Source organism: Heptranchias perlo, chromosome 41 (assembly GCF_035084215.1).
Source record: "Heptranchias perlo isolate sHepPer1 chromosome 41, sHepPer1.hap1, whole genome shotgun sequence".
NCBI classification, from domain to species: Eukaryota; Metazoa; Chordata; class Chondrichthyes; order Hexanchiformes; family Hexanchidae; genus Heptranchias; species Heptranchias perlo.
Window position 1 is genome coordinate 1,430,705 of NC_090365.1, and position 288,358 is coordinate 1,719,062.

Here is a 288,358-nt window from a genome sequence, read left to right on the forward strand (position 1 = left end):
GCTGTTCCAGTATAGCTACTAATCCTGCCCTCACCTAAAGTCCAGACATCCACGGTTTTCCAGCAGTCACTGGATGGTGATTAGCAGCTGGAATTCTGGATGATTTTTTTTGTCCCCCAAGCTACACCAGCGAAATGGGGAGGCTAACCAATGGACCCCCTACCGTCACACTGACTAACATCAACTAACTCACGTGCCGGGGATTCAACCTGGGATCATCCCCCTTAGTGTTTCATGTTGGACACCACCTCCATCGATAGGAGAGATACCGATACCCATTGATTCGTAGCTCAGCACCTTCAGAAAAGGAGGGGGAGAAAATTGGAAGAATTTCTTTTTTCCCCTGCCAGAAACGACAGGTTCTGCTGTAGAATGTGGTTGGTACAAGATGCCTGCAACCCTGGAAAAGACCGCACACTCCTGCGGGAATACAGTTCTTGCACAGAACAAAAGGCTGGTCCTGTTGCAGTCTGATCTGTCCAAGAGCCAATCCCTCTAACCCATCCGGCAAGGCGTACGTGTCTTGATTCTCATTTAATTTAGTTTTTTAAACTGAAAAAGAATCCTTTATATCGTTATATGGAATGTACAGCACAGAAAAACAGGCCATTCGGCCCAACTGGTCCCTGCTCCACACGAGCCTCCTCCCTCCCCTCTTCATCTCACCCTATCAGCATATCCTTCTATTCCTTTCTCCCTCATGTATTTATCCAGCTTCCCCTTAAATGTATCTATACTATTCACCTCAACTACTCCTTGTGTAGTGAGTTCCACATTCTCACCACTCTCCGGGTAAAGAAATTTCTCCTGAATTCCCTATTGGATTTATTAGTGACTATCTTATATTTATGGCCCCTAGCTTTGATCTCACCCAGAAGTGGAAACATCTCCATGTCTACCCTTCCAAACCCTTTCATTATCTTAAAGACCTCCATTAGGTCACCCCTCAGCCTTCTCTTTCCTAGAGAAAAGAGCCCTAGCCTGTTCAATCTTTCTTCTCAGTTCTGGTATTATCTTTGTAAATCCTTTTTTTTTGCACCTTCTTCAGTGTCTCTATATCCTTTTCATAATATGGAGACCAGAACTGTACACAGTGCTCTAGTAATGCAGCAAACTCTACTGAGAGAGAAAGAGACACGGAGAGAGGGAAAAACAGAGACAGAGGGAAATGGCGGGGGGGAATACCCATTTTTCTCTTGCAGGTGAAAATGAATCCCAAACTGTCTGGATGTGTTCGCTCAGGCCCTTGGCCCCTGCGGGCAATCTGTTTCTGTGACAAACGAAGAAAAAATAAAATAAGCAGGTTTATCTATCGCCTCGTGTGAGCAAACTAACTCTGTTGCCTCCCTCGACAGCTGTTACTGCTTGACATTCATGAGCTGTCCAGATTGCTGTGCGACCTGTTAAACTGGTGGCCCTCAGGCAGGTATCTTTATTTTCTCGTCTTTCTTTTTTTTTCCACTTTCCTTTCGCAGCAACCAAATTGAAAACAATTTTGCCCACAAACGTCTCCTAAAGATGATTGCTCGACCACATCAGTGGCTGCTCGATGCATTTCAAAGCTGCAATCAATTTATTATATCGAGGGGGGCAAAAAAATGACTAGGCTTCCCTGTCAAGATATAGTGCGAGGAAGAGCCCCGGTCTGTTGGCACTTGTGGATTGGAGGAGTCTCTCAAGTGCCACCCCACCACGTCACGCTTTGTGCACGACTGCACGTGTGTTAGGTGCACGTGAAGGGCTAAGTGTGAGTGGGTAGAAATCCCACGTACCTACAGGCCCCTCACACCAAATCCAAATGTGGTCAAAAGTGCCAAGCTGCGTCTGCCATTAATATATCCTTCCCAGTGGGCAGCACTCTTGCCGGTGGGTCAGGAGGTCCCACTCCAGGGACTTGAGCACAAAATCTAGGCTGGCACTCCCAGTGCCAGTACTGAGGGAGTGCTGCACTGTTGGAGGTGCCGTTTTTCGGATGAGACGTTAAACCGAGGCCCCATCTACCCCCTCAGGTGGGCGTAAACGATCCTGTGGCCACCATTTCGAAGAAGAGCAGGGGAGTTCTCCCCGGTGACCTGGTCAATATTTATCCCTCAACCAACATCACTAAAACAGATTATCTGGTCATTATCACATTGCTGTTTTTGGGATCTTGCTGTGCTTAAATTGGCTGCCATGTTTCCTATATTGCAACAGTAACTGCACTTCAAAAGTATTTTTGGCTGTAAAGCGCTTTGGGAAATTCTGAGGTCATGAAAGGTGCTGTAGAAACGCAAGTCTGTCTTTCTTTTCATTGACTGACCAATTATCCAGCTACAGTGATCTAGTAAGAGTAAAAATAAATTAAACAGTAAAATCTATGGCGCAGTTTCTTGTTTTGCTGCAGACTGTTAATAGGAGTAAGACGGCCCGTAATAGCTGTACTGTGTGAGAGGCAAGAGGAGAGAGATACAAGAATGTTAGAGTGAGTGCGCGTGCCTGAGGGTGCATGTGTGTCTTAGTGAGCGGGCGTGTCTGAGTGAGTGTACACGTTTGTACGTGTGCGAGTGTGTGTGTGTGTGTGCATGCGTGTTTGTGAATGTGTATCTGTGAAGGAGTCTGGGCTCCTGTTTGACCTAGCTGAGTAATGTCATGGCTAATGAAATTGTTCTAGTCATCTGCGGTCTCTGGCGTACTGTGCAGAGAGTTACATTCAGCTTAGTTCCCCCTCTGGATATCGTGCCAGGTTCAACTTCTTGATATTTACCTTCACATCATTCCCTTACACAGTACAGGCAATAGCAGACAGCCAGGAGCAAGTAAAAGGCTGGAATCTTAGCGAGAGCTTCAGATAATTTATAGATAGGAGAATGGATACCCAGGAATGAGTTACAGGCTGGAATCTAATCGAGGGGTTTGTACGTAGCAGATACAGGGAGTGTGTTACACGATGGAGTTTGGGTGGTGTATATGTGTGTGTATGTATATACACAGAATAACGGATACCTGGGAGTGAGATACAGGCTGAAATCTAATCAAGGGCTTCAGTTCAGTAACTTTGTTCCAGCTGTTCCAAACTAAAATCAGATCACTACCCTGAAATCATTCCCAGGTATTAATCACTCAGTGTTGCTGTGGGTAGGCTTGTCTCATTTTCTCCGTTTGTTTAGTGATGATAGGAGTCAGAACAGACATCAGTGGCCTTGGCACTGCGACACTGGCATTGTCACATTCAACAACCAGCCACCAGTGATGCTATCCTCAAGTAAAACAAGAACAAACTTTTATTTATATAGCACCTTTCACACCCTCAGGAGAGTTCATCAGTTTTTGGTGGTGTTCGTTGAAGGACAAATGTTGGCCCGGGGGGCAGGCTAGATAGACCAGCTGGCCTTTACCTTTTCGCCATTTTCGTTTGTATGCATGTTCGAATAGTGGGCGTGGGGTCTTCAACGTCCACCTGAGAGGGCAGACGGGGCCTTGGTTTAACGTCTCATCCAAAAGACGGCACCTCCGACAGTGCAGCACTCCCCCAGTACTGCACTGGAATGAATCTCAGCCTAGATTTTGTGCTCAGGTCTCTGGAGTGGGAATTGAACCCACGACCTTCTGACTCAGAGGAGAGAGTGCTGCCCACTGAGCCACGGCTGACACATGAAGGACAGTCGCTTGGACAAGGTATGGAGAGGGCAGTGGGCGCTTGTAGAACCGTACCCAGGCAAGAGATACCGCTGTCGGGAGAGGGGGAAAAAGTGAGGAGGATAGAGTCTAAAAAGCAGAGAAATCCCCCCCCCTACCGAGAGCTGGTACTCTGTCTGTGGGGCCAGCACTCGCTGGTTAAATAGTTAATGTTTTTCTTTGAAAGACATTAATTTTTAATGCCTGTTTAACGAGACCCTACCCTCACCCTCCTCCAGAGTTGGGGATGATATGCGAACAGAGGCTCCCTTTGTGTTCCTTCCAGCTGCTGCAGTGATTGAGAATGCAGCGAGAGGGCTGCAGGTGAGAGTACAGCAGGTGGTGCCTGGAGCAGCTTCCTACTTCCAAACCCTCGGCAAGACTCACAAAGATAATAGTAATCCACAAGCCCATACCTGATCGACGCTCTCAGGCCGTGAAGTCCAGTGCAGTGGTAACCCGCTTCTCACTTCATTTTACAATAAATTTTCCCCTTCCTTTTCTTGATGGTGAAAGAAGGAAATAAAAGGTTTGTATTTAAATAACGTCTCTTAGAAACAACTCAATGCACAGTTACTTTGTGAAGTGGAGTCACTCTTACAGAGGCAAACATAGAATCTTACAGCACAGAAGGAGGCCACTCTGCCCATCGTGCCTGTGCCGGCTCTTTGAAAGAGCTATCCAATTAGTCTCACTCCCCCTGCTCTTTCCCCTTAGCCCTGCAAATTTTTCAACTATTTATCCAATTCCCTTTTGAAAGTTATTATTGAATCTGCTTCCACCGCCCTTTCAGGCAGCGCATTCCAGATCAGAATAACTCGCTGCGTAAAACAATTCTCATCTCCCTCCTGGCTTTTTTGACAGTGATCTTAAAGAAAGAAAGAAAAAAAGACTTGCATTTCTACAGCGCCTTTCATGACCTCAGAGATGTCCCAAAGTGCTTTACAGCCAATTAAGAACTTTTGAAGTGTAGTCACTGTTGTAATGTAGGCAGCTAATTTGCACACAGCAAGCTCCCACAAACAGCAACGTGACAATGACCAGATCATTTGTTTCAGTGATGTTGGTTGAGGGATAAATATTGGCCCGGACACCGGGGAGAACTCCCCTGCTCGTCTTCAATATAGTGCCGTGGGATCTTTTAAATCCACCTGAGTGGGCCGACGGGGCTTCGTTTTAACGTCCCATCTGAAAGACGGCACCTCCAACAGTGCAGCACTCCCTCCGTACTGCACTGGGTGGGTCAGCCTAGATTTTGTGCTCAAGGCTCTCGAGTGGGACTAGAACCCACAACCTTCTGACTTAGAGGCAAGAGTGCTACCCACTGAGCCATGGCTGACAACTAAAACCTGACATTTTAAATCTGTGTTCTCCGGTTACCGACCCTCCTGCCGCTGGAAACAGTTTCTCCTTATTTACTCTAACAAAACCCCTCATAATTTTGAACATCTCTATTAAATCTCCCCTTAACCTTCTCTGCTCCAAGGAGAACAATCCCAGCTTCTCCAGTCTCTCCACATAACTAAAGTCCCTCATCCCTGGTACCATTCTGGTAAATCTCCTCTGCACCCTCTCTAAGGCCTGGTATCAATGGGAATTATGGTGAGATTAATGAAAAATAAGGATGAGATTCTATTTGGGTGCCCAACTGTCTTTTCCTGGTCCTAAAATTTCCATTTGCACTTCAGTAATGAGAGCTGTGACTTCTTTTCTCCAGAAAAGAGAAGACTGAGGGGTGACCTGATAGAGGTCTTTAAGATTATGAAAGGGTTCGATAGGGTAGACGTAGAGAAGATGTTTCCACTTGTGGGGGAGACCAGAACTAGGGGCCATAAATATAAGATAGTCACTAATAAATCCAATAGGGAATTCAGGAGAAATTTCTTTACCCAGAGAATGGTTAGAATCTGGAATTCGCTCCCACATGGAGTAGTTGAGGCGAATAGAATAGATGGTTTTAAGGGGAAGCTGGATAAACACACGAGGGAGAAAGGAATAGAAGGATATGCTGATAGGGTGAGATGGAGTAGGGAGGGAGGAGGCTCGTGTGGAGCATAAACACCAGCATAGACCAGTTGGGCCGAATGGCCTGTTTCTGTGCTGTATATTCAGTGCAATTCTATGTAATACCTGACCCAAGTGGCCTTTCTGCACGGCTAGGACCCTTAGCAATGAACGGGCTATAGACTTTGGAGAGTTCAAACCTACCCTCACTCATCGCCCACACTTTCCAGCTGGATTGTTGGCACACACGTGGAAACTGTGCTCTGGCTGGAGTTAGCACCTTCAGGAGGGGAGGAAAGAAAAAAAAAGATATTTCAAATAAAGTACGCAAGAGAGGAAAAAGTAACAAATTAAAATAGCACTGCACACTCTGGTACATCACTAACCAAACTCCCAACACTAAACTCCTTCCCTTGGACCAGCTCTTTCCCTTATGTTAGCTCATTGGCTCCCCCTGCTGTTCATTCAGTTATAAAACAAGTCATATTCGACGACAGTCAACGGGGTGGTCTTGAATTGGCAAGTGGGCACGGGGTGGGGGGACTGGGGCTCAGTCTGATCTGGCGGAAATGGACAAGCGGACACAGGTCTGTGGGCTCTCTCGTATTTTGGACCGACTGGCTGTGTAACGAGTAAATGGACAGAGTTGCAGAATGCAATTTACCAAACACCAGTAAAAGTCCCATAAAATTCCACGTATCCAGAACTGAATTTGCTTCATTCAGTCACGGTAAAACAGAGTCCTTGCTGACGCTGCTCTCTGTTAACTAACCAGTCTTGTCTCCTCTTTTTCCAAACCACAGGCCATTTGGTGGTCCTCACTGGAGGAGGTGGCCAGTTTAGTGCAAGTTAGGGGCTCTGGCCCGGATAGGTAGGTTTTCAAAGTTTGAGTACGAACATAGGAACAAGAGGCCATTCAGCCCCTCAAGTCTGTCCTACCATTCAATCATGGCTGATCTGTAACGTAACTCCATTTACCTGCCTTTGTTCCATATCCGTCAATGCTCTCACCTAACAAAAACCTATCAATCTGTCTTGAAAGCTCCAATTGACCCAGAATCCAGACTTTTGGGGGAGTGAGTTCCAGATTTCTACCGCCCTGTGTGAGAAAAAAGTGCCTCCTAATTTTTCTCTTGAATGGCCGAGCTCAAATTTTAAGGTTATGTCCCCTCGTTCTCGATTCCCCCACCAGAGGAAATAGTCTCCCTGTATCTACCCGATCGAATCCTTTCAACATTTTAAACACCTCGATCAGATCATGAACGGAGCCAAGCTGAGCCTCCAATGATAACTTTTATTTATAGGACACTTGATCACATTGAAACCACTCAAAGCTGTTATGTTTTCCAAATGTGGTAGCCATTCTGTACCAGTGCTGTCTCACTAATAGTTATAAAATGAACAAATGGTTAATCTGATTTTTGGTGGTTTTGGATCAAGGACACTGGGGAAAACTTCCTGCTTTTCTCCCGACAGCGCCAATGAAGATCTTTATTATCTTTCAGAGACTCAGGTCGGCAACCCACCTGAAAGATGGCACCACCGACAGTGCAGCACTCCCTCGGTACTGCGCTGGAGTGTTGGCCTGGGTTACAGGCGGGAAGCCCCTCGAAGCTCCCCTCGTTCCGCCGCCGTAACCAGAAATGAGGCGGAAACTTCCGGAGAAATTATTGCGGCGGAACGGGAGCAGCTGCGAGGAAATCTCCCAGCCTAAGTGTCCAAGTGAGGCTCGAGCCCACGACCTTCTGACTTAGAGACTGCTGCGAACTGACACACAACGGAGGAAAGTAACATTCCAAAGGCAGAACTAGATAACTATTATACATATTGTTTAAATAAATCTACATATATCCAAACAAAAAGAAAGTGTGTTGTCTGAAGGATTTTTTCTACTGTAAGAAATTGAACTTTAGCTAGAATTTAATCACTGGTGAGGTTTGTTTACTCCGCTGTGATCATGGTGCAGGGGCGCCTCCCTGTGCATAAAGGAGAAAGTACACCTCTCTCAACAACATTACTGACAAAATAACTTGCATTAATATAGTACCTTTAACATGGTGAAACATCCTAAGGCACTTCACAAGAGCGTTATCAGACAAAAATTGGCACTGAGCCACATACGGAGATATTAGGAGGGGTGACTAAAAGCTTGGTCAAAGATGTGGGTTTTAAGCAGGGTGTTAAAGGAGAGGGAGGTGGAGAGGTTTAGCGAGGGAATTCCAGAGCTTAGGGCCTAGGCTTCTGAAGGCACGGCCGCCACTGGCGGATTGAAGGGAGGGAGGGATGTACATAAGACCAGAATCATAAAAACAAATGGGTTCGGGGGCGGGTGTAGGGCTGGAGGGGTTTACAGAGATATGGAGGAGTGAGTCAATGAAGAGAATTAAACACGAGGATGATAATTTTAAATCTGGATCGATAGGGAATGCAGGACAGCGAGCACAGTGGTGACAGATAGAGTTTTGGATGAGCTGCAGGCTGGCCAGGAGAGCATTGGATGGGCTGAAGCAGGGTTGGAGACGGGCGACGATACCAAAGTGGAAGTCGGTGGTCTTTGAGATGGAGAGGATACGGGGTCGAGTAGGATGTTGAGGTTGCCAAGGGCGGGGAGGGGAATGGAATCGATGGTAAGGGTACACAGTTTGTGGCAGGGGCTGAAAGCAATGGCTTTCAATGTTTAACTGGGGGAAATCCAAGACTGGATAAGCAGTTTGACAATGTAGCAGCAGATAAGAAAGGTGGTGGAGAGGTAGAGCTGGGTGTCATCAGCAAACATGTCTTCGGATAATTTTGCCAAGGGCCAGAATGTAGATGAGGAAGAGGAGGGGGCCATGGATAGGTCCTTGGGGGACTCCAGAGGTAACAGCGCGGGGGCGGGAAGAGAAACCATTGCTGAAGATGCTGTGGCTACAATCCAATAGTGAAGAGCAGAGCGGAGTCTCATGGACAAGATGAGCTCAGAGAGGGCATGACAGGAAATAGGAGAGAAACTCGAGATGGATGTGGGATCAGAGCTAGGACAAGGGAGAACCTGTGGGGAGGTTTGACTTTCTGGGGAAGGGGGAAAGCAGCTGAATGGATGGTCTCAATCTTAGTGACATCCACGAGCTCCTGACTTGTTTTTAGAAGTAAGCGTGGAAGGGATGGGGAAGTGAATTTAAGGAGACAGTTGGTAGTGGAAAAAAGCCAGGGTTATCTTTGATCTCCAGGATGATCCTGAGTAGGGAGTGGTTTTGGCAATGGACAGCGAGGCCCGACGGTACTTGACGGTCCAGCAGATCTGGCAATGGATAGCTAAACCACTTGTACACCAGATACGATTAAGTCTGCGCCCCTGGATGTGAGGGAGCGACGATGGGGGCTGTATCAAGGGGAACAACCAGGATGTGATAAAGGTTTTGCTGGGGAGAAGGGTGGAGATGAGAGTGGTGGAGTAGGTCGGCAGCTGCAGAAGTATCTTCATGAATAGAAAGGCAAAGGCTACACGGGTGGGAGTTTGAAAGTGCAGCTATAAGTGAGTTAAGGGTGAGTTTTTCCCAGGGACGGACGCAGAGGGAAGTGGGTGGAGGGAAATACAGGGAAGCAGTAGTAGCTGGTCTTGCCGGTGATCGAGATCACGGGAGGTGGCGAGGTTGCAGGGATGGCTGTGAATATGAGTAGGAGAGTTTATATGGAGAGGGGGGGTTTAGCGAGGTCAGGAGATGTAGTGAATTCAGAGGAGTGGGCAAAGGGGCCAGAGTTGGAGATTGAAATTACGGAGAATGAGGAGACGCTCAGTGCAGAGGCTGACGGAGAAAAGGAGGGAAGATTGCTCAGAGAAACCTCCCCCTTCTCCAGCACCATGCCGCCCCCCTCCACACTACTCCCCCCAGTCTACCTTCTCTCCTGCTGCCTTCCAAGATTCAAGTCCCTCTTGAACAAGACAACCGGCTCCCTCTGGTTCCTCCCTTGGTGTTCTCTGTAACACCCATCATGGCACAAGTCAGTGACTCTCCCAAAACAGCATATGGCTCATCCTATGTACCTAGAAACTATCCTGTCAAGCTCACTCCTCATGGGTCAACCGTTCCAAGCTCCTCTCCATCCCCCTTAGCTCTTCCACTGCCCCTGATCCTACCAGTGGATCATCAACCACTACCACGCTCCACACTGCCCTCGCGAATATTTGCACCATTGCGAAAAAGGCCCCTCGCCATCCTAATGAATAAATCTCTTGACAATTTGACTTGAACAGAAACTTGACTTAAAGACAATGACTCCCTCCTACCTCCCTGCCTGATGACATGTTCCATCCCTTGCCCCACCCAAATTTCCTGCAGTGGTGATGTAACATCACCAAGTTCCACCTTGGCCTTCCCCCCCCCCACCCCTTTGGCACCTTCTCCTCCTTCGACCACCTCTTCCATTCTGTCCTGCCTCTCACGTAAAATCCACATGGACCATCATCCTCCCAGGCCCCACGCCAACTTCCTCATCACAATCTTCTCTCTTTAACCTCTGCACTGAGTGACTTCTCAACCTCAAGGGAATTCAGCCCACACTGAGCTGCCCTGGTCCCCCCATTTATCTCTGCCTTTATAACAGCTCTGCTGAAACCCAGCTTTCTGACCAAGGTTTTGCTCACCTCTTTAAACTCTCCCACCGTGGCTTGGCATCCTTTCACACTCGGGGTCATTTAATACGTTAACGGTGTTATACAAATGCAAGTTGTTGATATAATCACAAAGGGATTCTCCTTATACACTCTACTGATTTCTTTTGTGATTGTGAAGTCCCTGTCTACAAACTGCTGGTCCCACATTGGATTCACAAGTGACATTACGAAGAAGCACTGACTTTTCTATGCTCGCTGACCTACATTGGCTCCCAGTCCGACAACGCCTCAAATTTAAAATTATCATCCTTGTGTTTAAATCCCTCCATTGCCTCGCCCCTCCCTATCTCTGTAACCTCCTTCAGCCCTACAACCCTCCGAGATCTCTGCGCTCCTCCAATTCTGGCCTCTTGCGCATCCCCGATTTCCATCACTCCACCATTGGCGTCCGTGCCTTCAGCTGCCTAGGTCATAAGCTCTGGAATTCCCTCCCTAAACCCCTCCGCCTCTCTCTCCTCCTTTAAGACGCTCCTTGAAACCTAACTCTTTGACCAAGCTTTTGATCAAATCTAATATCTCCTGATGTGGCTGAGTGTCAAATTCTGTTCGATAATCGCTCCTGTGAAGCGCCTTGGGACGTTTTACTACGTTGAAGGAGCTATATAAATGCAGGTTGTTTTTTTTTCCTGTGTTAATGCTAGTTGAAAGCGAACAGCAATATATCAAATGGCCACAAGATGTCACCTGGAGCAGAGTTATGGCACAAACCAGATTTCTGTCACATTGGACCTGGCCCAGTTCGAAGACCCATCTGTTGTCTGTCTGATTGCCTGCAAAAAAAAAAGACTTTTGGTGCTTATACAGGATATGTAACATGGGACTGCCTGTGATTGCACAATGAACAAAATCTTCCATCTAAATGAAACTGTGATCCCAGGAGGGTTGCCATTAGGAACAGACTGTCTGGAAATGTGTAGTGTAAACTGAACACCATGTGCCCGGTTTTGAAACCTGGCCTCCGTTATCCCACACTTATTTTTCTGTCTCATGACGTGGAGCAATTAGTTCTCAAATTTTCATCAGCAGCAATGTGCAAGCCCTGTTCCCACCCCTCGCCCCACCCCACCCTCTGTTGGGTTAAGAACTTCATCATGAATGCATAACATTATTGTTGATTCTGAAATTGTGACCTCGATGTCTCAACGACCCCCACATGCTGCATTAGAGTCACCTGGTCCCTCTTTCAGGACCATGACTAAAACTCAGGGCCTCTCTCAAAGATTCCATTTTTTTTCAGCAGGGGGTCAAATAATGTGCACAATTACGATTTGAGCACGTATCCGGGCTGACACTCCCAGTGCTAGTACAGAGGCAGTGCTTTCAGGTGAGATGTTAAACCGAGGCTCTATCTGCACTCAGTTGGACGTAAAAGATCCCGCGGCCACTATTTCGAAGAGGAGCCCGGTGCCCTGCCTAATATTTATCCCTCAACGAACATCACTAAAACAGTGGTCATTATCACAGTGCTGTTTGTGGGATCTTGCTGTGCATAATGTGGCTGTCGAGTCTCTTACATTACAACAGTGTACGACTACACTTCAAAAAATACTTCATTGGCTGTAAAGCTTTGGGACGACCTGAGGTTGTGAAAAGCTCGACATAAATGCGCACTCTTTCCTTTTCCTTTGGGGGTGGGGGAAAGAGAAGATACCCACCTGTTCTGGATCAGGTAATGCTGTCCCTTTTAAAGGAGCATTACCAAGCTCAGCGTGGTCCTGGCCTCAGACACACACTTTCCTGCAGAGGTCAAATGAACAGCGATCAGGCACAGGAATCCTTGCTAACCTTCTTTCACTCCCCCCACCCCACCCCACCTCCCTAGCCCAGGACACTGAGGTCAATTGTAGCAACCTTACTGCTGCCTGAAGTGAGATCAGCCAGCCTAGTACAGATCAGGGCTGCAAGCCAGGAAGCTCCCTGGTGGCAACAGCTCAAAAAAAAAGAGCCATGGGGGAAAACTGTGAAAGGTTATTTTGAGCGCGCAGACAGGGCACTCAGTCGATAAATCAAGACCATTACCGGTGACAGAATGCAGAGTTAATGGCTGCATTTGCTGTTTAGTAGCAATGAGAATGTATATCGAAGGTGGAGTGGCTCTGCAGCATGGAGCTGTAGGGATGCAGCCTGGGTTAATAATTCCCTGTGCAATGAGTTTGCGACTGCACTGGGAGATGCTGAGCAAAGGTCAGGGAGGGTCAAAAACTGATCAGCTTCCCCCACCTGGGACGCTCCCTAGACCACTGGTGGTTACACAGCAGCCCTGGCAGAGACGTCTACACCAGTGTAACTTGGAGGTGGTGGAAACGAGAGATTGGGAAAGAGGCCATCCCAGCTTTTGGGCAGTCTCGTTTTGAACGGTCAAATTGGTGTAGGTGGAGGCTGGAGACCCACCCATCTGACTATTCAACAACAACTTGCATTTATATAGCGCCTTTAACATAGTAAAACGTCCCAAGCGCTTCACAGGAGCGATTATCAAACACTAGCGTTATTCATGACATTTGGGGAAGGGTAAACACTAGATAGAAAAGGCAGAAACCAAATATCTTTCTTAAAAAAAATCAATAAAGCTTTTATCAGTGGTCGTAACATTTATGGAACTGATATTGTCCACACACATGCAGAAGGTTAGTTACCTACAAGTTATCACTGCTGCTTTCCAGCCAAAGCAAGACTTCAAAAAAATTTTTTGCCACTACCCTGCAAGGAGATAGACCAGCAGCCCGAGAACGAGGAGAACCGGATTGTGGGAGGTGGGGATGGGGCAGCCAGAACATTAGGATTTCAGTCCCTTGAAGCCTGCTCTGCCATTCAATTAGATCGTGCTGATCTGTACCTCAACTCCATATACCCACCTTTGCTCCATATCCCTTGATACCCTTGCCTAATAAAAAATCTCAGTCTTGAAAGTTTCAATTGACCCAACATCTCTAGCCTTTTAGGGGAGAAGGTTCCAGATTCCTACTAATATTTTAATTACCTCGATTAGATCACCCGTCAGCTTGGAAATTAGTGTCTGAGAGGTAATGTAAAGGGTATAGAATAAGGTAAATCCAGAATATTACTTTAAATTGAATTACGAGTGTAGGACGGGGGATACAGGTACAAACTCGTAAAAAGGTAAATTTAGGACTGATATCAGTTAAGTTCTTCACACAGTGACCAGCACATGGAAGGGAATCCCAGATAGAGTATTGGAGGCGAAATCCCTGGAATCATTAAAGAAATAATTGGATGCTGTAATGGAGGGACTATAGGGCTTTTCTGAATGGATGAATTAAAATAGTCTGAATGGACTTCCTCATCCATATTTATGTGAATTTTTTGTAACACGCCCAGTTGAACTGCGAAAACACCCAGCAGTACAATTAGACTCTGTCCTGCCAAAATTGGGCTGTCTAGAGTATTTTGAGCTGCACAAGACTAAGGTACAGTACTGGTGGGTACAGGTCTGTCAGTGTTAACACTGGGGTACAGTACTGGTGGGTACAGGTCTGTCAGTGTTAACACTGGGGTACAGTAATGGTGGGTACAGGTCTGTCACTGTACAACACTGGGATACAGTACTGGTGGGTACAGGTCTGTTCATGGCAGATAGAGCAATATGAGATGAGTATCACACGTTAGTGTTTGTACCAAATTGCACTAAACCTAAACCCAGACACAGCACGGAATAGTGCTTTCAACCACTCAAGATCTCTCAATCTTCTGATCTATGCTAAACCACTTGGACCATTTTAATCTGGTTTATATTCACTCTGGACTGCTTCTTCCAAGTAGGGCAAGTACCTCGCTCTCAGGCTAACTAAAATGCATTGCTCATTTCCCACTAATGTAATTCTCTTGTACTCCTGGAGAGAAACAAGAAAACAAACTTGCATTTATGTAACACCTCTCATCCTCTGGATGTCCCAAAACACTTCACAACCAATAAATTATTTTATGAAATATAGTTACTGGTATGTAGAGAAACACAGCAGCCAATTTTCTCACAGCAAGGTCCCTCAAACTGCAGTGAGATAAATGACCAGTTAGTCTCATTTGGTGATGTTACCTGGGAGATCTCATCTGCTCTTCTTTGAATAGTGCCATGGGATCTTTTACATTGACCTGAGCAGGTCGATGGGGCCTTGGTTTAATGAAAGATGACACCTCCAGCACCTAACCTCTAGTCCACTGTTCAACACAAGCTTCCACAAAATCACGAGCCAAGCTCACTGTTCCCTACTCTAACTGTGAAACTCCTCACTGCCCTCAGTCTTACTTTCCTTGTATAATCTGCAAGCTTTTAAAACCCAAGCCTAGTGTCACCCAACTTACAACCTGATAGACCCCACCTCTTCTGAACCTTTGTCCTGTGCTACAGAACCCAGTCTCTTCAACCAAGTTTCTAAACTGAAGCGTGCACACCACTTTTTTTTTAAGATAAGGAAGCCAAGGCTGTACAAAAGAGGGAAGCAATAACTTGAAAAAAAACATTTTTCTTTAAAAGAATGATTTATTAACTATGATACATAGCACATAAGGCTGTAAAGTTTTTACACCATTCCCATTAAGACAAATTACAATACTTCAGCAAATACATGATTTTCTGCAGGAAGGGAGTCACTAGCTCACCCTCATAGCGTAACCACATGCACTCTGGTTGAATTGGCCCTGACCACCATCCAAAAACTTTTTTTTAAAACAAGAAAAAAAAACTTTTGTTTTAAAAATATTTGTTCCATTGTCTCTAAAATGATTTAAGCCCATCGTAAGTTCTAGGTCTCCGCTGGAAAGGAGAAGGCATTTCTCTGAATCAATCCTGCATGAAGAATGTTTTTTTAATATATAAAGTGACCACCACTTCATGGCTCCTCACTGCCCACAGTTGGGAAATAAAGGTGCACTGTATGCGAGGCAGGGGGAGCGAGAGAGATGTTTGAATCAGAAGTTCTCAACCCCATCTTCGATAAGTCTGGCAGTGTGCCCTTTGCAATGGAGCACAATCTACATGCCAAAGCAGCCACTGCACAATACATTAGATCAATTAAACTGACTTCAGCCTTCTTCCAGATCACAATTTACATTCACATGCACAATGTGCATACCTGCAATGCATCCAAGTTTCCAAATCTGCGGCAGTCCGAAGAGAGGAGGGAAATCAGCAAGCCAGGGGCTTGAGAATTGCTGAGTTTCATCGCAGGCTTGTATTTCTCTCCTCTTTATTTGGCTGCTGGAGGTTGGTGCATTTTGAATGAAGTGCCAGTCTCCCACGCATCAAATCAACACCGATAAAGAGCTGAACGCTGGGGAGTTTGAAACTTGGCGTGTCCATGTCAGAGGACAAGGCCAACAAGTCAACAGGTAGCACGGTGTTCATCTGGTCCCTTTACTGTGTCTATCAACACAGCCCGAGCTTCCATGTTTCACAGTTGTATAACGGTGTGGGGTCGAAACAGTCAATAAATCTCCCAGGGCAATTGAAAGCTGAGGATTTACTGGGAGGTGGAGGAGGAAGAGGCTGCACATTGCAAGTCTCCAACAAAGGACAAAGTTCTCCGGTGCAGGATTCAACACAGTTAAAACAACCATTTTACTTTTAATAAAACAATAAGAACTTGCAGTACAAATTGCTCCAGAATCGATGGGAACTACTTTATTAAATGCAACAAAAAAAAGTTCTAGACACCAGTAACTAAAGGATGTGAACAATTAGTCTCTTAAAAATACAACCAACCATTCTTTACATACAGTTACCATTTTTGTAAAAAGTAACACCTACCCAAATTGTCAGACCAATATCACATTATATATTCAATACTCGGTTTATTTTTAATTCAAATAAGTGTTAATTAACATACTGAAAACATTTTTACAGGTATAGAGTACCAAAGAAGAAATCAGGGCGCATCATTGTTCCCATTTTCCCCCAGCTTACTCAGTACAAACGATGAGAAGTAGCTCATTGGAATTTAAAAGAGATTCAGGGAGAAGACTCGTACAGCGTTGATTGTACAAATTCCTTTCAAAATTAAACCAGCAACAAGCTCTTTGTGTTATAGATTACACATTAAAACAGGGTTAAAAAAAGTACAGAGAGCAGTGTTACAAATGAAACCAGGATAACTTGTATGGCGAGAACACTGTGGCAAAACTTCTAATATAAAAGCAGCTTGTTTGGCTACACCAGATATACAGCATTGCTGAACTCGAATGCAAATAAGCCCACACCTTTTATAAATTAATAAAATTGACCTTTTCAGCAGGTATCTTATAAACTGAACAGAGAATACATTTTGAGCATTTGGAACAGAAAGTGGAAAAAATATTAAAACGTGAATTGATTCAATTTGTAGATAATTGAGGCCTTTTTTTAAAAAACATTACGGTGGTGGTTTCGGGACAGCAGTCCTTTATCAACTTCCTGCTTACTTTTACACCCACTGCTGCTCTCCAGCTGGAAGCAGAGTTGGCAAATCTGGTGACAGTTCACAAGACCTCTGGGTGTGGACTGCTGTGGGAGCAAGGGAAACTAGGGTGTTCATACTTACAAGTGCAACTGACTGGGAGACAAGCACATTTGTTGCATTTTTAGAACATAAAAGTGCCGTTTCCAATTTAAGGGATAACAATGTGCCTTTAAGAACAGTTTATTTTAAAATAAATGGCTTCTAATTTTGGCTATCACACGCATACCAAGAAATTGTATTGTCACCACAAATTGCATCACTCTGAAGTAGAGGGCGGAAACCAGCATCAGAAAGAACATATATTCAATAGGGAAATTGATACTTTGGAGACCGACAGTAGTATTTCTGGGTTTGTGATGAGTTTTTAAAACTAATTGTGGCAGGTGGCAGGAAAATAAAAAGGATGCATATTTCAAAATAGGGGAGGGCAAGAATCCAGATGAGAGTGATGGGTCACTAGCATGTTTCAGCATGCTCATTACCTCCTTGCACCCTCCCTGCAGAAAAAAAAAAATCACAAAACAAATTCTGGTACGGCAGTCAGAGATTCAACAGCTGATGGGACTTCTCACTCGTGCCCTCCGTTGAATACAGGGACGAATTACACAGATGTACATTCAATAATCTATCGTTCCAGTTCAAATTACAATTGGGAGATTGCAGCAGAGGGGGAAGATTACCTGCATAAAACCCAGTAGAAAAGGAAAATAGCTTTATGTTGGTAGGGGAGAGGGCTTTTAAAATTTTTTAGCAAGGGATGGAAATAAAGCATCATTCTGCTCAAAAGTACAAGATCAATCTTTTGAGCTGGTCCTCTGTGGAACTTGTACGCATTTTTCGAAAAACAATGTGTGCGACTAACCTATATCAGCACATGCATTATCCAAAAATACATGCAGTTTTTAATTTTTATTTTCTCTATAGCCATCGGTGCTACCTAGAAAGCAAAAATGAAACATGGAGCAGCTTGCGGACTGTATGTTAGAATGGAGATAAGCTAGATAAGCTGTTGATCGCACCTAAACTGACACGAGAGAGAGAGAGAGAGAGAGAGAGAGAGAGAGAGAGAGAGAGAGAGAGAGAGAGAGAGAGATTATATTAAGTGGAAATCAACAAGGAACATGAACTACCTGCAGTGAAACAGACAAATGCAATAAATTCGGGTCTACAGCTGATTTGGTTGAGGGAAAATGTAGATAGTGACTGAAGTAAGTTGTACAATTTCTATTTTGTAGAACTCAACTTTGATGAAAAACCACAATGACACTTTTCTAGTTACAAACATCCCAGCCCTGCTCTACTTTCTCCCTCAAACACCTCATTACATCCCTGGTGATATCAACCACCACATTATAGCTCATCATAGGCACAAGTCATGATTTTTTTAGGCCTTGACTAAACATAGGAAGAAACTACTTTCCCTCCCACCCACATCTGCTTTGGTTATTTAATACATGGCAGTAGACATGAGATTTCATACTAATTGGGTGTGCACACACCTCACTTTGGACAGGTCCAAAAATAAAACAAAACTTAGGCAGAAAAATCTTTCACACTCTTCCTGAAGCATTAAATGGTATGCAAATTTCAGATTTTAATAATGACGTAAAATTAGTTTTAAAATAAGTCTAGAGTTCCTTTTAATATGGTAATTAGTTGGTTTTTTTTCTCCCTCTCCTGATTCTTGCTGGGGTACAGTCCCACGGGTACCAACTGTCCCTTGATACCCCACCCAAATGCCATTCTTCGCGAGTGAGCGTAGACCATGAGAGTCTGCCAGCTACTCATCATGGAGGGCATCACAGCCAAGCTTGCTTCTGTCCTGCGCCCCCCCACCACCAATACCCACAGATGCACCTTCCAGCTGGGGAGAGGCAGGAACAACGGCAGGGTTTTTCCTTTGCCTTAGTTCTAGGGTGCTTGATTTTAGTGCCCACTGTACCACTTCGATAGAGTCAGTTGATTTCTTGGTCTATAAGGCTTAAGTCTGTTTGAAATTCCCATACTCGGCAACAAATTTACCAACTGAACCATTCGGTGAAGTTTCACTAATTTTCCTTTGCGGGAGACAAATGACACTTTCCTAATCTGCCATCAAGTATTAAAGACGCTTTTCCCTCATTCCAAATGCAACACCATTGCTGTAGCTATTCTCTGCGCACTCATTTCCTAATCATTGAAGTGTAGCAACTTAGTATCCATAGAAAGCTCCATTTTGGACCATAACTGGATCTTAAATGTGCACCGAACAGTCTAACAGTAGTGTGGACAAACTCCCAGAGCAAACCGGATTACAAACTGGCTTAAATAAATCCTCCAGTCACCCCTGATCACCTAGCACAGGACTAAAAATTGATTCTTTTGCATGCACAACCTGCTTTCAAGCAGAGGTGAAATATGGATGAAGAAAATGAAATTCAACTGCATTCCCCGAGTGCAAATGATGTATCACAGGCACAACAAAGGAGATGGGGAGTCCCCATTAGGCTCCCTCACCTAGCTTTCTAGCAACTATGGGCTCAGGACAGTTCAGTTGCCTTAGATTCTTGGCAGCAAGTGGCAAGTAACAAGCAAGCAATGGTAGAGGGGCAAAGGCTAAAACCTTTCAATAGAGAATTCCAATGCAAAGTCATACATCAGGCACAGAATAGGGAGACAGAGTATAACCCAATCTCTGCAGTCAGGTGACAGCCCAGGAGCAGTTTATGACCATTACCTTGAGTCTCAAGACTGGGCTATGATCTGGAATTCACTCTCAGATGTTCATTATTTTATATAATATGCAATTACGAACATCTTCTGAAAATGTCACAGTCAGCCAGCGCAGTTTTGCACAAGACAGAATGCTTTCCCCATTTTCAGCACTAAATGTCAGCATTCCCAGATCAGACTTGACATATTTAGGTGCAGAGTGAAGCTCCCACTACTCTGCCCCAAAAATGTGCAACCTCCTACTGCACATTTGACAGTCTTATTTCTTGTTCCAGCACTCCTTCTGGCCTGTCCAAATGAGATTACCAATTTAGTGTTGAATTAAGAGGCAGTTTTGTACTTGGGCTCATGCCCACTGGGTTGAAACTTAAGGTTCTTAGAGCCAGCAGAGACACTTCCTGTTTCATCAGTCTGGCCTGGCAAAACCAGATAACAGATGAGAGGGCAGTGTACAATCCACTGCACCACCCAGCCCCCCCCAGTATAAATATATATTTAAAAAGAATGTCTATAGTGAGAACAAACAGAACTTACTTCATCCTTATGACCGGAAACATATTTGCAGTCTTAAAAAAAGGAACAGAAAAAATAAATCCTTTCATGTAAACCATTAGAAAAATTTAAAACAAAATGTAATTAGAACTATTAGAAGCTTTTTGAGTGTCTACTGGTGTTAACACAGCATTAGTGTCAACAGAACTAAGCATCCCAGCTCCATCCCTGCTGCCAACCTTAGTTTTAAAACAAGAGTGAAAAGACAGTACAGTACTAGCCCCGAGAACACATGGGAGTTATTCAGTTCTCCATTTAGTTCTGAGCAACTTGTCTCTGGTCCCACTAGTTGGCCACTGCCAGAGAAAATTACATTAAAAGAATAATGTTGTAGGTTAAGGTTGCTCAAGATGACTTTCACCTGGCGAAAGCTTAACTTCTGTAACTTCTTGCACGAGAAGCAGGCAGTTCTGCCCCTTAAAGGCAGGGGTGCTATCCGGACAGATTTAAAAGGAAGGGTTTTAATTTGGAGAAAATTTTAACATGTTTAAGCAATATCACACTTCATCCCCAATATACCCCACTGATTCTTGTTTTTAAAATGGACAGGTTACCTAAATGAATCATTAACCAAAAAAAAAAAAATCAGCAAAAGCCCCTCATTCCCACCTGCTTTCCCCAAAATACTCAACTTGAATATACAACAAAATGACTGGCTCATTGGATGAATGATGGGTTGGATTCAGGTGATTTTTTTTGGCGGGGGGGGGGGGGGGGGGGTGGGGAATGGAGAAGTTCAATAACTAGTGTTCCTGTCCTGCTTAGACAGATGCACAGAAACACGCAAGGGACAAGCTTATTTTGGCTGGGGTGGGGGGGAAAATGAACACAGGGTTGGATGGGGAAGAGGCAGATTTACTGTCCAAAGTCTGCCTGCTTCTATTAAAAGGAAGCAAGGCAACTTTTATGTTTCTCAGGTAATAAACATGTGAACATGATATGCATTTTGCAACTCAATGCACTACATTTAAGATTATCTTCATATTTACACAAAATATTATGAGCAATCCATATCATCACCACAAAGCAATGCACGGAGATACTTTCTAGGACTAATAGTCTGCATTTAAATTAGGTGGAGTTTTCTTTCCCTCCCTGTCTCCCGAAAGATAAACAACACTTGTTCTTTTGCCGTAAACTTCACTTCCCATTCGCAATCTTTTAGGTTCATTGCCTCAGACTCATTTGCCTTGAACATTGATGTTAGTGTAAACACGTTCGTTTGAAATTCCCCCGCCCTATCATCTTTCTGAGCATCAACCCAGTTAAAGTAAAATGGTTTAATTCTTCAGTTGAAGTAACGAGCAAAGGAATTTAGTAAGAATGGGCTGAGCATTTGTACACTAGTAATAGTGCAATTTTAAGACCATTGAATTTTGGCGTTTGAAGAGGAGAGGGAACAATTAAAAATCCTGAATAATTTCAGTAATTGACCACATTCTGTCATAATTTTCAAGAACAGCATTCAGGAGGGGATAATACCACAACAAACTGAGCTTAAAGTGCAAATGGACACAACAGGAAATTGTGCAAAAATCCCCAAACTACAGAAGTCTAGAGCAGCTAGGATATGATTTCTTTCGACTACAATTACTGCAGAAAGCTAAATGCATTGACAGCCAAATTACTGGATACATCTTTTTCGTCTGCAAACTAAACGTTTTGCTCAGGAAGGTAGTCTTAATCTACAATTGCCATTACCTTAAAAATCTAGACTCCTTCTTGCCCTGTATTTCAATTTATTCCTGGTCACAAAATCTAGTGGATTGCACCATGCTGGACATATCTATAAGGGAATAGGGGTGCAAGATTAACATGGTTTGTCTTGACCATCCTCTTCCTTCCCGCCAGGAAAATGTCTCAGTTCTGTGCGCACCTCTTTCCTTCTTCTCTTCTATCCAAATGGTATCAGGAATCAGGAAACTCACCATGTTGTAAAGCCTAGGTTTACCCCATAATTCTATCAATTCAGGTCACAAGGGCATGAGCTAACTCAACAGCACAGAGCTAGAAATTTCTGTAGTGTGATCAACTTAGTAGGAGGAAAAACAGCCACCATGATTATCACAGCTTTTAACACTGCCCCAGAATACCAGCCCCGTCACAGTGTTTTTATCACACCTATGTAGCACAAGTTAAGACGACGCAGTATACTGGCCGAGCAATGCTCTAAGTGGATGTTTGCTTGGTCGTGGCAACAAGCGAGAGAGACAGATGAAGTCAGCAGCTCTCCTGCGAGGAAGTGATCAGAGAAACCCATCTTTCCCCAAAATGATCCATTTCTGAAGTCACAGCAAGGTGAACGAGATGAAGGAATATATTTAGGATTCAGTTTAAAGAACAATTTCTCATTCCCACCTGAAGATAGATTTGCAAAATATCACCTAAGCCTTCAGATTTTTGGATTAAACCTAATAATTATGCAAAAAGTTAATTCCAGAATAAAGGTTACCCCATAAAACCCAGTTACACCAATGTGTCTGCAGTTCTAGTGTGATGCTCACAACTGCTTTCCTGTACTTTGAGAAGGGAATATGTCATCATTTCCCCATACGGATGGGGAAAATCTATGTACAGCACACAGTCAGCCTCTTGTTTTGCTGATATGCAGTTGAATGAACTTCCAATGAGGGGGCGGGGGGAAGGAACCTAAGATTCAGCTAATGATGCATGTTAGCTCCTTTGGGTATGATTTTGTAAAGATCTTTTGCAACAGTTCACTGAAATATATTTTACCTTCCAAACTGCTTTTGCTGATTAAATCCAAAATGTTCATCCGGTTAAACTTTAGATCCAAAAAAAGCACAAATTTGCTTGCAGCTGATTGCACCCAATTTTCGGATCCAAACTCAGGGGGAAATAAACAGAGAATTAGATGGCCAATTAATCCTCAAAAGGTAACTTATTATTCCTTCCTACCGCCCTTAAGAAAGCACCACCCATTTGGAAAAGCAGTACATGCCAAATGCTGCATACAATGCAGTACAAGGCTGGCCAGCTATTCAGCATCAAGTCATGATCATCAAATTCAATAAAATCCATTTTCAAAATGGACATACTTTTTCATCCACCTATGTACATCAGCTGGCTTGGTTTCTGCTGCCAAAAGATTTGATGGCTATTAGTTGTACGAGATGTTGCGGTATTAGATGTGACTGCAACAACTGATTTTATAAGTGGGCTGCAGTTTAAAAAAACACTAGACTGGGGTCCACATTACTCGTTACCTCCACCAGCTTCTAATTCAGAAATGGCTGAGTTAGGGATGGAGACTCTTTCATCGGAATAAATGCGAGCTTCTTTTAGAGCACGATTTCAAAGCTAGGCCAGGCCTCACTGATGACCAAACAAGCCAAAACTACCAGCTCAGATATTTAAACCTGCATAAAAGGTGGAGGTATTACCTTTCAAAGTTGCACTGTCAGTCAGCTCCTAGTAATGATGGGTCTGAGACCTCGCTGTAATCAGCCCAGTTACTGTGTAGTGCCATGCAGTCCAGTCACTCAGGTGACATCAGTTGCTAGAATTCAGACACTGTTGCACGATGCAATAATATTTTCTGCTCCCCACAATTCTAAAACACATTGCAAACTGTATCAGTAAAGTACAATTTAATTTTTTCTTCTAGAAACACAGTAATTCATTCACGTGTTTCATTAACTTGGAAAATCTGGAATCATCAATCAGCAACTCTCGATGGCTATACGACTTGACCCTCCCCAATATTCTCCAGCCAGAACGATCATTCCTGGGAAACAAGGACTGTGCCAACACATTGTAAAAAGTTTTTGACATAGAATCAAAACAATCTATTCTCAAACATTCAGAGATATACATTTGCAAAAAAAATTGAATGAAAGATTAGCATCTCATACAGAAACAACGGATCACTGGGTTGTCCACGTCACATTTTGCCCAGTCAATACGCACAACATTGACTAGCTACAAAAAGAAACACACACACACACACACACACACACACACAAACACGTTACATTTTAGTGTTTGTTCAGTTGTCTGAGAGACTATAACTGTACGTACCATAACCAAACTGGCAGAGCTTGATACTTAGGTGACTAAGTGTTTTAAAATAGATTCGCTGGCACAGCCCTGGGGGAAAAGCAGAGATGCTGAGAACACACTGGCCAGGTAACAATGAATTTGCCTCCTGACCTTGAAGCACATGATTTGCTATAAACTCTAGACAGGTGCTTAACAGTTCAAAGAACAAATCACTAAAAATCATGGTAGTGTTAACAATCAATGGCATACTTCATAACTACTGATGCTCAGCTCATTAAATGGTGAATTCTTTGCATTTATAGTGTCGTATAAGGTTCCTGCACATGGAGCTGTGGAATTAGGATTTTAGGATTAAAAAAAACCTCAAAATATATACGCTTTAAGAGGACCTCTTATGCTGCCTTCACACTGAGCCTTGAAAGTGAACTGGTTCAGGTCTGGAGTTGTTTGGGCATCAAACTGGAAATGTTTGTTGTTTTTGATTCTTTCCCCCCCTCTCTCTACCTCCTTTAAGCACTGATTGGTGCTGCAGTGGCCACCCTCCAATATCTCGCCCAAATGGCCATTCTTCAAGCACGAGCCCAGTGAGTGTTGACAGGTTAATCAAGCACAGCCGTGTCCAATTGGGTCCATGTATACGTGCTTTCTAGCAGAGGTCAGTGGATAGAAGTGTTTTCATGGGATAGATCGGCAATGCCACTCCTCAGGATAGTTATTAAACAACATTAAGTAATAAACCGTGCATGTGCTAACATGCCACACAAGCATTTGAATAGTTTCTAAAAAAAATTTTTCCCCAGATAAAGCCACATTCTAAACCACCTTAACTACTGCCAGGACGGATGTGAGGCACTAGCCAAGACATGTTCACTTGCTGTGCAACTTCACAGGGGGACCCATTTAGTGATGGGAAAGCAGCATCTCCTTTAACGTAAATTTTTTAAATTCTCCTAAAGGTGGGTTTGACATGGATTTGACCGACATTTTTAGTTGCCAATAAGCTTTCCTTGTGCGTCGAGAGGCTCCCATTTGGCACTATATACAAAGGAGCAAGTTTGGCCAGTGAATCATGAAGATCAAGAGAAGGAAAAATTTGAAAAAGTAAATGTCAAAATGATCAAGAGCAGCTTCATTCAGATTCTGATGGGAACCGAATTAGGCATTTGCTAACCAGAACAGATCAAGCTCGTGAGAACGAGGCAAAAGAGGCTCAAAAGTTCAACCGACGCCAGTCTTCGAAGCTGCGTTGATATTGGGAAAACCAGCATTAAATTTCTTTTTGCACAAATCACTTTCATGCAGCTGCTCTCACATCATTGTTATACAGACAAATCTCTTTTCTACAAGCTCTACAGAACCTTAGGACACATAGTTCATCATTATTACAAATGCATTAGTGTATTTTCTTTTTTAAAAAAATGCCCCAAGGTTAGAATGGCTTCCCAATGTACCATCTCTACAAATGCACATCTACATGCTGGGCTTGGTCATTCCACCTAGGATAACTGCTTGTATACACACGCTGCATTCGCAAATATTGGTACGAGGCCGTGCCCATCAGGTATCATGCACGTCCGCTGTGCACGCAGTCCACATAAAATTTGTGTGGGTTTTTTTTTAATAAAAGTTAAAATAGCAGCACGTGACCTGCAAAAACAATTCTCTAAGCAAGAGTTGGCACTACCCAAAAATAAAAAAGCAACTTTCTATATTGGCTTAGAAGGGAATAAGATTTAAATTAAGTGGTAGAGTTTGTCTGTATAATTAACTGTTTAAATGTTGTGCATTTTGAGAAACTGTTCAGCATTCTGTTGCGGAACATGTGCTATTTGTGTATTTTTACAGAGCCCACTATGAAGTCATGGGCTTCCTCTTTTGCAAGTCAGTATTTTTTTTAAACTGCACAGTTTGGGTGTTTAACCAATTTCCTTAGTGCCACATCACTTGTTATAACTAATGATTACACTGCTCTACACAACAGAAAGGGGTTCCATAACCCAAGGCAGTCTTGAAAAGAACCCAGTTACGCTATCTGGTGTGTTTATAACCCAATTCACAGTTTACTTGGCTGTTCCGTCTGCAGCTGTGTTCACAGAGGTTGCTGAAGTGGCCTTTTAAGGTGTCGGAGGAGGCGACTGTGGTGGTGAGGGCATCATCGTTGCCGGCGAGGAGCACTGAAAGCTAGTGTTCGACGTGGGGGAACTGGGGACTGCACTGATCAGTTCTGTGATTGGCTGGTCGTAAAAGAAGAAAGGGCACTGCTGAATGAAGAGCTCGATGATAGTCTGGTACGTCCTGGTAGCGGTCAGCGCGTCCATGGTCTGAAAGTCGGGCCTCATGAGCGTGGGCCAGAAACAGATGGAGAGGTTCTCGCTGTTCATCAGATTCAACTTGCAGTTCTGACTGACCCTGAAATGAAACAGAACCCAGTTGTCTATACAATACTTTGAACACAGGTGGCAGAAAAAGAAATCTTCAAAACATTTAGCAGCTCCCTGCTGAAAGCAGCCTTCCTACTCCTTACATCACTAGCTGCTTGAGGGGGAAGGAGGCGTACCCTCCCTCCAACATCCCTTCCCTCCCTACTACGATCCCATTTCCCAAGAACACCTGGAACAGGAACAAGCCTTGGTACACCAATCCATATCACAAGAAATTAAGACTCCTCTAAGTGAATTTGTTGCTTGAAAACAGATACGACAGATCTTAGTTGTCAGGAAAATACTTGCACTTCCCAGTTGTGCAGTCGGGCAACTATGTATTGTTAACAAAGCAACAAACCCCAAACAGGTTACAATCATGCTTTTTTTCAATACTTTCAATGTAGTTGAATCTCCATTATGGAGGGTGTGGTTATGGTCCTTGACTAGCAACCCACAGATCGTGAGTTGAAGCCATACTATATCAAGTAATGAAAGTGAATTCAATAAATCTAGTACCAGAAAAAAACCACCACACAAGCTGCCAGATGGTTGTAAAAACCCAACTGGTTCATTAACGTCCTCCAGGGCAGGGAATCTGGGGTCCGGCCTACACATGACCCCAGTCTCACATTATGGCTCAGTGTCCTCCGAAATGGCCTAGCAAGAAAGTGGCCTACCACCTTAAACTGAGGTAATAAATATGGCCTTTCCAGCATTACCCACATCCTGAGAACAAAAACATCCCTTTCCGTCCTAGACAAACAAAGGTCCTCAAATTTTGGGCCTACAAATATGGTACAACAATACACTGCACAGGAATGAAGACAAACAGAATACAAAATAATCACAAGTTAAATTTAATCTTTCTTGGACAGTGAGGTTGTTTCACATCAGACATAAGAATGTGCTGTTAAATCAGGATGTGGAGATGTCAGTGATGGACTGGGGTGGACAAATGTAAGGAATCTTATACCACCAGGTTATAGTCCAACAGTTTTATTTGAAAATCATAAGCTTTCGGAGTTTACCTCCTTCGTCAGGTGTGAGTGAGTGAAGCATAGCTAAACTCCGAAAGCTTGTGATTTTCAAATAAAACTGTTGGACTATAACCTGGTGGTGTAAGATTCCTTACTGTTAAATCAGATGAGATCTCGTGCAAGGATTTAATCCTGTGAAAGTCTTGGTGGATAACCAAGATTGCACATATTTGGAGTGTGGATAATAGATGTTCCACTGTGTTTAGGTGTTTTTAAGAATTAAAATAAAGCATTAACCCTTTTGGACAGCCCATATTCCAACACAGTAGCACCGGGTTTTCAAGATAATTTCCCTAGTGCTGCTGTTCTTGCACAGATGCCTAAAGCTATCTCACTAAATTCATGTGTGTGCGTTTTCAATTCAGGCAATAGCATTAGTTTTTGAAACAGGTTAACGCCTTATTAAAGTGCTACAGGAATTTAATCTAATCTGGTTAAGCACACGTACCGGAACAGCAAGGTAGGAAAACATTTCCTGACAATTCTCAGCGGTGCTTTATCTGTGTACGATTAGAGTGGCAGCACAGGCAGGACTATGGAGCAAGGGTAATTTTACATCACGTAGCCCTGTGAGTGCAGGTGCTTTAAATGCCTGTCGAGATCTATTATTTTTTGCCTTAAAATGTCTCTCAGCTATTTGAGATATTGGCTTGTGATATCTTTTGCACCATTACATAGCCAGCCCAATTAATGATCACAATCTTAATGTATGATGACCTTACCACATGCAACAAGCAATTACTTACTTGTTTAAGTGGGTGATGACATATTTGAAGACCTCATAATTCTCTTTAGGAAACTTCCTCAACACATCCTTAAGTGCATTCAGCTTCAGCTCTTTATCAGATGTTTCTAAGGGAAGAGAAATGAGTAATTTAATGCAGGCACTGTGGTGGCTCAGCACACTGAATCATTAATGTGCTGTGTCAGAGTGGCAGTACCTGGATTCATGCCCACTATACAATGGAGATCCCAGTCCCTACAATGGGGAGGTGGCAGATGGAGGCCAGTTTATTACCCAAATTTGGGTGTTGGGGTGAAGGGAAAGAGGGAGAAGTGAAGTTGTAAGGAGAGTCTGACCTCCCCCAATAGTTCAATGGGTAAAGAAAGCCACCTGGTGCAGTACTAAATCCCAGAACAGGTGATCACAGGTTAGATTCCTGGTCTGTGTTGAATTAGCAGATTTCAACTGGAATGCTGGTTGGTGCGTTACAACTGGCCTCAGGGTCCTTGAGCATCCGGAGGTTGGTTGGTTGTGGGGCCGGGAGAGCATGTTAGGAAGGTCTCCCACTTCTAGATATTATCCAGTGACACTGCTGGAAAGTAGATGGGTATACACTTCAGGAGAAAGTAGGATTGGATCAAACAGGCTGCTGGCATTGGCTGTTCTCTCACTTTACCCAAATGTGCATTTGGGTAAGGTACTGGAGGGTTGCCAATGCCTGCAAAATGACACCCCATGAGTCTGCAGCTACAGATGGGGCAAGGGGGCAGGAGGGGAGGAAAGGGAGAAAGGAAAGGGGAAAAGGGGAAAAAAAAATCAATCCTAGGCTACTCATCCCAGAGAGACGTCTTGAGCTGCAATTGAGGCGGCATGGAATCAAATAGCTACCTACCCTCTTGGCCACAAGTGGTACATGGTACTGATAAACTGAGAAGGAGGAAATATATCTTAAAAAGGAAACCTCACTACACAAAAATTTAATTCATCTGACATACAAAGAAAATGGCAATTTGTGACAAAAAAATTTATAGGAGTAAAAAGCCAAAGGTGCCACAAAAGGATTGCTCCTTTGAGGTTGCAATACTGGCTGGCCAAAAGGAAGCAACTGCATCACCCTATATGTTCTTCATCCTCATTGTAACTTCACTGCACTGAAATTAAACATTCTCTACCATTTTCTACTCAGTCATTCTTTTTCCATAGCCTCAAAACTACACAATTCTTCAGCCTTAGTACTCTGCCCTCCCTCTTCCAATCCACACACTTTAAAAACCAGAGCTTGGTGTCACCTAATCATGACAACTTGATTTGTCTTATCTTCTGTCCCACTCTTTTAAACCTTGATGGTGCCATGCACTTCAGCCGTTCAGTCAGATTTCCCAATTGAAGAGAAAAGATCACCCAATATTTTGAATACAAACTTGCTGATTTGGTCAAACTCTCACCTCGGAGTCAGAAGATTGTGGGTTCAAGCCCACTATGGATTTCAGCGCATCATCTCAACTGACACTCCAACTCAGTACTGAGAGTACGCTGCATTGTCAGAGGTGTTATCTTTTAGATGAGAATTAAACAGAGGTCCTCTTTTCTTCAAGGTGGCACAGTCTGAAGAGGATCAGGGAGTTCCCCTGGTCTTCTATCTAACATTCCTCCATCAACCACCATCGAAAACAAATTAGCTGGTCATTCATCTCATTTACTGTTTGTGGGACCTTCTATGTGAGAATTGGCTGCCACGTTTGCCTACTTAACAACAATGACTGCATTTCAAAAATAATCCATTAGCTGTAAAACTCTTTGGGATGTTCTGAGGACTTGAATGATGCTATACCAATGCATTTTCTTTCTACCGTGAACTTTCTTTTTTCTGATCTGGTACTTACTGACATCCACTAATTCGACCTGGGCATCATACGGGACGAGTGGCTCAGGAAGCTCTGAGAAGAAGCTTTTCATTGCTCCAGCTATAGTATTCACAGCAAAATCCTTCTCCTGCAGAAGGATGCTGTGGTCTGTAAACAGAAACACAAACTATTTCAATCAAAAATGAGGACGACATTATACTTAACAATATGATCCCAATACGCACCTTTCAAAATAAAAGCTTTCCCTTCAATCTGAATCAATGCCTCACGATAACTGATGTCAGATGATTGAGACCTACACTAAAAAAAACCTTACCCTTCCAAAAACACTTCAAATCAGTCTTCCTGAATGGCTTAGTTTGTGCGCCTAATGGTGTAAACTGAATCAAAAAGACCAAGGTAGTCTTAGGTTTGTACCCTCGCCATTCCTGAGCGAACTGTCAGCCAGGACAGTAACTGGGGAGACACAATTAACCTCACGTCAAAGAAAGTGCTCGTTTGAATTTCAGGCTAGTGTTGGGCTTGGCTGCGTTTTCTCTCCCCCACCCACCTCCCAAGCTCAAATAACCTGTCAACAGGGACTCACTGTTTTGGTTCACACGTGAACAATGGCCACTAGGAAACATCCATGTAACCATATCCCACCAGTAGAGGGAGAAAAATGGGGTGGGGCAGCAGGAAAAAGATATTCACACCAAGTGCACATTTACTATAAACAACTTTGATCAGGCTCTTTTTAGAGCTGGCCCATTTGGCACATGAACAGTGCATTCATATGCAAGCTTCATCCACACTTTATTTCTGCAGTAAATTTTTTATGCATATAGTTAGGAATACCCATAGTGACACTGGAACACTTGTCTGCATCCTGTTTCAGTATCCAGCATTCCCATGGACAGATACAGCATTGGTTACATGCAGAACAAAACTGCCTCTTACTCTGCTACAATAACCCCAAACTCAGGAATATCCCACTCTCTAGGAAGTGGGCTAAATCTGCCCCAAACATCGGTTCATTACAGCAAGCAGTGGGGTGAATTCACACCGGTTCCTTTGGAGGAAAGCAAAATGTGCAAATCCACTCTACCATCCAGCTGCTACCAACCGAGATACAAACACAGACACCGAAAGCCAGAGAGGCAATTACATTACTGACTAATGCCAGTCAATAATTTACCAAAAACATTTTTTTTCTCTTGCTTACCTTGATCAAACTGCCTCTGGAGACTTTCCATCTCAGACTTGTTCCCACTAACACGGTAAAGTCCCTCTGTGCCCAGCCCTTGAAAGAGAAGGAAAAGTTATTTTTTTCTCAACAAGTCTGCTGCTTAAGCTCCACAAACTGAATTTACTGCACAGATTTTATAATCTCCTCTAATGGGAACAACTCACTCATGTCCAATTAAACTCTCTAGCCTGGCATTGATGCTTCAAAGATTTAAATAGAAACACTGAATAATCAGAGGGGTTGGGCCATAATTGCTCAAGTCAGTGTTCCTGCTCCTGGTCACTTATTCAGGGACCTTGCTGGAAACTGCATTTGTATATGGACATCAATGAGGCCAGAATCAAATGTGCCGGTGATGACCCCCTGCCTGTCAACACTCAAAGGGGAAATAGGCATGTGGGTGCAGTATGAGGGGACACCTGGTGCCCATGAGGAAAAAATAAAATTAAAATAAATCTCCAGCCTAAATTACCAACCAACAGTAAAGGACCCTCAGTGGAAGGATTCATAAACTTCACGCATGCACAAAAAAATTTACTAACACACTTCTCCCAGTCAGCATCAGTACTCCCAGATCAGGTATAGCACAGCTATATACCAGCGGTACTGCTAACAAAGCCCATATTGCACAGGTGCAATCATTTCCTCATCACTTGTGGCACTGGGCAGACCTGCTGCTCCACGTCTCTTGGCTTTTATTCATAACACGCCCAGCTTCGAGAGCACCAGAGTGCGATTCAGCATTGTTCTCCCTCTCCAAAAGGAAGAAAATAGGGAATTCCATTACAATGGGCTATCCCCGTACCCAAACAGCAATTGAAATGACTATTAAGACTACAGGACCTATTGATTCAGTAGTCCATTTCTTCCTTCCTGTGGAAGTGTCTGATCTGTGTTACAGGATTTTTGAGCACTGTCTCAAGCAAAACAGTGTTTGGACTCAACAATAAGTTAGTGAACTAATTTTGCTCTATAATGTTTCATAAAGCACTCCCAAGGCCAGGCACAGCTGAAGCTGCTGAAATACTGTTTTGCTAATGCGAACTCTGGGAGTTAAAAATCAGTCTTCTGCAGCCTGGTGGGACCTGGGTCTATGAAAAATGGACTGAACAGCATGAACTGACTGGAGCTAGGTCCCAGGGGCCAGACTTCCAGAATCCTAATTAGAATATAAAAGCAGCTGAACACAAACTGGATCTACTCTGACCAACAATGTGCTTTAACCCCTTACTTCAGAAGAGCACCCCTTCCCAACTGCACCATCAGGGCAGGTCCATTTCCCACACCAGACATCCTGTGGCCTCTGCAAGACACTGCCAATTTAGTAAACAATTACATGCAATTTTGTGCTCTGGAATCCCACCCACAAGGAGCTGGGGTTGAATGTGCCTCAAACTCATATGTAGGACCGTTACCACTAAGCATTTTTCAAACATTAGGCTGGGCTTTACTAAAGGTCCCACAATTACAGTTGGGACATAAAGTATGCAGTTAGGCTAGGCTTTACTATTATGGAAACCAGGCCAGATTTTGGTTCACTTCAGACCATTAGTTCCAGCAGAAGTGCACTGGATTCCTATGCAAAGGGTTCATGCTGGATTCCTAGTTTCACTTGTTTTGCAACCTTGAGTCATCTCAATTGGTCAGTTCTGAAAGTTCATGTAGCTCACATGGAGTCACTTGCAAAGCCGAAGAATTAAAAATGTCTCCTTTTGGAAGGCCTGTACCAGCAAATGGTTTGAAAATGTGCAGTTAATAAAATGGAAACAATTTCTATTTTTTCCATAACACATTGTTTATGGTATAGATATGGTAGTATAGTGGTTGTGTTACTGGACTTGTAATCCAGAGGCCTGGACTAATAATCCAGAGTCATGAGTTCAAATCCTGCCACGGCAGCTGAGGAATTTAAATTCAATTAATTAAATAAAATCTGGAATAAAAAACACCAGTATCAGTAATGGTAGCCATGAAACTACCGGAACGTCATTAAAAACCCATCTGGTTCACTCCTCACTAACATCTGGGGACTTGTGCCAAAATTGGGAGAGCTGTCCCACAGACTAGTCAAGCAACAGCCTGACATAGCCGCTCACAGAATCATACCTTTCAGCCAAAGTCCCAGCACCTTCCATCACCATCCCTGGGTATGTCCTGTCCCACCGGCAGGACAGACCGACCAGAGGTGGCAGTACAGTGGAATACAGTCAGGATGGAGTGGCCCTGGGAGTCCTCAACATTGACTCTGGACCCCATGAAATCTCATGGCATCAGGTCAAACATGGGCAAAGAAACCTCCTGCTGATTACCATCTACCACCCTCCCTCAGCTGATGAATCAATCCTTCATGTTGAGCACCACTTGGAGGAAGCATGGAGGGTAGCAAAGGCACAGAATGTACTCTGGATGGGGGACTTCAATGTCCATACCAAGAGTGGCTCAGTAGCATCACTACCGACCAAGCTGGCCGAGTCCTGAAGGACATAGCTGCCAGACTGGACCAATCCACCTGTCGCAGATGCATCTGTCCACGATAGTATTGGCAAGAGTGACCACCGCAGTCCTTGTGGAAACGAAGTCCTGTCTTCATACTGAGGACACCATCCAACGTGTTGTGTGGCACGACCACCGTGCTAAATGGGATAGATTCAGAACAGATCTAGCAGCTCAAAATTGGGCATCCATGAGGCACTGTGGTCCATCAGCAGCAGAATTGTATGCCAGCACAATCTATAACCTCATGGCCTGGCATATTCCTCACTCTACCATTACCAACAAGGCAGGGGATCAAACCTGGTTCAATGGGGAGTGTAGAAGAGCATGCCAGGATCAGAACCAGGTTTGCCTAAAAATGGGGTACCAACCTGGTGAAGCTACAGCACAGGACTATATGCATGCTAAACAGCAGAAGCAATGTGCTATAGATAGAGCTAAGCGATTCCACAACCAACGGATCAGATCAAAGCTCTGCAGTCCTGCCACATCCAGTCGTGAATGGTGGTGGACAATTAAACAACTAACGGGAGGAGGCGGCTCAGTGAACATCCCCATCCTCAATGATGGCAGAGTCCAGTACGTGAGCGCAAAAGACAAGGCTGAAGTGTTTGCAACCATCTTCAGCCAGAAGTGCCGAGTGGACGATCCATCTCGGCTTCCTCCCGATATCCCCATCGTCACTGAAACCAGTCTTCAGCCAATTCGATTCACTCCACGTGATATCAAGAAACGGCACTGGATACAACAAAGGCTATGGGCCCCGACAGCATCCCGGCTGTAGTGCTGAAGATTTGTCCTTCAGAACTAGCCACGCCTCTAGCCAAGCTGTTCCAGTACAGCTACAACACTGGCATCTACCCGACAATGTGGAAAATTGCCCAGGTATGTCCTGTTCACAAAAAGCAGGACAAATCCAATCCGGCCAGTTACCGCCCCATCAGTCTACTCTCAATCAGCAGCACGGTGATGGAAGGTGTCATCGACAGACCTATCAAGCGGCACTTACTCACCAATGTTCAGTTTGGGTTCCACCAGCACCACTCGGCTCCAGACCTCATTACAGCCTTGGTCCAAACATGGACAATAGAATTGAATTCCAGAGTTGCGGTTAGAGTGACTGCCCTTAACATCAAGGCAGCATTTGACAGAGTGTGGCACCAAGGAGCCCTAGTAAAATTGAAATCTATGGGAATCAGGGGTTGGAGTCATACCTAGCACAAAGGAAGATGGTAGTGGTTGTTGGAGGCCAATGACCATCTCCAACAAGAGAGGCTAACCACCTCCCCTTGACATTCAATGGCATTACCATTGCCGAATCCCCCACCATCAACATCCTGGGGGTCACCATTGACCAGAAACTTAACTGGACCAGCCATATAAATACTGTGGCTACAAGAGCTGGTCAGAGGCTGGGTATTCTGTGGTGAGTGACTCACCTCCTGACTCCCCAAAGCCTTTCCACCATCTCCAAGGCACAAGTCAGGAGTGTGATGGAATACTCTCCACTTGCCTGGATGAGTGCAGCTCCAACAACACTCAAGAAGCTCGACACCATCCAAGATAAAGCAGCCCGCTTGATTGGCACCCCATCCACCACCCTAAACATTCACTCCCTTCATCACCAGCGCACCGTGGCTACCATGTGTACCATCTACAGGATGCACTGCAACAACTTGCCAAGGCTTCTTTGATAGCACCTCCTAAACCCGCAACCTCTACCACCTAGAAGGGCAGCAGGCACATGGGAACAACATCACCTGCACGTTCCCCTCCAAGTCTCACACCATCCCGACTTGGAAATATATTGCCGTTCCTTAATAGTCACTGGGTCAAAATCCTGGAACTCCCTTCCTAACAGTACTGTGGGAGAACCTTCACCACACGGACGGCAGCAGTTCAAGAAAGTGGCTCATCACCACCTTCTCAAGGGCAATTAGGGATGGGGCAATAAATGCTGGCCTCGCCAGCGACGCCCACATCCCATGAACGAATATTTTTAAAAATTTGCTCGAGTGCATTTTGGGGAAGTAAATTAAGATGCAGGAGGCTGAAACTAAACTTAGATCTTAGAGCACAAAATCACTACTGTACTAGGCAGGGCACAAACTTGTACTATATTTAGAAGCAAGTGCAGCTTTTTATTTTCTCTCTGGATTGCCATTTGCAACTGAATAACTTGTAATACACAACAGCACTGGGAATTTACAGATCATGCATGTCTAGATGTAAAACACAGTGGTTCTGGGTACGATTTCTGGGGTAAAAAATACTTAGCTGAGCTGTAATCAGATAATCTAAGCAGATGAATAGAAAAGCAAAAGACAGCTAACAGCAGACAAATTTCTAAATCATGAGCAAATAGCTCCTTCACTAGAAAGGCTACTTCTGTAGTTTCCTCCAATGACTCAGTTCATAAATCCAGTATGCTACTGAGCCATAAAGACCAAAAGTCCCAGGTTCCATCGCCAGTTTGTGCCGAGTCATCTAATCTCAGATGAGCAGCAGTAGGGGCACAACAATACAATTCACTGACATGGGAAAATCAGCTCTAACTCATGTTCCTGATCACTATCCAGTGCACCTATGGACATTTTGGAGAAGACATTAATTGGCTTGGCTGGGATGGGTTTAAGTCCCTCCACGACTGAATAACCTGCTAACATCATCTGGCTCACATGAACTTTACCCCAGTAAAAGTCATCAACTTTGGGAGAGTCGTTGAGAAAACTGGAGGGAGAATTTCCACTCGCCCCCCCCCCCCCCCCACCCAAAAAGGCTAGGTCTTGTATACAGGTTACTTGTACTAGAGGCAAAGGCAGAATTCAACATAAACAGATCAGCGCATAACAAAACGACGACACAATAGAAGGCTTTATATCAAGGAGGTCATAAACAGAGAAAAGCTTGAGCACTGAATATTGTGTTACAGCCTCTAAACGCTATCCAAACCAGTTATTATTTTTTCCTAATGCAGATGCAAATGAACAATTTTATGGGGCTGGTTTCCTTCAGCGCAGCTGCCAAGTTGTGCAGTTGTTCTGCAGGCGCTGCGATGTAAACACTCGCAGTGGGACAGCATCACATGACACTAGGAAAAAGGGACGCGTGTCCACCACCCCCCCCCCATCGAAGTATGTTCCCAGGATATTCTTCCGCGTCAAGATCAGCTTGTAGCAGGATTAAAAACAGAAATCTCCTGACTGAACCATGGATTTGCTTTTCTGTTTAGATTATAACAGAACAAAAAATGTTTCTCTGACCCACATCTCCCACTTTGCATAAGTGAAAACATACTTTTCACTTGGCTTCAGGCCACAACAGGAAGAGATGGAAAAAAGCTCAACCGCAAGTTGGCTGGTTAGATTTTACATAACAAAGTGGAAGCCTGTACAATACAAAACTCAGACATATTTCAAATTTTAATATGAATGCCTGTGCAGCATATAAAATTTAGTTTACTAAAACCATCCAGTTAAGAGATGTGTGATTCAACGTTGGTCATTTGGAGAAAAAAACAAACTGAAGCAGAATGGTATTTTCTCTATGTCCCTATTCCCAAAGGCACTGCAGGGAGCTCATGAACCCTTCCCATCATCTTTCACACACAATGGTAAGAGAAGCATTTGGGGTTTCTGAACATGTTGCCTCCCAAACCAATGACCATCTTTCCAGCAGCTCCGTTGTTAAATCTCTCCATTCAGGTTTCCATCCCTGCCACGGCACTAAACCTGCCCCAACCAAAGTCACAAATAATATCCTTTGTGACTGTGGTGCAATATCCCTCACCAGCCTCCTCGATCTCTCGGCAGTCTTTTACATGGTCAACCACACCATTCTCCTCCAACATCCAGCTCAATGGGATTGCCCCTGCTTGATCCCACTCTTAGCTAACCAATTGTAACCAGAGCATCTTCAGGAATGGCTTCTTTTCAGGTCCCACATTAACTCCAGAGTCCAAGGATCTGTCCTTATCTCCCTCCTCTTACTCATCTACATTGTTGACATCATCTGCAGACATTGGGTCAGCTTCCACAAAGACGCTGACGACACCCAGTAGCTGTAGATACTGGTACTAATAGTGGAGCCGTAGAGGGGGGTGGGAGGGGAAAGAGGGAGTGACTGAGGCGAGAATCAAGGCTGGGGATGGTTGTAGAGGTTGGATCAGTGGAGGGGTGTGTCGATAGGGGCAAGTATTTTAAATTCCATCTGTTAGAAAACAGGAAGCCAGTGTTGGTCAGTGGGGCGAGTGAGAGGGATTTATTGTGGGTCTGCACGCAGGTGGCAGAATTTTGGATGGTTTGGAAATTATAAAGGGTGCAGTTCAAGAACCTGGTAAGGAGGATGCTGAAAAAGTCATGTCTAAGGTGACAATAGCATGGATAAGGGTTTCGGTGGCAGATAGAGGTGGAGGCAAGTAATGTTCCTACGGTGAAAATAAGTGATCTTGGTGATGGGTAAAATAGAATATTGAGGTTGTGTACAGTCTGGTTCAGTCAGTACAAGCAGCCAGGGATGGAGTCAGTGGCATGAGTGCAGAACTTTTTTGGCAAGGGCCAAAGACAATGGCCTTGGTCTTCCCAAAGGAAATTCTGACTCATCCATAACTTGTCTATGCTAGAACAGAAATGCTGGTGGCGTAAGGGGAAGCTGGGTCTCATCAGCATACATATGAAAGCTGATCCGGTGCACAATGTCACCATGGGGCAGCATGCAGATGAGGAAGAGGAGGCAGCCAAAGATGGATACTTGGGGAACTCCAGAAGTAACCATGTGGAAGTAGGAGAAGCAGCCATTGCTGGAGCTGTGCTGGAACAGGTAGGAGTGAAAACATGGATGGCGTGTCAAACTCTGTGGAAAAGATAAGGAAGGATAACGTCTCACGGTCACAGAGAATGTCATTGGTATCTTTCCTCATTGGGCCTTTGGGACAGTGAAGAGAATGGAGTCCTGCTTTATTCACACCTCCAAGAACTGGAATCCTAGGCATTGGAGTTGCAGAGTTTATTGCTTTTCTAAGGTTATTGCACCAAGAGCAATGGCAGCACCCACATCCTTAGGGTTGACGGCACATATCGATGTAAAAGCTCCAGTTACACTATGAATAGGGGCTACCTCTTTCATCTCTCTAAGCAGCATGTTGAAAACACTTAAAATGGGGCAGAAAGTAATGGACACTGGTGAGTGACTGCAATGCACTCTATTAAATTTACAGGGCTAGATTCAACGAGTCATATTGCTGATATGGGTTTGTAACCTGACTCACTGGGGGATTGGATGGTGCAATGTGTTGGCACAGTTGTCAGTTATTACTAGCCTTTCACCTCTGGGACCTGGGTTTGCAACAAGCCCAGAGAAAAGGGTGGAAAGTCTCGCTGCTGATTTAGGTGTCCCATATGAAATGAGTTAGCCTCAGCGCAATACCCAGTAGGTTTGGATCTACAACACAAAACTGACAATAGTTAACACAAACAGTCAATCTAACTCAGAGTCCACACGGATGGTAAATAGAAAACTGGACACTGATGCAAGTGGGAGTTGATCTTTTAAAGACTGGGGTCAAACCTCACTGAACAAAGATGATGAAGCTTAATTCTGTATCTAATCCTGCTAAACATGACCTGGGCTTGCTGGGCACTGATACCAAGTACAAACATAAGTGGTAAATGTTCAATCTTCCAGCACTGACATTCCTCACCTCAATGTACTCAAAGTTCGACAACAAAAAACTGGGAGGAAACTAACATCTGACAAGATACAAGATTTTTTTTTGCATTTTAAAGAGAAATTGTTGAAAGGGCAGAATTCTAAAAATGCAATCTTTTAAGTACAAGGTTTTCTACATAACAGTGACTTCACAACAACAAAAGGTGATAAATACAATTGTTATTTAAAGATAAGGCCACATTTGAAACTCGTCTTCAAAGCGAGACACTTTTCTTTCCTATTCTGTTTAGGCTGCTCTATTACAAGGGTATCCAAACAAACCCCATGGTCCACATGCAGCCCTGGCAATCTGGCCTTCGAAGCCTAAGCAACTCAGTCCTACTTGTGGTGATAATTCTTATTCGCTGATTTGTTCTGTTTCAATTTCCATGAGTCTGAAAATTTGGAAAGGACTGTTCTTAGCACTGTTGCCTCATTGTTGGATAATTTCTCAATCAGTACACCAAGATCTATTAGTATCAGGAACATGAAATACATGGGAATTGAAGGGAATAGGTTTAAAACTGAGGCTCCATGAGTATGCATTTATGGGGTTGACAAAATCTGAAAACACCAGTCCTGGCAGGGCAATGGGTACGTCTCTGACAAAGAGAAAAGACTTGGACAAACCAGCTCGATTACACCTCTAGCCCAATTGGTCCCACCCCGAGATCGTTTGGGGGACTGACAGACTCAACAAGAAGTTGTCTAGCCTTTCACTGGGTCTCATAAATGATGTGGGAAATGGAAGGGGGCTGCAGACAAGCAGAAATGTTTGATTACTGAATCTGACCGGTCCTGGCAGGGCAATGAGTACGTCACTGTAAGTCAACATTTCTAACGACTATAAAAAAGTGCTGCATACATGTTAATCTTGGGTAGCTGTCTAAAGCTGTTGTTCTATTGCACCTAGGGTGCCAGAGGCAATAGCTCCTAACATATGGATCTGGAACAGCCAGTGGCACGTCAAGTAAGCTTGCTAGATTCACTAAGAACTAGCTAGAAAAAAAAAATATTTTCTCAGTGGCCAATGAATCTGGCAAGTTTATTTTATGGTTGTTGGCTGCGAGACCCACGTCAGGAACTGGCAGCCTTAGCACCCCAAGTACTGAAGAACTTATAATGAAAGTGTACCACTGAAATCCCCAACTCCAATAGTCTTAAAAATGCATGCCAAAGTGTGTATTAAGTATTTAATTATCCAGCACATTATATATATTTGAATTGCCTTTTTGTTGGTGGCACCATAATAGCAAACTCAATGCCAGCGCCAATTTGTCTGAATCTCTTAATCATTTTAAACACAAGCTATTTACAAAAGGCATCAAGGGAGGTTACAGGGAAAAGCAATATTCACCTAACCTTAATTGCTTACATGCTGAGGCAGAAACCTCAACCTTGAATACATTTACCAGCATTATCTCCTTAATTAATCCAAAGTAAGAGCTATTAGAGTTCTAAAAAAAAATTGTAAAGATGTTCTGTACCAGACAAATGTCAGTGTGTCATCAAAATTAACCCCTTGGGCAGCTGGACTGCAATATGTAACTTGTCACAATCTGAGTGTTTAAAAACCAAACCACTAAGAACAATAGGTCCCCCACTCCACGCCTTTACTTGTCTGAGGATGCTGAATCATGCTGGGATATAGCTGTCAAGGTACCAACAGCACTCCGCAACCTCAGCCGAGTGGCCATTCTTCATATACAACCCTTGATGGCAAGTGGTGATAGACCTTTTACCTCCAGTGGCCATCAAAACTCGCTGATACACTTTCTAACAGGGGTCTCTGGACAGGAGTGGGAAAATCGATTGATCCCCATCTACCCTCCCAACTTCTCCAAGCTTTCAGTACTGTTCAACTTTGGCAACTCAATTGTTGCCCTAGCAGACATCAGTTAACTCAGCAGACAGAAGATTGAACATGGGACCTTTCGGCTGGCACATCTGAATAGCATACGATGCAGTGCACTTACCAAACTCATCGTGGAATCCTAGAAATATTGATTTTTAAATATATTTCTATACTCCTTCCTTCACTTCCAGGGGTTTTGATTATTCCAGTTTGAAGTGCAATTTTTCTAATTATACACATTTTTCATATTCTATCAATACCTGAAGAACAAAGCTTTCTTCTGTGCTACAAAACCCCTTTAAGGAATGAATCTTAAGTGGATCTGGAGGGAATTGTTTGGAAGAAATAACTGAGCCCAACCATGTGACAGAGCTGGACTAACATCAGTAGAAATATAGACAAGAATGCTGGCTAGGAGGAGTTACTGAGTCTGACAGTGTGATGGACCTGGATTAATAACTGGCAGTATTTTGGTTACTTTCAGCTGTGCAATTCAAATGATCTTACTTGCACTGTCAAGATTAACGACTTTTCTGATCCAGTTCTTCCTTTCCATCCCAATACTATTCAAACAAATAAACAAAGAAACCAAAAGAACGAAGCCAATCTTCACTGAATAAAATTGGACAGATTGGCTCAGACTGTCCCTCTCCTCCCAGGTGCCTCGTCCAGACAAATGTTGCACGAGAAAAATATGCTACTTCAGAAGCTGCACCAGCCCTTGCAATTCTTCACCCACAAATCCAGAGGATAAAGCACTCCCCAAGAAAAGACAACACCTAACCTATTGGGGGTAGAGAAGTTGGAATCATATTCAAGGTCAGGATTTGAACTTGCAAACTGTGGCTGCGAGTTCATCCCTCGATCACTGCAGCTACTTGGCCGCCTTACAACAGTTGCAATCTTCCCTCATAACTTCTCCTCCACTAAAAGGACAAATCGTTCAGACAAAACACTATAAGATTCTTATTTCACAATAGTGATTATCCAACCTGGAAAACTACTCAAGTTTGAATCCTTGTCCTGACATTCGTACTGTGGCTAGGATGGAGCACGCAGGAAATGAAAGTGGTTGATATCTGCCGACCTAATCGTTTCTGTACCAGTGCCTCTCAAAAAAGTAAGAGTCTTTTCATGGTCTGACCGAACATATTTATTTACATACCGCAGTCTGCAGTCCATCTCTGAAGCTAAGAGTTGTGTAAACAGCAGTGTTTATAGATGGAGTGAATGATTAAACTCGGCCAAAAGCCTGCGCTTCCTGCAGGACTGTCTCAAATAACAGCTGGCGTGAATGGTTTACATTTACGCCAAAACAAGTTTCAAAGGATCACAAAAAATTAGACAACTCCGACTGCTTCTTAAAAAAATGTGACAATCAGGTTCCCACATTGAAATTAGCTTTTTTTTTAAAAAGTAGAAAAAGGGAAAGTTAAAATGGAAATATTTTCATGGCTTCTCTTATAACAAGATCACTTGGCCCATTAGGGAGACCATAGAAAACAATATTGAAACCTGGAGCCTTCACGTTGAGTATCAAGGCTCAAATCTAGCTGAGGATCAAAGGATGGATCATCAAAGGTCACTTGTCTTGCCTTATTTGCATTTCATTCAACACAGACATGCTAGGTTACCACAGAAATCCACTGGAAAAATCAGTGTTACAATTCCAAAATCAGTCACACAAGTCACACTTAATATAGATTATTTTATTCCTTCCCATATCAAACATTGGAGAAAAAAGGCTAGGACTGGGGAACGGACTTCCTGGCTTCACTGTTTGGACATTTATAAACTTTCAGTAGCCATTCACTCTACCTGACAAATATACACTCGCACAAAGTTTAGTTCAGTTGGGATGAGCATATGAAGCAAAACCTTTCTAACACAAACGTAGTTACGTCTGGATAATTGGGTGGGTGAAAAAAGGTGGTGTAGGCATGTGTGGCCTATTTAAGATCTATAAATAGCCATTTACATAAAGATGTTTATAGGTGTGTGCAGCATGGTAAAAGCATTGAGATGCAGCATGTAAGTTTAATTACATGTTCTTAAAATCTATGGCATCATGGATTGAATGGCTGGATGGACTGCCTTTCACTAAGTGCTTGCACGCTGTAGAAATCCCAAGTGAAACAAGCTTTGGGCAGTCTAAAACCACTTCCTGATGGTGAGAGTCTTCAGCACGGAACTCCCTGTAACTCCAGTGCTCTCAATAAGTAAGGCCTCAAAGACAGCTGGATAGGAAATAGAAAGGTCACCTCCTTCAGTTGGAGGTGTCCTTCTGAGAGTGGTGTCAAAGGGCTAAGTACAGATACTCGTACCCAACACTGGCTGAACTGGGCTGGGGGGTGGAGACACACTGGTACCAAAAATGGAAAAGCATTCCTGATCTATCCAGCGACTGCTGGAATTTCAGTATTGACTCAGTTGGCAGTACTCTCATCTCTAAATCAGAAGATTGTGGATTCCTGGAATTCAGCTCCTAATCTTGAGTTCACTACTGAGGGAGTACTCCAGCCCTACATCCCAATCCATGACCAACGTTCCTCTGACTGCATTCCTCTCTACCATCATTCCTCACTTTGTGGCAGAGCTTTCGGTCGTCTTGGCTCCACCCGCCAGCAATTCTTCCCAATGCCTCTGCCTTCCCTCCCCGCTTTTAAAAACCCTAAATCAAATCTCCTAAATACTCTACCACTTGGTCTGTCTCTCTCCTGTACGAAGTGCTGTGGGATGTTTTGTTACATTAAAGGCACTATGCAAATTTAACTTCTTGTGGTGGAAAATGCTGGAATTGTAACTAAATGCAGTTACGTTAAAAACCGTCCAAGAGCTTGTGTGAACTTTGCATAAGCCTTACTGCAGATCACGTGACAAGCTATTGCCGATGCTTAATTTCATATCAAGGTCTTGCAGTTATTTTGAGAGCTGTGTTTATCAGTTGGGGTAGGTGTGGGGACCAGGGCAACTAAAGGGGTGTTTCTGGCATGTGACACAGATCACTAGCTTCAGAACTCCTCAGCTAGGAAAGGAGCAAACTACTGTGACCCCTGCTGGAAATTGTGCATGTGGACATCAGGAGAGAACATGACTAGGCTCAGCCATGATACTCCCCTGAATAGCTTCTGACATGCACATATGAAAAATGGCCACCTGGTAAGAGTATTGGAGGGCTGTTGCCACCAATGGAAACTTATCCCAGCAACAGTCAGTGCTCCCAAGAGAGCACAAAACTGGGGGAGAAACTGGAGTGCAGTAATCTGAACATAGATTTCAAATCAAGTCATAAATCATAATAGCAACTAGAGTTTAATGGCTTTCTGAACCCAATGGTTGACTTACAGCCTTGAAGGAACTCTGTGCCCTCTCATTTAGATGCAGCTTATATCTGAATTTAGGAGGCTGCAGGGTCAGCGTACGTTGATTATTTGTTTGGGCTGGAGTTGGTTGCCAGTGAAGATGTCAATGGACAGTGAGCTATATCCTTGATGCTGGATGATTTTCAAATTGTACACTACTACAGGTGGTAAAATTGAGAAATAATATGCTGTTAATTACAAGAAAAGTGTGGGTCTGATAATATAAGCCCTTAAATCATAGCTCAATCTTAACATTTGTAGCCACGTATTTCTGTTTCTCACTCCCCCAGAAAAAAAACGTTGGAAATAGAAACAGAAATCCCTGAAATGCAACAGTCAGAACATCTGAATGAGAGACATACGAAGGTATCAGATGGGGCCTTTCATCAGAAATCTGTCTTTCAGATGTTTACTAACCGGCTGTGCACTTCCAGCAATTTTCTATTTTCTACACATGAAGAATATTTTTTTGGTGGGATTAAGTGATGGAGATTTGAATTACTGAGACAGGTTTGTGATCATCTAAACTGTATCTTCACAGTGCCGAACCAATTAAGAAAACTCAGAATTTCAAATTAAACCTCAGCTTCCAACCGTCTACACTGCACTGGGAAGCTGAACTTTGCATGCTCTTCTTTGAGCTCAGTGTCTCACTGCTGGACTCCGTAGGAAGAACAGCTCTGCATAAAAAGTTTGAACAGTTTCTTTCCTCGCCCTCTCTCAACTTCATTCATGTTTTGCTAGACACAAGAACAGTTCAAAGACCTCAATAGCAAAAGTCTCAAATGGAAGTGGCAAAGGGAGCAGCTAAGCAAAGTGCCACATTAGACAAGGAATGCAGCTCTACGTGCATCATACTGCTCATTTATAATGCATTGTGGGGCCAACAAACTGACAAAATTTGAAGAAAAAGTACACCCCTAACTACAGCTATCACGATATTTCAAGATGGTGCTATCCTGCAATACACCTACACTCATGTATCATCATTTTTCTTTGCTTTTACTTTTCACCCTTTCCTCAAGGCACCGATTTTTTTTTTAGGAGTACGGCTTCTTCAGGTGTTGGTAGGCCATTCCTCAGGCACCAGCCAAGACGGTCAGTTTCTGTGGGTTATTGTACAGTGGGGTGCATCACAACTCAGTCCGAGCCTCTCCTCCCCTAATACCCATAGTGCATGTGTGCACACAAACACATCTTTCCAGGGTCACTGGATAGCAAGCAGGAGCAACTATTGCTGATTTTTACCTGCCCATTAAATTACACAATGATCATCTGCAGTAAAGAACTTCATCATAATGAGTAAAGTAATGGCTTACGAAACTTGAGATGCTACAATTGGTTATTGCAAACTTAGACTGGGAGGGGGGGGGGGGGCAGAAAAAGAGGCTTAGTTCTTACTCTTCATTGCTATCAAGCATTGAAATGTCCCTACTGCTGTTCAGAAGGGCAAGATCAGGCTTAGCTGTGATGCCTTCCATGGACAAATAGTCTGCTACCACTCAGCCCAGGTTCCTACATGAAGGATGGCCATTTGGGTTAAGTACCAGACAGTGCCTGGTGCCAATAGAATCATATTCCAGCAAGAGTCAACACTTTTGGGAGAGATGGGGAGAAAATTGGGGAAGGAAATAATGAATTCACTGCAGCTAAATGATTGAAAATTGGAAAGTAACAGCTGCCTCTGATCAGAAAAGACTGCAGAACACAAAACATTCCCGCTTGACTAATCCTGTCCTCACCCTGACCCTCCCTGAGGCTATTGCTCTTCTGAAACCCGCAAATATTCATAATGGCATGAATAAAAAATTAAGACAAGCAACTCTGACATTGGCCTTTTTTTTAAAAAAAGTTCTGAAAATATGCAGAATAGAATCACACACTTGCAATGCCCAGCCTCAAAATACAACTGTTACAGTAAAACTATGAATCAATATATTTAACATGGTCTGACAACTGAGAAACTTTTAAAATTCAAACTTAGTGTCACGTAATCACTACTTCCTCATTTACCTCATTGTCTCTCTTCCATTATGGACTTTACCTCTACATTTAGGTTGCTCCAAATAAAATCTGTTCCTTCGTAAAGGAACTTTTAAATGGATAATGCGCAGCCCTCCTGCAGGTGACACCACACAACATCAAAAACACAAACTCCACACCTCTAACAGCGGTCTAGATTCGACCCATCCTGGGTTTAGAATAAAACTGTAGACAGCAATGCAAAACGGGGCAGTTTTCTACCGATTCTCTAACCAGGATTGGCAGCACACTGAATAAAAAAGTGTTTGAAGATGGTGAGTCTCTGCTTGAACAATGCTTGCCCAGCACCTCATCAATGGAAAGAGTGCTTAAACATACTGCAAATTCCAATACACTCGTCACACCTCAAGCTTCAAATGAATCAATATTTTACAAGCCAATGTAAAAGTTACGGGTGCAGTTTTACACTGTTTGACCAACACTGTAAATTGGACTAAAAACAATGCACTGCTTCAATCTAAAAACACACTCCTCTTGTAAGTGCACAGCAAGTTGGCAGGATCAGAATTTGTAACAAATTACACAGAAGGGAACTTCTATAATTTAAAGAGTTCGTGATATTCGCTAACTTGGGAAAAATTCACATCAAACCACTAAACAGAAAATAGCTTTTGATTTTCAATTTCTGTCTGCATTAACTTAGCAGGAATAGTTTGTATATATGATTTTTTTTATGAACTCTATTAGTGAAGGGCTTACTTAGTCAAATTTATACATGTTCAATTAATAAGGATCTAATTAATGCAGCAACTTGAACTGACTAACTATTGCACTTACACACTTACAACTTTACCAAGATTCAGTATTGTCACTAAATGTAGTGAAGTATGCTATTGGAAAAAAGTGCACATAAATCAAGCGCTTCAACATTGTGCCAATATACTTCCAGCGTGACCTTGTTAATTTGCCACTTCAAATTGCTCCCACTACTATCACCAGTGACAAACGTGTAACCATCAGAGATTCACTCTAGTGCTTTACAGTTCTTCCTTTCAACGACCAAAATTTACAAGAGTACGAGAGAAAGAGGAAAAGAACTAAAATAAAAACAGCAAATGTTGGAAATACACAGATCTGTCAATATCTGCAAAAAGACAGGTCTACACTTCAGGTGCAGACCCTTATGCAGAACTGGAAAGATACAATCCATAATTATACTGCTGGGTGTTTAAGTGGACACTGTTTAAACACTGTTTAAAAACTTCATTTAATCTGCATAACACTTCACTGAAATCCAAGAGACGATATTTGCTGTAGTGAATGGTTAGGATCTAGAATGCACTGCCGGGGGGTGGTGCAGGCAGATTCAATCATGGTTTTCAAAAGGGAACTGGATAAGTACTTGAAAGGAAAAAAAATGCAGGGCTATGGGGATAGGGCGGGCGAGTGGGACTAGCTGGATTGCTCTTGCATAGGCCAAATGGCCTCCTTCTGAGCTGCAACCTGTGATTCTATATATGTTAGAAAATCTCTCAGCCAGAGGATACACAAGATACCTCTGGCACTAATGTGCGCTCTCAATCATATACTCATGGACCTACAGAATAATGATCATGAGACAAGGGGTGGGCTGTGGGTGTAAGAAGATTGCAAAGCAGCCTGCGATCTACGTAAATCCATTCATATTATGCTTAACACATCTTACTGGACACTTTGCACAGGCCAGCATTTTGACCTCAAACTAAAAAACCTGTTTTCTTTCCGATGCTGTTAACATTTCATCAGAATCTTTAGGGCCTCAACGTGAAATATCAATGAGCATTTCTCTTTCAGATACTGACTGGTCAGCTGTGCATTCTTAAGTTCAAAATACCAGTATGTATGCTTTCTCCGTTGCCTTTTTGTGGTCAATAATAACAGAATGAGTTTGTAATGAACTAGTCAACAGGAGTGCAGGGGCCATTGGAAAGCAGCTTGGGATGTTCTATTTAAGCTATTTGTCTAAACAAACTGTTCGACCACAGGATCCAATCCCAGATTTTCATTTAAAAAAATAAATTAGTGATGTACGACTGTAATTTCAAGATGCAAATAAGCACTTTATGGGCAAACGGGGTGGGGGGGGGGGGGGGACGAAAATCCAATACACAGTCGTGTACAAGTATTAAAAAGGTTATATGCATTTATTTAACCTCATCAAGAATTTCTGGCTTATATGAACTTCAGATTTTGTTACAAGTTTAACAATGTTTCTGCAGTTTTAGATTATGTCAGCTGCTACGTGGGATTCTCCAATCTGCTGGGTTTATATGCAGGAAACAGGAGGTATGAAGAGGGGATAGACGAATGCATTAGATGGCTTAATAGGCAATTGCAGATATTCCCCCTTCACACATTTTCTTCCTTCCTTATCTGAAGGCACCAACTCTGCTTGGTTTACAGTTTCTCAGTTATCAGCAGCCCTCTGACATCTCACCCATGTGGCAATTCTTCACACGTTGAGCCTACTTAGGAGTGTTGGAAGGTTATTTGACTATTGGGGCATCGCAACCAAGCCCAATCCAGTCCTCACTCAACATTTACAAGGTGACTTTCCAGCAGAGGACACTGGATAGCCATTAGAAATGGGAACCCTGGCTGATGTTCCCCTTCTCTAGCCCAGAGGGCATCTGTACCTCCCTAACTGCTGCCTCAGAGATGCACTAACGCAGCACAGCCTAGAGTTGTTGAATATGGGACCATCAAGTCTTTATGACTTAGTGTCACACTACACAGGGGATTTACTGCCTAGGCCATGAGGGGGATGCCAGGGGTAATTTTTGAACATGTTTTTGAAAGAAGTGTGGGCGTTCCCTCATGCATCAGCGTGCTCAGTGTTGAAAGGGCTCATTTCCAGAAGGATTCTGACTTTCAATTTCACAGTTGTCGTTGAGGTTTAGTGTCAACTGTTATGAGCCGTGAGCCGGCAGGACAAACCGGTTTATCTGACACTATCAAACAAGGAATTGAGACGAAAAAAAATCTAAGCAAAAATTCTGTACCGATAGAAGTTGATTCTAAAACAGTTCCAATATTCATAATATGAAAGACAAGTCCTATCTGCCTACATGCTACTGTTAATTTTTCATGCTTCAGGTATAGCAGACTATAAGCACAACATACCCCAACTACATTTTCAAATTCCTCATTTGAATCCAATGCAACTCCATGGTAATGCAACTGCATATAATGAACAGATTACTCTACATTTACATTACATGTGAGCATTATGATGCAATATGGAAATTTATGCTGCAATTACGACGAAAGAGCAAGGGAGGCGAGCTCGCTGTGAGGAGCGGGCAGTTACCCAGAGACAAGAGCGAGCAGCTGGGCGCCATGCAATTGCTAGTTCCATATATGAGTGAGGAAACAGTTACCAGTCTGAGTTTCAGAAGAACAGATACAATATTTTTGAAAGGGAGCTGGAAAGGAAAACAGGTAGTTGTTCTTGCTAGAAGTAACATGGCTGATGAGCAATCTGAGACAATAAAGAAGTATAATCAAGCGCACAATGAACCAGCGCCTGCATCTAGAAAATATTTAGTGTGACAAACTGACATTTGTTTCATGCAGGGTTGACTGTTTCTTCACTATACAAGAATTCCCTGGGTACTTTTTGTTTTAAATTCTTTCTTTCCCCTTCAACCCCTTATATATTTTCTCTCCTCTTCTCCCAAAAATGGCAATACAAACTGGAATTTGTTCCACAGGTGCTGGAGGATGTCTATCACCATACCTCAAGTTACACTACTGTACATTAACACCCTGTGATTTATTATTCCTCTTCTCTCCCCTCCCAAATTTCTGTCCTTTCCCGGGTCAGCATGGCTCAGTTCAGAGCACACTCAACTCTAAGTCAGAAGGTTGAAGGTTTAAGCCCCATTCAGGACCTGAGCACATAATCTAGGGTGACAGTCCAGCGTGGTATTGAGAGTGCTGCACTGTTGGAGATGCAGTAGTTTTAATTATGGATATCACATTGTGGATACCACAAGGATCCCAGCTGCAATACCATATTAAAACTTGTGGACCCAACAGAAATTAATATACTGGTAACTTCGCTGCAATGAGGGGCTATCATGACTGCCAATCAGAAACACACACACAACTCTTCACACAAGAATGCAAATATTTGAACCATTACTTCCTCAACCAAATCCAGACCAGATCCAGCTTATCCCACTCCCCAGAGCAAACATGGCCACATAACTCCGACAGATTATGCCTACTCTGTGAAGGTATAAAGACATTCCCTCAGGAATAGGTTTCAAAGTGTTGTGAATTTAGAGGGCATGCAGCATAAATGTAACTCGAGCACAGGTTGTCTTTAATCGCAACTATTTTTTGGATTTAAAATATAGAACAGGTAACAGTGGCTGCAACATGTAATAGGTGAAGACATTTACAACTGCTGTCCATGAACACCTTCACACGAATGCTCTAAAGAATATTTCAGCTGCAAATTATAATGTAAAAAAGAGCAATTGCACTCTAGTATCAGGGATCACAGTGAAGATACTGGTTTCATTAATGCTTTGTAACTCCAGTATAAGCAAGCTTTTGGGGAGGAACATTTTTCTTGCTCCTATACTCCCCTCCCCACCACCACTCCGCTACAGATTTTTAAATATTCGTTCATGGGATGTGGGCGTTGTTGGCGAGGCCGGCATTTATTACCCATCCCTAATTGCCCTTGAGAAGGTGGTGGTGAGCCGCCTTCTTGAACCGCTGCAGTCCGTGTGGTGAAGGTTCTCCCACAGTGCTGTTAGGAAGGGAATTCCAGGATTTTGACCCAGCGACGATGAAGGAACGGCGATATATTTCCAAGTCGGGATGGTGTGTGACTTGGAGGGGAACGTGCAGGTGGTGGTGTTCCCATGTGCCTGCTGCTCTTGTCCTTCTAGGTGGTAGAGGTCCCGGGTTTGGGAGGTGCTGTCAAAGCAGCCTTGGCGAGTTGCTGCAGTGCATCCTGTGGATGGTACATACTGCAGCCACTGTGCACCGGTCATGAGGGGAGTGAACGTTTAGGGTGGTGGATGGGGTGCCAATCAAGCGGGCTGCTTTATCCTGGATGGTGTCGAGCTTCTTGAGTGTTGTTGGCGCTGCACGCATCCAGGCAAGTGGAGAGTATTCCATCACACTCCTGACTTGTGCCTTGTGGATGGTGGAAAGACTTTGGGGAGTAAGGAGGTGAGTCACTTGCCGCAGAATATCCAGCCTCTGACCTGCTTTTGTAGCCACAGTATTTATATGGCTGGTCCAGTTAAGCTTCTGGTCAATGGTGACCCCCAGGATGTTGATGGCGGGGGATTCGGCAATGGTAATGCCATTGACTGTCATGGGGAGGTGGTTACTCTCTCTTGTTGGAGATGGTCATTGCCTGGCACTTGTCTGGCGCGAATGTTACTTGCCACTTATGAGCCCGAGCCTGGATGTTGTCCAGGTCTTGCTGCATGCGGGCTCGGACTGCTTCATTATTTGAGGGGTTGCGAATGCAACTGAACACTGTGCAATCATGAGCGAATATCCCCATTTCTGACCTTATGACGGAGGGAAGGTCATTGATGAAGCAGCTGAAGATGGTTGGGCCTAGGACACTGCCCTGAGGAACTCCTGCAGCAATGCCCTTGGGCTGAGATGATTGGCCTCCAACAACCACTACCATCTTCCTTTATGCTAGGTATGACTCCAGCCACTGGAGAGTTTTCCCCCTGATTCCCATTGACTTCAATTTTACTAGGGCTCCTTGGTGCCACACACGGTCAAATGCTGCCTTGATGTCAAGGGCAATCACTCTCGCCTCACCTCTGGAATTTTACATCAAATAAAAAATACAATTTTCGCTCCCAAGCTTTCAAAACACAGACATCCAAAATTGAAACACCATCCTTCTTCTACCGCCCATAATCCAAATATAATTGTTTTTGTTACAAGCTTTCATTTAGCAGTATTCCAACTCTGTGTTCATAAAGGACCCATTTAAATGTTTTAATCATTCAGGTTGATCTTTGATCTTGTTGCATGCATACTGCTCTTCAGCTGGATCACAGTCTGTCACGAAGCGTCAGTTTAGCCTCCGCTTTCATATTAAGAGGGGAGAGGAAGCAATAGTTTTCTCAACACAAAGCAGAAAGGGCTGGAATATAACTGTGCAATTTTACGGTTTATAAAATTTTAACGATAAGGATTCCTATCAACCAAAGGAAATCAGATTACTCCTGCAGCACTGTTGCTTTACAAAAAAGGTAATGTTCAGGAACACGCAGCTTCTAACCAAAGGTGAGATAAGCATTTCTGCACAGTTGGAATGTAAATCAGGTCCACATTCCTCAATTTCATAACAGGATCATATACCACAGGAACAAAGTCCAATAACTCTTGGACTCTTAGTCACAACTCTATTACAAAGCATTTTAAATGCAGCTATAGCCAATAAATCTGGACCCAGTCCATAATGGCTCAATATTATCTTTACCCACCACATAAACCCATTTGGAGAACTGTTCAAAACCTATTATAATATTACAGGGTGTTTTCCTTCGGTTCAAGTGGACATAGTTCAAAAATGTACACCCAACACTGTATTGATACCCTAGTTACGACACTGCAATAGCACAGTGTCACTATAGAGAAAATAAGCATTGAGCTTGAGGAACTTTTGTTTTTGTGGGGTGGGGGGAGTTGTAAAAGGGAAATAGAAAATAAAGCAGGCAATAGAACAGGGCCAGAAAAGCCCTCTGTTACAAATCAGATCTGGAATCATAGAATGCAACAGCACAGAAGGCTGCCATTCAGCCTATCTTGCGGTGCCAGCTCTTTGAAAGAACTATCCAATTAGTCCCACTCCCTGCCCTCTCTCCACAGTCCTGCAAATTTTTCCCATTCCCTTTTGAATCTTTTCAGGTAGTGCATTCCAGATCACAACTTGAAACTTGGAAGGGAGGAGGTTCCCTAATAGCCAACTCCAAAATTGATCCTGTAGTGTTCAGAATGTTAGCAAAGCTTTAATTTGTAAATACATACAACTGAATGACATGAGATGAACTGAAGCAGGTGTGTGAACTTGTTTTACAGGAAAGTGCTTGTCCAAGGCAGAAATCAATCACAAAAAGACCATAAAATTAGCATGCAGATTTGCTTCTGCCCCGGGAAGTGGGGGGGGGGGGGGGGGGGGGGGGAAGGAAAATGAGAGACAGACACCACAAAAACTCATTTGTACTAGGAACGGTTCAAGCCCAAAGTGAATACTAGTAGCAGAGTGAGGACACTAACCCAATTTAACACTGCAGTACAAACTACAAGTTGTTGCACACTTCCACCGGTTGGCTTTCTGGCAAACAATAATGGCAATGGCATCTATCTTAATTGGAGGCAAAGTGTGTTTTGGGGCACAAAGCAAGGAGAGAAATATGTATACTACATGTTAATTTGTCAGTTAGAAAGTGATTCCTAAGCAACCATTATAGATCATAACAACTTGCCTTTATATAGCGCCTTTAACGTAGTAAAACGTCCCAAGGTGCTTCACAGGAGGGTAATCAAACAAAATTTGACACCGAGCCACATAAGGAGATAGATGGACATCTGACCAAAAGCTTGGTCAAAGAGGTAGGTTTCAAAGGAGCATCTTAAAGGAGGAGTGAGGTAGAGAGATGGAGAGGTTCAGGGAGGGAATTCCAGAGCTTAGGGCCTAGGCAGCTGAAGACATTACAGCTCAATTTGGTACAGTAAACGTTCCCCTCCAAGTCACACACCATCCCGACTTGGAAATATATCGCCGCTCCTTCATTGTCGCTGGGTCAAAATCCTGGAACTCCCTTCCTAACAGCACTGTGGGAGAACAGTCACCACATGGACTGCAGCGGTTCAAGAAGGTGGCTTACCACCACCTTCTCGAGGGCAATTAGGGATGGGCAATAAATGCCGGCCTTGCCAGCGACGCCCACATCCCGTGAACGAATAAAAAAAAAGTAAACACATTTTTAGCTTAAAATGCACCAGGAAGGCTCATGTGCAGCAATATTCCACAAAATATTTGAAATTTATTCTAGTTACAGCAAATCCCAGGAAAAACTAAAGATTTGGGAAAACCCACAACTGTTTCACTCGTACAGGCATCTTTTTGTCTTGCTCTGAAATCAGGAGAAGTGAAACTTTAGAGCCGAGGAATTCATGCCGACAAAGGGGGTGAATTTTTTTTTAAATATTAGTGTATGAATATGAAAATACAGCATTAGGTTGCAAAGCAGAACTTTGTATGCAACTAGGCAACGATATGGGCTGGTGTTATTATAAGGCTGAAATAAACTTGGGCTGTGGTATGTGGCTGTGTTCCATTCCCATGGCATAGCAAGATTGCAGATGATAACAAACGAGGAGGGAAAGTTGATACTTAAGAGGCAGCTCAGAAAATACAGAACAAATTGGACAAAATATGTAAGTTGGCAGAAATTGAATATGGACATGTGCAAAGCACATATAGGGGAAAAAAAGTGGACAATACATGTACCCCACAAATGGTGTTGAAACAGCCAAGGATGAAACAAAGGGATCTCGGAATCTTAGTAGACGCTAACAAATGAAAACGACAGATAGGCCAGTCCATCAAGCCTGATCCATACTGTCATGCTGCAATTTATGCACACAACGACCCCATCCACCCCTCCCTCCACCAGCCAGCCACACAATCTGCTGAGGCAGGCAAAAAGAGAGAAAAAACCCTAGGCCAATTTAGGAAAAAATACCTCTGGGGAAATTCCTCTGCAACCCTGAAGGTGTTTAACCAAGTTCCAGGAGACCACAGTAACTGGGAGATGAATCCTCCAATACCCCACCCTACCTTTCATACACATTTGTATTGGTTACAATTGCAAACTCGTTTAGCTCCCTTTTGAACGGTTGCGGCAAATCTGCATTCATTGCTTGAGCCTGCAACTTGTTCCATTGGTCAACGACACTCTGAAAAGAAAATCTTAACATCTAACTTAGTTCTACGCTTATGTAATTGTACTTGCGCCCCATGGTCCTCCCGAACATATCTGGGGTCATCGCTGGGGCAAAATCCTGGAACTCCCTACCTAACAGCATTGTGGGAGAACCTTCACCACTTTCTCAAGGGCAATTAGGGATGGGCAATAAATGCTGGCCTTGCCAGCGACGCCCACATCCCATGAACGTATATTTTTTTTAAAAATCTAACTCGTAGTTTTTGCACATGGACTGAATCTACATCTTTCACAATTTTAATGTCCAATCGCTGCAGAAGGAATCAACAAAGGAAACAGAATGCTGAACTATATAGCCAAAATCGTAGAGTACAAGGGAGAGGAAGTCCTGACCAAACTGTATAGTACGCTAGTCAGACCATAATTTGAGTGCAAATTGATAAATGTATCATTTTCATTACGTAGGATGGTTAATCATCAGGATTTTTTTTTAAAAGCTCTATCATCTAGCTTTCTCTCCTCTCCTGAAGGCATCAACACTCAGTTTTTAAAAAATTCGTTCATGGTATGTGGGCGTCGCTGGCAAGGCCAGCATTTATTGCCCATCCCTAATTGCCCTCGAGAAGGTGGTGGTGAGCCGCCTTCTTGAACCCCTGCAGTCCATGTGGTGAAGGTTCTCCCACAATGCTGTTAGTGAGGGAGTTCCAGGATTTTGACCCAGCGACATTGAAGGAACGGCGATATATTTCCAAGTCAGGACAGTGTGTGACTTGGAGGGGAACGTGCAGGTGGTGTTGTTCCCATGTGCCTGCTGCCCTCGTCCTTCTAGGTGATAGAGGTCGCGGGTTTGAGAGGTGCTGTCGAAGAAGCCTTGGCGAGTTGCTGCAGTGAATCCTGTGGATGGTACACACGGCAGCCACTGTGCGTCGGTGGTGAAGGGAGTGAATGTTTAGGGTGGTGGATGGGGTGCCAATCAAGCGGGCTGCTTTGTCCTGGATGGTGTCGAGCTTCTCGAGTGTTGTTGGAGCTGCACTCACCTAGGCAAGTGGAGAGTATTTCATCACACTCCTGACTTGTGCCTTGTAGATGGTGGAAAGGCTTTGGGGAGTCAGGTGGTGAGTCACTCGCCACAGAATACCCAACCTCTGACCTGCTCTTGTTGCCACAGTATTTATGTGGCTGGTCCAGTTAAGTTTCTGGTCAATGGTGACCCCCAGGATGTTGATGGTGGGGGATTCGGCGATAGTGATGCCTTTGAATGTCAAGGGGAGGTGGTAAGACTCTCTCTTGTTGGAGATGGTCATTGCCTGGCACTTGTCTGGCGCGAATGTTACTTGCCACTTATCAGCCCAAGCCTGGATGTCGTACAGGTTGTGCTGCATGCGGGCTCGGACTGCTTCATTATTTGAGGGGTTGCGAATGGAACTGAACACTGTGCAATCATCAGCGAACATCCCCATTTCTGACCTTATGATGGAGGGAAGGTCATTGATGAAGCAGCTGAAGATGGTTGGGCCTAGGACACTGCCCTGAGGAACTCCTGCAGTAATGTCCTGGGACTGAGATGATTGGCCTCCAACAACCACTACCATCTTCCTTTGTGCTCGATATGACTCCAGCCACTGGAGAGTTTTCCCCGATTCCCACTGACTTCAATTTTACTAGGGCTCCTTGGTGTCACACTCTGTCAATTGCTGCCTTGATGTCAAGGGCAGTCACTCTCACCTCACCTCTGGAATTCAGCTCTTTTGATCGCATTTGCACCAAGGCTGTAATGGGGTCTGGAGTCGAGTGGTCCTGGCGGAACCAAAACTGAACATCGGTGAGGTTATTGGTGAGTAAGTGCCGCTTGATCGCGCTGTCGACGACGCCTTCCATCACTTTGCTGCTGATTGACTAGACTGATGAGGCGGTAATTGGCCGGATTGGATATGCTTTTTGTGGACAGGACATACCTAGGCAATTTTCCACATTGTTGGGTAGATGCCAGTGTTGTACCTGTACTGGAAAAGCTTGGCTCGAGGCATGGCTAGTTCTGGAGCACAAGTCTTCAGCACTACATCCGGGATGTTGTTGGGGCCCATAGCCTTTGCTGTATCCAGTGCACTCATTTCTTGATATCACGTGGAGTGAATCGAATTGGCTTAAGATTTTATTGACAAGGACTTTGCAGGGTCGACTGGGCTTAGATTGTCTTTGTCATGTCTGGTGCTTAGTGGTCCAATGCCGGGTGGTCCGTCCGGTTTTATTCTGTTCGAACTGCTCAGCTGAGCCATCAGGGGAGCTCCAGTTTTTAAGATATATTATATTTTGAGGTATGACAACTCACACCCAGGATCGTAAAGGTTTTTTTAAAAAAAAAGTCTCTACTTTGGGACAGCTTGATGGTGCACAAGTCTGGACACTTTCTCCGTCATCACCCATGTCACTCTACTTCGTAGCCTGAAGGTAACAAGTGCACAGTAGATATAGCAAAGACTAAATAACTCACGGTAGTCATGCAACTGAAAGCTACATTAGCAATTTGAAGGGTTCTCTCTACTAAGTAATGTTAGCCAGTAGGAACATTAAACCCACTGGTACTGATATACTAAACAGGAAATAATCACCTAAGCAAGCATGCTTTAATGTTGTGCAAATTCACTTGTGATACTCTTAATATATCTCCAATTGCTTTCACCACCAGGTATAAAGCTACAACTAACGGCAATTCTCCTTAAGTGTTATGCAGTTCAAAACGATCTCTCCAGACAGAAGCCAAGTTTGGATGAGCAAAATCAATAACTGTAGTGCTCTTAAGTTTTCTCCAGTTCAACTGGACAATGCACAAAAATTTCACATGCTCACCCACTGCACTTCACTCAAATCATGGTGACTGCAAAAATAGTGTTTTGTTCGAGAGATGAGCAGATAACTGGTGGGGGAATGTGGTATGCAGCAACACGCCTGCTAGGGGACTAAAGACAACAGGAAGGAGGGGCAGCAGGGTCTAAATTATTTCACCGCCATTTCAGTCCATTTCTACTCACAAGGGAACTATTTTCACCCCAAACCAGCAGTAGTTTTTAAATCTCTCAAACCGTGGATCCCAACATTGCAGCAGTCTTACGTGGATTTACTTTTTAAAACTAAGATACTTGGTGAATCATAGATCACTCACTTCCTTCATAACACTCACATTCATGGTAACCCCCCTTCACTGATGACATATGGTAATGTCAGAGTTAAAAACAGCCGCTGTGCGAACAGAGGCAGAGGCACGAGTTTCATAAAAGGCAGAACTGAAACCTCATCAATCAAATCAATGGAAACGATTCATATTGTTTCCATCCTGGTATCTTCAATCTGCCTCAGTAATAAAAAGTCCCAGACCAATCCTCTGCACGTCTATTGCATGATTTCAGTCAATGGCAGCTTACAAGCGAGGAACGCTACTTCTTAATATCGCCAGACTGTTGTGTTTACATAAATCAGTATTATAAAATAAAATCAGGCTTTTCCAAAGCTACACTAGCAATTTACCTTTAAGGAGGGCTCTCGCTATGAGCAATTTAACTAACCGAGGGATATGGAACACTTTAACTTGTTAGCACAGCATTAAGCATGGCTTGATAAAGAGGAAAGCATTCTTACTCTGCCACCAGTATGCGCCTTAACACAAAACTCAGAAAAACACCCCTACTTCACACAGGTCAAATGTACATACATACATACATACATGTAAAGGACGACATCTGGGTAAATTTTATGGTCCCAATGGGGAAGCTACACTCAATGGAAGCGCAGGTTGGAAATAAGGTTACAACATTGTACATCTGATTTTCCAACCTATGCTCTCCTCATGCGTGAATCCCAGCTAGGAGCGTAGAATTTATTAATTTATTGCAAAAAGGAATAGGGAGGGCTGCTCCAAAACTGGCCTCAGCAGTGATATCTGCCCCAAAGGTACACTTTCTTTACGTTAGTGCCAACTTGCAAAATTAGTAGAACTTACAATAGCAAACGCAGCTCTGATTTGTGCAGTCATCGGATCAGCTCTAACAACCAAGTGACAAAGTGAAAGTTTATAAATAACACTAAGGATCGGTTCAGTCCTGAAGTTCTGGGACAGACAAGGCAAGATTATTGGTCACTTGCCAATTTTGGAACTTTCCTGGACTGTAGGACTAAATTCCATGCTGGGAAGTGCATATATCAAACAAGCCATCATGCTGTTTAAGGTATTTTGTTCAAACCTTACTAACATGCTGGTGGTGTGGCTTTTATTTACAAATTCCTCCCACACACTGATCTTAGCACTGGGGGTTCCAGTCAGATAATTACCAAGGCACAGGAAATTAGAGTCTGGCAAGGCAAAGAAAATTTATGGAGTGAATATGGATATCACAACTTAAAAAGCAGCTCTTGATGGGTGGTGTTCTTTAGCATCCACTACATGTCATTCTAATCAGCAACAATGCAGATGGGGAAATTCCATGAGTTTAATCTTTTTTTTAAATATAAAAATTAACTCCCAGCGTTCCTGCCAAAGTTGACCTCAGACAAAGAAAATTCTTGACTTAGACTTCTGTATTTTTTCCTGTTTTAGTCATTGCCAATAATGCTAAGTCACTCTACATTGGACGGTATGCAATAGAGGCCAGTATGTGTATATGAGTTCCCAAAGAATTCAGTATAAATCCAACCCAACACCAAATACAAGGGACATTACAATGCTGCAGCATCTAGCTTAATATATTCATGTGAATTCCTTTGTCTGTGCTTCTTTTGGGCACTGAATTAATATTAATAACTTGTGACTACCTTACTCACCCTCCTTGCATTTGATCCCCCTTTTAAAATTTCCATGCATCATTCCCAACACAAAGCACGGAAAGTGCTATGCCTCAGGCTCGTTCAAATGTATGCTAGAGTAAGCACGGGTTAAATTTTTCCTCACTCGAGATGAGAACAGCCCCACCCCTTTGTGACTAGAGTTTTGGAATTTGCCATGTAGGCAACTATGTAAATACAAACCAATTTCACTAAACTCTGGTATGATGGGTCAAGTGGGGGTAATTTTTTTTTAAAAATCAGCAGCTACTTATGTATCAGATATAGGGTGCAGGTAGAAGAAGCCAAGTTTCTTGCTACCAATTTCACATGCACAATTTGTGATCTTGACTAGCTCATCTGATGGAGAACGTTTCTTGCAGCTCCATAAGGACACAGTAATGTGCTGTTATTGCACATTTCAGTGACTGGTGAGGGAACCGCCTCAACAGAAGCCTAGGAGCAGCTTGCCTGGCTGCTTTTTGTCATCAAGAGGTCGAGGGTTAAAAAAAGGTTGGAATTTCATGCATGATTCTTTAAGGTATTGGAATTTTTCCCAAGAAAGATTGCTGCCAGCAATATTAATTTGTGTTCATTACAGACACAATAAGTGTATGAACAGACCTTATAGTTCACCATTAAGTACTACAGCTCAACCATATGGTTCATTCAGACAGACCAGCTGTAACAGACACAGGGTGAGTAAACAATTGCCCACAGGGCAGGTGGGTGGGGGAAGGGAGAAAAATATGAAGTGCTAACATTTTTCTTACACTAAAAGCACCACACTAATGAGATCTAGTGGCAAGATTAACTTTTGTTTAACCTTTATTACAAAGTGATTGGTTGAAGGAAAGCAGTCAATGAACAGAAAGCTCTTTTTCAGAGTTATTCTTGGCTTTCAGAATTTTACGCTAGTTTCCATGAAGGGGGGGCCAGGTGTATATTTTGCTCAGGTTGTATGTATTGCAGTATACATTGATATTTTGTTGATGGTGACTACAGTATTTGTAATTGGGGGGGAGGGGGGGGGGGGGGGAGGAGAGGAGGAGGAAAGAAAGAGAACAGAGTGCACAAGAGAAATAAAAAGTTGCCATCACATCCAGGCACTGATCGTGCCAGCCTCAGTCTCTCAACAAAACAGGTAAACTGCAGAAGAATAACAGATCAACATGCAGAACTTGCATAATTTTAGTTTAATAAAAACTTTCCTTATTCAAAAACTTTTAAAACTGGATGAATTAAGGGCTTCAATGGCAAATAAATTCCAGCATTGAAATCACACCAGTCATTCTTCTCAATTTTATATTTGAGCCTCTTTTTTAGAATTCCTGTCATCACAGTATTTAGTGCTCACTTATTGAGGGCAAATTAGTTGTTATTAATTATTGCTAACATGACTGAACTCCTATCTCCTGCATAAAGTCTCTGTCTCCCCCACCTCACTCCGATGAAAGGTATCTAATAAATACAAAGCCATGGGGTGGTGGGAGTTGGGGGAAGAGATGATGAGGTGCTTTTCAAATCAAATCATTATGAACACACAAAATAATTATATAGTTTACATAGAGTAAAATTATTTGTCACATCCACAACCTCAAAACTGCAAAACAATATATTGCAACTCAAGAACACCACATCCACCTAGATGGGTAATCAAGTATGGCTTCAAAGTGCAATATATCATTGGTTTTAATTGCTGTACTGTAAACACTATAAATACTGCACTTGACGCAACAAACACATAGCACAGATTCCACTTCCAGTTACTCAGGGCAGGCACCCTTTACAGTCTCTTGATTTAACAAGGCAGGCCTACTTACTACATCCTTCTCCTTCAACCCATTCGCACCTGATATACATGCATTTCTAGTGCGTCTCAATCAGAATGGATAGTCTAAAGTACAGACATGTCTGGTGTGCAAAACATTTTTATACTGTTGGCATAGCACCAGAGTGCAACTCACATGGAGACCAACAACCTCCAGTGTCAATGTCCTGGTTTTTCTTTGGCAATGCACCCCACACCTCCACTGGGTCCTTTAAAAGGCAAATAATATGGAGAGTCGTATTTTTTGCTGCCTCTGTTTGCAGTTGTCAGGACCGACAGAGCAAGGTCCTTAATACAGATGAAGGCAGAGAGATCACGTCCTTTACACGAACAAACTGTCAGCAGTGTCACTACCACACGAGTTCCAACAACTAAAGGTAATCAGCATAAAAAACCCATCAGTCCAAGTCTACCGTTTGATCTGGTGAAGCTACAACATGCAATCGAGTTAACGCCCTTTACAAAAGTGACTACACTTCAAATTACAACAAGTTAGTTTGCAGTACATATTACAATCTTTGAAGGCGGCAGGACAAGTTGAGAAGGCTGTTAAAAAAGCATATGGGATCTTGGGCTTTATTAATACAGGCATAGAGCAAGAAAGTTATGCGAAACCTTTATAAAACACTGGTTAGGCCCCAGCTGGAGTATTGTGTTCAATTCTGGGCACCACACTTTAGGAAGGATGTCAAGGCCATAGAAGTTGCAGAAGTGATTTACTAGAATGGTGCCAGGGATGAGGGGCTTAGTTATGTGGAGAGACTGGAGGAGCTGGGGTTGTTCGCCTTAGAACAGAGAAGGTTAAGGGGAGATTTAATAGAGGTGTTCAAAACCCTTCATAATTTTGAACGAGGAAATAAGGAGAAACTGTTTGCTGTGGCAGAGGACACAGATTTAAGGTGATCGGCAAAAGAGCCAGAGACGACATGAGGAAACATTTTTTTATGCAGCGAGTTGTAATGATCCAGAATGCACTGCCTGAAAAGGGTGGTGTAAGCAGATTTAATAGTAACTTTCGAAAAGGAATTGGATAAATACTTGAAGGGAAAGCATTTACAGGGCTATGGGAAAAGAGCAGGTGAATGGGACTAAATGGATTGTTCTTTCAAAGAGCCAGCACGGGCAACATGGGCCGAATGGCCTTCTGCTTTGCTGTATGTCCAACGATACAAAGTTACTTCCCAACAAAAAAAACTTCATTGGCTGCAAAGTGCTTTGGGACGTCCTGAGATCGTAAAAGGCGCGATAGAAATACAAGTTCTTTCTTTAACTTTCTAGGATCTATGGCCTCTGAAAAAGCAAAGTTCAAATCTTAGTCTTTAATGAGCCTCTGGCCAACACTAGGAGTCATGGGTGTCCACCTCACAAGTATATACATAAATTACATTTACTGATCTCTCTCCATTAAAACAGTTTAAGTAGATTTACCCTTTCCATTCTTATTATCTTTGCTATCGAATTTTTTTCTCTTCTTGTAAACTAATCTCATCGACTTTTGCCAGTTAATTGCTGTCTCTATCGGTCTCACTTTCCTTCTTCATGATCTCTGTCTTTTAACATCTTACCATGTGTTTCCACAATTTCACAGTACCTGCAGTTGGCCTCCCCATTCTGTTCCTTCATTTCATCAACAACTTTCATTAATACAGCTTTGAGAGATAGCTGGCCAACACAAGTAGTGCACTGTACTCCCAGATCCTCCAGTTCTTCAGAACAAAAGTCTGGTCAGGAGTTTTAAGGGCATACTACTGAGCATGCAGCATAAATAGACACCAAGGACTAGTGTATGTACATTAAAGAAATGTGACCCTCAATGAATTAAGACAATTCAGATGCTCAACACTTGCTCGCCCTACCAATCCTCTCCTGAAATTACTGACTCATAGTTGGATACAGTTTGATAGGTAGTATCAGCCCTCCAGCATCTCATAACCTTCCACTGAGAGTGTCTGCCATGGTGGGCATCACACCAAGCCTCATCTTGTCCTCAACCCGATAGTCACACACAGACTCCCAGCAGTAACTCGCCAAGGCTTCTTCGACAGCATCTCCCAAACCCACGACCTCTACCACCTAGAAGGACAATGGCAGCAAGTGCATGGGAACACCACCACCTGCACATTACCCTCTAAGTCACACACCATCCTGACTTGGAAATATATAGTCGTTGGGTCAAAATCCTAGAACTCCTTACCTACCAGCACTGTGGGAGCACCTTCACCACACAGACTGCAGTGCTACAAGGCGGCGGCTCACCACCGCCTTCTCAAGGGCAATTAGGGATGGGCAATAAATGCTGGCCTTGCCAGTGAAGCCCACATCCCACTAATTAATAAAAAAAAGTCACTGGATACCAAACAGGAGCAGGAACTTTGATTTTCTTTTGTCTGCCTTCCTAGCCTGGGTGCATTGAAGTGATCCCTAATGCCCCACAGACATCCTGGAAAAGATGGGCAAACTCAAGTTCAAGTTTTGAATGTAGGACCTTCCTGGTTCATATTGCTTAGCATCAGAACATATAGAGCTTTTCCTCAATGACAGCTGTCTTTGACTAATATAGAACAGAGAATTTTGAATTTAAACAAGGTGAAGGTTTAATCTTTGTAACTTGACAGCAGAGGACATTAATTTTCACACATAACTTTCTATTAGATGACTGGACTATTATTCCTGACTGACAGTTTGAGTTGTTACAGGATACAGATGGCTCTAGATTGGTAATGACTACATCCTTTCGCTCTACATGGCTTGAAATCCAAGCTAAGCGTTTTCTGAATGTTCCATGTCGTCTGACTCTTGAAAAACCATGACTAGTCAATCAAGACATAATGAACTGGGAGTGTGGTAAATCTACTTAAAGAGGAGACACCATCAAGACCCTTTTGGGAAAAACAAACCGGTGGAAATGGTACAAAAGAATTACAATCAACTCCAACAGCCTTTTGCTTTTCCCCTGGTTGATCACACAGTCTTTAAATCACTGACAACTGCTGTAAATCCAGTCTGTGGGATAAGTAGTTAAACAAGGAGGAAAGTCTAGGGGAACACATTTTATTCCAAGGACTCCAAGGTCTATTTAAAAAATATACCTGTGTCTATAAACTGTGTTAAAAATTCAATTATACCACCAGCATAACTTTGGATTTGCTGAAGAGTAGATCTGGAGTCTCCAAACCCAGAAAAACACGAACGCCTGAGGTATGGTCAAAAAACATTTTTTTTTAAATATCACGGCTATTTTTGTAAATTCTCCTTTCCCTCCATGTTTTTCCATTCTCTTGACGCTGCTAACTTTTGCTAGGGTGGAGTTCCAGAGGTGCACGTCACCCTCTGAAAACTCTCAGTGGAACATTCTTCATACATGGGACAGACAGTAATTGCAGCACAATAAGGCCCAATCTGGTCTTCACCAGATGTCCATATATACTCACCAGAAGTGGTTACTGGACCATGATTAGGAGCTGATTTTTCCCTTCCTCAGCCCAAGTGCATTTGCCTGAGGAAGGAGAAAATCTCCGAAAGCTTGTGAATTTAAAATAAAATTGCTGGACTATAACTTGGTGTTGTAAAATTGTTTACAATTGTGAACCCCAGTCCATCACCGGCATCTCCACATCAAGTGCACTGAGACCAACTGCAACATCCCAAACTGTAGATTGAAACTTCTTGTTCTAAGTGGCTCAGCTACTCGCTACATTAACTGTTTGAGTCATCAGGGGAGCTACAAAGAACATTTTCATGCCTTTTTGTTTTAAGAGGGTTTAGGGTGACGCTTTGAACAAATAATACTCCCTCTGGACTTCCTTTCCCCTTCAAATACTTGGTTTGAAATAGTGAGTTTATTGATCAAGATTTGAACTGAATTCACAAGTCACAAATACAAGACACTATTTTAATCAATATACATTAGAAAAGCAGAGTGTGCAAGAGACCTGTAAATCACAAGCACCACAGGGACAAATGACTCACAAAGCTCTATTGTCCAAGTGAGAGAATCTTTTATGAATAAATATTTAATTAAATTGCACTGACAATCTGTCATTATTACTCAGAAATTATTAGAAATACACTTTAGAATGTCATGCAGTACAGACCATTAAGTGATAAATGCCTGCAGTTAGATATCAATTTTGTTTTCATTGCAGTTAGTGAAGAGATGGGGGGGTGGGAGGGAAGAAACAATGATAGCCGGATAACACATTTCAGATATCATGACAGTATTTAGTTGATACATTGCAGGAACACCGACAACTTCTTTAGAATGAATAGAACTGGATCAGCAAACATTCAAGCTGCCGGATTCATCAGAATGGTTCACAGGGAGTGGCAGTTCTCACTTCCTTTTATCTGTACTGGAGTGGCTCGGTTGTCTTTTAGCACTCGTGTGGTCACGTGCAGCTCATAATTGCCTCCTCTCCTTCCCCCTTCAGAGGCCAGATGGTTTGCAATATGAGCATGTACCCCTTCATCAGATAGTTGTGATTTTATTTTCTACTAATTTTTTTACTTCTGTTAAACGTGAAATAATTTTTCCTCATTATTCAAATTATTATGAAGGATAACAAATGGCAGTCAGTGCAGGTTTTCAAAATGTTTGAATGATAGGAACCTAAAACTCAGTGATGGGTATGGTAGCATAGTGGTCATGTTACTGGACTAATAATCCAGAGTCATGAGTTCAAATCCCGCCACGGCAGCTGGGGAATTTAAATTCAATTAATTAAATAAAATCTGGAATTAAAAAAACTGGTATCAGTAATGGTGGCCACGAAACTACCAGATTGTCATAAAAACCCATCTGGTTCACTTATGTCCTTTAGGGAAGGAAACTTGCCGTCCTTACCCGGTCTGGCCTATATGTGACTCCACACCCAGAGCAATGTGGTTGATTCTTAATCACCCTCTGAAATGGCCTAGCAAGCCACTCAGTTGTACAATCTCGCTTAAAAAAAAGTCGTAAGAATAAAACCGGACAGACCACTAGGCTCCGGACACGACAAAGGCAAACCAAGCCCAGTCGACACTGCAAAGTCCTCCTCACTAACATCTGGGGACTTGTGCCAAAATTAGGAGAGCTGTCCCACAGACAAGTCAAGCAACAGCCTGACCTAGCCATACTCTCAGAATCATACCTTTCAGCCAACGTCCCAGACTCTTCCATCACAATCCCTGGGTATGTCCTGTCCCACCGGCAGGACAGACCCACCAGAGGTGGCGGTACAGTGATATACAGTCAGGTGGGAGTGGCCCTGGGAGTCCTCAACATTGACTCCGGACCCCATGAAATCTAATGGCATCAGGTCAAACATGGGCAAGGAAATCTCCTGATTACCACGTACCATCCTCCCTCAGCTGATGAATCAGTTCCTCCTCCATGTTGAGCACCACTTGGAGGAAGCACTGAAGGTAGCAAGGGCACAGAATGCACTGTGGGTGGGGGACTTCAATGTCCATCACCAAGAGTGCCTCGGTAGCACCACTACTGACCGAGCTGGCCAAGTCCTGAAGGACATAGCTGCCAGACTGGGCCTGCGGCAGGTGGTGAGCGAACCAACGAGGGAAAAACCTACTTGACCTCGTCCTCACCAATCTACCTGTCGCAGATGCATCTGTCCATGACAGTATTGGTAGGAGTGACCACCGCACAGTCCTCGTGGAGATGAAGTCCCGTCTTCACACTGAGGACACCATCCAACGTGTTGTGTGGCACTATCACCATGCTAAATGGGATAGATTCAGAACAGATCTAGCAGCTCAAAATTGGGCATCCATGAGGCACTGTGGGCCATCAGCAGCAGAATTGTATTCCAGCACAATCTGTAACCTCATGGTCTGGCATATTCCTCACTCTACCATTACCAACAAAGCCAGGGGATCAACCCTGGTTCAATGGGGAGTGTAGAAGAGCATGCCAGGAGCAGCACCAGGCGTACCTAAAAATGAGGTGCCAACCTGGTGAAGCTACAACACAGAACTACATGCATGCTAAACAGCAGAAGCAACATGCTATTGACAGAGCTAAGCGATTCCACAACCAACGGATCAGATCAAAGCTCTGCAGTCCTGCCACATCCAGTCGTGAATGGTGGTGGACAATTAAACAACTAACGGGATATGGCGGCTCTGTAAACATCCCCATCCTCAATGATGGCAGAGTCCAGCACGTGAGTGCAAAAGACAAGGCTGAAGTGTTTGCAACCATCTTCAGCCAGAAGTGCCGAGTGGATGATCCATCTCGGCCTCCTCCCGATATCCCCACCATCACTGAAGCTAGACTTCAGCCAATTCGATTCATTCCACATGATATCAAGAAACGGCTGAGTGCACTGGATACAACAAAGGCTATGGGCCCCGACAACAACCCGGCTATGGTGCTGAAGACTTGTGCTTCAGAACTAGCCGCGCCTCTAGCCAAGCTGATCCAGTACAGCTACAACATTGGCATCTACCCGACAATGTGGAAAATTGTCCAGGTATGTCTTGTCCACAAAAAGCAGGACATATCCAATCCGGCCAATTAACACCCCATCAGTCTACTCTCAATCATCAGCAAAGTGATGAAGGTGTCGTCGACAGTGCTATCAAGCGGCACTTACTCACCAATAACCTGCTCACCGATGCTGAGTTTGGGTTCCGCCAGGACCACTCGGCTCCAGACCTCATTACAGCCTTGGTGCAAACATGGACAAAAGAGCTGAATTCCAGAGGTGAGGGGAGAGTGACTGCCCTTGACATCAAGGCAGCATTTGACCGAGTGTGGCACCAAGGAGCCCTAGTAAAATTGAAGTCAATGGGAATCAGGGGGAAAACTCTCCAGTGGCTGGAGTCATAACCTAACACAAAGGAAGATGGTTGTGGTTGTTGGAAGCCAATCATCACAGCCCCAAGACATTGCTGCAGGAGTTCCTCAGGGCAGTGTCCTAGGCCCAACCATCTTCAGCTGCTTCATCAATGATCTTCCCTCCATCATAAGGTCAGAAATGGGGAAGTTCGCTGATGATTGCAGTGTTCAGTTCCATTGGCATCCCCTCAGATAATGAAGCAGTCCGTGCCCGCATGCAGCAAGACCCGGACAACATCCAGGCTTGGGCTGATAAGTGGCAAGTAACATTCATGCCAGACAAGTGCCAGGCAATGACCATCTCCAACAAGAGAAAGTCTAATCACCTCCCCTTGACATTCAACGGCATTACCATTACCATCCTGGCGGTCACCATTGACCAGAAACTTAACTGGACCAGCCACATAAATACTGTGGCAACAAGAGCAGGTCAGAGGCTGGTATTCTGCGGCAAGTGACTCAACTCCTGACTCCCCAAAGCCTTTCCACCATCTACAAGGCACAAGTCAGGAGTGTGATGGAATACTCTCCACTTGCCTGGATGAGTGTAGCTCCAACAACACTCAAGAAGCTCGACACCATCCAGGACAAAGCAGTCCGCTTGATTGGCACCCCATCCACCACCCTAAACATTCACTCCCTTCACCACCAGCGCACAGTGGCTGCACTGTGTACCATCCACAGGATGCACTGCAGCAACTCGCCAAGGCTTCTTCGACAGCACCTCCCAAACCCGCGACCTCTGCCACCTCGAAGGACAAGGGCTGCAGGCACATGGGAACACCACCATCTGCACGTCCCCCTCCAAGTCTCACACTATCCCAACTTGGAAATATATCGCCGTTCCTTCATAGTCGCTGGGTCAAAATCCTGGAACTCCCTTCCTAACAGTACTGTGGGAGAACCTTCACCACACGGACTGCAGCGGTTCAAGAAGGCGGCTCACCATCACCTTCTCGAGGGCAATTAGGGATGGGCAATAAATGCTGGCCTCGCCAGTGATGCCCACATCCCATGAACGAATAAAAAAAATTCCCTTTGCAACCACACAGCATGAGAGAAAATACAAAGCTTACATTATATATTTTTCAAGTAAGATATCTCAGCCTAAAGCAGCCAATGTTCTATATTTTACATGAAGCTTAATATCAATTAAAGACACTGAGCATAATGCAGAAGGATCTGGGCAATGCACTATATTTAATTCAGTTCAGAATCTGGATACCAGTTAGTCTAATACCCCAGTTATATTAAAGAACCATTTCTATTGGAGGCTTGACCTAGCTCCTGTTTTGATGATTCCAGAAAATTTATACTATGGGGCAGATTTGGTAACACCAAAACAACTATACATGTACAAGACATTTACTATGAAGGCACTGTTTTGATGTTAATGTGCTGGCCATGAACCTGTCCAAACTGTAATCGTTTTCACAGGTAGCAACCCATTACTGGCCTGTACAGCTGGCTGAGTGCTCAAGTTGGAATCCAATGCCAATAAAATACTTTAATTAAATCCTCAACTGAAGGTTTTAGTGGTGTGTACATAGCACTTGGAATGAAAAGACCATAAAAGACGCCACCTGAATGCACATCCAGCAGTTGAAAAACATGACCCTACCCAACACCACCACTCCCATTGGTCCAGTTCATGGATAATAGTAAATATGGATAATAGCAGATGGATAATGATTGTTTTGCTGTACATTAATTTTTCTTTTAAAATCAACGTGAAACATTAAGTGATACTTAGAACTTGGTATCTAATCATCACACTGTCTAAACTATTATTTTCTCAGACGCTCCTTTGAAATTAAGGATTGCTTTCAAAAGTTGTGATGCTTAATATAGGTAATTTAAAATGTCTAAACAGGAGAAATGAAACGAAGCTAGTCTGTTTCAATTCCAGCCATTTAGTTGTGCTGACTACCGTTCCTCGGTAACTTAAATTAATTGAAAAGGAGGAAAATTAACAGAATTGTAGCTGGAGTCACAGGCCCTCCTGAAGTGAAGTGAAGGTTTCAGGTTACTCAGGTTAAGCAAACTGTAAATAGAGATTTCCCTTCTAATCCATCACTTCCTGCATCAAGCAGGGACCGGATCAGATTTCATTCATGTTTCTCGACAGTTTCTTACCAACTGATCGAGTCATAACAAAAAAAAACTTTATAGGGAATGAAGTCAAAACAGCCTGACAGACAGAATTGGATAGGGAGGAGCATATACACACACACAGTAATGAAAACTAATGGCTTGATAGGTCATTCACAGAATACTACACTGGAGAATGTTTAAAAATTAGGTATAAGACTCTTCAATCAGGAAGAAATGTACTGATTGAGTTGAGGGAACTATCCAGCGCCAGACTGGAAGATTTTAGGACGAGACTTTCCAGCGGCAAGAGGAAAAAAATGCCAGTCTGCAGGCAACGTTCTCCTGCAGTATCAGATCAAAAAAGATCACATGACTTAGTATAAAATGCCTGAGGGGAGCACTCTCCCAGGCATTTTACTCCCAGCTCATCTGCCTTGCCAACAGCTTGTGTAGAACAATAGACAAATTCCTTTTGTTAAACATATAAACCTTAAAAGCTAGCTAGAAATAGTATAAACTGCACAGGAGGCTCATCATTTGATAAAACACTCTCCTAGCTTACATTAAAGCTGAAAAATGCCTCGCAAATAACTCTCGATTTTTCTGATTTCAATCGTCCTGTGTGAGTATCATCATGCATCAACATGAACCAAGGAGAAAGCTGGTGCCTGCACAACCATCCATTCCTGGCACAAAAACAGAACTCTCAAATATAGAGCTGGTACATATTACAAGCTGATACCAGGAAGCGACCATTTTGCAGCAGATCTTATGTCAGAGTTGAGACAGTTCAGATCCTCTGGCTTTGCTCTTACAGCTAATGAGATCATCTGAATTCCTCAAATAGGTGAAGGCCTTGTAACCACACCCAAACATTCATTATTGTGTGCATAATATTGGAATATAACCAAGATTTCTGATTTCTATTCTATTCCTTTCTCCACCCCCACCCCACAAAAAAAACCTTTATTTTTGTTCGGATTCGGTCCTTATTTTAATTTTAAAAAAGCAATTTTTCTTAGAGAGTGAAGATTAAAAAATTGTTTCTTACAATACTCAAACTAAAAAATCAGTACCAATAGCAGATTACATGGAGCTTCAGTCTCTGCGGCTGTTTTTATTAAATGTTAAAACAATGCTGATGTTAACTTGTTTTACAATCTATTATTGAACAAGTTAAGGCTTTTATGTCTTACAAGCCATTTCACTCACTAATTCGCTGAAGAATGCATTCAAAGCACACGAGACAAGATACCCTGTTCAGCAGGGAAGGGCATTCGGGGTCGGGGGGGGGGGGGCAGAAGAGGCAGAAAGAAAGACACCCTGTTAAGTGGAGTAGGGATGAAAAAAAAGGGGAAACACTGCTTTAGGTGACTGGGAAGAATCATCTCTGGCTCTGTTGGGGCAGAGCACATTGTAAAACATGGCATCCTCTGACTTACCATGACCAACCAACACTACAGGAGATCGATCACCAATATAGATTTAAAAAACAGAACAAACAGCTAACAGCAAGTATAAGGAAATTTCACCCCAAAGGGTTCTGCTGACATTTATATGGTAATCACAAAATGTAAGAGCAAAATTAACAGAACTGCTCGACTGAATGAGGCTTGAAGTTCACTATCATCCATATAATGTGCGATAGTCAATTACAGAAAAACGCACAGATCACCAAAGATTCAGTTTCCTTTTTACACTCCAGCAGTGGAAAGAAAGCAAAACAAAATCTTATTTGGAAAAGCAGATACTCAATACCTCTCAGTAAGTTAGTTTGAAGCAGCAATCTAACCTCAGGACTTAGTAAGATATAAATTGCTGAAGCTTCTCTTCTGCAGTTTACGACTGCACTCAAACCTCTTGATGAGATTACTGTCTTTTAATGGCTCCCAGCTATTCATTAATTTCTATGTAGTGCACTGAATGCAATCGAGTAGTGTTACTGGTATTTCAGTTAAGCGCAGTAGCAGACACGCACAACATTTTCATGCTACATCCACTTAAATTGAGGAAAATGCGCAAAAATACAAAAACATCACAAAAAGCATACTGCACAATATTAAAAAGCACTGGATTTCTTTTAATATGCAAAGTTACAACATTGATCCCTTGCATACGAATTATGCGTGATCAGAATTTTGCAGTTTTTAATACCAAATGTTGACCAAAAATCCTGCAAATTATGTGCACCCTGAAGGGTTAATCCCTCCACCAGCAGAAACCTATTAGATTTTAACAAAATACACTCAGAATGGCAGTAAGCCTCATTTTTTATTTGTATCGCTACAATTGCTTAATTTTGAAATGAATTGAGTCACAATCATGTAGCATTCTAAGAAATGAATGGATGCTTTCAATAAGAATTTTAGCTGAAGGAAAATATTCTCTCTCAGCACCCCTGATGGTTTGGTTGGCAGTGTGTAAAGGAGACATGCCAGCAAGAAGGTGCCAGGTTCAAACCAGGATATGATTTGGTCTGTTGCAGTTGAAATGTTATAATTGACCTGGAAGGAGAAAAATCAACCAGAATTCCAGTTCCTGAAAGCTATCCAAATTGTCCTGCTGGAAAGCTCATGTGTAGACGTTGGATGAGGATGGGATTGGGTATAATAGGTCCCTTAACACAAAGCCTGCTTTTGTGGAGATGTGACTTGGACAAGGAAGAGGAGGAAACCTGTAGGACTGTAATCTAAGTAAAAGTCAGTATCTTTAGGGAGGAGAGCAAAAAGGGGGGGGGGGGGGGTAAGAAAATTAGCAAAAACTCAAGTCATTAGCAGAGAAAGCAAAAATCAGGGATTACAGAACTGCTAAGAGCATTTATGTGATCAGAACTGGCCAATGAAACAGTTAACGTGACAGTTGTAATCACAGCGTTTATATTTCTACACCTTCTGAGGCTTGTCAGGACACGTACAGATATTGAGTCAAAAGGCTGAAAGCAATCTGTACAATGCAGCCATTTCTCCTGTAATTATCCTAACAGTTCCTTCATTAAAAGGATGCAACAATAATGTCCCCATTTCTTCTTTACCATAATTGGGATCAGAAAAAAAAAGTACATTTTCTCAAAAGGAAAAAAATGTGCAAGGGGAAGCAGGCTGGTTAAAGATTGTGGCAGGAGAAGCCAATGCAACATGCCCAACATTCAATCATTTCTGTACTGGATTCAGGTTATTTCCATTGCAACTGTGTGCATTTCAAGTGTCAGGTGTAGACCAATTATGAAAAGCTTCTTGGGCCAATAATGGCTACTCATGCAACCACCCACTTAGGCTCCAATTGTTCAAGAAAAACCAAAACTACTTCTTTACCCTTCTCCTTGGTTTCCATTTTTTTTTTTGAACAAGATGTTACAAAGAATCTTTACTTGCAAACTGCTCTAGTTCAGATAGATGGACAGCAGTCAATCTTGGGAAACACAACTAGAAGCAACATTCAGACAAAGGTAAAAAAATACCAATATCTTTCCATGAACTAGTTTTTAAGCACATTAACCTAAACAGAAATGTATTTTTTTTTAAATTATGTTTACAGAATTTGTCGAAGAGCTGCCTAATTTGTATTAGTCAAAAATGAAATCAGATTTGCCAGAGCAAAAAGCTTAGAGTGTGAAATGAGAGTAATTGGATTCCACACCAATATAACGGTGGCCCATCAGAAAAAAAACATTCACAAATAAATACTGCACAATTTCATAGTCCTTTTCCAGTAATCGGCAGTGTAATTCAGTGCAAATTAGGGACATTGCTCACAGAAGGTGCAGGCATTTACATAAAGGATTTAAATTGGAGGTGTGTAGCAGGCACACATCCATCTAGCCACCCCCTCAAACATCACTGCACCCAGTATTACAGTAATATTCAGCACTAATGTACACAAATGAGAAAGCAGGCATCAGGTACAAAACTACGGAAATAAATCTCATTTTTATTATCCGCCTCACAATTGCTGGTTTCTTTCCAGTTCGCAAAACAAGAAAAGCTGTACCTGCTTAAATCCTGCTTTCTCTGATCAATTTTGCATGTTCTATTTCAGGTTCTGTGGCAAACTGCACAGCAGGGCGCTTAGCTGCTTTCAATCCAGCGCACTCTATTGTGGATCCTCTAATTACAGACCTTATTGTGTAGACTCATTAAATAGATAACCACCGCTCAGTTATTCTCTCCCAAAGCCCTGTGTTCACAGCACTGTTTATATAGAACAGAAGTAATCAACTCACTGGAGCGATAGTTTTAAGAACAGCGAAGTCTTTCATCCTCCTCCTCTCTTTCCTTAGGTTCCTTTCTCTTTTTCTAAATCCCCTTCCCCAGCCCTATTTCCTTGTCCGAGAATGCCGACTGGATCCTTACTGTCAAGGCCTCTGCCAATGTTACTCCTGATCCAGCTGCTTGTGTCCGGTGATGGGGCAAGCGCACAAGAGCTCAACCTCTAATCTTCCTTCAATCCCTCCCTTTGGGGAAATTTTTATGTTTACTTGCCTTCTCACCCAACAGCACAGTCAAGATTATTGGTGAGACTCCTATATCCTACCACTGTTGCATAGCACTAACATCCCACAGGGAGAGGATGGCTTATATTAAAACAAGTATTAAGATATGAGAGTTTAGACAAGTACATTTATACCGTGAATGCTTTAACAGCAGTTTTGTGCTGGTAAAGCCCCTCCCATTGGGTGCTGGAGTTCATAGTCACATCATGATCAAGATGAAGTAATCTTTATAATCAATATTCTGAAAGCATTATTGAAGAAATTGAACTCTGGTTGCATCAAAGGAACCACCTGAGTACATTCCATTCATAACTAATCTGATTCAACCTCAAAAACAAAATAGGAACTATAAGTGTCATCTTACTCGGTGCTTCTATTGAAACAATGTCGGCATTTCACGGTTCTTAAAAACAGTCTGCATATTTTGCTTTTTGCAAATGCTATTTTAGATCCTTGAAAATTAACCTGCAAAATTTGTTGAAGAAGCCAGAGAATGTGTTCAGTTATGCTGTGCAGATTAATTTTCTGATTTATCAGCGAAACCTGTCCGGGCCAAGTTGACGAGATACAAGATTTAAGCTACAGTGCGTGTGCTGACATTCGCACATTACATAGTTAATGAAGCAATCAGATGCATGTTATCACCAGAAATGTGGTCTTACCTGTAGAATCAATAAAGTCTATGCACTTCTCGATGAAGATAGGAATAGGCTTCTCCACTGTCACTAAAGTAGTCAGAGGCACTCCAAAATAATTGCTTTCCCAAGTACTCTTTGAAATGGAAGGTCGAGGTTTGGGCTTGGGTTTCTGTGGATGAAAAACATGCAGAACATTTAGTAACACAGGAATCTGCAGCAGTCACAGCACTCGTGCCAAAACAGTGTTGAAGGCTGGCAAGTTCTCTACAGATTAAACTTCAGGGATATTACTGTAGAAGGTTGCTTGCTCACATTCTTAAGATTTTCCCTTTCAAAAGCTCAAGCTTCCATACATAGCTCTCCATTAACATGTGAATGAATCATTCACATCTTCGTGATTTCAGTCAATAATGGCAGTCTACATTTAACAAATAAATCATTCACTGCAGTGCAGCATCTTTCTTTCTCATCACATCCATCTCGCCCACCAAAATTAAAGGTAACACTTCCACAAACTGACAGGGACCACCTAACTACACCATTGTAGATTAAACACGTCTCATGTATAGTTAGGTGGATTGCAACATCGCTTAATGCAGAGACTTAAACCAAGGATAGCAATATAAATCAAAGTTATTGACACCCAAGTAAGGACAATGGTAACATGCTTCACATCAACATAAACAAGTCTATGAACACTCAACCGTTCAGAACCAGGTTCAACTTCCAACTGGAAACAGAGATTTCTAAAACATTTGCATTAGATCTTTTTCTTCTGTTCTGATCTGACACCACTCCATTTCAGAAGAAAAAAAATTCAGTTTGAAGCAGTTAGCTTCAGGATTTAAAATGAGGAACTCCTCTCAGTCAACACCCAATGAGGACACTGCTTTACGAAAAGAACATTCAATAACCCTTTGACAGAAACAGACAGGAATGGATGCTAAAGTTAAGCATAAACATCGCTACCTCAATGGGATACTGACACTTAACATCTCAAGTGTGCAAGACGAAACTCCCTTATTAACATCTCAGTTGTAATAAATTCACATGCCTGAAGAGTATTTCAGAAATATACACAAGGGTCAGCTTAGTGAATCCTGCCTCAATGTGATGTCACATGGAAATTATAAAGAATTCAGTCTGGTTCTGAAACACAGATTTTTGGCAGTGCTCAACTGATGGCCAATTTCATGTGTCAGCACCTCCAGGCTGATCTGAAATCATCTATTGAGAGCTACGTCATCTGCAGCAGAGTCACAAACTTGACCAAACTGTGTGTTGGCTTGGAATACCAAAAGACTTCTGTATTTAGTAATCAAATTATGTACTGATTGACACGTCAACCCAAGCCCTCTTGCTTTTCCTCTGTCAAGGCTGATGAGCAGTTATGGGAAAATATTAACAGCTGATATTGCCCAGAGAGACACAAGATTATACGAGAGATATTTAGCAAGGTGTGTGCCTCCCAGAAAGTTAAACATTAAAGAGCAAAAACAGAAACTTGACCTCTGGAAAAAATAAACAAGTAAATAGATGGAGCTCTTGGCAAAGCATCTTGTGATCAGAGAACCTATAAAGAACCTGCTCACCCATCAATAGGTTCTATCAGGTACTGTGGTGGTAGGAGGGAAAGAGAGATAGAAAGATAATGCACTTCAATCTGACAACACTACACACAGAAAAGCCTATATGAGTATGCGTACAACAAAAATCTCATCCAATAGATTTAGACTCAACTGTGCGGTTTCCAAAATTAGGAACATTTGATAAGATCATGGCTGATCTGTGATCTAACTCCATATACCCGCCTTTGGCCCATATCCCTTAATACCTTTGGTTGCCAAAAAGCTATCCATCTCACATTTAAATTTAGCAATTGAGCTAGTATCAATTGCAGTTTACGGAAGAGAGTTCCAAACTTCTACCACCCTTTGTGCGTAGAAATGTTTTCTAATCTCGCTCCTGAAGGTCTGGCTCTAATTTTTAGACTGTGCCCCCGACTCCTAGAATCCCCAACCAGCGGAAATAGTTTCTCTCTATCCACCCTATCCGCTCCCCTTAATATCTTATAAACTTCAATCAGATCACCCATTAACCTTCGAAACACCAGAGAATACAACCCCAATTTGTGTAATCTCTCCTCGTAACTTAACCCTTGAAGTCCGGGTCATCATTCTAGTAAACCTACGCTCCACTCCCTCCAAGGCCAATATGTCCTTCCGAAGGTGCGGTGCCCAGAGCTGCTCACAGTACTCCAGGTGCAGTCTAACCAGGGTTTTGTATAGCTGCAGCATAACTTCTGCCCCCATGTACTCTAGTCCTCTAGATATAAAGGCCAGCATTCAATTAGCCTTCTTGATTATTTTCTGCACGTGTCCATCACACTTCAATGATCTATGTACCTGAACCCTGAAGTCCCTTTGGACATCCACTGCTTTTAAACTTTTTACTATTTGGAAAGTACTCTGTTCTATCCTTTTTTGATCCAAAGTGGATGACCTCACATTTGTCTACATTGAATTCCATTTGCCACAGTTTTGCCCATTCACCTAATCTATCAATATCGCTTTGTAATTTTATGTTTTCATCTACACTGAATGCCACCAATCTTTGTGTCATCGGCAAACTTAGATATGAGACTTTCTATGCCTTCATCTAAGTCGTTAATAAAAAGTGCACAAAAAGTTTCCAAACATGGACATACTAATATGCGTAGAGTTAAAAATAACCTGTTTTGACTTCTAATCAAGTTCCTCAGGGTGCATCTAATACTTATCAGTCTTGTTGGTAACACCTTGCACTGACCTGATTCTTCCAATGTTTTAAGAATCACAAATGGTCATTGCCATTTGTCTCTAATAAAGAATTCTAAACTAACAATCCAAATAATTTTTTTTGATGGCATGTAATCGTCTCATGACAACGGACACCCTTCCCCTCAATTTTTTTCCTTTGACGGTCCCCCAGATTATGCAGCTCCAGCTATCGTCAGGGGACAATACAGATCTCCAATGCCACTAGGTACCAAGGAGGATGCAGTGCCATGAAATCGGATTTCCCTTCACTCAGTGTCCCCCAGACTTCTCCCATGGGAAATGCTCAATGCCTGCTTGGCTTATCCCAACAATGGAGCTAGGAGTGTGGTAGGAGAAATAAAACACAGAAAATGCTGGAAAAGCTCAGCAAGTGAGGCAGCATCTATGGAGAAAGAAACAAAGTTAATGTTTCAGATCGAAGGCTTTCTGATTTAGTGTGGTAAAGGGTGAGAGTGGGGATGGGAGGAACTGAACTTGTGCCTTAACACTGCCACATATATTTTAAAACTCTGTGGTGGTATTAGTAATTTTTAATAGATTTTGTTTTTTTTTTAAATCAGAATTTCTCTCTGTTGTACACCTTTAGCAAAGTCGAAATTATACAAATAATGATTCTTTTTCTTCAACACTTGTTGTACTTAAGTGATTCTTCTCACTTTTTTTGTAATGGCGGGGGAGGGGGGGAAAAAAGAGAAAAAGGGCAGCAGTGGAAGCTGTTACAAAAATCTTTGCCTCATCCAGCCAGTTGACCTACAGCCAATACAATCATATCAACAGAAGGAGCAGGAGTAGGCAATACGCTCGAGCCTGCTCCGCCATTCAATAACATCATGGCTGATCTTCGACCTCAACTCCACTTCCCCGCCCTACTCCATATCCCTTGATTCCCTTAGCGTCCAAAAATCTATCGATCTCAGTCTTGAATATATTCAACGACTGAGCATCCACAGCCCTCTGGGGTAGAGGATTCCAGATACACACAACCCTCAGTGAAGAAATTTTCCCTCATCTCAGTCCTAAGTGGCTGACCTCTTGAGACCAAGACCCCTCATTCTAGACTCTTCAACCAAGGGAAACAGCCTCTCAGCATTTGCCCTATCAAGTCCTCTAAGAATTTTATGCATTTCAATGAGTCACCTCTCATTCTTCTAAGCTCCAGAGAATATAGGCCCATTCTACTCAATCTCTCCTCATAGGACAATCGTCATCCCAGGAATCAATCCAGTGAATCTTCGTTGCACCCCCTCTAAGGCAAGTATATCCTTCCTTGGGTAGGAAGGAGACCAAAACTGTACACAGTACACCAGGTGAGCTCTCACCAGAGACAGATATAATTGCAGCAAGACATCCTTACTCTTATACTCCAACCCCTTTGCAATAAAGGCTAACATATCATTCATTTGCCTTCCTAATTGCTTGCTGTACCTGCATGTTAACTTTCTGTGATTGGTGCACAAGGACAACAAATCCCTCTGAATTTCTTTCAACATTTCTTAGCCCCTCACCTTTTAAAAAATATTCTGCTTTTCTATTCTTCATGACAAAGTGGATAATTTCACATTTCCCCACATTATACTTCATCTGTCATCTTCTCGCCCACTCAATTAACCTGTCTATATCCCTTTGCGTCCTCCGCACAGCTTATTTTCCCACCTAACTTTGAATCGTCAGCAAACTTGGATACATTACAATATATATCAATTACTTAGATGAGGGGACTGAGTGTAAACAGCTGAGGCCCAAGCACTGATCCTTACAGCACCCCACTAGTTACAACCTGCCAACCCAAAAATGATCCGTTTATTCTTACTCTCTGTTTTCTGTCCATTAATCAATCCATGCTAATATATTACCTCCAATCCCAAAAGCCCTAATCTTTTGTAACAACCTCTCGTGTGGCACCTTATCAAATGCCTTTTGAAAATCCAAATACATCCACTGGTTCCCCCTTATTTACCCTGCTAGTTACATCCTCAAAATTTTCTAAGATTTGTCAAACACGATTGCCCTGCATAAAACCATGCGGACTCTGCCTAATCATATTCTGATTTTCCAAGTGCCCTATTACTATGTCCTTAATAATAGATTCTAGTACTTTCCCTACTACTGGTGTCAGGCTAACTAGCCTATAGCTCCCTGCTTTCTCTCTCCCTCCTTTCTTGAATAGCCAGCTTACATTTGCAACCTTCCAATCCACAGGGACCGTTGTAGAATCTAGGGAATTCTGGAAGATCAAAACCAGTGCATCCACTATTTCTGCAGCCACCTCTTTTAAAACACTAGAATGTAGGCCATCAGGTCCGTGGGATTTGTCGGCTTTTAGACCCATTAATTTCTCCAGTACTTTTTCCTTTACTAATTTTAATTACTTTAAGTTCCTCACTCTCATTAGACCTTTGGTTCCCCACTATTTCCAGTATGATTTTTATGTCATCTACTGTGACGACAAATACAAAATACTTGTTCAACGTCTCTGCCATTTCCTTATTCTCCATTATAATTTTTCCTGTCTCTGCCTCTAGGGGACCCATGTTTGCTTTCGCTAATCTCTTCGTTTTAAATACTTGTAGAAGCCCTTCCAATCTGATTTTATATTTCTTGTTAGTTTACTCTCATATTCAATTTTCTCCCTCCATCAATTTCTTGGTCAAGACTTCAAAAAATATAAAATTCAAGTCAACACCCCTATTAAATCATAATTGCTGTCAACACCATGAAATTTGGCACACATTTTTACTTCTGAATCTATCGAAAATTTCACTAGGTTTTTAAAAAAGTACTTTTCAGATGATTTCAGGGAACATTTCAGCACTTCCAACATCAAAATCTCTCATCTTCACTGACCTTCCAAAAACCCATCCAGCAACGAGGCTGATTAGAGGAGAGTAATCTTAAGTTAAACTTTTTCTTTGCAGTTCCAAGCCATCTTTATCATGGTTTAGTTTTATTAGAAATGATGTTGGCCTGGTTAACCTTCCTGCCATGATAAGTCATTGCTACAGAAATTATGATGAGCCAATGCAAAAATATGCTGAGAACACAAAGCTGGAATGACCGGTATCTGTGGATTTTTGTGAATAATTGTCCATCAAGGAATGCAGTGACAGTGAACAGAGTTAGAGAAACAGAGGGAGAAAAATAGCAATTTGTATTTGGTGGGCCCGTCAAGCACTCCTTGTGTCAGTCAGGTACAGTACTGACTATTAAAACTGTTAGAACATTTTTTTTAAAAAGTGCAACATTCTTTTAAATACTTAAGTTTAAGCAGTAAGCACAGGTCACCTCCAAGGAGTTAACAATTCTGATAATTCAGCTCCCTCACATTAGCAACATGCAGCTAACTTCAGTGATCTGGTTTCCTCACAAGAGGTAATCAGTGTTCAGAACAGAAATATTTTTTCCAGGGGGTGGGGAGTTGGGAAGGAAGGGTTTAAGAAAGCAGCAAATAAATAAAAACAAAACGTTACTAAGATTTCTTGGTAACCACTTTTTTTTTTAAAAAAATTCCCTTCCCATGAATTTCTCTCCTCTCGCCTAAATATGCTGACTCTCAGTGCTGGGGGTATATTTCCACGGACCAGGAAGCCCACCAGTACCTCATCCAAGTGGCTCCCATGCAAGTCTAGACAGAGTGTGTTGTCAGCCTTTCAACTACAACCAAGCCCAATTCAACATGTTCCCAATGTCCACACACAGTTTCGAATGAAACTCAAGTCAGAGTCTTCCTCTTTCTAGCTAATCGTAGTATTTCCACCACTGCTCTGGAAGGGATCAGGTAAGCGCCATTTGATTTTTAAGAGCTAATGATGACAATATTCAATATAAGTGAGTGCTAATTTGGGCCTTTTAAAACAGTAAATTCAGTGGAATGCTGTCTCTAAATTTTCTAGTAAGCAATTTTATCAATTTAATGTTTTCTAATTAAGTATTTTACCATCAAATTACTGAAGCTGTTGTGAATTTAGTTATACTGTCGCTTCATTAAAATACCAAATGCATTATACAAAAGAATACCCAAACCCCATATCCAGTGCTGCATTTGATCATTCTGCAGACAATATGTAGAAATAGCCAGATTCCTCAGTACACGGGGCAGAACACCAACACTGCAACATCTCAGTGCCCAAAGCAGACCACAAAATTATGGCATCGATTCCCACGACAAGGTCTCAAAACCCTAGCTACACAACACTGCCTGCTGCAACAGTAGGAATTTTATTTTTTTAGGAACAGGAGTAGGCCATTCAGCCCCTCGTGCCTGCTCCGCCATTTGATAAGATCATGGCTGATCTGTGATCTAACTCCATATACCCGCCTTTGGCCCATATCCCTTAATACCTTTGGTTGCCAAAAAGCTATCCATCTCACATTTAAATTTAGCAATTGAGCTAGTATCAATTGCCGTTTGCGGAAGAGAGTTCCAAACTTCTACCACCCTTTGTGTGTAGAAATGTTTTCTAATCTCGCTCCTGAAAGGTCTGGCTCTAATTTTTAAGACTGTGCCCCCTACTCCTAAAATCCCCAACCAGCGGAAATAGTTTCTCTCTATCCACCCTATCCGTTCCCCTTAATATCTTATAAACTTCGATCAGATCACCCCTTAACCTTCGAAACTCCAGAGAATACAACCCCAATTTGTGTAATCTCTCTTCGTAACTTAACCCTTGAAGTCCGGATATCATTCTAGTAAACCTACGCTGCACTCCCTCCAAGGCCAATATGTCCTTCCGAAGGTGCGGTGCCCAGAACTGCTCACAGTACTCCAGGTGCGGTCTAACCAGGGTTTTGTATAGCTGCAGCATAACTTCTGCCCCCTTGTACTCTATTACTCTAGATATAAAGGCCAGCATTCCATTTGCTGCCTTGATTATTTTCTGCACCTGTTCATGACACTTCAATGATCTATGTATCTGAACCCCGAAGTCCCTTTGGACATCCACTGTTTTTAACTTTTTACCATTTAGAAAGTACCCTGTTCTATCCTTTTTTGATCCAAAGTGGATGACCTCACATTTGTCTACATTGAATTCCATCTGCCACAGTTTTGCCCATTCACCTAATCAATATCGCTTTGTAATTTTATGTTTTCATCTACACTGCTTACAATGCCACCAATCTTTGTGTCATCGGCAAACTTAGATATGAGACTTTCTATGCCTTCATCTAAGTCGTTAATAAATAGTGAATAATTGAGGCCCCAAGACAGATCCCTGCGGGACTCCACTAGTCACATCCTGCCAATGTGAATACTTACCCATTATCCCTACTCTCTGTCGCCTTTCGCTCAGCCAATTTCCTAACCAAGTCTGTACTTTTCCCTCGATTCCATGGGCTTCTAACTTAGCTAACAGTCTCTTATGTGGGACCTTATCACTATTTTTGCCACTAGGCAAATACTAGCTGCTTTGTTTCAACTTGTCTAAATTGTTTTTTTTAAAAAAAAACAAAGATTAAAAATATTGAAACATTTTGGATAGACAAGCAAAAGACAGCACTGGAAAGGGAATGTGCAGTGGAGAGAAAGATTAAGACATTGCGAAGAAAAGTGAGCACGTGATACACATACATGAGCTAGGTCACTACTTGGGGAGAAGAGAAAAGAGAAACAGAAACAGACTATATCTCACTTTGAAGCGATATATATAAGCTGGGCAACCTTTTTGTGGGGAAGGAGGAGGAAAGAATCATGCCCTAAACATCAAACTCACCCATCAAACCTTCTTCACTTCTCGCCCACTTCCACCTTAGATGCGCTACAGATCTAAAGGCGATAGGCTCCTCATGTGACATAGAATTAACCTCCAGGTTATTTGGTGCTTTACTTCAGCATAAAGCATTCTCCAGTAGGAAGACTGGCCCTGCCTACTTGAATCATTAGTGACAGCAAAAATGGTCATAAATCAAAAGTTTCTCTTCAGATGTACTGAAACATCAGTTGTCTTTCCATCTGATCATTGCATATAAAAGAACAAGACTTCTGGAACCCAACTCTGTATAAAGGAGACCCCCACAAACCAACATGGTCAAACAGTAATATGCAAAGTCTCGAGCAGAAATTGAGGACAGATCACTGGATGAAAAGAGCATTTTCTCAATAGCCTGACAGTTCAATTAATTATGTGAGTGTTATTTCCTGGCTACAGACCTTGATCATTGCTGGGGTGGGGTTCCACAGATGTTACGTGGCATCCAATAGCTCACCCAAGGTAGTCACTTTTCACATGTGATCCCAGACGCACGTGCAGCTGCTGGTTATTTAACCGTGGATGGCAAGTACACCCAAGGCTGATCCTGACATTCATACACGCGTACCTTTCAGTGCAGGTCACTGATATTTCCATTACTAGCCAGGGTCGTTATGGGCAATTGTCATACCCCTACTGTCTCAGTTGGCATCAGTGAATGAATCACTTTGAATGAAAACAATTATGTGGACTGAGTGGAAGAACAATTTAACTTGTGTGCTCTTTCTCTTCAATAATCTAGGTATTACTGGATACAGTACAAGTCTGCACTACTATGCAAAACCTAAAAACTGATTGCACAAAGATTTGAATAATGAGACTCCTTATTTCCACACCCATTGTCACTTTGCACATTGAGGAGAAGGCAGCCCATCCATTGTACAAGCCACTGAATTTAGTAGCTGCCTGGCTTAGAAATCCTCTGATTCAAAAAAAAATTGCCTTTTACTGAAAATAGATGCTTAGTATTGCCTACAGTCGATCATCCCATTTCTTTCCCTACTTGGGCTAAAAATTTCTGTGATCACCCACAAATCTGGTTCATCAAATTCCAGACCAGCTGTCTAATCTACTGAAGCTGTCCTGACACAGCCACATCAAACTCATTGAAATTCTAATGGAATTTCAATCATTAAAGTAATGCAATTCAACCCATTTGAGTTCCAACTGTTAATAGGGATTCAGACTTAAAGATCCCCCACATTTATTTTAGGGTCCATTTTGTTTCTCTCCCATCATGTACACACAATCATTCTCCAAATAAGCTGATCTGCTCAGCCAAATACCAATGGGTGCAACATGCACTAGTGTCATTAGAAATGAGTGAAGGGAGTTAAGACTGTAATGGATTTCAAATTATATTAGCTATACAAAGTGGTCTAAAAGGCAATCACCATCAGCAATGTACAACATTGCATACTCCTGTGCTCCAATCTTTTAATGAAACAGTGTCTGATCTTTCCACCTCCTGCCCTGAGGCACTTACTAATGGTGGGATAGGTTCCTCAGGCACTGGTCACCCTCCAGTACTGCATCTAAGTGGCTTGGAGTCTACACTGTACGGGGGTAATGCACTCAAACTCAATCCTGCTCCCATCCAAACAAAACCCTGCCAATTCTTCGACCTGCACCCAATCCTCCCTAAAAGCAGAAGGGACTAAGGACTACACCAGCAACCTCGCTGGCACAAAGTATGAGATCAGTGAAATCAGCACAGGCCCAGGATTAAACTTGGGACCGTCCCAGTATTTATGACTCAGGACTAGAATGGACTAGGGAGCAGATTCTAGTAGGTTCTTTTTTTTTAAAACAAAAGTGCCTGCTCTGCAGAAAACTACTGATGTTATTTCAAAAAGACATTTAACATGCATTTTGGGACCTTGGCTATTACAAGAGTAATTACAGCAACAGGCACAATGGTGAATGGGGGAATTCAGTGTTACAACATACATTGTAAAGGTGTTGAGAAATCAGTATTTCAAACAGATTCACGAAATTAAATTTACAATTATCCTCACTTCCTTGTTTGACAAACTTTTAAAACATACTTTTATTCAAAGTGAGTGACGACGAGATCATTGAGGAGGAAAACTACCTGGAAGCGGGATGAATTGACAGCTGGAATATACGATCACTGAACCGCCTCACCGATAATGGCTATCGATTCGGTTCAGTCACACTCGGGAATTCTTCCCAGCCAGTTCATCACCCCTGATCAGTACTTCAGCAACCACCCCCTCCCCCTTGGGACTTCAGCACTCATGATTTTAAAAAATATTCACAGACATATAAAAAACATTCATATCAACCAGCAGAAACAGACCAAGAAAGTAAACAAGGCGAATAAAGCTAAATCACTATGGCCTTAAAACATCTGGATTTAAAAAATGATAACAAGTGGTAAAGGGAACAGCCTCCTTCTTTAAAAGAGGCCTGAAGCAAAAATGTAGGAAGTAAATACTGTGGATGGCGTTCAGGAATGGACCCATAATCCAGAGAATGCTGACGGTAACTGCAGTATCCCCAAACCTATTGGAAAGTGCATCTATGTGGACATCAGGTGAGAACAGGTTCAGCTGTGATGAACCACACAATCAATCAAATAGCTTGGCAACAGTTTCTAGACTCACACAGGAAGAGCACTTGGCTGAAGTACTCAAGGGCTGCTGATGCCTGTGGAATCATACCCGAGCAATTGTTTGCATTTTCCTCCCCCTCTCAGAGATACTAAGGAAACAAAAGCTTAAAACACCTAGCAAACAGCTAATCCCAAAGACACAGGAGCATTATATCAAGTATCTTGTCCCTTTAAGGCTGAATGGTGCAATTGCTGTGCCTTCCCGGGTCAGTTAGAGGGTAACTATTCTTGGGCAGACTTTCAAGTCAGTTAGAGATCATGTTGGCTTTTTATAAAGACGTACAAGTAAATGGACAGATCTGAATCAGAGTCAGAGAATTCATCGCCTTATCCCATGTAAGACATCAGGGCCACTGATTTATGGTATTTGTGTAATTGAAACTGTTTTTATTGGAAACTTGTGGGAGCGTCAGGAATATGGTCCGGCTCAAATTCCATGATTGTGTACATATTTGCACATGACATATTTGATCCCACTCCAGAGACTTGCGCACATAATCTAGGCTGGCTCTTCAGTGCAGTACTAAGGGATTGCTGCACTGTCAGAGAAGCTGTCTTTCTGATGAGACGTTAAACTGAGATCCTGTCCTCTTAAGTGGATGCAAAAGATCCCATGGCACTATCTTGAAGAGGAGCAGGGAAGTTCTCCCTGGTGTCTGGGCCAATAATTATCCCTCAACCAACATCACAAACAGATGATCTGGTCATTTATCTCATTGCTGTTTGTGGGAGCTTGCCATGTGCAAATTGGCTGCCGCGTTTCCTACATTACAACAGTGACTACACTTCAAAAGTACTTCATTTGCTGTCAAGTACTCTGGGACATCCTGAGCTCATGAAAAGTGCTATATAAATGCAAGTTATTTCTTTGAAAAGCAGAGGAGGATCAGATGGAGTCATGGAGGATGTATTTTTGCGCTGGTATATTTTAGGTATTGTTGGGAATAAAAGAAAATTGCTGGTTAAAAATAAATTGGCCTTGGGCAAGCTGAACACAGCACCAGCTACCTTGGAGACAACTGGGGGGTGGGAGAAAAGTCAATGGAAGGCAAGTTTAAAAAGACATGCAAGTATGGAAAGAATGGCAAAAGCATGACAGCTGGGCATGATGGAAATGGTATTACAGAAGAGCATGCTATGACTGCAGACTGCACCATAAACACTGCTTTCCAAGATAATCTCTGACAATGCTTCCATTGTGAAGAAAATATTAATATTGTAAAATTACAAATTTAAAAAGTGCTCAGTTAAGTCCCAAATTTGACTATCGCGTGTATCATGTCCAGGACACAATTTTAAAATGGTGCACAACACTGTGCAGTTGACAGAAGTGCGAGAAAGCAACAGAGCTGAGGCCATGTGGAACTGGCTCACTAGGATACCTTTGAGCAGTTGTGGCAAATCTGCACCAGGCACTACTGCACAATAGAAAACAATACAAAATAGAATCTTAAATGGAACTGTGTATTATCCCTGGGATTGTAGGGCCTTGTAAATTAAGAGCTGTTGCATCATACACAGATTTAATAATTGTTACCCACTAGGGAACTGGGAGACACAGTTGTTGACAACACCGGTCTTCGACCTCTGGGACCTAGGTTTGAAACTAGCCCAGACTAATGGGATGACAGTCTCTTCTCAATGCAGCTGCAATGTCCTAACTAGAATGGGTTTTAGTGCTTTCAATCTAGTATGTAGTAGGTGCAAGTCCACACTACAAATGGCATTCTTGCTCAGACGCACAAAGACATGCACATGGACAGCCAATATGGGAATGGGAGGCTCCTCTGAAGTTGAAGGTTAAATGGGGCAGAATACCAACAGCTTTACTCTGTAACCTCTACAACATCAGAGCTAATAATGCTCCACACCAGCACAGGGTACTTCCACTCTTCTTCACTAACGCCTAGTATTTAAGCAGCTCCTCAGGTAAACTTTACACTTATTCTCACATCCTAGAAGATACAGTGCAGTTGCTTTCACGAAAAGGACTATTTTCGATCATGAGAGAAGGGAGGCAAATAGGAGAAGGGCTGGAGAGGAGGAAAGATAAAGAAAAAGGAAAAAGAGAAACAGAAAAGGCAGAGGCACGAGAGAGGGGGCCAAGAAATGAAAGGAGAAAAAAAGTGTTACAAAAAAAGCACATGCAAGCGTGAGACTGCCTGTGATCACAGGGTCAAAAGCAGCAAACTGCAAACAAAATAAGGTCAGCCATAGAACGTCAAGAAAATGGAATCTATAATCCATATTCGTTTTTTTCTTAAAATAAAAGGCTTTAATGTACCAAGGTGCTGAAACCAGTAGAAATTCACTCAATGATTTTATAAAACTGTTCATGCACCATGACAGTGAAACTCAAAATCTTTTGAAACAGTCTTTTGTACCTTCAAGTCGAGCTGCTATTCTATTTGTGCGGTATCTTTTCAAACTTGAAGCTCAGTATTAAGCAGTTGGCAACTGCAGAAGAACATTCAAATTTTCTTTCAACAAAAGCAGCTGTTACTAAACACTTGTGATGCTGGATAGCACAACAACAGATCTCGTATGGGGTATGAATATAGTCAAATCTTAGCTTAGCTCAGCTGGCAGCACTTTTGCCTCGGAGTCAAAAGGTTGTGGGTTTCTACCTCACATCAGGACTTGAGCACATAATCTAGGCACTGTGCAATATGAGATGTTAAACTGAGGACCCATCTGACTGTGCTGCTGGATATTAAAATTCCATGGTACTCTTCACAAAAGAGCAGGGTGTTCTTCCACTATGCTGGCTAACACTCCTTCCATCAAATCAGTACCATCAAAAAGAAAAACTAACTGGCCAGTTATCTCACTATTTTTGCAACACTGGTGGTGCAGAATGGCTGCCATATGCGCCTACATAAGTCGCTGCTCTACACAAGCAGTTCATCACATGAAATTCAAGACATTTTGCTGAATATATTTTTATTCAACAGCATGTGCTATTCACCACAGCTCCATTTTACAGCAATCAAATTGGAATTTCAGTACAATTAAATTATGGGAGAGAAGCAAAACTGTATTCTCATCCTAATGTTCAAATCCCTTCATGGCCTCACCCTTCCGAATCTCTAAATTCTTCCAACCCTACAATCTTCCAAGAATTCTATGTTCCTCCAACTCTGGCCTCTTGTCCATCCCCCACTCCCTTCACCGCACCATTAGCAGCCGTGCCGTGTCTCCCTAAACCGCTCCTCCTTGAAGGCCCTGCTAAAAATCTACCTTTTTGACCAAGCTTCTAATCACCTGTCCCAATATCCCACTATCTCCTCCTTTGGCTCAGTGCCAATGTTTGTCTGATTATGCTCCTGTAAAATGCCTTGGGGACGTTTTCCTACGTTAAAGACATTATATAAATGCACGTTTTTGTTGTTTACTTAGTGTACCAATGTGCTATAACAGAAACTATACTTAAGCTAATATGCTTTATTGCTCTCCCAGCACTCTTCTTGTGTGATACTCATTCCATCGCCTCAAATTACTCCTACTACCAGCGAGACTTGTAACCACCAGTATTTCAACTAATTATACAGCTCAAAATATTGTCTCCAGGTACATACAATGCATGTTTCGAAGGAGAATGCTTCGGACAATTGTACGACAGGGTCTCTTCAGGTCAAGTGGACACAGTACAAAAAATTCACACATGCACAATTATATTTTACTGAAACTCTATTGAAAACAGTAAACTAACATTATGTCTGATAGTTTTTATAAAATGCATTGTGCTAATTATTAGAACAAGAGGTAAAATTTGATTTTTACCTAGTCCAATTCCCTAAGCTTTAAACGATCAAGGCAGGGGAGGTGTACACACTTTGGTCCATATATACTGTTGAAAAGAATTCTGCAATGGAATATGGGCTCTTACCCTTGATGTTGGCCTTCTCAAGCTACGTAGAAGCTTCCCTCTCTTTGAATCATCTCCATCTGGTTCAAAAGTGTTGGGTGTAGTATCTCCCTTAGGCAGTGAAGAATCAGCCTCTGCTTTTTTCTGTGATGACAGAGACCCAAGTTCATCATCACTCCCAACACTGAAACTTGTTCGATAACTTGCAAACTTGCCTAACTTTTTGGACCGGTCCCTGTACAACAATGGTTTGCTGACAGATGAAAGTTTCCTCTGACGCTCCAAAGAGCTGATGTCCATCTCACTGTCTGACCCATTACCACTTCCATTCGATTGGGACTTTGCGGAAATAGAATTCCGGATAGTGATAATTTTACCCTGGGTGCTGTCATGTGGCACTGAATAGATATTCTCTTCATCCCCTCTTGGTCTCACCAAGGTATCTACTGGTTCTGCATAGTCAGAGGTGTATGATCCATCTTCAGAAGGTGCCCAACTTACAGTTGAAGGCTTTCTCTGCATTTCTTTGCTGCCTGGTTCTTTCCCCTCAGAGGAATCCATTTTCTTCATCAGTTTGTCAAAATGTACCATTGGCTTTGGTTTTACAGGAGGAGGTACTTTGTTATTTAGTCTCTCAAAAGAGCCGAGAGTGTACAGAGAGTAGTTGTCATTCCCTTCAAGGTCCATTAAGAGCTTAGATTGGTCTTTAGTCCCAGAAGTTTCATCTCGAAGTGCAACATAGGGTGGTGGACCTTCAGTGTCCTCGTCGTAATCAAAGCAGTTTGAATTGTTGAGAGGTGAGCCAGGCCTGGGAGAAAAGTTAAAGACTTCTTCTGTATTGCTGCATGCTTCTGCTGCATTGTCATACATGTGCGAAGCTTCAACGATTGTTTTCTTTTCAGCCGCATCTCTGAAAAACGGAGCAAAAATCTCTACATTGTGCGGAAATGGCTGCCCGCTGGGTATTACAGTAAACTTGCCACAGATCTCTTGAGCAATTTCTTGGCCTTCTTCAAGCTGGTCCCGTGAAACATTGCTCTCCGGCACTTCAGCTCCTTCAGTGACCGCTGCCAGCTGAATCGGTATGATGTCCTGCACATCTGACAGAAAGGCACGGAGCATTGCTAAGGAAGATTTGCGCCTTGCCAAGTAAAAAATAATATATCCATGGACTAACTGGTTTTTCCTTATGTTGAAAGAGGAATGGTAGGAGAGAACCGATAGTTCAACACGTTTACGCACTGCTCCGATTGCTAATTCAAGCATTACTGAATTGCTGTTCCCAGGCTGCAATGAGCTACAAAAATGAGGTTGAATGATGGAGAGGAGGACTTCATCCACGCCAAATAAATCACCACACATCAAACACATTACTATTCGAAGATCTGCATCAGTTAAGTCTTTAATGCTTGGGGATGAACTTACTAGATTCAAATTGCGTTTCATGGTATCCAACAAGCCTTTCAAAGCCTGATTGATTTGTAATTCACTGAAGTTTCGTCCGGAACCCACACTGTGAGAAGTTACATCAACAAAAAGACATTGCAATTTGTTGGCAAGTTGTTGGCCATGGTTCCTCAAAGTCTGTAGGGTTTCTCCGCCACTCTCCCTTTTGTTTGCTAGAACTAGTGTTAGAGGCAGCTGTGCTAAATGATTGTCCCTTCTGTCTAAAGTTGACTCTTTCAGTTTCTCTAAGCTCTCCATTATGTAGTACAGCGATTCTTTGGAGTTGTAGAGGCAAAGACAACCATGGGGTTGAAAGGTTGGCGTCTGAAAAGAATTAACCCGATGTTTTACATTACCTTCTATCGGTCGTAATGAAAGTTCATACATTTTGCCCTCAAGCACGTATTTATCATCAGTACACAGCACCCGAATTTCATTTGCCAGTTCATGCGCAAGTCCATCCTTGCCGAGAAGTACAAGGTTGAGTTTGTCAGCACTGGAGTCCGAATGAGAGTTCACATGGCTCCGGTCAGATGATCGATAAAATCTAGTAGCCAACAACTGTTCAACTTTGTTGTCTACACAATTCTGACTGTTAGGACAAGTCTCTTTTGTCGGATGGAACACAAAATGAATGTGCTTTAACACAAGGGCATCACGTTCAGCTTGGAGCCTTTGAAGTGCCTTAAATCGTTGCTCTTCTCCCAAAACATCCTGGATGAGACCCATTTTCTCCTTGCTGGGTTTGGCATCCAACTCCAATTCATAAAACAACTCCGAGTACTCTAAAAGCAGTTCCTGAAACTGATCCTTGGCCTTGTCTATAATCTCACGCTGGTGTCTACTGTAAATATCTTGGTATTCATGCTCTTGGAGCCACTGATAAAATTCCTCATTCATAACAAAACTTCTAGCCTCTTCCCATGGTTTCCCAGGGGTTATGAAAGGTGATGATGCCAGGTTGTCCTTAAAAGCCCTCCTCATCTCAGCTCTTTTTCTCTCATTCTTCAGTTTTTCTAAATGCTTAATGAATTGATCTTCAGCATACTTCCAGGCCAGCAAGTCAAATGGAATCCTGTCGTCATCCATTTTGTCAATATGATCGGTTTTATCCCATGGCATCTCACTAAGAACAACAAACCAACCTGAGAAGTCCTGCTTGGTCTTCAATCGCTGCTGTGCCGTGGGCCAGTTCAAGTTTTCAATCTCATTCAGATCAGGGAAAAGGACATCAAGAGCTAGTACAAGTTTATTGAGGTACTTGTTCTTTAAGTGGTCAATGTGCCTGTCCTTAAGCATCAGAACATGCTGCAAGAATAGTTTTTTGGCCTTCGGAGTTCCTTCTAGATACACATACTCCTGGAATTCAGGTTTCATCTGCATTTTCCTAGTGGCATTCATCCAACTTTCATTATGATGGGTGACACAGTGGTTAATGATAAATTCATACTTATCTTTTGCATGAGCTATTAGTTGACTTTGTTGTTTCAATGCTTCATAATATGGAGTTATTTTGGGCTTTGCCCTGCTTTTATCTATTAACTGCACTAAAGTATTAAAGGCCAGTTCCACATTGACATTCGATCGAGCTGATGTCTCCACCACTTGGAGGTTCTTTTTAGTCATGGCGAAGGAGTGCGCTTCACGTATGTACCGCTCCACTCCTTCATCGCATTTTGTCAGCACCACCACAATGGGCTTTTTCGTTTTTATTATTTGGTTATACAAGTTTGTGATAAACTTAAGCTGCTCCTCAAAATTCCTGTTCATACCCCGGCTGACATCTACGCAAAGAAGGAAACCATCGATCAGCAGCTTCCCTTCTGGCATCTGCTTCTGTTCAAAGTCTTGTTCCAGACCCAACTGGTCAGTGCAAATATACATCAGCTTTTCAGCGGATGCCAATTTGGTCGCTGCAGCACGTTTAATGTAGGGTTGCAGGGCAGTGCTCCGATGGGGCTGAAAAGTCTGATCATCAATGAACTCTGTTTGTTCCACCACATGAATTCGACATTCCGCTCCTTCCTCCACCGTTCGACCAACCTCGCCCCAATACAAAAAATGGTCATTGTTAACAACACGGCCCCCAAAGTCACTGGTGCTGAGGACAGATGTGTGGTCAAGATGAAATTCATCAGCTTTAGGGCGCACAAATCGATTGCAGAAACATGACTTCCCAACTCCGCATTGCCCCTTCTCTTTCTCCGTCCCAGATAATCCCACGACACTAATGTTGTAGGTTGGGATCCGCACATCCTGTTTTTTTGCCATCATAATTATCCGATCATCCTGATACTGTCAACAGCATGTTAGTAGTTGTACCTACTCCCAGTACAGTACCACCATAGAACTCCTAGCGATCTGAAGAGGGTAGTTACAGACAGACACCTTTTGCAACACAAGCTTCAGATCCCATCCATGTCTTCGTGATCCCCAGTATTACTCTCTCCACTGCCCCAAACAGTTAAAAATTGATGGTCCCAATAACTCCCTGTGAAAGAAAAACAAGTAATTAGTATTGGAAAATGAAAGTGCAATGGTGAGAAGGTGTATCCTATGTTCATTTGAACTTCAAAAAAATACATAACAGTACAATTATAGATTTTGTCTTTTCAAAGTCTGGTTGTGTCTGAGACAGCAACACAAGGATGAAGTACTAGTGGTTATAGGGCTGTTACCAGTGGTGGCAGAAATTGAAGGTGATTAATTAATAGCATTGCAGAAGACTGAAGAGCAATTTTTTAGGTTGAAGTGCAATATTTCCAATACTGTTTGACTACTTGCTAAGCAAGCCCAAAGTCAACAGTGTAAGCTAATTTCACTCAACTGTACAGCACTAGAACTCCAAAGGCAAACAAGATAATTAGTCTACAGCAGTAAATTTTTCTGTAGCATGATGTTGCCATGCAAATAATGCAGCAGACTTTATGGTGGAATATGGGACCAAGAACCAATGAAAGTATTTGTTTCTCTGCCCCTTATTCAATCACCACCAAAAAACAAATGCTTTAGTTAGCTCTGTCCTATATTCCAGTTTTAAACTTAGCATATTGCTCACTAAGTAAAAGTACAGCAGTCACAGGGATAACATTTCCTTCACCAATTTTCACCCACCCTTTCCTAGTTGGAATATGGTTAGAGACACTGGGCGGCTCTACAGTACCTCACCCAAGTGGCCATTACTGACATCTGAGCCTTAACTGTCAATGTCAGCAGGATACTTGACCACAGCAGACATCACAATCAAGCCAAATCAGTCATCAACTCATGTTAACACACGACACTTCCAGCAGCAGTCATGAGATTGTGATCAAGTGCAGGAAATCCTGGTCAATTTTCTTTTCCCCAATCCAGGGCCACTGACACCAACTGTAACATTACGAATGCTGCCAAGTCCAATACCAGCAGAGCACAAATCAAGGATTAAATTTGGGATCTTTCTGGTCTGTGTGGAGTAGCTACTTACTGAATAAAATCTGAAACAATGGGAATACTTTACATTGATTTTAGTAAAAGATTTCAATAATTTCTTGCTGTTGACTTCTAAATTAGAGTTTTCTTGAATCTAACTCTTTGTACCGACCAATCTTGCTCTACCAATTTTGTTAAATTAATATAGAAGAGGAGACAAGGTCCATAGTGCAAGGCGACTCCAAGACTAAAAAGAGGAGAGAAAACTAGATAAATTAAATAGTTTAGATGGTAACGCTTACAATATACACCATTATTTCCTAGTAAAATAAATTCTGGTAATAGCGCAGTGTCACATATGTAATTCTTCTAGTGATTACATCATTACTGAGCAATTGAGCACAATGCCATAGCCACTCATGACACCCATCAACAATATAAAATGATTCCTACAGTCAGTACAAATTCTTTTGTATTTACCTTCACTCTCAATTTGTGGGTGAGATTTTGTCTTATCACTTCCATTCACCCATTATCCTCTAATCATTCCAATGAAATTCATGCTGGAAAAAAAAGAGAAAGACGATTACAGCAGAAGATAAAACTAGAGGTCCTTTGCCTCACCATTAAAATAATGACTTTTCCACACGGAAAAGCTATAGATGGTTTTTAATAACACTAATTTAATGTATGGGTACAAAAGGCATCAGAAACACATTAGCAAAGTTAAAGTTTCTGGATATGATCTGAATCCCAAGATTTAAAAGACATTTTTATTCAATCTCTGCCTTTTTAAAATAATCTGTTTCTTATTTTCAATGCTGATGACAGTTAAAGCAGTGCTGAAATTACATTGAAGAACTGAAAGGGGCTGTGAGGTCACCACTGAAAAATACATTGTGAAATACAGGGTGTAAAGTATTCAGTGCAGACTTGAGCTGAATGGCCTGTTTCTGTGCTGGAATATCCATGGTTCTGATTCTCATTCATCACCTCATATTGCTCCATTACTACCACCAGTACTTCAACCTATTGTTACACAGCTCAAAATACTCTCTCCAGACACAACCCGAACTTGAAAGGACAAAATCTATAAACTAATTGTACTGCTAGGTACACTTCACAAACAGTTCACAGAATTTTATAGCACAGAAACACAGGCCATTTGGCCTAACAGGTCTATCAGAGTTTATGCTCCACAAGCATACTCCCACCTTACTTCATCTCACCCCAAAATATCCTTCTATTCCTTTTTCCCTCGTGTGCATATCTAATTTCTCCTATACATCTATGTTATTCGCCTCAACCAAGCCACGAGGTAGCGAGTTCTACACTCTCACCACCCTCTATGTGAAGAAGTTTCTCCTGAATTTCTTATTGGATTTATTTGTGACGCTCTCACATTCAAGGCCCCTAGTTTAGGAAATATCTTCTCTGTCTACCCGATCAAACACCGTCATAATTTAGAAGGCCTCTATCAGCTCACCCAAGAGAAAAAAAGCTCCTGCCTACTCAGCCTTTCCTGATAGTTGCACCCTCACTTCTGGTATCATCCTTGTAAATCCTTTTTTCCACTTTTCTATATCCTTTTTGTAATATGAAGGCCAGAACTGTGCACAGTACTTCAGATGTGGTCTAATCAAGGTTCTATTTAATTTTAACATAACTTTTCTGCTTTTGAATTATGTTCCCCTAGAAATGAACCCCAGGGCTTTGCTTACATTTTTTATGGCTTTGCTAACCTGTGTTGCTACTTTTAATGATTTGTGAATCTGTACCCCTAGTTCCCTTTGCTCCTCTATGTTATTTAGCCTCATATTACATGTCTCCTGTGGTACGGATGCCACTAGCCTCTGCTCTATGCCATGAACCCTGCCTCAACTTCGTAGAGAATAGGAACTCATCTTGGAGAACAACAGCCATGAACTCCTGTTGTATCACCCCAGTGGTACAAAAACTTTGCCACCAAACCTGTAGGAATTACAATTTTAGCTAGTTAAGCACCAGTATTCCCAACGATATATATTCCTCAAAAGGTCTTCAGATAAATTTGTCCGGCAACAGCTGCAGATGGGTTTTAATTTTCTGTTAGGATTTGATTCACTGCAAAGAAACTGGGACAAGTATAAATTTTGTTCACTGCCCCAAATCAATCCGTGAATTGGATCGTATCGCTATCTGCCATTATGACAAGATAATCCATACCAAATTATTCAATTAAATATTTTATACTTTAAAGATTAAATTTACATTAGAACATCAATGGTCTCCACTTGTCAAGAACATTCTCAGCACTAAAGGGCTGTTCCACCTTAAGCACCTTACCCTTGGTGTTCAATCAGCACAAAGTGCTCATATAGCTCTCGCAAATCGAAGTGCTCTTATGGAAATCTCATCGAAAAAGCCTGAAGAATTATCAACCATTAATTCTGTAACACAAGGCCTGCGACTTGAGAAAGCAATATTTTAAACTCTGAACTGTTCCACATGGCTCTGATCAGACATAACAGTAACATCTGGGGTAGACAATGAGTTTGAGCGTCCTGTTCTTTATCATGTTTATAAAGAGAACAGCAGAGCTGGGTGTGGCAATTCATCTTTAATTGCAAATTTTCTGTCTCCTTATTGGGTTCAATTACTTCCACTGTATCGCTGTATTCTCCAACAGGCCAGATATAGAATCTCTGGAGCTGGTTGTTTGAAGATGTATTCTTGTAGTGTGGAGCTGATATTAATTTTAGCACCGCTACAGCTTCATGGCACAGACCAGCTTACTCGGCACAGAGTGGGAATTAAACCTAGGATCTCCTTGCCTATTTAGCTTAGTACTATACCGGTTAAAATGTCTTTAACCACCAGCCAATCAGAGGACAGGGGAACAGGGTTTAATTTTGGCATTTTAGGGAAATGCATCAACAGACCAGCATTCAAGTGGAATCTACACAGAGTCCATTTAACTTAACTATTAAACACTGCAGTATCACATCAAAGACTAATTATGGTCAGATTAATCTTGTGAGTCTTATAAGTATCTTTAAGACTAAACACCACTGTTAACAATGGGAGGCTACTTGCAAAGAACTAATGCACTATTAAGGCCATCGTCCACCCTTCACGGCAGAAAAATTACATCAGAGTAGCATTAATTCTTTCAGGGATCAATATGAAGATCTCAATTATGCAGTGCAAGTGTTCAGACAGCCTGCATGCATGATAAATTACTACTGGCTACATGGTCTCATAAGTGACAAGGGAATTGCACTTACTCCAATTCCAGAGCTGGAATAACCTGATATCGCAAACAGCAGCTATTCAACAAAAAATTTATTTATAGGCACAATTTTAAATGGCAAAAAAAAAGATAAGGTAGTGCACTCAGAATTCTCAACAAGGATTATTGATCTCAGGCTTAATTCAAGAGTAAGGAATCTTACAACACCAGGTTATAGTCCAACAGTTTTATTTGAAAATCACAAGCTTTCGGAGGCTTTCTCCTTCGTCAGGTGAGTGTCGAGATTCATTGAAAATTACCGCATATATAGTCATAGAACAATGCCTGGTGATTACAGATAATCTTTCCAACTGCCTGTTATCAAGGCCATCAAATTAATTGTAAACAATTTTACAACACCAAGTTATAGTCCAGCAATTTTATTTTAAATTCACAAGCTTTCGGAGATTTTCTCCTTCCTCAGGTAAATGTTTCAAGATCTATAACTTGGTGTTGTAAAATTGTTTACAATTGTCAACCCCAGTCCATCACCGGCATCTCCACATCAAATTAATTGAATAGTGTTCAGACAGAGAAACCTTAGATACCCCAGACAACTGAATATACAAACGGCCAGAACCAAAGTATTTTCTCTCTCTCTCTTCCTTTCGGATGTTTCTCTCTCTCTCCCTCTCTTTCTTTCTTTGGTTCTGGCCGTTTGTATATTCAGTTGTCTGGGGTATCTAAGGTTTCTCTGTCTGAACATTGTAAACAATTTTACAACACCAAGTTATAGTCCAGCAATTTTATTTTAAATTCACAAGCTTTCGGAGGCTACCTCCTTCCTCAGGTGAACGATGTGGAAGGAGGTAGCCTCCGAAAGCTTGTGAATTTAAAATAAAATTGCTGGACTATAACTTGGTGTTGTAAAATTGTTTACAATTGTCAACCCCAGTCCATCACCGGCATCTCCACATCATGTCTGAACATTATTCAATTCATTTGATGGCCTTGATAACGGGCAGTTGGAAAGATTATCTGTGATCATCAGGCATTGTTCTATGACTATATATGCGGTAATTTTCAATGAATCTCGACACTCACCTGACGAAGGAGAAAGCCTCCGAAAGCTTGTGATTTTCAAATAAAACTGTTGGACTATAACCTGGTGTTGTAAGATTCCTTACATTTGTACACCCCAGTCCATCACCGGCATCTCCACATCATTAATTCAAGAGGAAAAGGCATGGTGGACGGTATGTTTTTCAACATGGAAAAGCAGAAAAAATGGTGGGCTACTTTTACACACCTCCCAGCAGGTAATATCAACCTTTGACTATTGCAGTTAGGCACAGGATAGACCAGAATAGAATCTTTAATATATTTAAATTTTGGGGCATGGGGTCAAGAGAAAGAAATAGGAGACATATGGTATTATCCATGGGACCGGAGCTTCCATAGGCAGTGCTATACTGTGTGCATATGCACACACACACAGAGCAAGATAAATCCTGCCTAAAAAAATTCTGATACTTAGGATGACTGTCACAGCTCTATAGTCACAGCTCTATAAAGCAGCACATTAGGGAGAATACTCCATAGCAAAAAAAAGTCACAATTCAGTAAAAATTGGTAGTCTTTCAGAACCAGACTGCATGAATGGCTGGTCATTGTTCTCACTGGGCTTATTTAGTCTATAAAAAAAACTGCACTTAAAACCAATTTCCTTCTTGTGTAACATTCTTAATTCATCACCTCAAATTGTTCCCGCCACAGCTAATGACAGAGCTGTAAACACCAGTACTTCACTATTATGTAGCTCAAAATAGTCTCTCCTGACACAATAGAATAGTACCTATAACTGTACTGCTAAAAATAAAGAAAAAATGTGAAAGGTTGAAAATGAAAACAAAAACATAAATGTTGGAAATGCACAACTTGTCCATCACCACTTATAAAGAGAAAAGATGGGTTAATGCTTATACATGGTGTAGACTCCATTGGAACTGGAAACTGGGAAACAGTTTGCCATTCTGATGAGTCTACATCCAAAAGATCAACCCATCTTTTCTCTTTGCAGGTGCTAATGGATTTACTGTGCATTCCAACATTTAGTTTTTAATTTCCATAATTGCATTTCTCAACTAGACTAAGTACAAAAAGGTTATGCCCCACCAACACTACGCTTTACTGAAATCCTAAACTCTGGCAGTGGGAATATTTCTTGCACTGAAGGGGTGCTCGAGGTTGGAGTTAACTCATTGTAGCAGAGTAAGGAAAATTACACTTTGCATCTATCTGTACTATAATCTTTTTATACTTCAACCCTTAAAATATGACCATTTTGCAGTTGCTGCACATACTCATCTTGTAACTAAGACATTTTAACTTGAAAATCTCAATGTCAGGCCTTAATGCAGTGTTAAACCCCTTTTAAAATTCTGCTAGTGTAATAATATTAAGAGTTCAGCTTAACTAATTGTTCCTGTGGCAATCGTTCCTACCTGCTCAAGTACGTCAACTGATGATGTATTTAATAAGGCTGCAGTTCTATTTAAATATACAGCAATCACTGTTACTGAATGAAATCTAATTGTAGACTTTTAAAACCATAATAGGTATATCCTTAGGAACTATATCATTAAGTTCCTGGTCAATTTGTTTTTTTTTTAAATTTATACATAGAGAATCTATAGTTATGTTATGTATGATATATAGTTATATTTTTACAATTCCACTGAGGCATCCACAATGACACTTCCCTTCAGTACCATGTCTAGGTCAGAAACAGTGGTAACGATTGACAAGCAAGGCGGTCAGATCTGCCTTTCTCTCATAATGCCCAAGAATCAAGGTCACAGTGCAGAGCAACAAGAACAGCAGGAAGAGAGAAGAGCACAAAGAGTAAAAACAAATAAAAGGCCATTCAACCCAACAAAGCTCAACCTTACAGTACTCGCCCAGCATAACTTCCAACTGTATTTTGAACAACCTAAAAGTTTCTGCTTCTATTACCCTACCTGACAGTGTTCCAACCATTTATCACTCTTTGGAGTAAAGATGTTCCTCCCAATGTCCATTTTAAAATTTACCTTTCGCCAATTTGTATGTTTGTGCTCTGGTCCTATTTTCCTGCCTTGCTTTGAAGCAGAAACAATGAACAGTCCACACCACCACCCCCCCCCACCCCCCAAATCAACATACACACATATTCTACAAATAAATCATTACCGAAATCCATTGATGTCAGTGAGTAGATTAAGATAGTGTGGTAATGGTACAGCAGTGGGGCACTACAGCTGGCTTTACTGTCTCTAGATTAGGTGGAGGGGCAAAATATCAGCCAGGACCCTGTTTTCTGCAATCCACTGCACCCAGCTGGAAATTGTGTATATGACAATGGGTACTAGACTAACAAGCCAGAGATCATGAGTTGAAATGCCACCATGGCAAGTTCAGTTGAAACTGAATTCAATAAACCTAATTTGCAGGCAAGTGCCATAACAATTGCTAGATTGTCGTAAAAACCCAACTGACTCGTCCTCGGAAGTGGCTTAGCAAGCTACTCAGTGGTAAAACAATTGCTTCTGATGGCCCACAACCACCATCTTAGGGTAACCAGGGATGAGCAATAAGTGTGACCTTACCAGCATTGCCCACATCCTAAGAACAAACGAAAAAAAAATGGATGTAAGCTATGGACCCGGTCAGGCTCAGTTATGATGCTCCCCACAGTAAAATAACCTGCTGACACTCTCAGTCAAGATCCCCACAAGAATGGCCAAAGGCTGAGGTACTGGAGGCCTGCTAGCATGAGTACTCATCCTCAGAAAAAGAGAAACTGGATTGGGTGGGTGGGGGGCGAAAAGGGGAAGGGAAGGTTAGGAAAGCCCTGCTGTCAGATGATTTGTACACATTCCAAACTCAAATTTGAAGTAGACCAGCACATAAGGGTAGTGACAAGTTGCTGTACTTTAACATACTGACAACAAGGCACCCATTCATGCCCACAATTCCTGTGACAAGTGTATCGTAAGGTGGAAAGACAGCAAGGCAAAACAAAAAAGGTGCCCAAGCATCACTGCTACTAGCCAGTTCTACAACAAAAGGCTGGGAACAGGTTGTCTATGTGGCCTCTCAGTCAAGAGCCACACAGTGACATGATGAGATATAGTACCTAAACCTTGAAGTGATGACAAGTAAAGTCATAATGCAGAACATGCAATACAACTGAAGGGACGGACACTGATCTAGTAACTTGAGCATTTGCAGCTCTATCAAATGATCAATCATAAGGCACTCAGGTGGTAAAGCACTCTTGCTTTCCGAGAGACTATAGACTCTGTGCTGTCCTTCAGATGAAAAACTGAGGCCTTGTTGTCTGTTCCACTGATTCAGATGGATGTTAAAGATGGACATAGTGCTTCATAAGGTACACAGTTTACTCTTGATAACTCAAAGTAGTTTTTTGTGCTAAAGAGAGATAATTTGGAATTATGGAACTTTGAATTCAGAGTAGATTGTACATAAATGCACACTTGCATAAAATGAGAATGTACTTCCTTGAGAATCTGATTTTAAAAATGAACATAGCACCATTTGAAGAGGAGGACGAGTTCCCCTCTTGGCTGGGATCTTGCTGTGTGCAAAATGGTTACCACATTTGCCTGAATAGCAAGAGTCACTAAATGTCAAGATGATTCACAGTTTGAGAAATTGGAGACAAGAAAAGACCTTAAATAAATCCAAGCCGTTCCTTCACGTCCTAAAGTGACAGACAAAAGGGGAATGACTAGGAGGAAACGAAGGGTTCACTAACCAATAAGTGCCTTGTGGTAGTGATAACTCAAACTTTTTGGTTCTGAAAAAGGTGCTTGAACAAAATAAGCAGGTCAAATGCACCCAATTCAACCACAGAAGAGAGAATCTCTTAAGGACAGTTTTAACAAATAGGTGTAATGGAATGCAGCACAGTACAATGAAAGATAAAATTTTTAAAAATTAACTTTTCACTTTAAGCAAAGTCATCCAGGTGTTAAGTATCAAATTATGGTTAACACCTCAGAACTGCTCTAGTTACATCCAAGGGCAGGTGCTGTACCCCACATAGCAGAGGACTGCATACCTTTGCAACAGTATTTTCTTTATTGGGGAAAAAAAACCTACAAAAACAGCACTTTAAGGCCCATGCAGCATCTTTACACATCATTCTACACTTCAAAATAAAAAATTAAGCACAGAGGCTTCGGATGGCTCCTATGATGTGGAGCTATCTGCTCTGGTCCCATTTCCCACAGTTTGCCCATACCCATTAATACTTTTCTTCAAGTGTTGAATTCTCTCAACCACTGTGATAAATCAGTTTCAATAGCCACTTGTGATAATGAATTCCATATTCTAATAACTTTGTATGGAAAAAAAATCTAAAATTTCCCCTGTATGTTATTAGTACTAATCCTAAATTTATGCTACTGATTCAACAATCAGTGAAAATAACATTTAACTATTCACCTCTCAAACCGTCCATAATTTTGAAAACTTCTATCAGAGCAGAGCATTCCCGGCTCAAGTGAATATAGCCCCAGTTTTACCCAAGTGTCTCATCATAATTCTACCTTCACATCTCTGGTATCATCCCAATGAATCTAAACTGCCTGTTTTCTGTTTTTAAATGGGGTGCCCAAAACTGTGCACACTCTGATTGTAGCCTAACCAATGCAGTTTACAGATTCAACACTATTCTTGCTTTTTTATTCAATGCCCTGATGTATAAAATCCAGAAAGCCATTTACCCTTTTTATAGCCCTTTCGGCCTGTAATCCTGCTTATTAAGAGATCTGTGTAACCATATCCTCAATTTGTCCACACTTTTCTAACGTTATCCCTATGTAACCTAACAGTTTTCCCCATTACCAACTTGGTTAATTGTCTACAGCTACCTGAAATATCCCTTTTTAAAAAAAAAAACAGGGGTGTAACTTTTGCCCATCATTTAGTGCAATTCATGTTGCCAAAGAATTTTGGCAAATTATTTGAACCTCTAATTCATCACAAACATCTCAATATAATCTGGGATGTAGGCCACCTGGGCCTCATGATTTAACATTAAGCATAAACTTTTAATTTAAAATTATTTGTGATTATACATGCAAGGACTGCGCCATCCAGTTTTTGACAATTGATTGGTTCTTGAGATGGCTAATTTGGGGCTGGACGTTCAATATATTAACTTCCAAGATACTACATCCATACAGGAGATTGCACGAGATCAAACTTGGACCTCAGACTATGATTTCTCGGCCAATGCATCTCAGTCAATCGCACAACTGACCATCAAAAGAAAAACAATGCACAACTGTGGACTAAAAAGTGGTTTATTTTTCTACGTGGACTACTTTTCCAGGTTCAGGCAGCGCAGGTACATCAGTTAGGCACTAACTCTGTCCCTAATTAAGAGAACAATTATACTACGGGTATCAATTGAGACCAGCACCTGCTGGCAGTGACCTGAAATTTGAAGGTTTGAACTGTACTACAACTAGTGCATTTATATAGCACCATTAAAATAGAAAACATCCCAAGATCCTTGACAGGGTCATGGGAACAAGATGCCAAGCTGTGAAAGGAATTAAGAGAAACGGCCAAAAGCTTGCTGGAAAAGAAAGATTTTGAGAAGGCTTCTAAAGTTGAAGTGAAAAAACTGAAGGTAAGGTGGTTTCAGAGAGTACAACCAAGACGACTGAAGGTTCTACCACCAATACAGGACAATGGGAAGAGATGTGCATGAAAGGCCAGAGTCTGAGGATTGTCACATGCAAGGGAACGGAAAGCTGCAGGAGGTTGCAGAGAGGGGTTGGGGCGAGGTTGTTCATGGATTTGATGAGAATGAGGATCTTAAATTATTGTACTGAGGACAAAGAGCCAATGTAGGTCAACGATAATAGAGAAGATTGGGGAGGGTGATTTGGTGCAGAACAGATAACGGGGCATATAAGTTGTGGACAAATTTGAGTTGAACCCCGAAGTGGTTGGATACTGCTTCCCTGCATAAGATCGACATGACTTTGCACCTAAGTGACACTAGTTGGCAGAGACAGAAAGACAACAACGCATTCCCCACAATAAAGTAAAAATCACTACGAATATAACTTTGAAATAACCTCCCTATAAATTCACAATTTGCCCATTCTCCCCGCAATTCTCATTTACCACCACCACCACACACACACACACACACACACACACACACACACACACACGTAAATACAATTTGGTGTACCAAAAAATAAACCTCCAGTGATTCAGGCCTGCATAACTATGCAGTATAATTAATTCCATAGTTTCATTTGTGTATGTTCTACACACATTTTGGCCACCAGTTCCACAGTGTTGTGTAGATCAGGATCTAAATAAAATTATATTATCTATGCAGTGCAAAATCTCCATATCTGGAACAACCAATGATTGATTTTTAGTGTAATGGAACTGAACTTAATAGGTATACTTTTAAAATCGCTAGTGTGCTTTTTTGAAAGGTTTATAAAAAAATTAACTATACAATAACTATAGAATAGATTCATAGAAAATTTACGGCACAGAAGGAGGCCATTCGGCCCATCGTGTCCAGAACTGTGCGCAGTACTCAAGCTGTGGCCTAACTAGTATTTTATGCAGTTCCAGCATAACATCCCTGCTTTTATATTCTATGCCTCGGCTAATAAAGGAAAGCATTCCATACGCCTTCTTAACCACCTTATCTAGCCGTCCTGCTACCTTCAGGGATCTGCGGACATGCACTCCAAGGTCCCTCACTTCCTCTACACCTCAGTATCCTCCCATTTATTGTTTATTTCCTTGCCTTGTTTGCTCTCCCCAAATGCATTACCTCTGGATTGAACTCCATTTGCCACTTTTCTGCCCATCTGACCAGTCCACTGATATCTTCCTGCAGTCTACAGCTTTCCTCCTCATAATCAACTACATGGTCTATCTTTGTGTCATCAGCAAATTTCTTAATCATGCCCCCTACATTTAAGTCCAAATTCTTAAATGTATACCACAAAAAGCAAAGGACCGAGTACTGAGCCCTGCCGCACCCCACTGGAAACAGCCTTCCAGTCACAAAAACACCCGACCATTACCCTTTGCTTCCTGCCACTGAGCCAATTTTGGCTCCAATTTGCCACAGTCCCTTGGATCCCATGGGCCTTTACCTTTTTGACCAATCTGCCATGTGGGACCTCGTCAAAAGCCTTGCTAAAATCCACGTAGACTACATCAATTGCACTACCCCCATCGATCCTCCTAGTCACCTCCTCGAAAAATTCAATCAAGTCAGTCAGACATGACCTCCCCTTAACAAATCCGTGCTGATTGTCCTTGATTAGTCCTTGCCTTTCTAAGCGACAGTTTATCCTGTCCCTCAGAATTGATTCCAATAATTTGCCCACCACCGAGGTTAGGCTGACTGGCCTGTAATTACTCGATCTATCCTTCGCTCCCTTTTTAAACAACGGTACAACATTAGCAGTCCTCCAATCCTCTGGCACCACCCAGTGAAGTTTGGAAAATGATTGTTAACGCCTCCGCTATTTCCTCCCTGGCTTATTTTAACAGCCTGGTATACATTTCATCCGGTCCTGGTGATTTATCCATTTTCAAAGATGCTAATCCCCTTAATACTTTCTCTCACTATGTTTATACCATCCAATATTTCACACTCTTCTTCCTTAACTTCAATCCCTGTATCATCCCTATCCTTTGTGAAGACAGATGCAAAGTATTCATTAAGAACCATACCCACCATCTTCTGCCTCCACACATAGTTTACCTTTTTGGTCTCTAATAGGCCCTATTCTTTCCTTAGTTATCCTCTTGCTCTTAATGTATTTATAAAACATATTTGGGTTTTCTTTGATTTTATCTGCTAATATTTTTTCATGCCCTCTCTTCGCTTTCCTAATTTCCTTTTTAACTTCACCCCTGCACTTTGGATACTCCTCTAAGCTTTCCATAGTATTGAGTTCCCGGTGACTATCATAGGCTTTCTTTTTCTGCCTCATCTTACCCTGAATGCTTCTGGACATCCAGGGGGCTCTAGACTTGCAGCCCCTCCTTTTTCTTTGTGGGAACACGTTTACCCTGAACCCCTTTGAATGTCTCCCACTGCTCTGGCACTGATTTACCTTCAAGTAGCTGTTTCCAGTTTACTTCTGCAAAATCACTTCTCAATTTAGTAAAATTGGCCTTTCCCCAATTGAAAAATAACTCCTGCTCTGTCTTTGTCCTTTCCATAACTATGCTAAAACTAACTATTATGATCACTGCCACCAAAGTGCTCTCCCCACTGCTACTTCTACCACCTGCCCCTCTTCATTTCCTAGAACTACGCCCCCTCTCGTTGGGCTTGCCATAAACTGGCTAAAAAAAATTTCCTATATACGATTTAAGAATTCTGTGCCCTATTACTGTGTCAAATTATTTCTCACAACGAGGACACCATTTACTGACCACATAGGTGGACAGATAGCCTCATTTTAGGCCTGCACTTATAGTTCTTAACCCAGCTGCTTTTGAGCTTAAGAACAGATGTGTGTTCTCCTTTCGATTTTAGCTCCTTCCTGGGGTGGGGAGAAGAGAATTTTTGCCTCCACTTGTTGTATCCTCAACATGGCACACCCAAGATGGAAATGTCTCATGATGAGGAACTGCAGCAGCAAATCTGCACTTTTAAGTAACTCAGTGCCACCCTTGCCTAAAGCAGTTACATGGAAGTGCTTTACTCATTTTTGCTTTAAGTCTTTAGGCTCATGAACATTGCGGTTTTTACTCTTATCTGGTTAAAAGCAATTCCAAACACAAACCAAAAATGCTGGGATGTTTACTGAGGCACTGTAGCTTAAATTATCTAATTACTCTAAATTATTTGATGTTACCCATCAGTGTCACAGAATAATTCCAACCAAAACACCATCATGCTGCTCAATTTAACTTTCTGTAATCAAGGAAATAAGCCCTTAAAAAAAATCTTTATAGCTGTACTTCCAAATCATTAGTTAAACATAGGGCAGGAAATGCTGGAGAAAGTATTAAACAAGGTCATGCTACCACGGTTCCAAAGCGTGCGCAGCAAGAAGCTGGGTTTTCCTTACACAAGCTGTTTCTAGAACACTGCCAGCCCTCCTCCTCCGAAAGATTCCATAAGCTGCAAGTGAAGTTAAACTACATTCTATGCACAGAAAACAAAATAAATATTGATTCACTTCACAAGAGTACCACATGTTCTGTGGGTATGACAAAGTCTGATTTCCCCCTCCTCTTCCGAGGTGCTGCATGACTTTTGCTGACGTTTCAATGGGCACAATTTTACTCGTGAGTCTAGACAGTGGGTGTTGACAGGCTATTCCTCCATTAGGAAGGGGGAATAAAAATAATGTTTTCTACCACCAATCCCAAAGTGCACATTTAGTTGCAGTAAATGTTTAATAGCCAATGCTACAAATATTGCAAGAGTCAGTTATAGTACTTGCATCTCTCTGCCAAATTAATTCTACATTTATAATGAATCAATATACTTCAGTAAATATAAATACAGCATACTAATATTAAATCCAGAGCAGTACAAAATAATTTAAATTTTTTTTTTATTCGTTCACGGGATGTGGGCGTCGCTGGCGAGGCCAGCATTTATTGCCCATCCCTAATTGCCCTCGAGAAGGTGGTGGTGAACCGCCTTCTTGAACCGCTGCAGTCCGTGTGGTGACGGTTCTCCCACAGTGCTGTTAGGAAGGGAGTTCCAGGATTTTGACCCAGCGACGATGACACCAGACGTGTGGTCTCGAGTAATGTGCTCCACAAGATGGGACAGAACCAGAAATAGTGTCCACTACAACGGCTAACCCAAGGTCACAAGACGCGAGTACCACAAGCTTTATTCTCATTTTACCACATTATAAGGGGAGTGTCAACACCAAGTATCGATTTAGAAATGTAATCCATACAAAATAAAACTTTTCCTGTCCATTTTTGATATTTGTTTAGACAGCAAAGACTGATGGCATGACTGCAAGAGTTCTGGAGCACGACTCTGTGAAGAGACATGCAGTTTGCTGCTGAACTGTCCCTAGGTTTATGATTGGAGACAGCAATTCAGGTACCTCATTAAGTATCCAATCAGTATTAGCACTGAATTCATTAGCACTTTCTGTTTATGCCTTTTTTAAATATAGATGGAATAATGAGGATATCAATCACCTTTCTTTTGCTATTGTTTTATTTTTAAAAATGGATCTTAACAGTAACTATCACTCACACTTAACAGAATAACCAATTTAGACCAGTGGACCAGAAATTTTTCTCAACTTGATCAGTGTACAATAGCCCACTCACACTTTCGTTTTCTTTTCTCCCCCACCCCCTCCCACCCGATGCCTCACTTGATATTCTGCGCATTCCGCAATTTCCCAACCTACCAGTGTAATATGTGCCTACACTTGGTGATTTCCTCAAAATCTTGAAACCTTTGATGAGGGCATGAAACATCAATTGCATGATGTACTCTGGCTCTAACACCCATTTAAAAAGAAAGCAACTCTACTCCAGTTCTCCCCTCACCAAAGGCACTGCCTGTTAATCAGTATGGTTTAATTGGCGCCTCTGATGGCAATCACCAAAATGGCCATGCTTAATGTGCAAGTCCAGACAGTGAGTGACTATAGGCTATTAGACCACAGAGAACATCATAGCGAGCCTAATCTTGTCCTCACCCGGTGTCTCTACATGCTATTTTCCAGTTGGAATCACAAGACAGCAAGCAGGATCAGGAAGCATGCCTAATTTTTCTATAGCCTGGGGTTTGCAGATACCAATTGGACCACCTCATCTCCAGCCTGAGCTGAAACCAACTAGCTCAGCAGAGACCTGTTGATGTTTCTGGTTTAATGCTAGGTCATAAGGAAAACCAATCCACAGTTTATACACTAGTAAATCTACCGTAGCACTGCTCATGGAGAGATGGGATATACGCTGATTTAAAAAGGGTCTGTACAAACAGGAAGTCACTCATCTCTGAAAAACCCATTAGCAGAAATAGCTGATCTGCTGGTGGGTGATGCTCAATGCATCATGACTGGTTGAAAGGACAGTGGTGTCTGGTTCTGGAATTCAACTAGTCAAAGAGATTCTACAGCACCACATCACAGACATGCATTCATAAAGGCACAAGACTTGCAATAATAGATGGATTAGAAATTTTGCACAAGGTTTAACTGCAAATGATTAAAATGCGTCCTTTTCAAGTAGGCGGTTTTGTTGCAGGCCTTTTGAGCTCTACAGGATACACGGATGTTTATGTGGCAGGGGTGTGAATGTTATTAAATAAGCTTCAATCCCAGCAAAAGGAATGAAAGCAACTCTGCACTTTTACCTCAGATACAGCACTTCTATTCAATTGCACATTTGCAGTTGGCCAAATAGGGAATTTTTAATCATATGCTGACTTCCATGACTTTTTAAAAAAAATAAAAATCAGTAAATGTTCCCGCCACCCACTCAAAAAGATACTAAAAAAAATTCCCTTCTTTATATATTTCCTCATTCCATCCCAAGCCTACAGACATCACTGCTGCCAATAATAACAGGTTAATATTACTCAGTAAAAGCGATCAGATAAAGTGTGTGAACTGGCTTTATACAAAAGCAAGGAAATTATGCCATACCTTTATAAATAACTGGTTAGGCCTCAGCTAGAGTCGTGTATCCAATTCTGGGCACCACACTTTAGAAAGGATGCTAAGGCTTTAGAGAAGGTTCAGAGGAGACTGACCAGAATGGTACCAGGGATGAGGAACTTCAGTTATGTGGAGAGACGAGAGACTAGGATTGTTCTCCTTACAGCAGAGAAGGTTAAGGAGAGATTTAATAGGTGTTCAAAATTTTGATAGTTTCTCCTTATCAATTCTGTTTCCACTGGCAGGAGAGTCGGTAACTAGACGACACAGATTTAAGATAACTGGCGAAAGAATCAGAGGGGAGTTGAGATTTTTTTAAGCAGCGAGTTATGATGATCTCGAATGCTCTGCCTGAAAGAGTGGTGGAAGCAGATTCAATAGTAACTGTCAATGGGGAATTAGATATAAATGTGAAAAGAACGGGGAAAGAACAAGGGGGGAGTGGGACTAATTGGATAGCTCTTTCCAAGAGCCAGCACAGCCACGATGGGCTGAATGGCCTCTTTCTGTGCTGTATGAATCCATGAACTGCTCAAAACCACAACATTCCTTACAAGTAAAATACCTAGGCTCCAATCAGCTCACTCCACCCAAGAATACCTGCAAGTTCAGAATTTGAGAGATTTTAGTATTCAAGATTTTTTTTAAAGTTTAGTTTGATTATAAACAAGAGAGGGAGCTTAGAAACTCCCACTAAGTCATTTGATCAATTACTCAGCTCTCTTCCAAAGGAGCTTTAATGTTATCTTGAAACTTCTCTGATAATATTAAATTCACATCCATACCTGTTCCAAATTACTGCCCACTGTGCAAGATCTGGTGCATGATTTTAATCACATTGGCGAGATATAAAATAAAATGTTTCTGCTGTATAGTCAAAATGTAGAGCTTCAATTCTGTGTAAACTACACATGCGCTACTGCTACATTAACTGTCCACCATACAGCCACACATCTCGTCATCAAGCAGACAGACTCATTACTGAATGGGCCAGGATGAACTCCCTCAGTGGCTTAGTGGGTAAATACAATGTTGGACGTGGTACTGAGTAATGCAGACCACAAGGTGCCAGATTCCTTGGCCTGAACTTAGTCAGCTCATCTCTGCAAGGACAGCAACAACAGTCCTACAACTGACCTCAGCACTCGGAGCTATTGATAGTCACTGCTGACAAATGCTTGTGTGGACTTCATATTAAGACAGGTCTCCGTCATGATGCCTTTCATGTTGGAATAACCTGCAGAAACTCACCATCGCGGTTCATACGTGAAAAATGGTTGCCACCAGTCTAACTGTACCCCAACACAAGTCAGAAACTGCACAAAAGAGAAAAATTGGCAAGGGGCAGGGGAAGAGTGGCCGATGGTAACTGTGCAAATATTATTTTTTTTTAAATACCACACTGCCAATCTATAGTAAAAGAAACCCGCAATGCATAACTTCAACCAAAAACATCTGCATGGTTTTGTTGCTTCAAAAACAAATCCAGTGGTTCCCAAGATTTTACAACCACCCGGGCTGCATTCTTACAGCTTGTGTCATCACAATCTCTTGCGTTTTCAGGCCTCGTAATATACTTCAACAGATGCTAGGCAAAAGAATTAAGAAACACACTAATGATGTTTCTGTTGTCTCAAGGCTTGTTTGAGATATATTTCTGGTATAATACTTTTAAATTACTCTCACTCCTACTACCACCACCAGTGACGCATGTAACCAGCAGTAACACTTCTTAGAATTATACAACTCAAAACGCTCTCCCTGGACATAACGCAAGTTTGAGAGATCAACATCTATTAATTATATTTCTAGGTGTTCTGTGCATTTCAAGTGGATTTGTATATGACTTAAAAAATTGCAACACCCTCCTCACTGGCCAGGGTTCTAGCCTACAAGAGCTGCAACTCATCCAGAACTCAAGTTATCGACATCATATCCTATACAAAGTCCTGCTCACCTATTACACCTGTCCTTGCCAACCTCAAGGGGCTCTTCATCCCTCAATGCATCAACTTCAAAACTTCATTTATAAATCCATCTCGAGGCAACCCTCCATCCCAACTCCGCAACCTCCTCCAGCCCAACACCCTCTGCTCTACAATGCATTCCTGCTCCTTCCCTGCACTCTACAACCAGTGGCAGAGTCTTCAGCTATCTTGTCCCACACACAAACTCTAAATCTATCTGCTTTGCTACATCTCTCCCCACCTTCAAAAGCCTCTTCAAAGCCCACCTCCTCTAATTTCCCTCCTAACCCAGCCTGGGTTTAACCTCCAACTATGAAGCCCCTTGATATATTACATGCATTCTATAAAGCAGCTCTCCAGTCAGATTCTGGGAGCCAAGTGTCTAAATGCCAGCTCCAGGCATTTTATGTTATTAAATATAGTCTCCTACTAGTCTATGGAAACCATAAGTGCAGCTGTATAAGTTTGCTACCAGTCTACAAAAACCACACTTAACAATATCAACTCCAGGAGCTAGCACCCAATCACCAGGATTTCAGACTTTAAAAAAATATAAACTTTTAACATTAGTAGTAATTGTTGAAAGCCTCATGACAAACTATTATACATTTAACAAAACAGGTCACAAATTAGAAAAGATATTAATATCCTGCAATATGCTGGGAAGACATCAGTCTTATTCTTTCTTCCTATCACTGTGATTAAATTACAATAGCTTCAGGGGCACAAACATTCCACCTCCACCCATAACAAGACATCAATAAAAGCAGGCAAAAAGCAGACAACAAAATGTTAGATGCAAATATTACAGTAAATCGGTCACTTGAATTGCTTCAGCCTTGTAACACACTCTCAAGGTTTGACTTAAGCAGAGATTAAGTTAGCATATGGCGCACTCCAGGAGGACAAAAGTATAAAAAATTAGCTACATTTTAATTAACCTTCCCCTTCCCCCCCACCTCAAACTTGGGAGTACAATTCCATGGGCAATGGTCACCCTCAAATACCTTGCCCGTGGTTATTCTCAATATGTGAGCCTAATGAGTGAATTTGCCCAAAAGGGTCATCTAACCCATACCTGTCCACACATGCACACTTTCCAGCAGGGGCATCTTATAAGACATATATTCCTGATCTCATAATTTTACTATCTAGGTCAATAAAGAAATATAAAAAGGTACCATTTATTCCACTGTAATCCCCTCCTTCAAAACTAACAAAATATCTATTTAATGTAGCTATCTTCTCAAAGCCGTGCTCTGAAGTCAGCACAAGCAAGGTGCTCTATCTTTTAAAGAGGGAGGTAACTCCAGGGAGAGTGGGGGGGGGAAATATTTGCCCTCAACATGTCCTAGGTAGCAGCATTTTTAAATAGTCATTATTGCATTAGTTTCTTCAATAAACAAGTGACAAACATGCTCTGGTGACATCAACCAATAGGACTCCCGCATAGTGCATTAGCTTATCTTCAGATGTTCAGGCAATTGTTAGGTTGATTGGGCGTCACCTTTCCTCCCCCAACCTAATCTGCCTCCATCAACGCTCTATTAAAATTGCATAAAACCAGTGCAATAAAGATTTGAGTAACAAAGTCAAAAGTTACTGCAACAAGCACAGTTTTGTTGTGACTTGGTCCTGCAGTATAGCCCGAGCAAATCAAAGTAAGGAATTCTGCAGTACTTGATGCTTACAGATGTCACAGCAGTGAAGCACAGCTTAAGCCTCAGATCACATTCTCTTGTATCTACCAAAAGTTCCCACAATGAATTTAACAAGAATAGATACAAGACAGGAATTAAAACAGAAACTGCTGGGAATACGAAACAGGTCAATCAGCATCTGACAAGAGAAATGGCCGATTCTAATGTTTCAGGTGTATACCTTTATCACATCAAAATTAAGGCTGGAAAGCAACAAAAGAAGAAACTTACGCAACTTCTCATGCTATACTTGTGTCTATTAAAATACATCTACATATATGTTACACATGTACTCACAGGTATTTGCTGAAGGCAATTAATAAAAGCCTGTACAAGAAGCTACCTGTACAACCACAACAGCCATCAGTAACAGATGTGAAATACATTCAATGATTCTTTCAAATAGTTACATTTCCACTTTTGTAGATCTACTGGTAAAGATACTGGTCAGTCTAGCAGACTATTGTTAATTTAAATCCTATGATTCACAAAAATAGGGACTGCCTTTAAAAATCTGGATCACGACTCAAGATGGTTTAGGGGGTGAACAAACCAACTGTTGTGGTACTGAGTCATACAATCCCAGATTCAATTTTAAGTCTATGTGGAGTTAGCTGATCTCAGTGGAGTTAGCTGATCTCAGTCATTTGGGGCACTATAAATGACATCAAGGCAGCATTTGACCGAGTGTGGCACCAAGGAGCCCTAGTAAAATTGAAGTCAATGGGACTCAGGGGGAAAACTCTCCAGTGGCTGGAGTCATACCTAGCACAAAGGAAGATGGCAGTGGTTGTTGAAGGCCAATCATCTCAGCCCCAGGACATTGCTGCAGGAGTTCCTCAGGGCAGTGTCCTAGGCCCAACCATCTTCAGCTGCTTCGTCAATGACCTTCCCTCCATCATAAGGTCAGAAATGGGGATGTTCGCTGATGACTGCACAGTGTTCAGTTCCATTCGCAACCCCTCAAATAACGAAGCAGTCCGAGCCTGCATGCAGCAAGACCTGGACAACATCCAGGCTTGGGCTCATAAGTGGCAAGTAACATTCGCGCCAGATAAGTGCCAGGCAATGACCATCTCCAACAAGAGAGAGTCTAACCACCTCCCCCTGACATTCAACGGCATTACCATCGCCGAATCCCCCACCATCAACATCCTGGGGGTCACTATTGACCAGAAACTTAACTGGACCAGCCACATAAATACTGTGGCTACGAGCGCAGGTCAGAGGCTGGGTATTCTGCGGCGAGTGACTCACCTCCTGACTCCCCAAAGCCTTTCCACCATCGACAAGGCACAAGTCAGGAGTGTGATGGAATACTCTCCACTTGCTTGGATGAGTGCAGCTCCAACAACGCTCAAGAAGCTCGACACCATCCAAGATAAAGCAACCCGCTTGATTGGCACCCCATCCACCACACTAAACATTCACTCCCTTCACCACCGGCGCACAGTGGCTGCAGTGTGTACCATCCACAGGATGCACTGCAGCAACTCGCCAAGCTTCTTCGACAGCACCTCCCAAACCCGCGACCTCTACCACCTAGAAGGACAAGAGCAGCAGGCACATGGGAACAACACCACCTGCACGTTCCCCTCCAAGTCACACACCATCCCGACTTGGAAATATATCGCCGTTCCTTCATCGTCGCTGGGTCAAAATCCTGGAACTCCCTTCCTAACAGCACTATGGGAGAACCGTCACCACACGGACTGCAGCGGTTCAAGAAGGCGGCTCACCACCACCTTCTCGAGGGCAATTAGGGATGGGCAATAAATGCTGGCCTCGCCAGCGACGCCCACATCCCGTGAACGAATAAAAAAAAAAATCTACTGTCCAGGGTAAAGGGGTGGGGGGGGGGGGGGGGGGGGGGGGGGGGAGGGGGAGGAAAAGAGAAATAATCAGATATAGCTCCCATTCCATTTGGCTAGTCAGTGACCCCCAATGGAAAGCATGCATGTAGGAACAGGATCAGGCTTGACTGTAATGTTTGCCATGGTCAAATAGTCTAGGCACACAGGTCTAGACTCTTAAATGATCAGTGTGGTCAGTAGAGTGCTGTTGGCCCCCTTTGAACTATAACTTCAGAAAAGGAGAGAAACAGCAGAGGCAAGGGAATTCAACTTCAAATCTATCTTTTGTTTTGGAATAATAAAGTGGAAAATTCATGAAATTTAATGGATTGGATTTTTAAAAATGTTTCCTCCTACTTACAATACATGAGATGGCGGAGCTACCCATCACCAAGCCACAATGTTGGGAGGAAGGGAAAGCAAAAGTTTGAAGTCCACACTGGACATATACAAATCAACCTCTCCTTCAGAAATAAAGGATTTATTCCCCTTTTGATAAGCAGCTCCACACCTACCTATGCATCAAAATTAAAGCTATGGGGCCCTCCAACTTCACTGCATTAATTTGAATTAGTAGCAGCTGTTATTTAGTGTTTTATAGCTTTTTCAGTACAGTTCAGTCAAAACAGATCCAACAACATTTTTTTCTTCTAACTATCTCCAATTTTAACCAGCTTCTCCTAAAGGTGTGACTCATGCTGGGATTCTGACATCTCACCCAAGTGGTCATTCTTCCTACATTATTGAGAGTCTAGACAGTAGGCATCTGCCAAGGAGGGCATCACAGCCAAATCCAAACCTCACTTTACCTCATATGTCCATACCTGCTCACTTTCCAGCAGGACTCATTGGATCATAGAAGGTGGCAGATGGAGTATAATTTGGGGTTATTCACTTTGGTAGGAAGAATAGAAAAACAGAATATTTTTTAAATGGTGAGAAACTATTAAATGTTGGTGTTGAGGGATTTGGGTGTCCCTGTACATGAAACACAGAAAGTTAACATGCATCAAGCAATTAGGAAGATAAGTGGTATGTTAACCTTTATTGCAAGGGGGTTGGAGTACAAGAGCAAGAAAGTCTTGCTGCAATTGTACAGGGCTTTGGTGAGACCACAACTGAAGTACTGTGTACAGTTTTGGTCTCCTTACCTAAGGAAGGATGTACTTACCTTAGAGGCGGTGGAACAAAGGTTCACTAGATTGATTCCTGGGATGAGAGGTTTGTCCTATGAGGAGAGATTGAGTAGAATGGGCCTATTCTCTCTGGAGTTTAGAAGAAGAGGTGATCTCATTGAAACGTACAAGATTCTGAGAGGGCTTGACAGGGTAGATGCTGAGAGGCTGTTTCCCCTGGCTGGAGAGTCTAGAACTAGGGGGCATTGTCTCAGGATAAGGGGTCGGCCATTTAGGACCAAGATGAGGAGAAATTTCTTCACTCAGTGGTTTGCGAATCTTTGGAATTCTCTACCCGAGGGCTGAGGATGCTCAGTCATTGAGTATATTCAAAGCTGAGAGCAATAGATTTCTGGACTCTAGGGGAATCAAGGGATTATGGGGATCGGGAAGGAAAGTGGAGTTGAGGTCGACGGTCAGCCATGATCTTACTGAATGGCGGAGCAGGCTCGCGGGATCATGTGGCCTACTCCTGCTCCTATTTCTTATGTTCTTATGAGCAGCAGCAGGAACTCTGGCTGAATTTTCCCTGAGCCCATGGGTGCTGATGCCAATTGCAGCACCCCTTCCATCACCCAAGCATAGAGCAGTTAAGTCAGCAGAGAGCAGGAATTGAGCCTGGTACCCTCCTGGTCTGGGCGATACACTGCTCTAGCTCAGACATCAGAGCATATATCCTAAAATCAATAACTGAAGAAACTCACTCTGTATGTCCGTGTTCCAGATTCAAACAGATGACTTAGTAAAAGATAACTTCTAGATAACAGAACCTGCATTCCACACACCCTGATAATGGAAAAAATGTTCTAATTTACTTGAATATCTAAACAATAAAACACTGCTGTAATGGATAAATTACTCACTCATGTGGAAACATCCCACGTACAAATCTTTCATTCATTTACCAAGAAGCTTCCATGACACAACATCACAGATCAATGAAAACGTTGCCTCTCATAAAACACCTACTTAATCTGTCTACTCTGAATATACCATAATTATTCAAGGTACTGATTTGACCAGAGGAGGGGAAAGAAGAGGGAAAAGATGAGAGCAAGTATTTGAATTTTTAATACACCTCCCCATGGCCTTGTGGGTGAATACACGGCTTGTTATAGTAAATAAAGATTTGAAAAATCTGCATTTATATATTGCATCTCAAAAGTTTTTCACGTACAATGAATTATTTTAAAATTAAGTGATTCTTGTTATGCAAGCCATTTTGCCCTTAGCAAGATTCCACAGCTTTGAGGCGAATGACAAATGCGTCCATTTTTGGTGGTGGCAGTGGTTGCTGGAGGAATGTTCACCAGGATAGAGAAGAACTTCCCTGCTCCTCTTCAAATAGTGCCATGGGATTTTTAATGTCCATATGAACAGGGAGGCCATGGCTACCACACAATCAGTTAAATACCTGCTTTGTGAAACTTAGGCTTTTCTGATTAAATAGTACTCAGAAATTCCCATTTGTCTGATACGCTTTTATTCAGAAATTGCCCGTACTAACTCATTGTATTGTGTTGCAATCTCGTCTTGAAAGTTCAAAGGGATGATCTAGACCTAGAGTAACATATTAATAGTTTCAAAATGGTTACTGGTACTGGAGCAGTAGTGCAGACATTCCTTCATCAAGTACTCAGCTTTTGTAAGGCAATCGTGAAAAATGCAATAGGCTGTAAAACCAAGTTATTGCTATATACCATCCTGGCTCTTAGCCACCTCACCACTTAAGATTCCTTTCTCTTGCTGCATAACTGTCTCACCCCCGCATCACCCCCCGCCTTTCCCCCACAAAGTCTGGCTCAAGAACGAGGTCTCCATCGCCCCAATTATAGGAACAAAAATAAGTGATTTATACATTATACATAACATGCTAACATAACATATTGTTCCTACCTTACAGCAACTAAACTGTGGTAGTTATTTCAGGTACACCGACTGTGGAAATTCAAGTGACCTTTAGGTACATCTTAGTCAACTCAAAGAAACAAAGACTTGCATTTATACAGCGCCTTTCACGACCTCAGGATGTCCCAAAGCACTTCACAGCCAATGACGTACTTTGGAAGTGCAGTCACTGTTGTAATGTCGGAAAGGTTTGGCAAGCTCTGATTTTCCAGCTACTATCTGAGAATATGGGGGAGGTGGGTTGCGAAAGTGAAAGAATCTTCAGAGTAAATGGTTACAGAATAAAGTGGACATCATTTACAAGCTTCAATCTTTTTCTGAAGAGCAAAGCATATGTACCATTACGTATCTTTTCATATCTGTGGCACTGTATTAAGCAGAGGTTTGCAACACAGCAAAGAATGTTTAAATGACAAGAATGAAGAGTATTATTGTTAAACGGTTTATAAATAGTTCAAGGGGATCTCACACTGTAGAGAACATTGGCATGCTGGACCAGATTTCACACCCTAGAATTTTTGTATTTTGCAAGCCAAGGTGGGGGAAGGGGGGGCAAGAGAAAGGAGGATTTAGCAAGGTGGAAAACTTAATGCTTGAAATCGAAGGTTGGAGAAAACAAAGCTCACTTAAATCAATTCTCCAAATACCAATTAGATGTCAATTTCTGCTCTCTGTACTGGTCTCAGCATAAAGGAACAAGCCTTAACTCCCCTCCCCCACTCACTGGGCAAGATTCATGTAGGGACCAATTTAGAGGCAGTACAGTGGAAACTGTCAGGGGAACTCACTGCCTGAATTAAGGAATCTTCTGTGTGGCAGGTTCACAAGGGAAAATAGCATGCAGTGTCAATTAGGATCAGGAATGTACAAAATTTACCAGGAAGAAAAATTAAGTTGTACAAATTCAAGCCATCACCATAATAAGCACAAACAAAAAAAGCCAAATGGAAGCAGAAATGTTTTTGAACACAAGAAATGTACAACCACAGGATGGCTGTGAAGATACCCCACTAAGAGGTTTTGGTAAAACAGGCAGTTCCACCCTGGTCAGCACTGAAACCAAGATGTTGACTCTGAGACTGAGTATAAAGGCAATGTGCATACATTTTGGCAGTACCACAAACTCAGTCATTAAGAAGCAACGAATTTTCTATTCAGAAAACAGAAGACAGGCACTCTTATAGAACTGAGTGAGACAGCCCTTCAAGGTCAGAAACGAATATTAAACAGTAGCATTATTATTACCAAGTTTTTAAAAATTGCCACTTTTCTTCCCAGGGGATGATTCCATAGGTACTCGGTCCTCAAACAGGTCAATCTTCAAGAGTGAGCCTAAATAACAGATACAATTGTATTCATAAGGTGCTTTTAATGTAGAAAATGAGGCGTAGATCATGCCTGTGTAATTTAGGTTAATTTTTGAGGAGGTCATGAACATGGTGGACAGAAGAGGGTCTATGGGTGTTGTCTATACAAACTTACAGAAGGCACTTGATAAGGTTCCACACAAGAGATTAGTAGCAAAAATAAAAGTGAACAAAATTCGAGGTAATCTTGTGACATGGGTTGGAAATTGGTTGATGGGAGATAGAGCAGGGATAAAGGGAATGTACCCTCGATTGGCGGCATGTGACAAGCGGTGTTCCCCAGGGATCTGCATTAACGCCTCAGCATTTCACCATATATATGAATGATTTAGATGAAGGAATAGAGTTGTAAATCCATATTTGCAGATGATACTAAGTTAAGAGGCATAGTAAGTTGTGCAGATGGGAGCAGGAAGTTACAAAGGGACACAGATTAAGAAAGTAAGCAAAATTGTGGCAGGTGGATATCAGTGTGGAGAAGTGTGAGGTAATCCACTTCGGATCCAAGAAAGATAAATCTGAATATTTCCGTAATAGGAAAAGATTAGGAAATGTGGAGGATGAAACAGATTTGCATGTCCAGGTACGGTTATGCTTCAGTTGTACAGACCTGTGGACAGACTCCATCTGGAGTTCTGTGTTCAGCTTTGGGCACCGCACCTAGGAGGGGGTACAGCGCAGAATGATGCCGGGTCTTAAATGGTTAAATTACGAGGACAGGCCGCATAAACTTGGCTTGTACCCCCTTGAGTTTAGAAGGTTGAGGGATGATCTAATTGTGGATTGTAAAGGGATTCCATAGGGTACATACAGAAAAACTATTTCCTCTGCTGTGGGAATCCAGAACAAGGGGGCACAACCTTAAAATTAGAGCCAAGCCATTCAGGACTGAAATCAGGAAGCACATTTTCCAAAGGGTAGTGGAAATCTGAAGTCCTCATCCCCAAAAGTCGGTTGATGTCTGGTCAACTGAATTGTCAAGATGGAGATCGCCAGATTTTTTTTATTAGGTAAAGGTATCAAGGAAGATAGATCAAATGTGGGTAAATGGAGTTGAGATGCAGGTCAGCCACAATTAGATTAAATGGCAGAACGGCTTGAAGTTCTCAATGACCTACTGCTTCTATGTTTTCAAAGAGTCTCACTGCCACCAGCCCTGAAGAGCAGGACAGGTCAACTGATGACATGTTATCTAAGTCTTGCACTCTCATGATTTTAACAAACTCTGTTTAGCCTTTAAAAAGGACATAAATTAAAATTTCAGCATCTCTAGATCATATTCCAGGCTACAGAAAATTCACCTAGATTACACAGGCATGATCTACGCTTCATTTTCTACATTAAAAGTACCTTATGAATGCAATTGTATCTATATTTTGGCTCACACTTGAAGATTGACCTGCTTGAGGACCTGGTACCTATGGAATCATCCCCTAGGGAGAAAAATGGCAATTTTTTAAAACTTGGCTGCATGAAACGGCTATTAGTAGTCGTCAGTCACCAGATTGTAAGGGTGGAATCACTCAACAACAGACAAGTGGATCAACATTGGCTGTGACACACTCGACTCTTAGTCAGAAGGTTGTGGGTTCAAGTTCTACTCCAGGGACTTCAGCACAAAATCTAAGCTGACGCTCCCAGTGCAGTACTGAGCGAGTGCTACACTGTAGGAGGTGCCGACTTTCAGATGAGACGTTAAACTGTGGCCTCGTCTGCCCTCTCAGGTGGACGTAAAAGATCCCATGACATTATTTCAAGAGCAGCTATTCTCCCCGGCATCCTGGCCAATATTTATCACTCAACTAACATTACTAAACAAGATTAGCTGGTCATTATCACATTGCTGTTTGTGGGAGCTTGCTGTATGCAAATTGGCTATTGTGTTTCCAACATTACAACAGTGACTACACTTCAAAAGTACTTAAGTGGCTGTAAATCGCTTTGGGACGTCCTGAGGTCGTAAAAGGCGCTATATAAATGCAAGTCTTTTTTTAATTGAATTTGATGTTAGGTTTGAGAGGGAGAAGGGAGAGTCACAAATCAGGGTTTTAAATTTAAGGCAAGAAAGACACATCGGAATATTTTCGTAATGGCGTGACCAGGAACTGTGGAGGAGGAAAGCGATTTGGGTGTCCAGGTGCACAAATCATTAAAAGAGTGCGCACAGGCACAAAAAGTAATCAGAAAGGCTAAAGGAATATTGGCCTTTATCTCAAAGGAGGATAGAATACAAAAAGTAGGAAGTTATGCTACAGCTGTACAGAGCCATGGTCAGACCCCATCTGGAGTACTGTATTCAGTTTTGAGCACCACACCTCAGGAAGGCTTTGGAGGGGTTCAGTTCAGATTCACCAGAACGATACTGGGGCTTAAAGGGTTAAATTATTAGGACGGGTCGCATAAATTTGTCGTGCCCTTTTTAGACAGTTGAGGGATGATCTAATTGAGGTCTTAAAATGATAAAGGGATTTGATGGGGAGAATAGATGCAGAGAAGCTATTTCCTCTGTTGGGGGATTCTAGAACAAGGGGGCATAATATTAAAATTAGAGCTCGGCCATTCAGGAATTAAATCAGCAAGTAAAGGGTAGTGGAAATCTGGAACTTTCCCCCAAAAGACTGTGGATGCCAGGTCAATTAAAATTTCAAGACTGTGATTGCTAGTTTTTTTTTATTATTAGGTAAGGGTATCAAGGGAAACGGATCAAATGTGGGTAAATGGAATTGAGGTACGGATCAGCCATGACCTTAGTGAATGGCAGAATGGCCTACTCCTGTTCCCAAGAAAACAATTATGCAGTACGTTTTTGGGAGAGGGCAGGAAGGAGAAAAATCAAGGATGTAAGCCATATTGCAGGACAATGCCAAGGCTGAAGAGTATAGGAGCCAAAGCAAAATAGATCGAGGACTCGCTAAGTACACCAAGCTCAGGTCTTAAAAGCCCGTACACTATAGGAGACAGTGAACACTGAAGGAAAAGAGTGACGAGTTAAACAGTTCAGAGCCAACACATAAGCATGTAACCATCCTTGTGATTACTTTGTCTGAACTGATCTAGGGCACTATAGGAAAGGATCTGACCGAAACCATTGAGGGCCAATAACTTTCTTTTTTTTTAAAAAACTCTGGAAAGAGCTTTTCTATTGATTATGGGGTGTACGAGAGTTGCTAGCTTCTGTGCAACCAGTGGTATGGGTATTTCTGGCTGCCAGCTTTAGTGAATCTGGGCAGTTTGCTTTGAGATTGCCTCTAGCTGCACAGATGCCATGCGTCAAGGGCTGGCAGCACTAACACATCAAATCACAATTAAAAAGTAACTGTAGTTTCTGAATGATTTAAAAACAATGAGCAAAAAATACATTAATTGCAGTGTTTTCAATTACACATTTTATTTCCTATTAACTCACTGACAACTTGACAAATAACTCCCAAACCCCAACTGACACTGTTCTTAAAATCAACCATCACGATGCTTACACAAGAGTAGCTCAGGGTTGATGCACTCCTGATTTTCCTTGCCCTTCCAGTTAAATACTTTCCTTTCCTCCCTTGTGCCTCTTCCTTGTATGGCTTAAATCAATCAAATTGCATGCAGAAACACACTACTCCATGCCACACTTGGCTCAGTTGATGGCTCTCTCGCCTCTGGGGGAGATGATTGTGAGTTCGAGCTCCGCACCAGCACTCACGTGCACAGTCTAGGTTGGCACTCCAGTGCAGTATTGAAAGCCTGCTGCATTGTTAGAGTAACCTTCAAATGAGATCACGTTCATATGTTTTGAATAACTACATATACTGCTTGTCACCTTTCCAGATCTAGAATAGGAAAGACAAGGCACCACATACCTTGAAGAAAATGTCATTTTTTTCCCCCAAGATTAAGTTCCCTCGCAATTGGTTGAATATTTTTTCCTCCTCGGTAGTTTTCCCCACTAATTGTCTTCCCTCCTCTCAAGAAGAGGGTGACTCGCTCGGGTATTGCTTCACAAGCATCCTACAGCAACTCGCTCAACTGGCCATTCTTCAGCTGGGTGCCTCAGCAAGTTTCATTCAATCACTGTAGTTTACAGTCAAGCCCAATCTTATCACAGCCAAGCCTGATCCAGTCCTCTCCTCAAATTTACACAAACACTTTACAGCAGATGTTGCTGAATATTGATCTGAGACGAGAATGTTGGTATGCATTTCCTTTTGTTGTAAGAATAATAAGGAGAATTGTAGCACCCCAACTGTCATGGTCAAGATCAATCAACACAGCACAGCCCAAAGATTGAACCTAGGACCTTCCTGGTCTGTATGTTTCAGTACTACACTATATACCCATTAGGCATAGCAGCAGTCTAAAATTATGTTGTCAATAAGAAAAAAGAATTTCGGCTACAGGCAGGACAACAATCAGATGGTTGGATCTCCTTCAGTACTGTCCACAGTGACATGGCAAATATAAGCAGCATTCTAAGACAAAGCTCACCAAGAATTTACACACAATCTGATGACACACATTTAGTGTCAACATTTCAAATGCTATTATTGTCTATTTCAAGTATGAAACTCCTGAATAAGATTGCAACTGCTAGCCCATTTGTCAACTTGCTAGTTGAAGTTTTGTTCTAACATAAATGCAGAAATCTTACCTCTGCACACTTTTCCTGTCGGCTTTTTCTATTACAAATTCCCAATCCGCATTATAATGGAAACTGCCTCTGAAAACTTGCTGCACTGGATTACACTCTCTCTTTCGTGGAGGTGCTGAATCGCCAATGAGGACTTGCACTGCAGATTTTGAATCAATAATAGTTTGTGGAGACCAGCAAGGAGACCATTGAAGATCCCGAGGCTTATGGATTCAGTGGGGGACGGACGAGGCTTGAAGTAATGCAGGTATAGATTTGGCGATCTGGCAGCAGTGGTGTGGTGGGGGCGAGGAAGTAGATACGGATGCTGACAATGTTTGGAAATAGAAGCAAGCGGTTTTGGTAACTGATCAGATGCAGGGACAGAAGCTGAGCTCAGGGTCAACATCATGCCAAAGTTCAGTCACAGTCATTCTCAAACCTTGATGGCAAGCATGCAACCTGCCCCCAGGGATCCATTCTGAGCAGATGGAAATGCATAACATCATGGTATGACAGGCCCTCTGATTCTCCTCCCTCCCCCCAAACCCATGGATAATATCATATCTTTCAGTTAGCCGCCCCTCCTGGATTATAAAGCAAAGATCAAGAAATCACTCGGGAGAAAACTACACATACAACAATGCACAGAGGGCAGGTCCAGCCCATCAGCAGCACATAAACATCACTTTTTCATAAAAAATATGACCTGATATTTTTTAGCATCAGTAGTCGATATGTCTTCAAATATTAATTCACTGCAATATTCTTTAGAATTTTTTTTTTAAAACTGCAGTGTGGATTTTTTGGCCTAATAGTTTATGTTCTCCAAGAATTTAACTTTAAAGGACAATAATAAACATGAATCTTTACGTAGATCAACTTCGATCTTTGAAGATTACAAATTATCTATAATTTCAGAATGGAAAGGAGCCTCTAGTAAGTGAAGAGAGTTGTTTGTGTCTGCGCAATCCCTGCTGCATAAACATTCATTAGTCTGTTTTTTTTTTGGGGGGGGGGGGGGGCGGGGGGCAGGGAGGAAAGAAAGGAGAGTTATAGATTACTGAACTAGTGGCCCAGGGGGAGTGGTGAACAGAGACACAAAAACATCTATACTTTAAAAATTAAATTTTCTCCTCTCTTTATACTGAAGGTGCCAATTCATGCAAGATATGGTTGCCACAACCCTCCAGTATGTTGCTGAAGGGGCCATTCTTGAAGCTTGAGCCTAGCCAGTGAACTTTAGCATCCTATTCATTCGGACGGCATTATAGCCAAGCCCTGGACCTCTCCTCACCCGATGTCTATACACACCCACTTTCAGTTATATAGCAATCAGGAATGGAAACTCTACCTGAATTTCCCTGTGCATCCCCCCCACTCCCCCAAAGCCAAAAGCACACCTGCTGTCATAACTAAGATTAGCTAATTCACCGCAGACAATTAATCATACCTGGGGCCTACCTGGTTATATTACTGTAGTTTTAATACTGGTATACAATATATAGAAGATTTGGCATTTTCTTGTGCCAAGAGGAGATCTGATGGAGGTGTTCTGATAAGATAAACAGTGAAAAATTATTTCCACTGGTAACTAGAGGGCATAAATTTATAAATTTATCACCAAAAAAATTTAAGGCAGGTAAGGAAATTTTTTTTCTTTTAAAATGCAGAGCCCTGTTAGGGCATGGAATGCCCTGACAGTGGTGGAAGGAGAATCTATTAATAGCTTTTAAAGGGGAAGTGGACAAATATTTGAAAAAGAAAAATTTAAAGGGGAAAGAGCAGGGGAATGGGACTAAGTGGATAGCACTTTCAAAGTGCTGACACAGAGGCAGGCAATGGGCCAATGGCCTCCTCTGCAGTCAATGTCCAGAAAGAGGGGAACAATTCATCCCGTACGTGTTAAGTAACCAGGTGTCCGTTATCCGCCATGACACCTCCTCCAGCAAAAAGTCAACTCAACAAAACCCTGTACTAATGTGGTCACTGGGTTTATTTAGCATATCAGGTAACCGAGCTTATTCTCATTTCAACTGCACAAAAATTCATGCGCCCATTGGGTTTGACCGAAATCTTAGTGTGTGGGTGGGGTACATTTTAACACAAAATTACACTTTACTAAATCCTATTAGCAACACTGCTCTAAAATGCGGGATAAGGTAGTAGGCAGACTTGAAACACCTTTATAAATGGAGCAAAACTCAATTTATGGCATCATCTCAACCCCTAACACACACCAGAGTATCCCCTCCATCCACAATATTTTGCTAAATCATGTAAAACACAGAGTTCCCCCCTTCTCAGGACTTCACTTTCATATAATTAACCAGAAATTGTCCTTTTGGATGTGCACTTCGAACATGTGCTTAATGCAATGGCTACCAAACATGTCAAGACATATTCTATGTATATGCAAAGGGGGAGGAGGAGGGTTCAGATAGAGTTTGTAGACTTAAAGTCACTGCTTAAATACAGTGTGCACCATGCTCATTAAAAGCAGATCGCACTACATCCGCAACTGTACTTTGTGTTTAATGTCAAAATACACACGCTTAGATGGTGGAGGAAGGGAAAGGAAAAGCCCACCCATTTTTTACCAATAGAATGTTTTTCCATTTTGCAGAGTGTAATATCTCTAGATTTTTAGAAAATAGGAACAGTAAATTGCCTAGAAACTTCGCATCCAAGATAACCAATAACAAATTATTCGAAACGGATTATATTTTGCATTCTTAATTCTACATAAGAATGTTTTAAAATTCCCTTTTAATGCTGGACTGCCCTGAAGCAGCAAACCTCATTCTGTAAAATGCGTTTTTAAACCTTTCTGTATGCTGTGACAGATGACTGCAATACAATTACATATGAATTATAAAAATATTGTAACAGGTTTTCAATATACAAACTGAAGATTAAAACATTTTTTTTAAATCAAAACTGCAGAAACAGTAAAAAAAGTCAGAAACAGATAGATCTTCTAAACTTTCCATACAGAATTCCACCAAATGTTAAAATTCCTTCTTGCAGGAGTAGTGTAGCCTTCATTTATTTTTTTTTTAAAAACGAACAAATTAAATTATTTCTTCAACATGTTTTGACACATGGCTCGCTCGACCATAAAATACATAAAGAAGTCCATAAAATGTTCCTCTTCTTGACTGTTCTAAAGTCCATGTCATTCGTGGACACACACACACACAAAAAAAAAGGGAAATGGTTCGGGAAATATTTCCAACAAAATAATTTTGGAGGCCAACAACAACAAAAATATATATATATTTTTTAAGCAGGCCTGGAATACAAATTAGGGCACAATGAGGAATTAAGAGAAAGATAGAAAGAGAGAGGGTGGGGGGAAAAAAATCTACTTACCTCTGCTTTCCTTCCACAAGGAATAAAAGACAAATATTTTTTTTCCTGGGGAATTTTAAATTAATGGTCAGCAGACATCTTGTTTTCTTCTGGAATCACAGGGACAGATGGGGATTTGTGTGGATTAAAGTGATTGTTTTTTTTCCCCCCCCCTCTCTCCTTTCCTTCCCCCCCACCCCACCCCCTGAAAGTCAACGACGGTGTAGAAATGGCGGATATTTCTCCAGTTCTCTTTTACCCTTCACCAACTTTTTTTTCTGCTGCTTCCCCCCCAGGAGCAGACATCGCCCATGATGCTTCTCACGCCGCTATGGAGGCGCTCTGGGCTCGGCGGTCAGGTGATTCCTCCAAGGGATTTTTTTTTCCGCTCCTTCTTCTCCTCTGTAAATTATTATCTCGACCTCGAAAAAAAAATGCACCATTCGGTAGGCCGCACCCGATTTTCACTCAAAAATGTCGATCGACAGCCGCTATCGCATCAACTAAAACATTAATTTTTTTTAAAAAAAATGTTCTGCGGTTAACTACAATAAGGAGGGTTTTTTTTTTCAGACGGCGGGTCGCCCACCTAACTTGATGAGTTCTCTGTCCCGCCCAACTCTTTGCGGTTTGACGCCTTCATTGGCCAATTGGATTGACGTTGCCAACCTCATTGGTCGTCAGGCGTGCCAATCAACTGAGCGTCCACCGAGCACTTTAGGTTGCGGTTTCCAAGGCGTGGGAGTGACAGGAAGTGGGTTCCGACCCCACCGGACCGGAAGTGTGGAGCTAGAGGGTGCTGGGAATTGTAGTTCTCTCTGTGTTGATTTTGGTAACGCTGTGTCTATTTAGTTCATTCATACTGTTCAGATCAGATACTTATTTTAATGCAATTTGCTAACTTTGTATGCAGCATGCAAACATTTAGTTCAGTGATTAGCTGTTTTAACATGGCTTGTATGGAGAAAGAAGTTAAGACCCTTAATTATCTACATGATTGCATCTCTGTTGTTTTATCTTGCAGAGTAAATCTTTTGAGATTTGTCTGGTGTGCCCAGAGGAAGTCTATTATAATATGTTTTATTGTGCTGTGCAGAGGAGTGAAGGGGGGGGGGAGAAAGACTACATTTCCCAGAGCACCTTGGGGCGAGGAGGACGGAATTGCGCAGCCGCAGTGAGGAGCTGCGGGTTTGGTCGTCAGCGGCGACCGAAGGGGAAAAAAAAGTGTCGCCTCAGAAATAAAACATTATATTAAAAATATACATAGAATTAAACATAGATTTTATAAAAGAAAATCACATACAACCCGTAAAGGAGTGTTACAATGGTAAGTGGTGATTCTTTGTATTTTTGAAAGAAATTGGATGTCGGAATGAGGCCTGAACTGAGATTAACACTGAAGGTGTTTTTAAAATATAATTAAACGAAACATGGCACTTCATTCCGTTGCTACTTAATTCTCCAAAAAGCACAGCTAACATCTGACATTTCCACTGATTGCTGTGTGTTTTTCAGCAATGAAGGTGACTATGGTTGAGAGAGAGGCCTTGTCCACTTTGCCTCGCTGAAAGTACCGTTGAGAGGGTTTTTTTTAATATTGAATTCTTTTTAAATCATATTTGCATGGAGAAATAAAACTCTTTGTGCATTTTCAAAACAGTTTATTTTTAGATGAGGAAAGAAATCCAAAAATGAAAGCAAGATGCTGGAAATACACAGCAGGTCAGCCACTTTCTATGGGCACCACAGAGTGTCTAATAGACACATGCAATAACATTATAATTTAGACTTTAAGTTTTCTGTTGGTTCTGTTGAAATGTTTCAATTCTTTAATTAGTTGTGCCTCCTTAAAATAAAGGGGCACGTGCAGAATTGTTCTTCTGTGGAATCCCGTGTTGTCTTTAGGCATCAATTTAAAAAAGGACATCTGAAAAAGACAGGTTGATGTTGAGTCTATACCTGAAACATCAGAACTGATAAGGGCTTTCGGCCTGAGAAGTTAACCTGTCTTTTCCTTTTTAAGAGGACATGTACATTTCCAGCATTTTCTGAATGGGAAAAGGTGAGCTAATATTTTGGGAGTAGGTCCTTCATCAGAACTATCATAGTCAAACTGGAAGTTGAGATGAGTCCAAGAAAAAGGGGAGGAGAGGACAATATTAAGATGTTAAAAGTTCTATTAATTGTTTTCACAAAGAAGCAACTAATGGATTTAATAGCCAAGTAACAGATTTGAAAACGCTGGAAAGGTGTATAAAGTGCTTTATAGCACACGCAGGTTACCTCAAAATGCAGGAGGTACATATACAGAAATTTGTTAGACAATGGAGTGAGTCAGACGTGGCTCCAAATGGAAGTTTTAACAGATTGTCTAACTGGAGAACCCAGCGGAACCATTGGAAGGAAGGCTAAGGTCTAAAGTTGACGAAGTTAATGCTGAGCCCAGAGGGCTGATGAATGCCTCCTAAGAGGAAGTATATATTGTTGCTGATGGTTGCAATGAGCCCAGTTGTAGGCCAAAATGTCACGGTCAGAGTGAGGGTGGAGGAGACCTAAGTGATGAGCCACATGGAGGTTGGGATCACACTTGCGGGCGAACAGGGGTATTCTGCAAAACAGCTACCCATTTGACAGTACGAGAGAAGACTGCATCGTGATCAGCCTATACGACAAACTGGATTAGAGGAGGTGTATATTGATTTCTATCTCCAGCATGATTATAATATGGCATTTTGCTTATTATAACTTCATTCCTTCTGTAATGGATGTACTGTCGTGCAGTGTAAAATAGAACCTGGAAAATTTCTGGAGCAGAGCTTTAGTAGCCTTATAGCAAGTGGGCTGTCTGTAAGAGTTGAGGGAGTGTCAAAGGTGCTTGTTCTTAACACTTTTTTTGTGCCAATTTTCTCCCACCCTACAGGCACTGACTGTTGCTGGTGTACAGTTTGACAGCACCAGGTGCCCTTTATTACCTTGCCCAAATGGTCATTCTCATGTGAGCTTGATAATGAGTGAGTGTTGGCAGACTATCCAAGGAGGATATCAGAGCAATGCTCTGAGGACCTCTATTGATGCGCACTTCTATCTGGGATCTCCAGGTAGCTTTTAGGAGCGGGAATCTTGGATAATTTCCCCCTCCCTACCCTAGGGTCACTGAAGCTAATGTCGTACCCCTATTGCCAGATCGCCTGAAATCAGCTAACTCAGCACAAACTGGAGATTGAACATGGTACTTGACTGGTCTGCCCCGCTCAACTGATCACAAGGTAAACTCAGTGAGCCATCAGGGGAGCCTCAACAGGAACTTAAAAACTTGCAGTGCTCAAGCAGAAACTCTTGGACCACCCAACGTAAGAATCATATTTTCCTATTTAACCCGATGGCTTATTAGTCAAACAGGCATGCAGAGATAGGCACTGTTACAGGTAGCTGGTACCATATTCACAAGCATTAACTACAAACAGCCTGGTGAATCAGCAACACATTTGCTTGCCACTGCCAGAATCTTAGCCTGCTTCTGCTGTAAATACAAGTTTTCACTTATTTCAGGAACAACGTTTCCTTTTCCTTCATAGTATTTTTTTTAATCAAAAATGTTATAATCCATTTTTCTCTCTCCCACCTATGTGGATTTTGAAACTGAGGAAGAAAATGGACAGCCTGCATCTACCCCGCTCCATAACCAGCTGTTGGAATTATGCAAATAATACTTTCGGATTTCAGTAAAATATTGTTTTTTCCTCCATCCGTGAGGGAAAACCTCTCCTGTGGTAGATTAACTCAGATCAGGAAGCTACATGTGGAGAGTTACTGGAATTTGTCGGAAAGGTACAGTGGTAGTCGTTAATGTAACTGTGTTCTCTGCCAGGGTGAAGAGACCTCAGCAAATGGGTTTTGTAATGTCACTTGCTGTTGGTTAGTACGTATGCTTCTTTTCTTTCCTTTCCCCCGCAATATATACGTGCACACGATTAGAATATGTACATGACTGCCTTTGAGTGACTTGCCCTCCGATTTCTCCTTGTTTCCAGGAAAGGAGGAGAGTGTCTGTCCTGTACTCTGCTCCTCCAGTTACAAATTGGGAGTGCAACAGGCTGCATTTTCTTCCAGTTGGTCTTTAAGTGGGTGTAGTAGTGCAGTGTTTGATATGCTAACATGGTCTGGTGGGGTATGAGTGTGTCAGCACAGTTTGCCTTATTGATCAGCACCTGTTCGGAAGAAGTGTAGTGTACAGTCTAGGGTCCCCCATCCTCCATACAGATGAGAAGAAATCTGAACACAGGTCAGGTATATCTGCAAGAACCCTGGAAGCAGTCACCTGCCTGTCCTCCACTAGGAAATGACATGTGGCAATGACAACATGGAAGTAAATAAAAATGTGTGCAATAAAATGTCTAACCATCTACAAATCACAGTGGATGCTGAGGTTGCCTTTTGGTGGGATGATTCAAACAGCTGGAGTGTTCGACCTTTGTATGATGGGAAGGGTGCACAATCATCATGGAACTCCTGTAAGGAGCAGAGGAAGAGGTATTCAGCAATACATGAAACTTAACACCTTTACGCAAAGGCTCAGTAAGTATCTCACAATGTGTGTTTTAGACGAATCATTTGTAACAGTCATTTAAAAGGATATTAAGTTCTGGTGGACCTGTACTTTTAAGTCCGGATGTATTTGGATTGTATATTCTCTTCACCTTAATTTCCTCTACAGTCATTCCAGAGGGGAGATGAGACATTTTGTTTGCACTGAGAGTTGTTCTGATCTGGAATGCACTGCCTGAAACGGCAGTGGAAGCAGATTCAACAGTAACTTTCAAAAGGAAATTGGATAAATACTTGAAAAGGAAACATTTGCATGGCTATGGGGAAAAGGCAGGGCAGTAGGACTAATTGGATAGCTCTTTCAAAGAGCCAGTAAAGGCACGATGGGTAGAATGGCCTCTTTCTGTGCTGTGTTTGCAGTACACGTGCTCTCATTCATACTTATAGGTGGTGGATGATCCTGGATTGCCTATGGTAATATCAGTGCCAGACATTGAAAAATCTCACAAAAGTGTCATTGAACCCTTTTTTTCCCGCTATACCTTTTCTCTTTTACCCCCCCGCCCCCCCCCCCCCCCCCCCCGCCCACTCAGTCTGACTCCTGACTCTTAAAATCTTTCCTTCCTCCCACAACTTTCAAGCTTGGCGTCACCCAGTTACTGTTACTTAATTTACCGTACTATTTTCATCCTTGTTGCTGCATGCCCTATAGACCTTGTCCCTTAAAGCTGAATTCAACAGAAGTAATATTTAGTGTACTAGCAGATCTGCTGCGATGTTGTGTATGATAAATTTGATCATAAGCTGTTTTGGAATGACAGGAGTATTATACCATGTATTATTCTGCTGCTAGGATGGAACTGTGTCTAATGTACCTTGCCCCTCGAAGGCCACAAAGTCTATTTTCTTTAAATGGCACATCCTGGGGTTAACTGCTTTTGGTGAGGGCAAGTTGCAGATTGGTAACCAATCATAAATTTCTAGCTCCAAGTCAGAAGAAACCAACATGCTTTTCTTTTTTATATATAGTTTTGACACTTCAAAATGTAACACGCACATTAGACACACAATTTTGTTAGATGTAATATATAGATAGATAGATTTTATTTGTGTAGATGAAATCATTTCAAATAAATTAGTTTGCTGTGCTCTTAAATTTCTTTTAAATTTAAGCATGGGAGCTTGAAAATTTTCAAAATCGATGCCTATTCCTCCAAGTCCTTGCAGCTTGATCAACTCCACATATCGTACTGACTTGAAATTTTTTCTAATGTGGGAAGCTGGGTTACCACATTGCATTTCACCTCTGGGCCTGGATTGGAGGCCCACTCGGTCTAATGAGATGAAAGTGTTTTTGTTCCATGCTAAAAGAGTGAGTTTCAATCAAATATTCCTAAAGGGTGCAAGCCACAAAGCCTGTACAAACTTTCAATAAATTAGCGGTCTGATTCAGCGGTATCAGAATGGGGATGCATTGGAGGTGCCTTACTGAGGTCACAGCTGATGGAGAAGATTTGGGACACTTTAATGCTGACACTGGGTTCTAAAAGTGAAAAAGCGTTACATTCACATCTCTTATATTGATGGTACAAAACGCTCACCAAAAAAATAAATGTTATCTTCTCCTTCCCAAAACACCAGAATCCAGTGCTAAATCCTTTAGTAGAATCACTCTTAATCCAACCATGGGTATCATAATGCTTTTAAGTATAAATTATTTTAAAAGTTTGAAGTAAAGTGGGATCCATTTCCAGGGTTGTGTTTTAGGATATTGTTACTTTTCCTGAGGATTTCCTAGTTTTAAACACAATTTTCCCACCCTACATTACCAACCACCAGTCTAATTAGAGCCTCAGTCAGCATTGTGTCCTGTGCCCCTGAGTTAGCAGACAGGACTTCCTGGCCAATGCCAACACTTCATGAAAACACTTGAATGGAAAGAAGAGCTGGCTTAATGCTTTTTTTAAAAATATACTTTTTAAGTATTTTCGCAGTGCAAATGTGTGTAGGCATTTTGCAAAGTAACTTCAAACATAATGCTTGGCAGTGCTGAATTAAATAATTCCGGATAACCAAATACCTTAGTTGACGACAGTTGCACAATTATTCTTTAAATAGATGCCACAGGTGTTGGTATGTTGAGTTACTCTTGCCAGAAGGAGGATTCGCAGTTTGACAGTTTGCTGAGACCAGTATATTTAGCAGAAAACTGAGCGGTCAAAATCCGAAATAAAATCAACATGGCGGGAAGGCAGAACAGGATGATCACAATCTGAAAGAGAGAGGCTGATGTTTCAGGAGGGACCCTCTTTCAGAACAAATGTATTTCATAACATTTAGCAATGGGGAAGTTGGAGTAGTATTGGTTACTGGAATTGGAGTGGCTAAATCTGAATTGCACTGATGAGAGCGAGGAAATGAAAGAATGCAAACAAGCATTCACAGTAATGAGAGAGAACAACAATGTAATTAAAGAAATGACTGCAGCATTGGGGCTTGGTTCCACTGTAATCTTGCAAGAGCTAGGCACCCTGTGATGATAAGAGAATATCAGGATGTACAAGTGCTTAATCCACAAACTGATTGGGGAATCGAGTTAAATAATTACTCTCCAGCCCTGACAGCTCTTATACAATTGATATGGATATTGTAGATGGTGGAAGAAAATGAATGGTTTGTATTTTTTTTTTAAAATGACCGTAACAGTTCACATTTCTTGCACTGTGAATGAACTGCCCAGTCACTTATAATTATTATTATTATTATTATTATTATTATTATTATTATAGTTAAGTAAATTAGGTGCAGTTGGGCTAAGACAAAGTAATGTCTCAAATGATGAACTAGAACCAAATGCATTGAAAATTTTTAAGTAGTGACAGTGTTCAGACATGTATTATCTTAACCTGTAGAATGTTGCATTTAATTAGACCCTACAGTCTGAACACCCACAAAGTATTTCACCTTAGGGATTCGAAGGTATAGGGTGTGTGCATGAGTTATTTTGGGAGGCGGGTGGATATTGTCATGTTCAATGGAACCTTTCTTTTGAATATGCAGTACTTTTTCCTCAAACTTGTTATAAATGGTTAAAGTTTTATCATTTCTCAAAGGATTAACTATCAGATCCAAATGATGCAAACTTTAAATGCTTACAGTCTTAGAAATGGAAGTTGTCATTTGCTACCCACGGAACCAACAAGGAGGATCTTGGCCCCATTTTTATTTTTTGTCTCCTTCCAATTTTTTTCCTTGCCTCTCCAGAGTTCACTCACTCCTTGCTGGGATTGTTTCTACAGGTGCTGGCTATTAAACTGTTTCCTCTGGTGAGGGAATCAGAACAAGGGGGCATAATCTTAAAGTTAGAGCTAGGTCATTTAGGAGTGAAATCAGGAAGCAAGGAATTTGGGGCAAAGGCGGGTAAATGGAGATCAACCATGATCTAATTGAATGGCGGAACAGATTTGAGAGGCTGAATGGCCTCCTCCTGTTCCTATGTTCCCTGGTACCTGACCCAAGTGGCCTTTCTTCATATGTGAGCAGAGAGAGTGAATCTCAGCAGTCTATTGGATCATGGTTGGCATCACAGCCAAGGCCAATCCTGTCCTTAGCTGATGTCCACAAATATGTGCTTTTCAGAAGGTGCAAGTGGATTGAGATCAGAAGTAGGAACCCTGACTGATTTCTTCCCCTCCCCTCATCAAGCTCAGGATGCTGTGGCCAGTTATTGCTGCCCCAGAAACCAGCGATTGAACATTATATTTGTATGATTGGATTGAAATGAGACTAGCTGCAGTACAATCTCAGAGCTTCCACTGACTAAATTAAATGCTTGTGTGCTTAGGCTATCAGAACCCGTAGAATATATTGCTTAGAGATTTGCGCAGCAAAAAAATGTTGAGAATGAGGATGATGTCCAAAGCTACAATTGTCAAACTCAAAACAATTTGTACAGTCCAAATCCCAAGAATGGGTTGGCTCTTGAACACATTTGTAAGTTTACCCCCCCCCCCCCCCCCCCCGCCAATATAAAATTTTAAAATATAATTTAGAATCATAGAATGGTTACAGCATAGAAGGAGGCCATTTGGCACATCGAGCCAGTGCCGGCTTTTTGTAAGAGCAATCCAATTAGTCTCTTTCCCCATAGCCCTGCAGATTTTTCCCCTTCAAGTATTTATCCAATTCCTTTTTGAAAGCCACAATTGAATCTGCTTCCACCACCCTTTCAGGCAGCACATTCCAGATCATAACTACTTGCTGCGTAAAAAAAGTTTTTCCTCAAGTTGGTTCTGTTCTAATAAAAGCATCGGTTTTGTAGACTCATCCCTGCCTCATGGGTAAATGTACCACCAATTGTGCTACGAAGCCATACAGACTAGAAGGCCCCTGGGTCATTTCTTGGACTGTTCGGAGTTTGCTGATTTCTGCCAGGATGGTGCTAATGTTGCTGTGATTAGCCTCAGTAGCCCAGGACTAGGGAGGCAAAAAATAATCACTTGGGGTTTTCATTTCTGATCACTGTGCAATGACTCCTGCTGTAAAGTGATGAATTAATCTAGCTTACCCTTTCTAAGATTGTTTTAAATTTTACTAGGAACAATAATTGATAGCAGGCTGTGGTTTGAAGCCCATATTCTAATATTGGGGTTCAGATGAAGGTTATAAACTGTTTGCAGTTAATGGTGTCACTTTAATCCCTCCGCATGATTAAAGCCTTGAGCTCACTTCCTGTTATGACCCCCTGTCTTGTAATCATTCCCAAATAGCCATTATTTTATATGTAACACATTCCAGCCGAACTTGTTATTCTCACGATTAAAAGGGTGGAGTGCACTTAATGGTAAAGGCACACATAGTTTGTCGAAGTAACCGCTTCACTAGCAGCAGTATACTAGATAGGCAGCAGATGCACTTGAGATGAGGAAGAGAACATAGACAACTGTGATATATTAGAACAAGTTTTTCAGTGTTTTAGCAACCAAAAACAAACAAATTTTTTTTCTAGATTGGATGTTTTAAAAAAATGTTATGGGGAAAATGATATTGAAAGCTTGTGTTGGTTGAAGAGAAGGCTTGGTGTAGTCTTTTGAAGCCTATAATCACTGAGGCAGGTGGCCCCCTATCAGGAAATGGCTCAGAGCTTTTTTTATCGTTGTATATGGAAAACAGGTCAACAGTAGGCTGAAACCTGTCTTATCACAGTAAGAACATCTGGAGGTAACCAAGGAATGCTGCAGTCAGTACTGTGGTCTGTCTTGTGACGGCTGATCTGTGTCAGGATGGCAGTAGAGGTCATTTATTGATCTCAACAAAGAGAAAGATCATCCAAGGTTGCCGGTCCTGATCACCATCCAGTGCTCCCTGCTGGAAAGTGCAGATGTGTGGACATCAGGGGAGGGCAGGATTGGGCTTGGTTGTGATCAAATAGCCTGCTGTCACTTGCTGTCCAGGCTCTCACTTATAAAAGGGCCACTGTGTATCCTATCGTACGAACAATGACGGACAGGAAATGACCTACTGGTCTATCCAACCAAAGCATTTCACAGGCAATTAATCACTTTTTGAAGCGCAGTCGCTGTTAGAATCTTACAGCACAGAAGGAGGCCATTTGGCCCATCGTGCCTGTTGTCAGCTAATTTGCACAAAGCAAAGTCCCACAAATAGCAGTAAGATAAATGATTAGTTAACCTGTTTTGGTGGTGTTGGTTGAGGGTTAGATGTTGGCCAGGACACCAGGTGAATTCCCCTGCTCTTTCTTCAGACTGTGCCATGAGACCTTCTACATCCACGTGAACAGGCAGACATTTTACTGTCTCATCTGAAGACAGCACCTCTGACAATGCAGCATCCCCTCACTACTGCACTGGAGTGTCAGTCTAAATTATGTACTGAAGTCCATAGTGAGGCTTGAAGCCGCACTCATCTGACTTGGAGGTGTGTGTGTGACCCACAGAACCAGACTGACTAAGAGCAACCAAATTATATTCAAAATATTGTGTAATGTTCTTTTCTCTTCAATTGAGAAGTCTATCTGGAGAGGGAGTTGAACCCACAACTTTCTGACTCAGGCAAGAGTGCTACCAGTGAGCTAAGCTGGCACTTATCATGAATCATCTACTATTGAACACTACCAGATCAATAAGGTGCTGATTAGTTTTCAGCAGTTGACCATCAAAGGCTCAAATTCTGATAGTCTCTGAATCCTATGTTTCTCGTCTTTATTTTGTTGCACAAATCATGTAACTTGCTTTCAGAATAGTTGGTGGAAAAGGCTGCTGATGATATAGTTGGCCCTAGCTGGAATGCAGACTATAGATGTTTCAATATGCTCCATCTGTTGTGCAATTTTTATTGCATACACCATTTTTTTTCCCTTTCTGCCCCATCCTCAAATACTACATGGATTGTGCTAACCATACGAAGCATGCAGCCTACCTGCTGCGCCATGATCTGCCTTGCTTTAAATAGTTACCGTAGAAATGGCCAGGACAAAGGTATTGGGCTGGATTTTAACTCCCAGGCAGGAACGTAGCCTAGCAAATGGCTGGCCTGTCCAGGAGTGGGCAGGCGGGCTCCCCCCTTTTTAACGGCGGGGGCCTCATTAGCATGCCGCTTGCTGACCAAAACGATCAGGGAGTCGGCGGGAAGCGGCTGCCCGGCCGTTAGAATCATGGTCGGGCGGGGATCCAGTAGAACGGTTCCTGGCACAAGTTAAATGCTTTGGAAGGAGAATCCCGGTCGGGGAAGGGAAGGGAAGCCTGAGGCACAGGAGGCCCAAGGTTTCCTTGTGGGGCCTGGACGAGCACTCCTGCTCCTCTTGGCCCACAGGAAACTTGAAAAAACATTTAAACTCATCTTACCATGATCTAATTGAATAGCGGAAGAGGCTTGAGGGGCTGAATGGCCTACTTCTGCGCCTATGTAAACTCTATTTGTACCTGGCACCCAGTCATAAGTATAAAATGGCACATGCAGGGAATTCTGATATTGTATTGTTTTTAGTTACCAAATATAGTGAAAGGCCAAGGCCCATTGTGTAGGGCATCACCAAGCTTGAAAAGAGTCAAACAGTAGAGGTGAAAAATGAAGAAATGATGAGTATGGAGCTCCAAGCTTTGGTTTTGCTTATGGAAGGCAGAGAAAGCTATGAGAGGTAAGGAGTCCCACAGATTTTGTGACCTGGAAACGAATAGCCCTGAAGACCTGTGCAGCAGCTAGCCACTGCCCTAGCCAGCTGTTCCAGTATAGCTATGACACTGACATCCACCCGACCAATATGGAAGATTTTCTAGGTATGTCCTATCTGCAAAAAACAGGACAAATCTAACCCAACCAACTGCTATCTTCATCAGCCTCCTCCCAATCATCAGTAAGGTGATGGAAAGAGTCAAAAATAGTTCCATCAGGTGACGCCTACTCATGAACAGCCTGCTCATCGATGCTCAGTTCGGGTTCCGCCAGAACCAGTGCACCCCAAACCTCATCACAGCCTTGGACACAAGAGCTGAATTCCAGAGGAGAGATCAGGGTAGTTGCCCTCAAAATCAAGGCAGAATCCGACTGGGTATGGCAACGAGGAAACCTAGCAAAACTGAAGTCAGCAGGGGTCAACGGTAAAAGCATCCGCTGGAATCATACCTGAATCAAAGGGAGATGGTCTTGGTTGTCAAAGACCAGGCCCCAGGACATAACTGCAGGAGTTCCTCAGGGTAGTGTCCTCAGCCCAACCATCTTCAGCTGCTAAATTAATGACTTTCTCTCCATCATAAGGTAAGGCATGGGATTGTTCCTTGACAATTCCACACTGTTCAGTTCTATTCGCAACTCCACTGATGAGCCCATGCCAGCCTACAACATGACCTGGATAATATGACCAGTAGCAAGTAACATTCACACCACATAAATTCCAAGTAATGATGATTTCGAACAAGAGTAAACCTAGCCATCTCCCCAAGACCTTTAATGGCATCACCATCAACATGCTGGCGTTACCATTCACCAGAAGCTGAACTGGACCAGCCGTATCAACACTGTGATTACAAGAGCAGGACAGAGGCTGGATACTCTGTGACGAGTGGCTCATCTCCTAACCCCTCAAACCATCTACAATGCTCAATTGAGGAGTGTGATGGAATACTCAACATTCACCTGGATGGACGTAGTCACCACAGCACTCTAGAAAACTGACACCATCTAGGACAGAGCAATTATTTTGATTGCCCCTACCGTTGGACTCAATATCCAACCCCCTCACCACTGGCACACTGTGGCTCTGATATGTACGACCTACAGGATGCATTGCAGGAACTCACCTGGGTTACTTCAACAGTTGCGACCTCTCCCTTGCGACCTCTACCACCAAGAAGAACAAGAGCAGCAAGGTTGTGGGAGCCACCACCTCCAAGTTCCCCTAAAAGACACACAGCATCCTTACTTAAGTATATATAGTGTTCCTTTGTCATTGCTGGGTCAGAATCCTGGAACTCCATACCTAACACCATTATAGGAGCACCATCACCACAAGCACTGTACCGGTTCAAGGAGAAGGCCCACCACTACCACAGGACAACTGAGGATGGGCATTAAATGTGGCATTGCCCATGTCGCCCACATCCAAAGTACATTTTTTTCTAAGTTAGCTAGAATAGTAGAATGGGCAGTAAGTCTTGATACCAACATAGTAAAGATTCAGGGAGAAGGAGGAGCATATAGGATGGCTGCTACACAGGGGGAACAAGAGAAATGTTCGGAGGTGTACCGATTATGGTAGTACTGTATTGACAAAAATAGAAAGAGATGAGTGAAGGAGCTGCGTTTCTTTGTATCCTATCCAGTGGGGGAGAATTACTGAAAGAGCCTTCTCACAGTGCATGTGTATATCCATCATTTGTGGCATGTCCACATGATGGTTGAGCCGCATAACACTTTCCTTCAATGGGAGAAACCCTTCTCATTTTTTCTTTAGACACCAACCACTTCAGAATCCAATTGAGGCACAAATCCAAGGGCCAGCTTGAAAGAATGGGGTCAACACAGCAACTTCCATCCCAGTTTTTGAAAACCAATTTAAGAGGCATGTTGCTAATTTATAGAAACCGTTTAACATAGGGTGGTTGCTTTACGATTCGAACATGTATTGGAAATGTTCTATTTGAGTAGATTCAGCACAACCTCCCGCTGTTGGTATATAATAATCCCAGCTCAATAGAACGGTTTTACTCCTGTTTATCCAATGAAAACCCATTCGACATGGTTTAAATATATTAGTGGTTAGATGTTTTTCCACTTGCGATTCGTGCATCTACTTTCTAACTGTTTTTCTTAAAAAAAAGTATTGAGCATTTTACTGGACCATACAGACCAAAAAATTCCAGATTTGATAACTCGCCTGTGCTGTGTTGATTAATCTCAGCCAGAATAGCAGTGGGTGTTGCTCCATTTCATCAGTGTTCCTGGATGAGGAAGGGAAAAATCTATTAGCTTTCCCGCTATCCAGTGACCTCTCTGGAAACTGCGCATGTGACGTCAGTGAAAATAGGATCAGACTCAGTTATGATGCATTCCAAGATTGAATTGCCTAATTACACTCATTGCTGAGGTGCTCATATGAGCACTTAGGCAAAGTACCAGCGGGCCGCTGGCACCCATACATTGGTACCCCAGACTCTGGAGAGGAGAGATGGGCAAAAAAGGAATGAATAGACACAATAGGACAGTGAGACATAGGTTCTGTTTACCCCACTCACTCAATTTCAGCTGTCCTGCGGTGAGGCTGCTTCAGAAAAACACTAGCAGAGGCCTGGGAGCAGTTTCTTTCCTGGACCCTTCAGCCATGTGTGTTGCATGGACAAATCGGAGGGGAACGTACTTTGCAAAAAAAAAAGTAAGCGATACAAGGAATGCTTTACTTGTGATGTGGAGATGCCGGTGATGGACTGGGGTTGACAATTGTAAACAATTTTACAACACCAAGTTATAATCCAACAATTTTATTTTAAATTCCACAAGCTTTCGGAGGCTTCCTCCTTCCTCAGGTGAATGGTGTGGAAATGAAATTTTCGAATCCTTCGCATTTGAAAATCACAGAACAATGCCTGGTGATTACTGCCTGTTGCCAAGGCAATCACAGTGAGCAGACAGAAAGGTGTCACCTAAAAGGCCACCGAATATACAAACCCCCAAAAAAAAAGAGAGAAGGAAGACAGTCAATGACCCGTTATATTAAAAACAGATAACATTTGTTCGCTGGTGGGGTTACGTGTAGTGTGACATGAACCCAAGATCCCGGTTGAGGCCGTCCTCATGGGTGCGGAACTTGGCTATCAATTTCTGCTCGACGATTTTGCGTTGTCGTGTGTCTCGAAGGCCGCCTTGGAGTATGCTTACCGACCTTCGTCGAGCAGAAATTGATAGCCAAGTTCCGCACCCATGAGGACGGCCTCAACCGGGATCTTGGGTTCATGTCACACTACACGTAACCCCACCAGCGAACAAATGTTATCTGTTTTTAATATAACGGGTCATTGACTGTCTTCTCTCTCTTTTTTGGGGGGGTTTGTATATTCGGTGGCCTTTTAGGTGACACCTTTCTGTCTGCTCACTGTGATTGCCTTGATGTGGAGATGCCGGTGATGGACTGGGGTTGACAATTGTAAACAATTTTACAACACCAAGTTATAGTCCAGCAATTTTATTTTAAATTCACAAGCTTTCGGAGGCTTCCTCCTTCGTCAGGTGAACGATGTGAAAATGAAATCCTCGAAATGAAATCGCATTTATAATTCACAGAACAATGCTTGGTGATTACAGACAGTTTTTTCAACTGCCCGTTGCCAAGGCAATCAGTGTGCAGACAGACAGGTGTTACCTGCCAGGTCTCAGAATATACAAATCACCAAAAAAAACAACAAACAAAAAAAAAAGAGATAGAGAGGTAGAAACATAGAAAAGACAGCAACTGACCTGTTATATTAAAAACAGATAACATTTGTTCGCTGGTGGGGTAATGTGTAGCGTGACATGAACCCAAGATCCCGGTTGAGGCCGTCCTCATGGGTGCGGAACTTGGCTATCAATTTCTGCTCGACGATTTTGCGTTGTCGTGTGTCTCAAAGGCCGCCTTGGAGTACGCTTACCCGAAGGTCGGTGGATGAATGTCCATGACTGCTGAAGTGTTCCCCGACTGGGAGGGAACCCTCCTGTTTGGCGATTGTTGCGCAGTGTCCGTTCATCCGTTGTCGCAGCGTCTGCATGGTCTCGCCAATGTACCATGCTCTGGGGCATCCTTTCCTGCAACGTATGAGGTAGACAACGTTGGCCGAGTCACAGGAGTATGAACCATGCACCTGGTGGGTGGTGTCCTCTCGTGTGATGGTGGTATCTGTGTTGATGATCTGGCATGTCTTGCAGAGGTTACCGTGGCAGGGTTGTGTGGTGTCGTGGACGCTGTTCTCTTGAAAGCTAGGTAATTTGTTGCGAACGATGGTCTGTTTGAGGTTGGGTGGCTGTTTAAAGGCGAGTAGTGGAGGTGTGGGGATGGCCATAGCGAGGTGTTCGACCTTCGGGTAAGCGTACTCCAAGGCGGCCTTCGAGACACACGACAACGCAAAATCGTCGAGCAGAAATTGATAGCCAAGTTCCGCACCCATGAGGACGGCCTCAACCGGGATCTTGGGTTCATGTCACGCTACACGTTACCCCACCAGCGAACAAATGTTATCTGTTTTTAATATAACGGGTCAGTTGCTGTCTTTTCTATGTTTCTACCTCTCTATCTCTTTTTTTTTTTTTTTTTTGGTGATCTGTATATTCTGAGACCTGGCAGGTAACACCTGTCTGTCTGCACACTGATTGCCTTGGCAACGGGCAGTTGAAAAAACTGTCTGTAATCACCAAGCATTGTTCTGTGAATTATAAATGCGATTTCATTTCGAGGATTTCATTTTCACATCGTTCACCTGACGAAGGAGGAAGCCTCCGAAAGCTTGTGAATTTAAAATAAAATTGCTGGACTATAACTTGGTGTTGTAAAATTGTTTACAATTGTGATTGCCTTGGCAACGGGCAGTAATCACCAGGCATTGTTCTGTGATTTTCAAATGCGAAGGATTCGAAAATTTCATTTCCACACCATTCACCTGAGGAAGGAGGAAGCCTCCAAAAGCTTGTGGAATTTAAAATAAATTTGTTGGACTATAACTTGGTGTTGTAAAATTGTTTACAATTGCTTTACTTGTCACATTGGTACTCCCTATAAGAGGTGGCAACAGAATTTTCCCATGGGCCACTAACTCAGTCAAAAAGGTGATGCTACACCAGTTTATCAGTTTCCTTTATTTTTTCAGATCCGTTTCATCCTTATTCAGAACCGTGCTGGGAAAACCCGCTTGGCTAAGTGGTATATGCAGTTTGATGATGATGAAAAACAGAAACTCATTGAAGAGGTTCATGCTGTGGTGACCGTGCGTGATGCCAAACACACCAACTTTGTGGAGGTACAGAATGGCTGCAGGGTTTTAAGACTCCCACGGTCAAGTTATTATGGATAGTATAGTTCTCCATCTATAAATGTAAAGTTTGTGCTTTGTTAGCACGCATTCGCTTGCTCGCTCACTCACTCTCACACACAACACTTTCAAGATCATTGTTACCAGGCCCATGTACATTGGTACTCGAACATACTGCGTCCTACAATTGCCTTCAGCACATCTGGGCTAAGATTAAGGGCCTTCCTCCTGATCACTTTCCAATGACTCTTGTTGGAAACCACACATGTGTGAATATAGGGTAAGGAGAGGATCAGATTGACTTGTGATGTCCTTCACAGTAAAATAGCCTACTGATACCCAGAGACTATGCTCACACATAAAGTATGGCCACTTGGTCAAGTGACTTTTTACTCCTCCCTTTGCTCTGGAAGGTACTACCTGTGAAGTAATACCCAGCATAATTAAGTGCCTTGGAAAGGGTGGTCATAGGGAAGAAACTGGAGGGGGAATATAAATAAACACATTGTGCAGTTGATTAGAGGAAGGGGTGGTTGATCACTTTTTTTCCTGCAACATGGCAAGTTCCTGTTTTCAGCCAAACAGTTGAAGACTGAATCCCCAACAGGAAAGGAGGGAAAAACAGTCTTCTCAGGTTGTTCACAATTGCATCTAGGCCAGTAGGTTGGTCAGATCTGGGATAAAAGATAATCTGCCTACCCTCTTGGTAGAGGAATGATGCATCGTGACTTAAAGACATGGCAAGAGGAGAGAAATACTCATTCATGAAGGCAAGCACACTGACAGTTTGGTAACTAGCATACTTAGAGCAAACTCTGAATATTATTGCTGAGGAAAAGTTGAGGTACATAGCCAAACAGTTTGTGATTTGTGTAGGCTTTATAGAAAAAAAAAATTACAAGTTAAGTATGTCTCACAAGAGTCAAACCTGCATTGTTAATACATCAGTTACACTACCTTGAAGCACGATCTACCAAGGCTACATGTGTGCAGATGTTACTGATTCTTCTGTTGACTCTGCCAGATGTTAGCCCACAATTTTAATGACAAACTATCAGATTTGGTGGGGGTGTTTTATAAATGTGTTAAGACATCAGCTTTGAGAATCCTAAAAACAAAGCTGGAATTAAAGTTCCCTTAAGTAGTGCATGTTGAACCAAACTGAAGGTCGCTGTCTGGTACCTAAAGCCCCCTCCACTGCAGGGAAAGTAATGCTCTTGCTCTCTGGGTGTTGGCTCCAGTCTTGAACACTCCAGTTTGTTTTTGTCAGTTTACTCCTCTCCTCCTGCAGGCGTAACCTTTGGGTAGCTTGTCCCATTAGTTATTCTTCACAGGCGAACCACGACAGTGAAATTGTTGCATGGCTATTCGACCAAGGTGGGCAGCTGAGCCTGGTCCTTTTCTCGCTCAATTTCCACATGTGCACTCTTTCCAGCAGGAGGGCCACTGGTAGCAATGTGGAGCAGGATCTCCCCCCTCCTCCCTGGCCCTGCGGGCTCACACCAATTGTAACACTCCAGCTGCTGCCCCAGCTGAGATCAACCAATTTATTACAGACTGAGGATTGGACCTACTGGTATTATTTTCTGGGGTTACTTTTTAACCAGACAGTGAGCTCATCAACTAAAGAGGGAAAAGAAACTCAATGGCTCAGTTGGTACTAAGCATTTAATCAGAACATCGCTGATTCATTCCCCTATATGTAATGAGTTAATGTATCTCCACTGGGCCAGCTGTAGGAGTGCTACAATTAGCACTCCAGCTTTTTTTTAGGATTCTCAAAGCTGATGTCTTAACTAATTTATAATAGAAATAAGTGTCCAAATACCCCTGCCAAGGCTGATGGTTTGTCATTAAAATTGGGGACTAAATCTGGCAGAGTCCACAGAAGAATCACCCTTTAGACAGCAACATCTGCACACACGTAGTTCTGGTAGGTAATGCTTCAAGGCAGTGACACTGATGTATTAACAATGCTGGTTTGACTCTGGTTTCACATCGTTCACCTGACGAAGGAGGTAGCCTCCGAAAGCTTGTGAATTTAAAATAAAATTGCTGGACTATAACTTGGTGTTGTAAAATTGTTTACAATGGTTTGACTCTTGCGAGACATACCTAACTTGTAACTTGATTGCCTCTGAGTCATTAGTTTCACACACTGCTCCAATTAACCTTATGCTGCATTGCTGTTCGTGCACTGTTCTGTTTACTCCGTAGGTGTTAGATGAGTCTTATCAGTCCTCTTGAGTACTGGGGATTTTTTTTAGTTCTTTAAGAGCACACTTGAATGGCTTCTAGTGCTGTAGTGAGCTCAACACTGCACGAGTTCTTACAGAAAAATACTTCTCCTATTTTCTCCTCTCTTCTGAAGGCACTGGTTCATGCGGGAGCACCAGCAGCCCACAGTTACCTGGCCCATGTGGCTATTCTTCATAATGTGAGTCTAACCAGTGAGTGCTGGCAGACAACATACTCATCAGACTATGAATAAACTATGGGGCTTTTCTAGTCCATTGGGCTCAATACCTCTCCAGGTGGTATATTTACCCACCAAGCCAAGATTGTCCAAGCTATTTGTCATCAAGGTCCTCATTATAGTTGCATACCATGGAGCCTCTGGTTCAGAAATACAATTTAATTCCACGTTTCCATTAACTTGCATATATTTCAAGTTACTGATATTAACAGGTTTTAGTGTTCTGATTTAGGAGGTCTTCACCAAAGAGGTAACGGTGCTAATAACAGCCCTTCACAAACCCATAAATTCAAACCACAAACCAGCAAGTAAAAAATATAAGCATAAATAGAACTGAATTGCCCATGCTGAGGGCTGCGGGCACCACTGCACTAAGCTATCAGAGTATATTTTGATTAAGTAAACAGGATTATGGTTTTCATTTCAGACCTGATAGGACTGATGGTAGGACTGCAAAGCAGTAATGCTTAGTGTTGATGCAGCAACACCCATAGCCATGAAAAGAAAATCGGCTCAATTCTCACTCTGTTCATTTCTCAATTTGAGCCAAGCCAAATGTACAGGTCCTGAACTGAAACCATGGGGTACCTCCCTGCAGAAGGGGTGGCAAATCCAAGTGGACAGTGGTGCCTGGGCTGTTGCTTGTGCCAACTGAAGAGGGTATTGGTGGGCTTGGAACAGGCTCCCTGACTATCCTCTCAACAACACAGTTATCGAGACCAGGCATATTGAGGATAAGCAATAATTTAGTAGAAAAAAAATTACATTAAACAGTTGCAGAACTCGATAAAAAGTCAAGCAAGATGAAAAATGTGCATGGTCCGTTAAAAAGAGTAGGTTGATGGGCCTTCTCTTTCTTCATCCTTATGTTGAACTTGGTTTCAAAATGGTCATAGGAACAGGAGTAGGCCATTCAGCCCCTCGTGCCTGCTCCGCCATTTGATAAGATCATGGCTGATCTGTGTCTAACTCCATATACCTGCCTTTGGCCCATATCCCTTAATACCTTTGGTTGCCAAAAAGCTACCTATCTCACATTTAAATTTAGCAATTGAGCTAGTATCAATTGCCATTTGAGGAAGAGAGTTCCAAACTTCTACCACCCTTTGTGTGTAGAAATGTTTTCTAATCTCACTCCTGAAAGGTCTGGCTCTAATTTTTAGACTGTGCCCCCTACTCCTAGAATCCCCAACCAGCGGAGTTTCTCTCTATCCACCCTATCTGTTCCCCTTAATATCTTATAAACTTCGATCAGATCACCCCTTAACCTTCAAAACTCCAGCGAATACAACCCCAATTTGTGTAATCTCTCCTGGTAACTTAACCCTTGAAGTCCAGGTATCATTCTAGTAAACCTACGTGCACGCCCTCCAAGGCCAATATGTCCTTCCGAAGGTGCGGTGCCCAGAACTGCTCACACTACTCCAGGTGCGGTCTAACCAGGGTTTTGTATAGCTGCAACATAACTTCTGCCCTCTTATACTCTATTCCTCTCGATATAAAGGCCAGCATTCCATTAGTCTTATTGATTATTTTCTGCACCTATTCATGACACTTCAATGATCTATGTACCTAAACCCTTAAGTCCCTTTGGACATCCACTGTTCTTAACTTTTTACCAAAATTTTTTTTTGCTGAATCAGTTTCTGGGGATCTAAATATCATTAGCACTTTTTTCATGACTCATTAACAGTCAGTCAGCGCCAAGTCTCTGCTATGGCATTAACCACGCTCAGTCTTTCACTCTATTCACTCCGTCCAGTCATATGTTAACGACAGACACGGAGTTTGTCAATGCTCTGTGTTGACTGGCTAAATGATCATGTATGTGGAAAAGGACAGAAAAAGAAAAAAAATTCCAGGTCAAGAGTTGAAGGCAGTGGCAGTAACAGCAAGCGTCAATGAGGCGAACTACAGTCTGTAAATCACTACTGTTGCGGGATGCAAAGCCTTTCTTGCAGGATTCCTCATCATTAAACAACAATTAACATTTATAAAAGCACCTATAATGTCGCAAAATGTTCCAGAGCACTTCACGTTAGGGATCAGACCACAGCAGGAGTAAGGGGAAGCGAGTGGAGGTGGTCAAAGGCACAATCAAAAATGTAGGTTTTAAGGTGGTGTTTGAAGGTGGTGAGAGATATTGCAAGATAGACAGTCTTAGGGAAGAAGTTCCATAATGTGGGGAAAAGTTATCAAAGCTCCGTCACAGATGGTGGAGTGCAGGGGAGAGGAACTGACGAGGGTCTGAGCAAAGGTGGGAGACTGGAGGAGCAGCAGTAGGGAGCAGTGAGACCCGAGGGACTTGTACATTCTTAAGAGATCTGGGAACACACAGTGTAGCACAAGATTGAGCATGAGAGAGCACCTTCCCACCCCTTCCAGACTCAAGTTGAGGGGTTTAATGCTGGAAAATGGGGGAAGAGAAAGAGAAGACCCTTTGCCCCTTGCCAAAACTTGTATCAACATTAATAACACACACTCCAATGATCAGACTGGGTAATTGTGGTGCAGCTCCACACTCAAACTGTTAGCGTCTTAACTGACCTGTGTATCTCTGGCATTTTCATTTTTATTTCTAACTTTTCGCATTTGTAGTTTTTATTTTTATTCTAAACAATGTATCTTTAATGAGTACGGCCTGCTTATGATCAAATATGGAGTTTCACTACACTGCCCTGGTAATGTACCACAACAGCATTCTCCACTGTCACTTGTGTGACAATTTGTAGCAAATGTGATTCAATTTTGTGATGAAAAGACACGGACTGGGAGTTGAATTGAGACACTGGTCAAACTAAATTTTTTTTGGGACTGTAAATATTCAAGCTTAATGTTCTACAGAAACATTCTCTCTTTTCATATGTTTTTGTTATTTTCTTTGAAGAGATGCACCCTGGTGCAGGTTTTGTAATTGATTTAACAAGGCAACTTTCAAGGGAGACGAGCACTTAGTCAGCAAATCACGAGCTACACGGCTGTTAGCTGTGCAAACCAAGAGGATTCCCGCGGTCAAGAATTTTTACTTTTATTAAACTGAGAAACTTAGACGATAGGCCAAGGAAACAGTGAATCATGAAGTAGTGAGTGGTTAGGTAATACCGAGCTTCAGTTGTTATCTCTGCGTTTCTCCAATTCTGGACTCTTGTGCATCCCCGATTTTCATTGCCCCCACATTGGTGACCATGCCTTCAGCTGCCGAGACCATAAGCTCTGGAATTCCCTCCCTAAACCTCTCTGCCTCTCTGTCCTCCTTTAAGATTCTCCTTAAAACCTACCTCTTTGTCCAAGCTTTTGGTCTCCTGTCCTAATATCTTCTTATATGGCTCAGTGTCAAACTTTGTCTGATTACGCTCCTGTGAAGCACCTTGGGACATTTTGCTACTTGCTATATAAATGCAAATGTTGAGAAGGAAGATAGATCGAGGAGCTCCAAAGTTTGGAAAATGCGTGACAATCCTAGTAGCACGGGTAATAAAAAAAGCTGACAATTTGATGTCTCGATGGATTAGAGTTGAAGTCTCCAACCGTAAAGATAGGACGGCTGCAATTTTGGTTTCGATCTGTTCTGTTAGTGGATCTCAGCTGGGCAACAGTAGGGGTGGTACAACTAACCACAACGCCTCCAACATAGAGAAGTCCGGGGTTGGGGGGGAGGAAATGGCCAGGTCTCCCACTCCTGATTACTGTACAGCTAAACCTACTGGAAGCGTGCACGTGGAAGCCAGACACACAGGATTGGACTCTGCTCTGGCGCCCTCAAAGTCGCATATCCAGCTGACATTCACTGTTAATGCTTACACACAACCAATGGCTACTTGGGTCAGGTACCAGCATACGATCGCCACCCATGGAACCGTACCCCACTGAGTTCTTTAGGAGGGGAGCGAACAAAAATTGAATTATAGAGTTAATAAGAAAAGATTTACTGACAAAACAGTGTTTCAGTGCAGCGAGATAATCTAAACATTGCAAAGCTTACTGTAATTTGTATACAAATGTGCTTAACATTTACTAATTAATTGGTTTTTTAAAAGAAATGATAAGGCTAATGGAATGCTGGCCTTTATATCTAGAGGACTAGAGTACAAGGGGGCAGAAGTTATGCTGCAGCTATACAAAACCCTGGTTAGACCGCACCTGGAGTAGTGTGAGCAGTTCTGGGCACCATACCTTCGGAAGGACATATTGGCCTTGGAGGGCGTGCAGCGTAGGTTTACTAGAATGATACCCGGACTTCAAGGGTTAAGTTACGAGGAGAGATGACACAAATTGGGGTTATATTCTCCATAGTTTCGAAGGTTAAGGGGTGATCTGATCGAAGTTTATAAGATATTAAGGGGAACAGATAAGGTGGATAGAGAGAAACTATTTCCGCTGGTTGGGGATTTTTGGAGTAGGGGGCACAGTCTAAAAATTAGAGCCAGACCTTTTAGGAGCGAGATTAGAAAACATTTCTACACACAAAGGGTGGTAGAAGTTTGGAACTCTCTTCCACAAACGGCAATTGATACTAGCTCAATTGCTAAATTTAATGTGAGATGGATAGCTTTTTGGCAACCAAAGGTATTAAGGGATATGGGCCAAAGGCAGGTATATGGAGTTAGATCACAGATCAGCCATGATCTTATCAAATAGTGGAGCAAGCATGAGGGGCTGAATGGCCTACTCTTGTTCCTATGTTCCTAAAACGCTCCAGAAGGGGATGAAATTCCACGGATGGGGGACGTGACCTGGTTTTACTGTCACGTATTGTGATCTGTTAACCAAGGATCAGAAGCAGGCAAGCTCAGCTGCTCTGATTGCTTGGTGGATAAGGTGTGCTACTGAGCCACGCAGACCCAGAAGGCCTCGGGTTCAATTCCCTGGTCTATGGCTGACTTAGCTGATCTCACCCAGGGCAGCAGTTGAGATGCTGCATTTGGCTTCAATGTCCCTGGGCTAGGGGATGGGCAGAAAACAGCCCAGGTTCCTGCTCCTGATTGATGCTCAGTAAGTGCATGTGTTTGGGAAGGATGGGATCAAACTCAGCTGCGATGCCCTCCCTAACTGCTTAGCCTGCTCTGTTGACATACTTGAAGAATGACCTAACAACTTTGCTGGTCTCCAGCTTCCAAGAAACATCTTTAACCAATACTGGATTCTGATCTCCCTCCAGTGCGGTATTTACACTAGATCGTTGCTGCTGTTCAAAACCCATGGCTGAAGGGGGTTGAAAATTTGCACAGCAGGACACCATTATGTTGTTCCAAACTTATTTGGCTCCAGAAAGAAGTACATATTAGATCTGTTTGGACACCAATTTTGTAGTGCCAGCAGGCTGATCAGATAATACTCTAACTGAGGAGTAATGCACGAATAGTGCTCCTAGTCAAGCAAAAGAGACGCACAGTTAAGGTGCCCTTTATTCCTCAAACTTTCTTTCTGAGGGTTGTGAGTCTGTGGAACTCCCTTCCCCAGAGAGCGGTGGAGACAGGATCATTGAATATTTTTAAGGCTGAGTTAGATAGATTCCTGATTAACAAGGGAGTCAAAGGTTATAGTAGGTAGACAGGAAAGTAGGATTGTGGTCACAATCAGATCAGCCATGATCTTATCAAATGGCAGAGCAGGCTCGAGGGGCCGAATGGCCGACTCCTGCTCTTAATTCGTACGTTCGTATAACCACTTGGGTGAGGTGCTGTACCAACTTGAGTCACCACTTCTAGGAGAGATGGGGAGCAAACATACTCTTCCTGAACTTCCTTTTTCTCCCCTCTCCATCTCTGTACAACATCTCATTCTACTTCTACTCCAATATCTTCCCCCAAAATGATCTGATGGGAATCAGACACTCACCACAGAGTAAATTGCAGGGATGAGCTTGTATTAAACTACTCCAGCACAAAGCACGGTATTGCACCAATTCTCTGCCGCACTGCCCTGCTATCCACTTATTTATTTATATCTCTTCAATTTTTTTCCTGACTCTACATTTAGACCACTTTGGAAAGGAAAGAGAAACCGAGCCTCCATTTGATGCATATGTTGGCTTCAAGAAAATTACATCTGTGTTTAAATGGGGGAGAAAGAATTCAATACAATTTTCAGTTGATAAAAGTACAAGAATGAGCCATGCAGTTACTTTAAACAAACTGCAAACTGCCTGCTTTAATCTGGTCCCAGGCACAAAACTAAAGATTTGTGTTGTCTGAGGGTTTTAAATTGATCAAACACAAATGTCTTATTTGGTTGAGGGATACGTGTTGGCCAGGACACCAGGAGAACTCCCCTGCTCTTCAAATAGTGTCGTGGGATCTTTTACAGACACCTGAGAGGGCAGATGGGGCCTCGGTTCAATGTCTCATCCAAAAGACAGCACCTCCGATAGTGCAGCACTCCCTCAGTACCGGAGTGGGGCTTGAACCCACAACCTTCTGACTCGGGCGAAATTGTTGTCACTGAGCCATGGCTGACATCTATGGTTCCAACAGTCTTCCAGTACCTCACCCAAGTGACCATTCTTGTGATGGTCAGCGGGCTGATCAACTGTGAAGGGGGCCGGGATGAAGGGAATGCATCACAATCACACCTAACCCAAACTTCACTTGATATGGACATGTATACCGATCAGAGAAAAGTAAACCGGAATGGTAGCAGTGGTACTGGGTGCGTGGTGACTAGTGAAATGAGTACATGGGTAAGTGCGTCTAGAGGCTAGGACCAATATGAAGTAGTAGATCTGAAGAATGGTGGGCAAAGTTGGGAGAGGAAGTGGAGGACGATGTAGTTAGAGGCAGGATGTGCCACTGAGCAGCAGAGTGGAAGGAAACAGGCACAGCTGCAGGGGGGATAAAGGCAGATATCTGCTGAATGAGGAGGTGAGTGAACTATACAGGCAACAGAAGAAAGGACTCAGTCTACTGACGTTTTTGTCATAAAAATCCAACCGGTTCACTAATGTCCTTCAGGGAGGGGAACCTGCCACCTCTACCAGGTCTGGCCTACAAGTGACCCTCATCCAATCTATGTGGTTGACTCTTAATGTCCCCTGAATTGGCCTGGAGAATTGAAGTCACAACCTCTGGGTTGCTAGTCCAGTATCTTTATTACTACGCTACTGGAAGATTATCATAACTTGATTAAGATTGATGCGCAAGACTTTTAATATATTAAGCTTTTATTTATGTATCTAATTCTGCCGATAAGAGTTGTTGTGTCAGAAATTGACAGTGATTCTTCTGTTCCCTTTGCAGTTTCGAAACTTCAAGATAATTTATCGGCGTTATGCTGGGCTCTACTTCTGTATTTGTGTGGATGTCAATGACAATAATCTGGTCTATCTGGAGGCCATCCACAATTTTGTGGAGGTAAGAGGCAACTGGAACTGGAAAATGTTGACGTAACTTCTGAAGTCCAATGTTTTTAATTTTGACTCTAAACTGTACATGCCAGACTTGATAAACCCACCAGTGGCCATTTATTTTTGTGGCTCACTCATCGAAGGATAGCCTATTTTAAAGAAAAATAATTCTTTATGGTTTGAGCTATAAAGACCAGGAAAGTCATTGAGTGAATCCATGAGTTAGCTAATTTGTGCTGTAGGTGGGCGGGGAGGGGGGTGATGAGCCCGGGTTCCTGTGTTTGATTTCTATCCATTGATCCCTACAGTAAAGTGTATGTGCATGGTGGGTGAGAACAATATTGGGCTGAATTGTGATGCCTGCCACAGGTGAACAGACTGCCTATATTCACTGTCTAGGCTTGTACATGAAGAATGGCCACTTGGCTGAGGTGCCAAAGGGCTACAGCTGTAGCAGGAAATCTGTGCAATCAGTGAATTTATACAGACGTGCTCCAATTTCCTAGGAAGTTCGTAATTGCTTGCTTCCTCCCATTAGTGGGGGGAGTTAACAGTGATTGCGTGTGTCTCAAGTAATGGAAGGGATGCCACCAGGGTTGGGCTTTAGACACGAGTCTGCAAGACATCAGTTGTATAAATGAACCATTGATAACAACCTGTATTGGCTAAATAAGTGACCACAGAGTGTTTTAATCTGAGAACTTTCAGTGCAGTGTCAATATAACTCATAAATTTCTCATTCATTCAGAGGGACTAAGTATATTCAGTGTCAAGAGCGTCGAAAGAACTTTGAAACATGATGAAAACCGTTTGTAAAATGTTACAACTTGAAATAAGTGATGGGCTATACCCCCAACCTCAGGGCTTGCTAAGATTTGGGGTCCAGAGAACCATGTTCTGAAATGTTGTAGAGGCAAAAGATCTGCAAGTGTTCATACCAAGTCTTTATATTTCTTTTATATGCTCGGCAATTTCTTGTGGTGTCGAGACCAAATGTAAAATTTCACTTTTTGGAATTAGAGGGCAGAGGATAATTGCATCAGGGTGCACAGATGTAATTCAGTCTCCATTTTAAGGTCATACATTTTGTAGTTATTTTTATTATAAATTATGTCCACTTTACAATGGAAACTGCCTATGTAAATATGTCACTGTAATTACAGCCTCCTGCCAACAGTGGCAGTGCAGCACATCCGCTGGCAGGGGAATACAATTACAGCTTGACAATTTTACATAGAAATATAGAAAGGTTACAGCACGGAAGGAGGCCATTCGGCCCATCGAGTCCACGCTGGCTCTATGCAAGAGCAATCCAGCTAGTCTTGCTCCCCCGCCCTATCCCCGTGGCCCTGCAATTTTTTTCCTTTCAAGTACTTATCCAGTTCCCTTTTGAAGGATTGAATCTGCCTCCACCACCCCCTCGGGCAGTGCATTCCAGATCCCAACCACTCACTGCGTAAAAATCATCCTCATCCCTGGGTTGTCTATCGGCCCACAAACAGTAGTGGAGATGTAGGGGAGGGCATTAAACAGGAAATTAGAGACGCATACAAGAAGGGTACAACTATAATCGTGGGTGACTTTAATCTACATATAGATTGGTCAAACCAAATTAGCAATAATACTGTGGGGGAGGAATTCCTGGAGTGTGTACCTGATGGATTTCTAGACCAATACGTTGAGGAACCAACAAGAGAACAGGCGATCCTAGACTGGGTATTGTGCAATGAGAAAGGATTAATTAACAATCTTGTTGTGCGGGGTCCCTTAGGGAAGAGCGACCATAACATGATAGAACTCCTCATTAAGATGGAGAGTGAAGTAGTCGAATCCGAAACTCGGGTCCTGAATTTAAATAAAGAAAATTACGAAAGTATGAGGTGTGAGTTGGCTAGGATAGATTGGGGAACTTTACTAAAAGGGATGACGGTGGATAGGCAATGGCTAATATTTAAAGAACATGTGCAGGAATTACAACAATTATTAATTCCTGTCTGGCGCAAAAATAAAACAGGAAAGGTGGCTCAACCATGGCTTACAAAAGAAATTAGGGATGGTATTAGATCCAAAGAGGAGACACATAAAATTGCCAGAAAAAGCAGCAAGCCTGAGGATTGGGAGCAGTTTAGAATTCAGCAAAGGAGAACAAAAAGAATGATTAAGAGGAGAAAAATAGAGTATGAGAGTAAACTAGCAGGGAACATAAAAAGCTTCTATAAATATGTCAAGAGAAAAAGATTAGTGAAGACAAATGTAGGCCCCTTACAGTCAGAAATGGGGGAAATTATAATGGGAAACAAAGAAATGGCAGAACAATTAAACACATACTTTGGATCTGTCTTCACAAAGGAGGACACAAATAATCTCCTGGAAATGTTAGGGAACCATGGGTCTAGTGAGAGGGAGGAACTGAAAGAAATCAGTATTAGTAAAAAAAAATAGTGCTAGGGAAATTAATGGGGCTCAAGGCTGACAAATCCCCAGGGCCTGATAATCTACATCCCAGAGTACTAAAGGAAGTGGCCCTGGAAATAGTGGATGCATTGGTGGTCATCTTCCAAAATTCTATAGACTCTGGAACAGTTCCTACAGATTGGAGGGTGGCAAATGTAACCCCACTATTTAAAAAAAGAGGGAGAGAAAAAACAGGGAATTAAAGACCAGTTAGCCTAACATCAGTAGTGGGGAAAATGCTAGAGTCCATTATAAAGGATGTGATAACAGAACATTTAGAAGGCATTAACGGGATTGGACAAAGTCAGCATGGGTTTATGAAAGGGAAATCATGCTTAACAAATCTACTGGAGTTTTTTGAAGAGGTAACTAGTAGAATAGATAGGGGAGAACCAGTGGATGTGGTGTACTTGGATTTTCAGAAGGCTTTTGATAAGGTCCCACACAAGAGGTTAGTGTGCAAAATTAAAGCACATGGGATTGGGGGGAATATATTGGCATGGATTGAGAATTGGTTGACAGACAGGAAACAGAGAGTAGGAATAAACGGGTCTTTTTCCGGGTGGCAGGCGGTGACTAGTGGGGTACCGCAGGGATCAGTGCTTGGGCCCCAGCTATTCACAATATATATCAATGATTTGGATGAGGGAACTGAATGTAACATCTCCAAGTTTGCAGACGACACAAAGCTGGGGTGGAATGTGAGCTGTGAGGAGGATGCAAAGAGGCTCCAATGTGATTTAGACAAGTTGGGTGAGCGGGCAAGAACATGGCAGATGCAGTATAACGTGGATAAATGTGAGGTTATCCACTTTGGTTGCAAAAACAGAAAGACAGATTATTATCTGAATGCTGATAGATTGGGAAAAGGGAAGGTGCAACGAGACCTGGGTGTCCTTATACACCAGTCGCTGAAAGCGAGCATTCAGGTGCAGCAAGTAGTTAGGAAGGCGAATGGTATGTTGGCATTCATTGCAAGAGTATTTGAGTACAGGAACAGGGATGTCTTACTGCAGTTGTACAGGGCCTTGGTGAGACCACATCTGGAGTATTGTGTGCAGTTTTGGTCTCCTTATCTCAGGAAGGATGTCCTTGTCATGGAGGGAGTGCAACGAAGGTTTACCAGACTGATTCCTGGGATGGCAGGTCTGACGTATGAGGAGAGATTGGGTCGACTCAGCCTATATTCACTAGAGTTTAGAAGAATGAGAGGTGATCTCATGGAAACATAAAATTCTAACAGGACTAAACAGACTAGATGCAGGGAGGATGTTCCCAATGGCTGGGGAGTCCGTAACCAGGGGTCACAGTCTCAGGATACGGGGTATGCCATTTAGAACCGAGATGAGGAGAAATTTCTTCACTCAGAGGGTGGTGAACCTGTGGAATTCTCTACCCCAGAAGGCAGTGGAGGCCAAGTCATTAAATATATTCAAGAAGGAGATAGATATATTTCTTAATGCTAAAGGGACCAAGGGATATGGGGAAAAAGCGGGAACAGGGTACTGAGTTGGACGATCAGCCATGATCATTTTGAATGGCGGAGCAGGCCTGAAGGGCCGAATGGCCTACTCTTGCTCCTCTTTTCTATGATTCTAATAAATCTCTTCTGTACCCTCTCTAAGGCCTTCACATCTTTCCTAAAGTGCGGTGCCCAGAACTGGGCACAATACTCCGGTTGTGGCCGAACCAGTGTCTTACAAAGGTTCATCATGACTTCCATACTTTTGTACTCTGTGCCTCTATCTATAAAGCCCAGGATCTCGTATGTTTTTTTTAACCGCTTTCTCAACCTGCCCTGCCACCTTTAACGATTTGTGCACATATATACCCCCAGATCTCTCTGTTCCTCACCCCTTTTAGAGTTGTGCCCTCTAGTTTATATTGCCTCTCTTCGTTCTTCCTACCGAAATGTATCACTTTGCATTTTTCTGCGTTAAATTTCATTTGCTACATGTCTGCCCATGCCACCAGCCTGTCTATATCCTCTTGAAGTCTATCACTATCCTTCTCGCTGTTTACTACCCTTCCAAGTTTTGTTCATCTGGAAATTTTGAAATTGTGCTCTGTACACCCAAGTCCAAGTCATCAATATATATCAAGAAAAGCAGTGGTTCCAGCACTGACCCCTGGGGAACACCACTGTGCACTTCCCTCCAGTCCGAAAAACAACCGTTCACCACTACTCTGTTTCCTTTCCCTTAGCCAATTCTGTATCCATGTTGCTACTGCCCCCTTTATTCCATGGGTCGCAATCTTGATGATAAGCCTACCATGCGGCACTTTATCAAACGCCTTTTGGAAGTCCATATACACCACATCAACTGCATTGCCCTCATCTACCGTCTCTGTTACCTCATCAAAAAACTCTATCAAGTTAGTTAAACGCGATTTGCCTTTAACAAATCCGAGCTGGCTTTCCCTAATCAATCCACACTTGTCCAAATGACTGTTAATTCTGTCCCGGATTATCATTTCTAAAAGTTTCCCCACCACTGAGGTTAAACTGACTGGCCTATAGTTGCTGGGATTATCCTTGCACCCTTTTTTGAACAAGGGTGTAACATTTGCAATTCTCCAGTCCTCTGGCACCACCCCCGTATCTACGGATATTTGGAAGATTAAGGCCAGTACCTCTGCAATTTCCACCATTACTTCCCTCAGCAACCTAGGATGCATCCCATCCGGACCGGATGAATTATCTACTATAAGTACAGCTAGCCTTTCAAGTACCTCTATCAATTTTTAGCCCATCCAGTATCTCAACTATATCTTCCTTTACTGAGACTCTGGCAGCATCTTTCTTCCTTGGTAAAGGCAGATGCAAAGTATTCATTTAGTACCTCGGCCATTCCCTCTGCCTCCATGAGTAGATCTCCTTTCTGGTCCCTAATCAGCCCCATCCTTCCTTACTACCCATTTACTGTTTACATGCCTGTAGAAGACTTTTGGATTCCCTTTTATGTTGGCCACCAGTCTATTCTCATACTCTCTCTTTGCCCCTCTTTTTTCCTTTTTCACTTCCCCTCTGAACTTTCTATATTCTGCCTGGTTCTCACTTGCGTTATCAACCTGACATCTGTCATACGCCCCTTTTTTCCGTTTCATCTTACTCACTATCTCTTTTCTCATCCAGGGAGCTGTGGCTTTAGTTGCCCTACCTTTCTGCCTCATTGGAATGTGCCTAGACTGTACCTGAACTTTCTCCTCTTTAAAGGCCGCCCACTGTTCAATTACAGTTTTGCCAGTCAATCTTTGATTCCAATTTACCCGGGCCAGATCTGTTCTCATCCCATTGAAACTGGCCCACCTTCAATTGAGTATTTTCACTTTAGAGTGATCCATGTCCTTTTCCATAGCTAATCTAAACCTTATGATACTACGATCGATGCTCCCCCACTGACACTTGCTCCACTTGGCCCGCCTCATTCCCTGGAGCCAAGTCCAGCAATGCCTCCTTCCTCGTTGGGCTGGAAACGTACTGGTTAAGAAAGTTATCATGAACGCATTTCAAAAATTCCTCCCCCTCTTTGCCCCATATATTATTATTGTTATCCCAGCCCATATTAGGATAGTTGAAGTCCCCAGTTATCCCTACTCTATGGCTTTTGCATCTCTCTGTAATCTCCATGCAAATTTGCTCCTCTATATCCTTCCCACTAGTTGGTGGTGTTTAGAATACACCCAGTAGTGTAATGGCGCCTCTTTTATTTCTTAACTCTAACCAAATAGACAGTTTCCATTGTAAATGTGGACTTCGGAATTTATAACGGGAAAAAGTTGACAGGAAGCATGTAGATCTAAAATTTGTATTATAGATATCGAGAAAACCAGGTGAAGGGTTAAGGACCATGGCTGAAAAGGGTATGAGAGATGATGAAGTAAATTCATCATTTGCTTCAGTAGTGGTAGTCGTTCAGTGACGCTTGGCTTTTAAAAGCCTATAGATTGTAGGAGGAAAGGCAGACTGAGGGAAGTAAGGAGTTCCATGGTTTGTGTTAAGAATAGGAGGCAGTGTGATGGGTCTTAATTTCAATGCACGGAGGAGGAAACGTGTGAAAGAAGAGTATTTGACGTGTAGGAGGAACAGGAGAGAAAGGTTTAGAGGAGCAAACACCAAAGGAGTATCAATAAAACATACAAGAGAGGCTGGAGGTGAGAGAAGGGTTGCCTATCAGACAAGCTATTGGTTGAATGCTGCCTGGAAACTTGTGAAAGCTGCTAAGAGAGCCTCCCTGATATTGGAGCAATCTTCAAATCTTGAACTTTACATAGTTTTGAGTATGTAATAATGTTTGTTAAACGGTTCCACTAAAATGTGAGATAAGATACAAAAACTATTTGTGGGTTAGCCATTCACTGGAAAATAAACCATGGTAGGACAGCATACCTTCTGAGCTCCTGTATTTTCTGGTCTTGATCTCTCAGTCTGGGTTTTTTATTACTATTCCACATTTTTTTATTGAGTATAAAATTGAACTGCCCCCAGCTCAAGCTGAATCCCATGTAAAGAAGGTGTGAATAAAGATTTAGTAACCTTGTTTTATCTGTTGTCTCCATCTTATTGCAGGTTTTGAATGAATATTTCCATAATGTCTGTGAATTAGATCTTGTCTTCAACTTCTACAAGGTAAGTTATTGTGCTGTTTGGGCAACATTTTATTTTTGGTTTGAAGGTTTACTGACTTTTTTGTTCCTCCCCAACCCCTTTAGTGTTTTTGCCTGTGACGAATGCACTCTGAAACTGCCAGGAGTGATAGAGGTTAGGGATGTTAATTGTATCTATGTGATTTATGTCAATTAGTGTTACTTGTATTCAGGTGGTGGGTATCAATTGGGGACTCTCGTATCCATTTATAGGAGGGTGTGTAATGTTGAGCTGGGTGAATAAAGGCTTGGAAGCAACTGAAGACCAGGCTCTAGTATTCTATCCTTCACCACCTGGCTATCCAGTTATAACAAGGAATGACTTGGCCTCTGATATTTTTCTTTTCCCCTCCCTCTCTGTGGGGAAAGTGCGTAGCTTTGCTCAGTGTGGCCCAGGGTTGAAATCAGCAACTCAACATTGGGATTGAGGGGACTGACATCCCACCAATCTGTGCACCGGTGTGTTGACACTCCAATAAGCTGCCCTTCATAATAACTAGATCTGCCTTGTCTAATAAATTGCCCACGGCACTGCCCACAGTGAATTGATATAAGTTTTTATAATATACTATATAAGTTGATATGAAGGCTCCAGAAACTTGCTTCAAGTATCTAGTGCCAAGAACGTGCAACTACATTGTGACAGTTGACATAGCAAAATTGGGAAATGTTGACATAGCAATATCGGCAGAAAAGCGTGACCAAAAATTTTGACAACAGGAAGTAAGATTTGTAGGCAGGAAGTGCATGTCCTAGTCAAGATTTTTAATAATATGTAGATATAGCTCAGCTGGATAAACTTGCTTAGCCTGTTTGTTTTCATGCTTCTTTTAAATATATGCTGGGTGCTTGTTATGATTTGTCAATACCAATAACAGATAGGAAACGCCCCATTTAACCAACACATCTTAATGTATCAATATGTTTCTTGTGTGATACTCTAATTCATTCCTTAATTGTTCTCACTGCTACCAGTGACATACCTGTAACTGCCAGTGTTACACAGCTCAAAATATTTTCTACAAATACAAAACTAGTTTGGAAGGACAAAATCTATGCTTAATATACTGCTTGATGTTTTTCACACACCTATATCCTTCATTGAAATCTTTGACATCACCATACCCTGGAGCTAGTTTGATGAGCAACATAATTGTATCCCAGAGGATTCAATTTGCCACTTACTGTATCTATGTCACAATCTTATCATTTATCACTTATGCAACCCCTATAATTGGAGTTCAACCCTTTGAGCAAAGCTCAACACTATCCACTGATCGAATTTTCTTAAAACCAAACAGGTTCACTGTGATGGGAGGAAAAGGGAGCGTTTTGCTTATCAGAAAGTTGAGCTCTCCAGCCCGTATTGGTTGGTATTTCTGCCTGGCCTAATGATCCTGTTTGTTGAAAATGAAGAACTGTATTGTTCTGAGCGTTATCATCCAATATTTTGAAGAAAATTGCTGTTTCCAATGAGTACCTGTCTCACCTGGTGTGATACTAAATCACATGCACCACAGAGATCCCAGATTCAGTCCCTGCACTTAGTTAGCTGATGTCAGGGCAGAAGTGGGAACATAGCAGTTTGCTTCAGCGTAGCTAGGCACGGTGAGAAGAAAATTGATCAGGATACCTGCTCCTCAGCCAGTGACCCATGATGGAAAATGTGCTGGTGATGTGAACATGGCTGGGCTTGGCTGTAATTTAAGGTGTCAGCTGCAGCTCAGTGGGCAGCGCTCTCGCCTCTGAGTCAGCAGGTCGTGGGTTCAAGTCCCACTCCAGAGACTTGAACACAACTCTAGGCTGACTCTCCCATTGCAGTACTGGGGGAGTGCTGCACAGTCGGAGATGCCATCTATTGGATGAGACATTAAACCAGGCCCAGTCTGCCTCCTCATAAAAGGGACATAAAAGATCCCATGGCACTATTTTGAAGAAGACATGGGGAATTCTCCCTGTGCCCTGGACAATATTTATCCCTCAACCAATAACACTAAAGAAGACAGATGAACTGATCATTATGATATTGCTGTTTGTGGGACTTTGCTGTGTGCAATTTAACTGCCACGTTTCCTACATTACAACAGTGACTACGCTTCAAAAGTACTTAATTGGCTATAAAGCACTTTGGGACATCCTGAGGCCGTGAAAGGCGCTATATAAACGCAAGTCTGTCTTTACACCCATCGTTGGATAATCTGGGTTCACGCATGAAGTAAGCAGTTAGCAGATGTGGAAGAGAATCCAAAATGTGTCATCACATTTGAGAAAGATGGGGAGAAAATGGCAGAGGGAGAGGGAAATTGCAAGTCACTTATCAAATGATCTAAACTGCACTGAGTAATGAACCTTTGCATTCCTTCAAAAGTTATTTTTCTGGATCTCTATGTAATGACGCACCTCCTGTCTCCTTTCCATGCTTGCAGGTATACACGGTGGTGGATGAGATGTTCCTAGCAGGAGAGATCAGGGAGACAAGCCAGACCAAGGTGCTAAAGCAGCTCCTCATGCTACAATCCCTGGAGTAAAAACCTTGGTCCCAACCCAAAAGGATGTTTCAGCAGCAGCAACCTCCTCTCAAGCTCCGTGTGTGTGTGTGTGTGTGTCTGTCTGTCTGTCTGTCTGTCTGCGTGAGAGAGAAAAAAAGGAATGAATGAAACACACAGGGAACAGTGAATGTTAACCCAGTTATTACAGGAGAATGTCCATTTAACCCATCAAACATCTCTGAAACATCCTATAATGCTTCACATCTCTGTCATGAGTTAATTTGATTGTAAGGGACCCCTGTGCCTCTGGCTATCTGGCTGTTGATTAATCAGTATCCACATAAAGCCCTGGATTTTGGTAACTGCACTGTCAAGTTAGACCCTGCACTAGGCAAATACTTGTTTCAGAGCAAACCAATTTGATTTGTTTAAAGAGAGAGTGCACAAACAGTCACACTACAACACCCCTAATGTGATCTGAACACAAGATTGAGTGTCCAGCAGTGGAAGGCAGCCTCACGCAAACCAAGCCAGTGTTGTCACTCGAATTTCAGGTAAAAGCAATGGGCCCATGATATTTTCATATCTCGTCCATTGGAATAATTATACATTTTGTCCTTACAAACGTGGGTTGTGTCTGGAGAGAGCATCTTGAGCTGTGTACAGTAACATCAGAAATACTGGTGATGGGACCAACTTGATAGAAATATCGCACGAGAAACACGTTTAAAGCATTTTGTTTTGAGTGTGTATCGGTGCCATTATGCTGGATAGGGTAGTCAGTGACAACGCTGCAAGGCCAACGTGTTCTTGCCTTCTTTCAGACTGTGCTGCCAACTATTTGCTTTCAGTGTTGTTTTAAGAGAAGCCAAGTTATTTGGCCCCGGGTTCATTGTTACTTTGGGATGGTGCCCGCCTAACTTTGTTACCAAGTACTTTGACTGGGAACGTTGTTTTAATTCAGATCTGTTGGAGCTGAATAGTGGAGCATTAGTCAATGTGTATTCTGCATTTCATAGTGCTCCCCTGAGCTCCTTGCTTCTAGTGACCAAAATATAGTATTTGCTCATACAAAAGGAAGAGGGAACAATCCTCATGGCATCTGTTCTTGAGTTACTGATTCAGCACTTTTTGAGGATGAGGGATTTCCACACACACATCTGGGTGCCATTTTTTCAAAAGGAAAGCGTAGTGGATACTGTCTAGCAAATCACCAAATAGCCAGATTTCAGTAACCCGTATTAGTAGGTTACAGAGAACAGTATTTTCTTTATAGTTTTTATCACATAAATGTCTTTTTTTTGTGATAATTGAAGCTCTTAATAAAACTGCCTTCAGGAATGTGCGAGAGAACATTGTAGAAACATTTTACTTTATTCCATTGACCAGGTTCTCTGAATAGTGACACTACTGACTGCAGACTTATTCCCAAGTAACTGTTAATTAGCGACAAAACCTCCGGGTTTATAAATGACTGAAGCTCTGGTAAGCCGTCTAGATCATTGATTTAAAGAATAAATATAAATGTTGACTGAACGTCAAGAGTCACGAGTCATTGTTCGATTTGTTTTGTTGCATGGCTATATGTCTGTGATTGGTGCAGATCTGTACTTGGGATAAAGCAAAATCCTTCCCAGGAAAAAAAACACATTTGCCTAGCCCTCTTTTTTGTTGTTTTTGAATGAAGTACATGTGTATGGAGAAATCTCGTTTTCACTTAGTGAGGCAATATATCTGTAATCATCTATAGAGATGTGCTGCTCTGTGGAGGCAGTAACTTGTCACAATAAATGCTATAAGTGTTCCTCCTTCATCTGCAAGAACAAAAATTAGGAGGGCATGGAAATGTTCAGAACGCATTTATAGAGCTCTACCTGCCTGCTGAGACTGGAGCACAAAATCTAGGCTAACTTTCCAGCGCAGTACTTGAGGGAGTGCTGCTCTGTCAGAGGTGCCATCTTTCGGATGAGACCTCTCAAGTGGACGTAAAAGATCCTATGGCACTATTTCGAAGAAGAGCAGTGGAGTTCTCCCTGGCGTCCTGGCCAATATTTATCCTTCAACCAACATCACTAAAATTTATTTGACGCAGCGAGTTGTTATGATCTGGAATGCGCTGCCTGAAAGGGTGGTGGAAGCAGATTCAATAGTAACTTGCCAACGGGAATTGAATTTTGTCAAATTTTGTTTGATAACGTCTTGTGAAGTGTCTTGGGATGTTTTACTACATTAAAGGCACCATCTAAATGCAAGTTGTTATTGTCGGATAAATACTTGAAAAGGAGAAATTTGCAGGGCTATGGGGAAAGAGCAGAGGGAGTGGGACTAATTAGACAGCTCTTTCAAAAAGCTGGCACGATGAGCCACATGACACCCTATAATTCGTCAGCAATACTTTTTTTCTGGTAGGTCTCTTGGTGAACCCATAAGGAGACACTGGGTTGCCCCGTAATCATCAACCCAAATAAATGAACAAAAGTGCCCCCTTTTTAAAGGGGCACAAACAATAAACACCAAATCATGCCAAAGAGAGGAAACTTATCAAATTAAATAATACTATTTCCTGCATTGACTGGCTGTACACTCCAATCCCTGTGGTGCTCACTGGTTGCGGAAGGTATTTTTCTGGTAGGCTGAGTAGCACACAGGAACTTTAAGTAAATGGCATACAGGGAGGAGTTGAATTTTTAGATTTTTGTTTTGGCAGAATTCAGCTTTTTCTTCTTGGTGAAAGCTCCCACCCCCCGCCCCAAGCGATGCATTTTCCAGTGTCATTAATATCAGTGACAGTGTTGGTAGCTTCTCAGGGCCTCTCTGCTGCAATCAGTTATCACCATGGAAACTGGGTCCCATAACTGCAAAGCAGCTGCAGTGATTGCAGACGATTTCAGTGAAGCAGTAAGTGCTGCTGATTTTGGTTGCGGAGCGAGCTTGGAGCAAGTATTGAACCCAGTGATGTTAAGGGAGCTGAATTGACATTCAGTCCAACCAACCCATCGCACATTCACTCTGTTACTGGCTGCGGCCCTATTGATGTTCACTGCCCACCTTGACGCTTCGGTGCAGCACTGAGGGAATCGTAGAAAATTTACCCCACAGAAAGAGGCCATTCGGCTGAAAATGAGCCACCCTGCCTAATCCCACTTTCCAGCACTTGGTCCATAGCCCTGTAGGTCACGGCACTGCAAGTGTACGTCAGGGTACTTTTAAATGAGTTGAGGGCTTCTGCCTCTATCACCCTCTCAGGCAGTGAGTTCCAGACCCCCACCACCCTCTGGGTGAAAAAAATTTCCTCAGCTCCCCTCTAATCCTTCTACCAATCACTTTAAATCTATGCCCCCTGGTTATTGACCTTTCTGATAAGGGAAATAGGTCCCTCATAATTTTATACACCTCAATTAAATTACTTCTCAGCCTCCTCTGTTCCAAAGAGAACAACCCCAGCCTATCCACTCTTTCCTCAGAGCTGAAATTCTTCAGTCCTGGCAATATCGTCATAAATCTCCTCTATACCCTCTCTAGTGCAATTACATCCTTCCTGTAATGTGGTGACCAAAACTGTGCGCAGTACTCAAGCTGTGGCCTAACCAGTGTTTTATTAAGTTCCAGCATAACCTCCCTGCTCTAATATTCTTTGCCTTGGCTAATAAAGGAAATTATTCCATATGCCTTCTTACCCACCTTATCTACCTGTCCTGCTACCTTCAGGGATCTGTGGACATGCACTCCAAGGTCCCTCACTTCCTCCACACCTTTCCGTATCCTCCCATTTATTGTGTACTCCCTTGCCTTGTTTGCCCTCCCCAAATGCATTACCTCACACTTCTCTGGATTGAATTCCATTTTCCACTTTTCTGCCCACCTGACCAGTCCATTGATATCTTCCTGCAGTCTACAGCTTTCCTCCTCACTATCAACCACACCGCCAATTTTTGTATCATCTGCAAATTTCTTAATCATGCCCCCTACATTTAAGTCCAAATCCTTAATATATACCACAAAAAGCAAGGGACCTGTACTGAGCCCTGCGGAACCCCACTGGAAACAGCCTTCCAGTTACAAAAACACCCGTTGACCATTATCCTTTGCTTCCTGCCACTGAGCCAATTTTGGATCCAACTTGCCACTCTCCCTTGGATCCCACGGGCTTGTACTTCTTTGACCAGTCTGCTATGTGGGACCTTGTCAAAAGCCTTGCTAAAATCCATATAGACTACATCAAATGCACTATCCTTATCAACCTTCCTTGTTACCGCCTCAAAAAATTCAATCAAGTTCGTCAGACGAGACCTTCCCTTAACAAATCCATGAAGTGCTCCAGTATCAGAGATGTGGTCTTTTGGCTGAGGCAATTGAGGCCCTGTTAAAGTGGCTTTAAAAAAAATCCTTCGGCACTATTTGCAAAAGAGCATTTATCCCTCAACCAATGCAAATTAATGGATCATTTATCTCATTGTTTTTTGAGACCTTGCTGTGCGCACAGATTGGCTGCTGCGTTTGCCTACAAAATAAGAGTGACTACACTTCAAAAGTAGTTCATTGGCAGTGAAATGTTTTAGGATGTGAAAGGCACTATATAAATGCAATCTTTAGGCTGTGAAAGGCGCCACAGAAATGTAAATCTTCTTTAGGATGGGAAAGGCGCTATATAAATGCATCTCTTTCCTTCTTTAGGATGTGAAAGGTGCTATATAAATGCAAGTTCTTTACTGTGTGAAGGCTCCACCACTCAATGTAGCAGCAATGCCCAAGTTTGATCCTCCTGTCAGCCAAGCCAGCAGTTGTGGGGGGGGGGGGGGGGCCTCACGACTGGTCTCCTTGCTGCTGAGCGAGGGAGGGAGAAAATCGGCGAGGGTTGCTGCTGCTGATCGTGGAACATGCACATACCTGGGACTCAGCGGTGTTACCTTCCACAGTTGAACGGCACTGCTGCCTGGGCTCGCACATGACTGCCTGGGAGGGGAAGCCTGGGTCAATGGAACCAAACACCAGGAGCAGCCGAGCAAGAGGCGGAGGAGGGGAAATTGGAAGTAGCCGTGAATTTGCTGACTTACTGCAATGCCCAAAACCCAGACCGAGCAGTTCGACTGGCTTCTCTCCACTGATCCATTTAGGTGGCATTGTGAAGAAAGGAAGATGGAGGATTACCAATCCTATGGGGAAAAGGAAGCTTTAAATATATATATAAAGGAAGTTCTGCATTTCTGTGGTTCAAGCATTCCTACTTATAATCAAAATGTATAAGCAAGTGACTAGGCGGGAACTGCAGGGAGATCCATTTCGAGCTCACTGAAGGGTGGGAATTACATATGGCACTGGTCTAGTCCAAACCTTTAATGCGTCATGCTAAATTCCTCTCTGCTATTTTAAGGCAGGTGATAATTTGTAAGCTGATTGTAATTTCAACCTTCCATCCCAGAGAATAATGACAGAAGGTGGAATGATTCATAATCACAGGCACTTTATACCATTATAAAAATGCCTGTTGAGTGAGTGAGTGAGAATGTTTGGTCACCCACAAGCTGCCTCGCTGCACTGAGCTGTGAGTTAAAACAAAGTGCAGTTTCACAACTGATTAAGATTTGGGCACTAGTCCTCCCACTGGCTCAGCGGGGAAATGCGTGTCAAGTGGTACTGACCCACTCACACTAAAAGGTCCCAGGTTCAGTGTCTCTGCACCCCCCCTCCCCCTCCCCCCAATAAGTAGGGTGAGACAGTTGGTTTCATTGCCTCTAAGATAAGGAGAGAGGAAATCAGCCAGGGTTTCTGATTGCTGACCAGGGGCTTTATATAAAAAAAACTCACACTTTTTCCACCCTTCCCTCCCCCCCGAAGGCTTTGACCTCTCGCTGTGCACAGTTCCATGGACCCGACTTGGCCCAAATGGCCATTGTTTATGTGTGACCCTTGACAGTGCTACAGTGTATCTTACTGGGTTAACATCAGGGCCGAGCCCCATCCTGTTCTCACCCACTATCCATACACTCCAAACGTTTTGTGCTTTCAGCCTCAGCACTCATTTTAAACCCATGCTGCTTCCTCGGCCCATGGGTCCACTGTGTTTTTAAATGAAAGCTGAGAAATCTCCTCGCTTGGAATCATTATCTGCTGAACCTGAACAGTCTGAATCTGTCCACTATAGTGTCAGCCGCGGCTCAGTGGGCAGCACTCTCGCCTCTGAGTCAGAAAGCCGTGGGATCAAGTCCCACGAGACTTGAGCACAAAATCTAGAGCCCTGCATTGTCGGAGGTGACGTCTTTTGGATGAGACGTTGAACCAAGGCACCGTCTGCCCTCTCAGATGAACGTAAAAGATCCCACAACGCTATTTAGAAGAAGAGGGGGAGTTCTCCCCGGAGTCCTGGCTAATATTCATCCCTCAAACGACATCACTTAAAAGAAGCAGATTATCTGGTCGTTATCTCATTGCTGTTTGTGGGAGCTTGCTGTGCACAAAATGGCTGTCACATTTCCTACATTACAACAGTGACTACACTTCAAAAATACTTCAGTGGCTGCAAAGTGCTTTAGGATGAACTGAGGTCATGAAAGGCGCTACATAAATGAAAGTCTTTTTTTTCTTTCACTGTCACTGTTTTTTCAAAGGTTGACTCTGAAAAAATACTCGGCCTAGACAATTGTATTGTTTTTCTGCACTACTTTCATTTCACTGTTCCCTACGTGAACTAACAAAGGTGTACAAGAATCACCTTCTTACTTGCACTGTGTTAAAGGTGGGGCTTTCCTGATGGTTTAGAGGTAAAGTCTCTGCAGTATACAGGGCAGGAATGGTACTGGATTCAATCCCTGATTGCTGCTCCGATGTTATGACAGGATTAAAATACACTCACAAAGTTGGGATGTCCCTGTTAAATCAGTGCAGTGAGGTATGCTTCACCGTGCAAGTGGGAGGCTTGATGGTCGCACCATAAATGGAGTCCTTTGGCTGTCTTTCTTGGATGCTTTGTTGGGACGCTGCAATCGTGCCTGGTGAGAGAAGATAAACCACCATGGGTTCCTGCTCCTCCTTGCAGTGACCCCTGCTGGAAAGTGTGAGGATGTCAGGTGAGGGCAGGATCGGGCTCACAGCTGTAATGCTCCCAACAATTATAATAGCCCGCTGGCACTCACTGTGCTCACGCACGCCACTTAGATGTGGTTCTGGAGGGCAGTTGGTGCCCGTGGAACCCACACCCCAGGGAGAGTCAGCACCGTCAGGAGGGGAGAAACCTGGGGAAGTGAAGCCAGGATGGAGTATAAAGTTTAATTATTTGATAATTGTATTCTAATGGCATTTGCACTTGAACTTTTTTTTTGGAAAGGGTTGGGAGGTGGGGGGTAATTGAATAAAATAGATAGAAGTACAGTGCAGATCCAGCTGTTATGGGATGAGGAGCAATCAGCATATCAGACATGCCATGATGGAGAGCTGTTGGGCAGAGGTCAGTGAGTCACCTCCCCTAAGCAGGACTTGGGCACTAATAGTGGCCAGCAATGTTGTAGCGATATCTAAACAGCCCTCGGCTGGTAGCCTGGGGTAACTGTTTCACAGCGCTAATTTCTAGGGTTGCCAACTCTTGGAAGGTTACATCACAACCATCCCGCCCCCAAACTCCCGCCATTCCCCGCCAATTGGAAAGCCAACAGCCGCTTTATTACCTCATCAAACAGCCGTTTTTCCCCAAACTCCAATATTTTTATACCCGGTAAACGAAAGTGTTCAAAGAAAATTAGAAGCACACCATTTTCTTTCGTGCCCCCTGTGATTTTTCTCCCGGGTGTTGCTCGCAGCAGTGTCTTGGAAATGAATCTTTAATTCCGGAGACTCCAGGACAATCCTGGAGGGGTTGACAATCCTACCTAATGCCCCACACCTCGGTGAGCACAGCATCCAGCAAAAATGAGATAGTAGCAACGCCAACCAGCTCCTTGCTGAAGGCAAGAGGGGCCTGAAGGTGAAGACTCTGTCACATAAAAGCTGTGGAAAAACACACAGGTTTTTGAACGTTCGCAGCTGACGCTGAGTGCAAGGGTTGAGGTTAAGTAAGGTTAAAATTCTGCAAAGATGCAGGAATTGTTGACATGAGTCAGAAATCCAGGGCCCAACCTTTGCTGCCCGCACCAGCAATGAGCCCAGTCCACAGGCCACACTGGTCGCTGGTCACATTTGTGTCCACTTATCTAATTATCGCAGAGCCAGTCAGGAGGCGCCTGCTCTCAATTTCTTGTTTCCTGTCACATGAACCGGGCTCATTGCAGAGATCCAGATGATTTCAATCAAAATGCTTTGGCCTCCCACCTTCAACTGTATCTTTGTTTTGTTTCTTTCACTTAAAGCTGTGGTGTGAGTTATTATTTTTTCAAAAAAGTTCTTTGAAGTAGAATTGATGTTTATTTAAAGGTTTCTCACTTATGTTCTCGCCGTGTGGGAGGGAGGGACTCGCGTGTGTCACTCCCTTGAATTCCCTGCCCCTCTCTATCCCAGATGGGGACATTTGGCTTGTGCCTCCGAATTACCTTCCCTCCACTATGCCTTGAGCCATCTGGGCCCTAAGCTCTGGAATTCCCTCCCTAAACCTCTTGGCCTCTCCATCTCTCTCCTCCTCTTAGACACTCCTTAAAAACCTATCTCTTTGACTGAATTTTTGGTCACCTGTTCTGATGTCTCCTTATGTGGCTTGGTGTCCAATTCAGTCTGATAATCGCTCCCATGAAGCGCCTTGGGACATTTTACTACGTTAAAGGCGCTATATAAATGCAAGTTGTTGTTGTTGTGGTAAATCTCACATTACTGGTGAGGGAAATCCTCACCTGAATACAGAGTCCACGATCCCAGCTTGAGGAATATGGGAATGAATGGGAACAGGGATTGAAACTTTATAGGTGTTTCCTAAGGCTTTAGGGTCAGTGGGCAGCACTCTCGCCTCTGAGTCAGTAGGTTGTGGGTTCAAGTCCCACTCCAGAGACCTGAGCACAAAGTCTAGGCTGACACTCCCAGTGCAGTACCGAGGGAGTGCTGCACTGTCGGAGGTGTCGTCTTTCAGATGAGACATTGAACCGAGGCCCTATCTGCCCTCTCAGGTGGATGTAAAAGATCCCATGGCCACTATTTCGAAGAAGAGCAGGGGAGTTCTCCCCGGTGTCCTGGCCAATATTTATCCCTCAACCAACATCACTGAAAAAAAAGAGGTTATCTGGTCATTATCAGATTGCTGTTTGTGGGATCTTGCTGTGCACAAATTGGCTGCCACATTTCCTACATTACAACAGTGACTACACTGCAAAAGGACTTAATTGGCTGTAATGCTCTTTGGGGCGTCCTGTGTAAATATATAAAATGCAAGTCTTTCTTCCTATGGTACACACCAACAGAAAGCTAAAAACTTGAATGCTCATGTGCTGGGAGCATGCAGAGGGTTAAACAATTGTGGTTCTCAATCTCCTCTTGATGACTCAATAAACACAGTGCTTGGTGCGGCATGGAGCCATACAGATCTGGTTCAGGCCCTGGCCTGTGCTGAGGTTGCTGATCTCAGTCAGGGCAGTGCTGTATGGGGTGTATGAATTAGCCTCAGCGACCACCACCCCCCTGCCCCACTCCCGGGCTTGAGGGAAGGTCAATAGTCATCCAGGGTTTCTCATTCCTCATCGCTGCCCAGTGACTCCCACTGTAAAGCGCGCATGGCTGGAAGCTGGGTGAAGACAGGATGCTCTCGATGGTTAACTAGTCCGCCACTGATTAAGCTCACACGTGAAGAACGGCCGCTGGGAGAGGCACCCGAGGACAGCCAGTGTGCGTGGAATCGTACCCCAGAAGACGCAGGACGTCTAGGAGAGGAGGGGTAAAACTGGGGAAAGGAGGACAACTGTTGGTGAGACCACCCCTTTAAAGCCAATTCTCCTCCCCCTTGTTTTGAATAGTGGATTGTTTGGTATCTGCTTTTTGCACAACACTGTGGGGATTTTTTCTGGGTAAACACGATCCAACAGCTGGACCGCAAACTTGCAAACATTCCTGAAACTCCTTGATGCCGTTGTGAGAATGGCAGAGAGCCACCAACGGCCTCCTGCAACTTAACTAGAAACAGAGCAGCATTTCCAGCCTTACACAACTAGGTCCACTGCCGTAAACACCCGGAAAGTGAATAGAAACTGAAATTCCTTCTTTTGTTTTTGTCAGTGCTCTCCCCTCCTCTCCAGCAGACTCTGACTCTTAGCCGAGTGCAGGTCCACGGGCGCTCTCTGTCCTCCAGGACCTCGCCCATCCTTCACGTGTGAACCTAAACGATGATTGTCAGCCGGGAGCTTTATAGCCAGGCCCAATCTGTCGTCACCTCTCTCACACTCACTCACACACAGATACACACACTCCAGCAGACAGTGACCTTGGCAGGGGGTGTGAGGTCGATTGTCATATCCCCCCAGTTGCTGCCCTGGCTGAGATCAGCAAGTTAATCCAGTCTGCAGCTGAGCCACACCGATCGGAAAGGCCCAGGTTTGATCTCTAGTTAGCTGATCTCAGTGGGGGTCCTGTATATTCCCCACTGCCTCTGGGTAAGGCAATTAAAAATCCTGATCGTTACCCTGCACCCCCTGGTGGGAGTGCCAAGTGATCGTTCACATCCACCTGAGAGGGCAGATGGGGCCTCAGTTTAACATATCAACTGAAAGACAGCACAGCACTCCCTCAGTACTGCATTGAGGTATCAGCCTAGATTATGTGCTCGTCTCTGGAGTGGGGGCTTGAACTCACAACCTTCTGACTCAGAGGCAAGAGTGCTACCCACGTTTAGTCAGGATGCTAAATTTGGCCTCAGCATACCCTGCATCAGGGCAGCGAACAATCAGCGAGGGTTTTCACTCCTTATCGGCCTTGAGTGACCCCTGCTGGAAAGTGCATGTTGGATGAGGTAAGAATTGGGCTCAGTGGTGGGACCCCCTTAGTCAATTATTGTGCCCACACTCTGTCTACGTTCGCACATGTAGAATGATCACTTGGCAGCGGGAGCCCATCGAAACTGTACTCCCAAAAGAAGTCAGCACCTTCAGGATAAGAATTGGTGGGGGGGGGGGGGGGCGGGGGGGAATAGAAGGAAAAAAACAAGTATTGCTGCACAAAGAGGCATCAAAGTGGTGCCTTGTCCGACACAGGCACGATGGGCAGAATGGCCTCCTGCTGGGCTGTAGGATTCGATCATTGTCTCCTGATGGTGTAATCCTACCTTTGTGCAGGAGATGGCGCTAAAAGCTGCCAGAAGGAGTGGGACAGATCGTTTCTCATCACCGCCCGCACCAGAACTGGAAAATTAATTCATTATGTTCCAGACAGATGAGGGGAATCGAGGTGGGGGAAGGGGGAGTGGGGTTTGGTGCTGGTAAATATTCATTACAATTTATAATTGAAGTCTGCAAAGTGGTAAAAATGGACTGGTGATGGGTGAACGAGACTTGGTGCGAGTTAGGATACGGGGGCAGCAGAGTTTTGGATGAGCTGGAGTTTACGGAGGGTGGGAGATGGGAGGTCAGGCGGGAGAGCATTGGAACAGTCGAGTCTAGTCTATTGCACTCTCCTGCTCGTTCCTCGTACTCTCCAATATTCCTCTTTTCAAGCAAAATGAAGGGGTTGTAACGATGACTAAGCAGGTCCCCAAACCTCTCCGCCTCTCTCTCCCCCTTTAAGACCCTCCTTAAAACCTACCTCTTTGACCAAGCTTTTGGTCACATGTCCTAATATCTCCTTATGTGGCTCGGTGTCAGGTTTTGCCTGATAATCGCTCCTCTGCAGCGCCTTGGGACGTTTACTACGTTACATAAATGCAAATTGTTGTAAGTGCATCAAGTGAAGCACCACTGGGCACTTTCAGTGCCGTAACATTCTACGACCCAACAGTCCACAGCATGGACATTTCTAGAAAGCCTGCTCGAAAAACAGGTTCTCTGTGTGGCAACCCTACCGCAGATTCACCTGGGGAAAAGGAGAGCCCGCGTTACAAGTGACAGACTATAAGAAAACATATATTAACTAACAGAGGAAACTGAGCGTCATCCCAAGAGCTCAGTGTAAAGTTCCGCCTGTTTCGTGTTTAAAAGTGGAACATAATAAGCCACCCTGACCTAAAAGGAACAGTTCCCCCTCCTCAGGACTGGGAGGCACCCATCTAGTTTGTTCTTTGAATTCCTGAGAGATACTGGTCTCTCAGTGTGCACATTTGAGATTTTCACTGCACGCACTTACACACACAGAGGGCAGGCTGGGGCAAAGCAAGGTCACCCCCCGACTGGCTTATAAACCGGACCATCCGGCTGTGGGTGGTTGGCATGCCAGTAAGTTTAAAGAATGGAAACTGTACACCAGAGACCCGGTGTTTCACTGCTGTCTATAAAAACAACCCTGCCCGTAGGTGAGTGGACTGTTTTGTGTCCCTCGATCGAGGGTGATGCCCCCTTGTACTGACTGGTTTTATCCCAGGTAAAGAGGCAGCAAGGTAATAAGAGCAGGGAAACTTTACGTTATTTATATAGACCTCAGGACGTCCCAAAGCGCTTTACAGCCAATGAAGTACTTTTGAAATGTACTCACTGTTGTAACGTAGGAAAAATTTGTGAACAGCAAGATCCCACAAACATGAATGTGATAATGACCAGATAATCTGTTTTAGTGATTTTGGATGAGGGATAAATGTTGGCCAGGACACCGGGGAGAACTCCCCTGCTCTTCTTCGAAATAGTGGCCGTGTGATCTTTTACCTTCACCCAAGAGGACAGACAGGGCCTCGGTTTAACGTCCCATCCGAAAGACAGCACCTCCGACAGTGCAGCACTCCCTCAGTACTGAACTGGGGGTGTCAGCTTGGAATATGTGCTCAAGTCTCTGGAGTGGGACTCGAACCCACAGCATCCTGACTCAGAGGGGAGGTTGTTAGCAGTGAGCCACAGCTGACAGCTAATGACCGCTCTCCACAGGTTGGATGAACGATGACATCACTTGACCGTACGGTCGGATGTTAAAGCACGGACACGGCTGAGACGTACGAGCGGGGACACGATGGCAGGGAGGGATTCGGAGCCTCACTCTTTCATTGCCACTTTGTTTTTTTCTCGCTGATGCAGATAGGAAAGGTAGCCATGATAACTCTGCTTGAGTCCCAGGGACTCCAGAACAGAATTTAGGAGGAATTTCTTTACACAGATAGTGGAGAGAATGTGGAAACTCACCGCCACATGGAGAGGTTGAAGCAATGATGCGTTTAAGGGGAGGCCTGATGCATTCATGAGGGAGAAGGGGGGTAGAGGGATGTAGGGCCAGGGTGGGAAGAGATAATTAGAGAGGGAGGAGGCTCGTGTGCAGTATAGTCACCGGCACAGACCAGTTGGGCCGAATGGCCTCTTTCTCTGCTGAAGATTTTACATAATTCAATATAAAGAGGAGGTTATAAGAGGAATGGCCAGGGGAGGGGCAAAGGTGGGAGGGCCATGGCCACAGCCAGAGGGGTGGTAACGGAAGGAGGGAGGGAAGGATGAAGGGATTGGCTGGTATGTGTTCAAACTCCAATTTGCTTGCTAAACACTAGGGTGAGCCCGAGCTACTGGCAACCTCCACCCCACCAATCTCAGGCACCTGGAGCAGAGGTGAGATACCTCCCAACAGGGAAGTGGTTGACTCTTAACTGCCCTCTGAAAAGGCCTAGCAGGCCACTCAGTTGTCAGGGCAACCAGGGATGGGCAATAAATGTATGCCAGCGACGCCGATTCCGAGAAGGATTTATGAGAAAGAATAACAGCGAGACAAGCCACTTCCAAGAACTTGGTCCACAGCAGCCTGGAGATCAGGCCACCCGCCAAGGCTCTCGGCCAGAGTTGTTGGTCCCTGGGAAGACTGGCAAACAAGACAAAAAGGGGAACGGGATCCTCGCAAACAGATATATGATGCCCACCTTATAGTTTAACAACAACAACTTGCATTTATATAGCGCCTTTAACGTAGTAAAACGTCCCAAGTTGCTTCACAGGAGCGATTATCAAACAAAGAAAATGGCAAATGTTGCGACAATTATCCTAATGATCACTAAAGGAATTTTCCAACAAAATACCCCAAAATGATTGATGCAACATTAATGTCTACAATCAGCATCTATATAAAAGAACACGAGTGGGTAAATGTACAACCCAGTGTGAGGTGATCCAATCAAACCACAAAGCTCCTTAGGCTCAATGCCCAGTCCAGGAATTAGTTCATCTCAGTTTGGACCTTAACTCCCGCTCCCGAGCGTTATCCAGGAACTGCTGCCGCTAGGCCCCGCCGTGATAGGCTACTTATTCCAATATTACACACCACTCATCACCTAATATATAATTACATTGCGCTATATATAAATATACATTATATAAATATACTGCACTATATATAATTACACTGCACTGTATATAAATATACATTATATAAATATACTACATTATATATAATTACACTGCGCTATATATAAATATACATTATATAAATATACTGCATTATATATAATTACACTGCACTGAATATAAATATACATTATATAAATATACTACATTATATATAATTACACTGCGCTATATATAAATATACATTATATAAATATACTGCATTATATATAATTACACTGCACTGTATATAAATATACATTATATAAATATACTACATTATATATAATTACACTGCGCTATATATAAATATATATTATATAAATATACTGCATTATATATAATTACACTGCGCTATATATAAATATACATTATATAAATATACTGCACTATATATAATTACACTGCGCTATATATAAATATACATTATATAAATATACTGCATTATATATAATTACACTGCGCTTTATATAAATATATATGTATATAAATATATTGCACTATATCTATATAATTATACTGCACTGTATATAAATCTATAGATATAGTGAGAGAGACAGAGAGCAACACAGAAACAGAGATGGCGGTTCTGACGACTCCACTCTCAGCCCCAGGCAATTCTCTATCCTTTGGATTTTCTCGGAATCTGATGCAAAGCATAATCTGTGTTGCATCACCTACAGGACTTTTTTTGTTTTCCCTCCCCTTCCCCCCTCCCCCTTCCACCCTCCCCCTCCCCCTCCCCCGGTTTCCTTGCTGGCCATTGTGGCCTTTCTCCCTGTGCCTCACCCAAGAGGCTATTCTTCCTGTGTGAATCTCGACAATAACATTTATTCGGTGCCTTTAACATAGAAGAACGTCCCGAGGTGTAATCAGGAAAATGGACGCCCAGCGCAAGAAGGGGATATTAGGAATGGTGAACGAAAAGCTCGGTCAAAGAGGTGGGTTTTAAGGAGGGTCTTAATGGAGGAGAGCGAGGTAGAGATAGAGGGGTTTAGGGAGGGAATTCCAGAGCACGGGGCTCAGGCTGTTGCATGCACAGCCGCCAATGGTGGAACGAATGTAGTGGGGGAGATGCCCAGAGGCCAGGGTCAGAGGTGGTAGAAATGGAGGATGTTATAAAGATAGAGAAGGACAAGGCAATGAGGGGATAACATGAAGATGAGACAACAACAACTTGCATTTATATAGCGCCTTTAACGTAGTAAAACGTCCCAAGGCGTCACAGGAGCAATTATCAAATAAAATTTGACACCGAGCTACATAGGGAGAGATTAGGACAGGTGACCAAAAGCTTGGTCAAAGAGGTAGGTTTTAAGGAGCGTCTTAAAGGAGGAGAGAGAGGTAGAGAGGGAATTCCAGAGCTTCGGGCCTAGACAGCTGAAGGCACGGCCGCCAATGGTGGGGCGATGAAAATTGGGGACAGTCATTGTTGACAAGCTATTTTCTCAGGGGGCGGGAGACAGGGGGCATGGCAACCGAGACCAATTCTGTCCCCACTCGATGTGCAGACATACACACCTTCCAGCAGGGGTCACTGGTTAGTGACCAGGAACAGGAACCCAGCATTATTTATCCCTTCCTAAACCAGAGGGCACTGAGGCCAATTCTTACTGCTGTCCTGGCTGAGATCAGGTAACTCAGCAGACGACACTAAGTTAGGAGGCACTTGTGTAGATGGGAGCAGGAAGTTACAAAAAAGACAGAGACAGATTACGTGAGTGGGCAAAACTGCGGCCCATGGAGTTCAATGTGGGGAAGTGTGAGGTCATCCACTTTGGATCCCAGAAAGACAAATCGGAATATTTTCTTAATGGCGAGAGACCAGTAACTGTGGAGGAGCAAAGGGATTTGGGTGTCCAGGCACACTAATCACTATAAACTAGTGCACAAGAAGTGATCAAAAAGGCAGATGGAATGATGGCCTTTATCTCAAGGGGGTTGGAATACAAAGGGGAGGAAGTTATGCCGCAGTTGTACAGAGCTCTGGGCAGACCCCATCTGGAGACTGCATTCAGTTCTGGGCACCGCACCTCAGGAAGGAGAGATTGGCCTTGGAGGGGGTGCAGTGCAGATTCACCAGAATGATAACGGGGCAGGTGTGCAGATCCCCAGTGAGGACAGAATTGGGCATGACTGTGATGCCCTCCATGGTAGCATAGCCCCCGACACTCACTGTCTGTGCCGACACGTGAGGCATGTGAAAGTGGCTGGCATCTGTAACACCTCCCCCTCCCCCAGCATCAATCTTTGAGGGGAGAGAAAACTGGAAATTAAAAGCCTCAAAGTTGAGACGGTAGATTGAGGTGGACAGTGGACAATGACGTACGTTTCTTTCACAGACATTGATTTTTATCCTGGTTGCCATGGCTGTATCCACAGGGACCATTTCAGTTGCCTAGTTAGGGTCTCCTGTTCACTGACGACAGTCTGGTTGCTAGGGAAATGTGAGCGTGTAATTTAATTTCTATTCCTGGGACGCTCGGCTGTGGTATGGAAATCACCGTCACGCTTGGATTCGCCCCTGTTTGGAGAGACCTCAGCCTAGAAATTGGACCGCGCCCAAATCGGGTCGGGGTCCCGCTACAACGCGCCCGCTACACGCGCCCAAATTGGTCTGCCGGCCTCATCTGTTTATCAGCGGGCGAGCTGCCGGTCGCCAGTCTGGGGAAGGCAGCAAAATCGGCTGGCTCGGACACCGGCCGAAGTTGTAATGAGACTCCTGGGGAGGCGGGGGGTGCAATCGGGAGTTGGGGGGGGTGTGAAGAGAACAAAGAGTGGGATGCAGCGTCCTGTGGATTTAACGCAAGGCTGGGAGAGGCCACTCCTGACCCTGCCATAAGGGAAGTAAAGAAAACTCAAAATTACCTCCAACAGTTGGCCCCTTTAGGGACGCAGGTTTGGCTGCCAGGCCCCTGATAAAACTGACCGCACGACGCACGCTGCAGTCACGCGCAATCCATCTTGCGATGGCGGGAGGGGGGTCCTCGAACAGGCGCTAGGCCCCCTCCCCTCCATTTGCATATGCACAGGGCCTAACATCTGTCTCAGGCCTGCTTTGGATGATTATTGAGGAGCCTTTACCAATATGGCAGGTGGCGTACGTCAGGCATGGAATGAGCGTGCGCCATTTTGGACCCTTAGGTACCCATTTTTCGCCAGAGAAATGAACGCAGCATATTCCAATTTCTTGTAAAAGTATCTAGTGGCTCAGCTTATGGGCTCTTTAATTGGCTCGTTGTCAAATTTTGTTTGATAATCGCTCCTGTGAAGCACCTTGGGACGTTTTACTACGTTAAAGGCGCCGTATAAACGCGTGTTGTTGTTGTTGTTGTTGTTGTTGTTGTTGTTGTGCCACATCTGGCCGATGTTGAGTTTCCTGATCTCTGTTGGGGTGACAACGGGGGGTGACCGCACAAGGCTTCTGGGGACAGAGAGAGCAAAAGTCAACTGGAATTCCCACTCCTGATCGCTGTGCAACCATCCCAGGCTGGAAAGTGCGCACGTGCGGATACTGAAGGAGGGCAGGGTGCCTCACGCAGCTGAATAGCCGGTCGATACTCTCAAGTTCACCCTTGAAGACCGGCCACCTGGAAATACTGATTGGTGGAATCCCTGCCCCAGCAAGGAGTCAGCCACCTTCCGGAGAAGATGGGGAGGGAGGAGAAATAAAGTAAAGAATTGGCAGGGAATATTCAGGACTCAAAGAGTTAAAGAACAGTCCCCTCCTGGGTACAATAGCGCGACATCTCTGACTTACCTCCTCTTACCCGCTGACTGTTATTTCTTTACTTTCAAATAGATTGGGAGCGCATAACAGTGAGTGAACACACACCTTAACATTCTACACACGCAAACTGCAAATGTCATCAGCTTGTTACCATGGTTACCATGCGATCAATCGGGAAAGACATAAAGAATGCAGAACTCAGCCAGTTAAAGGGGCAGCGTCCTCATGGAAAAGTGTTTGGCAAGCCAACTATTTAGTTCTACTCTCGCCTCCCCTTACGCAGGTGCTGACTTATGCCCGGGGTACAGTTTCATGGGCACTTGGTTGCCCTCCCAGCACCTGCCCAAGCAGCCACTCACCATGCGTAAGCCCAGACAGCAAATGTCACAAGCTATTTGACTGAGGAAGGCGTCACAGCTGAGTCCGCTCTTACTCTTGCTCAAACATGCGCACTCACTGGTGCCCCAAGCTGGAAAGTGCTCGTGCGTGTGGGCGTCAGGGGAAGGACTGGACTGGGCTTGGTTGCGATGACCACTTTTATTAAATATCCTCGCCAACACTCACTAGGCTCAATTATGAAGGACGACCACTTGGGTGATGTAACGGAGGGCAGATGGCACTCGTGGAACCGTAACCCAGCAAGAGTCATTCGTTCCCCATCTCCAATATTTTTTATAACTAATAAACAAAAGTGTTCAAAGAAAATGAAAAAAAAGCACAATTTTTTCAATGCCCCCATGATTTTTCTCCTGGGTGTTAATAGCACTGGATAAGCACATGAGGGAGAAAGGAATAGAAGGAAATGTTGATGGGGTTGGATGAAGAAGGGTGGGAGGAGGCCCATGTGGAGCATAAACACCGGCATGGACCTGATGGGCCGAATGGCCTATTTCTGTGCTGTACATACTCTGTAATTCTATGTAATTCCAAGTGTTGCTTGCAGCAGTGTCCAGGAGATTAATCTTTTAATTCCTGGAGACTCCAGAACAATCCTGGAGGGTTGGCAACTCTATGTAAGAACCACCCTGTCCACCGCGCGAGGAGACAACGGCCCAAAAAAATCAGGGCAGACAAACGTCTCGCCAACAATCAATTTCTGCCTACTCCAATAACGGGCCCAGTGTGGCCAAAACCCCAAGGAACTTCGGGGCCAGAGGTCAGTGCACAACCACAACAGCAACTGAAGCCATTGGTCAGCACCCTCCCCCATTCCACTTCATTAGTCTGGAACTGCTCATCTTCCTGTCTGTGACACTGTCTTGGAAATTGTTACAAGTGGTGCCAGCCGTGGGCAGCACTCTGGCCTCCGAGTCATGGGTCCAAGCCCCACTCCAGAGACTTGAGCCCATAATCTAGGCTGACACTCCCAGCACAGTACTGAGGGAGTGCTGCACTGTCGGAGGTGCGGTCTTTCGGAGGAGACGTTAAAACTGAGGCCCCGTCTGCCCTCTCAGGTGGATGCAAATGATCCGATGACACTATTCAAAGAGGAGCAGGAGAGTTCTCCCCAGTGTCCCAGCCAATATTTATCCCTCAACCAACATCACTGAAGCAGATTAACTGGTCATTATCACACTGCTGTTTGTGGGATCTTGATGTGTGCAATTTGACTGCTGTGTTTCCCACATTACAACAGTGTCTACTCTTCAAAAAGTACTTTTTTTAAATTCATTCATGGGATGTGGGCGTCGCTGGCGAGGCCAGCATTTATTGCCCATCCCTAATTGCCCTTGAGAAGGTGGTGGTGAGCCGCCTTCTTGAACCGCTGCAGTCCGTGTGGTGAAGGTTCTCCCACAGTGCTATTAGGAAGGGAGTTCCAGGATTTTGACCCAGCGACGATGAAGGAACGGCGATATATTTCCAAGTCGGGATGGTGTGTGACTTGGAGGGGAACGTGCAGGTGGTGTTGTTCCCATGTGCCTGCTGCCCTTGTCCTTCTAGGTGGTAGAGGTCGAGGGTTTGGGAGGTGCTGTCGAAGAAGCCTTGGCGAGTTGCTGCAGTGCATCCTGTAGATACTTCATTGGATGTAAAGCACTTTGGGACATCCTAAAGTTGTGAAAGGTGCTTTATAAATGTAAATTAATTCCATCTTTCCAACTGTTTCATTGGCGGAAGGGTCGAGAACCAGAGGACACAGATTTAAGGTGATTGGCAAAAGAACGAAAGGTGACATGAGAAAGAACATTTTACGCAGTGAGTTGTTATGACCTGGAATGCGCTGCCTGAAAGGGTGGTGGAAGCAGATTCAATCGTGGCTTTCAAAAAGGAATTGGATAAATACTTGAAGGGAAAAAATTTGCAGGTCTACAGGGAAAGAGTGGGGGCATAGGACTAATTGGACAGCTCATTCAAAGAGCCAGCACAGGCACGATGGGCCAAATGGCCTCTTTCTGCACTGTATCATTCTATGATGCACAGGGTAAAAGCAGGAAAGAACAGTTGGTTCCAGTCAGGATCTAAGATTCTACTTTTAAAAAAATCCTTGAGGATTATTATCTGATGCATCACCTCGGTCGGTAACAGTCTTGCCTCTAAGTGTTGAAGTCCCACTTTGGGACTTAATCTAGGCTGACCCTCCAGGGCAGTACTGCGGGAGTGCTGCATTGTCTGAGATGCCATCCTTTGGATGAGACATTAAACCAAGGCTCCTTATTCTGGCGGGTCAGATGGATTTTAAAGATCCCATGGCATTATTCAAGGGATGAGCTCGATGGACCAAATGGCTCCTGCTTGTCCTTAACTTCACGTTCCCTGTCCTTATCGGAGGCAGCCTGCTGTGCGGTGATATTTAATACCTGCCACAGAAGGTGTCAGTAAAGTAGAAAGTTCTAGCTTGTTAAAAAATAAGGAACAAAGTTAGCCTTTGTTTTTTTTCTTTCCAATGTTTGTGCAAGTCACAAGCTGATGCCTGAGGCCAGGCAATTAAGGATCAAATTCCAACTTTGTTTCACAGATTAGAAAGGAACCTGTTAAAATGGAAAACAATTACTCAGATCGAATGCCACGTCTGCCTGATCGGTCTTATTTGCATTTGTATGTACATAAAACATTAGGATCAATTTCCGTCTCAGCTCGAACTGAAAATTGGAACAAAAAAACTTAACACTAAGCTTCCGCCCGTTGCGATTTTCGAGCAGGCCTCGATTTAGGTGGACAACAACTCATTCCAGGAACAGGCCGGAGGCTCGTGCATAGATTTAAACCGGGGTCCTACGACGTATTTAAGACTCTGGGTCATGCCCGTAGTCTAGGACTGCACCGAGGTTGAAAAGAGCTGAGCTTGGGGGGCCAAGCTTGCATTTTGAAAGCCTGTAGATTGTAAGAGGAAGGGAAGACTGAGGGAGATGAGGAGTTCCCCAGTTCTGTGGGCTTGGTACAGGATGAGTTAGGGAGCGGGAGATGATAGCGATGAGTCTGGATTTCAACAACAGTGAAGATGCGGCAAGGAGGAAGAGATGTGAGTAAGGGTGTTTTGGAGCTGAGGAGGAACAAGAAAGAAGTTTTCAGTGGAGCACTGACCATCCTGGGGGCCTTCCCTTTGCCAGATTTTTGTACGCAGTGAGTTGTGATGATCTGGAATGCGCTGCCTGAAAGGGCGGTGGAAGCAGATTCAATAATAACTTTCAAAAGGGAATTGGATAAATACTTGAAAAGGATAGATTTGCAGGGCTATGGGGAAAGAGTAGGGGAGTGGGATTAATTGGATAGCTCTTTCAAAGAGCCAGCACAGGCACGATGGGCTGAATGGCCTCCTTCTGTATTGTGTGATTCCATAATTTTCTACACTTCCCTCCCCCTCCACTATTCTGCTGTAACCACTTAAACCCCTCTGGACCTACCTTTTGTTTCTATACTTGTCTCATCACCACCGTCTGCCTTGCACCATCATCCCTTTTGTCATTTAATCACCCCTGCCCTCCACCCTTCCACAGACCTTTCCATTTTGTTCTCTCCCTGCCCCCCTTTTCCCTGGTTCTGTATTTGCTTAAAAGCTGTTCATCTCTAACATCTTCCAGTTCTGGTGAAAGATCATCGACCTCAAACGTTACCTCTGTTCCTCTCCACGGATGCTGCCTGCCCTGCTGAGCGTCTCCAGCATTTTCTGTTCTTATTTCAGATTTCCAAGCCTCCGAAGCCTCTTTCGAAAGGGCACTTTACAACCTTCCGGACTCAACATTGCTTTCAGACAGCGAGTGCTGGTAATGGTTCTGATGTTGCCATTTACAGCTCCTCGAGACCCATCTTTTGTTTCTTTACTTGTCCTATTCCCACCCTCCCTGCCTTGCACTGTCATCCCCCTTGTCCAAATGCTGCCTGACCTGCTGAGTATTTCCAGCATTTTCTGTTTTTATTGCAGTATTTTGCCTTTTGTGTCAGTTTGATGTTGGACGGGTTAGTGAGTAACCCAGTTCCATCTAGAAATGATTGTGCTGTCAATTTCTCAGACTCTGTGGGAAAGTTGAGCTGTGAGTGTCCCAGTTGAACCACACTGGCTAGTTTACGGGGTTAGAGCCTGAGCACCATTCTATTCAGATCGTCCTCAACTGTGACACTCAATCAAAACTGGTTTCAGGCTCATTTATGTCTGTCTGCGAGAGGAGATTAGGGGAGAGTAGATTTCTAAACCATTTAATCTCTCGTTAATAGTGGGCCACTAACCTGACCTTTTAAAAGTAAGAACTGTTTTGAGAGTTGCATTAATTGGCAGTGATTCTATTCAGGGTTAGAGATTAGTGGAGCACAGAATGATTGGCACATGCCCGTACGTAATTACTTATCTGTTCTGATGGCCACTCGCCTGAGACAGAGTTTAAACAAACCCCTTTGTTTCAAAAGTTCAAGCGAATGAGATAAAGGGATGGGGTCTATTCAAGTATGAAAGGATTAGTTCACCAAATGCCTACGGTGGTTTCCCGCGATTTGTTGGGATGTTTGTCCAATGTCCCAACAATCCCTCAGTTTCCAGATCTGTCCTCAAATTTCTGCAACTGTCAATTCATAAGCTCAGATCCTCCCAAAGCGTTTTAAAACCGATGAAATACTTCTGAAGTGCGGTCACTATTGTAACGTAGGAAACGCAGCGGCCAATTTGCGCACAGCAAGATCCCACAAACAGCAATGAAATAATGAACAGATCATCTGTTTTTAGTGATGTCGGTTGAGAACTCCCCTGCTCTTTTTTCGAAATAGTCCTGAGGCCCCGTCTGCCCTCTCGGGTGGGTGTCCACCTGAGAGGGCAGACGGGGCCTCAGTTTACCATCTCATCCGAGAGATGGCCTCTCCGATAATGCAGCATTCCCTCAGTACTGCACTGGGAGCGTCAGCCTGGATTATGTGCTCAAGTGCCTGAGTGGGACATGAACCTACGACCTTCTGAATTAGAGGAGAGAGTGCGACTAACTGAGCCATGACTGACACAGATGGAATTGTAACACGACATTGCGTGAACTCCACACATGAACAAAGCCCAAAGAATCACAAAGGGTATTTTTGTCTCCCTGTAGGTGCAACTAATGGCTGAAGTCAGAGAAAAACGTGTTGCCCCTCCTCCCAATTCTCCCACTCTAAAACCCAGAATTATCCCTTATGTCCCCCAACTCATTATGTCTGTTTACATCTTTGCCTTTACCTTGCCTCAAAAAGTGACAACTTCGCATGAAGCCTTTATTCAGCCCGATAGGGATGATATAAAAATGAGGTGGCCCGCCCTCCCTTGGAGAGTAGTGTGGAGATTCGCAGCCTGGTAGGCCATGACGTGAACACTCCTTCCATGGCCGTAGGCACCTTTACATCAGCCGATAGGGGAGGTCAGTCTTGTGCAGCAGGAGGATGTTATGGGCTCCCATGACCCATACAATGAGGAGAGGGGCCACACACACCCAAGTATCCCACTGAGCATCAACCCAGAATTCAGGTTCAGAGCTCCGGTCTCCATTTGCCGGCACTGCCTGGAGTAGAGTTTGAACCTTGCGCTTTCTGACTCAGAAGTAGGGATGAGCCAAAAGTTCATTCCAACATCAACAGCTAAATGATGAAAACAAACTGGTTGATTTTCTGGTTTAGGTTAATTCGAAGTTGGTTGAGCAATTCTTCAAATATCTGCCCATTGTCATCATCTGATGACAGCCAGAAAGTCATTGACAGACCAAATTCATTACAAGCCCTTCCTAAGAACATTAAACAGCCAGAGTGTCTATTGACACCATTATGTCAGCAGTCTATTTAAACAGTGCACCACAGCAAACAGTCTACAGAGTCTATTTAAACAGAGTCTTTGCAAACTAGTGGAAACAGAACTCATGACCGAAACTGCAGCAACGTCTCCCAATAAAAGCAGGGTGATTTCTCCAGCAAATTGCAGTGAGTGGAGGATAGTTACAGATTACAAATTATATGCACAAAATCAATCCCAGTCACTTACAGCAGTGCGGTCTCCAGGTGTGATTGACGAGGGAATTACCCAATCATCTACATTCTGGCCGGGAATAGTGGTGTCACTATCTGCAGCCTTTAACAACGGGAAGGGCAGTGTGTCATTTGAGCTGACACTGATCTTTGACTAAATGTTTCTTTTCTAATTTTCTGTCGTTTCACTCCCCTCCTCTCTGGAAGGTTAACTTTCATCCCTTACTCAAATGACCACCCTTCACACATGAGCCTGGACAGCGAGTGCTAACTGGCAATTCGACCATGGAGGAAGCACAGCCAAGTCTAGCCCCCTGTCCTCAAGTGATGCCCACAGTCACTGGAGAGCGATCAGGGGGGTGTGGATGTCGATTAGTATTTCTGCCTGCACCAACAGTCCTTTTCCACCCCCCCCCCCCCCCCGTCCCTGTGCACTATGAATGAGATTAGTAGCTGAGCACAGACAAGAGTTGCAACTTGGCACCGTTCCTAGTCTGCACGGCTCAGCAGCACCAGCCTGAGCAGCACCAGCCTGAGCAGCACCAGCCTGAGCAGTTGCCTGCAGGCGAACCGGATGCAGAGTGCAGCTGAGGACAGGATCGGGCTCATCTGCAGTGCTCCCCACGTTCAAACAACCTGCCATCACTCGCCGTCTAGTCTGCACACAAACAACGGGCTATGTGGGGAAGGCGATAGAGGACTGCCCGAGGAATCGAGTCCAGCATGAATCACAGTGTGCAAACAAGAGCAAGTTAACTCCTTGAGAATATGATGCAATTCCAAGCTGCAGTCGGTGATTTTCACCGAGAATTCACTCCTGCGGCCGAGTTGTCAAAAAATTGCTCACAACATTAATAACATCTGAAACCTTCGATTGGATTATTGCCTGGTGACGCCTTGTCTTGTCTCCAGGTTCTGCTGTGTCCCTAATATAAGATCTACGTCACTATGTACTGCCATGTGTCCATACCATCTATTTTTGCCCAGCGTTTACATCCAGCTCCCATGGAAGCTGTCGGAGCTAAATTAATCATCAACCTTTCTGCCTGGTATTTCAGCACTCTTCTGCATTGCTTTATTTCCTGCTCAATCACTCAGTATTCCCAACACCCCACTGGCTCGGTATTCCCGAAACCCCTCTAGCTCAGTATTCCCATTGACCCCTTTGCCCATTCTGTTTCAATATCCTTCTCCCCCTTCGATGCTCTCCTCTCCACAAGGTGTTGATTAATGTGGGGTTCCAGGAGTCCTCTGGTAGCCCAGCCCAGTGACCACTCTTCACATGTGAGCTTGGACAGCAGGCTATAGAACAGTGGGGGATACAGCACAGACTGGAGTGCATTATAGTACATTCAGGATAACATACAGTGTGTAACACATAGGATAATGTACAGGCTGGAGTGTGTAACACACAGGATAATGTACAGGCTGGAGTGTGTAACACACAGGATAATGTACAGGCTGGAGTGTGTAACACACAGGATAATGTACAGGCTGGAGTGTGTAACACACAGGATAATGTACAGGCTGGAGTGTGTAACACACAGGATAATGTACAGACTGGAGTGTGTAACACACAGAATAATATACAGGCTGGAGTGTGTAACACACAGGATAATATACAGGCTGGAGTGTGTAACACACAGGATAATATACAGGCTGGAGTGTGTAACACACAGTAAAGTGATTCCTTTGATGGTTTTATGAGGATTAATATTGACACACAGTGTAGGCAGGAGCTGTCCAGTGACTCATTAAATGCTAATGATATATTCTTTCTGAAGTGTTTTCACAGGAAATAAGTCTAATGAAGCAGGACTGCGGTGTGTAATGCGAACAGTATATCTGAGACGTAGCTTAGCAAATGCTCAGGATCAGACAGGTTTCTGAGCCAGTCTCAAGTTTCTTTCTGTGTTTTTAAACTCAGATTATTGGCTGCCGATTCAGCCATGGTCTATGGCGTTGCAGCTGGTTCTGACTGTCCTCTCCACGAGCCTCCATTTGAGTATAGAGGGTGCATATATTTCATATAAAATTACCCTTTCTGTCTGCCACCTCCAGCTCTACAACCCTCCGAGATCTCTGCATCTCCAATTCTGGCCTCTTGCGTATCCCCGATTTCCTTCGCTCCACTTTGGCGGCCGTGTCTTCAGCTGCCTCGGCCCTAAGCTCTGGAATTCCCTCCCTAAACCTCTCCCCCTCTCTCTCCTCCTTTAAGACGCTCCTTAAAACCTACCTCTTTGACCAAGCTTTTGGTCACCTGTCCTAATATCTCCTTATGTGGCTCGGTGTCAAATTTTGTCTGATGATCGCTCCACTGAAGCGCCTTGAGATGTTTTACTACATTAAAGGCGCTATATAAATGCAAGTTGTTGTTGCAACTTGTTGGTGACTGCAATGTGCAGATAATTAGATTCTGAGCTCACTGACAGATGCAGTTTCTGTCAAATGATTTGACTCATCTGCTACAGATTAATAATTGCTCAGGTATTTTGAGTCATTGCAGGAAGGTCTCAGGTCCCATTGCCCGGTCTGAGTTGAGCCGAGGAGGCTGTAGGGTCACTAGTATTGGCCTCAGTATTCCTTGGTTCAGGGAGTGCAAAAATTAGCCAGGGTTCCTACTCCAGGTGGCTATCCAGTGGCCTTGCCCGGATGAGCGCGTGTTTGCGTGTTTGCGTGTGTGTGTGTGTGATCCTTTTTCTGGATCCCAAGGAAGGTTATGAACTGAGACTTTCAAATAAGTTATTCGTGTGGCTGTTGGGTGAGGACGAAGTGTGCTTCCCCACATAGTCAAATGCCCTGCTGGCACTCACTGTCTAGGCTCACAGTGAAGAATGGTCACTTGGGTGAAGTACCAGAGGGGTAGCCAGCACTCATGGGACTGTAACCCAGAAGTCAGTGCCTTCAGGAGAGGAAGGGAGAAAAGTGGGGCCTGGATAAAGTTTGGGGAACTGCATTGGGCACTTGTGGGATTAATGTCCTTCTTCACAAGCCATGTTAAAAAGAAAGACTTGCATTTATATAGCGCCTTTCACAACCTCAGGACATCCCAAAGAGCATTACAGCCAATTAAATACTTTTGGAGTGTAGTCAATGTTGTAATGTAGGAAATGTGCAGCCAATTTGCGCACAGCAAGATCCCACAAACAGCAATTAAATAAATGACCAGATAATCTGTTTTAGTGATGTTGATTGAGGGATAAATAATGGCCAGGGAGAACTCCCCTGCTCGTCTTCAAGATAGAGGCCATGGGATCTTTTACGTCCACCTGAGGGGGCAGACAGAGCCTCAGTTTAACATCTGATCTGAAAGACAGTACCTCTGACAGTGCAGCACTCCCTCGGTACTGCACCGGGAGTATCAGCTTGGATTTTGTGCTGAAATCTCTGGAGTCAGACTTGAACCCAGTACCTCCCTGAGCTAAAGCTAACACTTAACTGCTGCATCCTCTTCATGGCCCAGTACACACCTCCTGCTCTGCTGACATTCGCCTCTCTCCAACCCACCTAGCTTTCAGCCACCACCCCCTTATGCTCTGGAACTTAATCCCTAAACTTCTCCACCTCATGACCCCTCTCTACACTAAAAGTTTTGGGTGCACCCTTATAAGAAAGCGATAAAAGCAATGGAAAAGGAGCAGTGTCGATTCACTGGATGTTAGCAGGGGAGAGGCGTTCCAGGTATGAAGAGATGAGAAGTTAGGACTTTTTTCACTACACTGAGAAGGATAAGGGGTCTTCAAGATTATGATGGGTTCTGATAAGATAAATATTGAAAGATTGTTTCCAATAGTCGGCAAGATGGTGATGAAAGGGAACACATTTAAAGTAAAAGAGATAAAAGGGAGTTTAGGGAAGAAAATCTTTGTACAGAGGGTGCTGAGAACATGGAATTCTCTATCACAAACTGTCATTGAAGCAGAGTTAATGTTATTTTAATAGGGCATTTGTTGCTTAAAAAAATATATTAAAAGGGTAAGGGGAGGGAGCAGGAGAGTGGGACTAGACTAGATGAGATATTAAAGGGTAAGGGGAGGGAGCAGGAGAGTGGGACTAGACTAGGTGAGATATTAAAAGGTACGAGGAGTGAGCAGGAGAGTGGGACTAGACTAGGATCTAATTAAGATCAGCCAATGATCTAATTGAATGGCGGAACAGGCTTGAGAGGTTGAATGGCCTACTCCTGTTTCTGTGTTCCTAGCTGGGATATTGAAGGTTTGGGGGAGTGAGCAGGAGAATGAGATTAGACTAGGTGGGATATTGAAGGGTTGGGGGAATGAGCAGGAGAGTGAGATTAGACTAACTGAGATATTGAAGGGTTGGGGGAATGAGCAGGAGAATGAGATTAGACTAACTGGGATATTGAAGGGTTGGGGGAATGAGCAGGAGAATGAGATTGGACTAGGTGGGATATTGAAGGGTTGGGGGAATGAGCAGGAGAGTGAGATTGGACTAGGTGGGATATTGAAGGGTTGGGGGAGTGAGCAGGGGAGTGGGATATTGAAGGGTACGGGGAGTGGGCGGGGGAGTTGGATATTAAAGGGTATGGGGAGTGGGCAGGGGAGTGGGATTAGACTAGGTGGGATATTGAAGGGTATGGGGAGTGGGCAGGGGAGTGGGATATTGAAGGGTATGGGGAGTGAGCAGGGGAGTGGGATATTGAAGGGTAAGGGGAGTGAGCAGGGGAGTGGGATATTGAAGGGTAAGGGGAGTGAGCAGGAGAATGAGATTAGACTAGCTGAGATATTGAAGGGTTAGGGGAATGAGCAGGAGAATGAGATTAGACTAACTGGGATATTGAAGGGTTGGGGGAATGAGCAGGAGAGTGGGATATTGAAGGGTTAGGGGAATGAGCAGGAGAGTGGGATATTGAAGGGTACGGGGAGTGGGATATTGAAGGGTATGGGGAGTGAGCAGGGGAGTGGGATATTGAAGGGTACGGGGAGTGGGCAGGGGAGTGGGATATTGAAGGGTATGGGGAGTGAGCAGGGGAGTGGGATATTGAAGGGTACGGGGAGTGAGCAGGGGAGTGGGATATTGAAGGGTACGGGGAGTGGGCAGGGGAGTGGGATATTGAAGGGGAAGGGGAGTGAGCAGGGGAGTGGGATATTGAAGGGGAAGGGGAGTCACCATGCGATAGAAGCACAGGAATCAACAGATCACTGAGCAATTCTGTTCAGGGGAACATGGGACAATTCCAACTCTGTGTCACTTTTTAGACAGGTTCTACAAAAACTAAAGTGCTGAAAACTAGAGAGCAAAGCCATAGTAGAAAGGCCTGTTACCATAGTGACACAACTGACATCATTTTAGGTCTATAGGGATTGTGGAGGGGGCTTGAAGGGGGAAAAGGCACACACACCATTCCTAAAATTATTTCATGAACTAGGAACAGATGGAATGTTGTTTTTGTAACAAATGGTGCAGTGAGCTGCCTATTATACCAGGCTGCGGCCCACATATGGTGCTTGTTGAAAACACACCTTCTATAATTATAAAGAGACGGGCCCGCCTCGCTTAGACCTCGACGGATCGAGTCGCGACAGTAAACACTCAGCTCCTCCTCCCCGGCCCACAGTCCTGTAAAAAACTGCATCAATTTGAAATTTCTCGTCAATGAACCCACTTGAAAGTCCGTGATTTTGATGCTTGCAAACATTGAAATTAGACTTGGTAAACATCACTGTGCCCGTTTCTGTAGCTATCTGCTTCCCCCCACCGCCCCCGTCAGTTTTCTGTCCTGCCCTCCTGATGGTGCAGAATCACAACTAACGAGTCTGGTTCCATGGCACTGGCAATCCCCTAACAACCCACCTCTGGTGCCATGTGTGTGTCCAGACAAGGAAGGCTAAAATTCCCTCTATCTTTCCACCAACAATAACAACAACTTGCATTTATATAGCGCCTTTAACGTAGTAAAACGTCCCAAGGCGCTTCACAGGAGCGATTATCAGTCAAAATTTTGACACCGAGCCACATAAGGAGATATTAGGACAGGTGACCAAAAGCTTGGTCAAAGAGGTAGGTTTTAAGGAGCATCTTAAGGAAGGAGAGAGAGAGATAGAGAGGCAAAGAGGGTTAGGGTGTGAATTCCAGAGCTTAGGGCCGAGGCAGCTGAAGGCACGGCCGCCAATGGTGGGGCGATGGAAATCGGGGTTGCCCAAGAGGCCAGAACTGGAGAAGTGCAGAGATTGCGGAGGGTTGTAGGGCTGGAGGAGGTTACAGAGATAGGGAGGGGGATGGAGGCATTTCAACACAAGGATGAGCATTTTAAAACTGAGGCATTGCCAAAACGGGAGCCAATGTAGGTCAGCGAGCACAGGAATGATGGGTGAGCGGGTCTTGGTGTGAGTTAGAACACGGGCAGCATAGTTTTACGGCAGGTAGAGAGGTGGAAAATTGGCCCATGACCCCCCCCAACCAAAGGATGAATCCCAGCTGATTTTCAAATCCGATTCGGTTCCCGAGTATCACTTTCGATGAACGATGGTGAGCCTGGTCGGATATGCACAGGCGCATTCAAATGAGGCGAGATCAGACCACATTCAGGAACACTTGAACACCTCAGGAAGGATATATTGGTCTGGTAGGCGGTGCAGCGCAGATTCACCAGAATGATACCGGGGCTTAGAGAGTTGCATAAACTAAGCTTGTATTCCCTTGAGTATAGAAGATTGAGGAGTGATCTGATTGAGATGTTTAAAATGTTAAAAGGATTCGATAGGGTAGATATGGAGAAACTTTTTCTTCTAGTGGGGGAGCCAAGAATGAGGGGACATAATCTTAAAGGTACAGCTGGGCCATTTAGGAGGGAAATCAGGAAGCACTTTTTCACACAAAAGGCAGTAGAAATCTGGAACTCTCTCCCCCAGAAGGCTGTTGATGCTGGGGGTCAGTTGGAGCTTTCAAGACCGAGATTGAAAAGATTTTTGTTGGGTGAGGGGATCAAGGGATATGGAGCAAAGGCGCGTAAATGGAGTTGAGGTACAGATCAGTCATGATCTAATTGAATGGCAGAACAGGCTCAAGGGGCTGAATGGCCTACTCCTATTCCTAATGTTTCTATGTTCCTAAGGTGGACATTTGACCAAATCCACTTATTTGATGCTCTTTAGTGTAAGAGGGGGAGGATGCCTTACACTGGTGTGACCCTTGCTGGGGAAGGACTGAGAAGTGCAGTGACTGTTGTTATGTAGCAAATACAACAGCAACATGCCACAAAGTGTAATGAGATGAAAGACCAGTTAATAGCTCCTTGGTAACGTTGGTTGAAGGATCAATGTTGGCCCGGACACTGGAAGGACTTTTTGTTTTTCTTTGAATCATCGCAAGACCACAAGATAGTTATGGATGGGGAAGGCTGTTAGGCCCATCTTAATTCATTCATCTGGCGAGATCCTAAAGCTCCCCTGTCCAATAGTTTCTTGAAAGAGTCCAGGATTTTCACCAACGCTACTGTTCCTGGAAATCTGTTGCACACATTGGTCACTCTTCATGAGAAAAAGAATTTCCTGGCATCAGTCCTAACTTTACTATTTATTAGTATGAAACTACTGTAATAAATTGGATAGCCAGGTGGTGAAAGATAGAATATTAGAGCCTGGTCTTCAGTTGCTTCCAAGCCTTTATTCACAGAGCTCAACATTACACACACCACACCCTAGATATAAATGGATACGAGAGAGTCCCCAATTGATATGCACCACCTGATTACAATTAACACTAATTGATATAAATCATATGGATACAGGTAACATCTACGTCTCCTTGTCCTACTCAGCTGAACAGGGAGAGAGGGCCTCACTTTAACAACTCATCTAAGAGACAGTCACTCCCAACAATGCAGCATTCCTTCAGTACTGCGTTGGAGTTTCAGCCTAGAATATGTGTTTGTGTCTTGAAATGAGGTTTGAACTCTCAACTTTCTAGGCCTATAGAGGAGAAAGCTACAAGCTGAGTCGAGTAGGCACTCTTTAAATCAGCCCCTGTGTGCCCAGGTTATGGGTGTAAGGACTCAAACTCTTGTATAAAAAGGATTTGAGATACAGGAGTTGTGGTGTTGCCAGGTCACCGTTCAGGCTGAGTTACAGTCGCTCGTTCTCATATCAGATATCTACAAAGCATTTGTGTACATGACACGCAGGGTGAAAAGTTGATTAGATTTCAGAAATGGGAGATTCATTGCCAGCAGGTCTCTATTTACTCTAAAGTACAGGAAGTTCTCTCTTTCTCTTATTAAACTTATTAAACATTGACAAATCACATCCCTGTGCTAATATGGTGGCAGTAAATCATGTTGAAGCCACAATGTCCAGGACTGTTAGACAAGGTGAGCACAATTGCATATTTTGTTTGTCTTCCTAGCCATTGGTAAATGGGCATTAGGAACAGGAGGAGGCCATTCAGCCCCTCGGGCCTGCTCCGCCATTCAAGTAGATCATGGCTGATCTGCACCTCAACTCCATTTTACCTCCATATCCCTTGATCCCCTCACTGAACAAAAATCCATCGATCTCAGTCTTGAAAGCTTCAATTGACCCCCAGCATCGACAGCTTTTTGGGGGAGAGAGTTCCACATTTCCACTCCCCTTTGTGTGAAACAGTACTTCCTGATTCTGCTCCTGAATGGCCTGACTCTAATTTTAAGATTATTCCCCCTTGTTCTTGACTCCCCCACCAGAGGAAATAGTTTCTCTCTATCTACCCTATCGAATCCCTTGAACATTTTAAACACCTCAATCAGATCACCCCTCAATGTCCTATACTCAAGGGAATACAAGCCAAGTTTATGCAGCCTGTCCTCGTAATTTAACCCTCCATGCCCCAGTATCACCTACAATACTACTCACGGTCTGTTCCCCAATATAATTAAATTCAAAAAAGAAAGGGTTAATCTCCCCATTTGTTTGATGCTGTAGATTGGGATCTAGTTCCAGTTTGCAGCAGCACTCTGAATGGTGATTGAGTGTCTGAAAGACCACAGCAGGACAGAAGTGGATCCCCAGTATAACTGGAGCACAGGTTTGAGTCTGAACATTGAAGATTCTGGATTGAACCAGGAGCCAGTGCACCAGATTTGCTCCATGTATTGTGTGTCTGCGGTTTGGGATGAGCAGCAGTAGGGGTGCCACAGTTGGTCTCAGTGCCCCCTGTAATGTATCGATATCCAATGACTAGAGGCTGGGAGCTGAAATGTGCACTTGTGGGGACTTTGGATGAGGACAGGATGGGGTCGGCTGTGATGCCCTCCACAGCTGAACATCCTGAAGACTCACGGTCTAGACGCACACACAAACAATGGTCACGTGTGCAAGGGTAGGTGCCGGGGGGTCGTAACCCAGTATGAGTCAGGAGGTAGAGAATAAAAAATTGGGGTAGGGTAGAAGAACCTCACGGTCTGGTCCCCAATATAATTAAATTCAGAAAAGAAAGGGTTAATCTCCCCATTTGTTTGATGCTGTAGATTGGGATCTAGTTCCAGTTTGCAGCAGCACTCTGAATGGTGATTGAGTGTCTGAAAGACCGCAGCAGGACAGATGATTGTAACTCCTGCATTATTGATGGACTCATCCAGGCTTTTGTTATTTCCAGACTCAACTAATCCAACGGTCTCCCACCTTCCACCCTCCCTAAACTTCAGCTGTAAACAATTTTACAACACCAAGTTATAGTCCAACAATTTTTACTTGAAATCTACAAGCTTTCGGAGGCTTCCTCCTTCCTCAGGTAAATGTCAAGAGCTCCTTGAAGCCTACGCATTTATACATATAGAACAATACATGGTGTTTACAGACTGCCCCTGCAACTGCCCATTGCCAAGGCAATCACCGTGTTCAGACAGAGAGGTGTCACCTACAGAACCCCCGAATACACATTCAACAAAAAAACAAACAGGAAAAAAAACAGAGAGAGGCAGAAACATCCGAGAAGGCAGAGAAAGCCAGCAAATGACCCATTATATTAAAAACAAGATAGCTTTTGTTCGCTGGTGGGGTAACGTGTAGCGTGACATGAACCCAAGATCCCGGTTGAGGCCGTCCTCATGGGTGCGGAACTTGGCTATCAATTTCTGCTTGACGATTTTGCGTTGTCGTGTGTCTCGAAGGCCGCCTTGGAGAACGCTTACCCGAAGATCGGTGGCTGAATGTCCCTGACTGCTGAAGTGTTCCCCGACTGGGAGGGAACCCTCCTGTCTGGCGATTGTTGCGCGGTGTCCGTTCATCCGTTGTCGCAGTGTCTGCATGGTCTCGCCAATGTACCATGCTCCGGGGCATCCTTTCCTGCAACGTATGAGGTAGACAACGTTGGCCGAGTCACAGGAGTATGAACCATGCACCTGGTGGGTGGTGTCCTCTCGTGTGATGGTGGTATCTGTGTCGATGATCTGGCATGTCTTGCAGAGGTTACCGTGGCAGGGTTGTGTGGTGTCGTGGACGCTGTTCTCCTGAAAGCTGGGTAATTTGCTGCGAACGATAGTCTGTTTGAGGTTGGGTGGCTGTTTAAAGGCGAGTAGTGGAGGTGTGGGGAAGGCCATAGCGAGGTGTTCGTCGTCATTGATGACATGTTGAAGGCTGCGGAGAACATGGCGTAGTTTCTCCGCTCCGGGGAAGTACTGGACGACGAAGGGTACTCTGTTGGTTGCGTCCCGTGTTAGTCTTCTGAGGAGGTCTATGCGATTTTTCACTGTAGCCCGTCGGAACTGTCGATCGATGAGTCGAGCGTCATATCCCGTTCTTACCAGGGCGTCTTTCAGAGTCTGTAGGTGTCCATCCCGTTCCTCCTCGTCTGAGCAGACCCTGTGTATTCGCAGGGCCTGTCCATAGGAGATGGCCTCTTTGACGTGGTTAGGGTGGAAGCTGGAAAAGTGGAACATCGTGAGATTGTCCGTGGGCTTGCGGTAGAGTGAGGTGCTGAGGTGCCCGTCTTTGATGGAGATTCGTGTGTCCAAGGAAGAAACTGATTCTGAGGAGTAGGCCATGGTGAGCTTGATGGTGGGATGGAACTTGTTGATGTTATCGTGTAGTCTCTTTAGTGATTCTTCGCCGTGGGTCCATAGAAAGAAAATGTCGTCGATGTATCTGGTGTACAGTGTTGGTTGGAGGTCCTGTGCAGTGAAGAAGTCCTGCTCAAACTTGTGCATGAAAATGTTGGCGTATTGGGGTGCAAATTTGGTCCCCATGGCTGTTCCATGTGTTTGGGTAAAGAACTGGTTATCGAAGGTGAAGATATTGTGATCCAGGATGAAGCGGATGAGTTGTAGGATGGCGTCTGGAGATTGGCTGTTGTTGGTGTTGAGTATTGATGCTGTCGCAGCGATGCCGTCATCGTGGGGGATACTGGTGTAGAGTGCCGAGACGTCCATCGTGGTGAGAAGTGTTCCTGGTTCAACTGGTCCGTGGGTACTGAGTTTTTGTAGGAAGTCTGTAGTGTCGCGACAGAAGCTGGGGGTTCCCTGTACGATGGGTTTCAGGATGCCCTCGATGTATCCAGAGAGATACCACCATCACACGAGAGGACACCACCCACCAGGTGCATGGTTCATACTCCTGTGACTCGGCCAACGTTGTCTACCTCATACGCTGCAGAAAAGGATGCCCCGGAGCATGGTACATTGGCGAGACCATGCAGACACTGCGACAACGGATGAACGGACACCGCGCAACAATCGCCAGACAGGAGGGTTCCCTCCCAGTCGGGGAACACTTCAGCAGTCAGGGACATTCAGCCACCGATCTTTGGGTAAGCGTTCTCCAAGGCGGCCTTCGAGACACACGACAACGCAAAATCGTCGAGCAGAAATTGATAGCCAAGTTCCGCACCCATGAGGACGGCCTCAACCGGGATCTTGGGTTCATGTCACGCTACACGTTACCCCACCAGCGAACAAAAGCTATCTGTTTTTAATATAATGGGTCATTTGCTGGCTTTCTCTGCCTTCCGGATGTTTCTGCCTCTCTCTGTTTTTTTTCCTGTTTGTTTTTTTGTTGAATGTGTATTCGGGGGTTCTGTAGGTGACACCTCTGTCTGAACACGGTGATTGCCTTGGCAACGGGCAGTTGCAGGGGCAGTCTGTAAACACCATGTATTGTTCTATATGTATAAATGCGTAGGCTTCAAGGAGCTCTTGACATTTACCTGAGGAAGGAGGAAGCCTCCGAAAGCTTGTAGATTTCAAATAAAAATTGTTGGACTATAACTTGGTGTTGTAAAATTGTTTACAATTGTCAACCCCAGTCCATCACCGGCATCTCCACATCATAAACTTCAGCTCACAGTGACACCCCAGGACAAAAACTATAGTTCAGGAAGAGCAAAAGAGGAGAAACAAAGATTGCTGAGATGGCAATGTAATGGGATATTAACCAGGATATTGACCAGGACATGAGATCCCCAATCATTGTACGTTCATCAATCTGTTTGATGACTTAAGGGTCATAAAATACCCAACAAAGTAAAGCTCAGCAAGAATTGGATAATGTATCGTTTTATTTAAAAATAGTATAAATGAGGGCTATGCAGCAAAACTCAGTTAGGAACTTTAAGCACGTTCAAGGGCGAGGTACCGTGAATGGCCTGAATCGGCAATCCTGAACGATTCCCGAGGAGTTCTTTATGCGTGAGTTTCTAGATGTAGGGACTACGTGTACTGCTCTGTATGTAGTCTTAATATGAATGTTTTGAAACAATGATAAATTAAATTAATTGTCAGACATATTGCTGTCTCTAGCTTTTCGAATCTGTTATTAAAAGACATAAAGGATTATCTTAACAGGAATCCTGTCTGATTTTCCCACCATTCCCACGGTGGGGGAGCTCTATTATAAATTTTAATCGGCCCTTCCCTGCACTAGACACACACACATGCACTCCCTTGCACAAGCGCACGCACACACATACACACGTATTCGCGCGTGCACACTTACATGCACACTCAGACACACACGCACAAGTACACTCACGCTCACTCACATGGGCACACGCTCACACACGAGCACGCACACACACACACATACACACGCGCACTGTCACACATGCACACACTCATGTGCACAGTCACACGTGCACACACTCATGTGCACAGTCACACGTGCACACACTCATGTGCACAGTCACACGTGCACACACTCATGTGCACAGTCACACGTGCACACACAGACGATTTCAAGTACTCAGTGGTGTCGGGTGACTGACCCACTGTCTGAATCTCTGCTTGTGCCATCGTCAACCATTGAATAGAAGTAATGTCAGAGCATGTGGTCATCGTGACCACGTCCACATTGGTGACCGACCGTTCTGAAGGTAACCTCACCCCGAGCACATGTCATCTGATTGCCGTGATTAAAGAGGGACTGGAGCCAGGCATGTTGTTGTTTGACTCAGCTGTCATGTGTATTAAAGGGGCGCACCGTTCATGGAAAAAGTGAGTGCCAAAACTTTTGTTTATTTCTCCACAACCATATCAAGGAATGTCATTGCCTCATTTCCACTCAAAGTCACTGTGATGAAGGAGTCCGGTGACTCGCCCGGTTCGCCTCTCTGCCCAAATAATAAAGGGCTGGATACTGTTTTTCTCTTGTGCCTCCCATCTTTCTCTCCTTTTTCTCCTGAAGGCTCAGACTCAACTTGGGGTACGGGTCCCTCCGATAACCTCACCCAAGCATGCACTCGTCACCTGCGAGTGTTGCCAAGCTATTCAACTGTGGGAGTCGTCTTCTCCTCAACTGAACATCTGTACGCAAGGCACCCACACCTTCCAGCAGGAGTTTTTTTTTGGCCCGCCCTGGCACAGGGGGGTGCTCAGGCCAAATGTAGTGGCCTTACCAACACCTCAGCCGAGATCATCTAACTCGGCGCAGACCGTGGCATGAACCTTAGAGCTTCCTGGTCTCAATGGCTCACAGGTACGGGGGAGGGAGGGTTAATCCTCACTTTGGGAACAGCCTCCCATTATACATCCCGCCTGATCCCGCTTTCCGTTGACCTAATTCCATGCCACGATTATGTGGTCACATTATTGTAAAAGACACTACCTTGAGCATCACCATCTCCCTTTTAAGGGTAAAACATTCAAGGATGAATAAGAGCAGAATTGATTCAGCAGATGCAGCCAGTGGCCGTGTCTGCTCATTGATTTACGCCGTGAGGTTCTATTCTTGAACTGACCTACAGAAAGAAGATAGATGAGATGATTAACCCACCCCCCACACCCCAGTGGAAAAATAAATGAATTTAAACAGGCCAGTGACCTGGGCTATTTTTACCAGAGTCTTGTTGATCAGTACTGACGGCCAGAAGGCTATATTTTTAGCTGCATGCAGTTCAGCAATATCAAAGCATCAATCTCCCCTTGTACTGCTGTGTCTCGTGCTTTTGGTTTTTTGCTTGTTAATGGGCGGAATGTGACTGGGGTTTTTTTTAAAAATTGGGTTAAAAACGGAACCACACAGAGCACTGAGGTGCCCAGGTTCCATCCCTAACTGATTTCAGCAGGGGTGACAACTCGGACGTGGCCCAGTGCTCCTGGGCTAGGGTCAGGGAAAAATAATCAGCCAGGCTTCCCGCTCCTGCTTGCTTTCTCTTGCTCCAAGTGTCAGCTGTGGCTCAGTGGGCAGCACTCTTGCCACTGAGTCAGAAGGTTGTCGGTTCACAGACCCCCACCAGAGACATGAGTACAAAATCTAGGTTGACCCTCCAGCTGAGGGAGTGCTGCATTGTCAGAGGTGCTGCCTTTTGAATGAGATGTTAAACCGAAGCCCTGTTTGCCCCTCTCAGGTGGACGTAAAAGATCCCTAACCATTATTTCAAAGAAGAGCAGGGGAGTTCTCCCCGGTGTCCTGACCAACAACACTTAAACAGATTATCTGGTCATTATCACATTGCTGTTTGTGGGAGCTTGCTGTGCACAAATTGGCTGCTGTGTTTCCTACATTATAACAGGGACTACACTTCAAAAGTACTTCATTGACTGTAACAGTGCTTTGGGACATCCTGAGGTTGTGAAAGGTGCTATATAATTGCAAGTTCAGTCCTGGCCAAGCAGCCCAGTGATGCCTTAAATTGACCTGTACTTCCATGCTTAATGGGCAAAGGTTAACATTATTACAAAATCAATGGGAGCATAACATTAATAGACTTCAGGACAGTCTGATTAACCCTTTCCTTACATCCTCTACCTTACTTTCTCCAGCAGCACTTTCTTCCAAGAACCTGTGCGTTCTCTATCCTTCCGCAAACCTGCCAGACATTATTTTTAAATTCAACTTGACGCTGTGCACCCGATCCCATTTTTCTGGACGCAGGTGCCTTTAAGGAGCTGTAGTCCTTTAGATGCTGCAGCTGCACGTTTGTTCCTGCTCCCCACCCACAGCAGACAAGCTGTGAATCAGAGGCTTTCCTAATGGCTAGAGCTTCCTCAAATATTTTAATTAGCCTGATCTCGAAAATAATGGCTGGGTCAGCGCACTTGATGTCAGGCGGATATGAATAGTGTTCCGCCCTCCTTCCATCAATTTTGCCCAAGAGTAAACTCAAACCGGGTGTTTTATTTACACTTGCTTGGCAACCAACCACTCTTTTTGGATGAAGAGGAAAGGAGGTCCCTGAATTTTGGACAGCTACTCCTTTTCAGCTGGCCTTTCTGCCAATACTCTTAAGTCATGTTAGAACAAAAATGCAGTTCCTATAAGCAGACATGCATCCCCTGTGAATTGAAACTTGCAACCTTATACAATGTGAATGAGATAGTGTACCACAGGACTTAAAATTATCCTCTTCCCATAGTATTTTCCACCGGACACTAAGTGGGCTGCCTACCACATTCTCCTGTCCACTTTGAAAGGTGGTATACAACCATACTGTCAGACTATTGCATTCAGTCTAAAACCAATCCTCGAATTTATTCACAAGCTGGTTGATCACACAAAAGCAGATGCACATTGCAAGAAACTAGCAAAATCATACTTGATTTACTAAATTGTAAAACGTTAACTTTTAAACCAAATCTCTGACTTCATGGCTCTTATAGTTCTTTCTGGGACTTTTGAAAACAGGTTTCAACACCAAAAATGTAAATATAATGGCAGGGCGAGTAATGAGCGATCTGAAACAATCATCTGGGTCTCATTGGGACTTAAAACTGTGCATGTTGGAATTTTGTCCAGAGTGAAATGTCTTTGATAGGAAGTCTAGAACGAGGGATGGGATGTGACTGGGACTGCTGGAACACTTGCTATTGTTCCTCTCCCGGGTTCCAGTGCCTCCTAGACTCCCAGTGAATCCTCGTGACAGTTGACGCAGAAAAATGGAATGGGAAAGGTTGACCTAGCAATTTACAATGGTAAATGGTGACAGGAGAGTGTGACCCAAAATCATGACAACAGGAAGCAGGGTTTGTGGAGCGGAAGTGTCTGGCCAATGCAAGACTTTTAATATTTGGATATTATTTCTCCTTTTCTCCCTATCTTGTAAGAATTTTACTCCCACTTTCACAGTCTCCTAGCCAGCACCTGAAATTGGGAGCTGGTTTGGGCATTAGGCATGGAGTCCACAGCTTAGCACTCCAAGGAGCAGTGCACCCCCACACTCGCTAAAAGACCATGCCTGCCGGAAAGGAGTAACATTCGGGGCGTTAGCACCAGGATGGGAATATTGCTTAGTCCTAGAGGAGTAAGCAGACATCAAAATTAAAAGCAAAATCATACTTTCAAAAATGAAACAGCACTCTGCTTAAACCAGACTGGGGCAGGAAAATACCTTCCTACACTCCCCCTCCCCCTAGAATCATAATTGCAAATTCATGGTTATTAAAATATAATTCCAGTCACACAATCGCTCTGGGTCACATCCAGTCTCATCAATAGTTGATTGATACAAACCCAAAATATCCTCCAACTAGGCAGCGAGGAATGAAATCACGAGGCAGCCCTGAATGATGCTCACGAGTGATTCATTCACTGATGTTTGTAGACGGAGGGAGGGGCTAAAAGAGCTGGAATGAAAAGCACAGAGTGCACTGTGGGATTAGGACTTGATTTTTTTTTAGCCAGTCTGTGAATTGCACGTATATATCGGCTTCTGACCCTGCTTTATGTCTCTTTAAAGCTCCATCCCCCATCCAGGCTAAGCGCTGGACAGAATACAAATTATACCTACACCGTACAAGTGCCAAACATTGCCGAGACATGAGGGTGAAGGGACCAGGGTGTTGCCGAGAGATTTATGGGGAGTTGGGAAGAAACAGTGACCGATGATGAAGGTCCAAAGACAGGGGAAAACAGAAAAAAAAAAATCAATTGGAATCAGCTCAGATCAGGTTGGGAATGCCAGTGCGGGAGTCTTACAGTCCAGAAAGATCCTGGGCTCGATCCTAGGTCTGTGCCAGGTTAACTGATCTCAGCTGGGGTGATAATAAGGGCAAGACAATTTTCTTCAGCACACCAGCACTAGGGGTGGAGGGAAAACAGCCAGGGTTTGCTTACCTAGTCACCGTCCAGTGACTCCAGGTAGAAACCACTTGTGTACGAGCTTCAGGTGAGATTGCTCTTGGCTGTGGTGCCGCCCCCTGAGGTAAAATAGCCCACTGTCTCAGATCGCACACGAAGAATGGCCACTCAGGTCATTTTATCTCATTGCTGTTTGTGGGATCTTGCTGTGCGCAAATTGGCTGCCACGTTTCCTACATTACAACAGTGACTACACCTCAAAAAATGATTCATTGGCTGTAAAGTACTTTGGGACATCCTGAGGTCGTGAAAGGCGCTATATAAATGCAAGTCTTTCTTTTCTTTATGGGAGGAGGAGAAGAATGATTGGTGACTGCCATCACATTTATAATAATTTTCCATCATCCGATGCTTAGGTTTGTTCATGTGGCCAAACTTCATCTGTGAAGTCTGGACAGGAGGGAAGCATTTGTATGAGGGTTAGCCCAATTCTGCCCTTGCCTTACATCTTCAATGCATGCACTTTCCAGCACGAGTTATCAGATAGTAATCAAGGACAGGAAACGTGGCTGATTTTCTCCCCCCTCCCTGGCCCAGGGGTGTTGAGGCCTATTGTAGCACCTTTCCCATAGCCCCAGCTGAGATCAGCTGACTCAGCACAAACTGGAGATGAACTTTTGGAGGAGACATTAAACCGAGGCCCCGTCTGCCCTCTCAGGTGGACACTAAAGATCCCATGGCACCATTTCAAAGAAGAGCAGGGCAGTTCTCCCTCCGTGTCCTGGCCAATATTTATCCCTCAACCAACTCCTAAAAGCAGATTGTCTGGTCATTATCACGTTGCTGTTTGTGGGATCTTGCTGTGCGCAAATTGGCTGCCGCGTTTCCTACATTAAAACAGTGACTACACTTCGAGAGAGTACTTCATTGGCTGTAAAGTGCTTTGGGACGTCCTGAAGTCGTGAAAGGCACTATATAAATGCAAGTCTTTCTATTGCACCAACCCACTGAGCCATTAGGGGCATTGGATTCGCGAAAAAGTAATTGGCAAATCTATTCTTTTGGTGGGGGAGGGGGGGAATGAGTGTGTGTCATTTTCACCGCAGTGGTGTCACACACCTGAGAGGATGGCGTATTGTGATGTGATTCATACAATTGTGTTATGTGTCTGTCAAAAAACAAGAAAAAGGGAGTGAAATGCTTTCCGTAGAGGCAGCAGGCAAAATGGTTTTCGCATTCCCGTTACAGAGCTGTGTGGACCCGCGAATCAGGTATAGTGATCTCCGCACCTTAACTGCCGATATACTGTCTCATTGCCAGGACTCAATCATGACATTAACCCCAGTCAATCTTTAACATAAAAACATCATTAGGACTAGATGTGCAAAGTCCTGTCGTATAATATGGAAACCTGTTTAGAGGGGACGGCACTGGTGGGGGAAGTTTATCAAGGAAAGAGAGAAAAAAACATTGAAACATCTCAAAATGCTTCACAGACAATGGATTGCAAGGAAGTGTTATGCAAGTAGGTGCAGCAGCCATTTTGCGCACAGCAAGATCCCCCAAACAGCAATGAGGTGAATGACCAGTTGGTCTGTTTTTGCTGGTGTTGGTTGAGGGGGGAATGTTGGCCAGGACACCAGGACAACTCCCCTGCTCTTCTTCAAATAGCGCCATGGCATCTTTTAAGTCCACCTGAATGGGCCTTGGTTTAACATCATGTCTGAATGACGGCACCTCTGAAAACACAGCCCTCCCTCAGTGAAGCGTCAGCCTAGATTACGAGCTCAAGGGAGGCTTGAACCCATAATCTTTTGACTCAATGATGAGAATGCTAGTAACTGAGCTGACCATAGGAATACAAATAAACTCCAGCACTGTCTCTCTGAGTTGCGCACTGCAGTGGTGGCTGATCCCCTGGTCGCTCCACCCTGCCACTTTTATTCCATTTTATAATATCTCCCGAGTGTGTTACTGAATTCTGGACACTGATTGCATTACTACCCCATATACAACAGTTTATCACTGTGTTACTCGACTAACGACAAATCCCAGCATGGCAATTTGAGAATTTAAATTCAGTTTTAAAAAATCTAGGGAAAAAAAAAGCTGGTAAAAGTGACCGGGAAGCTGTCAGATTGTTGTAAAAACCCAACTGGTTCACTAGTGTCGTCCTTATGACATTAACCTGTCCTTACCCGGTCTGGGCCTATACGTGACTCCAGTCCCACACCGATGTGGTCGACTCTTAAGTGCCTTCTGAAGTGGCCTAACAAGTGACTCAGTTGCCTCCAGGGCAACGCGGGATGGGCAATAAATGCCAGCCCTGCCTGTGGCGCCCACATCCCGAGAATGAATAATAAAAAACCTTTTCCACACACCTCACTTATAATTTTACACTTACAAGGGCCACTTACAAGGGCCTCAGGTCAATTGGTGAACAGTTTGATAACAACCCAACTCTCACAGTGGAAATTCTTTGCATTTTGGTTCCCTGGAACAAGAAGTGGAATCAGGCGGGGTGTAAAGCAGGCAGCCGATCCGATCCTGTTAGTTTCCCGCGGGCGGGCTAGGCTAACGTGACCCCCTCCTTTGGGCGGAACTTTGAACTTGGACGAGGGCGTAAATCTGGCAATGTTGGGACATCCGCCCGTGACACCCTCTGCCCGATTTCCCAAAATTGACCCTTCCTTGGAACCAAGCCCCAGCAAGGAGTCAGAACGAGAATAAAACAGAACAAAACTCCTGGGGGCAAAAAAATTGTCCAGTGCTTTATTTTCCAAAGCCGTCGCCCCTTTAATTGAATCAGTGCCGGATTGGGCTGCCGTACAGACCTGCTTTGTTCTTCACCAGCAGTTTCTGGAAACTATGACGCAAACAGAGCAGATCTTGTGCTTGTGTTGCTCGGGTGCCAGTCTATGCCTGGTGGCGAATTGCAGTGAATAGCAGCCGGCTCTTTATATGTCAGTAATGTCATGTGAGGCACTGCTGGCAGCTACAGTACCATACAGCAAACTCACATCTGCCACCGTCCCAGGAAATTCATGTGAAGAATGTCATGAGGCAAAAAAGAATATAGCTTCTTTCATGACCTCAGGACGTCCCAAAGCACTTTACAGCCAATGAAGTACTTTTGAAGTGTAGTCACTGTTGCAATGTCGGAAACACGGCAGCCAATTTGCGCACAGCAAGATCCCACAAACAGCAATGTGATAACGACCAGTTAATCTGTTTTAGTGATGTTGGTTGTAGCATAAATATTGGCCAGGACATCGTGGACAACTCTAATGCTCTTCTTCAAAATAGCACTATGGGATCTTTTATGACCACCTGAGAGGGCAGACAGGGTCTCAGTTTAACATCTCATCCCAAAGCCAGCACAGCACTCCCTCAGTACTAGCACTGAAGAGTCAGCCTGAATTATGTGCTCAAGTCTCTGGAGTGGGAATTGAACCCACAACCTTCTGACTCAGAAGCAAGATAGCTACCCACAAGGCCACGGCTGACAGCTCAACAGGAGGAGCTGATGGCTGTAGATGCTATCTCTGATACTGTGCTGCATTCTCTCTCCCTCTCTCCCTCTCTCTGTCCACCCCTCTCTTTGCCTCTCACTGCACCTGCTGTTTTCTCCAATGATCTTTCTCAAGATGTCCAGAACCTGTTACCACAGCCAGAGGAGCCAAGACCAGAGCAGCAGATCAGGCCGCAAGTGTCAGCAGGCTGTCTCACTATGGCAGGCCTTACAGCCAAGCTCAATGTTCACACATACAATCTCTTTAGCAGACATCACTTGACAGGGGTCAGGAGTTGGAACGCTAATTGATTACTCCCCCCTCCCTCCCCGCCCCACCCACCACACTGTCCCTAGACCAGGAGTGCTGAAGCCAATTGGACCGGTGTCCTCGTCAAAATTCCACCCTCACCTTGCATCATCAAAAAAAACCTGATTAACTGGTTGTTCATTCATTTGCTGATTGTGGGATCTTGCTCTGCGCAAATTGGCTGCTGTGTTTGTCTACATAACAATAGAGATTGCACTTCACAAATAATCCATTGGCTGCGAAGCATTTCGGAACGTCCTGAGGATGTGAGAAGGTGCTGGATAAATGCAATTTATTTCATTCTTTAATTATGAGTAGGATTAGTGCAGAAGAAATTAGATGAGGTGATGGGAAAATTGAAGACTTATAAGTAAACAATGACTGGAGTGAGGAATCTGTGGAATGTTTTTGATTTCCATGTTCTTTCCAAACTGCTGGATCTCTAGAATCTGGCCAGGAGTGTCTGTACAAGGCTCGGCACACATCCATGGATCCAGACCAGCTGCATGACTCAACACAACCTCCTCCTCAAGGTCTCACTCACAGCTCAGCCCACTGCCTGGTGTGGTAGCGAGCTATACATCCCAGGCCTGATCCCTGATCTGTGCTGAGTTAGCTGAACGCAGCCAGGGTAACAGTTGGGGGGCGTTCCGCAGTTTGGCTGATCTCTCCTACGCTAGAGAGGGAGGCACAATTTTTTTTTAAATACAAAAAAGGCTTCCTGCTCCTATCGGGCTCAACTGCGATGCCCTCCACGGCCGACACTCGCACATTATGATTCATCACTTCGGCAAATTAGATAAGATTTCTTTCAGAAAGTAACATTTTGAGATACAGTATCTGAGTCATTTGAGACATGACATGTGGTAAGTGTAACAGGCCTGGGAGGAACAGACGACTTTGGGACCTGTGGTTCCCAAATCTCTCCACCACTGGGGGTTTCCCCCGCCTCTGGGTCTGTTGTAGACTCATTGATGGAGACTGATTGCTATGATTAGTCAATAACTCCGTTCGTGTTGTACCATGCGACTACCAGGATGGCAGAAGGCGAACAAGATGGACCCTGGTCTTTTATCGTCGAGCATTTCCTATGTTCCTATGTACTAGAGCGCACCCAGTAAATGTTCTCAAAAAGAGTAACAGTTCCATGAGTGAAAGTTCAGTGTCCAATGACATAACAAGGTATCGACATTGTGACCAAGCTGTTACAATCAGGCTATCTGTTACTATGGGTACATGATGAATAATACTGAGGGAGAGCTGATGTAACCAAAGGGCCAGATTGCAATGCATTAGAGCCCAGCTCAGTTGCATTTACGTTTCTCTCGTACCATGATTGCATTGGGTTGTGCTTTTGATGGGCAGATAGGGTTAAAATGGCCCTTAGAGACTCAGTCATTTAATCCATTGAGTACCAGAGGTCTACAGATCGGGGATATTCCTCAAATCCTGGAATACTAATTCATTTAATTCCAAGTGGGGTGCGCAAATAGTGCCACAGATGGACTCTGTACCCATGGAGAAAGGCAGTATCGGCCAGGGTTCCTGCTCCTCATCTCTGATCAGTAACTTGCACTGGAGAGTGAGACGTTGGACTTTGAGTGAGGGCAGGATTGGGTTTGACTGTGATGTCCCCCTCCCATGGTCAAATAGCCTATCGATGCTCAATATCTAGCGCCACATGTCAAGTACTATTTGGGCATGAGACTGGTTAGTAGTCAGCACCTTCAGGAGAGGGGAGAGGAACAACGATGGTGGTGAGGAATAGTTGGCTTGAAAATCAGAAACAAATCAGCTGAATTTGCTACACAATCGAGGTGAATCAATTCCCATGAAAAATGATTCCAAATTCTTGTTTCAACAAAAGTTGTTGATAAGAAACAAAACTTACAAATTTATCTCAGACTGAAGGCTTCTCAAAAACTATCTCATGGATTTAAAGACCCCAATATTTATGGGGATTTGGGGAGGGAGTGGGAGCAACTGTCAGTGGATGGGAAACCCGGAAATAAGGGCGAGGCAGAGGTCCTGCCCAATTTAACAGCAGGATCTCATTAGAATTTTTGGACTCAGTTCCCCGCCCAGCAGCCGGCCAGATTGAGAGGCCGGCCGCTGCCAGGTGAGAAAGTCTGCGGTACGAGGCCGCAGCCGGGGTGGGGGTGCGGAGAGGAAGGAAGGAGGGAGGGAGGGATCGCGGGGAGGGGAGAGATGGCAGGGGAAGGAGAGATGGCGGGGGAGGGAGAGATTGTGGGGAGAGATCGGATCGCGGGGAGGGAGGCCGATCATGGTAGGTTAGCTTGGGGGGCAGTGGGGGGAAGCCGTCCCCCTCCCCCTGACCCACAAGCAGTGCAGGAAAATCACGTACCTGCTGGATCCGGCAGTTCTCCCTTCCGAGCCCCGGGAAACCCGTCCGGCAGCCGTTAAATCCAAATAGCCGACAAAATCTGAGGCACGCAACCTTATTTAAATATTATAATTACCGACCAGCCACTTGAGAGAGAGGGTTACTCGCCCGACCCCTAAACCCACCCCAGCTAAACCGGAAGTAGGCATGTTCGAAAAGAGGAAATGAGCTCAGATGTTGGGGTTAAAATCCCCCCCCAACATGTGAGCTCATTTACTCTTCTCGTGTGTTAGACCCTGAGTTCAGAAACACTCTTAAAGGAGAAGTCTATTGTTGATTTTTATTTCCCTCCATTCCCACCTCCTCGCCGTGTTCTTCCCTCCTCTCCTGAAGGTGCTGGCTCTTCCTGGAGTTCAATCCCTCAGGTGTGGTACCTGCCCTAAGAGGCCATTCTTTATCTGTGAGTTTTGGCAAGCTATGGGGGGGTGGGGGGGTGGGGGGGTGGGGGTGGGGGTCATCATAGCCCATGGCCAAGCGTGTTCCGATCCTCGCCTGAAGTCCACAAAAATGCACTTGCCAACAGGATAGTGATTTAGGGAGGGAAGGTAGCTGATTTTTTCCCTCCCCTTTCTATCCCAGGGATCCTGTGGCCAATTGTAGATCTTTTCAATGACGCTCTTTCTCCTTGCAAAAATTGTCCCAGAGTCCAAACCTCCACCTCCAATTGATGGCCTCACTGATTGTTAATATTTGCTGTGTGACCTATCTTATTGGGTACAGCATCTATCCTATCAACTTGTTCCATCATCTGATTGAGCTTCCTAATTAAAGTAAATAAACCATTGCTATCTCAGTTAAGCAGCACCTGTTCAAGGCCATTCTGAATTAATACAGTGCTTATTATCAGCAAAAAGATAATAAGCACTGTATCATATGACTGGTTAATCTGTTTTTAGTTATTGTTGTTTGAGGGATAAATATTGGCCAGGACATTGGGGAGAACTCCCCTGCTCTTCTTTGAAATGATGCCGTGGGATCTTTTAAGTCTCATCCGAAAGACGGCACCTCCGACAGTGCAGCACTCCCTCAGTACTGCACCAGGAATGTCAGCCAGTATTATGTGCCCAAGTCCCAAGTAGGGTTTATAAACACGGGGGGACAAATTGTTTAGCGCCTGATTACGGGCGCAAAACAGGTGGTGCGACTGCAACGCGTTTCCGGAGAGGCTGGCCTGAGGATCACCCAAAATTGGTCCTCGGGCCTCTTTATCATGAAACCAATGAGCTGCGGGCGCCAATTGGGCTTCCCGTTGCAGCTCGGCGGTCGGGCCCAGAGCAAAATTGGCCGGCTTGGAATGCAACAGTGACCCTCAGGTAGTTCCTGGGAAGGGGGCAAGGGGAGAGTTGCGTGGGGGCAAGGTGGAAGGTGAATAAGAGAGGGTTGAGCATGCATCTGGCATCAGCCCTCAATATTGCTGCGGGGCCTCGAGGAACACTCCTGTTCATCCTGGCTCTACATTCAGGTAAGTGAAAACAAGTGTTCTTACCCTGTCTTCGGCAGCCTCCAGCAGCCCTTTAAAGACCGCTGGTTAGTACCAGGAAAACTAGGTTTTTTTTATTCGTTCATGGGATGTGGGCATCGCTGGCGAGGCCGGCATTTATTGCCCATCCCTAATTGCCCTTGAGAAGGTGGTGGTGAGCCGCCGCCTTGAACCGCTGCAGTCCGTGTGGTGAAGGTTCTCCCACAGTGCTGTTAGAGAGGGAGTTCCAGGATTTTGACCCAGCGACGATGAAGGAACGGCGATATATTTCCAAGTCGGGATGGTGTGAGACTTGGAGGGGAACGTGCAGGTGGTGTTGTTCCCATGTGCCTGCTGCTCTTGTCCTTCTAGGTGGTAGAGGTCGCGGGTTTGGGAGGTGCTGTTGAAGAAGCCTTGGCGAGTTGCTGCAGTGCATCCTGTGGATGGTACACACTGCAGCCACAGTGCGCCGGTGGTGAAGGGAGTGAATGTTTAGGGTGGTGGATGGGGTGCCAATCAAACAGGCTGCTTTGTCCTGGATAGTGTCGAGCTTCTTGAGTGTTGTTGGAGCTGCACTCATCCAGGCAAGTGGAGAGTATTCCATCACACTCCTGACTTGTGCCTTGTAGATGGTGGAAAGGCTTTGGGGAGTCAGGAGGTGAGTCACTCGCCACAGAATACCCAGCCTCTGACCTGCTCTTGTAGCCACAGTATTTATATGGCTGGTCCAGTTAAGTTTCTGGTCAATGGTGACCCCCAGGATGTTGATGGTGGGGGATTCGGTGATGGTGATGCCATTGAATGTCAAGGGGAGGTGGTTAGACTCTCTCTTGTTGGAGATGGTCATTGCCGTCTAAGTTTGCGCCGTCTAGTTTTTGACCAATTTCAGAGCGGGATCCTTAAACAGGCGATAGACCCCCTCATTAGCATAAGCAAGGGGCCTAATGCCTGTTGAAAAGTGCCACCAGGATCACCTCAATATTGCCAGAGACAATATGGTGTCGGGCGTATTTCAGGGACCTTTGGGGGCCCGGGACGTAGCCCCCCAAAATTGGTAATTTTTGCCCCTGTACTACCTCGAAAAGCGGGCCAAACGAGTTCCAATTGCTCCCTTCAGATCTTCTGACTCAGATCAGAGCATTTACCACAGAGCCAAACTGGCAAAGCACAGAAGGGTGGAACGAGTGCAGTGGAAAAAAAGCAGGGACAAGGGCCGATTTCTTTCCCATCCTAACCCAGGAGTGCTAAGGCCAATTGTACATTTGTAGACATAGAATTATAGAACTTTCGGTGCAGAAAGAGGCCTTTTGGCCCATTGCACTTATACTAGCTCTGCCCCCCTCCCTCCCCTTGCCCCCCACTGCCTCCAGTTATTGGAACAGTGACCACACTTCTAAAGTGCTTCATTGGCCGTAAGGTGCCCTGGGACGTCCTGAGGTTGTGAAAGGCGCTATATAAATGTAAAACAATAGATATCGAGTTGCACCGAGTCTACAGCTCAGAAACAGGCCATTCGGCCCAACTGGTCTATGCCGGCGTTTATGCTTCACACGAGGCTCCTCCCAACCCTCTTCATCATAGAAATCGACAGGCTTTGATCCCCATTCTGTGCTGAGTTAGCTGAACTTGGGTGGGACAGCAATAGAAGTGCTCGAATATACCTCAGCACTTCTGAGCTAAGGAAAGAAAAGGCCAACCGTGGTGCCTGCTCCTGATCACTGTCCAGTGACCCCTATTACAAAGGCTGAGTGTATGGATGCCAGTAGAGGGCAGCATTGTTCCCACCGTGGTCACAATTGCCTGCCAGCACTCACTGTCTGGGCTCAGACATTAAGAATGGAGACTTGGGTTGAGTACAGGAGACTCCCAAAGCCAGCAGCGTAGTACCACAGTGTGAGTAGGCACCTCCAGGAGAGGAAGGGGGAAAAGTGGTGAAAAAAAAATAAAATTCATCACTTTCATTCAGAATTCACCATGAGTTCAGTGGGTAGCACTCTCTCCTCTCAGTCAGAAGGTTGTGGGTTCGAGTCCCACTCCAGTGACTTGAGCACATAATCCAGGCTGACACTTCAGTGCAGACTGAGGGAGTGCTGAATTGTCTTTTGGATGAGACGTTAAACCGAGGCTCCGTCTGCCTCTCGGGTGGATGTAAAAGATCCCATGGCACTATTTGAAGAGGAGCAGGGGAGTTCTCCCCGGTGTCCTGGGGCCAACATTTATCCCTCAACCAACATCACTAAAAACAGATTATCTGGTCATTTATTACATAGCTGTCTGTGGGATCTTGCTGTGTGCAAATTGGCCGCCGTGTTTCCTGCATCACAACAGTGACTACACCTCACAACAAGTAATTAATTGGCTGTAAAGTGCTTTGGGACGTCCTGAGGTTGTGAGAAGCGCTCCAGAAACACATCTTTCTTCTTTTCTTTACATGTAACAATGTCAGAAAGCTGTGGCTGGTCCAGGCTGACAGTCCAGTGCAGTACTGAGGGAGTGCTGCACTGTCAGAGGTGCCGCCTTTTACAACAACAACAACTTGCATTTACATAGCGCCTTTAACGTAGTATAATGCTGCACAGGAGCATTATCACAGAAATATTTCACAGCAAACATTTAACCATCTGCCTGTTCCAGTGGCTCAGGTAAACATTATAGATTCCATTCACACCATTTGTAGAAGAGCAAGGGGTCCTTCTCCAGTAACATTCCACCCTTACCCAACAGATTAACAAGTCATTCAAATAAAAAGGAAAAGCTGGAAATCTGAAACACTAACCCAGAAAATGCTGGCAATGCACAGCAGGTCAGTCAGCAACTGTGGAAAGGTCAGTTTATGGTGATTCAGGTGTGTTCCATTCGCCAGAGTCAAGTGGTTCACAGTTCAATTCTGATGAAAGGTTTAGTCACACCTGAAACTCAAAACCTGCTTTTTCTATTTACACTTACTGACTTATCTGCTGTGTATTGCAGTACTGCAGCAACTCGCCAAGGCTTCTTCGACAGCACCTCCCAAACCCTCGACCTCTACCACCAAGAAGGTCGAGGGCAGCAGGTACATGGGAACAACACCACCTGCACGTTCCCCTCCAAGTCACACACCATCCCGACTTGGAAATATATCGCCGTTCCTTCATCGTCGCTGGGTCAAAATCCTGGAACTCCCTACCTAACAGCACTGTGGGAGAACCTTCACCACACGGACTGCAGCGGTTCAAGGCGGCGGCTCACCACCACCTTCTCAAGGGCAATTAGGGATGGGCAATAAATGCCGGCCTCGCCAGCGACGCCCACATCCCATGAACGAATTTAAAAAAAAATTCCCAGTATTTCCTGTTAACTACTCATTCAACACATTGATGTTTCTGGGATCTTGCTGTGTGCAAAATGGATGCCATGTTTGCCTACATAACAATGACGGCACTTCAAAGTAATTGTATGAGTGAATCTCTTTGGGAGGTTGCGGAGAAATGTGACTAAATACTGTATGAATGCAAATCTTTCAAACCAAAAATGTGTATAAAGTTCTATATGTGGTAGTATACAAGGATGAAGTATATGTAATTTTCCAATATACAGAAGTTAACGGTATTGTATTAATACAAAATATACAAAGTTTAACACGGACTGATGAAGTCATTATTTAATTTTTGTTATATGTGGTTCCTGAATTTTTGGTGTTTTGGAATCACATTCTGGGCTTCTATCCATTTTCCTCTGAAAGCTGCAAAACAACTCTTGAATTCAAAATATGTACAGGTGTGGTCGAGTTAACAGCTGGATGCTTGCAGTCTTGCAGCATTTGACAGAAATATACACGGATGTCAACAGGTCGAACAGGATCTCCCTCCTCCCCTTTAACTTGACTTGTTGACACAAAGCAGGTTGTGAACACATTAAAAAATTATCTTCTGATCCAGCACTCCTTCTGTGCTGTAAATTTCTATGATTCTAGTAATTGGTCTTTTTTAACCTTTCCTCGCGTGGCTCAGTTGTCGTGCTCTCCCCTCTGAGTGAAAATGTCATGGGTTCAAGTCTCACTCCAGAGGCTACAGCACAAAATCTAGGCTGACATGCCCAGATCTGAGGGAGTGCTGCACTGTCAGAGGTGCTGCCTTTTGGATGAGATGTTAAACTGAGACCCCCGTCTGCCCTCTCAGGTGGATGTAAAAGATCCCACGGCCACTGTTTCGAAGAATTGCAGGGGAGTTCTCCCCAGTGTCCTGATCAATATTTAGCCCTCAACCAAAATCACTAAAACAGATTATCTGGTCATTATCACACTGCTGTTTGTGGGATCTTGCTGTGCGCAAATTGACTGCAATGACAACAGTGAGTACACTTCAAAAGCACTTAATTGGCTGTAAAGCGCGCCAGGAAGGCCTGAGGTCGTGAAATGTGATGCAATTTCGTGCTTTCTTTCTCCAGACTCTCTCGCACTGTTGATCTGCCGGTTAGTGGCCGGTAGAGGGACACCAGTAGCAGGATCTTCCTGCCCCTCCTACCCCTCCTCTCACTCTTTCCCCCCACCCAGACCCACGCTTCATATTGTGATGCAATCGATTTCTCAGCGCCGTAAGTGAACCGCGTCACTTTCAAACCCGGTTCCTCCTCGTAGCCGTGTCAGTTTCTTCCTCCTGCCGTTTTCCCGCTAAAGTGTCTAAAGAAATTTATATATTTAAAAATTATTTTATAAAGCATCTGTCGCCCAGAGCGGGTTTTATAAATACTGCAAATTAGGAAGGGATTATGGCTGAAATGAAGGATGATGACTTGAAGGGCATCTCGAACGGTGATATCCACCTGGACAAGAAGTCTGCAAACTGTAACAATGTATCGGACGGCGGTAACAATGTATCGGACGGCGGTAACAATGTATCGGACGGCGGTAACAATGTATCGAGCCCGACGCGGAAGCCCAAGCCCGCGGACACGATGAAGAAGATCAGAGGACATATCATGGCCAATCTGCTGGTCATCCTGACCGTGGCCGGGGTCATCATCGGCGTGGTGATCGGGCTGTCGGTGAGAAACCTGCAGCTCAGTAAGATCCAGATCCTGTATTTCTCCTTCCCGGGCGAGCTGCTGCTCCGGCTGCTGAAGATGATTATTATCCCGCTGGTGGTTTGCAGTCTGGTGTCGGGCGCCGCCAGCTTGGACCCCAAAGCCCTCGGCAAACTCGGCGGCTGGGCGATGCTCTTCTTCTTCCTCACCACCCTCCTCGCCTCGATTATCGGAGTGACCATGGCTTTCATTATCAAGCCGGGAGTCGGGGCCGAGGCCAAACCCTTGCTGCCCGGTTTGGAAGGAGCGCTCCCGGAACCCAAGGAAATCACTGACTCTTTTCTGGACCTAGTGAGGTAAATACCTAAAAAAAACGGGGCATCCCGCCCCGGACACATGTTGAGAGTGTCCGATTAAAAGTTACAAAACTGAGCCGAATCTGACCGCCCCAGATCAATAACTGAAAAGTTTTCTTTTTGGTGAAGTTATATTTTGTTCACCTCGTAAATTAATTACGTTTCTATGAAAAAGATACATTGGAATCATGTTTTTCCACTGTGGGCCTTAAGGCAGCAGCGGCGGCAGAAATATGACGATCATTTAAAAATTGTTAATTTAAACTTTATGACTAATTGACGCCACAGGGTGTAAAATAGACTAGAAATTGACGAGTAACAGACCAGGCTGTCAATCATATGTTTTAACGCGATGTCATTTAAAAAAAGAATCTTTTCTTTGCAAAATTGCCTCCCAACCTGAAGTTGGTTTTAAACCCATGCAGTCGCTGATTGGAACAGTTTGTTTTATCAATGACTGCGGTGTTTGCTTTAAAAGCTCATGAATGTGATGTGCCTGATGCAATCGATATTACGAGAAAGAAGCGGTGTTTATGGGGATGGAAGACTGTGTAGTAGAATCATCCAGCCCAGAAGGAGGCCATTCGACCCACCGTGTCTGTGCTGGCTCTTTGAAAGAGCTATCCAATTAATTCCCCCCTCCCCCATAGCCCTGCAAAGTAATTATTCACTTCCCTTTTAAAAGTTACTATTGAATCTGCTTCTCCCGCCCTTTTAGGTCGTGCATTCCAGATCATAACAACTCACTATGTACAAAAATTTCTCTGTCTCCCTTCTGATTCTTACATCAATTATCTTAAAAAGTCATTTTTTTTCACATTAAAATAACATTTATATAGAAATATCAGAACCACCAAGAATAATGGGATGCGGTAAGGAGTAAGATTTGTGACCAGACAGATTGCTCTCTAAACGCACTGAGTTTATTTTGAGTGATGTATAGTTTCTATTCCTTGCACGGTAATTCTCTCCTGGAGGCGTTGGCTCCTTTTGGGGGTACAGTTCCACGGGCGCAGCTACTCTACAGTTGCCCGGGAGCCTCCAGGAACGAAAGATTAATCTCCCAGTCACTGTTGTGAGCAACTCAGTAGAAAAATCATGGGGCATTAAAAAACTTGTTTTTTCTTTAATTTTACATAGAATTTACAGCACAGAAACAGGCCATTCGGCCCAACAGGTCCATGCTGGTGTTTATGCACCACACGAGCCTCCTCCCCACCTTCTTCATCTCGCCCTATCAGCATATCCTTCTATTCCTTTCTCCCTCATGTGTTTATCTAGCTTCCCCTTAATTGTATCTATGCTATTCACCTCAACCAGTAACAAGTTCCATGTTCCATTCACTCTCTGGGTAAAAAAGTTTCTCCTGAATTCCTTATTGGATTTATTGGTGAGTATCTTTTATTTCTGGCCCCTAGTTCTGGTCTCCCCCACAAGTGGAAACATCTTCTCTATGTCTACCCTATCGAACCCTTTCATTATCTTAAAGACCTCTATCAGGTCACCCTTCGGTCTTTTTTCTAGAGAAAAGAGCCCCAGCCCATTCAATCTTTCCTGATAGTTACAATCTCTCAGTTCTGGTATAATCCTAGTAAATCTTTTTTGCACCTTCTCCAGTGCCTCTATATCCCTTTTATAATATGGAGACCAGAACTGTTCACAGTACTCCAAGTGTGGTCTAACCAAGGTTCTATACAAGTTTAACATAACTTCCCTGCTTTTCAATTCTATCCCTCTAGAAATGAATCCCAGCACTTGGTTTGCTTTTTATGGCCTTATTAACCTGCGTTGCTACTTTTAGTGATTTGTGTATCTGTATTCCCAGTCTTTTTTAAAATTTCAAAATATACTTTATTTCATAAAATTTAAGGATACACAATTACAATTCAAAACCATGCATTACAGATTGTACACACTCCGATCCTGTTATTACAATTCAAAACACAGTACATATCTCCTTATACATTCTGTACAATACAAGATGGCGTGACCTTACACGGTGCCCTTTTCCCATAGAGCCACTGCGTAGGTCACACCTCGCGTCAGTGCGTCCCACAGCACGTGCTCCTGGACCTTGGAGTGTGCCAGTCGGCAACACTCTGTTATGGACAGTCCCTTAAGCTGGAAGACCAGCAGGTTTCGGGCAGACCACCGAGTTGATGGTCTTCCAGCAGCAGTTGATATCTGTCTCGGTGTGTGTCCCGGGGAACAGCCCGTATAGCACAGTGTCCTGTGTTACTGAACTGTTGGGGATGAACCAGGACAGATACCAACACATCTCTCTCCACACCTTCTGCAGAAAGGGGCAGTCCACCTCGATGGACGACAGTCTCGTTCCCGCTGCAGCCTCGAGGGCAGCTCGCGGTGGCGTTGAGGTTCTGTGCGTGTTGGAAAGTCCACTCTGGGAAGGCCCTTCTCACCATCATCCAGGCTACATCCTGGTGCCTGTTGGTCAGTTCTGGCGATGAGACATTCTGCCAAATGACATTGACCGTCTGGTCAGGGAACTGCCCGATTGGATCCACCCTCTCCTTTCCCTGCAGGACCCCCAGAACATTCCGTGTCGACCACTGTCTGACGGCCTTGTGGTCAAAAGGGTTCCTCCTCAGGAAATTCTCCACCTGGGACAGGTGGTGGGGGTCCCTCAGATCCCTCTGCTGCTCTACCCCATGTAGACTCTTATTTTCCAAGGAGTATGTGGCCTCCTTATTATTCTTACCAAAATGTACCACCTCACACTTATCGATATTGAAATTCATTTGCCAATTACATGCCCATTCTCGAAGTTTAATAATGTCATCTTGTATTTTGTTGCTGTTCTCAGTATTAACTAATCCCCCAATTTGGTGTTGTCTGCAAATTTTCAAACTGTACTTCTGAGTCCAAATCATTTATGTAAATGGTGAACCACAGCGGTCCCAGCACTGATCTTTTTCTTTCTTTAGAACACTTTCATTTATTGGTAATAAAAATACCAAAGATGGGATTAAAAAAAAAGGCTTTTTGACTGGGTGGGATGATTGGAGGCGGGAGGTCATGTGGTGAAACCTCCAGAAATACGTCCAGCCAGAGTTGGCATTTCTAAACTAGCCCTCTGGCACCTCACCTGACTCCTTAGGACAGGTGTGGTTTGAACTGGAAGGTGTGCTTTTGAGTGGGCTGCCAATAAATTTCTACGGTGTGAACGGGGCTCATCAGAAGTCCAGGGTTTTCAAGTAAAATCCCACTTCTTCTCACTTACTAACGTGTCTCGCGCAAGGCAGACGTTGGTCGTTAGGGTTTCTGATTACAGGTTCCACACCGGCAAAACAAACTTCAGACCACTCTGATTCCCACCCTCTGTCGAGTTTTGAACTTGCTATAAGATTCAACCCTAGAGGACAGGTGTCCCTGGGCTATGGAGGGGGAAATCGGCTAGGTTCCTGACTCTTGATCACTGTCCTGTGACCCTTGTTGGAAAGTGAGTGTGTGAGAGAACACCCAGCTGAAGACCAGGCCCAAGTGCAATGCCCTCCCCAGTTGAATATCTCACTCATGGGGCTCACCCCTGAACAACAGCCATTTGGAGGAAGTTATTGGGCTTGTATTGGAGTGAATGCCTTCGCTGGGGTGGGGGGGGGGGAGAATTCTGCCCATCTCTTCTGTGCTACCCTATTTATTCTTTATCCCTGAGTTGGCACCTAGCTCTTGCCCCATAGCCCTGCAAATTTTTCCTTTACGAGTATCTATCAATTTCTCATTCACATTAAACCAAAGGTCCTGACACCTGTGCGTTAAGATTAGGATTGGCAACCAAATAAATACCCTCTAACTGGTCATTGCTGCATGTGCTGTTTGTGGGACCTTGCTGTGCCCACATTTTGTTAGGTTGCATGTTCGATACCAAGGGCTATGGAGCAAAGGTGGGTAAATGGGGTTGAGGTGCAGATCAGACATGACTGAATTGATTGGTGGAGCAGGCTTGAGGGGATGAATGGTCTACTCTTGGTCCATATTTTCCTAATTAGCTGCTGTGTTCACCGACATAACAAGAGACTGCAGTTGAAAAGTGATTAATTGGCTGTGATGTCACTGGGACATCTTGAGAATGTGGAAGTTCCTGTATAAATGCATCCTCTGTCTTTCTTATCCAAGCAGCAGAATCACAGGCCCATGAGAAGCTGATTGTCAGCTCGATTAGGAACTGGATTTAGTAGTGCGAATGCAGGGAGTCCTCTCAGTGTCGCTGGTCTCCAGTAAATGCCTTCAGAGAGGACGCCGGATGGAGATGTCACAGTGGTACAGCAGGAGGTGCCCTTCTGAGATTGGGATTAAGGGATGATGTTGGGGCAGTATCGATGACATTACTCTTGCCTGATGCTGATATCAAACGCCAGTATTTGGGAATTTCATCCCCTTTGTCTCCCAGACTAGAACTTGTGGGTATTCCCATCCTCTGCGGTCAATGCTCTTGTTTCAGCCATTGGGAGATGCAACTTTCATAGACTCTTAAAGCACAGAAGGTGGCCATTCGGCCCATTGTGCCTGTGCCAGCTTTCTGAAATTGCTATCCAATTAGTCCCCTCCCCTGGCTCTTTCCCCATTATGCTGAAATTTTTTTTCCCCTTCAAGTATTTATCCAATTCCCTTTTGAAAGTTATTATTGAATCTGCTTCCACCGCCCTTTCAGGCAGCACATTCCAGATCAGAACAACTCGCTGTGTTTAAAAAAAAAAAATAATTCTCCTCATCTCCCCTCCGGCTCTTTTGCCAATTATCTTAAATCTGATGATTTGATTGAATGTTTCCCCTCTCCTCGGGTGGAGGGAGGCAGGGGAGATTATATATGGATGCATTGCATCAGGTGTCTTCCCAATTGCGATCCGGTCTGTGTGATGGTACATCAAGGATCACCAACACACTGACTCCGAGTGAGAGAATCCAGGTGTGAGGCACTGAGTGAAAGCCCAGGCATCTGTACGTGGAGGAAGGGGCAAATTGGAGGGCTAGTCATCTCCGGGATGTTGTATGTTTCCTGGTACGGTTGTCGTTCTTCAAACAGTTGCAAGTCAGTGCCCAATTCACCCAACTGTCCTCTGGACCAGTGTATATTGGGGGAGGGGAGGTAGGGAATAGAATTTCACACTCTTGTTTAAATGAAAGCCTGACCTTAGCAATTGGAACAGCTGGAAGCCAGACCAGTGCACCGTCCTTTGACAGCAAGCACTGACCTGAAACTGTTAAGAACTTTATCGACCTGGTTCAAAGTTTGGTTCGAACCTGAGTGATTTTTTTTTCTTGTCTTGCCTTGGATTGAAGGAATATCCAAGCCAAGATTAAGCAACTGGGCTCACTGATCCCAGCTACCAGAGGGCTGCTGGCACAGTGAGAGAACGTCCCATCGCCACAGTCAGGGGAGAGGGGGTCGCCGAGAGGTTACCACTCGGCTTACACACCCACGTGTCCTTCCCTCCGGCAGGAGGGCAATTCCTTCAGGAGAGGAATGAAGGGGAGAGAATTGTTGGAAAGCAGAGGCTGGAGACAGGTCTTGCCCTGGCTGAGAATGGGTGGGTGGCAGATCAAGAATGAAAGAAAGATCATTCCATAGCACATTTCACAACCTCAGGGCGTCCAAAGCCCTTCACAGCCAATGAAGTACTTTTGAAGTGTAGTCACTGTTGTAATGTAGGAAAGGTGGCAGCCAATGTGCGCACAGCAAGATCCCACAAACAGCAATGAGATAATGACCAGATAATCTGTTTTTCAGAGATGTTGGTTGAGTGATAATTATTGGCCAAGACTCTGGGAGAATTCCCCTGCTCTTCTTGGAAATAGTGGCCATGGGATCTTTTATGCCCACCTGAGAGGGCAGACGGGGCCTCGGTTTAACGTCTCATCTGAAAGATGGCACCTCCAACACTGCAGCACTCCCTCGGTACTGCACTGGGAGTGTCAGCCTGGATTATGTGCTCAAGTCAAGAATGATTGATGAAGGGTGGGGGAGGCACTGTTGCCACGCCCTGTGAGAGCCAGAGATAGATGGTACAGTGGGCGTTCATTCTAAAGGCAGGCCTTTGGTGTCAGGTTTCCATTTTACGAGCATGCTGACTGCGTACTCAAAACGGGGCCATCCAGTCCAAAACCGGTCTTGTATCGACCAGCCGAGCACTGCAGCAGAGGTCAAGGGGTGTTCGAGAACATGAAACCAGCTAATCAAGTTGTCCTAACTGATGAGGAAGGCCTTATTTGGTGTCATTTTTGGAACACTCCCTTCAGGACATTATTGTGTTGGGGAGGATTCACGGATCAGCTGGGAGGATTTTGAAATCTTTTTTTAAAAAAAACAAATTGAAAGTTCAGTATTATCGTCGAGGATGTTGAAGGGCCCTGGGGTGTCTGGTTATATTAAAGGCATTGCTATTACACCAGGTTGTTGTATGAGGGAAGGTGAGTTAAATTGGGAAGTGATCAATAAATGGCACCAAGCTTGAGTTCAAAAGTTTGAAGACTGGGAGGAGGAAAGGCTGAGGGGTCTCTTCAGGGCAATGGCTGATGGGGTCTGTGAATAGTTGTCCCAGCTAGAGACCGTGCTGTCAAGAGTCACAAGAGGAAAAAAGATAGACTTTCATTTCTATAGCGTCTTTCACGACCTCGGGATGTCACAGCCAATGAAGTACTTTTGAAGTGTAGTCACTGTTATAATGTAGAAAACGTGGCAGCCAATTTGCGCACAGCAAGATCCCACAAACAGCAGTGAGATAAACGACCAGATAATCTGTTTTTTAGTGATGTTGGTTGAGGGACAAATATTGGTCGGGACGCCATGGAGAACTCCCCTCCTCCTCTTCGAATAGTGTCAGGGAATATTTTCCATCCAGCTGTGGGCAGACGGGGCCTCGGTTTCACGTCTCATCTGAAAGACGGCACCTCCGACAGTGCAGCACTCCCTCAGTACTGCACTGGGAGTGTCAGCCTAGGTTTTGTGCTCAAGTCTCTGGAGTGGGTTTCGAACCCACAACCTTCTGACTCAAGCGGGAGTGCTGCCCACTGAGCCACAGCTGACAAACGAAAGCTGAGAAAACTCAAAAGAAAGTTAGGAGCGTCAGTAATGCTCCCGTAAAGAGGGCAGGTCTCTGATTGAAAAGAAGATTGAAAGCCATAAACAAAAACGTGGGCAGCTGAATAAATATTGACACTCTGGCTCCTGGGTTGCTGCCATCGTGGAACCGTCCTCCGTGGAACATAAGGAATGGGGTTACGTCGTGTATATTGCAACGGTGAGGTAGTCAGCTATGGCTCAGTGGGTAGCCCTGTCGCCTCTGAATCAGAAGGTTGCGGGTTCAAATCTCCCTCCTGAGACTTGAGCACATTATCCAGGCTGACGTTCCAGTGCTGCACTGTCGGAGGTGCCAGCTTTCAGATGAGACGTTAAACTGAGGACCCGTCTACCCTCTCAGATGGTTGTAGAAGATCCCATGGTACTATTTCAGAGGAGAGTAGGGGAGTTCTCCCCAGTGTCCTGGCCAACATTTACCCCTCAACCAACACCATTAGAACAGATTATCTGGTCATTATCTCATTGCTATTTGTGGCAGCTTGCCTTTTTTATTCATTCATGGGATGTGGGCATCGCTGGCGAGGCCAGCATTTATTGCCCATCCCTAATTGCCCTTGAGAAGGTGGTGGTGAGCCGCCTTCTTGAACCGCTGCAGTCCGTGGGGTGAAGGTTCTCCCACAGTGCTGTTAGGGAGGAAGTTCCAGGATTTTGACCCAGCGACGATGAAGGAACGGCCGATATATTTCCAAGTCGGTATGGTGTGTGACTTGGAGGGGAATGTGGAGGTGGTGTTGTTCCCATGTGCCTGCTGCTCTTGTCTTTCTAGGTGGTAGAGGTCACGGGTTTGGGAGGTTCTGTCAAAGAAGCCTTGGCGAGTTGCTGGAATGCATCCTGTGGATGGTTCACACTGCAGCCACTGTGCGCTGGTGGTGAAGGGAGTGAATGTTTAGGGTGGTGGATGGGGTGCCAATCAAACGGGCTGCTTTGTCGAGCTTCTTGAGTGTTGTTGGAGCTGCATTCATCCAGGCAAGTGGAGAGTATTCCATCGCACTCCTGACTTGTGCCTTGTAGATGGAAAGGCTCTGGGGAGTCAGGAGGTGAGTCACTTGCTGCAGAATACCCAGCCTCTGACCTGCTCTTGTAGCCACAGTATTTATGTGGCTGTTCCAGTTAAGTTTCTGGTCAGTGGTGACCCCCAGGATGTTGATGGTGGGGGATTCGGCGATGGTAGTGCTGTTGAATGTTAAGGGCAGATGGTTAGACTCTCTTGTTGGAGATGGTCATTGCCTGGCACTTGTCTGGCACGAATGTTACTTGCCACTTATGAGCCCAAGCCTGGATGTTGTCCAGGTCTTGCTGCATGTGGGCACGGACTGCTTCATTATCTGAGGGGTTGCGAATGGAACTGAACACTGTGCAATCATCAGTGAACATCCCCATTTCTGACCTTTATGATGGAGGGAAGATCATTGATGAAGCAGCTGAAGATGGTTGGGCCTAGGACACTGCCCTGAGGAACTCATGCAGCAATGTCCTGGGGCTGAGAAGATTGGCTTCCAACAACCACTACCATCTTCCTTTGTGTTAGGTATGACTCCAGCCACTGGAGAGTTTTCCCCCTGATTCCCATTGACTTCAATTTTACTAGGGCTCCTTGGTGCCACACTCGGTCAAACGTTGCCTTGATGTCAAGGGCAGTCACTCTCACCTCATCTCTGGAATTCAGCTCTTTTGATCACATTTGGACCAAGGCTGTAATGAGGTCTGGAGCCGAGTGGTCCTGGCGGAACCCAAACTGAGCATCAGTGAGCAGGTTATTGGTGAGTAAGTGCCGCTTGATAGCACTGTCGACGACACCTTCCATCACTTTGCTGATGATTGAGAGTAGACTGATGGGGCGGTAATTGGCCGGATTGGATTTGTCCTGCTTTTTGTGGACAGGACATACCTGGGCAATTTTCCACATTGTCGGATAGATGCCAGTGTTGTAGCTGTACTGGAACAGCTTGGCTAGAGGCGCAGCTAGTTCTGAAGCACAAGTCTTCAGCACTACAGCCGGGATGTTGTCGGGGCCCATAGCCTTTGCTGTATCCACTGCACTCAGCCGTTTCTTGATGTCACATGGAGTGAATCGAATTGGCTGAAGACTGGCTTCTGTGATGGTGGAGATATCGGGAGGAGGCCGAGATGGATCATCCACTCGGCACTTCTGGCTGAAGATGGTTGCAAATGCTTCAGCCTTGTCTTTTGCACTCACGTGCTGGACTCCGCCATCATTGAAGATGGGGATGTTTGCAGAGCCTCCTCCTCCCGTTAGTTGTTTAATTGTCCACCACCATTCACGACTGGATGTGGCAGGACTGCAGAGCTTTGATCTGATCCGTTGGTTGTGGAATCGCTTAGCTCTGTCTATAGCATGTTGCTTCCGCTGTTTAGCATGCATGTAGTCCTGAATTGTAGCTTCACCAGGTTGGCACCTCATTTTTAGGTACGCCTGGTGCTGCTCCTGGCATGCTCTTCTACACTCCTCATTGAACCAGGGTTGGTCCCCTGGCTTGTTGGTAATGGTAGAGTGAGGAATATGCCGGGCCATGAGGTTACAGATTGTGCTGGAATACAATTCTGCTGCTGCTGATGGCCCACAGCGCCTCATAGATGCCCAGTTTTGAGCTGCTAGATCTGTTCTGAATCTGTCCCATTTAGCACGGTGGTAGTGCCACACAACACGTTGGATGTATCCTCAGTGTGAAGATGGGACTTCGTCTCCACGAGGACCGTGCGGTGGTCACTCCTACCAATACTGTTATGGACAGTTGCATCTGCGACAAGTAGATTGGTGAGGACGAGGTCAAGTAGGTTTTTCCCTAGTGTTGGTTCACTCACCACCTGCCGCAGGCCCATCTGGCAGCTATGTCCTTCAGGACTCGGCCAGCTTGGTCGGTAGTGATGCTACCGAGGCACTCTTGATGACGGACATTGAAGTCCCCCACCCAGAGTACATTCTGTGCCCTTGCTACGCTCAGTGCTTCCTCCCAGTGGTGCTCAACATTGATGCCGAGACAATATATCGAGGCAGTGACTTACAGCTTTACTCAGGAAGTGGTTGCCAATCAGGCAGTCGGCCGTTATTCAACAGAGTCAGGGAGGTTTGGAGGTGGGTGAACCACTCCCTTTAATGATACTGATCTCCCGCCCAGGATTATTACATAGTTCTGAACACTTATTTGTTGCAGTGTTTGTATATGAGGACTTTCTGGAGTTGAGCTCTTGTAACAAGCTGTGTAACAGGTGTGGCAACAGGAAACATCTGCCATCCAATACTAATACAGTTTCGGGATGTAAAATCTCGGTGTTTTTCTTCCTCTGCGTGTCTTTTTTTTAAACTTGTTTGTGTAGGTGTGCACTCACTTGTTCACGTGCTTTCTCTCTCTCTCTCTTTTTCTTTGCTATTAGATTTTTTTCACTTCAAGCAATGTATTTATGACTTTGTTTTCTGAGACAAGGTTCTGACTCCTTACCTGCTTTCTCTGAATCACCTGGCTCCGTTTTCTCTGTCGTGTTTTTCTCCTCCTTTTCCTGGCTTTGAATTCTGGAATCCTGGGCTGCTGCCCACAGAGCTGCTAACAAATGAGAGGTGAAGAGCTACCTGTCGATGGCGGGTCTCTAAGCCTCTTCCCAACTTTCCAATTGCCCACTCGACGTTAAACTGAAATACAACCAACAATTTCCTGCTGCCGTTTCTTGTGGGTTTTTTTTCTCCAGTGTTTTCTCCTGAAGGCACCAGGTCCCTCCTCGGGTGCAGTTCCAGGGGGACCAGCCTTACGGTATCTCACCCACATGGCCACTTGGCATGTATGAGCCAAAACAGTGAGCACCGATTGGCTATTCGGCTACGGGATCATCAGAGCTCGATTCCGTTCTCGCCTGATATCTGCACATGTGTCCACGTTCTAGCGGGACAGCAATCAGGAGTAGAAGCTCTGGCTGGTTTCTGTCCTCTTTCTCTCTCCCACTCTCCCCCCACTCCCAGCCAACAAAAACAGCGTCTGCAAGAGGGTTCAAAGAGGAGAAATCGGTGCTGAGCTGTATTGGAAGAGTTAGGGGAGATGGTCAAGGGAGAGGTTTCGGGTCGGTTTTTAAGAGGGAAAAGAGTAGGGTCAGCTGGAGGGTAATGTTTCTCTGTAGGCTGGCGGGTGCTGGTAAGTCTCTGACTCCTTCCCGGGCTCAGAAAAACCAGCTGGAGACTGGCTTCCTTTCTCTCGGTGGACGTTTGAAGTGTGACACACTCGACACTTTAATTTATATACAAGTGGCTGTCCCACAGCATTGTGCACAGTGAGCCAGGGGAACACGGTAGCACTGAAACTATCTACTGTAGTTAAGAATTTTTTTATATCTCTTTTCCTTCTTCTTTCACTACTTCTAAATGTTGCAGTGGCAACTTTATGATTTTTTTAGTTCCCTATTTTGTGCTCTTTCATTTTTAAAATTTTATATTCACCCTTTTGTCCCTCTCTATTTGTTCTGATATAGAAAGAAAGCACGTGTGTTTATATAGCCCCTTACACATCTTCAGGATCTCGCAAAGCGTTTCACAGCCAGTTAATTACTTTTGAAAATCAGTCACTGTTGTTTTGTAGGAAGATGTGGCAGCCCATTTACACCCAGCAAGCTCCCACAAACTGTAATTAAGATGAATGGCCGGTTAATTGGTTTTTAATTGTGTTCATTAAAGGAAGAATATTAGAACCATAGAAAAGATACAGCACAAAAGGGGGCCATTCGGCCCATCGTGTCCGTGCCGGCTCGAAGAACATCCAGGTGCCCATTCTAATCCCACCTTCCAGCACCCGGTCCGTAGCCCTGCAGCTTACAGCACTTTAGGTGCAGGTCCAGGTACTTTCTAAAAGAGTTGAGGGTCCCTGCCTCTACCACCAATTCGGGCAGCGAATTCCATACACCCACCACCCTCTGGGTAAGAAAGTTTTTCCTCATGTTCCCTCTAATCCTTCCGCCAATCAGCTTAAATCTATGTCCTCTAGTTCTTGAACTCTCTGCTAGGGGAAACAGGTACTTCCTGTCTACTCTATCTGGGCCCCTCATAATTTTGTACACCTCAATCAAGTCTCCCCTCAGCCTCCTCTGCTGCAAGGAAAACAACCCCAGCCTATCCAATCTCTCCTCGGAGCTGCAATTTTCAAGCCCTGGCAACATTCTTGTAAATCTTCTCTGCACTCTCTCCAGAGCAATTACATCCTTCCTGTAATGTGGTGACCAGAACTGCGCACAATACTCCAGCTGTGGCTTTACCAGCGTTTTATACAGTTCCATCATTACATCCCTGCTTTTGTATTCTATACCTCGGCTAATAACGGAGAGCATTCCGAATGCCTTCTTCACAACCTTATCTACCTGTACTGCCACCTTCAGGGACCTGTGCACATGCACTCCAAGGTCTCTCACTTCCTCTACCCCTCTCAATATATTTCCGTTTACTGCGTATTCCCTTTTACTGTTTGCCCTCCCTAAGTGCATTACCTCACACTTCTCCGGGTTGAACTCCATTTGCCACTTTTCTGCCCACTCCACCAACCCATTGATATCTTCTTGGAGTCTACAGCTATCCTCTTCACTATCAACTACACGGCCAATTTTTGTGTCGTCTGCAAATTTGCCAATCATGCCCCCTACATTCAAGTCCAAATCATTAATATATACCACAAACAGCAAGGGACCCAACACTGAGCCCTGTGGCACACCACTGGAAATGGATTTCCATTTGCAAAGACATCCATCGACTTTTACCCTTTGTTTCCTGTTTCTGAGCCAATTCTGGATCCAATTCGCCACATTTCCCTGTATCCCATGGGCTTTTACCTTTCTGACCAGTCTGCCATGTGGGACCTTGTCAAATGCCTTACTAAAATCCATGTAGACAACATCCACTGCACTACCCTCGTCAATCCTCCTTGTCACTTCCTCAAAGAATTCAATCAGATTTGTAAGGCATGTCCTTCCCTGAACAAATCCATGCTGACTATCCCTGATTAAACCATGCCTTTCCAAGTGACAGTTTATCCTATCTCTCAGTATTGATTCTAATAGTTTGCCCACCACCGAGGTAAGACTGACCGGCCTATAATTGTTCGACCTTTCCCTCGTACCCTTTTTAAACAATGGTATTATGTTTGCAGTCTTCCAGTCCTCCGGTACCTCCCCTGTTTCTAGTGAGGATTGGAAAATTACCCTCAGAGCATCCGCTATTTCCTCCCTGACTTCCTTTAATAGCCTAGGAAACAATCCATCCGGCCCTGGTGGCTTATCAACTTTCTGCAGTATTTAGTTTTCTGTGACAGTCATAAGCTTCCTTTTTCTGCTTTATCTTGCTCCGTATACTTCTAGACAACCGGGGGCTCTAAATTTGGCAGTGCCACCCTTTTTCTTTGAGGGGACGTGTCTGCATTGTACCCGTAGAATTTCACTTTTTAGTGCCTCCCACTGGCTCGCCACTGATTTCTCCTCAAGTAGTTGTGTCCAGTCCACTTCTGCCAAATCACCTCTTAGTTCTGTAAAGTTTGCCTTCCCCCCAATTTAAAACATTTACTCCTGATTTAACTGTCCTTTTCCATAATAATGCTAAAACTAACCGAATTGTGGTCACTATCTCCAGTATGGTCACCCACTGTCACTTCACCCACTTGCCCATCTTCATTTCCCAGGACTAAATCTAGAATTGCATCCCCTCTTGTTGGGCTTGTCACGTACTGGCTAAAAAAGTTCTCCTGGACACCGATGAAGAATTTTGCGCCTTCTGTGCCCCTCACATATTGGCCCGGACTGGGAGAAATGCTGTTCTTCTTCTTAAATATGCAATGGGTTTATGTCCAAGATGGGGCCTTGGTTTAACATCTCTGACAGTACAGGGCTCCTTCAGTACTGCTCTGGAGTGTCAGCCTGGATTACACTCTCAGATACTGGAGTGGGCTCGAACCCATGACCTTCTGACTCCGAGGAGAGAGTGCTGCTACTGAGCCAATCTGACTAGCTGTTGGGGCGGAATTGGTTTGTAACTAAGTGGTTCACAAAGACAAATAGTTTGGGGGTTCCTGAAGTAAATCTTTTTATTTTTTCCTTTCAGGAACATCTTCCCGTCTAACCTTGTATCGGCAGCTTTCGAGTCGGTGAGTTAAGTTTCACAATAAGGCAGAAATTGTGAGGCTCCATTGAATATTTCACGACCGATCAATGAAATGCTCTTGATGTGTATTTTATAACAACGTGTGCGTGGTTTTAAAATTACAGTTTACACAGGGGAAGGAGCATCTTAGCTGAAAGAGTATGATAGCGTAGTGGTTATATTACTGGGCCGATAATCCAGAGAACGTGAGTTCATATCTCTCCATGGCAATTTGAGCATTTGAATTCAGCATAAAGAATCTGGAAATAAAAAGCTGGTGTCAGTAAAAAGTAACCATGAAGCCGTCGGATTGTCATAAAAATCGAACTGGTTCACCAATGACCTTCAGGGAAGGAAACCTGCCGTCCTTACCCGGTCTGGGCCTATATGTGACTCCAGTCCCACACCAGCCTGGTTGACTCTTAACTGCCTCTGAAGTGGTAATTGTATCTAAACCGCTGAGTGGTTTAAGAAGGTGGCCCACTACTACCTTCTCAGAGCAACCAGGGATGGGCAATAAATGCCTGCCTTGCCAGCGATACTCGTATCCTGAGAGTGAATAATGAAAAATAAAGTCTCCCTTTTGCCTTGCCCCATTCCCAGTAAAGAAAACTCTTCTGTACGTATCACAGGAACTTTTAATATTTTCTTTCCTCTTCTGAAGACCTACTGGCATTAGATTCAGCTAGCATCTACAGGCACGTCCCACACCTGCCACCCTGACTGAGATCAGCCAACTCGGCACAGACCAGAATCAAGACTTGGATCTCCCTGCACTCAATGCTGACCTTCCTCTTTTGACACTCATTGTAAAATATTGCAAATTGGTCGGAAAAAATGTGCATCACATGGATTGAATTCACACTGGGAGACCTGGAAAGGGAGCTGGGAGAGATGATATTTTCAATGTTTGGTCAATGTGGTGAGGCAACTAAAAGGGCAAATACCAGAATAGAAGCTCCGAGGCTGTGCCTCAGACTTCAATTACTGTGGTATTGTGTCACGCCTAAAAATGACGCTCTTGCATTGGAGAGGGTGCAGGGAAAAGCAAGGAGACTAATCCCAAGTGTAAAAGGGATGAGCTATGAGGAAAGACTAGAAGAAATTCAGTTTCATTCAGTCCGGAGATGAAGGTTATGGGGAATCTCATCGTGGGATATAAAACATTAAATGGGACAGACATGGTAAACCCAGAATATTACTGCCGATTAATTCAAGAAAGTATTTCCAGTAGACAGAAATTTTAATTAGTGAAAAGTAAATTTCAGACAGATACTGGTTTTTTACTCAGTGAGGAATATTTGCAATAACCTGTCAGCTGGTGTCGGAGCGAAACATTAGGGGTGTCCAAAATGCAGCTGGACACGGGTAATAAAGGGGCTGGCTTCAATGAGAGAGAGTTAGGGTATGAGAGGGGATGGGCTTTGATGAGAGAGTTGGAGTACCAGAGGGATAGTCATCAATGGAGGAACTAGGATATGAGAGAGATGGGCTTTGATGGGGGAGTTGGGGTACAAGAGAGATGGGCTTTGATGGGGGAGTTGGGGTACTAGAGAGATGGGCTTTGGGGGAATTGGGGTACTGGAGAGATGGGCTTTGATGGGGGAGTTGGGGTACAAGAGAGATGGGCTTTGATGGGGGAGTTGGGGTACTGGAGAGATGGGCTTTGGGGGAATTGGGGTACTGGAGAGATGGGCTTTGATGGGGGAGTTGGGGTACTAGAGAGATGGGCTTTGGGGGAATTGGGGTACAAGAACAACACCATTTCTTGACTCTTATTTCCCTGCTGAATAAATTCACTACATCATTGGAGAGGTTTTTTTTTAAAAAGTTGTTCTTTTGATGAAGATCATTGTACAGTTGATGTACTTTCTTTCGGGGTCTCATGTATGGACTGTTTTTTTTCCCCAGTATGCTACAAGTTATAAGATCATCAAAGTCTCAACGAATATTACTGACGAGTTTGGAAATGTTAACAGGACCATTAAAGAATTAAAAGTGAGTGGAAAAGACAGGTCAAATAAAACTGTTCCACCTCGGTTGTGTGTGATTGTAACCTGTAAAAATATTTGCAATTATATAGCGCCCATTACAGCTCTCAAAAGGCCCAAATTGCTTCACAGCCAACAAATTATTTTGAGGTAGAGACTGCATAGTTGCTGTTGTTATCTGGGGCAACGTGGCAGCCATTTTACATATAGCAAGATCCCACACGCAGTGATGTGACCTTTGACCAGTTTATTTGTTTTTGGTGGCGGTTGGTTGAGAGAGAAATTTTGGCCAGGACACTAGGACAACGCCTTGCCCTTCTTCAAATAATGCCCTGGAATATTTAACAGCCATCTGAAAAGCCAGATGGTGCCAGTGCTTAACATCTCGTCTGAAAAACGGCACCTCTGACAATGCAGCGTTCCCTCAGTACTGCATTGAAGTGTCAGCCGAGAATACAAGTGATGACTGACAGGAAAACACCCTCTGGTCTATCCAGCCTGTCCCAGACAATCGTGACACCCTGTGCATCACAATATACAGACTCCCCACCCAAAACCATGTGATCTCCTGGGAGAGGCGAAAAACCAGATTTAAAAACCCGGGGTGGGGGGAGCAAATCTGGGAAATTCCTCTCCGACTCCTTTGGCGATCGGTACTATTCCGGGAGATCACCCTGGCCCTGAATTCTGTACATTACCGTCCTCTTGTACGAGGTGATCTCCGCCCCAGCCAGAAACGGGTCCGGCTCTCGCTCGAAGGATTTCAGTGAATCGGTGTCCGCTGCACGAGCCGGCAGCCTGTTCCAGAGGCCCACGATTCCCCGGGAAAAGAACCGCCTCCTGACATCTAACCCAGATCTGGCCGTGCACAACTTAAAATTGTGACTCCTGGTCCCCCCTCACCTATTCGATTGGCACAAACTGTCAACTCAAACACAATCTTATAAACCTCAATCAAATCTCCTCTAAGTCTACACTTCTCTCAAGTGCAGAGTTCCTGATCTTTTAGCCTGTCTTTATTTACTAAGATGCTTCAAACTGGGGAATATTTGTTAACGGTCTGGAGTGAGGCTGCAACGTCTACCTTCTGACCCAGAGGTTGAGTGTATTATAACTTGTGTCAAACTGACACTTGTGCAGCCGATTTTGGGTTCAGTCGCCTGCATATCTGTGCAAACAAACAAGATAGTAAGTGAGGCTGATCAGCTTGGGTTGGCACTGGGAGTTGAATGCTGGTGAGAAATTGTACAGAGTTACGTTTTGTACTGAGGATACGAGCTCGGGAGCAGCTTTTAATCAATGAGCAGTGTTTACCGTGTAAATTGTGAATCAGCAAGTCATGACGCAGATATTGAAGCCATTTCAGTGACTCAAATCTCCTGCTGGCATCCCTGCCCAGTGTAGCCCGTTTGTGGTGTACACAAGTTATCATAGTGTTCTGTCACATGCTTCATGTATGTGCTGCTAAATACTAAACATTTTTCTGGCATGCTGTAGCGTTTGCAGTTCCCTTTTTAAAAAAAAATTATCTCCCTTCCCCATTATGTTTCTCTCTCTCACCTTTTTTTAATCTGCTATTTTCACACTCCTCCTCTTAAAGGTGTTTACTTCAGTTGGGAATTGGCGACCACTTGCCCAACTGGATTGTTTGCCAAATGAGAGCTTGGACAGTGAGCATTGGCAAGCTGCTCAACCATGGGGTGCATCATGGCCAAGCTCAAAAACCTGTCGTCACCAATCAGATCAGCCATGAGCTTATCAAATGGCAGAGCAGACTCGAGGGGCCGAATGGTTCCACTCCTGCTCTTAAATCGTATGTTCATATGTCCACCTGACACCCTGATTGGATAGTGCAGGAACCCACCCTCCCAAAGCCAGGGGGCGCTCTGGTCAACTGAAGCCCCAGTTGAGATCAGCCAACTGGGCACAGGCTGGGGATGGAGTCTCTGCCAGCTGATCTGTACGGCTCACCACCAGACTGGGCAACTTCTGCTTTTATTTTGATGCTCGCTATGATCCTGCCAGGTGTCAACTGTGGCTCAGTGCGTGGCACTCTCTCCTCTGAGTCAGACGGTTGAGAGTTCAATTCCCACTCCAGGGACTTGAGAACAACATCTTGGCTGGCGCTCCCAGTGCAGTACTGAGGGAGAGCTGCACTGTCGGAGGTGCCGTCTTTCGGATGAGATCCCGTCTGCCCTCTCAGGTGGACATAAAAGATCCCACGGTGCTATTTTGAAGAAGAGCAGGGGAGTTCTCCCTGGTGTCCTGGGGCCAATATTTATCCCTCAACCAACATCATTTTAAAAAAAAAATTATCTGATCATTATCACATTGCTGTTTGTGGCTGCTGCGTTATCTACATTACAACAGTGACTACACTTCAAAAGCACTTCATTGGCTGTAAAGCGTTTTGGGACGTCCTGAGGTCGTGAAAGGCACTGTAGAAATACAAGTTCTTTCTTTCATTGGTTTTGTGTTGCTCCAGATTCCCGTTGGAACCGATGCAGACGGTATGAACATTCTGGGACTGGTCGTCTTTGCCATCGTCTTTGGAATCGCCCTGCGGAAGCTCGGGGCCGAGGGGGACATCCTGATCCGCTTCTTCAGCTCCTTCAACGAGGCCACCATGGTGCTGGTCTCGTGGATCATGTGGTGAGTGGGTAGCTCCTTGTTGTCGTTTTTTGTGCGTGTGCGTGTCAGAGCTCTGTCCTGACAATGATGTTTTGCATAGTGACATAGACTGCCGACTCTCCCTGTCGGGCACAGACTTGTGAATAATGGCGTACAGGCAAAGTACTGGAGCCCAGGGAGGTGCACAAACATTTGGGAGGGAGAGCGAGGGGAGAAGATTAGAATATATTTTTAAATTCATTCTTGGGATGTGGGCGTCGCTGGCAAGGCCAGCATTTATTGCTCATCCCTAGTTGCCCCTTGAGAAGGTGGTGATGAACCGCTGCAGTCCGTGTGGTGAAGGTTCTCCCACAGTGCTGTTAGGAAGGGAGTTCCAGGATTTTGACCCAGCGACGATGAAGGAACGGCGATATATTTCCAAGTCGGGATGGTGTGTGACTTGGAGGGGAACGTGCAGGTGGTGTTGTTCCCATGTACCTGCTGCCTTTGTCCTTCTAGGTGGTGGAGGTCGCGGGTTTGGGAGGTGCTGTCGAAGAAGCCTTGGCGAGTTGCTGCAGTACATCCTGTGGATGGTACACACTGCAGCCACAGTGCGCCGGTGGTGGAGGGAGTGAATGTTTCGATCTGCTTACCGTTAACTAAGTTATGATTCTGAACTTGACTCATCAGAATCCTTTTGTGAGGTTGAGATCAACTCATTTAGCACAACCCAGAAGTTGAACCCTGCAACCGTCCCCCTCCCAATGGCTCTGTTACACAATGCCTGCTGTTGCTGATGTGCTTTTACAGTGATTGTATGTATGTACGTACACTCGGTAAGGAATGGAATGGCCCTTGGAATACTGTGCCAACCAATCGCTGATCTTTATGTCGTTCCACCCCCACTCTGTGTTGTTCAATCTTCCATCACATCCAATGTCTATTTTTTGCTGGACCTTGGACTTTCAAATACTTGTGCCTCGTCCAAGTTACCAATAACAAACTTTAATAAAAATTAAGGGGAAAACTTGGTATAAAATTCATGTCAGCAATTCCACTTTTTTTTTAAAACAGTGCAGTCTTGTGGACTTTCCCCTGATATCATGGGCCAAGCCTTTGTTTAATGTTTGTTCTCGGGCTATTGGCAGCACGGGCAAGACTTTTGCCCCTCTGTCGTTGCCCTGAGAAAGTAGTGGTGGGTGTGCCTTCTGGTGTGTGTTGTAGCGATTGTACAATTGAGGGGATTGCTAGACCACTTCAGAGGGCATTGAGAGTCCACCACATAATGTGAGGCTGGAGTCACGTCTAGGCCCGGACCGGGTCGGGACGACACATTCCCTTTCCTGAAGGAAATTAGTGAACCGGTTGGGTTTTTACGACATTTTGGCAGCTTTTCGTGGTCATTATTTTCTGGTGCCAGCCCACAAATGACCAGATTTATTGAATTTACAACTTGCCGTGGTGGGATTTGAGCTGGCAAACTGGGTCAAAGCCAGCACTGACCCCTGACCTTTTTTATACCGGAAAAAATCCATTTGAAGAGGCGAGCTCCAGAGTTTTGGAAATAAAACTGATGTCAGTTAGGGACCAGTGTAAGAATATAGATTTTTTTTTTACATTATTTTTAATATGGAATGAAGACAGTTCAGTGAATGTAGAAATTAAACATGATCAGAATTAATTTAAACTGTGTGCTTGCAGATCCTAGCTTTGTTCACGATGACACTCCTGAGTAAACTCATAGTTCAGGAAAAGCAAAAGTTGCTGAGAGAACATTGGACTGGGGAGAGAACATGATAATTCAGCAAGGATTAGACAATGTGCTCGTTAAGGATGTTTGTTTGCCAAAAGGTATAAATGAGAGCTACAAAGCAAAACTCAGTTACGAGCTTTAACTATCTTCAAGGAGAGAGAGGGGGACAAAAAAAGAGACAGGAAATTTCATTAACAGAATGAGCAGCCTGGAAAGGCAAAAATCACTCGCGATTCCTGGGGAGTTATTGACACGTGAGTTTCTAGATGTAGGACTGGCATGTACTGTTCTGTATATAGTCTTATGTAGAATTTACAGCACGGACACAAGTCTATCCCGGTGTTCATGCTCCACACGAGCCTCCTCCCTCCCCGCTTCATCTCACCCTATCACCATATCCTTCTATTCCTTTCTCCTTCATGTGTTTATCTAGCTTCCCCTTAAATGCATCTATGTTATTCGCCTCAATTATTCCTTGTGTAGCGAGTTCTACGTTCTCACCACTCTTTGGGCAAAGAAGCTTCTCCTGAAATTCCTTATTGAATTTATTGGTAACTATCTTATATTTATGGCCCCGAGTTTTGGACTCAGTACAAGCTGTTAATTTGATTGGCTTAAATATTCTGTGTTTAGACATTAAGACATTGAAACAGAAAAAAGGCCGCTCTGCCAATTATTTAGGGTGTCTTTCAGAACCATTTATTATAAACTATTTTAGTGCTTTTTTTGCTGACTGTTTTTTCATAATGCTCTGGCTCTTTCAGTTTTAAGATGAATGTTTTGAAACAATAATAAATCTGGTTAATTGTCAGACATATTACTCTCTCTGTCGCATCCATGAATCTGTTATTGAAAGGATGAGGATTATCCAACAACCAGTGAACTGTATCAATTCAAACATGTAGTCTGGGCTTGGAGTCTGTTTGGAGCGATGTCCCTGCTTGCTGCCTCAGTAAAGTGATGCTCCTTCCTCCTTAGGTATGCACCGTTTGGTATCATGTTCCTGGTAGCCGGGAAGATTGTGGAGATGGAGGACGTCCTGCTGCTCTTCACCAGCCTCGGGAAGTACATCTGCTGCTGCGTGGTGGGACACGCCATTCACGGGTTAATCTTGCTACCCTTAATCTACTTCGTCTTAACTCGGAAAAATCCCTACAGCTTCTTGTGGGGCATCTTCACTGCCCTGGCCACTGCTTTCGGGACCGCTTCCAGGTAAGCTGGAGCCCCAGATGGAGCAAATGTGAGATTATTTGTCTTTTCTATTGGTCTAGGCCTCGAAGTCCCAAAGCGCTTTATAGCAATGACATACTTTTTTGAAGTGTAGCCACTGTTGTAATGCAGGAATCGCGGCAGCCAATTTGTGCATAGTAAGATCCCACAAACAGCAATGTGATAAATGCCCAGATAATCTGTTTTTTTAGTGATGTTTGTTGATGGGTAAATATTGGCCAGGATACCGGGGAGAACTCCCCTGCTCTTCTTCAAAATAGTGCTGTGGAATCTTTTACGTCCACCTGAGAGGGCAGACAGGGGCCTCTGTTTAACGTCTCATCCGAAAGACGGCACCTCCGATGGTGCAGCACTCTCTCAATATTGCACTGGGGCTTTAGCCCAGATTATGTGCTCAAGTAAGGATGTTCCCAAAGATGGGTGAAACTAGAACTAGGGGGCATAATCTTAGAATAAGGGGCCACTCTTTCAAAACTGAGATGAGGAGAAACTTCTTCACTCAGAGGGTAGTGGGTCTGTGGAATTTGCTGCCCCAGGAAGCTGTGGAAGCTACATCATTAGATAAATTTAAAACAGAAATAGACAGTTTCCTAGAAGTAAAGGGAATTAGGGGTTATGGGGAGCGGGCAGGAAATTGGACATGAAGCTGAGTTCGGATCGGTCAATGCCCTGTGGGTGGCGGAGAGGGCCCAGGGGCTATGTGGCCGGGTCCTGCTCCGACTTCTTGTGTTCTTTAGATTTGTGGTTGGGATCAGATCAGCCATGATCTTATTGAATGGCGGAGCAGGCTCGAGGGGCCGATTGGCCTACTCCTGCTCCAATTTCTTATGTTCTTATGTAAGTCTCTGGAGTGGGACTTCAGCACATAGACCGCACCTGGAGTACTGTGAGCAGTTCTGGGCACCGCACCTACGGAAGGACATATTGGCCTTGGAGGGAGTGCAGCGTAGGTTTACTAGAATGATACCCGGACTTCAAGGGTTAAGTTACGAGGAGAGACGACACAAATTGGGGTTGTATTCTCTGGAGTTTCGAAGGTTAATGGGTGATCTGATCGAAGTTTATAAGATATTAAGGGGAATGGATAGGGTGGATAGAGAGAAACTATTTCCGCTGGTTGGGGATTCTAGGAGTAGGGGGCACAGTCTAAAAATTAGAGCCAGACCTTTCAGGAGTGAGATTAGAAAACATTTCTACACACAAAGGGTGGTAGAAGTTTGGAACTCTCTTCCGCAAACGGCAATTGATACTAGCTCAATTGCTAAATTTAAATGTGAGATGGATAGCTTTTTGGCAACCAAAGGTATTAAGGGATATGGGCCAAAGGCGGGTATATGGAGTTAGATCACAGATCAGCCATGATCTTATCAAATGGCAGAGCAGGCACGAGGGGCTGAATGGCCTACTCCTGTTCCTATAATCCCACGACCTCCTGACTCAAGCAAGACTGGTACCCACTGAGCCATGGCTGACACAATTATAACAAAACAAAATCTTGCAGATGCTGTAAATCTGAAATAAGAACAGAAAATGCTGGAAATACTCAGCAGGTCAGGCAGCGTCTGTGGACAGAGAAACAGAGTTAAACGTTTCAGGTCGATGACCTTTCGTCAGAATTGGAACTGATGAACTTCTTCCAATTCTGACGAAAGGTCATCGACCTGAAACATTAACTCTGTTCCTCTCCCCATACGCTGCCTGACCTGCTGAGTGTTTCCAGCATTTTCTGTTTTTATCGCTGACGTAATTATGCTGAACTAAGACCCGATCTGCCCTCTTGATTCTTTTAATGGAACCTCCTGTCTCTCCTCTCTCTCTCACCCCCTCCCTCCCCGTCTCTCTCACCTCTCTCCGCAGCTCTGCCACGTTGCCTCTCATGATGAAGTGCGTGGAAGAAAATAACGGTGTCAGCAAGCAAATCAGCCGCTTCATTCTGCCCATCGGTGCGACAGTGAACATGGATGGTGCTGCCCTCTTCCAGTGTGTCGCTGCTGTGTTCATAGCTCAGCTCAACAATGCCTCGCTCAACTTTGTCCAGATCATCACCATACTGTGAGTATTGTTCGTTTTTGAAAAACAATAAGAGGTAGAACAAGATTTTTTTTAACGCAGCAAGTTGTTACCATCTGGAATGGGCGGTGGAAGCAGATTCAATAGTAACTTTCAAAAGGAGGATTGGATAAATAGTTGAAAAGGAAAAATTTCTAATGGGGAATGAGCAGGAGGAGTGAGACTAATCAGAAATAGGAGCAGGAGTCGGCCATACGGCCCCTCTAGCCTGCTCCGCCATTCAATCAGATCATGGCTGATCTTCGACCTCAACTCCACTTTCCCGCCCGATCCCCATATCCCTTGATTCCCTTGGAGTCCAAAAATCTATCTATCTCAGTCTTGAATATACTCAATGTCTGAGCATCCACAGCCCTCTGGGGTAGAGAATTCCAAAGATTCACAACCCTCTGAGTGAAGAAATTTCTCCTCATCTCTGTCCTGAGACTATGCCCCCTAGTTCTAGACCCGCCAGCCAGGGGAAACAGCCTCTCAGCATCTACCCTGTCAAGCCCTCTAAGAATTTTATATGTTTCAATGAGATCACCTCTCATTCTTCTAAACTCCAGAGAGCATAGGCCCATTCTACTCAATCTCTCCTCGTCAGACAACCCTCTCATCCCAGAATGAGCGCTCTCAAAGAGCTAGCACAGGCACGATGGACCGAATGGCCTCCCTATTTGCTGTTGTGATTCTAAAGCATGGGGGGAAATTTGATAATGTGGAGGGAAACTTTACAGCGAGCTAGACTAGAGGAGGAAGAGCTGTTGGTTAAACTGATCCAGGGCAAAGGCCAAGTAAATCAGTTGAATCATGGAGTAATGATCAAAAGGTTGTAGGAGGGCAGGGGGGAGGGTCCGAGGGCAGCACGTAGTTCCACGCTCCTGGGAAAGATCGATTTTTGGAGTAGGAGGCCGTGTTCTGTGCCATGATTTCAACACAATGACGGGACATGGGAGAGGAGGTAAAGTCCTGTCATTATATGTCGAGAATCTGGCGAGCTACACCCTGAGGCTGAGAGTGGGAATAGACTCCTCCGTACAGTACACAGGAGAGAGGGAAGGAATGGACCCACTCCTGACCCCGCACAGAATAAAGGGTTCGATCTTGGAGTAGGAAAGTAATTTAAATGGTTTATATTTAAACTAAAATATTCCAATCAATGGAGCTGGAGAACAGCCACAGTGCAGGGCTGTGTCAAGCAAGATAAGCTGAGATGGAGTGATTGGGCGATGCCAAGCTTGTTGGGGAGGGAAGGAGTCCTGGGCTGAGAGTTCCTGGGAAAGAAACAGAAATCAGTAAAAGTGACCATGAAGCTGTCGTAAAAACCCAACTGGTTCATTAATGACCTTTTAGGGAAGGGAACCTGCCGTCCTTACCCGGTCTGGGCCTATATGTGACTCCAGTCCCCACACCGACATTGATTCTTAACTGCCCTCTGAAGTGGGCCGAGCAAGCCCCTCAGTCGTATCAAAACCCCGACCAGCGTTTCAAGAAGGCGGCTCACCACCACCGTCCCAGGGCAACTAGGGATGGGCAATAAATGCCGGCCTTGCCAGAGAGGCCCACGCCCGTGCCAACGCTCACACTCACACACATGCTCACGCCCACGCTAACGCTCACACTCACTGTGGTGATCAAGATTGGGCACTCTGCCTGTTTGTTCCTTCCCCAGCTGAGAGGTGATGAGGCCAATTGAAGCACATGTAGCACAGTCCTAGCCCAGATCAGCTAACTCAGCGCAGGCCACACATTAAACCCGGGATCTTCCAGGTCTGTACGGTTTTGAGGAGTGGGCTTTGACCTCTTACCCCACCTCCCCATCGAGTCTGGTGGTTGGATGCTAGTGCTGCCCTTTCACCTCTAGGCTCTGTACTTTGGTTCAGTCTCCTCAGTGGTTCGGGCGGGAAACGCACTGTCTGGTTTGGGACTGAAGACCCCCCCCCCGTTCTCTGGGCCAGGCCTCCTCTCGTTCTAACGTTGTTGATCGTTGTTTTATTGAACAGAGTAACCGCCACTGCCTCGAGTGTGGGTGCTGCTGGGATTCCCGCTGGAGGAGTCCTGACCCTCGCCATCATCTTGGAGGCCGTGGGACTGCCGACAAAAGATATCTCGCTCATTCTCGCTGTCGACTGGCTGGTGTAAGTAACCTGTCCTTTCTACACCCCCGCCTCCTGTGAGCAACCAATCGGTGATTAGTTTAATTCCTTGTGTGTTAAATAATATCTTTAATACAGTGTTCTGCGAGGTATTTGGTGCTTCCTGTTGCAGACTCTTTCTTGCTTTCACCCCCCCTCCTCCTCCTCCCCCCACCCCCGCCACTTTTCTCTCCCCCACTTGTTGGGTTACAGTTCCAGACGGATAGATACCCTTCAGTACCTCATCCAAGTGACCTTTCCAAATATGTGCAGTGTCGACCTGCTATTCGGCCACGGGGGCATCACTGTGGAGCCCGAGCTTGAACTAACCGGATGTCCACTTCCCAGCAGAAGTCATTGGTTGGCGATCAGGAGCGAGACCCCTGGCACCCAGGGGCACGGCAGCAAATTGTAGCATCTCTTTTTCTTCCACCCCCATCCCCCACCCCTCAAACTGGCACACTGGTTGACTCGGCAATGACCCAGTAATTGAGTCTCTGCCATCTGGTCTCGGTGCCAGGACAGGCTGGAGCTCTAGTGTTTTCATTCCAACGCAGAGTTGGCCAATCTCAGCCAGGTCTGCTGTAAAGGTGCTACCATTGCCCTCAGTGCCCCTGGGCTGAGAAGGGGGCCAATCAGCCAGAATCCCCGCTGTTGCTCACAAACCAATGACCCCCTGCTAGACAGTGAATGCTGAGCGAGGAACGCGCTTGGGCTCGGCCGTGATGCCCACTACAGTCAAATAGCTGGCCAGTACTCACAGCCAGCGTCCATGGAATCTGCACCCCAGCAAGGAACAATGCCAACAGGAACCTCAATAGTATCCTGTCCTTTACCTACTATGATACTACTGGGGAAAGAGTAGGGGAATGGGACTAATTGGATAGCTCTTTTGAAATGCAGGCACAATGGGCCAAATGGCCTCCTTCTATGCTGTACCTGCTATGACTCTATAGGAGATGGGGAGGCAAGCTGGCATTATTGGGTCTGTTTGTTAAGGGGAGCACCTGCTCTGCACAGCCTGGGTCGTGATGCTATTTGCAATGTCTTTTTTTTTTGCAGCGATCGTACCTGCACCATCATCAATGTGGAAGGCGACGCTTTTGGAGCGGGTCTCCTCCAGTGTTACGCTGACAAGGAGCGGTCCGGGCCGCGGGCGGAGGAGCTCACCGAGGTGAAGACGGAAGCAGCGAGGCCTAGCAAATCTGAAGAGGAGGGAGCGCCGCTAATCAAGAAAGATGTGAAGGTGACCTTGGAAGGGGGCAGCTCGTTCGAGAAGGAATCCGTGATGTGAGGGGGGGGCGGGGAGCAGTTACACACCTGGACAAATACTTCAGAACCTCCTAAACACTCGCCTCTACCTGATAAGAAAGTCTGAAGATTCTCCACCACTTTTCCCCTCTCCTTACAACTGGGAATTTTGAAGAGCGCGACTGGATCAAATTCGGTTTATGAGAAGCCAGCGATAATATGTAGTGTTATTTTCCCTCCCCTGCCCCCCTGCTCCCCCCCCCACCCAGAAACTATATGTGCCTGAGGCCTTGCGGTTATGAATTCCAAACTTTCACGATTGGCCACGGGGCAATCTGAGCGAAGCATCCATCTTGAGGTCTTTACGATGTACGTAACTTGGATGCTGTTCCGATGGACCTGAGGAACTGTTTTGATCTTTGCTCTCCAAAAAAAACCCAACAGCACGTGTGGCTTTGACTGTAGGCCCAGTGTATGTTAACACTGCCCTCAATGGGGGTGCCATTTTGTCCTGGTTGTTCATGGCCTTCCCTCCTGTTGCCTCACCACAGCTGTGCTGTGTGTTTACTTCTGTTACCAAGGGAAGAGGGACTGAGATCGCTACTCAGAGCGACATATCTCTTACCCTCTCCCCCCGATCTTTCTCAGTGGTAAGAGAATTTTTGGAGGGGGTTGGGGGGAGGGGGGAAGGAGCAAGAAAATGGGGGAACAGGAGGGAATAAAACAAATACACGTCACCCCATCTTTGTGGTGTCGCACCATGCACCATTTTTTGGAGTGAGGTGACTTGTGTGGGTGAGTGGAGAGATATTAACTGCGGATCTTCCCCACGTAAGGCAGCTTTCGAGAAACACTGCAGCAGAACACCTGACACCCACCTTCCCAGGGCCGCTGTTTGCGAGTGCCTCGGTCTCCCAGATTTCACAGGAAGGAGGGGGGTAAAGAAAGTGTGGGGTTCACTAATCCTTGTCAACTTGGGCAGAACAAACCCTCCCCTTTAACGATCTTTAATTGTACGATGACAAAAAAAATGTGGTATCATTACATAACTGGGGGGAGCAGAGAGGGAGAGAGAATTTAAAACTTGAAAACTCTGAATTGTTGGCGAAACAGATTCCAACTGCTTCTCAGAGAGCGTTTTTAAAAAAAAAAAGAAAAGATTTATATGAAGAAGTATAATAATATATGGCATTTTCGATCCGGAGGGGGTTTAATGCTGAATCAAACACATCGAGAATTGTAACTGACTTTTTAAATCTGCCATACGTTCAGACGTGTGAAACAAGACGTGTTAATATTTTATTTCTTTGTTTAAGGAGCCCGCTGGCCCCTTTAGCATCGAGGTAGAGTTGCCAATCCTTCAGGATTGCCCTGGAGTCTCCAAGAATTGAAGATTAATCTCCTGGGATTAGACAGTCACCAGGGAGAAAAATCAGAGAAATTTAAAAAAAAAATGTTTTTTGTTATTATAAAAATATTGGAGGTGGGGGGAAAAGGGCAGTTTGACCAGATTTGAGGGGGGCGGGGAGGGGGGGGGGGGGTCATGTGATGAAACCTCCAGGAATACGTCCGACCAGAGTTGGCAACCCTACCTCCAGGGAGTCTAAGGGCCAAAGCCTTTGAATTTCTATTTTTTTTTCTGCCCGCGTTTTTGGATACGTCGCACTGAGCACGTGCGCGGGAGCTGACCGTTATTATGTTATCGCCATTGGGCTGCGAACGCCGGAGGCCCCGAGCTCGTCGGCCAGCACCTGAAAGGGGAAAGGGCATGTGTTTCAGGTTTGTCACCTCCCTGGAACTGAGGACCATTAACCTTTCTCTTTCAGATGCTGACTGACCTGCTCTGAATTTCCAGCATTTTCAATTTTTTTTTATGGGTGGGGGGAAGGAGGCGGGGGGGGGGGGGGGCAAACAATACCTGCTTTCTCCCTGCCCCCACCCCCCCCCCCACAATGTTTTTTGTGACTATGTCTTCCCTTTCCCCCTTTTTCCCCCCGCCCCCCCCCGGTTCTGGTGATTGGCGCCCCCATTAGGACCTTGCCTTGTTTAGTTTTACAACTGACTGATCCCGTCCTCGGGATCTTGGGAATTTCCCTCACGTTTGAGGAGACTAGGAAAAGCTTTGAAGCCAGTTCCTCTTAAACTGAAACGCACCAGCGAGCCGCAAAATGAGGATATATTTAATGGAATAATAGTGAATCAGCAGCACAGGAGCATGTGTGTGAGTCGACTGTCAGTGGATGGGCAGGTTAGTATTTTAGAAAATATTAACACTTGTTTTGGTTGAAAATCTATAAGATAAATCTCAAAGTAACAAAATGAAAATATAGTCAAGGCTGCCGATTTCAGCGTTTTTAGTGGAAAAATGGACCGAGTACATTCCCCAAAACACAGGAGAAAATCTCACGTAAGAAAACGGAATTTAACTCATTCACAAACTGTAAATCAGTCTGCTGAATTACAAATGGATTGAAGTGTAGAATGGGATCCCAAAGTACTGGTACAAAATCTGGAAAATTCCAGAATCATGAGTAAGAGCAGAATTTAATTTATTATAGTGTATTTAGGCAAAGCACAGGATATATTTAATTGTCACTAGGATTTTAGTGAAGTGCCGGATTAAATGTGTGATATTTGAATCGTATTATTGGTACTATTACAGGTTGGATTCTTTCAAACATGGGCTGTGTCTGGAGAGAGCATTTTGAGCTGTATAACACTCCGATACGGGTCTGTCACTATAACACCAGGTGGGGGGGCGCGGGGGGGGGAAGGAGTCTTATTTTTCTGGATCTCCAGAGCTGCTGTTGGATCTTTTAAGTCCAACTGGACGGAGCCATATTCCCTCCCTTGTATCCATCACCCGCAGCCTTCCAAGAAGTCTTAATTTGGAGCAATCCATTGAGATTGTGGGGTCCACACCTCAGGGACCCGCCAACTCGTCGTCTGAAAGTATCACGTTGAGTGTATCGGAGCAATGACTCAGCTCAGTGACGACCTGCATTGTGGTCTCCGTCACTATAAAAACACAAAGGAAGTGCTCAAAGCTGCTTTTCTCTCTCTCCACGTCCCTGTTGTTATCTCTGTGAAGGTTAGAGCAGGAGTGTCCAAACTAAGGCTTGTGGATCCTATCCAGTCATTGAGTCCTGACAGTCCGGCCCGTGAGGGCAGGGTAACTCTGTTCCTATCTGTGATTTTCTCTGGTTGCTGATTTGACTTTCCTGGACCTGGAGGTTTGGGAAGGGCTGTTCGTAGCGCTGTTGCCTCATTGATGAATAAATCAGATCACCAAGACCTCTTCATACTGACAACATGAGCTACTTGGGAATTAATGGAGCAGGGACTTAAACTTTATATATGGCTTTTTGAGATGGCGTGGTCTGGATCTAATCAGTCCATATAGACCAAAGACTTGGACACTCCTGGGCTAAGGCCTTGGGTGCTGGCACGCACACTCCACTGCAGGCGATATTTCCTTCATAGACGGGCCTAGTAATAGTGTTCAGTATTTTATTGTCTTGTGTTTTTTAAAATACAGTGGGATTTCTGTTTTCTATTTGTGCCTTGTACTTTGTAAATTTCCATGTTTTTGTAACTTTTACAGAAAAGCCTCGTGTGTCTGTGGTGTCGCCTTTTAGTGATGTTTAGAAAAGCATATTGTCTCTCTCGTATTCGGGTTAATCCAGTTGTATTGCGAGTGTGTGTTTTTAAAAATCTGTTACTATAATTATACAAAGCGAGGTATAATTAGGCGGCCATTTTTTGTTGCTCACTGCCAAGTGGACAGGGGTGGGGTTCAAAGGTTAGGTTTGGAGGTTTGCTTTGGCGATGAAGCAAATTCATCAAAACTCTTGACAATAAAAACAAGTCAAAATAAATGGGGGGAGAAAAATGTTCCTTTTTTTAAGAAACAGATTTTTGGTGCCTGACTTAACATCTTTTAGAAATTCAAAAACTGGCCTGTTGAGAGTTCAAACCCGAGGTATTACACAGGATTGAACCTTGGTAGTTGTCGTCTCGCCTCCCTGAGTCTTTCTCCTACAGCCTGTCTTCAACTCTGGCCTCCTGTACTACACGACCATGGCCCTTTCTTGCCAGCAGTCCAATCCAAACTGAGTTCTCCCCGGTGTCCTGGCCAACATTAATCCCTCAACCAACACCTAAAACAGAGTATCTGGTCATCATCACATTGCTTTTTTGTGGGATCTTGCTGTGCGCAAAAATGGCGGCCACATTTCCTACATTACAACAGTGACTACATTTCAAAAAGTACTTCATTGACTGTAAAGTGCTTTGGGACATCCTGAGGCTGTGAAAGGTGCTATAGAAAAGCAAGTTTGTTCTTTCTGCTGCTGAAAATGAATTGAGAACCTGAATAACTAACAGTTTAATGTCACAGACACAGAAATATGTGGCGGAAATGGGCTTTCATCTTGAGGGGGGCGGATTATCTGTGTCTGGTTTACATTTTAAAACTGCATTGAATTGTCCGGTCCAAAGCTAAGTGCTGATACAAGCCTGGCCTTGGTATTAATCGATGTTATACTCGCCCGACTGCAGTTCCGAGAACACAAGGAAAACCTGCCAAAAACTTTCTTGGATGAAGATTGTGCCCAGTTTTGAAGTAAATTTCCAGCCCAACAACATAACTCATAAATTTCAGTGAGAAGCTTGCAGCGTTGTTCCTGCCAGAGTGTTGCTGCTCCCCTCTTTTGAAGTGAGCCCTTCCACTTTGGATGATGTTGTAAAGCTGACTGTGTAACGTAAGGAGAGCATAGCTGCTGTCGGCCCGATGACATCGTCAGTCGGTTAGTCGATTGAGAGCAGAGGGGGATGAATTTGGCAAAAACTAGAAATTCTGGATTTTTAATGTGTCCAACTTTATAATTTCGAGACTCATTAAAAAGGAAAGAAGAAAACACATTCATGTTTAAAAGTTCCTTTCACATCCACAGGACATCCCAAAGCACTTCACAGCCAGTGAATTACTTTTTGGAGTGCAGTCACTTGTTTTGTAGACATACGCGGCAGCCTAATGCACAGCATGGTCCCTCAAGCAGCAATGAAATAAATGTCCAGATAATCTGTTTTTGGTGGTGGTTGAGGGATGAATATTGGCCAGGGCACCAGCGAGAACTCCCCTGCTCTTCAAACAGTGCCATGGGATCTTATACATCCAGCTGAACAGCCACAGGCACCGTGGTGTCTCATCCGAAAGACGGCACCTCCGACAGTGCAGCACTCCCTTAGTACTGCACTGAAGTGTTAACCCTGGTCTTGGAGTGGAGTTTGAACCTGTGACCTTTTGATTCAGAGGTGAGAGTGCTTCTACTCAGCCGAGCTGGCACTTGATTTGTAGGCTGTTAATGTACATTATTACTCCTTGGTAAATTGGTGGTTAAATGCACTCCCCAGCGGAACTGTGCCGAATATGCCAGAAGACGGCAGGTTCAATTCCTGAGTGAGCCAATTTGAATCTCCGCATCAATAAGGGTGCTAGTGTTTGACTCAGTACCCTTGGGCTAAAGGGGGGGGAAATCAACCCAGGTTCTTGCTCCCAATAGTTATCCAGTGACCTCTTCTGGAAAGAGCAGTTTTGAACATTGGGTGAGGACGGGAACAAATTTGACGCCCTCCACTGTTGAACAGCCACTGACACTCACTCACTGTCGAGTGGCCTCTCAGCTGAGGTAGCGGTGAGCGGCTGGAGCCCGTGCAACTGTGCCCCAGCAAAATTCTTTCTTTTAAGGAGAGATGGTGAGGGGGGGAATGGGCACGAGGGTGAGTCCATTGGTTCCCCACTCCCTGCGGGGAGCTGCACAAAGAGAGCACAGGTCAGAGGTAGGGTTAGAACACTAGCACGGACTCTCCAACCCTGAACTCAGCTCCCCACTGGGAACTTGGGATTGGTGAATTTACTGTGTTGTGTCAACGTGGCATTGTACAGGGAAGAAACAACACACACTCTCTGAAACGGCACTGACCTTAGGCTGGGGTACGAGGAGATTGATTAATGTCTGTTGAAGTATTCGGGTTGTATCGAGACGTGGGGCTTTAGAAACTTTCCAAATTCAACCAAGTGTTGGATTATTTATTAAAGTGACAAGGTTTAATCTCCAAAGATAACACGTGGTGTGTTTGAGTCGATGGGCAGTTAATTCTTTGGCAGAGGCGGGATCTGTGGGAGACCTGCCCTGCCCCTATTGACGCTGGTACAGCACTGGCAGGAATGTGGACGCTGCAGCTGACACCTTCCAACATATTTAGCCGTGTTACTGATTCCAGTAATCGTCGGCCAGGGATTAAGTAGGAGAATGCAAAATTATTTATGTACGTTCACATATATTCATAATCGTATCAGTTCAAAGATCTGTCTTAAATAATTGCAGTCGGGATAATTGGGAAACATTTCTGACTGATTAACTGACTGTCCACTAATTGGATAATCTATGAATAGTAATATATTAAAGATCTTGCTTATATTTTGCGCCACACTTTAGATGTTCCCTTCGTATTAGCTTGACTCAGTGCTGCATTGTTGGAGGTGCCATCTTTCAGATGAGATGTTGAAATGAGGTTAATGCCAACATAAAAGATCCCAGGGCACTTGTTTGACGAGGTGCAGGGGGGTGGGGGTTCTCCTGGGCCTCTTTCAACTCTCAACCAATACCCACCAAACACAGATTAATTGGTCACTTAACTCATTTTTTCTGATTGTGGGAGTTTGCTGTACACAAATTTGGCGGTTGCATTTGCCTACGAGACAAGTGACTACACCTCACATCCGATGGCAGTGAAGTACTTTGGGATGTTCTGAGACTGTATAAATGCAAAGTTTTTTCTTTCTTGGTGCTGGAAGCTGTCCATTTTTCTGATCGCCTCAAACTGCCCGGCAGCCAATCAAAAAAAAACATTTCCCCACTAGCTGCTTATTGCCCTCAGTTTCACATCACTCTCAAACTTCGACCACATCCCTGACCAGTGTCATGGGAGGTCCATTAGTAAGAAATCACCAGACTTATAGAAAATCATAACATCTCAAAGCATTTCACACTAAATTAATACCTTCTGAAATGCAGTGACTGCTGTTATGTCCGGAATCTGTCCAGACACCCCTGTCTGCTGGCTGTCAGCTGCAAGTTCAATTTTATTGCCAAACATCCAAATAATTTTTTTGTTCCTCCCTGTTTTCCCCCCTGATGGATTGTTCCCCTGATGATGTCATGAGCTTACTGTCGCTCAAGATGCCACCATGGCTAATTCAGCTTATGACCTCATCCAGGGGAATGGCTCATCTGAGGAGGAAGAAAAGGGGGAGCAGCTCTCGGGGATTTTGAGAGCAAACCTGTTGGTGGGTGGGGATTTGGTAAATGATGTGCATTCTGCTTTAAAATGCATAAACCTGCCTACACCACAGATTAATTTTGTGTGTGTGTGTGTGTGTGTGTGTGTGTGTGTGTAAGTGAGAGAGAGAGATACAAAGGGCAGGGGAATGGGACTAATTGGATAGCTCTTTCAAAGAGCCGGCACAGGCAAGATGGGCCGAATGGCCTATCATTCCATGATCGCCATCTCTTACTGTGTTTCTGACCCTTTCTGTCTGTGTTTCTCTTTCTCACTTACTCCCTGTGGTTGTCTCTCTCTGGGAATCCTAGCTGATCCTGAAATATGATACACAAGACTTGGGAAACATTATTTTAAAAACTCCCCTGGTGAGGTATATTTATGAGTTTACTATTTATGAGTTTACTTTATCCGCCTTCCAATCATTCCTGTTTGTTTTGTCATACAGCAGCCAGCTGTTAACGATGACTATTCGAATCACAGCAAAACACATTATCTGCGGCAGGCAGGAATAGAATGTTTATTAGTGAATATTTTTATCTGACAGCTGTCTTCTTCTCAGCCCACGTCGAGTCCTTCAGAAATACATATTTCTGGACAATTTCATAACATATCTCTTCTGCGCTATAATTAGTATCTGCAATTCATTACTGCACTGTTGAAAAATATTATTCCCTTTGCCCACGACCGCAATTTCCTCTCCTGAAGGTGCTGACTCCTGCTGGGGTTACAGGTCCCACCAGCACTTATTGTCGCTGGGGTATGGCCTCCACAGGTGCTGGGCACTCTACAGTACCTCAGACAAGTGGCCTTTCTTCATGTGTGATCCTAGACGGCGAGAGTTGGCCGTGGAAAGGTGGGGGAGGGGAAGGGTGCTTCCCAGCCGAGCCGAATCCTGATCCCACCCAACAGCCAGACACCAAAGCTTCCAAGCAGTGATCAAGAGTGGGTACCCTGGCTAATTTCATTCCCCCCCCCCCCGCCCACTATTATTTAGTCCAGGAGTGCTGAGGCAAATTGTAGCACCCCGACTGCTGTCCTGACCGAGAGCCGCTAACTCAGCACAGTCAGAGATTGAACTATGGACCTTCTTGGTCAGTATGGCTCAGTTCCATACTGTGGGGGGAGGGGGGTATATTTAACAACTAACCCGTGAGAGCCTCCTGGACATTTCTTAAAGTAGAATTTCCTTCAATGATCTGTAATTTGTCTCTTGCTCTTCCATTTATTGTTCGGGAGCCTGCCAGTGAGATGACTGATTCAGTTTTCCATCAAGGCTTTGCTGAGTTCAGCAAAGTATCTCAGCAAGAATGGCTGGTGGAGAATGGGGGGGTGGTGGGGAGTGCATGGGAGATCAGTGAGACTGTCAGCAATCATTCACCGGTAATCTTAACGCCAGACCTGTGGCTGAGAGTCCTCCCACTGACTGATGACTGTTGTCACTGTCTGCACTACTGTTGTTCAGTGTTTTCTATTGTGAACGAACACTGGAATGAGTGAGGGAAAGAAATGTCACAGCCACAATTGTTAATATGTATATAGAACGTAGTTATGTACTAACTATAGGTGTCTTTGAAAGTAAAAAGCTTCAGGTTTACAGAAGAAATACCTTAGTCGACCTCCTGTGGCGTTGCACATGGGGAGAGTCAGACTAAGTGCAGTCTTTGGGTGAAGTGATGTTAGAGATTGCGGGACAATTGGATCAAGGTGCACGCACGTAATTCAGACCCCATTTTAGAGTCATATCGTCTGTCTTTATCTTTATGTCCCCATTATAAACTCTTGTGTCCACACTTATAATGGAAACTGCTTATGTAACTTTGTTGAGCTGTAGTTACATCTTCCCACCAGGGGTGGTGCCTCCACTGGCAGGAGGGTGTAATTACAGCCCGGCAAGATCACAATGACAAATTCCTATGTTCACATTTATAACGGGGAAAACTTGACACGAAGTACGTGCAGATGTAAGATTTTTAATATATTATGGATGTAGAAAGATATAAAATTTTAAAATGTTAAAGATGAGTTTTGTGATGTGAAGTGTAATTTTAACACTTGCAAAGTGAATACGTAAAATCTGTATTTCGCTGTTCTGTGGAGTGAGTTCGCTGTGTCGGATTGTCTGAATGCTTAACCAGTTTATGTTTCGCTTTGTCTAACTATATGCAGTCAAACACGCGATTTCAACTCAATGGAGCTAAATGGCCGTACGTTAATAGATTTCAGTAAAATGAATAAAAACTAGATTTAATAGAACCCAGCTTGTCATGTTTTTTTTTGTAGATGGAGGGTAACTTGGGAGAACCGTCACCACACGGACTGCAGCGGTTCAAGGTGGCGGCTCACCACCACCTTCTCAAGGGCAATTAGGGATGGGCAATAAATGCCGGCCTCGCCAGCCACGCCCACATCCCATGAATGAATAAGTTTAAAAAAAACATTCCTTTGTTGGAATGTTTGGAACATTCCTTTGCTGTGTGGTGTCAGCCGTGGCTCAGCGATAGTAACTCTTGCCTCTGAGTCAGAAGGTCGTGGGTTCAATCCCACTCCAGGGACTGGAACACACAATATAGGCCGATATTCCCAGTGCCAGTACTGAGGGGTTGCTGCACTGTCAGAGATCCCATCTTTCGGATGAGATGTTAAACTAAGGCCACTCACAGGTGGACGTAAATAACCCCACGACACTATTTCGAAGAAGAGCAGGGGAGTTCTCCCCGGTGTCCTGGCCAATATTTATCCCTCAACCAACATCACTAAAAACAGATTATCCGCTCATTTATTTAATTGCTGTTTGTGGGATCTTGCTGTGCGCAAATTGGCTGCTGCATTTCCTGCATCACAACAGTGACTACACTTCAAAAAGTACTTCATTGGATGTAAAGAGCTTTGGGATATCCTGAGGTTGTGAAAGACGCTGTGTGAATGCAAGTTTTTTTTTTGTGGTGGCATCTCCTGGGTTTTTCTACTCCCTCAATTTTCTCTTTCTGCACCCCCCCCCCACCCCCCCAAAATAGTTTGTTTTGCCCTTGTCCTGAAAGTGCTGACTCTTACTGGGGTACTGCCCCATAGGTGCCAGAACTGTGACCAAGTGGTTAGGCTTTATGTTTGTCGGCAGAATATTTCACCAAACTTCAACCTGTCCGCACTCCGGCAGGGTCGGGGTGGGGGGGTCACTGGATAACGGTCAGGAGAGGGAATCCTGGCTGCACTTTATTTTTCCCTCTTCCCTCGTCCAGGGACCACTGACCAATTATAGCAACACCTTACAGCTGCCTCGCCGGAGACATGCCGGCTCAGCACAGACTGAGTGGGGGAGGGAGGGGGGAACAACCTGGGGCCTACTGATCCGCATAGCCGGGTACTACGCCAAGCCCTGGGTTCACCCACCGAGAGAGCCCAGTACCACAATACTCATTCTCTATACTGTGCCAGCTGCTAATTAAAAAGACTGAGCCAAAAAAGTCACCATTTCGGAGCATTTGCTACTGGGTCACTAATGATTTGATTTTTCAGAATGGGGTGGGGCTTTGATGCCAATTTTACAATTGTCTTTTCAGAAAAGCCCGAGCCCCTCAGCTCCATTTGACACAAAAACAACGGGTGAGGGTCTGTCTCTGGCAGTAGATTTTACAGTAAGTATGTTTTTCATAGTCTTCCTTTGCCCAAGCAACTCCAGTCCTTTCCTAAAGGTGTTGATTTCTGCAGGAGCATCGGTGACAGGTGCCCCCCAAATGCGAGCCTTGATGGTGGGTTTTAGCAGGATATTCAACTACAAAGGGTATCGTGGCCAAACTCAATCCTGTCATAGAATCGTAGAAAGTTAAGGCGCAGAAAGGGGCCATTCGGCCCATCATGTCCGTGTCGGCCAAAAAAGAGCTATCCAGTTTAATCCCACTTTCTAGCTCTTGGTCCATAGCCCTGTGGGTTACGGCTCTTCAAGTGCACATCCAAGTACTTTTTAAATGAGTTGAGGGTTTCTGCCTCTACCACCTTTTTGGGCAGTGAGTTCCAGACCCCCACCACCCTCTGGGTGAAAAAATTTCTCCTCAACTCCCCTCTAATCCTTCTACCAATTACTTTAAATTTATACCCCCTGATCACTGACCTCTCTGCTAAGGGAAATAGGTCCTCCCTATCCACTCTATCTAGTCCCGTCATAATGTTATACACCTCAATTAAATCTCCCCTCAGCCTCCTTTGTTGCAAAGAAAACAGCCCCAGTCCTTATGAACTCGGGATTAGAACCAGATGTGTAAAGGGAGAGGTTAGAAGGAATTTTTCACGCAAATAGAATAAGGAATGCTTTACCACGAGTAGCTATTGAATCATAACATTATAAGGGAATTAGATAAATACTTGAATAGAAGTATTAATAGGGTGCAGGGAAAGAGCAAGAAACGGGATTAGATTAAATAGAAAGAAAGAAAGACTTGCATTTATATAGCACCTTTCATGACCTCAGGATGTCCCAAAGCGCTTTACGGCCAATGAAGTACCTTTTGAAATGTAGTCACTGTCCCAGTAACTCAGTGGGTCGGTGGGTGGGGTGTGTAGGGGGGGTAGGGTAGGGTAGAGAGGGGCGGTGGGGTAGGAGAGAGGGTGGGGGTGGGTAGGAGCTGGCACAATGGGCCAAATGGCCTCTTTTTTGCACTGAGAGTTCTGTCTACAAATTAGCCTTAGCATTCCTGGGTTAGGAGGGGAAAGAAATCAGCCATTGTCCCTGCTTCTGATAACCAGAGGACATAGATTTAAGATAATTGGAAAAAGAAGCAGAAGGGGAGATGAGAAGTGTTTTTATGCAGCGAGTTGTTATGATCTGGAATTCATTGTCTGAAACGGCGGTGGAAGCAGATTCAATAGTAACTTTCAAAAGGGAATTGGATAAATACTTGAAGGGGAAAAATTTGCAGGGCTACGGGGAAAGAGCAGAGGACCGAGACTAATTGGATAGTTCTTTTAAAGAGCTGGCACAGGCACGATGGGCTGAATGGCCTCCTTCTGTGCTGTATCACTCTGATTCTATGAACCCTCCAGCGGCACCTGCTGGGAGGTATGTGTGTGGACATCAGGTGAACAGTGGTTATGATGCCCTCCGTGGTCAAATAGGCAGCTGACCCTCCTTGTCTAGGCTCACACATCAAGAGCGAAGTAGTGAAAGCTCCCTGGTGCCCGGTGGAACTGTACCCCAGCAACGAGGAGGGGAGAAAACTGGCAAGAGAGTAAGTAAGAGACGGATACAAGTGTTCACTGTAGACCGGGACACGTTTGTTTTTTTAAATCTCTATTCGGTGCAGGAACGAGAACAGTCTGGATTCTCCGATTCACATCATCTCATGATAGGGCTGACATCGGCAACTTGAAACATGACGAGTACATACCCATGTTGTGCCACTGCACATTACTCACATACGGCAATCTTTATATTCAACATCTCTCTGACTCTGGCCTCTTGTGCGTCCACACCACCATTGGCGACTTCAGCTGCCGAGTCCACGTGCTCCGGAATTCCCTCAACCCCCCTCTCTCTCTCTCCCTCCTTTTAAGAACCTCCTTAAAACCCACCTCTTTGACAAAGCTTTTGGCCGTCCCTCCTAACATCTCCTCCCGGTGTCCCTTTTTTTTGATTGCGCCTCTGTGAAGTGCCTTGGGACGTTGTTTTATATTAAAAGTGTTATTTAAATGCGAGTTGTTCTTGTAAATTCTAAGTGTGTGTTTGTGACCAGGAATCTGTCGAGCTGGCCTGGGCTGAAGATACCAATGATAGTGGCGCCCCCTTTTGTACTGTAACTGCAACGCATAGTCAGCACATAATATATATTTTTCTAAACCCTGAGGCTTTTAAAGGTATTTTCTCATTTTTTTTAATTGATGTTTTTTCTTCTCTCCTTAAGAAACTGACTCTCACCGGGGGACAGGTTCCACGGGCACTGACTCTCACCAGGGGACAGTTCCACAGTCACTGACTCTCACCGGGGGACAGGTTCCACGGACACTGACTCTCACCGGGGGACAGGTTCCACGGACACTGACTCTCACCGGGGGACAGGTTCCACGGACACTGACTCTCACCGGGGGACAGGTTCCACGGGCACTGACTCTCACCAGGGGACAGTTCCACAGTCACTGACTCTCACCGGGGGACAGGTTCCACGGTCACTGACTCTCACCGGGGGACAGTTCCACGGTCACTGACTCTCACCGGGGGACAGGTTCCACGGTCACTGACTCTCACCGGGGGACAGGTTCCACGGTCACTGACTCTCACCGGGGGACAGGTTCCACGGGCACTGACTCTCACCGGGGGACAGGTTCCACGGACACTGACTCTCACCGGGGGGACAGGTTCCACGGGCACTGACTCTCACCGGGGGACAGTTCCACGGGCACTGACTCTCACCGGGGGACAGGTTCCACGGACACTGACTCTCACCGGGGGACAGTTCCACGGGCACTGACTCTCACCGGGGGACAGGCTCCACGGGCACTGACTCTCACCGGGGGACAGGCTCCACGGGCACTGACTCTCACCGGGGGACAGTTCCACGGGCACTGACTCTCACCGGGGGACAGGCTCCACGGGCACTGACTCTCACCGGGGGACAGGCTCCACGGGCACTGACTCTCACCGGGGGACAGCTCCACGGGCACTGACTCTCACCGGGGACAGTTCCACGGGCACTGACTCTCACTGGGGGACAGGCTCCACGGGCACTGACTCTCACCGGTGGACAGGCTCCACGGGCACTGACTCTCACTGGGGGACAGGTTCCACGGTCACTGACTCTTACCGGGGGACAGGTTCCACGGGCACTGACTCTCACCAGGGGACAGGTTCCACGGTCACTGACTCTTACCGGGGGACAGGTTCCACGGTCACTGACTCTCACCGGGGGACAGGTTCCACGGGCACTGACTCTCACCGGGGGACAGCTCCACGGGCACTGACTCTCACCGGGGGACAGGTTCCACGGGCACTGATTCTCACCGGGGGACAGCTCCACGGGCACTGACTCTCACCGGGGGACAGGCTCCACGGGCACTGACTCTCACTGGGGGACAGCTCCACGGGCACTGACTCTCACCGGGGGACAGGTTCCACGGTCACTGACTCTTACCGGGGGACAGGTTCCACGGGCACTGACTCTCACTGGGGTACAATTCCACGGTCACTGACTCTCACCGGGGGACAGGTTCCACGGGGCACTGGATGCCCTTCACAACCTCACCCATGCAGTGATTCTCCATGTGTAAGCCTTGAAAGCGAGAGTTAGCAGCTATTTAACTGAAAGTAGCATCACAGTTGATTTATGTTCTGTCCTGACCCAAAGTGCACATGTGCCCACTTTCAAGCAGGGTTCACCAGATGGTGATCAGGAGCAGGGACCTGAGCTGGTTTTCAGCCTCCCCCCCGCCCCCAGCTCATTGATGCTGATGCCAATTGCCGTGCCCAAAACTGTCAACCTGGCTGAGAGCAGCAGCTCAACACAGCTCAGGGACTGGGCTTTGGAGGTTCCGAGGGCTCAGTTCTACACCAGGGCAGTGAACTATTTGATTAATGTATGATTAACGCTGGCTAATGAGACATCTAATGAAGAGCATTCATTGCCAAGGTCAAATACAGTAATGGTTTACAGGTGTTAACCAATGGTTAAATTATAGCTTCTCATTCAACCATCTTATGTTTTATTTTGTGGATTAAAATCAACTTCACATTAATTCCTGGTATGCTGTAATTCTGTAGGATAATGTTAGTGGAAGCTGCTCTGTTCAGTTAACAGATTAACAGCGCTGTTGCATTAACTATTAACTTCTATCTTTGCCAAATCTCCGTGCCTTAGAATCATATAACACAGAAGAAAGCCATTCAGTGCCTGTGCTGATTCTTTGAAAGAGCTATCCAATTAGATCCACCCCCCCTGCTCTTTCCCCATATCCCTGCAATTTTTTCCCCTTCAAGGAGGTTCTGTCTTTTGGATGGGACGTTAAACCACACCTGCCCTCTCGGGTGGATGTAAAAAATCCCATGGCACTATTCCCAAGAACAGCAGAAGAGTTCTCCCCGGTGTCCTGGCCAATATTTATCCCTCAACTTACACCTAAAAACAGATGATCTGGTCATTTATCACATTGCTGTTTGTGGGATCTTGCTGTGCGCAAATCGGCTGCCGCATTTCCTACAAAACAGTGACTATAACTTCAAAAAGTACTTTGTTAGCTGTAAAGCGCTGTTGATGTCCTGAGTTCACGAAAGATGCTGTATAAATGCAAGCCTTTCCTTCTTTCTCCCCCAAAAATACTTTTACAGTGAGAATAAACCGAGCTGCCTCAGGGTCTCCTGAAGCTTGATAATCTTAGCCCCACCCCCGACCACTTAGGTTATTATTACTTCTAACTTTTCCCTTTAATATGCATGGAAATTTTTGTTGTTGTAAAACTGACCAATTTTCTGATCTTTGCCCCCCGTGTTTAATCATCATTTAAACTTCTGGTCCTTCTCCCACCAAGAACTGAAAGTTACATTTTACGCTGATGTGATCATATAATTCTTTCAAATGTACTGAACTCTGTGTAAAATTCGACCCCGAGCCGACTTGTTTCTCTTTAGGAAGCCAGGTGAAGGGCCGAGGCCCAACAGCCCGGAGCTCAAGGGTACAACGAGTGAAAGGAAGGACAAATCAAGAAACAAGTGGTTAGGTAAAAACGAGCAGACCGTGGGAGGAAGGGAAGACCGAAAGATGTGAGGAACTCTGTGGTTTTGAGATCCTGGGAAAGACTGAGTTAGCGTGGGAAACAGTACAACGCGTCCCAATTTCAACATGGTGAAGATGTGGGGAGGAGGAAGATTATATAGAATGGGGGTACTTGGAGCTTAGGAGAAACAAGAGAGGGAAGTTCAGAGCAGGGCTGACCGTAGCAGTATTGGTTGCAAAGGAGAGAGGTTGGGCTTTAGGGTTAAGAGAGGGGTTGTGTATCAAACAGTAAAGTTTTTCTTGTATCTTCTCCTGGAGTATCAGAGAGATGCTGGAAGAATCTCCCTCGGAAGAAAGAACTTGCATTTATATAGCACCTTTCACGACCTCAGGACGTCCCAAAGCACTTTACAGCCAATGAAATACTTTTTGAAGTGTAGTCATTGTTGGAATGTAGGAAACGCAGCAGCCAAGTTGCACACAGCAAGATCCCACAAACAGCAATGAAATAAATGACCAGATCATCTGTTTTTAGGGAGGGATGAATGTTAGCCAAGTCACCGGGAGAACTCCCCTGCTCTTCTTTGAATGGTACATCTTTTATGTCCACCTGAGAAGGAAGATAGGACCTTGGTTTAAGGTCTCATCTGAAAGACGGCACCTTCGACAGTGCAGCGCTCCCTCAGTACTGCACTGAAGTATCAGCCAAGATTATGTGCTCAAGTTTCTGGAATGGGGCTTGAACCCACAATCTCAATCTTGTGACTCAGGGACAAGAGTGCCAGCACTGTGCCAAGGCTGACTCCCTCGAATTCAAGTCTTGGGCAAAATTGGACATCATCTGGAGTTAACTGCTGTTTTTATACCAGTTTATTGCTTTTAAAATTCTCATCCTTGTGTTCAATTCCCTTCATGGCCTCAACCCTTCCTATCTCTGTAACCTCCAAGAACTCTGCATTCTTCCGATTCTGGCCTCTTGTGCTTCCTCGATTTTCTTTGCCCCATTGCCTTCAGCTGCCTGGGCCCTAATCTCTGGAATTCCCTCTCCATCTCTCTCTCCTCCTTTAAGACGCTCCATAAAACCTACCTCACCTGTCCTAATATCATCTTTTGTGGCTCGGAGTCAAATTTAGACTGATAATAATCCTGCTTAAGTGCCTCGGGACGATTTACTACATTAAAGGCGCTATATAAATGCCAGTTGTTGTTGTGCTAAGGTTCCTGCACAGGTCTCCTGCAGCCGTTGGGAACCAGTGTGAAAGTTACTGAGGGGAAAGTATTTGCCTGGCACTCTATGTAATCTGCAGAGTGCTTTTTTAAAACGGAACCTGCTTTTGCTCTTTACCAAGGTTTGCTGGAAGCGTTTTGCTCAAACGGCTCAGATACTGGATCCCAAAATGTTACTCACTTAAAGGAATCTATCTAATTTGCATTTGAATAAATCAATACTAACTGCTTCCACCATCTCCCTAGGGAGCCTGTTCCATAGATTGACCACTCGCTCACTGAAAAATTGTTTCCACAGACAAGTTTTGAATTTAATCCCCTTAAAGCGCAGGCCGTGTCCTCTGGCTCTCCTGCTCTGGACAAGGTGAAACAGTTTATCATGTCGACATTATCTAGTCCCTTTTAGAATCCTAAAAACACCAATCACATCACCTCTCAACCTTCTCTTTTCCAGTGAGAACAAGCTCAATTTATATAATTGCTCCTTATAATCCAATCATTCTGGTTGCTCTCTTCTGTATCCTTTCAATAGTTGCAATATCCTTTTAGTACTGTGTACGACCAGAGCTGTACCCAGTATTCGAAGTGCGGTCACACCATTGATTTATAAAGTGGCAGCATTACCTCACTATTTCAGCTCAACCTTGTAATCCATTCCAGCAGTATAAGCAGTAACAGAGACGAGGCAAGTAAGGGGAAGATTGTGGGTGTGCCCATTTACTGGACCGTTCTGAATTCCATCCTCAGACCAGGTATGCATTAGACTCGAATAGACTGGTTTTTCCAAAAGGTGAGTTTAATGCGGCTTCATCACAGGCTTGCAGGGTCTTGAATTTATTGGCAAAGTGTCAGCCCAAGTGGCTGTTTAGTGAATTCATTAGATAAGAATCCTGTCCTTCTCGCCTATGGGTGCTGATTTATGTGGAGTTTCACAGGCATAGGCAGGTATCTCGTACCTGACATTACCAAACTTGAGTCAGTGCTTTGAGCAAATAGGAGGGGGTGGTAGGGAAGAATCATAGAGCACAGGAGGAGGCCATTTAGCCCATCATGCCTGTGCCGGCTCTCTGAAAGAGCTATCCAGTTAGTCTCACTACCCTGCTCTTTCCCCGTAGCCCTGCAAATTTATCTAACTCCCTTTTGAAAGTTATTATTGAATCTGCTTCCACCGCCCTTTCAGGCAGCGCATTCCAGATCAGAACAACTCGCTGCGTAAAACAATTTCTCGTCATTTCGCCCCTGGCATTTTTGCCAATTATTTTAAATCTGTGTCCTCTGGTTACTGACCGTTCTGCCAGTGGAAACAGTTTCTCCCCATCTACTCTGTCAAAATCCCTCAGAGGTTGATTAATTTCTTTTTATTCATTCATGGGATGTGAGTGTCGCTAGCAAGGTCAGCATTTATTAATATATATTTGAGGGTTAGTATCAAACTAGTGATATATGCAGAACACGATGGCTGATGTGCTGCTGGGGTTAGAGGAAAAATTGCAGTGAAGAAATTCATAGGGTGAGCTTCAAGTGTGAAGGCTTAACACTCCCAAATGCCCGTGCGTGCTATTTTTACACAAATAAATGGGTTAAGGCTGGAGTAAAAATAATGCACGCAGGAATGCATTGCGTGTGTTAAACATTCACATGCAACGTTCTCCAGTTGGAATTTCTACCCTCACATGGCTCTTCTGAAACATTGTGTGGCCTCTCTGAGCAAGGTTGCAAATTTATCGCCAAATTAGAAATAATATAGTGCTATGGGTCCATGTCCACTAGATTGAGACTGCCCAAATCATTTCACATGGCACTCTTGGACAGAGAATGTTTTCACTCTTATCAGTCTGAGCTGGATTTGAACCAGTTCCAGGGGAGAAACAAGTCCCCATCCTGAGGCAAAATATGATAACCTACATCCCTTAATCTGGGTGCAATAGGATAAAGGGGTGATTCCCTTCTCCCAGTGAAAGAGCTGCCTTCAAAGGGGCCATGAGTTGGAGATAGGGCTGCAACATTGTGGCCCCAACTACATAAGAACATAGGAAACAGGGGCAGGAGTCAGCCATAGGGCCCCTCGAGCCTGCTCCGTCATTTAATCAGATCATGGCTGATCTTTGACCTCAACTCCACTTTCCCGCCCGATCCTCATATCCCTTCATTCCCTTAGTGTCCAAAAATCTATCGATCTCAGTCTTGAAATTACTCAACAACTGAGCATTCACAGCCCTCTGGGGTAGAGAATTCCAAAGATTCACAACCCTCTGAGTGAATAAATTTTTCCTCATCTCGGTCCTATATGACCGACCCCTTATCTTGAGACTGTGACCCCCTAGTTCTAGACTCTCCAGCCAGGGAAAACAACCTCTCAGCATCTACCCTGTCAAGCCCTTTCAGAATTTTATACGTTTCAATGAGATCACCTCTCATTCTTCTAAACTCTCCGACCCGTGCTCCCTGTGGGTACAGCTCCTCACAGGGAGCTTAGAAATACCCCTTAAATGCATTCTACCAGCACATCACTCCTCGGCAACAGTGGACTTTAGATCCAGGACACACGCCAGGAGGCTCGCTGTTTATATTGACCTTGCAATTATTTTTGTATTAAGTCCACCCACTTGATAAATATATCTAACCGGGCCACGCACATTTTCCATTTACAGTGTCACTGTCGTCATGGATATGAGCAGAGGGTCTGCTTTAATTGTTTGTGTAGGTGTTCCGGTCATTGGCAACAACCTGGTTGCTAGGAGAGCATCTGATTTTGAGCCGTGGGACTTGCTCCAGCGCCCAAATAAAAGGGAAACAGCTGCCTGACTTTAACCATTTGGTACGTCCCGTCGGATTAAATAGATTGTTATACAAAAAATTTATAAGCTGCCCTGATGGTTCACTGGGTAAATGCTCCAGCTGGTGAGATAGAAAGATTTGCATTTATATAGCGCCTTTCATGGTCTCGGGACATCCCAAAGCGCTTTACAACCAATGAGGCACTTTTGAAATGTAGTCACTGTTGGAATGTAGGAAACACAGCAGCCAATTTGCACACAGCAAGATCCCACAAACAGCAATGTGATAATCACCAGATCATCTGTTTAGTGATGTTGGTTTAAGGATAAATATCGGCCAGGACACTGGGGAGAACTCCCCTGCTCTTTCTTTGAAATAGTGGCGTGGGATCTTTTAAGTCTACCGGAGAGGGTAGATGGGGCCTCGGTTTAAAGTCACATCCAAAAGATGGTACCTCCAACAGTGCAGCATTCCCTCAATACTGCACTGGAGTGTCAGCTTGTCTCAGGGGTAGGACTTGAACCCACAACCTTCTGATTCAGAAGCAAGAGTGTTACCCACTGAGCCACAGCTGACACTAGTCGATTGGTTAGTGCAGAAGGTCCTAGGTTCGAGTCCTGGGTGAGGACTAGGTTGGGCTCAATACCCTCCATAAACAAATAGCTTGCTGACACTCACTGTCTAGACGTGCATTAAAAATGGCCGTTTGGGTAAGGTAGCGACCAGTGCAGCCTGTACCTCAGTGTGAGCCAGCGTCTTTAAGGGGGGGGCTGGAAAATTTTGGTGGGAGGGAGAGAAGGAAAAGCCAATTATGGAATTCTCCTCCTGGCGATAGTAAAGCGTTAACTTTCACCACTTAATCTTTAAGGGGAAATGGTTGGGATAGTTTCAATTCTTTCCTGTGAGTGTGGGCTTGTTCTGGTGTTGGGCCACAGTGCTGGGAAATGGGAGTCAGCCAAGAAACTTTCTGCCTGAATCAGATCTAAAGCTGCCGACCGGCAAAATCGTTGCCAGCCGCTCGTTTAATTGTTTGTACTTTGTCTCGGTCTGAACAGTTAGCAGTTGACAGGGTAGATGCTGAGAGGCTGCTTCCCCTGGCTGGAGAGTTTAGAACTAGGGGGCATAGTTTCAGGATACGGAATGAGACGAGGAAGAATTTCTTCACTCAGAGGGTGGTGAATATTTGGAATTCTCTACTCCATATATATTCATATATATTCAAGACTGAGATCGATAGATTTTTGGACTCTTAAGGGAATCAGAGGATATGGGGATAGGGCGGGAAAGTGGAGTTGAGGTCGAAAATCAGCCATGATCTTATTAAATAGCGGAGCAGGCTCGAGGGGCCGTATGGCCGACTCCTGCTCCTATTTCTGTTCTACACAGAGATGTCTACCCGAATTTGACTGTGGCTCGTGGTCCGCTGAACAAACGGGTGTTCATTAAATGAACGCACTGTCCTGTGTGGAAGGTCCCAGGTTTGGTTCCATGGTCTGTGCTGGGTTAACTGATCTCAGCCAGGGTGGGAGTGAGGTAGTGTGCTTGGTCTTGGGAAAAGGAGGGAAAATATCAGCTCGGAATTCCGCTCCTGATTAGGAGCAACAAACCCTCATGTAGGGCTGCAGGAAAGAAAGAACTTGCATTTACATAGCGCCTTTCACGACCTCAGAATGTCCCAAACCTCCGCACAGCCACTGAAGTATTTTTGAAGTGTAGTCACTGTTGTAATGCAGGGAAAAGCTGCAGCTAATTTGCGCACAGCAAGATCCCACAAACAGCAATGACCAGATAATCTGTCAAATGGAGGCCAGAACAATGGGAGAAACTCCACTGCTCTTCTTTGAATAGTCCCACGGGATCTTTTACATCTACTTGAGAGGGCAGACGGGACTTGGGTTTAATGTTTCATCTGAAAGACGGCATCCCCGACAGTGCAGCACTCCCTCAGTACTGCACCGAACTATCAGCCTAGGTTTTGTGCTCAAGTCTCTGGAGCGGGGCTTGAACCCACAACCTGCTGACTCAGAGGCGGGAGTGCCAACAACTGAGCCAAGGAGATTGCAACGCTGGGATAGGACGAGGCCATGGAAGGGCTGTGTAAATGAGGACTAATGTTTTGACAATGCACTGAGGGATGGAGTGCCAATGGAGGTAATTGTCAGTACGGATAGGATGCAGGCGGCAGCGTATCGGATGAGCTGGACTTTGTGTCGGGAATTCAGAAGAAGAGCTGGAGAAACTAAGCTGAGAAAGGCTTAGATTAGAGTATAAATCAGGGGAATACTTGAAGCCTGGATTGGGAATTCTATTTAATGGGTAGTGGTTTAGTCCATTGGCATTTTGTCACATGGAGTTAACAGCATACTTTTCAGTTAATGCTTCAGGAATTTCACTATGTCTTGGGTCATCTTTAGCCCAGACCCTGGACTGCCACCGAGCACCCTCTAGTGCTCTGTTTCTTTTCACATTTCAAGTTTTGCATGCACATAATAATCATATTATTTTCTGAGCTCAGTCAAATAACTCTGCAGTTGGGGGGTCGTGAGGTACCCTCGCAATTTGGACTCTACTGTGCAAATTTGCTTCTTTACATTCCCACGTGTTCATCCGAGCTGCCGTTTTATTTTGTAACTTAAAGGAACTGAAGTCATCCCCTGTGGCTCAGTGGGTAAAGGTACTGCTCGGTGTGGTACCGAGCCAAGAAGCAGAAGGTCCTGTGTTTGATCTCTCTGTGTTCAGCTGGAGTTGGGCGGTGGTAAAGAAAGAAAATCAGCCGGGGTTCCTGCTCCTGTGGCCATGCAGCCCCTCCTGTTATGGAGCGTATCAGGCAAGGATAGGATAAGGCTGGGCTCTGAGCCCTCCATCTTCCAGTAACTTGCCAACAGTCGCAGTCTGGATTCGTATATGAAGAAGGGCCACATGGACGAGAACTGTCCCTCAGGAAGAGCCAGCGCCTTCACGAGAGGAGAAACAAATGTGGAATAACAAATATCTGTGATCGTGTTAGGAGGCAATGACATGTCTCAAAAACTCTAACATCGGAAGCCCTCGTGTAACTATCCCGTATCTCATGCCGGGATGTCTACGGTCCTCCATTTAGTCCACCTTCTCCAATTTTTTCTTCGCCGGGTTTGGGTACTGAGGGTTTTCAATGACTCCCTCCCCAAATTTCAATTCCAGGAAGCGCCTGTGATTGTTGGGCGCAAAAGCAGTCACCCCAGCAAACTGCATGGGAACCAGCGGCTTCAGGAAGTGCTCTGGGAACTCCACATCCTGCTTGTGGTCCATCCAAGTGTTTTTAGTCATGATTCCTTCTCGGGCATAGAATGGCCACAAGTCAACATGCAAGTGGTTGCTTTCACTGTACTGCACTCTGTAGAAGTCCCCTTCCACTGCCTTTTCCCACACATAGCCGCTCTCGTCAACAACCGAACCAGAGTCCAGGTTCCTTAGGTACTCGCATTTCTCCACGTCCTCCAGATAAATTCCAAGGTCCACGTCGTAGTCCCATGCAATTATGTCTTGGTGACGGACAGCTCCCAAAAGTGTTCCACCTTCCAACCAGTACCGAACACCTGAGGATTGCAAGATGTTTATCACATACTTGGTGGCCTCGCGTAAGGCTTTGAGACAGCAAGGGGGAGTCCACCTGTCCTGGTACAGGTACTCTGGCGTGTCGTCATGCACAGTGCCGAAACAGCGAGGAGTGTCTTTGTTGCACCCATACCACTGCTCCTTCCCGTCGGCCTGCACCACGTGCTTCACACCAAAGCCTTTGAAGAGTTGGGCCAACCTGGCTTTGGCATTGATGTCGGCCTTCCACTGGTTGTGGGCCGACATGAACAGAGACCGGTGGTAGGAAGAGAACACAATGCTTTCCGCCATCTTCACTCTCCAGCCGTGCAGCGAAGACTGAATGAAGAGGGACGTCATGAGTGGCCTCACCATGGGCTGAGAGAGGTTGAACAAATCCTCGGTTCGAAGAAGAACCACAGCCTCTCCGCCAATGGCATCGCAAACCTGAGCTGGAGAAAGGCTGTAAACAGCGCTCCACTCCTTAAGACTAACCCATAAGTTTAGACACTGAAACGTTCCCGAAGCCTGGATGGGGGCTGCCACCATACGAACCTTCCCTTTGTTGCCCTCAAATTCCTGAAGAAGGCGATCGAGCTGCCGAGTTGAGTCTAGCTGTACCCCATCGGGCACCAGCAGGGTGTACTCGGTCTTGATGTAGAATTCGGGTCTGGCAACATAGTACGGTTGATCTGGAGATGCCTTCAACAACACCACCCGTACGTTCCCTTTATCGGGCAGGTCCAATGGTGGGTATGGAAGCTTATCAGCGACCACCACAATGGGCTGGTCTGGCCTTTCCTTCAAGAAGGACTGCACCACGCCCACCACCCAATTCTCAAAGTCTTCGAACTCTCGTATCAGTACAGTGATCCCAGTGACTCTTGAAACCGCCGGCCTGCGTGATGCAGCCTTCCCTAGGTCTTTGTGCTTCAGCATTTGCTGTTGGGTTCGGGAGACGTAGTAAAGTACGACTAGATTAATCACTATCGCCCCGGTCAGCAGCACCTGGCAAAAACTAACCCGCATTGTGCTTTCTGTAAATTCAGTAGCGTTCGTACATTAATTAGTTCAAGTAGCAGCTTTTCTTGAATAATCTCTTGTTGCCTTTTGACATCGTAACAATCAAGTCAGGAATCCCAACTCTTGTTCAACTAATAATTGCAATTAATTCATCAGGAATGCGCTGTCTTCATTGGACCTAAAAAAAAAGAAAAAATTTATGAAGGACAAGGAAATAAGAGCATAATACTCATCAATTAATGAACACCCACAAAATGGAATCTCTTCCAGTTTAGTATTCGTGAAGTTGCAGTGTTTACAGGTCAGTGGATATTTTGCAACCAGGTACAAACCAGGAGCAGTGTAATCTTTCTTGTCTCTCTATCTCTCTCTCTGTTTTATTGATGCTATTATAGGCATTGCTCTTCTGAAATGTCCTCGGTTCTTTCTCCAAATATATCATTCTATATCCTCTTCCTACTCTCTGCTTCCCCACCCTGTTGAAGTCGAGACTTGTCACACTGTCTCTTACTCTGACTCTTTCTTTCCCAGGACCTCTGAAGCGTAGATCTCCTCAACTCCCTCAGTCTCCCCTTCCTCCTACAATTTACATATTTTTAAGTTGCAAGCTTGGCATCAACAAACGCCTACTTTCTCATTTACCTCAGCTTCTGTCTTCCTCTTTTCAATCTTGCTGCCATCCTATATTTTGGGGCTAGATTTCTCCACCTGAGTTTCTCAACTTTTTAAAAAAATTCTATTTTTTTTAGGGCATTGCATGGATTACTGAGTGGGACAGGATGGCTGCAATTTTGTATAACTGGAGGAGTGGAACATCAGAAAATTCCAGCCAAGAAACTCTTACTTATAAATGTCAAGAGTCCAGTACAAAACTGCCACTCACACAGATGTGGAGATGCCGGTGATGGACTGGGGTTGACAATTGTAAACAATTTTACAACACCAAGTTATAGTCCAGCAATTTTATTTTAAATTCACAAGCTTTCGGAGATTTTCTCCTTCCTCAGGCAAATGTTTCAAGATCTCGCAAATGTTTCGAGATCTTGAAACATTTGCCTGAGGAAGGAGAAAATCTCCGAAAGCTTGTGAATTTAAAATAAAATTGCTGGACTATAACTTGGTGTTGTAAAATTGTTTACAACTCACACAGATGACACTGACCTGGATTTCTCTCTGAGGGATGAGCATCTTTTGCTTGCTGGATAAAAATCATTTTCAGTGCTGTCACTGGGTATACGTAGTGTCATTTGTACCACTATGTTCTACCGAAACTCCAGTTACAGAAGCCCGTGGACACCGTCAATGGTTGTTTGAGAGAGCACTCTCGCCTCTGACGCAGAAGATCGTGGGTTCAAGTCCCACTCTAGAGACTTGAGCACATAATCCGAGCTGACACTCCCAATGCAGTACTGAGGGAGTGCTGCACTGTCGTTTGGATGAGAGGTTAAACTGTCTGCTGTAAAAGATCCCACGGCACTATTTCGAAAAAGAGCAGGGGAGTTCTCCCCGGTTCCCTGGCCAATATTTATCCCTCAACCAACATCACTAAAAAAAGATTATCTGGTCATTTATTTAATTGCTGTTGTGGGATCTTGCTGTGCGCAAATTGGCTGCTGTGTTTCCTCCATTACAACAGTGACCACACTTCAAAAGCACTTCATTGGTTGTAAAGCACTTTGGGACGTCCTGAGATCATGAAAGGCGCTCTATAAATGCCAGGCTTTTTTTTTTTCTCTTTTTGTTTGACTCACCAGCACTTCCATTTTAATCATCAGTGTGTTTTGCAGTGCCTTTGCTCTTCTTCTCTCCCCCTGCCTAACTGAAGGAGGTTACCAGTTGCTCTTATGGTTAAAACAGGCCCCTATTATGCTCGGGTTAAAGTTAGAATCTAAATAAAATACTGGTGAGTAGAGCAGAATGTATATTGACTGTAGTACTAACTAGTTACTGTCGCAGCAGGTCAGGTGGGCACTGTTACACTAAAACACTCTTCTGATTAAAATCCAAGTCCTAGTGTATGGAAAAACTAATGGGGGAAAGCATCGTGCCTGGGTGGATGGGGAAATATTGGGGTATTAATAAATTTTAAAAAGCATACAGGTGCTCTGCATATAAATTCTTGTCGCTGAAAGCACTTTCTCCTTTAAAGAGTTAGTTCCGGACTGGGCGTCAGTTCAAACACAGGGTGTTGGCTGCTGCCGTTTCCAAGACTTCAATGGCCTGAACAAAGAGTGGAATTTCCTGGCAGTCAATGTGACATCAGAATCACACACAGACTGTACCTTTCTGTCTACGATCAAAGGAAGAAAGAAAGACTTGCGTTTGTACAGCGCCTTTCATGGCCTCAGGACGTTCCAAAGCGATTTAGAGCCAATGAAGTACGTTTGAAGTGTAGTCACTGTTGTAATGTAGGAAACTTGGCAGCCAATTTCCGCACAGCAAGATCCCACCAGCAGCAATGAGATAAATGGCCAGATAATCTGTTTTTTTAATGACGCTGGTTGAGGGATAAATGTTGGCCAGGACACTGGGGAGAAGCAACCTACTGTTCTTTGAATAGTGTCATAGGATCTTTTACATCCACCTGAGAGGGCAGACGGGGCTCCCACTGAAGTGTCAACCTAGATTATGTGCTCAAGTCCTGGAGTGGAGCTTGAATCCATGATCTTCTGACTCAGAGGCGAGAGTGCTACCCATTGAGGGAAGAATGTTGGCCAGGACAATGCAGCTTCTTGTAATGTGGTGGCCCTGTGATGCTTCTAATAGCTGCAAAGAAGATGTAAATAGGAAGGGGAGAGAAAAGTTTACAGGAACATTCAGCCATCCAATTTTTTTGTGACCATCTTGTGTGGTACCTCGCCCTCCTCGTTCCATGTTCCGCTAACTAAGAGTGTGAACAGACAATCAGTTCCTCAGGTCCTTGTCAATGCCTCTTCAATCAAAATGTGTGCAAGAAGAGCAGTGGGTCAACACCCCTCCTGGCTGACTGGGTCAAAGCTTTATTTAATGTGGTGCTCAGCCGAACAGGCCAGAAGATCACATTTCCTTTATTCCGGGCAATTTTCTCCCTCTCCTCTCCTGAAGATGCTGACTCGGAAACAGGCAGTCTCTGAATCGTAGAATGATACAGCACAGATGGAGGCCATTTGGCCCATCGTGCCCTTGCCGGCTCTTTGGAAGAGCTAGCCAATTAGTTCCACTCCCCTGTCCTTTCCCCGTAGCCCTGCAAATGTTTCCCCTTCAAGTATTTATCCAATTCCCTTTTGAAAGTTATTATTGAATCTGCTTCCACCGCCCTTTCAGGCAGCGCATTCCAGATCATAACAACTCACTGCCTCATTTTTTTTTTCCTCAGGTCGCCTCTGGTTCATTTGCCAATCGCCTTAAAACTCTGTGCTCTGGTTCCCAACCCTTCTGCCACTGGAAACAGTTTCATCTTATTTACTCTACCAAAACCCCTCAATGCTCATTCTTCATGTGTGAACCCAAGCAGTGTCGGCAGGGTATTCGACCGTAAAGGGCAGTGCCCGATGCTGTCCTCACCTGATATCCATGCACCTGCACCTACCAGAATGAGTAACTGGACAGCCATGGCTGATTCTCCCCTCCCTGGTTCAGGGATGCAACTAATGCACTCCGACTATTGCCTTGCTGGAGATAGCTGGCTCAGCACAGACTGAGGATCAAAGCTGGGAGCATACCATACTTTAAAAAAAAACTAATGTAGACAGAGAATTACCTGAACTTAATAAGAGATGGTTTGTTCCACCTTTAGTTTAGATGCCTCTGTCACACTATCTGTCTCAACACCATCCATTACTCAAATTGCTGACCCACAGATGTGAAGTTTTGTTGGTGATTTCTGTGCATTATAGGATATGTCCAAATTACTATGAAACCTGGAATAATTGAAAAGAAACCAAATTAATTTCTACACTGAAACATGCCATCCTAGAGTATAAGGGGAGAACTTATATTTATATCACATTTTATCACATTCTCAGGACGTCCCAAAGCGCTTCACTGAAATGAATTACTTTTAGAAGTGTTGTCACTGTTGTTGTGTGGGCAAACATGGCAGCCAATTTGCTCATGGCAAGATCCCATAAACAGCGAGAGATAAATGACCACTTGATTTGTTTCCTTGTGGTGTTGGATGAGGGAGGAACATTGGCCAAGACACCAGGAGAACTCTCTGCTCTTTTTCAAATAGTGTTGCAGGATCTTTCACATCAACCTCGACAGATAGGCAGGGCCTCTGACAATGCAGCACTCCCTCGGTACTGTACTGGAGTGGCAGCCTAGATCACATGGTCAAGTCCTGGAGTGAAACTTAAATCCACAACCTTCTGATTCCGAAGTAAGAATAACACCAATTGGGCCAAGATGACGCTTGATGTACTTTATAAAATGCTCATATTCTTGGTGTTCTGAGGGTTATGCTGATTGGACCCTCCATGGCCTCGCCCCTCCCTATCTCTGTAACCTCCTCCAGTTCTACAACCCTCCGAGATCTCTGCGCTCCTTCAATTCTTGCCTCTTGTGCATCCCCGATTTTAATCACTCCACCATTGGCAGCCGTGTCTTCAGCTGCCTGGGCCCGAAGCTCTGGAATTCCCTCCGTAAACCTCTTCACCTCGCTACCTCTCTCTCCTCCTTTAAGACACTCCTTAAAACCTACCTCTTTGACCAAGCTTTTGGTCACCTGTCCTAATATCTCCCTAAGCAGCTCGGTGTCAAATTTTGTTTGATAATCGCTCCTGTGAAGCGCCTTGGGACGTTTTACTACGTTAAAGGCGCTATATAAATGCAGATTGTTGTTGGATCCTATTATTAGTATTCAGCAAAATTCTTCCAGGGCTGATGGCTTGGTTGGAAGCGGATCATACAGTTCGATCATCAGTCTGTGATAAAGTAGCCTGAAGGGGGGAGGAGGGGCTACAATTGGCCTCAGTACCCATGGCCAGAGAAGGGGATACAATCAACCAGGATTTCTGCATCTGATCACTGTTGAGTGACACCTGTTGGAAAGTGCTCATGTGTGGGATATCTGGTGAGGACATGAGGCGGGCTTGACTTCTGAACGTTCACCCAAGATCATCAGCCTTCTAGTCTCATTTATGAAGAGTACCCATTCTGGTGAGTGGACCAAAGGGTAGCCAGGATGAGTCAAGAGATCACAGGAGAAAATTGGCCAATTTTTTTTTATGGCAATAAAAATTCATCACAGAACTCCATGTAATTAAAAACAGTCTGATTTATTCAGTCAGTAGATTAAAGTGACCTTGGACAGAATCATTTATTTACTCATTGGCATGGGTGAAATAGGTAATATTTAGTCACAGTGTGAGTCCATGTGACATCTGGCCTCTCCCACACTAATGTTGACTTTTTTTTCATTTTGCAACCGGTTTTCTTTTTATTTAATCTCTGCACTACCAGCTCTAAGATTTCAAACTTCTGCTTATTTTCAAAAATGGGGAACACATACAAATGTTTTTCAATTTTAGCATCGAATATGTTGAGTAGCCTTCCAAAAACAGTGAGTGAGAGAACAAAGAGTTCCCACAGACCAGGAGGACACTGGTCCGAGGCAGTGTACTTCATCCCTGCACACATGGGGGATTGGTCCAGTTCCTGACATTGCCAGCTTCCTTGTCCTGGAGGAGCACTAGCCCTACAAGCCACATTGCAGAAGTAAGATTCTTTTACCTAGGTAGCCCTGACTCTGGCCCAGGTGGTTCCAGCTGTCTACTGCCCTTCATTCTGAGACCCACGAGAGGCGACTTTTCACTCTCAGCCGAGCCTGGGCCACCTGCCTTCTCCCCAATGCCCCAATCTCCATGATATCCATGAATCACAATACAGCAACCAGCCTCTCCTCTTTCTCCTTGCATTCTAACTGGCCTGTATACAATAGCTTCTCAGTCCCGTCAGTCAGTCACAGGAGAGGCCACAACACCACTGTGTGATGAGACTTGCCTCAGGTTCAGCTGAATAACCCTCCCCCCAAAAGCAGAACACAAATGCACCATAGGCAACTTACTGGTCCCTAGAAATTGTAATATTAAATATTATTATATAATTTTATTATTGGCTGTGCTCTCTACACTTTATCCAGGGCAGAGAACCTGGTGTCATTTAAGGAAACTATTATTATAATTTGAATTTGACTTGTATGAATTTATTTTGTGGTCAAAGGCAGGAGTCAGTGTTAAAGATAACTCTTTCTTATAATTTTATTAAGATAATACTTTGTTTTCACAATTGCTGGTTGCTGTTGGCTGCTATTACACAAGTAACGGATGGATTAGGCTCAGGCTAGTGTGTTCTCTCATGCACGTGCTCGCCAATGTGGAGTCTGGCTGCGCATACAAGTCGGAGCCTTGCGTACAGACGTCAGTTCACAATCTTTGGTGCATCATTGATGATCTACACCTGAATTTCTTTTACGCCGAGTTCCTGACCTTGGTTGTGGTTTTGAGGTGGGGAGACACCCCAACAAGGCAAATTGGAGTTGTCCCATCCTTGGCCATGCTCATTCCTGTCCTAGCAATATTTTTTTTAAAAAGAGTAAAGCTTTGACATGTCCACTTTGCCTTGGGCTGTGGTTGGGGACTTATTTGCATCAGACAATTCCTAATTATCATAATCTTGGAAGTAAAATCTTTCCCATTACTGCTAATTGATACCTGGGAATGATTACAAGGTTCATGACAAGAGCTAATTCTACCCAGCATGGAAAATCATCTCTGTATCTTCTAATTTCTTATATATTATTGGATGGTGGTTTGTATTTTAGTTGACCATTTACTGGCAATATTATGTAAGTACCAAGTTTAAATAGATAGTTGCTTGAAAAAAAGTAATATTAAATGGTATGAGGAGCAGAGTGGGATTAGGCTAGGTGGAGAAAAACACTGGTACAGATTAGACTGGATGGCCTGTATCTGCTGAAATGTTACCTAATTTTATAAGTATGGCTAAGAGATCCTAGAAAAGCAAATAATTGAGTGCCAAAGCAGGGTGGGTTTGTATTATTTCGGTTATTCTGTACTGATCAGCTGTCATTATGGCAAAGAGAAGCTGTAGGACACTTATGATTGTTTGTGGGCCGCTGGGTGCTATGTAGGGCTGCCAACTCTTGGACATATTCCTGGAGGTTTGATCACGTGACCTGACCATGTGATGTCTGATTGCATAGCATCTGATCACATGATACTTGTTCACAGTTTGAAAATGTTATTACATTAACCTTAAAAAAGGTAGGGTCCCCTGTAGTTGAATATCTTTGCTTGTGGTTTTGTGCAGCAGTTGTCGAGTGAGAATTTCTGAGAACTGGAAGGCCTTCTGCGAGCAAAACAAGAAAGTGCACAGGTTCAAACCACGTGCATGAAGCTCTACTTTTCTCCTGGGTTGCTCACAGCAGTGCCCAGGAGATCAATCCTCAAATCCATGTGACTCCCAGGCACTCTGGGCAGTTGCTTGTCCACGTGGAAAGGAACGATGATTATTGGGAGGGTGGGGCAGGGAGTTGGAGTCCAGGACAAGGGACATGACCTTAAAATCAGAGCCAGGCCTTTCAGGAGAGAAGATAGGAAATGCTTCTTTACTCCTGGATGGTAGGTGTGGAACTCTCTCCCACAAAAAGCAGTAGATGCTAGCTCAATTAATAATTCTAAATCTGAGATCGATTGATTTTTTTGTTAGCCAAGGGTATTAAGGGATATGGAGCTAAGGGGGGGGTATATGGAGTTATCTCACAGATCAATAATAATCAATAAGGCTAATGGAATGCTGGCCTTTATATTTAGAGGACTAGAGTACAAGGGGGCAGAAGTTATGCTGCAGCTATACAAAACCCTGGTTAGACCGCACCTGGAGTACTGTGAGCAGTTCTGGGCACCGCACTTTCGGAAGGACATATTAGCCTTGGAGGGAGTGCAGCGTAGGTTTACTAGAATGATACCCGGACTTCAAGGGTTAAGTTACAAGGAGAGATTACACAAATTGGGGTTGTATTCTCTAGAGTTTAGAAGGTTAAGGGTGATCTGATCGAAGTTTATAAGATATTAAGGGGACCAGATAGTGTGGATAGAGAGAAACTATTTCCGCTGGTTGGGGATTCTAGGAGTAGGGGGCACAGTCTAAAAATTAGAGCCAGACCTTTCAGGAGTGAGATTAGAAAACACTTCTACACACAAAGGGTGGTAGAAGTTTGGAACTCTCTTCCCCAAACGGCAATTGCTAATTTTAAATCTGAGATAGATAGCTTTTTGCCAACTAAAGGTATTAAGGGATATGGGCCAAAAACAGGTATATGGAGTTAGATCACAGATCAGCCATGATCTCAATGAATGGTGGAACAAGCTCGGAGGCGCTGAATGGCTTATTCCTGGTCCTATGATTGTAAAGTAATTGCTCCTGTTTTTTGTTTTGACTGTAATCAACTAAATAGAGGATGATATGCATACAGATGGTGCCCTGTGACTCACACACAGATCCTCCCTCCCTTTCTTCCTTCCTTCTCTTCAATGAATGACTTGACTTTGAGTAGGATGTTGTGATGGACTCTATTTGGCAGGAAGTCTGTCCTCCGCCGACCGCACGGCGCATGCGCCACCCAGCCAAGCAGACGGAGGGGCTCACTATCTGGCAGAGGGAGCGAGAGGACGGGACAAGGCAGCCAAGAAATGGACGGGCAGTCAGCCGCCATGGCGTCAGCGGTCGGCAACCCGGCCTGTCCGAGCCCGGCGTCGGCGATCTTCGAAAAAATCTCTTCGGAAACTTCTCCCGAACCGGATTCGTACACCGTCCCGGGGATCCTACACTTCATTCAGCACGAATGGGCGCGATTCGAGATGGAAAAGGCGCGATGGGAAGCAGAAAAAGCCGAATTGCAAGTGAGTGAGAGGGTGGGAGTTTTTAAAAAAAATGAAAACCAACTTCTGCATTCTGTGTCCCCGCCCCTTCCAGTCGGTTCTATACGTCGAAAGGTATCGATACCTGAGGAAAGAACAAGTCGGAAAAATGTGCTTTGTGAGAGAGAAAGGCGTCTGTCTTTTTACCTTCTATTGTTGCGGAGGGTCGGTGGTGCGCCGCCATCTTGGATTTAAAGATGGCGGATTGTGGCTATGTAATTAGCCAACAATCCTGCCCAGAAATATTAGCATTAGTTTAAATTTTTCATATTTAATTTGCAATAAAAATATTCTGGATACATTGCACCAGCATTGAGGCTGCCATTTTTTAATGTACAGTTTAAAAATAAAAGGCTTTGACATGCATGTTGGAAGTTGTTTCTTGGCTGGCACAAAGATCAGAAATTCTTGCTCCAAATGATATCTCCTAAGAATCTGTGCCTTTATTTAGTGTAAATATGGTGTACAATGATTAATAGCTTGGTAAATTTAGTTTTCTGTTACTCTCTGTGGAAGCCGAGTCCTACTTGGAATCAGTTCAGATGATTTTGAATTGTAGTGTCATTAGACTTGGTTTGCATTGATCTGTATAAATTGGGAGAGCTGCCAAGACCCCCAAATACATTTCAGTGAGCTTACTGGGAAGGGTGAATCGAATTCCAATGCTTTACTTGTAAAAAAAACAGGAAAAATTAGATGTTAGCTACTAAAATCAGTTAGCATTTGATTTCCCCCCAGTAAATTTGCTACATTTTTATTCACCTTCAATCTAATTCAGGTAGTTTTTCCAAGGTTGATGCACCTTTGGAGCCTGGTGAAAATTGTGGCCATCAACATACAGATGAAAGGTCAGACTAGGACATGTGTAAATATAAGACAGATAGCCAGCCTAGTCCTGTTGTTATAGATGTATTTTTCATGATAGATTACTTTTTTTTCATAGAAATCTGACTTGGTATATATACTTCAGGTTCTCCTTTGTCTGGTCCCTGCTGCATTGTGGCTGTAATATGAACCTGCAGGCATTCTGTAGCAGTATTGTCATCTGGGTGTAGTTTGTAGGGTGATGACTGTTCTTCGAGACCCCAGAGCCATTTTTGAACTAGGACACTGATTTCTAAATTTGGGACAGTCAATTGCAATGGTTTTTTTTCTCAACGGTTGCAGTCACCTTCATATAAATTAAATTTGTAAAATATGCTGCATCTGAAGACAGTTTTATATTACTGTTGGGACTCAAACTGAGATCCATGACCGCTTAAGAGCTTGCTCCTTTTCACTGCACCTGTGTGCCGCTGGCCTCTGTTGGAGGATCAGTGGAAAGAGGTGCATAGTTTCTGAGCCTCAAACCTCCACTTGTGGAACTCGTGAAAATTTGGACCGGGGCAAAGGAATAGAGTCTGCCCTGTTGTATTTTTAAAAATTCGTTATCGGCATATGGATGTTGTTGGCAAGGCTGGCATTTGTTGCCCATCCATAGTTACCCTTGAGATGGTGGTGGTGGTGGGCCTTCTTCTTGAACCGCTGTAGTCTGTGTGGTAAATGTGTTCCCACAATGCTGTTAGGTAGGGAGTTCCAGGACTTTGACCCAGCGACAATGAAGGAATGGCAATATATGACTAAGTCAGGATGGTATGCAGCTTGGAGGTGGTGGTGTTCCCATGCACCTGCTGTCTGTGTCCTTCTAGGTGGTGGAGATCCTGGGTTTGGGAGGTGCTGCCGAAGAAGCCTTGGCGAGTTGCTGCAGTACATCCTGTAGATAGTACGCACTGTAGCTATGGTACGTCGATGGTAGAGGGAGTGGATGTTTAGGGTGGTGGATGGGGTGCCGATCAAGCAGACTGCTTTATCCTGTATAGTGTTGAGTTTCTTGAGTGTTGTTGGAGCAGCACCCATCCAAACAAGTGGAGAGTATTCCATCACACTCCTGACTTGTGCCTTGTAGGTGGTGGAGAGGCTTTGGGGAGTCAGGAGGTGAGCCACTCACCCCAGAATACCCAGCCTCTGACCTAATCTAGTGTTTATGTGGCTGGTCCAGTTCAGTTTCTGATCAATGGTGACCCCCTCAGGATGCTGATGACGTGGCAATGGTAATGCCTTTGATATGTGAGTACTGTGCTATTAGCACAGGTGCACACCATTGATGTAGGGGCACATGGAAAAAGTCACTGGTTTAAGCTTATCATAAAGAGAGCTTGGCACAGTAGTTTAAATACCTGTCCTCTTGACTTCCAGCTACAAGGTCAGGAGTTCAGATTCTGGGACTGAGTCATTCGGGTTTATTTGTTTCCCTCAGGTGGCTTTTTAAAAATTTAAAGCGTTACAACTTTGCCCGTACCACTAATCTATTTTATAATGGCCCCAAATACTTAAATAATTCCCTTTAGCGTCTTTTGCTAATTGTTCTCTCCTCTTCACATGAAAGTACTAAGTCATGCTAGGAGGATATGGTTCCATGGACATCGGTCTTCTCCCAGTACAATGACCAAATGGTCTTTCTTTATGTGTGAGCCTGGCCGTCAATTCAACAGGGGGGCACTGAATCCAACTGTAGTATCCCTACTGCAATTAACTCAGCATGGATCAGCAGTCAGGGGCCATCTAGCCTGTATGGCCCAGTTGCGATAACCAACTGAAACATCCGAGCAGCTTTAGGAAGTATGTTTTTTTTAAATTCAATTTAATTTGTAAAGTTACTGCAGTGGAGCAGTAGGTTTTTGATTGCAACTGTGCCATCAGAGAGGTAAGGATGGCAAGTTATCCAATGTCACTGATGCTGAAGCCTATTGTGGCTAACTCAGCACAAACCGTGGTTTGAATCTGGCAATGTCCTGGTCTATATGGTTCAACTTTGGGAGGATGGGGCTCGGAAATGGCCTTTCTAGGGACCTAGTTTTTGCCAGCTGTTTGAGACGAGAACTGACTCAAGGAAGGGGCGAAAGCTAGTAAATTTTTTTTAACTGCATCTTCCATTGTCAACTCATGAAATTAATTAAACTATTTAATGGAAATCCCTGTGTGCAGCCATAAAATGGGGATCACAGATGTAAATTTTAATTCAGCATGCCCACGGTAAATCAAAGGGTAAGCTAACTGTCTTTTGGATGAGACATTAAACCAAGGCCCCGTCTGCCCTCTCAGGTAGACATAAAATATCCCACAACACTGTTTCAAAGACGAGCAGGGAAGTTCCCCCTTGTGTCCTGGCCGATATTTATCCCTCAACCCACGTTATGAAAACAGATTATCTAGTCGTTATCACATGGCTGTTTGTGGGACGTTGCTGTGTGCAAATTGGCTGCCGCATTTCTTACATCACAACAGTGACTACACACTACACTTCAAAGGTACTTCATTGGCTGTAAAGCACTTTGGGACATTGAGGTCGTGAGAGGCGCTTTATAAATGCAAGTCTTCCAAACAGGCCGAAACATGATTTAAGTTGTGGTTTTCGTTGACCGATAAAGAGCATTTAATTTGCACTTCTGGGAAAAGAACGGGTGTGCTCCCTTCCAATGTTGAGGCACAAACCAGGAAGTTGCCAGGTTCGTGCTTGGCCTGTGCAGCGTCAGCTGATCTCAACCAAGGCAGCTACAATTGGATTCAATGCCTCTGGGTTACAGAGGAGAAGGTTGGCCAGGCTTCGTATTCCTGATTACTATTCCGCCTCCTGCTAAAAGTACCTGCATAAGAATGTTAGGTGAGGGCATGATTGAACACAAATATGAGACTCCTCACAGTTGCATACCCTGCCAACGCCCTGTCTAGGCTCACACATGAAGAATGGTTTAAAAAGAAAGAAGGGGTGAAATGTATGTAGTATGTCACATATATTAAAATGTATCTGACCATTAAACTTCCATCTTCCCTTATGGCTGAATGTTAACTTTATTGATTAAATGGAATCCCGCATAGTAACTCTTCCTTCTCCCTGGTGTCCTCGTCTCTCCTGCTGGTGTTGACCCTCAGTGGTGTATGGGGCCACAGGTGCCAGCAGCCACCCAGTGCCTCACTCAAGTAGCCATCTTCCATGTGCAATCCTAGCCAATGAGTCACTGAAGGATATTTGCCCAAGGAACAGTTGGGCCCAATCCTGTCCTTGCCCAAAATCCACATTTTTGAATAGGGGGGCACTTAATAACTATTAGCAATGGAATCCCCAGCTGACCCCCCCACCACAGTAGCTATTTTTGATCAGTCAGTGTTGCTCCGGATTGCTTTTAGTGCACATGAACAGATCAATGTCTGTTGCGGTTAGTGGCATTGTTGCATACAGGCACACTCCTTATTTACTAATGTAGCAAAATAAACCCAGCAATCAAACAGTAATGTTGCCCCTGAACACTCAGCCAGGCATTCAGCAGCTTTGCTGCTATCTCCCTCTTTTTCCTACTGCGAGGCTCAACAAAAGACTTGCATTTGGTGTGAAAAACTGATTATAGAATGCATCCCCTCACTTTAATGACGAAGTCTCAAAATAATTGGCTGCTAAAAATGGTTACTCTGCTGTTTAACACAACCTGTGAGGTTTACGATTACAGTATCAGGCTGAAACTCTTAAAGTGCGCGTTAAAAAAAATTTGTATCCATCAACTGCGTGTTGATTTTTTTTTTAAGTTGTGCATTTCTAATAAAAATATTGAATTCTGCAAAGGGAACTGTGTACATTTTAAATGCAGAAATATTTATTGCTAGGTGAACTTTTTAAAATTATTTGTGTGTGTGTTTTTTTTGTTCTGAGTGTGAGGAGTGTTAGTGTCAGGGAATAGAACACTTCCAAGCAGTCACTGTAACCCTCTCTCTACTCCCTCCCAGCAGTGCCTCAACCGTCAACTGAAGAAGTGCACTTGTATGCACCATTTCTGACACTAATCATTCTGTAGCCTGGTTAAGATGGCCGCAAGAGGACATTTTTGTGCTGTGGACCCATGTCCCCTATGTACTGATTAAAGCTTCTTTCATACAGAGTCCTTACACCCACTTCAATCCGTCATTCTAGGCTGGATCGAGACTCTGGTTCTAAAGGTGAATGGCCAGTGTTTGACTCACTGCACCAACCATGTCAAGTTTTAAGCATCAGACAACTAACTGCATCTTTTGTTTTCATTTTAAACTGGAGCTTACATTTAATTTCCATAATTACCTGCATCTTTAGAGCGCTCCTCGTCTAAAGCAAGCTGTCACAAAGCCATTTACATTGAGGCAAGTAAAACAGTGGAAGCAGAACAGGAAGGAGAAGGGAAAAACAGAGCTTGGGTCGGGGAGGTCAATGACATTGTTTGAGGAGACAGGTGTGAGGAGGTTTTTGAAAGAAGCTAGGGAGATGATAAAGCAGAAGGAGTTCCGGAGGACAGGATGTAGTGTGTGAGAAGAGCTGTTGCCAGTGGTGGAGTGGAGGCAGTTCATTTACTGATAAAGCTACTGGGGGAGTATCTTTATATATTTTTCCCCTTGTACAGACCTTCCCATTCCCTGGCTGGAGGAACAGCCAAGTAACATAATCCAAAGCTTTTGGTAATATTACTCTTGAGGGAGCCACTCAGTTGCGTATAAAAGGTCATGGTTTTTTCAACCACTTTATTGGACATGCAAGATGCACCCTATGAAAAAAACATCATTCTGAAATGAACAGCTTTGTTGCTTATTTGCACGTTTTACTCCTACAATTTACCATCATTCCTGTTCGAAGATCTAGACTGGCTTAAGTTAATTATCCCAGACATTGGGGATTGTAGCCAGCAAATATCTGATGCCAGTGGTCATCTTGCAAATGAGAAGGGACCTGGCATATGCTGTGGAGTTTTACACCTTTTATGTGACAGATGGTTGTTAATAGCACCATTTTATTAGTTACAATTACTGGGGGAAATTG

At 44.2% G+C, this 288,358-nt stretch overlaps 5 protein-coding genes and 1 long non-coding RNA gene across 13 annotated transcripts in view; 3 read left to right on the forward strand and 3 right to left on the reverse strand.

Annotated features, from left to right (window-relative positions):
- Positions 1 to 14,790: 14,790 nt before the first annotated feature.
- arhgap35a (Rho GTPase activating protein 35a) lies at positions 14,791 to 130,377 on the reverse strand. Its single transcript, XM_067974835.1, has 8 exons — positions 130,242 to 130,377; positions 96,826 to 96,908; positions 91,510 to 95,425; positions 76,444 to 76,588; positions 31,305 to 31,382; positions 30,119 to 30,247; positions 28,258 to 28,363; positions 14,791 to 26,460 (listed from the first exon to the last, which is right to left on the reverse strand). Exons 3-8 carry the CDS (start codon positions 95,206 to 95,208, stop codon positions 26,166 to 26,168), a joined length of 4,452 nt encoding a protein of 1,483 aa, XP_067830936.1. The 5' UTR covers positions 95,209 to 95,425; positions 96,826 to 96,908; positions 130,242 to 130,377; the 3' UTR covers positions 14,791 to 26,165.
- A 999-nt stretch (positions 130,378 to 131,376) lies between these two features.
- On the forward strand, positions 131,377 to 168,218 carry ap2s1 (adaptor related protein complex 2 subunit sigma 1). The gene is made up of 5 exons (XM_067974836.1): positions 131,377 to 131,547; positions 147,113 to 147,262; positions 156,986 to 157,099; positions 164,117 to 164,176; positions 166,620 to 168,218. Exons 1-5 carry the CDS (start codon positions 131,545 to 131,547, stop codon positions 166,719 to 166,721), a joined length of 429 nt encoding a protein of 142 aa, XP_067830937.1. The 5' UTR covers positions 131,377 to 131,544; the 3' UTR covers positions 166,722 to 168,218.
- Positions 131,954 to 137,031, reverse strand: LOC137305816 (uncharacterized). Its single transcript, XR_010958768.1, has 3 exons — positions 136,846 to 137,031; positions 134,620 to 134,729; positions 131,954 to 132,147 (listed from the first exon to the last, which is right to left on the reverse strand). It is a non-coding gene; the product is annotated as an uncharacterized lncRNA (long non-coding RNA).
- A 52,673-nt stretch (positions 168,219 to 220,891) lies between the features above and the next one.
- Positions 220,892 to 250,198, forward strand: slc1a5 (solute carrier family 1 member 5). Its single transcript, XM_067974837.1, has 8 exons — positions 220,892 to 221,692; positions 235,867 to 235,909; positions 237,817 to 237,903; positions 240,382 to 240,548; positions 243,238 to 243,471; positions 245,347 to 245,541; positions 247,545 to 247,679; positions 248,739 to 250,198. Exons 1-8 carry the CDS (start codon positions 221,082 to 221,084, stop codon positions 248,968 to 248,970), a joined length of 1,704 nt encoding a protein of 567 aa, XP_067830938.1. The 5' UTR covers positions 220,892 to 221,081; the 3' UTR covers positions 248,971 to 250,198.
- A 21,062-nt stretch (positions 250,199 to 271,260) lies between these two features.
- On the reverse strand, positions 271,261 to 282,673 carry fkrp (fukutin related protein). Of its 2 annotated transcripts, XM_067974844.1 has the most exons (3): positions 282,634 to 282,673; positions 277,305 to 277,464; positions 271,261 to 273,743 (listed from the first exon to the last, which is right to left on the reverse strand). In XM_067974844.1, the coding sequence occupies exon 3, from the start codon at positions 273,569 to 273,571 to the stop codon at positions 272,066 to 272,068; it is 1,506 nt and encodes a 501-aa protein (XP_067830945.1). In that variant the 5' UTR covers positions 273,572 to 273,743; positions 277,305 to 277,464; positions 282,634 to 282,673; the 3' UTR covers positions 271,261 to 272,065. The 2 variants fall into 2 exon arrangements, with proteins under 2 accessions (XP_067830945.1, XP_067830946.1); XM_067974845.1 differs by lacking the exon at positions 277,305 to 277,464 and having other exon boundaries at positions 282,634 to 282,661.
- LOC137305904 (striatin-3-like) overlaps positions 273,412 to 288,358 on the forward strand; it is a 59,953-nt gene continuing 45,006 nt past the window's right edge. For 3 of the 7 annotated variants that reach the window (XR_010958778.1, XR_010958779.1, XM_067974839.1), the window contains exons 1-4: positions 273,412 to 273,510; positions 273,722 to 273,866; positions 276,921 to 278,704; positions 282,123 to 282,468. Coding sequence is in view for 5 of the 7 variants with exons in the window: in XM_067974839.1 (XP_067830940.1) it covers positions 282,259 to 282,468 (210 nt within the window). In the remaining 2 variants the exon portion in view is untranslated. Of the gene's footprint in view, positions 273,867 to 275,692; positions 275,944 to 276,163; positions 278,705 to 282,122; positions 282,469 to 288,358 lie in introns of those variants that run through there. The other 4 variants (XM_067974843.1, XM_067974840.1, XM_067974842.1 and 1 more) reach the window with 4 other exon arrangements.

Bases quoted from the DNA above. Each gene is read 5' to 3' on its own strand.
- arhgap35a (XM_067974835.1), bottom strand. From the start codon at position 95,208: ATGATGGCAAAAAAACAGGATGTGCGGATCCCAACCTACAACATTAGT. The intron at 30,248-31,304 runs GTAAGCAAGAGA...TTCTGTTTACAG, and splicing joins CCAGAGGCAGTTTGATCAAG to ACCACAGCATCCTTCTGCAG. The intron at 26,461-28,257 runs GTAAGTAATTGC...GTTTCATTTCAG, and splicing joins GTCATCACCCACTTAAACAA to GGTCAGTCAGAACTGCAAGT.
- ap2s1 (XM_067974836.1), top strand. The intron at 147,263-156,985 runs GTACAGAATGGC...TTCCCTTTGCAG, and splicing joins AACACACCAACTTTGTGGAG to TTTCGAAACTTCAAGATAAT. The intron at 164,177-166,619 runs GTAAGTTATTGT...CCATGCTTGCAG, and splicing joins TTGTCTTCAACTTCTACAAG to GTATACACGGTGGTGGATGA.
- slc1a5 (XM_067974837.1), top strand. From the start codon at position 221,082: ATGGCTGAAATGAAGGATGATGACTTGAAGGGCATCTCGAACGGTGAT. The intron at 237,904-240,381 runs GTGAGTGGAAAA...GTGTTGCTCCAG, and splicing joins GGACCATTAAAGAATTAAAA to ATTCCCGTTGGAACCGATGC. The intron at 240,549-243,237 runs GTGAGTGGGTAG...CTTCCTCCTTAG, and splicing joins CTGGTCTCGTGGATCATGTG to GTATGCACCGTTTGGTATCA.
- fkrp (XM_067974844.1), bottom strand. From the start codon at position 273,571: ATGCGGGTTAGTTTTTGCCAGGTGCTGCTGACCGGGGCGATAGTGATT.